This window comes from Zophobas morio, unplaced genomic scaffold (genome assembly GCF_036711695.1).
Source record: "Zophobas morio isolate AGI-343-1 ecotype UQ-CSIRO unplaced genomic scaffold, CSIRO_AGI_Zmor_V1 ptg000026l, whole genome shotgun sequence".
NCBI lineage: Eukaryota > Metazoa > Arthropoda > Insecta > Coleoptera > Tenebrionidae > Zophobas > Zophobas morio.
Window position 1 is genome coordinate 1,921,715 of NW_026972131.1, and position 234,530 is coordinate 2,156,244.

Here is a 234,530-nt window from a genome sequence, read left to right on the forward strand (position 1 = left end):
TTTTGAATTTTTGACTATTCGACTTTTGATTTTTCGAATTTTCGATGTTTAAAGTTTTCAATTTTCGAAATTTGGAATTGTCGATATTCTGAGTTTGAATTTTTGTCAATTTTCCCCTTTTTCGACTTTTCAATTTTTTGATATTAGACTTTTCGGTTATTCGACTTTTGATATTTCGTTTTACCTATAGTTAAAAAAAAAGAGTTTCGCCTCTGGTATGGTTAACATACTGAGTTACCGTGCTCTTTTGCCTTATTCTTAACCCTGCTCCGGAAGACGCCACGTACGAAAGTTTGCAAAACGTTTAACCCAAAAACTCAATTTACACGGTTCCAACCCGGAAAACGATCATGTATTGATTCCGACCGTGGAAGCCTCCGAAATTATTTACATATAAACTATTTACCTGAACCTATATTCAGTAAATTAAGTTGATAACATTGAATGTGAAAATGCTGTATGGTTCAATTTGGTGAGATATCACTTCTGACCAGGTTTATTTAGACGCCTGTTATGTAAAAATTAAAAAGAAAAACAGTGTTTATGCGGAGTATATTTTCCTAGGCTCCTAGGCAACATGTTTGCGGGATAACCTTGGCATTCAAGTTTGACACTGATTAAATAAACCGATGTTGCGTTTAATCACTGATTAAAGGTACGATTGTGTTAAATCAGTGTAAAACGTTTGCTATTGGTCAAAATTCATTTTGTTTGCCTCTGGATTGGTTGTATGCATTAATCAGTTTAATCGCCCTGACGATACAAAAACCCGTGCTTATTTTATATAACTTGAAATAATTCATAATGTTTGAAACTTTCTCTAGTCTGTCATGGTTGGATTGTGGTCATGAGCCAAGAGAGCGGAGCTTAACTGCAAAAATTCGTATTTTTCTACAAGAAATAAAAAACATGTTTTTGAGTATCGTGTTGTTCAAAGAATACTATGTATATTAAGAAAAAAACAAGTGATTGATCAGGGAACAGTTCATGGGTTGATAACATTTTTGATAATTACAATAATGTGCCAAAATACACAAAAAAATCACTCGAATTTTCCAATTTTCAAGTCTCAGAAAAATTCCGCTACGTCTGGCAATACTGGAAACAGTACTTGTTAAAAATGGAGCTCCTTTGTTATTGATATATCCTCAAACCCAAAAAGACCATGAAGTCCAAGCCATTTCTATCTGTTGACTCCCCAGTGTAAATTTTGGAAAATTGTTGGGTGTAAGATGTTTTTTCGGACTTTAAGGGAAAAATGGGAGAAAACTTGAATGCAGTTAACACGTTGTCAATTTCTTTTACATGTCAGAGGGTTAGAACGTAATAATATCTAAAAATGAAATTTTGTAATTTTTCTAGGTTATTAAATATATTCTATTCTATTCATTAACACTAATTTTTTCTAATAAAACGCACAAACTCGCTTAAGTTATGCCCCTTAATTTAATTTAATTTAATTTAATTAAACCTCGTCGCTGCCAACCGTATTGAACAAAAAACCCAAATAGGGCATATTTTATTTTACTTTTTACCGCAAACATGCAAACAAATTGTTGATATTTTTAAATTTGCAAAATATATCGAAAACGTAACCTAACTTATCACATGCCACCATTGACATAGCTGTCACAGAATTATATTGTTATTTTTACCTGATAGTTTCTACTTTACAACAGTTTATTTTTTATTACCATTTTCAAATACATATCGATATTTCAGTTTTCCTCTATTGTTAAATATTTTCTATATTTAAAGTTGATAGTTATTGCGATTTTTTTAATTTTCTAAGAGACACATCGAAATATTAGAGTGAGGACAAAAAACAGAGTAAGATATTGTGATAACCCAAACTTCCCGCCTTAAATTGACACTTGAAAAAAAGCTTGAAAGGCCCGCGAAAAATTCAAAAATTCAAAATTTGGCCTTGGCTGTGATCGTCTAACAAAAGGAACTTACGTTGTGTTTTTTTTTTAAGTGGCGGGAAGACGTTCTTGTAAGTCGAGAGCGCAAGAAATAATAGGCAAATTTTTTGGGAGGGGGCTAAAAATCGCACCCCTCTCTAGGAGGAAAAGGAAAATTACTGAGGTTAAAATTGTGAGATAGAGAAATATTGTATGAGGTGAAAAATCGCAAAGCTAGCAAAATTCACATTAGATTAATACTTGCCACACTTTTATCAACGATTCAAAGAAAGAGTTTACATTGTGTCAAATTATGTCATGATCCAAGTGATAGGTTTCTTAAAAACAGTTTACTTTGAGAGTTTATAATACCGTGAACTGGTTACCCCAACAAAACATAATAAATATACACAAAAATATCCAGGCATCGTTGCGAGGACATGCCTCGGTGGTGTAATGATGATAACGATGATAACTGCCAAAGGGAAGATATTATTTTAAACCTCCGCCAGTTCACAGTATAATGAACTTGTTTAACTGCCGTAAATGAACTATTAGCAATCTTGTGTGAAGAATTAAGAAGTGTTATAATGTAACACTTACGTATTAGCATCCAGAAACTTATTAGTAATTAAACAAACAAATATGTTATCCTGACTAAGTGAATTTCATGAAATCTTCTAACAAATGGTTTATTTAAATAATCCTGATTGTTAAATTGCGTTAGCACTAGTTGACGATTAAACTCCTAACCTGAACTGGGAATTTACAAACAATGAATCAAATTTACACGTGTTGGGGGAAAACTGTGACGTCATCGTTACGATTAATTTTCGTTAAACAAAGGCTTTCTCTCTTTTATTAACTGTCAAACCAACTAATTCAACCTAGCCACTTACAGCGTCTTTTCACCATGCATCCACTACGCCAAACAAAAAGTAATGAATCACGCTTTCATCATGTTCTCGCCATGCCGCTCTCTTGTCAAGACCAACTACCGCCCTCTAACTGAACATGCAGAACTACCAACTACCCCCAAGCGCTAACGTGCACATGATTGCCTATGTTGAACGATTTTTGATTGATTTTTTTTTCTCAAATTCAAATTATTCAAATGTGATTTCGCGCCGCTGTTAATTAATTTCAGCGCGAAAATTTGATTCAGATTCGGCCACCACAAGAGTGTTTATAAAAAAAATTGTATTACAATTTTCAAATACATATCAATATCAATATTTCAGTTTTTTCAAATCGAACATCCTCTATTTTATTACTGCATCTTACTTTATTTTTTGTTAAATATTTTTACTTTTTTAAGAAACACATCTAAATATTAGAATAATGAAAACAAAAAATAGAGGAAGATACACTAATTAATTCTGTTGTAAAAAAAAACCTAAAATACTATTCTGTTGTAAATTGTAAAGTTTTACAATTTTTCATAAACACTCTGCATATTAAAATTTGATTTAATTGATACCACAACAAATCGCGTGCCTTTATTTATCATTCAACAAAATATAACACAGATTTGGAAATTACCCTAGTGTGAATTCGGTGAACTCTTGCTTTGCTAAAAAATTTCAAGAAAATAGGAAACACGTGGCAACCTCGCATCGAAATAAAAAAAAACTGTGGTTGTAAAGCCTGATAATATATCAACCAAAATATGTAAAAATATACAGGGTGTTTCATTTGAACTAAGTTGTCTGTTATGCCCTAAAAACAGAACACACTATATAGTTAAAAACAATTTTAGTCCATAGTCCTCAAAATACCGTACAACTTTTGCATTTTCTTGACCTATCATGACCCCTAGAGGACGAAGAAATAGGTCTCCCGTTTCCGTCTGTCTGTCTGCCTGCCGTCCCGAATTTTATTAGACAGGTAATCTCCGAAAGTCTGGGCTAATTGTTGTCAAATTTTGTATTTATATTAGGTATTTCATGTAGATGGTAAAACGCTAACCAAAATTTGTCTAATCATTCCCACCGCTAATGTGATGACGTCACTTCAAAATTGTACATAGTAATTGGGTTTTAAATTGTATCAAATAACATAGTCTTACACATGTAGTTTATGACTCCGAATGGAGATTTTACCCGAAACGTCCAGATTTTTGGAAAAAAAAATCAAAATTAGGAAACAACATTTTGACATTTAATTTGGAATCTGCAAAACCGAATGCTTTGAAATCTTGCAGATGGTTTACAGTTACGATAAGCATGATAAGGTTTTATTCAAAATATATTTACTTGTCCCCTCCAAAAAATTGATGACGTCACCTTAAAAGTTTGCCGAATAAATCCTATCTAAAATGTATAAAATGTGATGAGACTATACTTGTGATTTATCATTACATTCATATTTTTGGATTTGCATATACAGGGTGACTCAAAAAATTTAATGAATGCGTGAATATATTTTATTGATTTAATCAACAACTACAAAACCAAGTGCTTTGAAATCTTGAAGATGTTTTAAATTTATCATAGGCTTGGTAAATTTTTGATCAAAATATATTTGGTCATCCCCCCCTAAAAAATTGATCACGCCACCCCAAAATTTTTCCGAAAAAATGCTATCTTAAATGTGCATTGTGCAAAGTAGGATGAGTCTATACTTGTAATTACAAGTATAGACTCATCACCTATCACTGCATAAATATTTTTTAGATTTGCTTAAACAGGTGACTCAAAAAAATTAATGAATCAGTCAATTTATTATTGATCAAATTAAGAACGAGCCACCCCATTTTCTGGAAAATGTGAGAATAATTATAACAATAAAATGATGATAACGTAAGAATTATACTAACATTCAGAATATTTTGTTCAGTGGAGGCTTATGAATAATTTTAGTCAACTGTTTTGGGGCGATAAACTCATTCAAATCAAACAAATGTCTACGTGACATTCTTCCGATGTAATGTATTCTCGTTCATAATGTGCTGTAAATACATTTTTTGCACTCATAACCTTTTTTACATTCAAATTCTAATTTATTATGCTCACAAGTGTCTGTGTGAAAACGAAAATTAAACATTTTTGTTGTTTAAATTTCCACCTGTCAGAATTCTGCCATCATTTATATGTCATCAGTTTAACGTCATTTGTTAGAAATATAAAGAATGCAAACACTTATAAAACTGTAATGCAAAACATTCCTAAATATTTCCCAATTTTTTTTGTAACATAGTATAGGTATACAGTCGTGGACAGAAAATCGTGCACTTCATTTTTCTGTATCTACCCTTGTCACTGTGTTAGTGTTGTGTTTTTACTTTTACTTAATGAAGCTACTGCCACCGTTTATGGAGACACATGTATATTTGTAAAAGCTCTGATGATGTTAAATTCGTTAACAAAACATGAGTTTTAGGTTTCGTGTTTTCTGACTGTTATACCGGATGATTTTTTAAATTTCTGATCTAGGCATCCAAAAATTTGTTGATAGACCCAATTCGGTCCAAAAGTAGGTCTTATCTTTCTTTTCGTTGTATTTTACAATACAAGCATCGTGTCCCGACAGAAACTGTGTGTTCTAAGATACTACCTACGTAATTCGATGACTTAATGGGCAGCAGAAATTTAAAAAAATCATACGGTATCATTGCTGTGCAATTTCATAACGAGCCACCTAATCTTTTTAAATAATCAAAAAAAGCATTAATTAAACAGCTGATAAAAATGGCTGGAGGTTTTTTTTTTTAATGTCGTTATGTGATAATTACCAAAAATGATATGCCGTTGTAAAATATAAAAACCCAGAAATACATTTTATTAACATTAAATATTGTACAAAGCAAACGAAATTGTAAATTTAACAGATGAATAGCTAATTACAAATAAATCCAGACTTGTAGTTTTATATAACTCCCTCAGGTACTGCACGTGACTGAACCGTATGTAAAAAGATTGTTTATCCAGTGCACATACAGAAAAAAGTTATAAAAAAACGTCAACCCAAGGAGTCAAATAAACGTTTTTGAAACTGTACGAGAATAACTACACTAAAACTGCTTAATTACAAACTGTACAAATTTATACAAAAATGTGTTTGTGTTCTAAACAATGCTATAAGTACTAACGTTTCTTCTAAATGAAAAATATTCATTTGTACGTTGTGTTAGTACATTAGCTATTTCATAGAATAAACTACATTTATAACTTTGCTTATTACGGTTATTTAACTTATAATAAATTCTTGTATGAAAACTTTAAGGCTAAGCAGAATTTACTATTTACAGACAGAACTCTCGACCGAACGTAATCTGGCACATACTCGTGTCCAAGAATATCACTTTCTAGTATCCACCTTGAAAATTGCCACGCATATTACCTCGCATTTTATGACCTCTGTTCGGTACGCCTCGACCGAAGCCTCGGCCTCTAAAATTATTAGCCCCTCTGAATCCGTAGGTCCCTCGTCCTCTTCCCCTTTGCATCCCCCGATTATTATAAACCGGCCCTCCTCGATTCCCCCTACGAAAACCCATATTCATGTTACAGTTTTGTTGCTTTGGTATCCAATTATTGGGCGGCGGTAGATTGGGGGGCGGAACGTTAGCAATATGAGGGGGTATACTGATTGTTGGAGGGGGTTGATCAAAACTGATCCTGTGATCAGGATCTTGCAAGCTTGCCGTAAATTCGTTAGAATTCAATTCATTATCAAGATCGTCAAGGAAAGTATTGGCGTCCACGTCATCTGGAAGATCTGGGAAAGGAGGAGGTGGCTTTAAAGATGAATTGTTCACTGCACTGCTATCACTATTTACAATAACTTTTAAATTTTCTCGGTGGTCTTGATGTTCTTCGTTCTCATCCTCGCTTAATTCCATATCGATACTTTCGATATTGTCCATTAATTTTCGCGGAGACGGTACTTTGTTTTTGGGAAATTGATTCGAAAGCACTAGGGGTTTCGGTGGTGGCGGCGGCGGAGGCGGCAATTTCAGTTGTTCAATGTTAAAAGGAGGCAACCGGTAATCTTGATCCGCATTTATGGCCGACATATCGTTTCGGTAATCCTAGTTGTATTAAAAAAAAATAACAATAATTAAACTGCGCCTTTTCAACTAAATTATACATACTTTATCCACGACAGACGTGTTCCAAATATCCGTCTGAACAGGGTTACTTGAATTCGTATCCGACGGCGAACCAGTCAAACTTATTAAATTGCGATGGTCTACATCTTTACCTCGACCCCTGATGTCTTCTTAAAAGTTAAAAAAAAGATCAATAAATATTTAAATTTATTACGGATATTATCAGACAACAGGGAAATCAGTTTTCTACCAACATAAATAAACTGCTTCAACTTTCCACGACATTCAACTGCTTTGTTTTGAATACGTAAAAGAATAAACCCTAGAATAGTCGATAATAACCATAAATACCTAATTCAGTTGACAGGGTGTGTAGAATTCTGTGATCGACGTCAGCTGCCCCACTCGTCACAATAGTATCATGATATTCAACTCCTTCAACATAACCTTCCTTTTCAAAAAGCGGCGGACTTTCAGGTGTGTCAGTATCAAGCTGAGATTGTGTCCAACTGGCATCTGGTTCCCATGTTTCCGGTTCTTGTTCAGGGTTGTACTCCTCGGCGTTGGGTGGATAAGAATTCGAGCCGTTTGAAGTGTTAAAAGATTCTGTTTGGTGGTCGAAACCTAAGATATTAAATATATTTGCTGTATTATTTATTGATCTTCAACTTTACTCACCATAATTGGCTTTGTCCGCTGAAGAATAGGCTTGGTAAGGATTTTCGTAATCCGATTTGGCACTAAATGGAGGCATTGGTGGCGGTAGCAAAGGTAGGTGGCCTCCTTCTTGATAGGGAAAACGAGCCGAATCTGAAGATGCCTCGATTGGTGGCGGTGGCGGTCGACCAATTGTTTGTAAAACATTTGATAGGTCGACGTTCAAGTTAAAGCTGCTGTTATTTACTTCTGACAAACTGGCATTTGCCCCTGTTGTCGGGACGTTTGTAAACAAAGCCGATGTGCTTAGTTCCTTAAACAAAAAAATTGATATAACGGTGAGCAGGTCAGAATTGAATTGTTTGAAGGAGCCTAGATTAATCTTTAAATTCTTCCACGAACCCCCTAATTGCAAAAAAAGATTCAAACCCATGAGCGCATGTTGCCGTTCCTCTAGAAACTCATTGCGCCACGAAGACTTGTATCTGGTGTTGGTAGTATAACGTTATTATACCTTGCAAATGTTTTTGCGAAAATTTGACCGTTTAGCGAAAAAATTGAAAGCGGATTCGTACACACAAGATTGGAGTATATTTTTGTATAACATTCAAATTATTTTAAAATAAAGTTCATTGCGATGACGTCATCAAATTGTTGGTGGGGATGATTAGCCAAATTTTGGTTAACATTTAACCAGCAGTTTCGGCGATTACGTGTCTAATAAAAATAGATACAGACGGGAGACCACTTTTTCGTACTGTAGGGGTCATGAAACGTCGAGAAAACATAAGTGTTATACTTCCTTAGCTTACGCTCGTCAAGTAAAAATTTCAAATTTTGGCTACAGGGAAATCACTTTAGAGTGTTTCATCCGAAAGATTTATGAATTTAATTAAAATCAAGAATACAAGGGCTTACTAATAGTTTCTTGAAATACATACTTTATCTAACCAAAGAATGTTGAACAACATGCAACTGTGTAAAAATTTCTCAAATAATAAGAAAACTGAAGATTCGTTACTTTTGAGCGTGAACTTTTGACGTCTCTAAATTTTTTTTAAACTGGGAAACCATTTGATTGGAGCGTAAAAATAACTATAATCATCTCAAGAACTCTCGAAAATACAGGTAACACGTGTGGATTTCTAGAAAAGGTCTAAAAAGGTTCTATCTACAAATTAGAAATACAAATTGATCTTTTTTAGTGTTTTCGACAAATACCATTAGTTTTGAATTTATTTCATAAGTAGTTTCCACACTGTATAGAAAATATTACTAACTGATACTTTTTATTTTTACAAAAACTCTAGTACCATATACATTTTTTGACAACAAATTTAATAGTCACTCATCTTTTTGCGCTCAATGTTATAAAAAAAATATATAAAATTAGTTTTAGTGAACGAAAATTCCATATTGGAAGATTTACAGAACCTAAACTGTATACAAAAAATATCAAATATCGAAGAGGAAAAAATTATTACCAATCGTTAAAAGTCATTTTCCAAAATCAGTCTTATTTTGCAGATTTTATATTTTGTATGTATGTTTCTAATAAGTTTTTACTTTACAAAATTTTGTGATGACGTCAAATATCATTTTTGCAAATCAATAAAATAATCTATTCATGCAAATTAAAAAAAAAAAAATGCAACGATAAATCACAAGTATAGAGTTATCATAATTTGCACAATTTATGTAGATAGTATTTATTCGGCAAAATTTTGACATGACATCATCAATTTTTCATGGGGATAAAGAGATGTGTTTTGATTAAAAATTTTCCATGCTTACAATCACTTCAAACCGTCTGCAAAATTTCAAGGCATTCGGTTCTGCAGTTCTTGATTTAATCAATAAAATAAATTGAGTTATATTTTTTGCATCACCCTGTATAATCAAATCGAAAAAATATGAATGCAAACTGATATTGAATGATACAAAAAGCAAAATAAGAATGAGAAACGATACTGCAAACAAAACTCAGGCGGCAGCTCTTTGTGTAGGTGGCTGCCTGGCTGCAAGTCATAAATTAGTGGAACGACCAGAAGTGGCCAATTTTGCATTTTGCACAATCTCGAGATCATACATATGTGTCAACAGACGGTTCAAAATCGTATTTTTGTAATAACCAAATTAAAAACAAATAAATTTTATTTTCCGTTACACTTTGGCCAGAAGGGGTCCCTTAACTTCAAGGGCCTGATAGTCAAGCATCACAAGCAAATCTAAAAAATTGATCGAAAGTTATTTCGACAGAACTTTCCTCGCGTCTGAAGTACAGTTCAACAATTCCTAGTTCTCCGAAAAATGATAAATTTTGATTCTGTGGAATTTTACTTTTTGGTGATAACCTGTACGGAGTATAAACAATATAGAAGGTACCAGTCACAGTGTAATAGAAAAAAAAGGTTTCACCTTCTTAAAAAAAGACAGTTGAGAGCCCCGAGAAGGTTTCACATTCTTAAAAAAAAAAAGATTTTTGGGGCCCCCGAAAAGGTTTCACATTTTTTAAAAAGACAGTTGGGACCCCCGCCCTCCAGAAGCTTTCAAATAAAAAAAGACATAAGCCCCCCCCGAGAAGCTTTTACATTTTTAAAAAAAGACATTTGGGATCCCCGAGAAGGTTTCACATTCTTAAAAAATACATTTGGGACCCCCGAAAAGGTTATACATTTTTAAAAAAGACAATTGGGACCCCCGAGAAGGTTTTACATTTTTAAAAAAGACAAGTGGAACCCCCGAGAAGGTTTGACATTTTTAAAAAAGACATTTGGGGCTCCCGAGAAGGTTTTATATTTTTAAAAGGCAGTTGGGACTCCCGAGGTTTCACATAAAAAAAAAACATTCGGGGCTCCCGAGAACGTTTTACATAAAAAAAGTTGGGACTGCTGAGAAGGTTTCACATTAAAAAAATATAGATTTGAGACCCCCGAGAAGCTTTCACATAAAAAAAAAATATATCTGGCGCCCCCGAGTAGGTTTTACAATTTTAAAAAACACAGTTCGGAACCCCGAGAAAGTTTTAATTTTTTAAAAAAGAATGTTGGGACCCAGGAGAAAGTTTCACATTCTTAAAAATATCCATTGGGGCCCGTGAGATTTTACATTTTGAAAAAAGTCAGTTGAGACTCCCGAGAAGGTTTCACATTGAAAAAAATACATTTGGGGCTCCCGAGAAGGTTTTACATTAAAAAAAAAGTTGGGGCTCACGAGAGGGTTTCACATTCTTAAAAAAAGACATTTGGGCCCCCGAGAAGGTTTCACATTAAAAAAAAATACATTTGGGACCCCCGAGAAGGTTTCACATTAAAAATAAAAGACATTTGGCGCTCCCGAGAAGGTTTTACATTTTTAAAAAGGCAGTTGGTATCCTCGAGAAGGTCTCACATTAAAAAAAATACATTTGGTACCCCCGAGAAGGTTTCACATAAAAAAAAATACATTTAGGACCCCCGACAAGGTTTCACATTCTTAAAAAATACATTTGGAGCTCCCCAAAAGGTTTTACATTTTTAAAAAGACAGTGGGGACTCCCAAGGTTTCACATTTAAGAAAATACATTTAGGGCTCCCGAGAAGGTTTTACACAAAAAAAGTTGGGACTGTCGAGAAGGTTTCACATTAAAAAAAAAATAGATTTGAGACCCCCGAATAGGTTTTACAATTTTAAAAAAGACATTGGCCGCCCCCGAGAAGGTTTTATTTTTTTAAAAAAGAATGTGGGACTCCGGAGAAAGTTTCACATTTTTAATAAAATCCATTGGGGCCTCTGAGATTTTACATTTTAAAAAGAGACAGTTGAGACTCCCGAGAAGGTTTCACATTGAAAAAAATACATTTGGAGCTCCCGAGGTTTTACATTAAAAAAAAAGTTGGGGCTCTGAGAAGGTTTCACATTCTTAAAAAAAGACATTTGGGCCCCCGAGAAGGTTTTACATTTTTAAAAAATACAAGTGGGACCTACGCGAAGGTTTCACATTAAAAAAAAAAAATACATTTGGGAGCCCCGAGAAGGTTTCACATCAAAAATAAAAGACATTTGGCGCTCCCGAGAAGGTTTTACATTTTTAAAAAGGCACTTGGTATCCTCGAGAAGGTATCACATTAAAAAAAAATACATTTGGGGCTCCCGAGAAGGTTTTACATAAAAGAAAGTTGGGAGCGTCGAGGTTTCACATTAAAAAAAAAAATAGATTTGAGACCCCCGAGAAGGTTTCACATAAAAAAAATATCTGGCGCCCCCGAGTAGGTTTTACAATTTTAAAAAAGACATTGGCCGCCCCCGAGAAGGTTTTATTTTTTTTAAAAAAGAATGTTGGGACCCCGGAGAAAGTTTCACATTCTTAAAAATATCCATTGGGGCCCCTGAAATTTTACATTTTAAAAAAAGACAGTTGAGAATCCCGAGAAGGTTTCACATTGAAAAAAATACATTTGAAGCTCCCGAGGTTTTACATTAAAAAAAAAGTTAGGGCTATGAGAAGGTTTCACATTCTTAAAAAAAGATTGGGCCCCCGAGAAGGTTTTACATTTTTAAAAAATACAAGTGGGACCTCCGAGAAGGTTTCACATTAAAAAAAATACATTTGGGAGCCCCGAGAAGGTTTCACATCAAAAATAAAAGACATTTGGCGCTCCCGAGAAGGTTTTACATTTTTAAAAAGGCACTTGGTATCCTCGAGAAGGTTTCACATTAAAAAAAAATACATTTGGGGCTCCCGAGAAGGTTTTACATAAAAAAAAGTTGGGACCGCCGAGGTTTCACATTAAAAAAAAAAAAATAGATTTGAGACTCCCGAGAAGGCTTCACATTCCTAAAAAATACATTTGGAGCTCACCAGAAGGTTTTACATTTTTAAAAAGACAGTGGGGACTCCCAAGGTTTCATATTTAAGACAATACATTTGGGGCTCCCGAGAAGGTTTTATATTAAAAAAAAGTTGGTACTCACGAGAAAGTTTCGCATTTAAAAAAAAATACATTTAGGACTCCCGAGAAGGTTTCACATTAAAACAAAGACATTTGGCGCCCCCGAGTAGGTTTTACATTTTTCAAATAGACAGTTGGGACTCCCAAGAAGGTTTCACATTGAAAAAATACATTTGGGGCTCCTGAGAAGGTCTTACATTTTTCAAATACAGTTGGGACTCCCAAGAAGGTTTCACATTGAAAAAAATACATTTGGGGCTCCCGAGTAGGTTTTACATTTTTCAAATAGACAGTTGGGACTCCCAATAAGGTTTCACATTGAAAAAAATACATTTGGGGCTCCTGAGAAGGTCTTACATTTTTCAAATAGACAGTTGGGACTCCCAAGAAGGTTTCACATTGAAAAAAATACATTTGGGGCTCCCGAGAAGGTTTTACATTATAAAAAAGTTGGGACTCCCGAGGTTTCACATTAAAAAAATACATTTGGAGCTCCCCAGAAGGTTTTACATTTTTAAAAAGACACTGGGGATTCCCAAGGTTTCACATTTAAGACAATACATTATGGCTCCCGAGAAGGTTTTACATTAAAAAAAAAGTTGGTACTCACGAGAAAGTTTCACATTTAAAAAAAAATACATTTAGGACCCCCGACAAGGTTTCACATTAAAAAAAAATACATTTGGGACCCCCGAGAAGGTTTCACATTAAAACAAAGACATTTGGCGCCCCCGAGTAGGTTTTACATTTTTCAAATACGACAGTTGGGACTCCCAAGAAGGTTTCACATTGAAAAAAATACATTTGGGGCTACCGAAAAGATTTTACATTAAAAAAAAAAAAGTTGGGACTCCCGAGGTTTCACATAAAAAAAATACATTTGGGACCCCCGACAAGGTTTCACATTCTTAAAAAATACATTTGGAGCTCCCCAGAAGGTTTTACATTTTTAAAAAGACAGTGGGGACTCCCAAGGTTTCATATACATTTACATAAAAATACATTTGGGGCTTCCGAGAAGGTTTTACATTAAAAAAAAAATTGGTACTCACGAGAAAGTTTCACATTAAAAAAAAAATATATATACATTTAGGACCCCCGACAAGGTTTCACATTAAAAAAAAATACATTTGGGACGCCCGAGAAGGTTTCACATTAAAACAAAGACATTTGGCGCCCCCGAGTAGGTTTTACATTTTTCAAATAGACAGTTGGGACTCCCAAGAAGGTTTCACATTGAAAAAAAATACATTTGGGGCTCCCGAGGTTTTACATTAAAAAAAAAAGTTGGGACTCCCGAGGATTCACATAAAAAAAAATACATTTGGGACCCCCGAGAAGGTTTCGCCTTCTTTAAAAACGGACAGTTGATACCCCCGAGAAGGTTTCACATTCTTAAAAAATACATTTGGGGCTCCCGAGAAGGTTTTACATTTTTAAAAAGACAGTTGGGACTCCCAAGAAGGTTTCACATTTAAAAAAATACATTTGGGGCTCCCGAGAAGGTTTTACATTAAAAAAAAAAGTTGTGACTCCCGAGAAGGTTTCACATTTAAAAAAATGCATTTGGGGCTCCCGAGGTTTCACATTAAAAAAAAGTTGGGACTTACGAGAAAGTTTCACATTAAAAAAAAATACATTTGGGACCTCCGAGAAGGTTTCACATTAAAACAAAGACATTTGGCGCCCCCCAGTAGGTTTTACATTTTTCAAAAAGACAGTTGGGACTCCCAAGAAAGTTTCACATTAAAAAAAATACATTTGGGACCTCCGTCAAGGTTTCACATAAAAAAATAATACATTTGGAACCCCCGAGAAGGTTTCACATTAAAAAAAAATATGTACAATTGGTACCCTCGAGAAAATTTCGCCTTCTTAAAAAACGAGCAGTTGGTACCTCCGGGAAGGTTTCACATTAAAAAAAAAATACATTTGGCGCCCCGAGAAGGTTTCACATAAAAAAAGACATTTGGCGCAGCCGAGTAGGTTTTAGATTTTTCAAAAAGACAGTTGGTACCTCTGCGAAGGTTACACATTAAGTGAAGGCATTTGGCGCCCCCGAGACGGTTTTACATTTTTAAAAAAGACAGTTGGGACCCCCGAGAAGGTTTTACATTCGTAAAAATGGGGGCGTATTCGTAGCTTTTCGAGAAAGTAGGGTAATTTCTACAATAAAATAGTATACTATAAATCAAGGGAAAGAAATGCTCGATTTCGCCAGAAGTGCAAATTTGACGCTAGAGGGCGAAGCCCGAGGCCGACAAAGCACTAAGGGCGTAATGCATTTCGTTTCCCTTGGTTTATATACTATTTTTTCCACGACCAAGAACCAAAACAATCGACTTTATTAAGCTAAAAATTGTACGGAATAGGAACTTAACATTCATAAATTTAAGGAGCTTTGAAAATTTTCAATGCATACCATGACAACAAAAATTTGTTTACTATCAAAAAAGTGATTGTCATGATTGTTTCACGAAATAGTTCAAGTTTCGGTTCAAGCAATCGCAAGATTTAAATTTACTTTTTTACTTCCCGAGCGTAAGCAAAGGAAGTATTGTAATCGAGTCCGTCGGCCGACTCTCTACTTTTACGTTTTCTCGATCTTTCATGACCCCTAGAAGACGAAGAAATAGGTCTCCCATTTCCGTCTGTCTGTCCGTCTGTCCGTCCGTCTGTCCGTTTGTTGTCCCGGATTTTTATTAGACAGATAATCTCCGAAAGTACTCGACCGATTGTTGTGAAATTTTGTACTTATATTAAGAATATCATGTAGATGGTAAAACGCTAACCAAAATTTGTCTAATCATCTCCACCACTAATGCGATGACGTCACTTCAAAATTGTACATAGTAAATGGGTTTTCAATTGTATAAAATAACATAGTCCTACACATGTAGTTTACAACTCTGAATCGACTTTTCACCCGAAACGTCCAGATTTTTGGAAAAAAAATCAAAATTATAAAACAACATTTTGAAATTTAATTTTTAATCTGCTAACCAGAATGCTTTGAAATGTTGCAGATGTTTTAAGGCTATAAAGAGCATCATAAATCTTTAGTCAAAAAATATTTGCTTATCCCCTCCAAAAACTTGATGACGTCAGCTCGAAAGTTTGTGGAATAAATCATATCTAAAATGTACAAAATATGATGAGTCTGTACTTGTGATCTATCACTCCATTCATATTTTTTGGATTTGCATATACAGGGTGACTCAAAAAAATTAATGAATGCGTAAATATATTTTATTGATTTAATCAGGAACTACAAAACCGAATGCTCTGAAATCTTGCAGATGTTTTAAGGTCATAAAGAGCATAATAAATGTTTAGTCAAAATATATTTGCTTATCCCCTCCAAAAACTTGATGACGTCAGCTCGAAAGTTTGCCGAATAAATCATATCTAAAATGTACAAAATATGATGAGCCTGTACTTGTCATTTATCACTCCATTCATATTTTTTGGATTTGCATATACAGAGTGACTCAAAAAAATTAATGAATGCGTAAATATATTTTATTGATTTAATCAGGAACTACAAAACGGAATGCTCTGACATCTTGCAGATGTTTTAAGGTTATAAAGAGCATAATAAATGTTTAGTCAAAATATATTTGCTTATCCCCTCCAAAAACTTGATGACGTCAGCTCGAAAGTTTGCCGAATAAATCCTATCCGAACTGTAAAAATATGATGAGTCTGTACTTGTAATTTATCACTCCATTCATATTTTTTGGATTTGCATATGCAGGGTGACTCAAAAAAATTAATGAAGGCGTGAATTTATTTTATCGATTTAATCAGGAATTACAAAACCGAATGCTTTGAAATCTTGGGAATATTTTAAAGTTATTATAAGCATGGTAAACTTTTGTTCAAAATGTATTTGTTCATCCCTCCTAAAAAAATTGATGACGTCACCCTTAAATTTTGCTGAATAAATCCTATCTAAAATGCAAAAAATATGATGAGTTTGTACTTGTGATTTATCATTCCATTCATATTTTTTAGATTTTCTTAAGAGGTGGTTCAAAAAATTTAATGAAGTCAATTTATTTTATTGATTAAATTAACGGCAACACTTATTATTAGTATTACACCCCAACCAACCCAATTTGGTAGACACAAAATTTGTTAAAGGAAAAACTCGGTTGAAACATAAGGGTAGCACGCTTATTTACATCGACTTTAACATTACAGACCTGCATTTGTTTTATGCGCTCACTTGGTTCCGCGAATGTGAAATAGACATGTTTATAACCAACCAATTGTGAATTTCACCGTCAAGAATTAAAATAAAACCCAATGTTTTATATAATAAGCGGAAGTCGAAGCAATAAAACCGATGGTCGTTTTCTTTACAGTTTCTCTGTTTGACTCTCACGTATGCTGTTACGCCTGTCATCTTAAATTAAGAATGTTTATACATACACGATTTTCAGTTGCCTCTGATACGTATACGTGAGTAAATTGTTTCGTTATTTTATTGATTATTACAAATCAATATTCAAAACGACCCAATTCATTTTCCCGAAAATTTGAGAATATAATAATTTTATTCTTAGTATTACACTACATCTATCCCAACTGATATACGTGTCCTTGCAAAAATGTTGATGACGTCATCGCAATTTTTTTTTAAATTCCCACTACAAAAATGTAATGAGAAAAAAAACACAATAGGCATGCAGTCGTCAAGTTTCCGACAGCGAGGGAAGTACTGTCTAAACTCTTTAGACCAATTTTTTTCTTAATATCATAGCGATCTTTTCACAAAAAGAAACTTAAAACATGGTTAAAATAGTACATTTTTTCAAGAAAGTATTGATTTTGCAATTATAGGGCGGAGCTTAATTGCAAAATCGATATTTTCTTATACAAATTTTCCATTTTAACCATGTTTTAAGTTTCATGTTGTGAAAAGAAGCCTACAGATCTTAAAACAAAAAGACATAATAAAACGCTTCAAAAGTGACGTTTCTGAAGAATTTTAACAGTTTTCTTGTATCTACGAACGCCAGAATGCATAAAATTGACCTAAACGTCTCCTTTTCCTATTCTAAGTCGATTCTGCATGCTTTAAGTGTGTTTGGTGGCTCAGAACCATCAAAAAACGTTGAAATATAGTTCAAATTCAATAAAAATCGACAAAAATACAGTTTCTAGCTAAAATTTGATGGTTTCGTTGCTCTTTCCGAGCCCGTAGGGTATCTGAGTGGCTTAAAAGTACAAGAAAACACTTCAAAAGTGACGTTTCTGAAGAATTTAAAAAAAATTGTTATGATGTAAAGATAAATAACACCCAGCAGTTTCGGAGATTACGCGTCTAAAAAAATGGATACATACAGACAGACAGACAGACAGAAACGGGAGACTACTTTTTTCGTAATCTAGGGGTCTTGAAACGTAGAGAAAATATAAAAGTGGCCATTCGTCCGATGGATTCGATTACTATACCTCCTTAGGTTACATTCGGGAAGTAAAAATATTACATTTATGGGATTTAGTCGGCAAAATTTTGAGGTGACGTCATCAACTTTTTAGGGGGGATGAGCAAATACATTTTGATCAAAAATTCAAATTCAAACATCTGCAAGATTTCAAAACATTCATAATCAGTGGGAAGCATTAAAATTATTCTTCACACACAACTGGAAGAACCAAAAGTGCCATTCTTCAAAAATGACTGCTCAAGTTTTGAAAGATCTATGTCTGAACCTGAGGGTTTCACAGGAGCCAATTTCCATGTTAATCTATCAAAATGTGTTCTTGTTGTTAAAATAATTCTTGTCTCAGAATATGCGAAGAATCTAGGCAGTTGTGTTATTCCGACAGATAAGATGGTGAAAATGATGACAAAAAATACATCAATGATTTATCTCGCTAAGAAAAAAAAATTCAAATATTTTCAGTTGTACATAAATTTGACAACTGAAAATTATACAAGACTTTCAGACTTTCCCTGACTTTTTCAGCTCACTGGGAACCCTGCCAGTACTTTTGGAGATTATCTGTCTAATAAAATCCGGGACGACAGACAGACGGACAGACAGAATGAAAAAGGCGGCAAACGCTGACTGTTGTGATAACATTGTGATAAATAGTTTTGTGGTAAAAAATTTTATGTATATGCATGCATAACCTCCAAGCTAAATAATAAACTCACCTCCACATTAAAATTAGAACCAATGAAACTAGTATATCCATTTGTGACAAAATTTCCAGCTTCGGTAGTTGGTGGAGGCACAGGATTGTAATAACCTGCCGTAAATGTTGTTCTTGGATTATAATCTACCAGTGTATCTGGAAATAATAACTTACCACTGAACACTGACACAAATTATTACTTACTTTTAGTTTTTATTTCATTATCATCAGGCAAATCAATATCACAATCTGGACTAGGTGAGGGGGCGTTTATATCAGGTGATGGAACTGGACTAGTTAACGTGGATTTGTGTTCTTCCAGTTTCCTCTGGAATGCTTTTACTTTGTTTCCAAATACTTTGTATGCCTATAAATACACAGTCAAATCCGGACTTAAAAACTTGTTTAAGTACTCACATTTGCAACAACTTTAACATCCTTTTTATCTTTATCTAGGTGATTGTTTGCTTGCTTCAGAACAGAAATATTTGTAATTCTACACTTGATCTCTGCCTTTAATGCATTTATATATCCCTCTAGGTGCTTTACATAAACCTCCAACTCCTTTTCTACATCATCTACATGGGCACGATCTGAAAATCATACAAATAACTACCATTGCACTCTTTCCTTAGAGTAACTTACCTTTTAGCGAAATACAAAGCGTTTCAGTCTCGAGTTGAATTTTTGGGTTGTGTTCTTTTAAAACCTTGAGCTTCAAGTCTGTTTCATTTTCGAGTTTCGAGCATTGTTTGATTTTATTAACTACATAATTTGCCTGAAATTGATCCATGTTAATGGCAAAAACAACTACAGATTTAAGTCAATCAACCTGAAATTCATGCGGTTCGTCATTTTTAGACGCTGTTGGGACCACACTGATTAAACCACACAAATCTGATATGAATTCTTCATTGTAGACACCTCTTTGTTGCCAGATATTAAAAATTCTAACAATTTTATGTTTCACCTTATCATCACTGAAGTAAATTCATGTTAGCATCACTCATACTACACTTATTTGTTACAATCTTACCGCACCAAAGTTGTGGCCTTTTGAAGGGCTGTGCCCCAGCTATCAACAAATTCATATTGCTTTCGTTTTGAATACTGTATAACATCATTTGCTAAATAAAATAAATTAAGTCTTTGTTCCACCTTCACTCGTTTTAACACATTCAACCACGAGTTAACAATTTTCTTATGATGCTGTCTGTTTTCCAAACACCATTTACAACAAGCGTTTATATTTTCTTGAGAATCTTTCAAAGCAGTCAATCTCTTTTCAAACTGGATCACATTAAACTCTTCAACTTCAGTACCCATACTTCCAGGCTGTGCTTACACAGACATTTGCCACTTTAATAAAATTAACTCCATTTGTGGCGTACCGATTTCTCGCAAAACTGCAAATTTAAACCATTATACAACTTCGCATTGCTTCTCTATATTTCTGTTTTCATCGGTAATTCTTGTTTGGTGTTACAAAAAGAGGTTAAGTTTATTGTGATGTCATTATTTTCGTGCCTTAGCTAAAAAGAACACTTCGCAGATCAATCAAACGTATATTTTTTTTTCTTTTTTAAATATCGTTTCATGTAATTTGCACACAACACCGATAATCAGCCATAACAAATGTACAACATCCATTAGCCTATTATGTACGACAAAACCAAAGAAACTCCGCCATAACCATTCGTTCAAAACAGTAAAATGTCAAATTGCTGTATTTGTGTATGTATTGGCTATTTCAAATCTATACGACGTGCTACCATCAGTTCTAAAAAAAAGCAAACCAAAATCATTAATCTAGGTTCTACATATTAGTTTGTGTTTCTAGGCTGGATTAAATGATGTAAACAGTAAATTGCATCCAAAAATGGACGGCGGCTTTGATTTTTTAGAACAGACGAAACTATAAAACTCTCAAATGTGCTTTTCGTATATGCAACCAACAATATCCTAGATGTGACGATACCAGATAAAATTTAAGTGGGATTTATATGGATTCATAAACTCCGTTGCCAAGTTGTCGTTGATGGTAACTTTGATAACCGACTTTTGCGGTATTTAAAAGGGCTGTAGAAGAAAAATGAAGGATTTAAGTTGATTACTGCAAAAATTTACCATTTTAGACATGTTTTCTCTGGGAAAAATTAAAAACATTCTTTTGAGTATCGTGTTGTTCAAAAAATGCTTTTATATATTAAGAAAAAATTAAAAGCCAAGATTAATCATCACAATTGCGACGGGGTGGGTGGGTGGGGTTTATATTTTGCCTTTTTTTTAACACTCATAGTATTCCTTGAACTACACGATACTCAAAAGCATGATTTTAATTTCTTGTAAAAAAATTAGGTATTTTTCAGTTAAGCTCCGCCCCCTTGTTTCACGGCAAAAAAAGATCATCACAATTAAAATAGGGCGGGTGGGCGGGCCTACCTTTTATCTTTTCGAAACATGAAACTTATTAAAACATGTTTAAAATGTAAATTTTATATAAGGAAATATCGATTTTGCAATAAGCCTCCGCCCTATAATTTTATTGCAAAATCCATATTTCCTTTCAAAAATGTACCATGTTGCTTGTTGTGAAAAGATGTCCATGTATATTAAGAAAAATAAAGCCCCACCCACCCGCCCTGTCTCAATTCTGATGATTTTTTTATTCGTCGTAAGCCGAGAGGCAGAGCTTAATTGTAAAATCCTTATTTTTTTGTACTTTCTTTGGAATTTCTAGATTCTGTATAATCTCTTGATCTTTGACATTTCTGGAATCTTTAGTGAGTCTGGAAACTTAAGAATAATTTTCAGAATCTTTCGAATTTTTAGGGCCTCTAGGATATTTAGATTCCCTAGAATCTTCAAAATCTCTACAATTGCTGGAACCACTAGAATCTATATAATTTGGATTTTTAGAGTGTCCACAATCTTTAGTATCTCCAGAATCTCCACAACCTCTAGAATTTCTAAAAACTCTAGAATCTATAGAATCCTTCGAATTTTTCGAACCTGTAGAATTTCTAGAATGGCTAGACTTTAAAACCTGTACAATTTTTGGAATTTCTAGATTCTGTATATATTTTTTAATTACTGAAATCTTTTGAATCTCTAGAATCACTAGAATCTTTTGAGAGTCTGAAAACTTTGGAAACTCTAAAATCTTCAAAATGTAAAGAATTTTTAGGGTCTCTAGGATACTTGGAATCTAAAACTTTTGAAATCTTTGGGATTTTTAGAATTTTTACAATTTTAAAAGAGTATAATTTTTTGTATTTCCAGAATTTCCAGAATCTCTAGAATGGCTGCATTCGCTAGGCTCTACATATTGTACAATTTCTAGAATTTCTAGATTCTGTACAATTTTTTGAATTTCTAGAATCTTTGGAATCTCTGGAAACCCTGAATCTGTAAATCCTATGGAATTTCTACTATCTCTATAATTTTTTTAATTTCTAGAATCTTTGGATTCTCAGGAAACTCCGAATCTGTAAGTCCTATGGAATTTCTAGTATCTTTAGAACGTCTGGAATCTTTGGAATCTCTAGAATCTTCAGAATTTAAGAATTTTTAGGGTCTCTAGGATACTTAGAATCTCTAGAACTTCTGGACTCTTTGGAATTTTTACAATTTTTAGAGTGTCCACAATCTTTGGTTTCTTCAGAATCTCCAAAACCTCTAGAATCTCTAAAAATCTGTAGAATTTCTAGAACGGCTAGACTCTAAAACTTGTACAATTTCTGGAATTTCTAGATTCTGTATAATTTTTTTAATTAGAAGAATCTTTGGAAGTCAAAAATAATGTTTATACTATATAAATATCTACCTCATCAGAGAATCTTTAGAGAGTCTGGAAAATTTGGAATCTCTAAAATAATAATATTAATAATAATACTAATAATAATAATAATAGCGTTTATTGGAAATTCTAAAATCTTCAGAATGTAACGAATTTTTAGGGTCTCTAGGATACTTAGAATCTAATACTTTTGAAATCTTTAGGATTTTTAAAATTTTTACAATTTTTAGTATTTCCAGAATTTCCAGAATCTCCAGAATGGCTGCAACCGCTAGGCTCTACATCTTGTACAATTTATAGAATTTCTAGATTCTGTATAATTTTTTGAATTTCTAGTATTTTTGGAATCTCTGGAAACCCTGAATCTGTAAATCCTATGGAATTTATAGTATATTTAGAACGTCTGGAATCTTTAGAATCTCTAAAATCTTCAGAATCTTTCGAATTTTTAGGGCTTCTAGGATATTTAGATTCCCTAGAATCTCCAAAATCTCTACAATTGCTGGAACCACTGGAATCTAAAACTTTTGGATCTTTGGAATTTTTACAATTTTTAGAATGTTCACAATCTTTGGTTTCTCCAGAATCTCCAGAACCTCTAGAATCTCTAAAAACTCTAGAATCTATTAGAATCCTTCGAATGTTTCGAACCTGTAGAATTTCAAAAAATCGATAGAATTTCTAGAATGGCTAGACTCTAAAACTTGTACAATTTCTGGAATTTATAGATTTTGTATAATTTTTTGAATTACTGGAATCTTTAACATCTTTAGAATCTCTGTATACCTAGATCCTATGGAATCTCTGGAATCTTCAGAGAGTCTGGAAACTTAAGAATAATTTTCAGAATCTTTCGAATTTTTAGGGCCTCTAGGATATTTAGATTCCCTAGAATCTTCAAAATCTCTAGAATTGCTGGAACCACTGGAGTCTAAAACTTTTAGACCTTTGGAATTTTTAGAATTTTTACAATTTTAGAGTGTCCACAATTTTTGGTTTCTCCAGAATGTCTAGAGTCTCTAAAAACTCTAGAATCTATAGAATACTTCGAATTTTTCGAACCTGTGGAATCTCTAAAAATCGGTAGAATTTCTAGAATGGCTAGACTCTAAAACTTGTACAATTTCTGGAATTTCTAGATTCTGTATAATTTTTTTAATTACTAGAATCTTTTGAATCCCTAGAATCTCTAGAATCTTTAAAGAGTTTGGAAACTTTGGAATCTCTAAAATCTTTAGAATGTAACTAATTTTTAGGGTCTCTAGGATTCTTAGGATCTAACTTTTGAAGTCTTTGTGATGTTTACAATTTTTAGAGTGTATACATTTTTTAGTATTTCCAGAATTTCCAGAATCACTAGAATGGCTGCAATCGCTAGGCTCTACATCTTGTACAATTTCTAGAATTTCTAGATTCTGTATAATTTTTTGAAATTCTAGATTCTTCGAAATCTCTGGAAACCCTGAATCTGTAAATCCCATGGAATTTCTAGTCTTTTAGAACGTCTGGAATCTTTAGAATCTCTAAAATCTTGAGAATCTAAAGCATTTCTAGGGTCTCTAGAATACTTAGAATCTTTGATATTTTTAGAATTTTAGAGTGTCTACAATTTTTAGTATTTTCAGAATTTCCAGAATCTCTAGAATGGCTGAAACTCGCTAGGCTCTACATCTTGTACAATTTCTAGAATTTCTAGATTCTCTCTAATTTTTTGAATTTCTAGAATCTTTGGAATCTCTGAAAACCCTGAATCTGTAAATCCTATGGAATTTCTAGTATCTTTAGAAAGTCTGGAATCTTTAGAATCTCTAAAATCTTCAGAATCTAAAGAATTTTTAGGGTCTCTAGGATGCTTAGAATTCCTAGAACGTTTGGAATCTTTGGAATTTTTAAAATTTTTACAATTTTTAGAGTGTCCACAATCGTTAGTATCTCTAGAATCTCCAGATTCTCGAGAATCTCTAAAAACTCTAAAATCTATATAATCTTTAGAATCTCTAGAATGGCTGGCATCGCTGGAATCTAAAACTTTTCGATCTTTGGAATTTTTAGAATTTTTAGAATATCCACAATTTTTGGTTTCTCCAGAATCTCCAGAACCTCCAAAATCTCTAAAAACTCTAGAATTTATAGAATGGCTAAACTCTACATCTTTTACAATTTCTAGAATTTCTAGATTCTGTATAATTTTTTGAATTTCTAAAATCTTTGGAATCTCTGGCAACACTGAATCTGTAAATCCTATGGAATTTCTATAGTATCTTTAGAACGTCTGGAATCTTTATAATCTCTAAAATCTTCAGAATCTAAAGAATTTTTAGGGTCTCTAGGTGTAATGAACTAGCTTAAAAAAGAGATAGAGAATGACAGTTGACAGAATATATAAGCTAGAAAAATGACCAAATAAGACATCACACTAGGATACTTAGAATCCCCAGAACATTTGGAATCTTTGGAATTTTTAAAATTTCATAATTTTTAGAGTGTCCACAATCTTTGGTACCTCCAGAATCTCCAGAACCTCTAGAATCTCTAAAAACTCTAGAATCTACAGAATCTTACGAATTTTTCGAACCTGTAGAATTTCTAGAATGGCTAGACTCTAAAACTATTTCTGGAATTTCTAGATTTTGCATAATTTTTTTAATTATTAGAATCTTTTGAATCTCTAGAATCTTTAGAGAGTCTGGAAACTTTGGAGTTTCTAAATCTTCAGAATGTAACAAATTTTCTGGGTTTCTAGGATACTTAGAATCTAAAACTTTTGAAATCTACTTAGAATTCCTAATTTTAGAGTGTCCACAATCTTTAGTATCTCCAGAATCTCCAGATCCTCGAGAATCTCTAAAAACTCTAAAATCTATATAATCTTTAGAATTTCTAGAATGGCTGGAATCTCTGGAATCTAAAACTTTTCGATCTTTGGAATTTTTAGAATTTTTAGAATATCCACAATCTTTGGTTTCTCCAGAATCTCCAGAACCTCCAGAATCTCTAAAAACTCTAGAATTTATAGAATCCCTAAAAATCTGTAGAATTTCTAAAATGGCTAGACTCTACATCTTTTACAATTTCTGTAATTTCTAGATTCTGCATATTTTTTTTAATTATTAGAATCTTTTGAATCTCTGGAATCTCTAGAATCTTTAGAGAGTCTGGAAACTTTGGAATCTCTAAAGTCTATAGAATGTAAGGAATTTTTAGGGTCTCTAGGATACTTAGAATCTAAAACTTTTGGAATCTTTGGCATTTTTAGAATTTTTACAATTTTTAGTATTTCCAAAATTTTTAGAATCTCTAGAATGGCTGCAATCGCTAGACTCTACATCTTGTACAATTCCTAGAATGTCTAGATTCTGTATAATTTTTTGAATTTCTACAATCTTTCGAATCTCTGGAAACCCTGAATCTGTAAATGCTATGGAGGAATTTCTAGTATCTTTGGCACGTTTGGAATCTTTAGAATCTCTAAAATCTTCAGGATCTAAACAATCCCTAGAACTTTTGGAATCTTTGGAGTCTTCAAAATTTTTACTATTTTTAGAGTGTCCACAATCTTTAGTATATCCAGAATCTCCAGAACCTCTAGAATCTTTAGAATCCTTCGAATTTTTCGAACCTGTAGAATTTTTAGAATGGTTAAACTCTAAAACTTGTACAATTTCTGGAATTTCTAGATTCTGTATAATTTGTTATTACTAGAATCTTTTGAATCTCTAGAATCTTTAGAGAGCCTGGAAAATTTGGAGTCTCTAAAATCTTCAGAATGTAACGAATTTTTAGGGTCTCTAGAATACTTAGAATCTAAAACTTTTGAAATCTTTGGGATTTTTAGAATTTTCACAATTTTTAGAGTGTCTACAATTTTTAGTATTTCCAGAATTTTCAGAATCTCTAGAATGGCTGCAATCGCTAGGCTCTACATCTTGTACAATTTCTAGAATTTCTAGATTCTGTATAATTTTTTGAATTTCTAGAATCTTTGGAATCTCTGAAAACCCTGCATCTGTAAATCCTATGGAATTTCTAGTATCTTTAGAACGTCTGGAATCTTTAGAATTTCTAAAATCTTCAGAATCTAAAGAAGGGTCTGTAGGATGCTTAGAATCCCTAGAAATTTTGGAATTTTTAAAATTTTTACAATTTTTAGAGTATCCACAATCTTTGGTATCTCCAGAATCTAGAATCTCTAAAAACTCTAAAATCTATATAATCTTTAGGATCTCTAGAATCGCTGGACTCTATTTCTACAATTTATTAATTTCATTTTTTCTTAATATACGTAGTATTCTTTGAATAACACGATACTCAAAAACATGTCTTTGATGGTAATTTCTTGTAGAGAAATGATACGGATTTTGCAGTACAATTCCGCTCCTTTGGCTCTCGACGATTAAAAAAAAATCATCACAATTGAGATAGGGTGGGTGGGCGGGGCTTATACTTTGCCTTTTTTCTTAATATACGTAGTCGCCTTTTCAGAACAAGCAACTTAAAACATATTCAAATGGTAAATTTTTGTAAACAAACGGATTTTCCAATTAAGCCCCGCCTCTTGATCTGACAGAAGAATATCTGGCCAAATATCGTGATTTAATAATTCTTAAGACATCGTTAGAAGCTCACATTTCACATTAGAGACAGATTTGTTCGAACTGGCAGTGTCAACAAAGGGAAGTCTCCTGGAAGACCTGCAGTATCTAAGGAAGTTGTTGATGATTTGAGACGATTTGAGCAGAATCCGCAAACATCTTTGACAAAATTTCCTCAGCAATTAGAAGTTGCTGTTGTTCATTTTTTAATAAGAAATGAAACATTTAGGCAAGTTATACAAATGCGTGTGGTCTTTGTCATGGGTCTTTAGTAAAGTTCAAATCTGAGAGGCGGCACTAAACTTGTCGGTGAATTAATTTAATTTTCCACCATAGACAAAGTAACAGACACTAACAGAGCGTGCTTTGTCTATGTTTTCCACCGTCTACCAACTACCGTGCATATACTCAAGTATTGTTAGTTGCATAGTTTATTTTAAAAAAGTAATTTTTTTGTCACTCAGATGCATTATTTGCAACCACTAAAACTTTAATAGCTTAATAAATTGACTAGAATTTAATTCCAAAGTACTTTAGATAGCCCTTTCGAAAACACGTGATTTTGACGCAGCAACATGGTTACCAACCTCATAGTTAAACAATCCACCACTTTCTAAATTTAGTGGGCATATATTAAAAATAAATAATAGTAAAATTGAACTTCACTGCCTCAATATAAATCGACAATTTATGGCTACTAGTGAAAGAAAAAGCTTTTGAAATCACAGCACGATATTGTATTTTAAGGTTTGTTTGATGAAATTTCCTGAAGCTCTAATACCTAAGCAAAGAAATTACAAACACTACGTAAGTATGCAAAAATATTTATTGAAATCAACTTGGAATGCTTCTCCTCTTTGTATAACAATATAATAAGGATACTGTAACTATTAGTTCTAAAAGTTAAGTATCACAGTTTTTGTCAACAGAGAAAATCGAATATATGAAAACGGTAAACACTAGAACTAAAACAAAACTCAACACGTAATGTGCAAACATTCTGTAATACCAAACTATATAAATCAAGAAAAAAAAAAAAGCAAAGCTACTTAATGAGAACAAGAATTAAGTGTCATGCATGGTATTCTCTACCATGAGTCTTCTATGTCAACAGGTGGCGCTCCAAAATCTTGACCACGGCCGAAATTATCCTAAAAGAAAATAACATTATTACAGTAAAAATAACACTGATTAAAACTTCAAGTACCCCTCTAATATCTCGTCCACCAAATTGATTAGCAGAACCCCCATGACTATAGCTTCCCAGCCACTCTGGAATTTCTTGACTGGCTTGAGAAAGAATCTTAGCTAGTGCAGGCGCTAGATTGCGATCGTGTTCATCGTCAAAGAAACTAGTAGCTCTACCGTAATTTCCTACGCGACCGGTTCTCCCAATTCTATGCACGTACTCGTCAATCGAATTTGGCAAGTCGTAGTTAATGACGTGTTGTACGTCCTTGATATCAAGTCCTCTAGCGGCGACTCCAGTGGCAACCAATACTTTTCTTCTACCGGTTTTGAAATCAAGCAGGGCTTGTTCTCTTTCACTTTGATACCTATCACCATGAATACTAGTAGACTGAATATTTTGCTCACTCAAAAAGGAAGCTAGAAAATCGGCATTTCGTTTTGTTTCAACGAATATCAAAGTTCGATCGTCTGGAGCCTGTTCCAGTATGCTTAGTAGTTTAGTTCTTTTCTCGTACTTGCCTATTTGAAAGAATTTTTGTTCGACGTCTGTTGATGCGCTTCCTACAATTCCCACAGCCAAAAAAATGTAGTTGTGTAAGAATTTTCCCGCCAACTCTTGGATTTCTTCGGGAAAAGTGGCTGAAAACATCAATGTTTTTCTTTCTCCCTGAAAAGACAAGATGAAAAATGTAGATAGATTTTTGGTAGTTACAAAATTTGGACCGCAGTTCGGACAGGCTATACAGTACCATTGTTTAAGTATATTATAGTTGGACAACCTAATACAAATTTTACTTCGCCTAAATAGTGAGCTTTAGGACAAGGAATCCAGGGGGTGTGGGACAAATTTTTCGTCAACGCGCATTTTCACTACAGTGAGCCAACGTATTACGTTTATTTTACTCTAAATCAGATGGCGCCATCAAACATTAGCAAAGGCAAACACCCTTCACTCTGCTCTTATACGAGGAATTATCCATAAATCCATAATTAACATTGTTCCGTAAACAGTAATGTGTATAAACATATATGTACAAAATATGAAAATATACTTGACATAAAAAATATGAAGCAACGCGTTGTAACGTGATAAGAAAGAATTGAATTTAAATGAATTTGACGCATATTTTTATTTGACTATATCTGAAGACTGACAGAAACTTACCAAGGGTTTTTAAACTGGTATAATTGTTTAGTTTTACAAGATTAAAGTAAAACAAGATTTTAAGTAAAATTTAGATTCGTGGTGTTACAAAAATATTAACACAAAATGAAAATATATGTTCAAAGTAAATAACAGAATGACACAAACGTTCGGCGTTAACATTACAAATAATTACAAGAGAGAAAAAAACGCATAAAGAACTTAAGAGGCATGTTTGTAATATCGAGTTGTTAAAGGCTGCTTTGAAGACTGTTTGTTTCTATGAAAAACAATTGCTGTTATCGGACATTTTGGTAGATTTTGTTCCAAAAATACGAGATAACTAATTGTTTCTTGAACTAGTTTCCGTAACTTCTAAAATTTAAAAAGGATACGCCGTTCTGCTGTAATAAAATCTAGAATAAGGTCAAAATCACACTAATATTACATCTGATTTTGTTAACCACATGAATATAATTTACATTAAAATAAGTTACAGACATTGTTTGAAATGTTTATTATAGTTCGAAAACAAGATAAAATAAATAAATAAATAAAATGTGCAGTGTATAAACTTCAGAATTTTAGTATAAAAATAATCATGTTTGAAGCTTTATTTTGTCTGTTCCATTTTATTGGGTGTATTGGGCCCCTCTCGGGATATAACACCGACATCAGTGCACCGACCCAACGTTCTTCAACCGATGGGATGATTTATTACTTCCGATTTTCGGCTAGATCTGCACAGTTAACTCTTTGCGCACTGCACACTGACAGAGTATTTTGTTCACGCGAGCATCAAAAACATTACGCCGAAAGCACTTCTTCAAGTGTTTTTTTTTTTAAGATGTCATATTTGTCAGCGTTTCCAAAATTTTCTTCTTTGCACAGGTCAACTAATTTTTCGTAAACCGCATTTTAAAATTTTTGTTATTGTATTTTTTACTTTTTAATTTTCTAAGGCATGAAAAAATCCCATATAGGTTTCTATGAATTTATTAACGAAATCATTTGTGTTAATTAACACCAATAGTGATTATGATAATTTTATAATTATCATTTTAATGAAATTGTGTTCTTCACTTCGCGAACGACAGCAAACAATTTAAAATTACCGCTAGTCAAGCACCTGAAAATCCATCTCTCCCAAATATGTCTTTCTTGGCACGATTTGTAATCCGAAGTCTCCCTCCACATGCAATTTTTCTTCGCCTGAGAACTTGTTTGATTTACAGACCAAAGCACACTCAGGCCAATATCAGCTTTAAGCGATTTATCTATAAACCGATATTCGTTAGAGTTGATCTGATACACATCTATTACGAAGAACTAACCCGTTTCGACCACTGGACTTTACAACGAATAAGTGAACAAAGTTCTTGAACATCTTAACGATTTAATACATAATGTTCCCGAATGATAAAATTTACATTGCAAATTGTATTATCAAATTACACCCTCCAAAATTTGTCACGAACAATGAAATGACGCAATCTCCAAATTTTACAATAGTAAAATTGTAGTTTCGCCCCGTTTACGGTTTATGCATCCGTGTCGAGTTTTCACCTTAGACGTCAAGATTTTTGGAAAAAAAAATCAACATTTTCCAATTTATAATGTTATGTATTTAAATTTTAAAAAGTAGAATAGTCCTGATCTTGTGATTTATACCTAAATACGCTATTGGGATTTTTCGGCTTGTCGATTTCTCGATTTTTCAACTTTAAATGTCTCAATTTTTCAATATTTCAATTTTGGGCTTTTCCGATTCCTTCATTCCTTAAATTTTCTATTTCTCGATTTTTTTATTTTTCGATTTCTCAATCTTACGATGTTTCAATGATACGATTTCTCAATTTTTGTCCTCTTCAATTTTACGGTTTTTAAATATTTCGATTTTTCAATTTTTCAAATTTTCAGTTTGCCGATTTCTAAAGTATTTTTTTTATTTGTCCATTTCTGGATTTCCTAAAGTTTCGATTTTTCACATCTTCAATTCCTCAATTTTTCGATTTTTTAAGATTACGATTTTTCAATTTTGCTTTTTTAGATTTTCGATTTCTCAATTTTCCAATTTTTTAATTTCTCAATTTTTTGAATATTTCTTTCAGTTATGAGATTTTTCAGTATTTCAATTTTTCGACTTTTCGATTTTTGAATTGATGGATTTTTTTTGATTTCTCGCTTTTATCCTTTTTGGATTTTCAATTTGGGACTGTTTAATGCTTCGATTTCTCAATTTTTAAACTTTCGATGTTTTAATATTTCATTTTTTAAAATTCTAGGTTTTTCGATATCTCGAGTTTTCAGTTCTTCTATATTTCAATTTTTCAATTTTTCGATTTTTTGAATTTTAATTTTTGATTTTCCAGTTTTTCGTTTTTAAAATTTTTCGATTATTCAATTTTTTAATTTCTCAATTTATCGAATTCAGATGTTTCGTTGTTTTGATTGTTCAATTTCTCAATTTTTCAATTTTTAACTTTCCTTTCCGGCTTCCGACTCCTCAATTTCTCGATCCTCCGATTTTTCGATTTCTCGAAGTCTCAGTTTTTGAATTTTTCGATGTTTCGATTTTTGGATTTCTCGGTTTTTCGATTTTTTTCTTTTGAGCTTTTCAATTTCTGGATTTTCCAATTTTTCAATGCTCCGATTTTTCAATTTTTCAAATTGAATTGGATCTCTCGATTCTTCAATTTTGCGATATTTTAATTATTCATTGTTTTAAATTTTAGTTTTTTCGATTTCTCGATTTTTTGACTTTTCAGTTCTTCAGTATTTAAATTTTTGAATTTTTCAAATTTTTGCGTTAAATTTTCAGTTTTCTGATTTCTCAATTAATCTACTTTTGATTTTCCCACTTCTCAAAGTTTCGATTTTTCAGTTCTGCAATTCTTCGATTTTTCGACTTCGCTTTATTGGTTTGTCGATTTCTCAAATTTTGGATATTTCTTTCAGTTTTGATAATTTTCAATACTTCGATTCTTTCATTTTTCGACTTCTAGATTTTTCTATTTTTTATTTTTGGATTTTCAGTTTTTTGTTTTTTATTTCAATTTCTCAATTTTTCAACTTTTTCATATTTTAATTTTTAAATTTCTAGATTTTTCAGTTTCTCGAGTTTCCAGTTCTATATTTTAATTTTTTAAATCTACGAATGTTTAAATTTTTTGAGATCTCAATTCATTGAGATTCGGATGTTTCCATGTTTTGATTATTCAATCTCTCGCTTTATCAATTTTTCCATATTTAAGTTTTCGATTTTTCGATTTTGGCCTACTTCGGTTTCTCAATTTTTTGATTTTTCGACTCCTCGATTTTTTTTGTCTTTTGATTTTTCGATTTCTCGATGTCTCACTTTTTGAATTTTACAATGTTTCGATTTTTGATTTATCCGAATTTTCAATTGTCCAATTTTTTAAATTCTCGACTTCTCGATTCGTTGATTTTTCAGTTTTTCGATTATTAAATTTTAGATTTTTTTTTTGATTTTTTGATGTTTGGATTTCTCCATTTTTCAGTTTTAAGATATTTTAACTTTTCAATGTTTTAAATTTTAGATTTTTCGATTTTTTAGTTTTTCAATATTTTTTTATTTTTCAAATTTTGACGTTTCTGAATTTTTAGTTTTCGGATTTCTCAATTAATCTATTTTTTTATATTCCCATTTCTCCACTTCCTAAAGTTTCGATTTTTCAGTTCTTCAGTTCTTCAATTTTTCGATTATTCAGGTTTTTGATTTTTCAATTTTTCGATTTTTTAAGTTTGCGATTTTTAGACTGCTTTTTTTTCTCAATTTTTTAATTTCCTAATTTTTTGACATTTCGTTTAATTTTGTGATTTTTCAGTTTTTCGATTTCCCAATTTTAACCTTTCAATTTTTGAAATTATTAATTTTTTTCGATTTTTTGAGTTTTCAGTTCTCTATATTTCAATTTTTCAATTTTCGGAATTTTTAAATTTTCGATTGTCCAATTTTTTTTTATTTTTCGATTTTCCAATTTTTCGATGTTTCGATTTTTGAATTAACCGATTGTTCAATTTCTCGATTTTTAAATTTTAGATTTTCCAATTTTAATTTTTTTGATTTTTTTATGTTTCGATTTCTCGATTTTACGATGTTTCAATGATACGATTTCTCAATTTTTGTCCTCTTCAATTTTACGATTTTTAAATATTTCGATTTTTCAATTTTTCAAATTTTCACGTTTCTAAATTTTCAGTTTGCCGATTTCTAAAGTTTTTTTTTTATTTGTCCATTTCTGGATTTCCTAAAGTTTCGATTTTTCACATCTTCAATTCCTCAATTTTTCGATTTTTTAAGATTACGATTTTTCAATTTTGCTTTTTTAGATTTTCGATTTCTCAATTTTCCAATTTTTTAATTTCTCAATTTTTTGAATATTTCTTTCAGTTATGAGATTTTTCAATATTTCAATTTTTCGAGATGGATTTTTTTTGATTTCTCGCTTTTATCCTTTTTGGATTTTCAATTTGGGACTGTTTAATGCTTCGATTTCTCAATTTTTAAACTTTTCGATGTTTTAATATTTCATTTTTTAAAATTCTAGGTTTTTCGATATCTCGAGTTTTCAGTTCTTCTATATTTCAATTTTTCGATTTTTTGAATTTTAATTTTTGATTTTCCAGTTTTTCTTTTTTAAAATTTTTCGATTATTCAATTTTTTAATTTCTCAATTTATCGAATTCAGATGTTTCGTTGTTTTGATTGTTCAATTTCTCAATTTTTCAATTTTTAACTTTCCTTTTCGGCTTCCGACTCCTCAATTTCTCGATCCTCCGATTTTTCGATTTCTCAAAGTCACAGTTTTTGAATTTTTCGATGTTTCGATTTTTGGATTTCTCGGTTTTTCGATTTTTTTCTTTTGAGCTTTTCAATTTCTGGATTTTCCAATTTTTCAATGCTCCGATTTTTCAATTTTTCAAATTGAATTGGATCTCTCGATTCTTCAATTTTGCGATATTTTAATAATTCATTGTTTTAAATTTTAGTTTTTTCGATTTCTCGATTTTTTGACTTTTCAGTTCTTCAGTATTTAAATTTTTGAATTCTTCAAATTTTTGCGTTAAATTTTCAGTTTTCTGATTTCTCAATTAATCTATTTTTGATTTTTCCACTTCTCAAAGTTTCGATTTTTCAGTTCTTCAATTCTTCGATTTTTCGACTTCGCTTTATTGGTTTGTCGATTTCTCAATTTTTGGATATTTCTTTCAGTTTTGATATTTTTCAATACTTCGATTCTTTCATTTTTCGACTTCTAGATTTTTCTATTTTTTATTTTTGGATTTTCAGTTTTTTGTTTTTTATTTCAATTTCTCAATTTTTCAACTTTTTCATATTTTAATTTTTAAATTTCTAGATTTTTCAGTTTCTCGAGTTTCCAATTCTATATTTTAATTTTTTAAATCTACGAATGTTTAAATTTTTTGAGATCTCAATTCATTGAGATTCGGATGTTTCCATGTTTTGATTATTCAATCTCTCGCTTTATCAATTTTTCCATATTTAAGTTTTCGATTTTTCGATTTTGGCCTACTTCGGTTTCTCAATTTTTTTGATTTTTCGACTCCTCGATTTTTTTTGTATTTTGATTTTTCGATTTCTCGATGTCTCACTTTTTGAATTTTACAATGTTTCGATTTTTCGATTTGTTGGTTTTTAGATTTTTTGCTTTTCGGTTTCTCGATTTTTCGATGTTTCGATTTTTGATTTATCCGAATTTTCAATTGTCCAATTTTTTAAATTCTCGACTTCTCGATTCGTTGATTTTTCAGTTTTTCGATTATTAAATTTTAGATTTTTTTATTTTTGATTTTTTGATGTTTGGATTTCTCCATTTTTGAGTTTTAGGATATTTTAACTTTTCAATGTTTTAAATTTTAGATTTTTCGATTTTTTAGTTTTTCAATATTTTTTTATTTTTCAAATTTTGACGTTTCTGAATTTTTAGTTTTCGGATTTCTCAATTAATCTATTTTTTTATATTCCCATTTCTCCACTTCCTAAAGTTTCGATTTTTCAGTTCTTCAGTTCTTCAATTTTTCGATTATTCAGGTTTTTGATTTTTCAATTTTTCGATTTTTTAAGTTTGCGATTTTTAGACTCTGCTTTTTTTTCTTAATTTTTTAATTTCCTAATTTTTTGACATTTCGTTTAATTTTGTGATTTTTCAGTTTTTCGATTTCTCAATTTTAACTTTTCAATTTTTGAAATTATTAATTTTTTTCGATTTTTTGAGTTTTCAGTTCTCTATATTTCAATTTTTCAATTTTCGGAATTTTTAAATTTTCGATTGTCCAATTTTTTTTATTTTTCGATTTTCCAATTTTTCGATGTTTCGATTTTTGAATTAACCGATTGTTCAATTTCTCGATTTTTAAATTTTAGATTTTCCAGTTTTTCTTTTTTAAAATTTTTCCATTATTCAATTTTTTAATTTCCCAATTTATCGAATTCAGATGTTTCGTTGTTTTGATTGCTCGATTTCTCAATTTTTCAATTTTTAACTTTCCTTTTCGGCTTCCGACTCCTCAATTTCTCGATCCTCCGATTTTTCGATTTCTCGAAGTCTCAGTTTTTGAATTTTTCGATGTTTCGATTTTTGGATTTCTCGGTTTTTCGATTTTTTCTTTTGAGCTTTTCAATTTCTGGATTTTCCAATTTTTCAATGCTCCGATTTTTCAATTTTTCAAATTGAATTGGATCTCTCGATTCTTCAATTTTGCGATATTTTAATTATTCATTGTTTTAAATTTTAGTTTTTTCGATTTCTCGATTTTTTGACTTTTCAGTTCTTCAGTATTTAAATTTTTGAATTTTTCAAATTTTTGCGTTAAATTTTCAGTTTTCTGATTTCTCAATTAATCTATTTTTGATTTTCCCACTTCTCAAAGTTTCGATTTTTCAGTTCTTCAATTCTTCGATTTTTCGACTTCGCTTTATTGGTTTGTCGATTTCTCAATTTTTGGAAATTTCTTTCAGTTTTGATATTTTTCAATGCTTCGATTCTTTCATTTTTCGACTTCTAGATTTTTCTATTTTTTATTTTTGGATTTTCAGTTTTTTGTTTTTTATTTCAATTTCTCAATTTTTCAACTTTTTCATATTTTAATTTTTAAATTTCTAGATTTTTCAGTTTCTCGAGTTTCCAGTTCTATATTTTAATTTTTTAATTCTACGAATGTTTAAATTTTGAGATCTCAATTCATTGATTTTTTGCTTTTCGGTTTCTCGATTTTTCGATGTTTCGATTTTTGATTTATCCGATTTTTCAATTGTCCAATTTTTTAAATTCTCCACTTCTCGATTCGTTGATTTTTCAGTTTTTCGATTATTAAATTTTAGATTTTTATTTTTATTTTTGATTTTTTGATGTTTGGATTTCTCCATTTTTCAGTTTTAGGATATTTTAACTTTTCAATGTTTTAAATTTTAGATTTTTCGATTTTTTAGTTTTTCAATATTTTTTTATTTTTCAAATTTTGACGTTTCTGAATTTTTAGTTTTCGGATTTCTCAATTAATCTATTTTTTTATATTCCCATTTCTCCACTTCCTAAAGTTTCGATTTTTCAGTTCTTCAGTTCTTCAATTTTTCGATTTTTTAAGTTTGCGATTTTTAGACTCTGCTTTTTTTTCTCAATTTTTTAATTTCCTAATTTTTTGACATTTCGTTTAATTTTGTGATTTTTCAGTTTTTCGATTTCTCAATTTTAACTTTTCAATTTTTGAAATTATTAATTTTTTGAGTTTTCAGTTCTCTATATTTTAATTTTTCAATTTTCGGAATTTTTAAATTTTCGATTGTCCAATTTTTTTTATTTTTCGATTTTCCAATTTTTCGATGTTTCGATTTTTGAATTAACCGATTGTTCAATTTCTCGATTTTTAAATTTTAGATTTTCCAATTTTTATTTTTTTGATTTTTTTATGTTTCGATTTCTCGATTTTACAATTTTCCCATATTTGAATTTTTCAGTGTTTTAAATTTTCGATTTCGAGGATTTACTGTGTTACAGTAGTCATTACTCATAAAGAACGATTATTGCTGTGCGTTAAAATGCCTACATACTGATAAGCACGTACATACAAGACACATTTAAGGCTGTTTTAGTATAATTTTTGCAATTTTAAATTTATTTCTTGATGTCTAAATCGTATATATTTAAATGGTGATGAATATTTTGTGATACAATCTTAGGATAAAATGCATTTTAGTTTCAAAAATAATATGTATTTAATGATTTGACTACTGTTAATAAAAAAAATACGTAAGAAGATGTTCATATTGAATTAATTTGGTGTTCATAGTTTGATGATAATCCATAGTTATTCTGGAGGCAAATTAGATGACTTGTTACTTATTAATTAAAGTAGTGGTCGTTTAATTTCGTATAACTTTAAAGTGGACGAAGGAACGCATATTTGTTAGCCATGCAGTTCATGGATAATAGGTATACCGCGATAATATTAAATTTTTGTTACCTTAACCTTGACACAGGTATGCACTACATATACATATATTACAGTAAAGTCTTCAACACGTACGTTTACTTATTTTGTGACTGCTCCCCGTACAACGTACTGATTAATACGTCCGTTTACTACCTTATCGACATCACGTGCTTACGGACTATTTTTACCCCCTTTCGTAAGGTACCGCCACTTCATAGTGAAGCGAGTGAGATGTAAAATATATATTCATTCTTTTCTACATGGGAAAGTGATTGTCCGTATAGGTTATCCAACTATAATATACTTAAACAATGACAGTACTTACGGTGGCCGGCATTGATTGATGGCTCAACATTTCTTCTACTTCTCCTAAGAAGCCCATGTCCAGCATGCGATCGGCCTCGTCTAAAACGAAGTATTTCAAAGATGAAAATGAGACACAACCGCGATTGACAAAATCTTTCAGTCTTCCTGGAGTGGCCACCAAGATGTGGCATCCACCCTACAAAAACCAAATATTAATAATTAATTAGTATGAATTTAAACTAGTGTAGAAAAAAATTACCAAAATTTTACCACGTTGATGGTTTGTCGAAGTTCCGCCATAAATAACTGCCACCTTAACGGTGGAATTGTACGCAAATTTTTGACCCTGTTCGGCAATTTGTATTGCTAGTTCTCTTGTTGGCGACATAATCACAACAATCGGATGCGCACTATTATTTTCTGTGTTTGGAGGATTCTTATTAGTTAACAGGTCATGTATAATAGGTAACATAAAAGCAGCAGTCTTGCCAGAGCCTGTCTGGGCACAACTCATTAAATCGCGGCCCTGAAGAACAACAGGTATCGAGTATTTTTGAATCGCAGTAGGTTTGGTATAACCAGATCGTTTAATATTGTCTAAAATGTGCGGTCTTAAGCCCGACATTTCAAACGATGTAATTGGGGTCGGCGGATCGTTCCCGGTAACCTAAAAAAAATAGAAATAAAGTAGGGTTCCAACACCACACGACGACTCAATACATTCACTTCGATTTCGTCCAGTTTCATAAAATTAACTCCAGTCGAAATACCACTAGTGAAGAGATCTTCCACGTTTTCAACCTCAGGCGGTACGTAGTACTCCCGCTTCCTCTCTGTTTCTTCGCCGCCTCCTTCGACTTTATTGTCGCCGAATTCGCCGTCGCGATCTCCTCTTCGACCACCGCGTCCGCCTCTACCGCCACCGCGACCGCCGCGGTGGCCGCCCTCGTCGTTTTCGAAATCGTCGCGGGAGCCGCCCCGACCTCCGCCTCGGCCGCCGCGGCCTCCTCGACCGCCGCGACCTCGGCCGCCGCCTCGGCCTCTGTTGGATTCGCCGTCGTTGTCTTGCCATGAGAAAGTACCAGAGGGTTCGCCCCATTCGTCGCCTCCGCCATCTTCGGTACAGCGACCATTTGATTTTGAAGCTAAAATTTATAATCAAGTTTCATTTAAGCATCATCAGTAAACAATTTCATGTGAGATTATTTTATGGTTATGACGACGTTATCAAATATAGTCGAACTTCTACTAAATCAAAAAAATTCGTTGCGATAGCTTGGGAGACAGCGGTTAGGTAGGAATTTTCGTGGAACGCCCGATATTAATCTAATCAAGCTCCTATAACCGTCTAATAAAAGGTCGTAAATAGTAACCAAGTTTTATTTCTTGTGGGAACTGCTAAGATCGTTCAGATGGTGGAATTGTATAGTTTCAGTTATTAACTTGTAATTTGTACAAAAAAACCCAAAAAAATATTCTTCACCTTTTGATGGGAGCATTTTTTTACAAATTGTTTAGTTTTTTTATTACAAAAAATTGATCGAAGGTTATGTCAACAGAACTTCCCTCGCGTCTGAAATGCAGCCGAATAAATCCCACTTTTTCGAAAAATTTTAATTTGTTTTTGCAATTATTGTTTTTTGATATCCTCTATAAACGGTCCCACAGCTTTTTTGACTTGAATTTTTCAGTTCTTCAATCTTTCAATCTTTTGTTTCATTTTTTCGATTTTAAATTTTTCGAGTTTTCACCTTTTGAATTTTTCAATTTTTAATTTTTCCATTTGCAATTTTTCGTTTCAGTTTTTTATTTTCTTTTTTTTTACAATTTTTCAATGTTCCGATTTTATAATTTTTTGTTTTTTCAACTTTTCGTTTCGTCAATTTTTCCGTTCGTAATTTTTCAATGTTTTGTTTTTCTTTTCTACAATTCTGCGATATCTCTTCGAGTTTCCATTTTTAACTTTTCCAGTTATCCGATTTTCCAACTTTCGAATGTTTCAACTTTTAGATTTTGCAGTTTTTCGAGTTGAAATGCGAATTTTACAACTAAGCTCCACCCTTCATCTCACGATGAATAAAAAATTAATGTTAAACTATCCTGTTGTTGAAAGAAAACTAAAAAAAACTAAAAATTCTTTAGATTCTGAAGATTTTAGAGATTCTAATGATTCCAGACGTTCCAAAGATACTAGAAATTCCACAGGATTTACAGATTCAGGGTTTCCAGAGATTCCAAGGATTCTAGAAATTCAAAAAATTATACAGAATCTAGAAATTCCAGAAATTGTATAAGATCTATATCTCTAGAATGCCTAGCGATTGAAGCCATTCTAGAGATCCTGGAAATTCTGGAAATACTGAAAGTTGTAGACACTCTAAAAATTGTAAAAATTCTAAAAATCCCAAACATTTCAAAAGTTTTAGATTCTAAGTGTCCTAGATACCCTAAAAATTCGTTACATTCTGAAGATTTTTGAGATTCTAGAGCTTCAAAAGATTCTTGTAATTAAAAAAATTATGCAGAAACTAGAAATCCAGTCTAGACATTCTAGAAATTCTACCGATTTTTAGAAATTCTACAGGTTTGAAGAATTCGAGGGATTCTAATAGATTCTAGAGTTTTTAGAGATTCTAGAGGTTCTGGACATTCTGGAGAAACCAAAGATTGTGGACACTCTAAAAATTGTAAAAATTCCAAAGATCCAAAAGTTTTAGATTCCAGTGGTTCCAGCAATTATAGAAACTTTGAAGATTTTAGGGAATCTAAATATCCTAGGGTGCCTAAAAATTCGAAAGATTCTGAAGATTTTAGAGATTCTAATTGCAGCCATTCTAGAGATTCTGGAAATTCTAAAATTTGTAGACATTCTAAATATTTAATAATTCTAAAAATCCTGATTTCAAAAGTTTTAGATTCTAAGTATCCTAGAGACCCCAAAAATTCGTTACATTCTGAAGATTTTAGAGATTTCAAAGTTTCCAGACTCTCTAAAGAGTTCTAGAGATTCTAAAGATTCAAAAGATTCTAGTAATTAAATAAATTATGCAGAATCTAGAAATTCGAGAAATTGTACAAGTTTTGGAGTCTAGCAATTCTAGAAATTTTACAGGTTCGAAAAATTCGAAGAACTCTATAGATTCTAGAGTTTTTAGAGATTCTAAAGGTTCAGGTGATACTAAAGAATCTTGATACTCTAAAAATTGTAAGGATTTTAAAAATTCCAAAGATTCCAAAAGTTCTAGGGAATCCAAGTATCCTAGAGACCCTAAAAATTCTTTAGATTGTTAAGATTTTAGAGATTCTAAAGATTTCAGACGTTCTAAAGATACTAGAAATTCCATAGGATTTACAGATTCGGGGTTTCCAGAGACTACAAAGATTCTAGAAATTCAAAAAATTATACAGAATCTAGAAATTCTAGAAATTGTACAAGATGTAGAGCCTAGCGATTGCAGTCATTCCAGGAATTCTGGAAATACTAAAAATTCTAGACACCCTAAGAATTATAAAAATTCTAAAAATCCCAAACATTTCAAAAGTTTTAGATTCCAAGGATCCTAGAGACCCTAAAAATTCGTTACATTCTGAAGATTTTAAAGGTTACAAAGTTTACAAACTCTCTAAAGATTCTAGAGATTCAAAAGATTCTAGTAATTAAAAAATTTATAAAGAATCAAGAAATTCCACAAATTGTACAAGTTTTAGAGTCTAGCCATTCTAGAAATTCTACAGGTTCGAAAAATTTGAAGGAGAGTTTTTAGAGATTCTAGAGGTTTTGGAGATTCTGGAGATATTTACTAAAGATTGTGGACACTCTAAAAATTGTAAAAATGTTAAAAATTCCAAAGATTCCAAAAGTTCTAGGGATTCTAAGTATCCTAGAGACCCTAAAAATTCTTTAGCTTTTGAAGAGCTTAGAGATTCTAAAGATTCCAGACGCTCTAAAGATATTAGAAACTCCATAGGATTTAGAGATTCAGGAATTTTCAAAGATTCTAAAGATTATAGACATTCAAAAAATTATACAGTATCTAGATATTCTAGAAATTGTACAAGATGTACAGCCTAGCGATTGGAGCCATTCTAGAGATTCTGCAAATTCTGGAAATACTAAAAATTGTAGACACTCTAAAAATTTTAAAAATCCCAAAGATTTCAAAAATTTTAGATTCCAAGTATCCTAGAGACCCTAAAAATTCGTTACATTCTTAAGATTTTAAAGATTCCAAACATTCCCGACTCTCTAAAGATTATAGAGATTCAAAAGATTCTAGTAATTAAAAAAATTATACAGAATCTAGAAATTCCAGAAATTGTACAAATTTTAGCGTCTAGCCATTCTAGAAATTCTACCGATTTTTAGAAATTCTACAGGTTCGAAGAATTCAAAGGATTCTAATAGATTCTAGAGTTTTTAGAGATTCTAGAGGTTCTGGACATTCTGGAGAAACCAAAGATTGTGGACACTAAAAATTGTAAAAATTCCAAAGATCCAAAAGTTTTAGATTCCAGCGATTCCAGCAATTATAGAGACTTTGAAGATTCTAGGGAATCTAAATATCCTAGAGGCCCTAAAAATTCGAAAGATTCTGAAGATTTTAGAGATCCTAATTGCAGCCATTCTAGAGATTCTGGAAATTCTGGAAATACTAAAATTTGTAGACATTCTAAAAATTGTAATCATTCTAAAAATCCCAGATTTCAAAAGTTTTAGATTTTAAGTATCCTAGAAACCCCAAAAATTCGTTACATTCTGAAGATTTTAGAGATTCCAAAGTTTCTAGACTCTCTAAAGAGTTCTAGAGATTCTAAAGCTTCAAAAGATTCTAGTAATTAAAAAAATTATGCAGAATCTAGAAATTCCAGAAATTGTACAAGTTTTAGAGTCTAGCCATTCTAGAAATTTTACAGGTTCGAAAAATTCGAAGAACTCTATAGATTCTAGAGTTTTTAGAGATTCTAAAGGTTCAGGTGATACTAAAGAATCTTGATACTCTAAAAATTGTAAGAATTTTAAAAATTCCAAAGATTCCAAAAGTTCTAGGGATTCCAAGTATCCTAGAGACCCTAAAAATTCTTTAGATTGTTAAGATTTTAGAGATTCTAAAGATTTCAGACGTTCTAAAGATACTAGAAATTCCATAGGATTTACAGATTCAGGGTTTTCAGAGACTACAAAGATTCTAGAAATTCAAAAAATTATACAGAATCTAGAAATTCTAGAAATTGTACAAGATGTAGAGCCTAGCGATTGCAGTCATTCCAGGAATTCTGGAAATACTAAAAATTCTAGACACCCTAAGAATTATAAAAATTCTAAAAATCCCAAACATTTCAAAAGTTTTAGATTCCAAGGATCCTAAAGACCCTAAAAATTCGTTACATTCTGAAGATTTTAGAGGTTACAAAGTTTACAAACTCTCTAAAGATTCTAGAGATTCAAAAGATTCTAGTAATTAAAAAATTTATAAAGAATCAAGAAATTCCACAAATTGTACAAGTTTTAGAGTCTAGCCATTCTAGAAATTCTACAGGTTCGAAAAATTTGAAGGAGAGTTTTTAGAGATTCTAGAGGTTTTGGAGATTCTGGAGATATTTACTAAAGATTGTGGACACTCTAAAAATTGTAAAAATGTTAAAAATTCCAAAGATTCCAAAAGTTCTAGGGATTCTAAGTATCCTAGAGACCCTAAAAATTCTTTAGCTTTTGAAGAGCTTAGAGATTCTAAAGATTCCAGACGCTCTAAAGATATTAGAAACTCCATAGGATTTAGAGATTCAGGAATTTTCAAAGATTCTAAAGATTATAGACATTCAAAAAATTATACAGTATCTAGATATTCTAGAAATTGTACAAGATGTACAGCCTAGCGATTGGAGCCATTCTAGAGATTCTGCAAATTCTGGAAATACTAAAAATTGTAGACACTCTAAAAATTTTAAAAATCCCAAAGATTTCAAAAATTTTAGATTCCAAGTATCCTAGAGACCCTAAAAATTCGTTACATTCTTAAGATTTTAAAGATTCCAAACATTCCCGACTCTCTAAAGATTATAGAGATTCAAAAGATTCTAGTAATTAAAAAAATTATACAGAATCTAGAAATTCCAGAAATTGTACAAATTTTAGAGTCTAGCCATTCTAGAAATTCTACCGATTTTTAGAAATTCTACAGGTTCGAAGAATTCAAAGGATTCTAATAGATTCTAGAGGTTCTGGACATTCTGGAGAAACCAAAGATTGTGGACACTAAAAATTGTAAAAATTCCAAAGATCCAAAAGTTTTAGATTCCAGCGATTCCAGCAATTATAGAGACTTTGAAGATTCTAGGGAATCTAAATATCCTAGAGGCCCTAAAAATTCGAAAGATTCTGAAGATTTTAGAGATCCTAATTGCAGCCATTCTAGAGATTCTTGAAATTCTGGAAATACTAAAATTTGTAGACATTCTAAAAATTGTAATAATTCTAAAAATCCCAGATTTCAAAAGTTTTAGATTTTAAGTATCCTAGAGACACCAAAAATTCGTTACATTCTGAAGATTTTAGAGATTCCAAAGTTTCCAGACTCTCTAAAGAGTTCTAGAGATTCTAAAGATTCAAAAGATTCTAGTAATTAAAAAAATTATGCAGAATCTAGAAATTCCACAAATTGTACAAGTTTTAGAGTCTAGCCACTCTAGAAATTTTACAGGTTCGAAAAATTCGAAGAACTCTATAGATTCTAGAGTTTTTAGAGATTCTAGAGGTTCAGGAGATACTAAAGATTGTTGATACTCTAAAAATTGTAAAAATTTTAAAAATTCCAAAGATTCCATAAGTTCTAGAAATTCCAAGTAGCCTAGAGACCCTAAAAATTCTTTAGATTGTGAAGATTTTAGAGATTCTAAAGATTTCAGACTCTCTAAAGATTCTAGAGATTCAAACGATTCCAGTAATTAAAAAAATTATGAAGAATCTAGAAATTCCAGAAATTGTACAAGTTTTAGAGTCTAGCCATTCTAGAAATTCTACAGGTTCGAAAAATTTTGAGGATTCTATAGATTCTAGAGTTTTTAGAGATTCTAGAGGTTCTGGAGATTCTGGAGATACTAAAGATTGTGGACACTCAAAAAATTGTAAAAATTCCAAAGATTCCAAAAGTTCTAGGGATTCTGAGTATCCTTGAGACCGTAAAAATTCTTTAGACTCTGAATATTTTAGACATTTTAAAGATTCCAGACGTTCTAAATATACCAGAAATTCCATAGGATTTACAGATTCTGGGTTTCCAGAGATTCCTAAGATTCTAGAAATTCAAAAAATTATACAGAATCTAGAAATTCTAGAAATTGTACAACATGTAGAGCCTAGCGATTGCAGTCATTCTAGAAATTCTGGAAATACTAAAAATTGTAGACACCCTAAGAATTATAAAAATTCTAAAAATCCCAAACATTTCAAAAGTTTTAGATTCCAAGTATCCTAGAGACCCTAAAAATTCGTTACATTCTGAAGATTTTAGAGGTTACAAAGTTTCAAAACTCTCTAAAGATTCTAGAGATTCAAAAGATTCTAGTAATTAAAAAATTTATAAAGAATCAAGAAATTCCAGAAATTGTTCAAGTTTTAGAGTCTAGCCATTCTAGAAATTCTACAGGTTCGAAAAATTTGAAGGATTCTATAGATGCTAGAGTTTTTAGAGATTCTAGAGTTTTTAGAGATTCTAGAGGTTCTGGACATTCTGGAGAAACCAAAGATTGTCGACAGTCTAAAAATTGTAAAAATTCCAAAGATCCAAAAGTTTTAGATTCCAGTGGTTCCAGCAAGTACAGAGACTTTGAAGATTCTAGGGAATCTAAATATCCTAGAGGCCCTAAAAATTCGAAAGATTCTGAAGATTTTAGAGATCCTAATTGCAGCCATTCTAGAGATTCTGGAAATTCTGGAAATACTAAAATTTGTAGACATTCTAAAATTGTAATAATTCTAAAAATCCCAGATTTCAAAAGTTTTAGATTTTAAGTATCCTAGAGACCCTAAAAATTCATTACATTCTGAAGATTTTAGAGATTCCAAAGTTTCCAGACTCTCTAAAGATTCTAGAGATTCAAGAGATTCAAACGATTCCAGTAATTAAAAAAATTATGCAGAATCTAGAAATTCCAGAAATTGTACAAGTTTTAGAGTCTAGCCATTCTAGAAATTCTACAGGTTCGAAAAATTTGGAGGATTCTATAGATTCTAGAGTTTTTAGAGATTCTAGAGGTTCTGGAGATTCTGGAGATACTAAAGATTGTGGATACTCTAAAAATTGTAAAAATTTTAAAAATTCCAAAGATTCCAAAAGTTCTAGGGATTCTGAGTATCCTTGAGACCGTAAAAATTCTTTAGATTCTGAATATTTTAGACATTTTAAAGATTCCAGACGTTCTAAATATACCAGAAATTCCATAGGATTTACAGATTCTGGGTTTCCAGAGATTCCTAAGATTCTAGAAATTCAAAAAATTATACAGAATCTAGAAATTCTAGAAATTGTACAACATGTAGAGCCTAGCGATTGCAGTCCTTCTAGATATTCTGGAAATACTAAAAATTGTAGACACTCTAAAAATTATAAAAATTATAAAAATTCTAAAAATCCCAAATATTTCAAAAATTTTAGATTCCAAGGATCCTAGAGACCCTAAAAATTCGTTACATTCTGAAGATTTTAGAGATTACAAAGTTTCCAAACACTCTAAAGATTCTCGAGATTCAAAAGATTCTAGTAATTAAAAAGTTTATAAAGAATCAAGAAATTCCAGAAATTGTGCAAGTTTTAGAGTCTAGCCATTCTAGAAATTCTACAGGTTCGAAAAATTTGAAGGATTCTATAGATGCTAGAGGTTCTGGAGATTCTGGAGAAACCAAAGATTGTGGACACTCTAAAAATTGTAAAAATTCCAAAGATCCAAAAGTTTTAGATTCCAGTGGTTCCAGCAATTATAGAGACTTTGAAGATCCTAGGGAATCTAAATATCCTAGAGGCCCTAAAAATTCGAAAGATTCTGAAGATTTTAGAGATTCTAATTGCAGCCATTCTAGAGATTCTGGAAATACTAAAAATTGTAATAATTCTAAGTATCCTAGAGACCCCAAAAATTCGTTACATTCTGAAGATTTTAGAGATTCCAAAGTTTCCAGACTCTACAGATTCTAAAGATTCAAAAGATTCTAGTAATTAAAAAAATTATGCAGAATCTAGAAATTCCAGAAATTGTACAAGTTTTAGAGTCTAGCCATTCTAGAAATTCTACAGGTTCGAAAAATTCGAAGGATTCTATAGATTCTAGAGTTTTTAGAGATTCTAGAAGTTCTGGAGATTCTGGAGATACTAAAAACTGTGGACACTCTAAAAATTGTAAAAATTTTAAAAATTCCAAAGATTCCAAAAGTTCTAGGGATTCTGAGTATCCTTGAGACCGTAAAAATTCTTTAGATTCTGAATATTTTAGACATTTTAAAGATTCCAGACGTTCTAAATATACCAGAAATTCCATAGGATTAACAGATTCTGGGTTTCCAGAGATTCCTAAGATTCTAGAAATTCAAAAAATTATACAGAATCTAGAAATTCTAGAAATTGTACAACATGTAGAGCCTAGCGATTGCAGTCATTCTAGAAATTCTGGAAATACTAAAAATTGTAGACACCCTAAGAATTATAAAAATTCTAAAAATCCCAAACATTTCAAAAGTTTTAGATTCCAAGTATCCTAGAGACCCTAAAAATTCGTTACATTCTGAAGATTTTAGAGGTTACAAAGTTTCAAAACTCTCTAAAGATTCTAGAGATTCAAAAGATTCTAGTAATTAAAAAATTTATAAAGAATCAAGAAATTCCAGAAATTGTTCAAGTTTTAGAGTCTAGCCATTCTAGAAATTCTACAGGTTCGAAAAATTTGAAGGATTCTATAGATGCTAGAGTTTTTAGAGATTCTAGAGGTTTTGGAGATTCTGGAGATATATATACTAAAGATTATGGACACTCTAAAAATTGTAAAAATGTTAAAAATTCCAAAGATTCCAAAAGTTCTAGGGGTTCTAAGTATCCTAGAGACCCTAAAAATTCTTTAGCTTTTGAAGAGTTTAGAAATTCTAAAGATTCCAGACGGTCTAAAGATATAAGAAATTCCATAGGATTCAGAGATTCAGGAATTTTCAAAGATTCTAAAGATTATAGAAATTAAAAAAATTATACAGTATCTAGATATTCTAGAAATTGTACAAGATGTAGAGCCTAGCGATTGCACCCATTCTAGAGATTCTGGAAATTTGTAAAAATTCTAAAAATCCCAAAGAGTTTTAGATTCTAAGTATCCTAGAAACCTTAAAAATTCATTACATTCTGAAGATTTTAGAGATTCAAAGAATCTTGTAATTAAAAAAATTATGCAGAATCTAGAAATTCCAGAAATTGTACAAGTTTTAGAGTCTAGCCATTCTAGAAATTCTACGGGTTCGAAAAATTCTTAGATTCTATAGATTCTAGAGTTTTTAGAGGTTCTGGAAATTCTGGAGATACTAAAGATTGTGGACACTCTAAAAATTGTAAAAATTTTAGAAATTCCAAAGATTCCAAAAGTTCTAGGGATTCTAAGTATCCTAGAGACCCTAAAAATTCTTTAGATTCTTAGGATTTTAGAGATTTTTTTAAAGATTCCAGACGTTCTAAAGATACTAGAAATTCCATAGGATTTACAGATTTATTAGGGTTTCCGGAGATTCTAACGATTCTAGAAATTCAAAAAATTATACAGAATCTAGAAATTCTACAAAACGTAGAGCCTAGCGATTGCAGCCATTCTAGAGATTCTGGAAAAAATAAAAATTGTAGACACTCTAACAATTTTAAAAATCCCAAAGATTTCAAAAATTTTAGATTCCAAGTATCCTAGAGACCCTAAAAATTCGTTACATTCTTAAGATTTTAGAGATTCCAAACGTTCCCGACTCTAAAGATTATAGAGATTCAAAAGATTCTAGTATGTAATTAAAAAAATTATACAGAATCTAGAAATTCCAGAAATTGTACAGGTTTTAGAGTCCAGCCATTCTAGAAATTCTACAAATTTTTATAGATTCTACAGGTTCGAAAAATTCGAAGGATTCTATAAAATCTAGACACTCTAGACGTTCTGGAGGAACCAAAAATTGTGAACACTCTAAAAACTGTAAAAATTCTAAAAATTCCAAAGATCCAAAAGTTTTAGATTCCAGTGGTTCCAGCAATTGTAGAGATTTTGGAGATTCTAGGGAATCTGAATATCCTAGAGGCCCTAAAAATTCGGAAGATTCTGAAAATTATTTTTAAGTTTCCAGACTCTCTAAAGATTCCAGAAATTCCATAGGATCTAGATATACAGAGATTCCAGAGATGTCAAAGATCCTAGTAATTCAAAAATTATACAGAATATAGAAATTCCAGAAAAAATACAAAAAAAAAATAAGGATTTTACAATTAAGCTCTGCCCTTCGGCTTACGACGAATAAAAAAAAATCATCAGAATTCAGATAGGGCGGGTGGGTGGAGCTTTATTTTTCTTTTCTCTTTTCAAAACAAGCAACAGTATTATACTCGAACCATGTTTTTAATTTCTCGTAGAGAAATAAGGATTTTGCAGTTAAGCGCCGCCTTTTTGACTCACGACGAATAAAGAAAAATCATCGCAACTGAGACAGGGCGGGTGGGCGGGCCTTATATTTTGTCCATTTTTTTCTTAATATACGAAGCCTTTTTCCCCCAACAAGAAACTGAAAACATGTTAACTAACTATCCTGTTGTTGAAAAAAAACTACAAAAATTTACCATTTTCAACATGTTTTAAGTCTCTTGTTGTGAAAAGAAGGCTACAGGTATGATAAAAAAAAGTCAATCAAATCTGTCAAATTAAACAAAACATAACGTTAATCAGGTGATTAAAATTACGGTACAAACGGTCGTTACAAATTGAATAACTAATAACTAATAAATCGAAAAAACGAAATCGGAAAATTCGGAAATCTAAAAATTGCAAAATTAAAACATTTGAAATTAAAAAATGAAAAATTTGGAGAATGAAATAAACGAACGAAAAATAGCAAAATCGGAAGGAACATTGAAAAAATAAAGGAAATGAAACAAAAAATTGTGAATAAAATCAAGAAAATTCAAATTAAAAAATCAGGAAAACGAAAAATTAAAAATTGAGAAACTGAAGACGCGAAAAATGAAAAATTGTAATATCGAAAAATTGCAAAATTTCAAAACGAAAATTCAAAAAACGATAAACTGTAAAATTTGCAAGCGTGAAATTGAAAAATTGATAAAATTAGGGTCGGTTCATAGAAAGCGAATTAAATATTGAATCCTCGATGAATTTAACATAGGGTTAAAATTTAGAATATGAGCCCGTGATTGGTTAAAACATGCACGTTGCAGAGCAACGGACCTCAAATAAAATTAATCGCGATTAACTTTTAATTCGTTTTCCATAAACCGGATCTTAACGTTGCAAAAACGAAAAATTATGAAACCGAAGCTCCGAAAAATGGAAAAATGAAAGAAAATGAAAAAACATCTCAAAAATTGGTTAAATATAAATCCAGATGTTTCGAAAAATTATAAGATTTGACTTTGCGAATTTTATTTTTTTATGATAACCCTTGTAAGTTAAAATCAAAATGTGTATGTAATGTTAAAGTAAATGGAAAGAAGCGTGTTGGGCGTTAAGTTCCAAATGAGGATTTATTCAGCAAAATTTTGATATGACGTCATCAATTTTTTGGGAGGGGTTAAACGAATAAATTTTGCTTAACGATTTAAATATTTACAAGATATCAGGGTAATCGGTTTTGCAGTTTCAAAGTTATATTGCAAAATATTCTTATTCAGTTTTGAATTTTTTCCAAAAGTTCTGTATGTGTAGGGTGAAAATTCGACACGGATTCACACACCACAAGTGCATGAGTATCTTATTTTATGAAATTAAAAAAAAAAAAAAACTATAAATTTTGGAGATGACGTCATCCCATTGGTCCCGGGGAAGGTTAGCCAAATTTTAGTTAGCATTTAACCATCTACATGATATTCCTAATATATGTATGGTGTATGGTGGTGCATTATGTTTTTGCAAAAATTTGGACGTTTAGGGAAAAACTGAAAGCGTATTCGTACACCACACTTGTAGGACCATATTGTTGTATAACAGTTATAAATCAAACATAGCATTCTTTGAAATGACGTCATCAATTTGTTGGTGGGGGTGATTAGCAAAATTTTGGTTGGCATTTAACCATCTACATAATATTTCTAATATACATACAAAATATAACAGTCGGTCTAGTAGTTTCGGAGATTACTTGTCTAATAAAAAAGGATACAGACACCAATGAAAGTGGCAATTCGGCCGATGGACTCGATTAGTATACTTTCTTAGCTTAAGCTCGGGAAGCAATAAACTTGGCAAAATCCTATAATTTTTAAAACGGAAACACAGAAGGTAAAAAAAATCTGGATTTATTTACCTTCGACCAATTATTATTTGATATCATAATTTTTCGCTTTTGCTTTTTCTTTGATTTTACAATTTTTTTTGAGTCAGTTTTTGATTTTTTATTTTTTTAATTATTCAATTTTTTCATTTTTCAGTGTTTCCGTTTCATAATTTTTCATTCTATCAACTTTAATTTTTTTTCAATTTTTCAATTTCTCGACTTCCAAATTTTCCAATTGTTCGTTTGTTCAATTTTTCAATTTCTCGACTTCCAAATTTTCCAATTGTTCGTTTGTTCAATTTTTCAAGTTCTTGATTTTTATTTTTCATTTTCACGTTTTTTTAGTTTTCATCCTCTCGATTTTATATCACAATTTTTCGTTTATTCAGTTTTTCATATTTTTAATCTTGGAAAATCGAAGTTTGAAGAACTGAAAATCTGAAAAATTTAAACTTCAAAACTCGAAAAATTACAAACCGAAAAATTGCAGATCGAAAAAATACACAAACTGAAGAATTTCACATTGAGAAAAGAAAAATTATACAATCATGACACTGAAATTCCGAAAATTTGAAAAAATTAAGAAAATAAAAAACCGAAACGAAAAATTGAAAACTCGGGGAATTTTAAATCGAAGAATTGCAAAATCTAAAAACTGATGATATAAGAAAAATGAAAAATTGAGAAAACAAAATATGTATTACAAATCGAAATATTGAAAAATCGAATAAATAAAGAAAATAAAAAACTAAAACGAAAAATTGCATAATTTAAAAATTGAAAAATTCAGAAGTTGGAAAACTGAAGAACTGAAAATTTTAAACTTGAAAACTCTTGTAAATTCAAAATCTAGAGAAACACAAAAAATTAAACTAAAACCGCAAAATCGAAATATGAAACTGGAAAACTCTAAAATTGAAAAAATGCAAAATCAAAAATCTAAGAGTTGAAAAATTAAAAATTGCAGATCGAAAAATTGAAAAATCCAAAAACTGAAAAAAGAAACAAAATCAGAACATTGAAGAACCGAAAAAATGAAAAAATAAAGAAAATCGAAACGAAAAATTACAAATCGAAACATGGAAACATTGAAAACTTAAAAATTAAAATTGAATACTCCAGAAACTCAATACGAAAAATTGCAAAATCTAAAAACTGAAAAATTCAAAAGTTGAAAAATTTAAACTTGAAAACTCGAAAAAAAATTGCAAATCGAAGAAATAATAAAAAAAAAGAAAAACTGGAAAATTGCAACCAAAAAATTGAATAAACTGAAAATTGAAAAACATGAAACTGTAAAAATCTAAAATTGAAAAAATTATGAATTTAAAAATCAAATGATTGAAAAATCCAAAAATTGCAGATCGAAAAATTGAAAAATCCAGACACTGAGAGAAAAATTATATAATCAGGACACTGAAAAACTGAACAATTGGAAAATTAACCGAAACGAAAAATTACAAATCGAAAACTTGAAAAATTGCAAACTGCAAACCGAAAAATTGAAAAATGAAAAATTCAAAAATCTAAGGGTTAAAAAATTGAAAAATGGCAGATCGAAATATTGAAAATTTCACATTGAAAAACACGTCGAGAAAATATGAAAGTGGCAATTTGGACGATGGACTCGATTACAATATTTCCTTAGCTTACGCTCGGTAAGTAAAAATGTACATTAGCGTTTCGTAACATCAAATTTGAAAACCAGGGTGAGGTCACTGCAATATTATTTTTTCTACCTAGGTCAGCCAGCTTGTCGAACACAAACACAGACGATCCACAGAAAGACAATTATTTGTCAAGCATAACGACTGTTTTCAGAATTCAATTATTGGTTCAGATAAATACTCGAAGACGAAAATATGACAAGAAATCAGTTTACTACAAAAATTTAATATTGTCTTTGTGTAATAGCCAGTTGACTGAGCACATTGCTTATCATCTTTGAATATAAATTCTGAAACGTAGTTTTCCTATTTATTTATTTATTTATTGTTTGTGTAATATACTGTTACGAAATAAACCCATACGCCGCCCCAGTACAACGCCTATGGGTTTTCTCGAGGGCTTTCTAGTATGTATCATCGGTGACGGCAGCCGGCTGGCGTTCGCCTGGAAGCAAAAGTCGCGATGGGTACTCCAGAAAAACCTCAATCACGACTCATTTAGAAAGGAACGTATGACCGTAAGAATTTAAATAGACGCCACTTACGAGAGCACTCGATCTAATATAATCCAAGAGTCGGTTACGAATTAAGTTGAGTTATCCACAGTCAGCAATTACATGAATTCAATCTACCTTGTTTAGGTAATAGGTGACAATTTTTTGGTGTCACCTTTCTGTACAAGTTAATACCAATAGTAATAGTACTGTGCTCAAATTTTCTGAAAAATGAATTGATCAATAAAATATACCATGCTTACGATAATCTTAAAACGTTTCCAAGATTTCTAAGCGTTCGGTTTTGCAGTTTCAAAGTCAAAACGCAAAATGTTAGACAATTTTGATTTAATTTTCAAAAAAAAAAAAAAAACTCAACATCGATTCATAAACCGTAAGTCCAGGAGTATGTTATTTTATAAAATGTAAATAACATTAACTACTCTAAATTTTGGAGATGACGTTATCCCATTGGTGGGGGGATAATCGGATAAATTTTGATTAACGTTTACCCATCTTCACGATAATCCTAACGTACATACAAAATTTGACAATCGTCCAGTACTTTCGGAAATTGTATGTCTAATTAAAATTGAAAGAGTTGACAGACAGACGGAAACGCGAGACCTAATTTTTGGTACTCGTGGGATGATGAAACGTCTAGAAAACATGAAAGTATCCTTTTATCGGATGGCCCCTATTACAATTCTTCCCTGGCTTACGCCCAAGAAGTAACAAAATTCGTCGAAAGTTATTTAGACAAAAAATGTAAATAAGAATGCTACGCATATGTTTCAAATGAGTTTTTCCTTTACAAAATTATGTAATGACAATCAACACAAGCAGTTCTAAAAAATATTAATCCAATGATAAATCGCAATATACATATTTTGCACATTCTCGATAGGATTTATTCGATACAATTTTGAGATGACGTTATCACTTTTTTGGAGGGGGATAAATTGGTACTCATTCGTTAATTTTTTTGAGTCACCCTGTATAAGCAATTCCAAAAATTATGAACGCTTTTTAGTTATTTCGATTTCTCAATCTTCAGTTTTTTGATATTTCGATTTTTCAATTTTCAATTTAACGGTTTTCTTTCAATTTTTCGCTTTCTCGTTTTTAGATCTACACATTTTATACCAATATACGAGCACTGGTTTATGGAGGACGCCGGGGCTCGAAAATTTTAGAATACAGTACCGTTGTGCCCGCCTATATTTACTTACCCACAATAATATTCAGAACGTTTTGCTGCAAATTTGTATAAGGAAATATCGATTTTGCAATCAAGCTCCGCCCTATAATTGCAGAATCTATATTTCCTTGTAAAAATGTACCTACCATAAGTTTCTTGTTGTGAAAAAATGGCTATGTACATTAAGAAAAAAGACAAAATATAAGCCCCGCCCACCCACCCTATCTGTATTCTGGTGATTTTTTTTATTCGTCGTAAGCCGAGGGGTGGAGTTTAATCCTAAAATCCCAAAATCTAAAAATGGAAAAGTCGAAAAATCGAGAAACCTAGGCATCGAAAAAATTGGAAAACTCAAATCTAAAAATCGAGAAGCCGAAAAATCTAAAAACCAAGACATCGAAAAATCTATTAATTGAAAAGTTGAAACATCGAAAAATCGAAACAAAAAGATTAAGAAGTCGAGAAATCGAAATAGCCCATACGAAAAACTGAACAATCGAAAATTCGAAACGTCGAAATCTCGATAAATCGGGAAATTGAAAAATCGAAAAATCAAAAATTTTAAAAATCGAATAATTGAAAAATCCAAAAATCTATAATTTAAAAAATCGAAAATTTGGAAAATCAGCAATTTAAAGATTCCCAAAATTGAAATGTTGAAAAATCGAGTTATCGAAAACTTTTTTAATATTGTGACTTAATTAATAATTTTAATCGCTTCCTCTGTTTTGAGGCGACAATTTGTTGCGTCCTTAATTGTCGCATTCTCTCGATGTATAAACATAAACAATTGAAGTTAAACATGTACTGGTAATATAGAGGCGAGGGAAAATGTGTCTAAATAACTTTAGACCAAATTTTTGCATTTAAAAGAGAAAGTCTTGCAGGCGCCTAGTGTTTTTTAATAATATAAAAAAATCTTCGGAGATTTGTGTTTTGTTTTTAAGATACTTTTCAAAAATCTTGAGGATCCGTGGAGTTCTTTATTTGGAAAAAAATTTACAGAATTTTAGGGGCTCGTAGGGTTTTTTTGTTTTTAAATATATGATGTTTTGTTTTTGAAGGAGAAATCAAAATAGTCCAAAACCGAAAAACTGAAAAATCAAGTATTTTAAAAATTTAAAAAATCCAAAATACACAAAAATTAAAATATCGAATAGATGAAAATGTTGAAAAACGTGAGATTGAAAAACTTGCAAAATTTTGAAAAATCGAGTAAGTAAAAAATCAAAAAACAGAAAGTTGAAAAATCCAAAAATTTAAATACATAAATTATCCCAAAACTGAAACGTCGAAAAATTGGAAAGATAGATAAGTCGAAAAATCGAAAAATTGAGATATCGAGAAATGGGAAAATTCAAAATTGAAAAATTTAAAATCGAAATATCGAAAAACTAAAAAAATAGGTCCAAAGAGTTTAGACAGTACTTCCCTCGCTGTCGGGAACGTGACGACTGCAAGCCCATTATGTCTTTTTTGTATTACATTTTTGTAATTCTTGATTTAATCAATAAAATTAATTGACTCAGTCACTAATTTTTTTCAGGCACCCTGTATAAGCAAATCTAAAAATATGAATGGAATAATAAATCACAACTATTGGCTCTTTATATTTTGCACATTTAAGATAGGACTTATTAAGCAAAATTTTGAGGTGACGTCATCAATTTTTTATGGGGGATGAGCAAAGACATTTTGACTATAAATTTATCATGCCTATGACAACTTTAAAACATCTCTAAGATTTCAAAACATTCGGTTTTGTAGTTCCTGATTAAATCAATAAAATAGATTCACGCATTCATTAATTTTTTTGAGTCACCCTGTATATGCAAAACCAAAAAATATGAATGGAATCATAAATCATAAGTACAGAGTCATCATATTTTGTACATTTTAGATAGGATTTATTAGGCAAACTGCTCTTTATAACCTTAAAACATCTGCAACATTTAAAAACATTCGGGTTAGCAGATTCAAAATTAAATTGCAAAATGATTGACATTTTGATTAGACAAATTTTGGTTAGCGGTTTACCATCTACATGATATTCCTAATACAAGTACAAAATTTTATTCTATTTTGTGAAGTTCAAAACTCTTTACACGTGACAAAATGTGTAGTGACTATAGCAAGGAGTTCACATGCTATGAAGATTCATTTACCGTCAAATGCAGTATTAGATTTAGGGAGTGCTTACGTGTTGGACAAAAATTTTTTCAAAAAGACTATTAACTTTTTGAAGAAGGCTTCGAGAATACTTGGTCCCTCAAAAATTAGGACGATTTAAGGGGAAATTAAAAGATTAGGACATAATTTGTACAATGCAAATATGACTTCAGCTGCAAGAAAATTTTTTAAGAGAACAGTAACATACGTAAAATTTACGGGACGTGTTACTGTCGGATTTTTTAAAAATAATTTTTTGAATTGAGTGCGCTAAAATTTAATTGTAAGCAGTTAATATAGTCACCAATTTCAATAGAAATAAAAAATATATTGCTTTAGCTTCAATAATTCATTTTGTGCTGTCGTAAAGAATATCGATCAATTTGAAACAATAAGTAAATTTAAAATCGACCATTATAGATTCGAAAAAGTTTCCGACAAATTACGCAAAGAAATCTTGTTTGCCTCAGGCGTCAGTTTCAGAACTTCTGCTTAGTTAATTTTACTTTAATAAAATATTCCTTACACCGTAAACAAAATCTTTGCTGCTTCTACAACATGGAGAAAAAAGATGATGGGGATTACCAGAAAGAAATTATTGTTAAAAACATTGGTTTGATTGTAATCTGAAGAACAAACTGATGACGTCCTCTCATTTTTTTAACGTCATTTAAATTTGATAAAATAACATTCTCTAAATGTTCGAAAAAAATCCAAATTGTAAGCTTTTGTACTAATATAATCGGCAAGAGAACCTTACCCTATAGCATGATGGATAGCGTCTACTACTTGTAACGTGAAGGTCGCAAAAATAGAAAAATCTAGAAATCGAAGTATTGAAAAATATCAAAACTAAAAGAAATATCCAAAAATTGAGAAATCGACAAACCAATAAAGCGAAGTCGAAAAATCGAAGAATTGAAGAACTGAAAAATCGAAACTTTGAGAAGTGGGAAAATCAAAAATAGATTAATTGAGAAATCAGAAAACTGAAAATTTAACGCAAAAATTTGAAAAATTCAAAAATTTAAATACTGAAGAACTGAAAAGTCAAAAAATCGAGAAATCGAAAAAACTAAAATTTAAAACAATGAATAATTAAAATATCGCAAAATTGAAGAATCGAGAGATCCAATTCAATTTGAAAAATTGAAAAATCGGAGCATTGAAAAATTGGAAAATCCAGAAATTGAAAAGCTCAAAAGAAAAAAATCGAAAAATCGAAACATCGGAAAATTCAAAAACTGAGACTTCGAGAAATCGAAAAATCGAAGGATCGAGAAATTGAGGAGTCGGAAGCCGAAAAGGAAAGTTAAAAATTGAAAAATTGAGAAATTGAACAATCAAAACAACGAAACATCTGAATTCGATAAATTGAGAAATTAAAAAATTGAATAATCGAAAAATTTTAAAAAAGAAAAACTGGAAAATCAAAAATTAAAATTCAAAAAATCGAAAAATTGAAATATAGAAGAACTGAAAACTCGAGATATCGAAAAACCTAGAATTTTAAAAAATGAAATATTAAAACATCGAAAAGTTTAAAAATTGAGAAATCGAAGGATTAAACAGTTCCAAATTGAAAATCCAAAAAGGATAAAAGCGAGAAATCAAAAAAAATCCATCAATTCAAAAATCGAAAAGTCGAAAAATTGAAATATTGAAAAATCTCATAACTGAAAGAAATATTCAAAAAATTGAGAAATTAAAAAATTTGAAAATTGAGAAATCGAAAATCTAAAAAAGCAAAATTGAAAAATCGTAATCTTAAAAAATCGAAAAATTGAGGAATTGAAGATGTGGAAAATCGAAACTTTAGTAAATCCAGAAATGGACAAATAAAAAAAATACTTTAGAAATCGGCAAACTGAAAATTTAGAAACGTGAAAATTTGAAAAATTGAAAAATCGAAATATTTAAAAACCGTAAAATTGAAGAGGACAAAAATTGAGAAATCGTATCATTGAAACATCGTAAGATTGAGAAATCGAAAAAGCCCAAAATTGAAATATTGACAAATTGAGACATTTAAAGTTGAAAAATCGAGAAATCGACAAGCCGAAAAATCCCAATAGCGTATTTAGGTATAAATCACAAGATCAGGACTATTCTACTTTTTAAAATTTAAATACATAACATTATAAATTGGAAAATGTTGATTTTTTTTTCCAAAAATCTTGACGTCTAAGGTAAAACTCGACACGGATGCATAAACCGTAAACGGGGCGAAACTACAATTTTACTATTGTAAAATTTGGAGATTGCGTCATTTCATTGTTCGTGACAAATTTTGGAGAGTGTAATTTGATAATACAATTTGCAATGTAAATTTTGTCATTCGGGAACATTATGTATTAAATCGTTAAGATGTTCAAGAACTTTGTTCACTTATTCGTTGTAAAGTCCAGTGGTCGAAACGGGTTAGTTCTTCGTAGTAGACGAACAGACAGACGGAAATGGGAGACCTATTTCTTCGTCTTCTAGGGGTTATGAAAGATCGAGAAAACGTAAAAGTAGAGAGTCGGCCAACGGACTCGATTACAATACTTCCTTTGCTTACGTCCGGAAGTAAAAATAATTCCGAAAAATCGAAAAATCTAAAAATGAGAAGGCAAAAAATCGAAAGACTGAGAAATCGATACAAGAAGTGAAAAATCTAAAATTTAAAAATTCGAAAAATTGAAAATTTACAAAATCGAGAAATCAAAACCAGCGAATTGAAAAATCAAAAAATTGAAAATCGCGAAATCGAAACATCAAAAGATCGAAAAGTCGAGAAGTCGAAAATCGAAAAATTGAGAAAAGAGTGGCTAAAAATCGAAAAATGGGAAAATTCAAAATAGAAAAATTTAAACTTAAAAAACCAATGAACCGCAAAAATGAAAAAACGAAACATCGAAAAACTGAAAAATTAATAATTCCGAAAAATTGGAAAACGGGACATTCTAAAAATGAAAAGGCAAAAAAATCGAAACAAAAAAGTGAAAAACCCAAAATTTAAAAATTCAAAAAAATACCGATGGTCGCCCCAAATTTTTTTTTTGTTTCGACTTCCACTTATTATATAAAACATTGGATTTTATTTTAATTTTCGATGGTGTAATTCACAATTGGTTGATTATAACTTGTCTACACCACATTCACGGAACCTAGTCAGCGCAACAAAACAAATGCACGTCTGTAACGTTAAAGTAAATGTAAATAAGCGTGCTACGCCTATGTTTCAAACGAGTTTTTACTTTACAAATTTTGTGTCTATCAAATTGGGTTAGTGCAATGTAATACTAGTAACAACAGTGCTATATCTCCAAATTTTCGGGAAAAGGGAGTGAACTATTTCCGATTTAATCAATAAAATAAATTGACTCATTCATTAATTTTTTTGAGAGATTAACAGGTAGCAATATAAACTCATACATAACGACAAACGAATATTTTGATGATAATAATTTACTATGATTACGATAATTTTAATTGCTCCCATTGTCTCTGGACTGTTTGTCTTATTATTTATGTTGATTTTTGATATTAACACTGATGACTTTACTGAAATTATTATGCCATTGGTAATTGCAACAACTATTTTGTGCTAAAATTGGAAATTCGGAAGTCGGCATTCGAGAAAAGACTGTCCCGTTCAACTGGTCGGACCCATAAATTATGTCTACTCTAAGGGCCTGGGATGGTTGTTTTATGATACCTAATAAGTCAGTGCTTAACATGAAGGGTAAGTTCTGGAAGGAACGCTTTGAAACGGACAAACTTTCATCCATATGGCAACCAGACTTGCTGGTAACCAGGTAGTGTGCCATTGTATTAAATAAGACATAAATAAAAAGGGCGGAAATGGAACAGGTCAAGTACACCAAATTGCAGAAAAACGTGACCAACAAAATAAGTCTTCCATTCCTAACTCATAAAATTATGAACTTGCAAAAACTTACTTTCATGCATTGTTAATTTGATTGGAAAGAGAGCCAATTGATAGAGGCGGCGGAAAACTACTGCCAATAATTTTGTTGTAGAATTGTATGAAATATAAAGATTTTCTGTTGTGCATAATTAAAAAAATATACATAAAAAATCTCATCTTTGGCAGGATATCTCAAGTTCATTACTGTTAGTAAAGGTGAAAAATGATACATTGATACTCCTAGTCCAGGAACTTGTGACAACCTGGCAGTCTTGAAAATTCTCTGTTAGGTATTAAAACGTTTTCTGGTGATGAGAAAATACATATACTCTAGAAATATTCTGATGTATATACAATCACATTATCTCACATGTTGTAGAGGTTATGTTAAGAACTGATGCATTCAAATCAGATTCAATTTTATTTTTTTAACAGTCAGATGTGAAGAATTGTATGTGATTGTATTGATTCCAAATTTGGAGAACATATTTCACACATACTTGCAGACCATGACATTTGGTTGGATGGATGAAAAATTATATCGAATGTTTTATAATTTCATAATTCTAAGATTATTACACTCACACGAAGGCATCACTTATGGAAATATAGAACGTTATTAAATTTGCCCTCATTCTTAATTCATATGTTTCAACAATTATAAACTTACCATTATCATTGTTATCACCCCATGAATCGCCCCCTCCAAACCTGTCACCTCGGTCGGCTGGCACAAAACCTCTCCCAGCCGAAAATTTGCAACCTCCTTCGGATATCACCCCGACTTTTGGCCCCTACAATTCACACAAAGAAAAATACGCTTAAATATTCCATCACATAATCTTACTGCAGTTGTAGTCGAATTGTTAGGTACATCCCAGTCGTCGTCGTCACACATTGGGAACTTCAAAGCCGAACTTGGACAACTACAACAGGAAACGAAACGTTAACTGCAATTCCTATATCTGATAATAAATTGCACATGCAGCAAAAAAAAACCGCCAAAACGGATACCCTTGCAAAGAACTTTTTAACATTTTTACGACAAAAGACAGCGTGATGTAAATAACGCAAAGATCGGTTGTTTAACTCACACAAAACTAATTTTTTCCCACGAATAACGATGTGAATGAAGTTTTAATTGTTAATTTTCTGAGTAAAAATTTAACCCAAGAAATCCACGAACGATCACACTTCACAATGGTTCAGAACGTGACCTTGAGGGAATTTGCCGGTGAAAAACGAAAAATTAAATCCCTAAGTTGGGGTCCCTAGACTGTGATAACATAAATTTAAATTCAACCGCATCGACACCCACTGGATGAAAACCGATAAGCAATGCATAATTTTTATTAAAATTATACCGATTTCTGAAGAGTTGATACATGAATCTTACACAATTTATCAGCAAATTTTTGTAATTCACCTATTCGTGTTAAAACTCAATTTTTAAATATAAAAATTTCGTAGTAGGCCGCCTTATTTCTTGAATTTTCAGTTTTAAAACTGCGTTTTTTAGTTTTTTATCTTGTCATATTTCAAAAAAGTTATATCTCCATGAGGTGATATGATAAATAGCAAAAAATGAAAATTTAAATATCTAAGGTAACAACCAGGAGTTTCTTGTTTTATAAAATAAAAAGATCATATTGTAAATTCTGGAGATGACGTCATCCCGTTAATAGTGGGGATGATTACCGAAATTTTGGTTAACGTTTTACCCTCTACAGGATGTTCCTAAAATACATATAAAATTTGAGAATAATCGGTCCGGTAGTTTTGGAGATTATCTATCTAATAAAAATCCGGACAAACAGCAAGCAGGCAGACAGACAAACGGAAACGGGGACCTATTTTTTTGTACTCTGGGGATTATGAAACATTGAAAAAACATGAAATTTGCAAGTCGAGTGAACCATTGCCGTTCTTGATTTAATCAATAAAATAAAATAAATTAATCTATTCATTCAAATCTAAAAAAATGGCTAAAGAGTTTAGACAGTACTTCCCTCGCTGTCGGAAACGTGACGACTGCAAGCCTATCATGTCTTTTTTGTATTACATTTTTGTAATTCTTGATTTAATCAATAAAATTAATTGACTCAGTCATTAATTTTTTTCAGACACACTGTATAAGCAAATCTAAAAAATATTAATGCAGTGATAAAACACAACTATAGACTCATCACTCTTTACACATTTAAGCATTTTTTCAGCAAAATTTTGCGGTGGCGTCATCAAATTTTTAGAGGGATAAGCAACTACATTTCAATCAAAATTTTACCATGCTTATGATAAATTTGAAACATCTCCAAGATTTCAAAGCATTCGGTTTTGTAGTTCCTGATTAAATCAATAAAATAAATTCACACTTTCATGAATTTTTTTGAGTCACCCTGTATATGCAAATCCAAAAAATATGAATGGAATGATAAATCACAACTACAGACTCATGATATTTTGCACTTTTAAGGTAGAATCTATTAAGCAAAATTTTGAGGTGACGTCATCAATTTTTTAGGGGGGGGGATTAGCAAATACATTTTGACTAAACATTTACCTTGCCTATGATAATTTTAAAACATGTCCAAGATTTCAAAGCATTCGATTAATTCCTGATTAAAGCAATAAAATAAATTCACACATTCATTAATTTTTTTGAGTCACCCTGTATATGCAAATCTAAAAATATGAATGAAATGATAAATCACAAGGAGTCATATTTTCAAATTACACTCTGAGTTGTAGTGGAAACTAATAGAATCTGAGATCCAAAAAAAAACAAATGAGTGGTTCGCCTTCAAAACAGAACACTCTGTATAGTTGAAAATAATTTTAGTACATGGTCCTCAAAGAATTCTTTTTTCTCTTTCTGATAATTATTGAGATACCTCTTCTCAAAATATAAATCAGTTCTCATTGTCCAGTACACAAAATAAGTCAGTGAAATGGTGAAAAGAAGTGGGCGGAGCTGACTTTCACTTTTTTCCACAGTCTTATAAGCAAGCAGTAGCCCCGCCCACCCACCGCCTCTTAATTCTAGTGACTAAGTACTCCTTTAATGTTGTTCCGTCTTATCTTAGCAAGTACTAGTCCCGCCCACCCGCCCTTTATTTTTTTAGAAGCTATGAGATTTGCTAAAATCAGTTTTATCATAGCACATGCTAGCCCCGCCCACCCTCCCTGTCTTTTTTTTAGAGGATATGTCTTGTGCCAAAATCAATCTTATCTTAGCAAGTTCTAGCCCCGCCTACTCGCGCTCTTCTCACTCTAACAACTAATTTTATTTCTATTCAGCATAAGATACATCTTTCAGTTAGATTGCATAAAACCAATCCCGGAAATGGAGGCCGGGTGGGTGGGCGGGGCTAATTACATTCTGAGTGGTAGCGGAAACTAAAGAATTTAAAATCCGGAAAAAAAATAATCATAGCTTTCTTTGTTATACCATTTGCTATAAGATTTATTTCTTATTTCAGAATGTATAAAAATATATTCTGTATATTTCATTTGAAAAAACTAAGTTGTGTGGTTCGTATTAAAAACAAAACACTCTGTATAGTTGAAAATAATTTTAGTATATGGTCCTCAAAGAATTACTGAGATACCTCGTACAAAAATAATTAAATTCTCATTTTACAATAGATAAAATAAGTCAGTGAAATGGAAAAAGGAAATGGGCGGAGCTAACTTTAGCTTTTTTCTACAGTGTCTTATAAATACGCAGTAGCCCCGCCCGCCCACCCCCTCTTAATTCTAGTGACTATTCTTTCACTGTTGTTCCGTCTTATCTTAGTAAGCGTCAGCCCCGCCCACCCAGCCTTTATTTTCTTAGGAACCATGTTATTTGCCAAAATCAGCTTTATCATAGCAAATGATAGCCCCGCCCACCCGCCCTCTGTTTTTTGAGGATATGTGATTTGCCAACATCAGTCTTATCTTAGCAAGTTCTAGCTCCGCCTACTTGCGCTCTTCTCATTCTAACAACAAATTTTATTTCTGGTCAGTATAAGATAGATCTTTCATTTACATTACATAAAAAACCAAATTATATTCTGAGTGGTAGTGGAAACTAATAGAATCTGATATCCGAAAAAAAACTGAGTTGTGTGGTTCGAGTTGATTTTCGTATATGGTCGTCAACGAGTTTTCTTTTTTTCTGATAAATAACTGAGATATATCATTATTTTAAAAATAAATTTCGTGGCCTGCTAGATGACTTTTTTTTGTTCATATGGTAGTTTTTAAAATTTCGATTTACTGACACAGTTCTTGCTGTCTATTTTGTGTGATTTAGTGCAAATTTCATTTTTAAATCTTGGCGGTGTAAACATTTAAACAAACTTGTTAAAAAAGTGCAAAAATTATTTTAGGAAAAATTATTTTGCAATTGATTTTTCGTTTTCGGACAAACTTTTTTGCTATTTTTTCATCCATTTTGAATTTGATGCTCAAAAATCTTTACTATGCGCAGTTTTATGTTTATTTTGAACTGGAAAGTTAAAATTTTTCGCAAAATTATTTATTTGAGTATCCATTTGTAAAGTATTTGTTTTTTTTTTGTTCAACGCATAAAAAAGGATGGTTTTATTACATACAGTGTGTCTCAATGCATCATTTAAAAGTATATAAAATTTGGATTCGGACGCCACAGCTATGGCGCTTCTGGAAAATTCCCGTATGTGTTTTGTTTTTGAAATAGTTTGAAAAAGAGTTACTAGGTAATAGATAAGATCTTATCCAGTAACTCTAGTTCGAAACAATCTTGCGGACCAGTTGTCTGGTTTTTGAAGTAGTTGGAAAGAATCTCAGGGACCCCTGGTGTTTTGTGTTTAAAGTGCTTTAAAAGAATCTGGAGGACCAATTGTATCTGGTTTTTGAAGTAGTTTGAAGGAATCTCGGGGACCCACTGTGTTTTGTTTTTGAAGTATCTAGTTTGAAAGAATTTCGCGGACCCGTTGTATCTGGTTTTTGAAGTATAGTTCGAAGGATTTTGGGGACATCTTTTGTTTTATTTTTGCAGTAATTTGAAAGAATCTCGGGGACCATTTGTATTTTGTTTTTGAAGTAGTTTCAAAAAATGTCGGGATCCCCTTGTGTCTGGTTTTTGAAGTAGTTTGAAAGAATCTCGGGGACCACTTGTATTTTGTTTCTGAAGTAGTTTGAAAAAATGTCGGGGTCCCTTTGTATCTGGTTTTTGAAGTAGGTTGAAAGAATCTCGGGGACTCTTTATGTCTGGTTTTTCAAGTAGTTTGAAAGAATCTCGGGGACCCTTTGTAGCTGGTTTTTGAAGTAGCTTTAAGGATCTCGGGGACACCGTTCAGGCTATAGTTTACAGCCATTTTCACATTTAAAAGGTGTTTTTTCTGAATTCTGAAAAAATCTTCTTTCATCACGAATCTGACAACGAACAAACACAATAAAAATAGGAGAATGAACGAAAAATGGAAAGAAGAAGGAACGAAATGTGTGAATGAACAAACAGAAAAAATGAAACTAAATCAAATTTGGCAAAAAAATTCGACTAACCTGGAGGATTTCTTCGTTGACGATGTTCTCCGTGTTGACCACCCCGTCCTCTAGATAGGATGTATACGGCAAAATTTTGGGGTGACGTCATCAATTTTTTAGGGGGGATGAGCAAATACATTTTGATTAAAAATTTACCATACTTATAATACATATAACTGTAAAACATCTCCAAGATTTCAAAGCATTCGGTTTTGCCGTTCCTGATTTAATCAATAAAATAAATTGACTCAGTTATTAATTTTTTTGAGCCACCGGTATAAACACATCTAAAAAATATGAATGCAATGTTAAATCACAAGTAAAAACTCATCATATTTTGCACATTTCGGGTAAACTTAGGAATTTAACTCGTTAAATCAGTTTTATCTCAACAAATACTAGGCCCGCCCACCCGCCTCTTATTTTCCCAGCGGATATGTCATTTGCTGAAATAAGTCTTATCTTACCAAGTACTAGCCCCCCGCACCCGCCCCCTGTTTTCTCAGACGATATGTCATTTGCCAAAAGAAGACTTATGATAGCAAGTACTAACCCCGCCCACCCGCCCTTTATTTTCTCAGAGGGTAGTACTTGCTAAGATAAGTCTTATTTTGGCAAATGACATATCCTCTAAGAAAATAGGGGCGGGTGGGTGGGGCTAGCACTTGCTCAGATAAGACTGATTTTGGCAGACGCCATGTCCTTTGAGAAAATAGAGGGTGGGTGGGCGGGGCTAGTACTTGCTATGATAAGACTGATTTTGGCAAAGGCCATACTCTCTGAGAAAATAGAGGGCGGGTGGGCGGGGCTACCACTTACTAAGAAAAGACTGATTTTGTCCGTATTAAAGTTGTAAAAACTTGTTAAATATAAAAGGTGTTAAATTGTATATTTCCATAGTAACGACTTAAGGGTGCCCAGTAGCAGACCGAAAAGTGAGCTAAATAGATTTTCATTTTACGGGCGTAATTTCAACTTTGAAAAAAAGATCGACATTTCAATTAATAGATTATGTCTAAATCTTTGGGGAAGACACAATATTTTTTAAAATAAGTGATTGTTTAGTGTTTAATTAATCAGTCATTCTTCGAAGAATTTTGCATTTTTAGACGAGGAGAGAGCATTTTTCGCTTCAACTTTTATATCAGTGCAAATACAACATTGAGCTCTATGGGGAAGAGCCGGTCATTTTTGTTTAAAATTTATATTCATCAAAATATTTGGTTTTTAAAAAAATACTGACTAATGAAAATAAAGTGAAACTAGGCAACCCTATTTACAAAGTTTTCCGTTTCAATAAATGGCTGAGTTTTACACAGCAGGGAGCCTTGCCGACCGACCCTTTCAGGTTATCAGTCCAGGTACTTTAGGCCATAAAACTCATAAATACTCTTAGCTGACCAACATTGTTGAAACTCTTTTACAAGTCGACTTCTTTCATTGCTGACATAATTTGATTTAAAAGTATGCAAATTTTTATAATTTTATACATTCTACTAAAATTTTTTTTTTGAAAAAATTATTCAAATATTTTTTATTAATCTGTCATTTTATATATTAATCAATACACAAAACTGACAAGATTTAGATTCTCATCACTTCACTAACCACTTATTTACTTGAACAATCATTTATTTAAATTTAATTTTTTGATACTCTTTTCCGCACCACCTATGAGGTAGAGTATTATAGGCATGTTTTTTACGTGGTATCTCCAGTAAACCTATTCCAATATTACTATTTATTCCTGTGTGTGTTTGTACTAGAAGGGCAAAAGATTTATATGAACTGCACATGACGGGATTGCAAATAAAAAAATTTAATTGTACAATTTTTTCTTTACAATTTGTCTAATGGGTTCACTTGTTTAATAACGAGAATCTACTCTCTCCGGAAGTAAGGCATATAAATAAAAATTTTTCTAGAGCTCTATCATATTATTTTCCCAAAATTTATCATCTCGTTGAATTAAGCATTATTTAAATTGGACATTTTATATATTTCTACGATAGCGTTTTTGTTTATTAAGCCGTCTGGCGATGCCGCTAAAAATGTACAAACCGCATTGTCTTATTGTGCAAAATGCTTCATTTTCTATACAAAGATTTTCGGAGAGTACATCATGCTGAACTAGATTTGCAGACATGTAAAATGTTTTTCACAGTACAGTAGGATTAGCCGTGTTACTTGTTCTCTCATTTTGCAAATTTTACCAAAATAACGTTCGGTTAGTCTAAAGGATTTTTCTGCGCACCATTCTGTATTATTGCGTTCGCCAATTGTGTTTTGTTCGATTAAAAAGACATCAACGTTTGAAAGTTTTTTGAGAAATACTTTTTACGCTGTGACATATCAGGTATTTCAACTGCTTCGTTATTAGCACTGGGCGGAAAAATATCTTACGGATGCAATTCCCCAGTTGAAGCAAGGTGTGTTTTACGGCGAGTAGCGGGGACGCTTTGATCTGGTCCACAAGGTCGTAGCCAGTGCGTCGCTTGGAGTGTTTACAGCTTGTTAAAAAACTACTTCTATATTACTATATTACTTCAAATAAAAATACTCGATGCCCTTTTTAATTTTTCAAACACATGACCACAGATTTGTGATCTTGAAATGTTATATTATGTTGATATAGTCCAAAAGAAAAATATATTTGTAATCAAACTATCGCCGCGACAGCACTGGATCGAGCGTATGAAACACAATTCCGCGCGTTGGTTATTAGATACATCGTCGCCCGAGAACTTATATGATCCACAGACCGGAGCGCGCTCAGGCCAATGTCGACTCTATAAGCCTCCAGAAATTCTGCGAGAAATAGTTATTATTTAGATGCTTTTGTTTACACACGTCTCACATGTTTCACTCGACTTTGACACTCAACTATTAACTAAGAATTAATACTTTCACTGCGTTTGATACTAACGTCCTAAATTAGCAATACTAGTGGAACAGTAATCATGCAATAGATTTTTTTGGGAAAGTACAGTTATTTTTATGTTTTAGCAACAATGTGTTCTATTTTCTATTAATTTTGACATATTTTTAGTCACTATTTTGGTAGTTATTTTTTACTTTTATTTTTAGCAATAATAAATAGTCCAAACATGAAAAAATCAAACAAAAAAAATTGAAAAAATCTAAAATTTAGAAATCGAGAAATTGAACAATCGTATAATTGAATAATCGAAACATCGAAAAACTGGAAAATCGAAAAATTAAAAAAAATGGAAAATCAGAAATTTAATGAATTCCGAAAATTGAAAAAGTGAAATATACATAGAAGAACTGAAAACTCGAGAAATCGAAAAATCTAGAATTTTAAAAATCGAAAAATTAAAATATCGAAAAGCTGAAAAATTGCGAAATCGTATCAGTGAAACATCGGACAATTGAGAAATCGAAAAATAAAAAAAATGGAGAAATCGAAAATTTGAAGAATGGAAAAATTGAAAATGTCAAAAATTAAAATACTGAAAAATTGAAACATCAAAAGTTGAAAAATTTAAAAACCGAAAAGCCGAAAAATCTCAATAATGTATTTATAAACCACAAGTTCAGGATTATGCTACTAAATTATTGATAACGTCATCTCAAAATTTTGTTGAATAAATTCTACTAAAAATGTGCAAAATATGATGAGTTTTTACTTGTAATTTATCATTGCATTCACATTTTTTTAGATTTGCTTATATAGCTAGGTGGCTCAAAAAAATTAATGAATGAGTCAATTTATTCTATTGATTAAATCAGTCTCGACTCACTCCATTTTCTCAGAAATTTTTGGAATAGTGTTATTTTTAATAAGTTTGCCTCAAGTTGTGTCATGGTAAATATTTGTATAATGGCAATTTTAAAACCTATAATTTCAGAAAAGCTGATTTTTATCAGTTGTACAGCTTACTCCTGAACACAGACTGGTCCTTTATTACTAGCTGTACTGATGTAGACATTGCGTGCTCCTTTTTTTACTCCAAATTAAACAACATATTTGAGTTGTCAGTTCCTAAAAGCAGACGATTCAAAAAACGTCAATACCCACCATGGTTTAATCGCCACATTATTCAAAAACTTAAGCTAAAATGGAAACTTTGGGCTATTCATAAACGTAGTAATGATGTTGAATCCTATAATAAATTCAAAAATTTAAGAGCTGAGATTAAAAATGAGATCAAACTGTCCCATATCGCATACATGCAAAACATCGAAAGCAATATTCCTTCTGATCCGAACCTTTTCTGGCAGTATATTAAGAGCTTTAAACAAGAAAATCTCATACCGAATTCGATGACGTACAACAATAAAATTATAAACGGTCCTATAAACATCGTTAATTCATTTGCTGACTTTTTTCAGCAATCTTTTATCCCATCTGATCCCTCTGTGCAATTTTCTCCTATCACTGTACCTCAGTTTTTAGAAAATTTTTCAGTGAAGAAGAGGTTCTCCACATTCTGCAAAAGATGAAAAACAAAATGACATCTGGGCCTGACGGCATCCCGTTTTTTCTATTAAAGGATTGTGCAAGCGTCCTCGCTTTTCCATTAATGATTATCTTTAATCTTTCGATTAGTTCTGGAATATATCCTACCCTTTGGAAAGAGTCATACGTTTTTCCTGTCTTCAAAAAAGGAAACATAAGCGAAATAGAAAATTATCGGCCCATAACGTTGCTGTGTAACTTTTCTAAAGCATTTGAAACATTATTACATAATGCTATTGTTCATCATATTGGAACATATATCACCCCATTACAGCATGGCTTCTTCAGAGGTAGATCTATTGAGACTAATCTTTGTTGTTTCACTCAATTTGTTGCAGAATCATTTGATACTGAAGCCCAGGTTGATTGTATTTATACCGATTTCTCAAAGGCATTTGACAGATTAGACCACTTTAAGCTACTAAATAAATTAAGCTCTTTCGGTATATCAAATGCATTTATCAAATTATTCAAATCCTATTTAATTGGTAGAACGCAAACTGTCACTCTTAGTGGTTTCCACTCGGATCAAATACATGTCACCTCGGGGGTTCCACAAGGGTCAATTCTTGGGCCTTTGTTTTTCATTATGTTCATTAATGATATAGTATCTAATCTGGATTCTCAATGTCTTTTATATGCTGATGACCTGAAAGTATTTAGAAAAATATCATCTTTTTCAGACCACCTTAAACTTCAATCTGATTTAAGAAAAATTGAAGTAATGTGCCTCCAAGAAGGGCTTCCTCTAAATATTTCGAAGTGTGGTGTAATGACGTTCTCATTGAAACATAATAATAGCATTTATATGTACCATGTAAGTGACTCGGCGCTTCAACGGTTTGTCACAATTAAAGATTTGGGAATCATTTTTGATACAAAGTTATCATTTTCAGAACATTATGATTCAATAGTAGCATCAGCGCTAAGAGCTTTAGGATTCATAATTCGAAGCAGCAAGCATTTTCAGAACAACAAGACTCTCCTCTGTTTATATTTTGCATTCGTGAGATCAAAATTAGAATACGGTTGCACTATTTGGTCTCCCGGTTATAATACGCACTGCCTCAAAATAGAGAATTTACAACGCAAATTTTTAAAATTTCTCCACTTTAGAGCATTCGGTTTTTATCCGGACAGAGGTTTTCCTCATGATACTCTGCTATCCATTTTCTCAGTTCAGAGGTTAAAAATGAGACGTGTTATTTTGTCTTTATGTTTTCTCTTTAAGCTTGTAAATGGTAAAATTGATTCAGACGTACTATTGGGAAAATTGTCTTTCTTGGTACCTAGACTTAATACCAGAAATCCAGAATGTTTTTACGTTGAATTTTCAAGAATAAACGTACATATGTTTTTACCTATTGTCACTATGTGTCGTAACTATAATTTATACAGAAATCATTTTGACCTATTCAACAGCAGTATCCGCCAAATTAAAAGTTTGCGTTTATAATTTTGAATTAATTTTCAATTTTCTCTCTTTTTTTTTTCTTAATTCTTTCCCATCCTTATAAATGGTTTATCTGTTAGGATGGCTAAATAATAATAATAATAATAATAATAATAATAATAATAATAATTTAGTCTAATCCACATTGATTTACGTGTCCTTGCAAAATGTTGATGATTTCATCACAAAATTGTGTAGTTAAATTGTACTAAAGTAAAAATTTAACTCGAAAATGCTGGATATGTTTCATTGTATTTTAGGTGCGAGGGAAGTTCTCTCGAAACAATTTTCCACCAATTTTTTTTTGCTGTTATATTTGAACATAAACAGTTTATTTTATATATTTTTAAAACATTATAAAAAAAATAAAAAGTAGTGTTAGACTGAACCTTGTGGGTTTCTCAATCTATTTTCCGCAGCATTTTAAACTTTCAACTCAATTTCTTTCAAAATACATACAAATGGATTTCGATGGTTATTTCCCTGTATCTTTCATTTGAAAATAAATAAGCTTATCTGGTGTTGTTTACCGATTTGCATTTTATGACGGACTTCCTACAGTGACCATAATCTCTCCTCTCTTGGGTCGCTACCTGCCGTGGATCGGTACTTTGGGTTGCACAGTTACAAAAAATAAATCTTCTCACTGAAACCGATTTTTCGGGCGACGACTGGGGACCCTTAAATTCCTAAGTCTGATTGGATATTTAATTTTTAACAACTCAGTCATTAATTTTTCTGAGACAGCCTGTATAAGTAACTTAAAAAATATTAATTATATGTACAGTAAAAATAAAACACAAGTGTAGACTCATCATACTTTGCACATTATTTTATGATAGGATATTCAACAATATTTTGAGGTGACGTCATTAATTTTTTTGGTGGATGAGTATACCTAATCTTCAACACCTATTAAATGGCTATTTCTCACTCGTGGAACGGTCCCCTTCGCCTTCGGCTCGAGAATGTTCCATAATATACATTTTTTGCTGTTGTAAATTCGATGGACTCGGTACGCCACTGGTTGATGTATTTCAAACACCACTGTGACATTAGTGTTGACAGCCAGGGACTACCGCTGCATTCGGCATATTTCCTTTAGTTAGGTGCTGTTTATGGTCTTTGGCCGGAGACGTCACTCATTTGATTAATTAATTAAAACAAAGAGTTAAACGTACACGTAGTAATTAATCGTGTGCTTTATTTTTATAAAATTCATGGTCAACTGTATAAACCTTTATAAACCTTATTGTACCAATGTATATATTAATATATGTATATAATATAAAGTTATAAAAATTTAAAAAAACTATCCATTTTATATCTGTTTCGCCACAAGATAAGATATAAAGATTGATTAGATTTCGTAGTACATAGTCTCATTATTGAACACACAGTAGTCATCAAAATGTTACAGAGCTTCAATCATAATTGCGATACCTTGACCACCTCCAATACATGCTGATCCAATCCCCAATTTTGCCTGTCTGCGTCTACAAAATTTTAAATTAGGCGCCGTTATATTTCAAAAAACTGAATAATACCTCAACTCATGAACCAAATGGGCTGTAATTCTCGAACCAGAAGCAGCCAATGGGTGCCCAATAGCGATCGCTCCACCATCAACATTTAGTTTGTTAAGGTCAAGTTTTAAATTCTTAGCACATGCCAGAGCTTGAGCACCAAATGCTTCATTGATCTGGATAAATCAAATAAAATAAAATACACATATTTGTGTAACTTAATCAACCTATACCTCAACTAAATCAATATCATCCAAGGATTTTCCAGTTGCTTTAAGAACATTCTGTATAGCCGGCACTGGTCCTATCCCCATAATGGTAGGATCAACACCAACTACAGAAAATGCGACAATTCTAGCCAGAGGTGTCAGATTATGTTTAGTGGCAGCTTCTTCACTAGCCACCACAATAGCGCCAGCACCGTCACATATCCCCTAAAACACGTCTTCATAAAACAAAGACAATACAAGAATTTAAAACATACAGAAGCCGAACCTGCAGTGACCAATCCATTTTCTTTAAACAACGTAGGAAGTTTTTTAAGGCCTTCTAGAGTGGTTTCAGGGCGCGGATGTTCATCTACATCAACAATTGCACTCCCTTTTTTAGCCTTGATGGTGACAGGCGCAATTTCTTCCTTAAAACGACCAGCGTCTTGCGCTGTTAAATAAAAAATATATTACACTGCAATTATAAAGCATGATCAACTTAGTACCAGCTTTCCAATTGTGTTGTGATTTCAAAGCAAATGCGTCGACTTCATCTCTGGTGATGTTGAACTGAGCCCCCAATTTTTCAGCTGTGAGGGCCATCGGCATTTTACAGTATGTATCAGTCAAACCAAGCCAAAGAGAATCTTCCAAGACGACGTTCTGACCGAGTGGAACCCCAAAACGAATATTTCTTGCGATATGTGGAGTTTGTGACATACTGTCTGCACCACCAGCCAACGAAATTTGACTAACTCCTGTTTGAATATCCTAGAAAAAGTATTACAATATTTTAAAATCAGAGTACTTAACACAATATTACCTGCACCGCGTTTACAATTGACTGAAATCCTGACCCACATAACCTGTTTACGAGGAAAGCTGGGCGATCTTGGGGAATGCCGCATCTTAAGGCTGAATGTCTGGGTATGAAGGCACCATCAGAAGACGATTGCTAAAACATCGTTTTATACCTTTTTTTTCCGGAACAAAATGGTCGTGAACTTACAGTAAGAACATTACCAACAATCACTGTATCGATTAACTCAGGTTTCACATTTGCTGCAGTTAAGGCTGCTTTTGCAGCAACTGTTTGTAATTCTGTAGCAGACGTTTTTGTAAATTTTCCTCCATATGTACCAAAAGGTGTGCGTTTTGCTCCAACAATAACGATACCTGCAATGAATTTGACAAGTTTTAAAATTCAACAAAGTAGGTTAATTAATAATTTGTTTAAAAATTGTTTTTACCTTTTACCACAGAAGTCATGATTATAATCGATTGTTTTGTTTTTTTTAATGCGGAAACTAACTACAAAGGTGTTTCAAATGGTTATAAATCTACCCGTTTCCGTACGTTCTCGGTTCCAAACAGGTTATAAGTTATACTTCAATAATTATCTCAAAGTTAACTGTATTATGGTATAAAGTACAAAGGTCTAAAAAGTTGAAAGTAATGATGCCATAACAAAAGATTATAAAGATAATAGACTATGTAACATAACGTTTAACATTGTAACATAATAAACAAAAATATAAAGTGATTAGGAAAATATTTCTCCTTTTTCATCACTGCATCAGAATAAATTACTATTAAACTGTTTTTTTTCTTATTATTACTTTTTTAACATGAATCTCCATTTATTGCAGTGTTTTATTTTTACAAAAAAATAAATAAATATTACACAATTTTAAATTAGCGCTTTGTGACGTAACAGTTACTAAACTTATTACTATTGGTTGTGGTGGAAGGGGACAGCGAGATTTACCAATAAAAATGAGTTAAAGGCACGCGCCAATTTTAAAACAATTAAACCGATGCATTAATTATTGTTCATTGATATATTCAAATCAGAAACAGCACATCCCACTTTCACAATGTGGGAAAACAGAATGGTAATTTTTTAATCATGTAATGTATTCTGTTTATAAACCCCAAAAAATTGATTACGTCGTCTCAAAATTTTGTCGAATAAATCCTTTCGAAAATGTGAAAAATATGATCAGATTATACTTTTTTAGATTTGCTTATACAGAGTGAGTCAAAAAAATTAATGAATCAGGCAATTTATTTATTTTTCTCTCTTGTCACATTATTATTTCTTTTCTGGTAATTGGTAGCTCTCCTAAGAAATTTCTGTTGAGAGAGTTGGTAGAAGTTGATTTGGTTGCTAAAGGGGTGAAAGGCGTCACTTTTGGTTGTTTGGTGTGAGCGAAATCACGTGGTGAATTAGCTGGGTTAAGTTTAGTTGGTTTAAATCGGACCTATTGCAATGCTACTGTTTTCCCCAACAAGCGTAGCTAATTCTTGCGGTTTTTCCAAGCGGAAAATGCGGATTTTGTTTTGTTGTGTGTAAATTCACAGTTCATGTTAGGATTTTAATCGTTAACTAGTTCCAACACATTTTAAGAGTTGTTTATCAAGTTTTAAATAAGGTTTCTGTATGGTTATACTTAAGGCTGTTTACCAGTGGAAATGAAGACAGTGCAGTTTTTACAACGCTACAACTTTTTTATTTTCATATTTAACAAAATTATAAAAACATCATTGTTATTTTGTGTTTTCCCTTAGGGCGGTACAGCAGCCTTTTTTCCTTAATTTTAATGATTTACCTAAAAAAATAGTAAAGTAAATTAACTAAAACTTTACGACCGTGTAGTATGTTAATGCAGTAACATTGTAATTAACATTCATTTTTTCTAAATGTTATAAAAACATCAGTGTTCCCATATGCCAGAATTCAATATTTTCCTCAGTTTTCAAGGTTTCTAGGTCTTCCACAATTTTGACATTTCTAGACATTTCCAGATTTTCTAAAATTAATAGACCTCAATAGAAATTTTTGGAATCTGTGGAATCTTTAGAATCTTTGAGATGTATAAAATAATAATTAGGGTGTTCAAGACCCCTAATACTTGTAAGATTTATAAAAATTGAAGGAAGCATTCTTCAGATTTTTTGGATTTTTGTTTGTTTAGAGTCTTTGGGAATCTTTAAAATTTTTGTCATGTTAAAAGTTCATGCGTTTTTTACAAATTACAGAATCTTTGAACCAAATAATTTTAAAGATCTTTTTAATGTTTGAGCCCTTGGAATATTTAGAATCTTTCAGGTTTTCAGAGTCCTTAGAGTTTTAACAATCTTTGGAAATTTGGATACTCTAGAATTACTGGAAATTTTATAAAGTTTATAATTTTCATAATTTCTAGGAACATTAATTAATACTTCCAAATCTTTGCAATTTTTAAGATATTTTTGGATGTTTTTTCTATTTAGAATCTAAAACTTTAGTTTATTTATTTAGCATCTTTGGTGTCTTTACAATTCGCAAATTCTAGTGTGTATGAAAACGCCAAGATTTTTAGAATGTGTCGAGTCTTTAGAAATTTTGAAAGGTTTGAAACCTTTTCAATATTTCAAACATTTGGAAAGTTTGGAATTTTTAGAATGTCTACAATCTTAAGATTTTGTAAACTTTTGAAATTTTGATATTTAATATTTTTTTATTTTCTTTTATTTTTTGGGAATCTTCGTAATTTGCAAAAAAATTTCAAAATTTCTAGAATGTTCAGATTTTCTAGATTAACTCAGATTTTAAGATTTTCCAAAGTACATAAAATGACGTGAATTTCCACATTTTCCAAAATTTCTAAAATGATCAGGCTCTAGTTATACCAGAATTTTGAAATTCAACTTTTTCCGATATTTTCAAGATTTCTAGGTCTACCATCCCACTCTTTCTAAATTTTTTAAGATTTTCTAAAATTTATAGATTTCAAGAGTCCAAATGTTTGGAATTTTTGGAATCTCTGGAACCTTTACCGTTCCCAAGATTTATAAGATAATTATAAAGGTGTTCAAGGCCTTCAGTGCTTTTAGGATTTATAAAAATTACAGAAAACATTTTTCCGATCTTTACGATTTTTAGGTCTTTCAGGTTTTTGTTTTTTAAAGTCATTGGAATTTTTAAAATCTTTGACATTTTAAGAGTTCACGCAATTTTTACAAGTTTTAGAATCTTTGGCTTTGGGAATTTGTCTAGAACCTTTAGAATCTTTCAAGTATTCGAAACAGAATTTTAGCTTTTGACCTCTTAGCGTCCTGAAACCTTCAATTCGTATTATACGTAGTCTTCTTTTCACGACAAGAAACTTAAAACATTTTACAATTACGCTCCGCCCCTCAACCTGACAAGGAATGAAAAATTCATCGCAATTGAGATCGGGGCAGTTATAGGTGACATTTAATCTTCGGCTTTCTTTTTTACTCAAAACATAGTTTCTTTAAAAAACACGATTACTTAAGAACATGTTTCACTTAGCAATTTTCTGTAGAAAATATGGATTTTGCAGTTAAGCTCCGCCTCCCGACTTACGACAAATAAAAAAAAATCATCACAATCGAGATAGGATGAGTGGGCGGGGCTTATATATATTTTGCTTCTCTTTTAACATACGTAGCCTTCTTTTCACAACAAGAAACTTATAACCTGTTCAAAATAGTACATTTTTCTGGGGAAATATGAATTTTGTAATTATTTACGCTTCACCCCTCGGTCTAAGAATGAATGAAAAATTCATCAAAATTGAGATCAAGCTGTTTTTAAATATAGTTTTTTTTTAATAACACGATAATTAAACATGTTTTTCGTTTCTTGTAAGAAAAAGAAGACTACGTATATTAAGAAAAAATGGACAAAATATAAGCCCTCCACCCACCCAATCTCAAATGTGATAATTTTTGTATTCATTGTGAGCCGGAGTGGCGGAGATTTGTGGCAAAATCCTCATTTCTCCACAAGAAATTACCATGTGAAATATGTTCTCAAAAGGGTAAAATTTTGTAGAAATATGTATTTTGCAAATAAGCTCCGCCCCCGATTGAGATAGGGTCGTGGGTGTGATTTATATTTTGCCCTTTTTTCTTAATGTACGTAGTCTTCTTTTCACAACAAGAAACTTAAAACATATTCAAAATGGTAATTTTCTATAGCGAAGTACGGATTTTGCAATTAGGCTCCGCCTCCCGGCTCACGATGAATAAGAAAAATCATCACAATTGAGATTGGGTGGGTGGGCGGGGCTAATATTTTGTACTTTTTAACATACATAGCTTTCTTTTCACAAGAAGAAACTTAAAACCTGTCCAAAATAGTAAATTTTTGTGGGGAAAACTGGATTTTATAATTACGCTGCACCCCTTGACTTAACAACCAATGAAAAATGCATCATAATTGAGATCGGGACCTTTTTTAATATAGTCTTCTTTGAACAACACGATAGTTAACCATGTTTCTTGTAAGGAAAAGAAAACTACCTAAGTATGTTGCGAAAAAATGGGACAAAATTTAAGCCCCACCCACCCGCCCTGTCTCAAACCTGATGGTTTTCTATATTCATGGTGAGCCGGAGTGGCGGAGTTTAGTTGCAAAATCATTTCTCTACAACAAATTACCATGTGAAGAATGTTTTTAAAAGGGTAAAATTTTGAAGAGAAATATGAATTTTGCAATTACAATGGGGCAACTATAGGGGTTTAATCTATGGTTTTCTTTTTTACTTAATAAATGTATGTAGTTTTCTGTGAGCAATAAGATTATTTAAAAACACGTTCCACATTGAGATTTTCCGTAGAAAAATATGGATTTTGCAATTAAGCTCCGCCTCCCGGCCCACGACGAATAAAAATGTCATCACAATTGGGATAGGGTGGGTGGGCGGGGCTTATATTTTGCTTCTTTTTTAACATACGTAGCCTTCTTTTCACAACAAGAAACTTAAAACATGTCGAATATAATACACAATAGTTAAACATCTTTTTCGTTTCTTGTAAGGAAAAGAAGACTACGTATATTAAAAAATGGACAAAATATACGCCCCTCCAACCCACCCTTTCGCAAACGTGATGATTTTTTTTATTCATAGTCTTTAAAACCTTTTTTGTTTTATTTACAACTTTGATACCATCAGGTTAAAACAGCATTATTATTTTTATCAAATTCAATGACAATTCAAAGCTAATTGTTTTAAGTAACCAATCACTTGGATCAAGGCATCATTTAACATAATGTAAATTCTTTGCTTGAATCGTTGATAAAGTGTGGCATAATTTAATATCAGGTAAATCCTTTGTTCTGGTAGCGCCCATTAAATTGTTTGATGTTCAATCTTAATCTTAGATAAGAATTCTTTGTTGTTTAAAATTTCGCGAGCGTGTATGGCGAATTTAAATGTTGTTCATTGCTCTTTTTGAAACTTTAACACTTGTTCAGTTATAGTTTAATATCACAGTTGTAGAAATTGAACATTTAAATGGAATTGAGGTAAATAACACGATAACACGTGGTGGAAGCGGAGTGCGCGGTTCCTTGTCGAGCTGCACAAAAGACGCAGATCTTGTAATAGCAGCCAGGAGAGCAGTCGGGATGACGGGACGCTCACGGTATGGCCCAATGAGTGTCTAGCTGATATTCTTAAAGAAGTTTTTAAGAAAATCAGTGCAATTGGTTTGAAGGTTCATTCTATAAGCTCAGAATGGGATCGGCGAATCAAGCTATGTGGAAAACCCTTGGAATAAAAGCTGAAAGAAAATGCGAAACAAAAAATTATGTCCTAAACCCAGTTAATGGCGAAAAAATTTACTTTTTAGCTGATGGGCCACATTTATTAAAAAACATAAAGCAATGTTTGGTACAGAACAAAATCATTCAATTACCAAATGATTTTGTTGAAAAATATAAACTAACTTCTGATTTGGTTGACGTGCAAGACATTAAAGATTTTTGTGAAGAAGAAGGCAAATTTGAGCTGCAATTTGTGTCTAAATTAAATGTGGATCTTTTACGATCTAACCATTTTAACAAAATGAAGGTGTCAAATTCTCTAAACGTTTTGAATCGAAATGTTAGTTGTGGGATAAAATTTGATGCGAAAGAGGAGAGAGAAGACAAATTCTCTCTCTTCTCTAACGACAGCTGTTTTTATTGATGTTGTACATAGGTGGTTTCAGTTGATTAGTTCTAGATCAACTACTTTGGCCTTGAGCAAGTTTAATGTGCTTGTCTATACCTAGTTCCTAGTTCAATTGTAGCCCCTATTTAAAATTTTCCTAGTAACGCCACTGACCTTTTGGCATTAGTTTTAGATCAAAAATTGCTGCCACTTGTCAGCTCTACTCTTATCATTATACTATTTAGGTACACTAGATAAGACCAATACCTTCTAAAAGATAATGTTAGCCCTCATTGTTTATCATTCACTGTGATTTTTTTAAAATTAAATTCAAACTTTTAGTACTTGGTTAATCGTCCAGATGGCCCTCGTAAACTTGTATTTTTACCGATAAAACAGTATTCTTAGTTATCATTGTCAGAATTCGATGAGTCCTTGAATTTCCTCAACCCCGAAGTGGATAGTTGATGAGAGTTGAATTTTGTTTTGTGGTTGCAAGAGCGGGTTGTGTTTTGGTTTTAAACAAGTTCCGGAAACTTGCTTTTCTGTTTCATAATGGTATGACCTTCCTATTAATCTTATACACCCATCACTCCATATTTTCTTACTTTAACTAAAAAATAGCGATTTTTGTTTACATTTTACTTTGTCGGTTTCGCATTGAGGTTATGTTTGTTTTTACTGCATTGTCATCTTTCAAAAATTTGTAATTTAAACGCATTTTAGGCTCGACGATATGACACAAGAACAACAATATTCTCACCTGAAGGTAAATATCAAAGTAATGAATAAAAACCGAATTATTGATTGTTACTTATAGGCCGACTCTACCAAGTGGAATATGCTATGGAAGCCATCAGCCATGCAGGTACTTGCTTGGGTATTTTAGCCAACGACGGCATTCTCCTAGCTGCCGAAAGACGTAATACCAATAAACTGTTGGATGAAGTGTTTACTTCTGAAAAGATCTATAAACTTAACGAGTAAAGTTAATCTGGTGAAGGTATTTAAATCACTACTGATTTATTTCTAGTGATATGGTATGTAGCGTGGCGGGAATAACTTCAGACGCAAATGTGTTAACCAATGAACTTCGTCTCATTGGACAAAGATACTTATTTCAATATGGGGAGTCCATCCCTTGTGAACAACTAGTGTCGTGGCTTTGTGACGTTAAACAAGCTTATACACAATATGGAGGTAAACGTCCATTCGGTGTGTCAATTTTGTACATGGGGTGGGATAAGCATTATGGATATCAGTTATACCAGTCAGATCCTAGTGGAAATTACAGTGGCTGGAAAGCTACTTGCATTGGAAACAACAGCGCGGTAAAAATCACTTGCTGAATGTAGTGAAGAACATTCATTAACTGTTTTTTTAGGCTGCCATATCCAGTTTAAAACAGGAATACAAAGAAGGTGAAATGACTTTGAATGAAGCAAAGAACTTAGCTATTAAAGTTCTAGTAAAAACATTAGATATGACAAAACTAACAGCAGAGAAAGGTAATTAGAATAATTGGGTTTTCAAACTATTAAAGTAATTGTTTTAGTTGAAATGGCTACCCTCAGTCGTATCGATAATAAAACTGTTATTCGTATTCTTACAAGTAAGGAAGTTGAGGCGCTAATTAATCAGTATGAAAAGAAAGAAACTGAAGCTGAAGCTTTGAAAAAAGAACAAAAAGGTGCATAGTATGTTGCAGTGTATTGAAATAAATAAATTTTTATTTGAGTTATTAAATTTCAACAAAGTCCATCAATTGTAAAAATCCATTTGTAGCATTGTGAATGTTGTGGCGGTATTAATCCAAAATGAGTTTTAATATACAACAAAAAAAATTGGTCTAAAGAGTTTAGACAGTACATACTTCCCTTGTTGTCAGGAACGCGTATAATATGTTGCCTATGCAAAGATTGGCGTGAACAGATAAAGTGAACACCTGTATAGTACTTGTAATAATAAATAGCCATAACACTTATCAACCTGTAGACGTGAGAGTAAAACAGAAACTAAACTAAAAGATGTTTTCTACGAATTGCAAAAACCGGATGACAATGCCGACGGTCCAGACTTTTTTTTGTTCTGACTTCTGTTTATTGAATAAAACACTACATTTTATTTAGTTTTTGGATGCTGTAATTCACATTTGGTTAATTATAACTTGTCTAGATCTAGGGGAGCATGAAATATCGAGGAATTTGAAAGTACCAAATAATCCAATGGACTCCATTACTGTACGTCCTTAGGTTATCCCCGATAAGAAAAACAACTTGTGTTTATGTTTATACATCAGAAGAATGTCACGTAGAAATTAGTTTGATTTGAATGAGTTCGTCCCCTCAAAACAGGGGATCAAAACAATTAACTATAGTAAGCTACAGGCGACAAAATGTTCTGAATATGATTATTATAACTCTTCAGGAATGAAGACGTTTGTATTTTCACATTTTTGGGGAAAATGGGGTGACTCGTTTTTAATTTAATCCATAAAAAATTGGTCTAAAGAGTTTAGACAGTACTTCCCTCGCTGTCGGAAACTTGACGACTGTATGCCTATTGTGTTTTTTTTTCTCATTACATTTTTGTAGTGGGAATTAAAAAAAAAAAATGTGATGATGTCATCAACATTTTTGCAAGGACACGTATATCAGTTGGGATAGATGTAGTGTAATACTAAGAATAAAATTATTGTATTCCCAAATTTTCGGGAAAATGAATTGGGTCGTTTTGAATATTGATTTTTATAATCAATAAAATAACGAAACAATTTACTCGCGTATACGGCAACTGAAAATCGTTTATGTATAAACATTCTTAATTTAAGATGACAGGCGTAACAGCATACGTGAGAGTCAAACAGAGAAACTGTAAACAAAACGACCATCGGTTTTATTGCTTCGACTTCCGCTTATTATATAAAACATTGGGTTTTATTTTAATTCTTGACTGTGAAATTCACAATTGGTTGATTATAAACATGTCTATTTCACATTCGCGGAACCAAGTGATCGCATAAAACAAATGCAGGTCTGTAATGTTAAAGTCGATGTAAATAAGCGATGCTACCCTTATGTTTCAACCGAGTTTTTCCTTTAACAAATTTTGTGTCTACCAAATTGGGTTGGTTGGGGTGTAATACTAATAATAAGTGTTGCCTTTAATTTAATCAATAAAATAAATTGACTTCATTAATTTTTTTGAACCACCTCTTAAGAAAATCTAAAAAATATGAATGGAATGATAAATCACAAGTACAAACTCATCATATTTTTTGCATTTTAGATAGGATTTATTCAGCAAAATTTAAGGGTGACGTCATCAATTTTTTTAGGAGGGATGAACAAATACATTTTGAACAAAAGTTTACCATGCTTATAATAACTTTAAAATATTCCCAAGATTTCAAAGCATTCGGTTTTGTAATTCCTGATTAAATCGATAAAATAAATTCACGCCTTCATTAATTTTTTTGAGTCACCCTGCATATGCAAATCCAAAAATATGAATGGAATGATAAATCACAAGTACAGACTCATCATATTTTGTACATTTTAGATACGATTTATTCGGCAAACTTTTGAGCTGACGTCATCAGTTTTTTGTAGAAGATAACCAAATATATTTTGACTAAAAATTTATTATGCTCTTTATAACCATAAAACATCTGCAAGATTTCAAAGCATTCTGTTTTGTAGTTCCTGATTAAATCAATAAAATTAATTTACGCATTCATTAATTTTTTTGAGTCACCCTGTATATGCAAATCGAAAAAATTTGAATGGAATGATAAATCACAAGAAGAGACTCACCCTATTTTGTACATTTTAGATAGGATTTATTCAGCAAAATTTTGTGGTGACGTCATAAATTTTTTAGGGGGGACGACCAAATACATTTTGATCAAAAATTTACCATGCTTATGATAATTTTAAAATATCTTCAAGATTTCGAAGCATTCGGTTTTGTAGTTCCTGAGTAAATCAGTAAAATAAATTTACGCTTTCATTTATTTTCTTGAATCACCCTGTATATGCAAATCCAAAAAATATGAATGGAGTGATAGATCACAAGTACAGACTGATCATATTTTGTACATTTTAGATATGATTTATGCGGCAAATTTTCGAGCTGACGTCATCAAGTTTTTGGAGGGGATAAGCAAATATATTTTGACTAAACATTTATTATGCTCTTTATAACCTTCAAACATCTGCAAGATGTCAGAGCATTCCGTTTTGTAGTTCCTGATTAAATCAATAAAATATATTTACGCATTCATTAATTTTTTTGAGTCACTCTGTATATGCAAATCCAAAAAATATGAATGGAGTGATAAATGACAAGTACAGGCTCATCATATTTTGTACATTTTAGATATGATTTATTCGGCAAACTTTCGAGCTGACGTCATCAAGTTTTTGGAGGGGATAAGCAAATATATTTTGACTAAACATTTATTATGCTCTTTATGACCTTAACACATCTGCAAGATTTCAGAGCATTCGGTTTTGTAGTTCCTGATTAAATCAATAAAATATATTTACGCATTCATTAATTTTTTTGAGTCACCCTGTATATGCAAATCCAAAAAATATGAATGGAGTGATAGATCACAAGTACAGACTCATCATATTTTGTACATTTTAGATATGATTTATTCCACAAACTTTTGAGCTGACGTCATCAAGTTTTTGGAGGGGGTAAGCAAATATTTTTTGACTAAAGATTTATGATGCTCTTTATAGCCTTAAAACATCTGCAACATTTCAAAGCATTCTGGTTAGCAGATTAAAAATTAAATTTCAAAATGTTGTTTTATAATTTTGATTTTTTTTCCAAAAATCTGGACGTTTCGGGTGAAAAGTCGATTCGGAGTTGTAAACTACATGTGTAGGACTATGTTATTTTATACAATTGAAAACCCATTTACTATGTACAATTTTGAAGTGACGTCATCGCATTAGTGGTGGGGATGATTAGACAAATTTTGGTTAGCGTTTTACCATCTACATGATATTCTTAATATAAGTACAAAATTTCACAACAATCGGTCGAGTACTTTCGGAGATTATCTGTCTAATAAAAATCCGGGGGCAGACGGACAGACGGACAGACGGACGGACGGACAGACGGACGGACGGACAGACGGACGGACGGACAGACGGACAGACAGACGGAAATGGGAGACCTATTTCTTCGTCTTCTAGGGGTCATGAAAGATCGAGAAAACGTAAAAGTAGAGAGTCGGCCGACGGACTCGATTACAATACTTCCTTTGCTTACGCTCGGGAAGTAAAAATATGATGAGTTTGTACTTGTGATTTATCATTCCATTCATATTTTTTAGATTTTCTTAAGAGGTGGTTCAAAAAAATTAATGAAGTCAATTTATTTTATTGATTAAATTAAAGGCAACACTCATTATTAGTATTACACCCCAACCAACCCAATTTGGTAGACACAAAATTTGTTAAAGGAAAAACTCGGTTGAAACATAAGGGTAGCACGCTTATTTACATCGACTTTAACATTACAGACGTGCATTTGTTTTATGCGTTCACTTGGTTCCGCGAATGTGAAATAGACATGTTTATAATCAACCAATTGTGAATTTCACCGTCAAGAATTAAAATAAAACCCAATGTTTTATATAATAAGCGGAAGTCGAAGCAATAAAACCGATGGTCGTTTTGTTTACAGTTTCTCTGTTTGACTCTCACGTATGCGGTTACGCTTGTCATCTTAAATTAAGAATGTTTATACATAAACGATTTTCAGTTGCCGTATACATGAGTAAATTGTTTCGTAATTTTCTTGATTATAAAAAATCAATATTCAAAACGACCCAATTCATTTTCCCGAAAATTTGGGAGTACAATAATTTTATTCTTAGTATTACACTACATCTATCCCAACTGATATACGTGTCCTTGCAAAAATGTTGATGACGTCATCGCAATTTTTTTTAAATTCCCACTACAAAAATGTAATGAGAAAAAAACACAATAGCCATGCAGTCGTCAAGTTTCCGACAGCGAGGGAAGTACTGTCTAAACTCTTTAGACCAATTTTTTTATTATTTTATTGTTAATTATTAATTAATTTATTAATATTTAAATTTAAAAAATATATAAATTACGAATATAGGAGTATTTGTTATAGATATATGAATTGCGATAATTTGAGTTCATGTTTATCACTGTTAGATAATAATCAGTTGCTGGAGTTCCCTCAAACATATAAGGCGTTTATGACTTCACACCAATTTAACTCCCATTATAATTCAATAGGCCGTCACAACCGGATGTCCTAAACCCGCTCACCGATACCTACCTGAAAAGACCTTTTCTGGTAAAAGCACAGGCCAGGACTGAGTTTTGCATTTTTATTTTTATTTTTACCGACAACTGCACCTTTCGATTTTTTTATTTTAAGTAAAAACAAAGTAACTTTGTGCTCAATCATTTTTTATTACAGCAAATTAGTTAGAATTTTGACATACACAACTATTTACTTATTAACTACTACTACTGCGTATTTATTGATCGAAATAGTCACTGTCATCATCACTCGACTCTTCTAAATTAACAATTAATGGTTTTATCAACCGTGCCCTGTACTGGTCTTTTTCTGAATTTATTCTTCAAGAAGGCACTGTGTTTTGTAGCTTCTGCTACAAACCGCATTTCTATTTACAAATATATGTTTTCGGATCATCGGCAAAATTTTTTGCTAGAATATTTCGAAAAGTATTTAAAAATAAATTGCTACAAAAATACTAATTAAATGGCCTATTATTATTAATTTTTATTTATTTGTCAGTATTTAGTGTAAGACAATAATTTTTAAAAATTTTATTTATCTACTTATTTATTTTTTATTAAAAAAATTAAGCTTGATAAACCTGTTTTTATAATTTGTAAATAAATTTAGTTGTGTTACACTTCTTTTCAATTTTTGGAGGATATGCAACTGCATATCTCTGCATATATTAATAAAGTTACAGCATATTTGCATAAATTTCATGCCTATTACATGATCATATTTCTCAAAATTTTGCTGCATACTTTTCGTTCTCTAGTCATGTATTATTTTTAATATAACAGCAATATGAATGTACCCTCTGGATTTGAAACAAAGGACGGTGACATCGTCAAAATTATTTCATTTATCAAAAAACTTAGTGGACCAGTTTTCTATGATTGCGATCGTACTTATTAAAGATTTTATGTTTTTTGCTTTCAGTATCTTAAAAATATTTTCAAATGTGCAGAATAACGATTAAATAATTAAGGTACGGAAGAAACGTTAATAACAAAATTACTCTTAGTCCGATCCTTCGCGGCTCGGCCGTCCCTGGCACGTGGCATGGTTTACATTTACTAAGCTTGATGAAGGGTCGGCTGTAAAGTACTTTAAACGTCAAAGCCATAAACGCCTTATAGGTTTGAGGAAACTATACTATGCAGCGAGCTCGTTCAATCACTATTAAAAATTTCCACTCTTCAATGTCCCCGAGAAACTAAGTTATTAACAAAGATTTTTTTTTCTTATTTGAAAAAAGTGAATTTCAGAAAGGTCTAACTATTAAAATTTGAACGTGCTCACTGCGCTCGCATCGGACATTTAGAGAATCTAAAACCTATAATTAAAATGCGAGCGCAGCCAGCTGGTTCAGGAACTATTTGAAAATTACTCATCAATGTCCAGGAGAAGCTAAATTACAAACAAAGAATTTCCCTTCTCCAAAAAAAGTTACTTTCAAATAGTTCTACAATTACGAAAGTCGTACTGAAGTTGATGGAACTATAGAAATTTGAATTTTGCTCACTGAGCTCGCATTTTAAAAATTTATTTTTAGGGCAATTTAATTTAGAAGAACAGACATTTGGAAAACCTAGAGCCGACAAGGTAGAATGCGAACGCAGCGAGCTTGTTCAGGAATTATTAAAAATTACTAGTACTTACTAAGAAAGACTGATTTTGGCAAATGAGATCCCTCTAACAAATTAGAGGTTGGGTGGGTGGGCGGGCCTAATACCTGCTAAGATAAGATTGATATTGGCAAATGATCTACTCTCTAGGAAAATGAAGGGCGAGTGGGCGGGGCTAGCAGTTGCTAAGATAAGACGGATTTTGGCAGATGACATACACCCTAAGAAAATAAAGGGTGGGTGGGCGGGGCTAGTACTTGAGATCCTCATAATAATTTAGGGTCTATAGAATAATTATAATAAAACAAACTATGTATAGCGGAATGGCGACGATTCATTATTTTAGAAAAGAATGAGAGCGCAGCGAGCACGTTTAAGTGTTATTAACTTATTAATTATCATTCTCCTGTTTGGTTTAAAATATTATCTCAACAAGTTCTCGTTTGGAATTCAGAATTTTCTGCAATCAAACCAGGAATTTTGATTCTTGTCCACTTTGTTCGATCTGAGTGTTTACGGATTATGGAAACCCACAATAAGAAGGTAGAGTTTTCAAATTTGAAAACTTTATTTTTCATTTGTAACATCTTCACATTTCTTGTGACGATATTTTATTTTCCAATCCACAGAATTTCAATCGATACAAAAAGTTATCATTTACTTCTGAAACAAATCTTGCATAATTTATACTACTTGTTTTTATTATCCTTTTTATATAACCTAAAAAATTAATTAAACAAAAACAACATTTTAAAAAAGCAAAAAATTAAGTAATTAAAATGGAAATAGAATATATTATTCACAATTTATACATAAATTCGGCATTTTTTCTTCCAGTCTCTCATTTTAGGGTGTGTTTTTACACGTCATTTTTGCTGTTAACTTGGTTCATTCAGTACATACTATATGCTGGTTTTGAGTTCTTTGAGGTAGAATTAAACTTTCATCATCAGTCAAAAATACAAAGTGGTGTCCTGAAGCACCAAGAAGAAAAAATTTGAAATTCATAGGAAACAAAATCTTAAAGACATTTAAAAGAACATTGCTTCAAGGTGACTAAAATTTAACATGATAATTTTTTGTGTAAAGAACTCAGCAAGTGGTAACTTTCGACTCAACTGGAGTATTTTTAAGCTCTATTATGAAAGATTGCTTTGGGGTACTTGTTAAGAGCAGCTTAAAAAAGCTGTTTTTTTTGCATTATCACTTCTCGTATAGGTAAAAACTAAACACTAAGTTTCGATTTGGTATTAATATTTTTAAGGTCCAGTCTACAAGGTTGTTTGGGGGTAGTTTTTGAGGGTTTCTTCAAATAGGCGGAAATTTTGTATCGATAATCCCCGTATTGAGAGACTAGCGAATATAAAATTTTGACTTGATTGGAGTAGTTTTAAGCCCCAGTCTGCAAGGTTGTGGGGGTGGGGGGGGGTTAGTTTTCAACGATTTCATGTCGAGTTTTGACTTGATTGCAGTATTTTTAACTCCCAGTCTGCATGATAAACTGTGGTCTGCAAATTAGACAGGCCCCTCATCATATTTTGCACATTTTCGGTAGAATTTATTCGCTAAAATGTTGAGATAACGTCATCAATTTTTTCGGGGAAATAAACAGCTTTATTTTGATTAACAATTTACCTAGCTCACAATGACTTTATTAAAATGTCTCCAAGGTTTCAAGGTATTCAGTTTTGCAATTCTTGATTTAATCAATAAAATGAATTGACTGTTAGTCATTAATTTTTTTCAGACACCCTGTAATATACTGTGCTTGTGATAACTGTCATCTTCAAGATTTCAAAGCATTCGGTTTTGTAGTTCCTGATTAAATCCATTAAATAAATTGACGCATTCATTAATTTTTTTTTAGTCATCCTGTATATGCAAATCCAAAAAATATTAATGGAATGATAAATCACAAGTACAGACTCATCATGTTTTGTACATTTTAGATAGGATTTATTCGGTAAACTTTTGAGCTGACGTCATCAATTTTTTGGAGGAAATAAGTAAATATAATTTTCAGATATACTGGTCGAAAACGTCAAAAATGCCAAAATCAGTCTTATCTCATCAAATACTAGCCCCGCCCACCCACCCTCTATTTTTTTGGAAGGAATGTCATTTGCCAACATTGGTCTTATCTTAGCAAGTATTAGCACCGCCCACCCACCCTCTTCTCATTCAAACTACTTATTTTGTTTCTGTTTAGTCTAAGATCATTCATTTCATTCAGTTCGCATAAAATCAATCACTGAAAAGGAGACAGGGAGGGTGGGCGGGGCTAATTGTGTTCTTCTTTCGAGTGGGAATGGAAACTAATAATGGAATAATGGAAAAAAAAAATTATAGAGAGGTATTTTGACGAAACTCTAAAAATTGCTGTATTTCAGTTAGTCATTTTAGATAAACGATAGAAATTTCCGAAGAAACAAAACCGGAAATGACTTCTGGATATCGAGATCTACAAGAAAATGTCTTCAACTAATTTTCGAACATATGTAGTTGAAAAATGGTCGAAAATGTCAAAATCTGTGTTATCCACTGCTGGCCCCGCCCACCCACCCTCTATTTTCTTAGAGAGTATGCCATTTGCCAAAATCAGTCTTATCTTAGCAAGTACTCGCCCCGTCCACTCCCCTTTTTCTCATTCTAATGACTAATTTTATTTTTGTTCAGGATAAGATCATCCATTCAGATCGGATAAAATGAATCACTGAAAAGGAGGCAGAGTGGATGGGTGGAGCTAATTATGTATTTCTGTTGAGTGGGAATGGAAACTAATTATAGAATCTAGGATGTGAAAAAGTAAAAAAAAGCGCTAAACGTATTTTTTTTGTTAAAATCAGTGTTATCTTAGAATTTTCGATTTTTCTTTTTTTTCGATTTTTCGTCTTAAATTTTTCAGTTTCTCGATTTTTGGCGTTATCTATTTTCGATTTTATAATTATCAAATATTTTCGTGTCCCCATTTTTTTCGACTTTCTGATATTTCGATTTTTGGATTTGTCGACTTTGATTTTTCGTTATTTCAGTTCTTCGACTTTTCGATTTTCTGGTTTTTTAAATTTTCAATTTCTCGATTTTTCGAAGTTCCATATTTGGATTTTTCCACCTTTCAATTTTTTGTGTTTTCGCTTTTTTGACTTTCAAGTATTTCAGTCTTACGTTTTTTCGACTTTTCGATTTCCCGATTTTTGATATTTTGACTTTACGATTTTTCGACTTCGATTTTTAAGAACTTTAACAACAAAACATTGAGTTTATTTTTGGAGAAAAACTTCAAAAATAATATTCCTGAGGAATCAACTCCAACAAAAAATTACTTGGCCCAAATTTACGATCATAAGTATTGTGTGTTTTTGCTATTTTATTTATTTAGTTATTTCACATTGTACTTTTGTAGGTGATTAATAGAGCTAGAACAGATATTGTGGTTCACGATATTTGGATAGCAGTAGATGAAACTACAAATTCTAATGGGCAATACGTTGCAAACATTGTAGTGGAAAAATTATCTGGAGAGGCACATGTAATTCTATTAATTATTAAAAAAAAATCTATTTTTTCGGACTTTGCTATGTGGTCTGATGTAAGCCAAATTTAAATCTGGTCTGTGACCTAATTTCTGAAATGATGTTAATTCAAATATAATATGCCCACCGAGAATCAAATACGAAAAACTAAAACTTAACAACTTAATTCATGTAATCAAACTGAAGATGTCAGTGGTTTAATTTCCAACGTAAAGAAAGTATTTGTTTGCTAGTACTTGCTAAGATAAAACTGATTTTAACAAAAAAAGTTACAGTTAGTGCTTTTTTAATTTTTTCAGATCCTAGATTCTATAATTAGTTTCCATTCTCACTTAACAAAAGAACATAATTAGTCCCGCCTACCCACCCTGTCTCCTTTTCAGTGATTGATTTTATCCAATCTGAATGAAATGAATTATTTTATACTGAACAGAAACAAAAGTAGTCGTTTTTTTTTTCTAGTACTTGCTAAGATAACACTGATTTTGGCAAATGACATATTCTCTAAGAAAATAGAGGGTGGGTGGGCGGGGCTAGTAGTTGATAACACAGATTTTGACATTTTGGACCATTTTTCAACCATATTCGAAAATTAGTTGAAGACATTTTCTTGTAGATTTCGATATCCAAAAGTTATTTTTGCCTTCGTTTCTTCGGAAATGTCTACGGTTTTTCTAAAATCGCTAATTGAAATACAGCAATTTTCAGTTTCGTCAAAATAGCTCTCTATAAAAATTGTGTAGATAAGAAAGGAAATTATTATTAATTTTTGTTTCGTTATTCCATTATTAGTTTCCACTTCTAATCGACAGAAGAACAAAATTAGCCCCGCCTACCCACCCTGTCTCCTTTTCAGTGATTGATTTGATCCGAACTGAATGAAATGAATGATCTTATATTGAACAGAAACAAAATTAGTAGTTAGAATGAGAAGACAAGATAAGACGGATTTTGGCAAATCATATACTTTCCAAGAAAATAAAGGGTGGGTGGGCGGGGCTAGTATTTGATGAGATAAGACGATTTTGGTATTTTTTACATTTTCGGCCATTTATATATTATATAATTTAATTTAACACAATTTTTGGTATAAATGCAGACGGACGTAACCATTCGCAAAGTTTGGCACAATCTGAAAAGTAGTATTTAAAGGGGAACGATAGACGAGAGAGAAGTTTGAATTGGGCGCCATTTGTTGCCTTAAACGCAACCAGCAATTCTTCTTTAAATCTACCTGACGCGCTGGGATAGACGACTACCGGACGTGGGTCATAAAAACATCCTAAACCGATAATGCAGAATAATGATAATTTATGACAGGCGGCCCACAACATACCTTCAGCACAGAATAATCATTTCTCGTATTCTTTTGACATATTAATTTTAATATTTGAGATAATTATTATATTATTCAAACACAATTTAGACACTGTAGAGCAAACAAGGCTTATCAAGCCCGTCTATTAGTTTCTTCGCCTAAATGTATTATTAATACCGTTTTCAAATTACACCAAAATTGAAAAATCGAAAACTTAATAATTGAAAAATTGAAACATTTTAAATGAAAAAAATCGGTAAACCGAAAAATTGAAAAATCTATAAATCGAGAAATTGAACAATCTAAAAATTAAACAATCTAAAAATCGAAACATCAAGGAAAACAAAAAATTAACGGAACATCTAGAACTTAAAAATTGAAAAATTAAAATACCTATCGAAAAATTGAAAAACCGAGAAATCGAAACATCAAAAAATGGAAAAATTGAAGAACCGAAACATTGCAAAATCTCAGAACTGAAATACTGAAAAACTGAAAAATGGAAGGAAAATTGAAAAATCGAAAAAGTGAAAAAATTCAAAACTGAAATCTTGAAAAACTGAAAAATGGAAAGAAAATTGAAGAATCGGAAAAGTGAAAAAATCCAAAACTGAAACATTGAAAAATCCAGAAATCGTAAAATTGAAAAATCACAATTGAAGAAAGAATTGAAAAATCAAGAAATAGAGAAATGGGAAAATCAAAAAATCAGTTAATCGAAAAATTGAAAAATCGAAAAATTTAGAAATGTCAAAAATTAAAAACTGAAAAATAAAAAAAAATTAAAATCGTAAAACTGAAATATCGTGAAGTTAATAAATTGAAAAACTGAAAATTTTTGAAAAAAAAAAAAATCGTATCAAAAACTAAAAATTAAAAAAATCGAGAAATTGAACAATCAAAAAATCAAAACATTGAAATTCCAGTCAGTTGATAAATAGGAAAATTTAAAAAACAAAAATTTTAAAAATCCAAGAATTGAACAACAAAAAAAATCTAAGCCTGAAAACTCAGAAAATTGAATGATCGAGAACAAAAAATCTAAAATTTAAAAATTCGACAAATTGAAAAATCATGGAACTGAAAAATCGAAAAGTCGAGATAGTGAGAAATCTAAAAGCCCAAAACTTTAAAAACTGAAAAATTAAAATATCGAAAAATTTAAAAACCGAGAAAACACAATATCAAAAATTTGAAAAATTGAAGAAACGAAATATTGCAAAATTCCAAAGCTGAAATATTGAAAAACCTAAAAATGGAAGGAAAATTAAAGAATCGAAACAGTGAAAAAATCCCAAACGGAAACATTGAAAAATTGAGAAATGGAAAAATGGGAAAATCAAAAAAATTAGTCTAAAGAGTTTAGACAGTACTTCCCTCGCTATCGGAAACGTGACGACTGCATGCCTATTATGTTTTTTTTTCACATTAGATTTCAAAGCATTCGGTTTTGTAGTTCCTGATTAAATCAATAAAATAAATTTGCGCATTCATTAAATTTTTTGAGTCAGCCTGTATATCCGAATCCAAAAAATATGAATGGAATGATAAATTACAAGAAGAGACTCATCATATTTTGTAAATTTTAAATAGGATTATACGGCAAACTTTTGAGTTGACGTCATCAATTTTTTGGAGGGGATAAGCAAATATATTTGGACTAAAAATGTATTATGCTCTTTATAATCTTAAAACATTTGCAAGATTTCAAAGCATTGGGTTCTGTAGTTCCTGATTAAATCAATAAAATAAATTTACGCATTCATTATTTTTGGGGTCATCCTGTATATGAAAATTCAAAAAACATGAATGGAATGATAAATCACAAGAAGAGACTCATCATATTTTATACAATTTAGATAGGATTTATTCAGCAAAATTTTGAGGTGACGTCATCAATTTTTTAGAGGGGATAAGTAAATATACTGTGATTAAAACGGTCCTGGTTTAATAACAAAAAAATATTGTTCGTCTATAAAACAAGCTCGTCTTAGACAAAGTATTCGTAAAAAAATATGTCGTAAAAAAATTTACGTATGCTGGTGCCGACTGCGATTATGGTTTAAATATTTTTTAGAAAATCCTGTCGTGGATGTAGAAACATTTGTGACAGCCAAAGAGGTTTTTTTGAGAAAATTATCTTTGAATTTAAACCAAATCGAAAAAGACACTAGGCAACAGGCACATTTGGGCAAAAGAAAGAGAAATTAGGGTTACGGCTTCAAATTTTGGACGTATTTACAAACTTAGACCCACTACAGCAATAGCTAAAACTGTGGAATCTCTGTTGTACAGTACATTTAGAGGTAACAGTTATACATACTATGGACAGCAAAGTGAGGAAAAAGCTGTCAAGTGTTTTTAAATAAATAAAAATATAAAAACTGAACGGCGTGGCTTGTTTATTTCAAAACAATTTCCTTACTTGGCTGCTAGTCAAGACAGGGTTCTAGAGGATAGGAGTGCATTAGTCGAAATTAAATGCCCTTCAAAATCGCAAGATTTTTCTCCCGAAGAAGCGGTTAGAAAAAAAATAATCAAATTTTGTACATTGACAGACAGAGAATTGAAACTAAAAAAAAATCATGACTACTTTCAAGTCCAGGGACAAATGTGTTACGGGTATTTCACAAGTTTATTTTGTTGTGCGGACACCCAAAGGAATAAATATAGAAAAAATTTATAAAGACGAAGAAAAATATGTAAAAACTTGGCAGAGTTTACTTTGGCGCATTATTGCCCGAAATAATTGATTCAAGAAGAAAGAGGAACCTGGCTTTGCGAGAGATTTTTTTAAAATAAATAAAATTTGTTTCTATTTTTTTATTTACTTTAATAATTTATTAGGAGTACATTTTTCATCACCAAGACTTGCATATTTTTATTATAAATATATTTTGAAAATGATCTCTCGGCAAATGAAAACATATACGAGCACTTTTTTCGAATAATTCGAAAAATTTTGTACTTATATTAAGAATATCATGTAGATGGTAAAACGCTAACCAAAATTTGTCTAATCATCCGCACCACTAATGCGATGACGTCACTTCAAGATTGTACATAGTAAATGGGTTTTCAATTGTATAAAATAACATAGTCCTACACATGTAGTTTACAACTCTGAATCGACTTTTCACCCGAAACGTCCAGATTTTTGGAAAAAAAAATCAAAATTATAAAACAACATTTTGAAATTTAATTTTTAATCTGCTAACCAGAATGCTTTGAAATGTTGCAGATGTTTTAAGGCTATAAAGAGCATCATAAATCTTTAGTCAAAAAATATTTGCTTATCCCCTCCAAAAACTTGATGACGTCAGCTCAAAAGTTTGTGGAATAAATCATATCTAAAATGTACAAAATATGATGAGCCTGTACTTGTGATCTATAATTCCACTCATATTTTTTGGATTTGCATATACAGGGTGACTCAAAAAAATTAATGAATGCGCAAATATATTTTATTGATTTAATCAGGAACTACAAAACCGAATGCTCTGAAATCTTGCAGATGTTTTAAGGTCATAAAGAGCATAATAAATGTTTAGTCAAAATATATTTGCTTATCCCCTCCAAAAACTTGATGACGTCAGCTCGAAAGTTTGCCGAATAAATCATATCTAAAATGTACAAAATATGATCAGTCTGTACTTGTGATCTATCACTCCATTCATATTTTTTGGATTTGCTTATACAGGGTGATTCAAGAAAATAAATGAAAGCGTAAATTTATTTTACTGATTTACTCAGGAACTACAAAACCGAATGCTTCGAAATCTTGAAGAATTTTAAAATTATCATAAGCATGGTAAATTTTTGATCAAAATGTATTTGGTCGTCCCCCCTAAAAAATTTATGACGTCACCACAAAATTTTGCTGAATAAATCCTATCTAAAATGTACAAAATATGGTGAGTCTCTTCTTGTGATTTATCATTCTATTCAAATTTTTTCGATTTGCATATACAGGGTGACTCAAAAAAATTAATGAATGCGTAAATTTATTTTATTGATTTAATCAGGAACTACAAAACCGAATGCTTTGAAATCTTGGGAATATTTTAAAGTTATTATAAGCATGGTAAACTTTTGTTCAAAATGTATTTGTTCATCCCTCCTAAAAAAATTGATGACGTCACCCTTAAATTTTGCTGAATAAATCCTATCTAAAATGCAAAAAATATGATGAGTTTGTACTTGTGATTTATCATTCCATTCATATTTTTTAGATTTTCTTAAGAGGTGGTTCAAAAAAATTAATGAAGTCAATTTATTTTATTGATTAAATTAAAGGCAACACTTATTATTAGTATTACACCTTAACAAACCCAATTTGGTAGACACAAAATTTGTTAAAGGAAAAACTCGGTTGAAACATAAGGGTAGCACGCTTATTTACATCGACTTTAACATTACAGACCTGCATTTGTTTTATGCGCTCACTTGATTCCGCGAATGTGAAATAGACATGTTTATAATCAACCAATTGTGAATTTCACCGTCAAGAATTAAAATAAAACCCAATGTTTTATATAATAAGCGGAAGTCGAAGCAATAAAACCGATGGTCGTTTTGTTTACAGTTTCTCTGTTTGACTCTCAGTATGCTGTTACGCTTGTCATCGTAAATTAAGAATGTTTATACATAAACGATGTTCAGTTGCCGTATACGTGAGTAAATCGTTTCGTTATTTTATTGATTATAAAAAATCAATATTCAAAACGACCCAATTCATTTTCCCGAAAATTTGAGAATATAATAATTTTATTCTTAGTATTACACTACATCTATCCCAACTGATATACGTGTCCTTGCAAAAATGTTGATGACGTCATCGCAATTTTTTTTTAAATTCCCACTACAAAAATGTAATGAGAAAAAAAAACACAATAGGCATGCTGTCGTCAAGTTTCCCACAGCGAGGGAAGTACTGTTTAAACTCTTTAGACCAATTTTTTATTATTATTATAAATATGTTTATTAGTTATATTAACTAAGAAAGCATAATATATATTAACAATAATATTACAATGAATTTTTAGTAATCATGTGTATTGAATTCAGGATCCTGAGTGGAGTAAAAATATTATAGTTCCCCAGTTTTAATTCGGTTTTATGATAGTACCTCATTGCGTAAAAGTTAATTTTCTTAACAATAGATTACTACGGCCGGTCCTGGCGGCTTGTTATAAAGCTGAGTTCCTTGCCATAAATTAGAAAAATCAGTCGAGATCTCTAACAATCAGCTTATGGTAAAGCAGGCGATAAGGGTTTTACCTGAAAATCGCTTCCGTAAATTTTAGTGGCGCTTCTATCGACAAAGTACTGAACTAACTGCTCAAATTCTGTCGAATTGATACCCATTTTTTTCAATAACTGTTAGTTTTGGTTAAAAACTCTGCTAACCAATAGATCATTAATTTTCCTCTGATATTCCTGTTAAAATTATTCGACGTATTTTGCATTAATTTGTGGTATATTTTGATTTTAATAAACACATTATTATTTAAACAAATTGTACCACTAACAAACATTTAATGATTCTGCGCCCTGTAAAAAGTGATGTTTTATCCATGTGCGAATTTTCAAGCGATTCTATGATGGTTATGACTCAAAAAACTTGAAAAGAAAACATAAAATGGTGCTTTTTTACGATATTTCTCAGCCATATTTTTTTAGTTGATTGAACTGGTCTCTGCGCCCTAGAATATGAAAAAAGCTGCAGTTTGATATAGACACATTTATATTAATATCATTTTTTCATACAAAAACCCAAAAAAATGTTATATAGTGAACCAAGAATTATAAGGTTATATGACCATCATAAAAGTAGTTGACCGCAAATAAATACCCCCTTTGTGTGGTTCGCACTAAGCTTACCGGTTGGCAATAAATCATCTTCTAAACATTTCTTGCTCATATTTAACAGGGCCGGCTTTCAAAGCGAGTGGTTATTTCGGAACCCTCAGCGGCTGCAGGTAGTAAAGAAATAGTGGAGTGGTGGATTTTCATATTTAGTGAAAGCCGTCCCTGAACGAAACCACAAGAGCCGGTCGAGCTGCAGTGGACACGTTATTTACGACCCTAAAACCTTTTCTATTGTAAACAACTTAACTTCGACACAATGGGATGATTTTATGATGGCCATATAACCTTACAGCTCTTGGTTCACTATACCTCGTCTAGCCAATCTCCTTAATTGCAAACATCCAATTTTGAATTTCCCGCCTCCAAATGACGGACTATAATAAGTGGTATATTGATTTTTACACAGATGTCAGTCGTGTCGCACTTCCGCGCAAAGGATTGTGGGAGTCCAACATCATTGCGGTGCCGTGTGATAGTTTCTGATCATATTCACTCCATTTAATCATCGGAAAACGTTTTTAAGAATGTCGTTCCTCTCAGCTCGTCTAGCTACTACGGTGGCAAGACGTCTGCCAAACAATGTTGCACAGGTAAAACATTTCATTAACTTCAAAAGTGAATTTTTACGTAACACGTCCATAGATTCGTCCCCCTATCATGCCGAAAAATAATATAAAATCCACCACTTTTGTCCATGTTGAAGTATTTTTACCCTATTATACAAATAATTATTATAACGATGCCAAACGATCTTTTAAACACATTTTTTCGCAATTTGAACCCATAGGCGTGTTATGTAATCACAGCAAGTAGGTCTTTTTATTCCAAAGTGACCAATTTTCATCGGAATATTACGTCTTTATGGTCTACAAAGAATACATTTTTTAATCTTAGGTTGCTGGAGTTGCCTTCCCCGCCACATCGGTAGCTGCCCGAAAACTTCACGTTACTGCAAACAATCGCGGTGCTGAAATTTCCTCCATTCTAGAGGAGCGCATCCTAGGAGCCGCCCCTAAAGCTGATCTTGATGAAACCGGCCGCGTACTCAGTATTGGTGATGGTATTGCTCGTGTTTACGGTCTCAAAAACATTCAAGCAGATGAGATGGTTGAATTCTCTTCTGGGCTTAAGGTTTGTGCTTTTGATCCATTTTATATTTAAAATGTCTATAAGACGCATTGTCTCACTTCAGGGTATGGCTTTGAACTTGGAACCCGACAACGTTGGTGTCGTAGTCTTTGGTAATGACAAGCTTATCAAGGAAGGAGACATTGTCAAACGTACAGGAGCCATTGTAGATGTCCCTGTAGGTGACGAAATTTTGGGACGTGTCGTAGATGCGTTAGGTATTTAAGATAACTTTATTTTAAATCCAGTTTGTTGATTTATTTTCTTGTAGGCAATGCCATTGATGGCAAAGGCCCCATCAACACCAAACAACGTTTCCGAGTGGGAATTAAGGCACCTGGTATCATCCCTCGTATTTCTGTGAGGGAACCTATGCAGACAGGCATCAAGGCCGTAGACTCTCTTGTACCCATTGGGCGTGGTCAGCGTGAATTGATCATTGGCGATCGTCAGACTGGGTTAGCATTGGTGTCTTAATATGATTTAATTGTATTAATTTGAAATAATAACAGCAAAACTGCACTTGCAATTGATACCATCATCAACCAGAAGCGATTTAACGACGCCGACGATGAGAAAAAGAAGCTGTATTGTATTTACGTCGCTATTGGCCAGAAGAGGTCAACTGTTGCCCAGATTTTGAAAAGATTAACTGACACTGGGGCTATTAATTATACCATCATTGTGTCCGCCACTGCTTCAGATGCTGCCCCATTACAGTATCTCGCTCCTTACTCTGGCTGTGCCATGGGTGAATACTTCAGAGATAATGGGAAACACGCTCTTATCATTTACGACGATTTGTCCAAACAGGCTGTTGCCTATCGTCAGGTAAATTCCGTTTCATTTTGGGAATTGTTAGTTTTTAATAAGTAAAATTTTGCTGTTGTCAGATGTCTCTGCTGCTGCGACGTCCCCCAGGTCGTGAAGCTTACCCAGGAGACGTCTTCTACTTGCACTCTCGTCTTCTCGAGCGTGCCGCCAAGATGTCAGATGCTCACGGAGGTGGATCTTTGACCGCCTTGCCTGTCATTGAGACGCAAGCTGGTGACGTATCCGCGTACATTCCTACCAACGTCATCTCCATTACTGACGGACAGATCTTCTTGGAGACTGAATTGTTCTACAAAGGTATTCGTCCCGCCATCAACGTCGGTCTGTCGGTATCCCGTGTAGGTTCAGCCGCCCAAACTAAAGCCATGAAACAAGTCGCCGGCTCCATGAAGTTGGAATTGGCCCAATACCGAGAAGTCGCAGCTTTTGCCCAGTTTGGTTCAGACTTGGACGCTGCCACTCAACAACTTTTGAATCGCGGTGTGCGATTGACTGAATTATTAAAACAAGGACAGTATGTACCAATGGCTATTGAAGAGCAAGTAGCTGTTATTTATTGTGGTGTAAGAGGACATCTTGATAAGTTGGATCCTTCAAAGATCACCGTGTTTGAAAAGGAATTCTCTCAACACGTTAAGTAAGTTTTTGGTTAAAGTTAACAAGAAAATAATAGTAATTGTGGGCTCTTTTTGCAGGACAAACCACCAAGCTGTTTTACAGAGTATCGCTAAGGAGGGTAAAATCACAGACGAAACAGATGCCCAGTTAAAGAAAATCGTAGCTGATTTTATTTCAACATTCTCTGGTTAAATTAATGTAAATTAAAATCATTTATTTTTAGTTGATCAAATTCATAAGTTCAGCTAAAAGTAAGATGGTTTGATTTAGAATAGGTTTCACAAGTTATTGTGGAAAACGTGTACAATAGAACATTTGAAATTTTTAAGATGTGAAACAGCATTTTGTTTTTGTTATCAGCCTCGTCACAATAAAATGTGTAATAATTTTAGTCGCGAGTTTTTATATTAAACCATTTATTGTTTTTATGTATATATTACTTACATTTTGAGCAAAGTACTGGCACTGGGTATTTGGACAACTCTCCAGCTTTATAAATAGAAAGTCCTATAATCGTGGTCAACACCATTAATCACTAAAGAGATATTAAATTTAAAAATGGTGAATTTTAACTGCGGGATTGGTAACGGTCAATGTTGCTAGACTGGGGAATTTTACCCCAAATTTGTTTTGGGGAAAATTTGGGGACTATAAAATTGTTTTGGATATATTTGTTGGAGACAAAAATTAAAAATTTAAATTAAATTGACACTTGAAAGTTTAAAAGGCCCGCGAAAAATTCAAAATTTGGCCTTGGTTGTGATCGCCTGACAAAATGGAACCCAACGTTGTGTTTTTGAAAAATGGCGGGATTCGTTCAGATGCAAATGGTGGACCCAAACTTGCCTAACTTTGAATGAAATCATATTAAACGTTGTGAATCAATGCAAATATTTGAATATCACAAATTTAATAAAAACAAAGAACACTGAATTAAAATAAATTGATGCAAATACACAAGTTATTACAGACGTGTGGTGGCAAATTTAAAATTATGGCAGTTAACAAGAGCACAATAAAAATAGCCATAGAGGCGTTCTAGCACAAGCGGAGTTTAGGGCTTCTGGTTGTGGCTGTTCTCCTATCCACGACGGTCTGCTGTACGAAAGTACGAGCAGACCCTTACGGTCGCAAATTCGCGGTTTGGACAGCGTCACGTCATCTCGACTAGCCCTGACTTCTATTTAAACCTGCGTCTTTTGTGCAGATGGCGCGATAAATCCCGCCAGCTCGACTAGGAAGCGCGCCCTCCGCTTCTGCCACGTTTTTGGGTGTTATTTAACCTCGATTCCATTTAAATGTTCAATTTCTATTACTCTGATATTAAACTACAACTGAACAAGTGGTAAAGTTTCAAAAAGAGCAATAAACAACATTTAAATTGGCCATACACTCTTGTGAAATTTGAAACAGTAAAGAATTCTTGTCTGAGATTAAGATTGGACAGCAGACAATTTTATGATAATAATAATAATAATAATAATAATAATACTTTATTTCCAACGGATTTACACCCAATAACAGGAAATTTATATATATTAAAATAACTGAAAAAAAAACCTATACGTGCGAATACAAAGAAAAATAACTTAAATATAATTCTTAGTCTATCAGCCGGTTTGAACTTAATTAATACTGTTGAAAAAAAGAAAAAGAAAAAAACAATAGATAAAATCAAATCAGATACTCCAGCACTCTAAGTTAACAACACAGCACAGAATCGACTGCAAAGTGTCAGAATTTATGTCACATAAATGGCAAATTCGATTAAACGTCCTACACATAATTGGAATTGGAGATTTAGCCATAACATTTGACTTTGGTGTACAGCAGTAGTATGTAAGAACATGGCACATATTTAATCTAGGTAAACAAAAAGTAATGTTGGCCAAAAGCCACGCACAGTCAACTTGATTATTTAAAAGTTTATACAAAAACTTGACTACTATAATGTTACGTCGTTTTGCTAATGATAAAAATTGAAATTTACTTAACAACAATTCATGATTACATTCCCTTTCTGGATATTGCCCGTCAGTCAAGAAGGACAAAAACTTAAGATAGGTTCTTTGTACGGATTCAAGTTGATGTATATATACCTTATAAATAGGATACCAAATTAAGACGCCATACTCTAACCTAGACCTAATTAGAGAAAAATATAATATGTGTTTAATGCAGTAACATTTTTAAAGTTTTTACAGTTCCGATAAATGAATCCGTACAGCTTAAACGATTTGGAAACAATTTCTTCTATATGAAAGTTAAATGTTAATTTGGAATCAAATAATATGCCCAAATCCTTAACTTTGCCAACTCGTTCCAGTATAGTACCATTTATAGAGTAGCTATGTATCAAAGGGGCAGATTTCCTGGTATAGGTAACTATATAACACTTTCGTTTATTAAATTTTAATCTATTGTTGTCACTCCATGTTGTAAGGGAATCTAAATCAAGCTGTAATTTGTTACAGTCCTCCTGACTATTAATCTGACAAAATATTTTTAAATCATCTGCGAATAAAAGCTTATTTGTTGTTATGACTTCCGTGATGTCGTTTATGAATAATAAAAATAGCAGTGGACCTAGGTTCGATCCCTGCGGAACACCCGATATGGCAATGTAATGACTGGAAAAAAAATTTTGATATTTAACACGTTGTTTTCGATTTCGCAAATATGATTGGAATAACAGAAGAAGATTGTTTGAAAAACCAAGAAGATCTAGCTTTTTAATCAGTAAGTGGTGGTCAATTTGGTCGAAAGCTTTATGAAAATCCATATAGATAACATCCAATTGACCATGGTTGTCAATAGCACAAGCTGCGACTTGACTGATACATGCCAAATTGGACACAGTGGACCTATGTTCAATAAAGCCATGTTGATGATCTGAAATTAGGTGTTTTATGCAAGGGTAAATACTTTTGTATAGGACTGTTTCGAATATTTTTGCAAAATTGCATATAAGGGAAATAGGACGATAGTTCTCTATTTCAGTAGGATCCCCTTTTTTTAGAACCGGGCAAACACAAGCCATTTTCCACATTTCTGGAAATGTAGAAGTTGTCAGAATCAAATTAAATAATTTAAACAAGGGTTTTACAAATACAATAGCACAGTCCTTAAGTAAAAAACTAGGAATACCGTCAGCTCCTTGCGTGAAGGAATTCTTACTTTGCTTTAACACCTTTAAGATTAGATCTTCTGATACATTAGTGATTGAAATCAAAGAATTATTTGAAAGAATACTATTCAAAGTGGAGTTATCATAAGCCGGGGTGGAAAAAACGTTCTCAAAATAACTCGCAAAAGCATTGACTATAGTTATTGGAGCAGTAAGTTCTTGGTCTTCGTAGTGCATTAAACTTGGAATACGTGTTACCCCTTTCTTCATGTGGACATATGACCAAAATTTTTTTGGATCTTTAGAAATGGAATACTCTATATCGGACATATACCTTTTGTAGGCTTCCGCAATTCGACTTTTACAACGTGAACGGCAATCTTTAAATAAATTATAATAATACGACGATATGAATTTTTTATACTTTTTGTGCAAAGCGAACTTCATACGAATACATTGAATAATTTCTTTATTATACCATGGAGGATAGTTGTAGTGGTAGATGATGGAAGCATTAATCAATAAAATATTTACGAACAAAAAACTAGCAAAGATTTATAAAAACAAAAAGATCTGATGTGAAGTAAAACTTGTACAGACAAAAAAAAATACGTGAGGTTAGAAACTGCACAGCATGAAAATTTACGTTTAATTTAAATTATACAGCAAAGAAAATTACTGACGCCAAAATTGCATGAGGTGAAAAATTGCAAAGCTCAAAAAATTATATGAGTTTAATATTTTATGTCCATTCGATCTATTGCTTAATTTTTAAAAGTGAAGTTATTTAGCTGCATTGTGGGCCATCGTTTTACATTTCCTCAAACATGCACAAAAACATAACAGACAATCTGGAGGTTCAAAATGTGGTCAAACAAATGCGTCGTTCCAAAAAAATATGCGTCAAAAATATGTCTCCCAGAAATGTGATCAATCCTTGGGCTACATACGTGCAAATAATGGTCTAAATCAAAGGAATAAAACGCACGTCCCACATGACCCACAATTTATTTGATGTTAAATTATACCACACTTTATCAATAATTCAAACAAAGAATTTACATTATGTTAAATTATGCCACACTTTATCAAGATGCGACGAAATTCTGGTGTGATGGACGGTGACGGTCCGGAATCTCGCCGATAACGTGTTATTTGATGTTAAATTATGCCACACTTTATCAACAATTCAAACAAAGAATTTACATTATGTTAAATTATGCCACACTTTATCAAGATGCGACGAAATTCTGGTGTGATGGACGGTGACGGTCCGGAATCTCGCCGATAACGTGTGGTGGCGGTGTACTTGGATGCCAAGCTTTGGGCCGACTGGTGTCGCTGATTTAAAACACGGTCGCTCAGGAGAGGGAACGCCAGGGTTGCTCTCAAGCCGGAGACACGGATCTCAGGTGGTGAGCACCCGCGAAAACACGAGAATAAAAATAAAACGGAACCCAAGACGGTACTTACGGTGGTTTCAGGACTTCTCCAAAAACTCAAACTGCGCCTTGGCCAACTTTTTCTTAAAAACGGCCACAACACTTCTACACCCTTCAAGGCTTCCGCCAAGAATCCTCTTCCGGCGCGGCGATCGCGGATTTACCCCCGGCTCTCGCGGTACGCGTCACGGTTTCCGGCCCGCGAAAATTCGCTTCGTTACAAACGGTTCAAATAAAGAATTTGTATTATGTTAAATGATGTCTTGAGCCAAGTGACTGATTACTTAAAATCATTAGCTTTGAGAGTTTATATCGTGAACTGTTCCCAACTTCTTCTAAACAAAACGCATGATAAAATAAATAAACAACACAAAATGGTTCCGGCGTAGTGAGAAAATATCTTGGTGATGCGATGATGATATGATGATAATAACGATGATAACTGCCTAAAGGGAAGAATTTCAAATCCAAAGAATGGGATAACGTTAGGTTAATTTTAACTGCCGTAAATGAACTATTAGCAATCTTGTGTGAGGAATTAAGAAGCGCTATTATGTAGTATCCAGAAACTTATTCATAATTCGGTAAACCAAGAAGGAGTCTTGACTAAGTGAATTTTATGAAACCTCCTAGCAAGTGCTTATTTAATCAAATTCCTGATTGTTAAATTGTGTTAGAACTAGTTAACGATTAAACTCCTAACATGAACTGTGAATTTACAAACAATAAAACAAATTTACACACGTGTTGGCAAGAATAATTTACGCGCGTTGGGCAGACTGTATCATCGTCGTCGTTGCGATTAATTGTCGAAAATTAAGGATTTCTCCCTTTTATTAACTACCAAACCAACTCAACTTAACCTAGTTAACGCACCGCGTCTTTTCACCATGCTTTCACTCACAAAACCAAAACAACAGTGAAGAATCACAACCCTCTAGCAACCCAGCACACCTAGCTACCAACCCCCTAACTAAAATTTCCTAGCAAAACTACGAACTACCAGAAAAAGAACTAAACGTGCACCAGGTTGCCTATGTTTAACGATGTTCTTGATTGTTTTCTTTTTCAAATTCAAATTTATTCAAATGCGATTTCGCGCTGCTGTTAATTTTTTTTCAGCTCAAAATTTTAATTTAAATTCGGTCATCACAACGTAAATATTATACTGATTAATGTCTCCATCATATAAATTGTCTGATGTTCAATCGTAATTTCAAATAAGAATTCTTTGTTGTTTAAAATTTCACGAGAGTGTATGGAGAATTTAAATGTTGTTTATTGCTCTTTTTGAAACTTTAACACTTGTTCAGTTGTAGTTTAATGTCAGAGTGACATAAATTGAACATTTAAATGGAACCGAGGTAAATAACACAAACACGTGGCATAAGCGGGGCGCGCGGTTCCTAGTCGAGCTGGCGGAATTTATCGCGCCATATGCCGAAAAGACGTAGATTTAGAATAGAAGTCAGGGGAGCGGTCGGAATGACATGACGTTGTCAGCTTATTTATAGTCGTGATTTCCAACCACGAGTTTGCGACCGTAACAGCCTGTTAGCGCTGCACGTTTCTTCGTCAGATAGTTGGTCGCAGCTTTTTTTTTTCTTTTTTTTTGCCATGAAAACTTTTTTTATTAATAAATCGAAGGTGGCTCGCCCTAAATTTTTCGCTATCATTTTATCGTCGTACGGCAGAGGACGATTTTTTATTAAATATTCAACTGAATTCATTATTTTTATTTAATATCAAATAATTTTACTCACCCAGAACTGCTGAAACAGGGTGCTTACTGCTTATTCTAAACATTATTTCGACTTGAAATAAATTTGGACTTGGTCGAAATGCAACAAATTGGGGTGATTGGTATTGAATTTATCTTGAACCACGATAATTACGTCATTACTCATTATATTTTGTAAAGTATATACTATAAATTATTATTATATTGTCTGATTGTGAATACATTTAAATTTAACTTTATTCACAAACGATCAGTAATGCGATTACATACTTCACTTCAATCTCAAGAGATGGAAATAACTGTCACTTTCCACCCAAAAGATGTACATTAGAGTTTTTAAAGTTTCATAATATCAAGTCAAATTAAAACTTATCAAGATTATTAAATAAGAGTAATTATTATTTAATTTTTTATTATCAGGTAGGTTTAATGTAATGTTAGTTGCATACTTCCAATACATTGAAGTGTTTTTTTTTCGGGTTGAAGATAGGGACTTTATGGTGTATGTTCAGAGTCGATTCAGAGTTAAAAAAAATGTGTCCGTATATCATTTATATACTTTAACTTTATAACTGTTCCCTGATGTGGCCACTCTTTGGTCAAAATTCCGCTACGTCTGGCAACATTGGTGTCTAGCTGTCAAAGTTCTAGTTGGTTCTAGTGACATTTTATTTTATTCAGTGACAGAACAGTCAATTTTGAATTTAGGTTATTTGTTGTCGGTTGTTTGAATAAGTGGGTCGGGTAAATTTGATGGTTTATGGTTTATTATTATCGATACGTTTATTCATGATGGTTTATCTGAATCCCCTTTTATTCAAGTAGCATAGAGGTGTTAGTAGAGCCATTTTTATAATAGGCAATTAATATTTACACACCGTTATAAAGATTGTTTTTCGATATGCCCTTGCAAACAGCGTATTATCCCGATTATTTCGCTGTTGATGACATTCTGGCGACTCAAGATCGAATTCCGTGTACATTTTTACAAGATGCAGTAAAATTAGGTGATTAACCCACCCATTTTACACTTCTCAATTTAACTTTAATGTGATTTTCAGGGAAATTAAACCCAGCTGAAGAACAAGCTGATTTGAAAGCTGGTACAAACATCGAGTTACCTCTGTGGCTAGTTGCTGACATTACAACAACCCGACAACCTGTAGTAGCTCCATCATTACCAAAAATGTACAAGGAAGGAAATCGCGAGATTTTAAAAGCTGACCCTTGTGCAGTAGATTTGCATAAATTAAGTACACATTTCTATGAACTGGGACTTTACGTCAAACAATTTGACCCAAGAGAAAGTGTTGCAGAAATATTGCTTCAAGTATTATGCACTAATAAAAATAATGTTGGTTGTATTATTATAGTTGTTGCAGACTTTTACTTTACGACTAAGGTTCGTTATGGACTTGTCAGACAATACTGTATCAAACCCTTCTGTGATGCAGAAGTTGGACAGATTAGAAAGGAGTGTCTTTAAAAGTGGCCACGACGCTAAAATGAAGTTAGTCTCATGGTTAAAAGTGTCTGAAATGCCCCTAGAGGCAGCGAGTATGGTTGTTAATCATAAAAAACGAAAAAGAGTAGATGATGATCTTTTCTAAATGTTAATATTGTTAAAAATTATGACGAAATAAATTTCTAAGTTTTTTATTGATACAAAGTAACAATATTGCCACCTCCAGCCTGTGTAATTTTATGAATAGAAATAACGTCAAGTTTGCATTGAAATGGCATCAATTTAGTGTGTTCTCAACTTGGTCATTGCAGGATTGAATTAGCCACACTTTAATATCAAAATTTGCCACAGACAATATTTTTAACAAATAAGCATAACAAAAAATATACAAACACCTATTACAAAATCTATGTATATAAAACAATGGGTCCTAACAGAAACGGTAACAAAAACAAATTTATACATGCCCACCATAATTGTAAAAAATACAGACTAAATAAAAAAACAAAATAGGTTCAATTACCCTTACAAACATCGAGTTCGTACTCGATGACAACCATATAACCAATAAAAAAAAAAAATTAAAAATATAATTAAATCTTCCATCTGATTAATTTAAATATTAAATCACCAGTGGAAGAATACCCTACAATATTACATCTTAATGGTTTACCATATTTGTATATTTTAAATAATACATAAGAAGCTGTCAGTAACTTATTAGCAACAGAATTCGTTTAAATCTTTGCTTTCAATTAAGGTTCATTACACACTTACTAAATTGTACTAAATCGTTACAGCAAAGACCGTTTTGTTGCTAATAAGACATCTGTACTTTATATAATGAAAATAAATCTATTACATTAAGATAAATATAATTTGTTCCTTAAAAATTGAGCAAATATGTCTTTGTTTTGAAATATCAGTATTTTCATTATGACTATGATTAATTGGCAAGTAATAAAAAATATGAAAAACCCATCACTTAGACGTGGTTTCTATAATTTACTTCACAGCCTCTTTATAAGCATTTCTTTAATCAGCTTTTAGGCACTATTTGTTGTTTTCAAAGCGTACAACTTATGGAAGACTATGCATCACACTTATTAGAAGCAACGGTGTGATGACTAATAAATATTTTCCAAGTTAAAATTACCCTGTAAATACTTTTCACACTTAAATATGAAAGTGTTTGTTAAAATGTGTGTTGCTCCACTTCTTGGATGGGTTCTTGTTTGAACGCCATGTACGAACTTTCTTCTATTGGGGTGATGTCTCTCATTATGAGGACGTTGGGTGTGTTCTGCGGACTCGCTATGTTTCCGTTTATGAGATGGTCCGTTGGGCTGCTACATTGCGTGGTTGTTGGTGAAGTGACAGGGCTGTCGGTGGAGTCGCTAGTGCTTTGATAACTGCTGACGTTGCTGTTGGCGGCTGCCATCATGGTGGGGTTTGTATCAATACTAGCACCTAAAACCGATTCTACATTTTACTTAGTTGAATTCAAAGTTTAAATGTTAATGAAACAGAAATAAATTTGAGTAAATTTAGTGTTAAATTAAGAGATATTTGGGTTTTAAATTTAGGAATCGTCAAAACAGGCAAGAATTGTCAAAATCTAATTGTCCCGAATTTACAATTTTAATTGTTTTCGATTTGCAATTTTGTGTTTTGGTTTTTATTTTCTTTATTTTTTTCAATTATTCGATTTTTCAGTGTCTCGATTTGTAATTTTTGGTTTTTTCAATTTTTCTTATTTTTTCCTATTTCTTTTGCAATTCCTCGATTAAAAATTGTCCCTCTTCAAATTTTCATTTCTTCAAATTTTCGATTTTTCAGTGTTCTGATTTAATAATTTTTTCAATGCGAGATTTTTCAGTTTTTTGATTTTTCAATGTATCGATCTGCAATTTTTCGAATTTTTAACTCTTGGATTATTGAATGATTAATTTTTTCACATTAAAATTTTTCCAGTTTCATGTTCTTCAATTTTTTGATTCTTTTATTTTTCACTTCGTCGAATTTTCGATTTGTAATTTTTTAATTTTCCAATTTTTCGTTATTTTTTCTATTTTTCAGTGTTTCATTGTCTAATTTTTCTTTTTTCAGTTTTTGGATTTTTCAATTTTTCGATGTGCAACTTTTCGATTTTTTCAATTTTAGATTTTTCCAGTGTCATGTTCTTTCAATGTTTCGATTTTTCACTTTTTGTTTTTTTAATTTTTCATTTTTCTTATTTCTTCAATTTTTAGGTTTTGCAATTTTTCGAGTTTTCAATTTTAAATTTTTCATGTTTTATTTTTCCAATGATTCCATTTTTCAATATTTCGATTTATAATTTTTTGTTAATTTTTCTTGTTTCTTCAATTTTTAGACGTTGCAATTCTTCGATTTAAAATTTTCCGAGTTTTCAATTTTTCAGTTTTTAAATGTCCTGATTCTATAATTTTTCTTTTTTCACTGTGAAAATTTTTGAATTTTTCATTTTTCAGTTTTAGATTTTTCCAGTTTTTTTTTTTGTTTCTTCAATTTTCGATTTGCAGTTTTTCGAGTTTTCAAGTTTAAATCTTTCAGTTTTTCAATTTTCCAACTTTTGACTTTTTCGTATTTAGTTTCCCAAGTTTTCAATTTTAATTTTTTCTTTACTTTTTCAATTATTCGATTTTTCAATGTTTCCACTTGTTAACTTTTTGAATTTTCAATTTTTCATTTTTCTTATTTCTTCAATTTTTAGATTTTGGAATTCTTCGATTTAAAATTTCTCGAGTTTTCATTTTTTAATTTTTCAATTTTTCGATTCTTTAATTTCTCTTTTCTTCAAATTTCCGATTTATAATTTTTCGTTTCTAATTTTTATTTTGCTTTATTTTTTCAATTTCTCGGTTCTTCAATGTTCTGATTTAATAATTTTTCTTTTTTAAATGTAAAATTTTTCAATTTTTCGATCTACAATTTTTGATTTTTCAACTCTCAGATTTTTGATTTTGTATTTTTTTAATTTTAGATTTTTCTAGTTTCATATTTTGGATTTTTCGCTTTGCAATTTTTTAGTTTTTATTTTTTTTTGAGTTTTCAAGTTTAAAATTTTCAGTTCTTCAATTTTCCAACTTCTGAATTTTTCAAATTTTAGATTATGTAATTTTTCGTTTTGATTTTTATTTTCTTTATTTATTCAATTATTCGATTTTTCAATTTTTCGATTCTCTAATTTTTCATTTCGTCAAATTTTTGATTTGTAATTTTTCGTTTCGGTTTTTTATTTTCTTAATTTTCCAATTTTTAATTTTTTGGATTTTTCAATTTTTCGATCTGCAATTTTTCAACCATTTGATTTTTGAATTTATCATTTTTTCAATTTTAGATTTTTCCAGATTTTCTTTTTTTTGTTTCGTCATATTTTCGATTTGCAATTTATCGAGTTTTAAAGTTTAAATCTTTCAGTTTTTCTATTTTCCAACTTTTGAATTTATCATTTTTTGAATTGTAGATTTTTCCAGTTTCATGTTTTTCCAATTTTCAGTTTCTTCAATTTTTCAGTTTGCAATTTTGGTTTTTTTGTTTCTTCATATTTTCGATTTGCGATTTTTCAATTTTTCGATCCTTTATTTTCTTTATTTTTCAAATTTTCGGTTCTTCAATGTTCTGATTTTACAATTTTTCGTTTTTCAATGCGAATTTTTTCGATTTTTCAATTTTTCCAGTTTCATATTCTTTCAATTTTCAGTTTGCAATTTTACAGTTTTTTTTTCTTTCTTTACATTTTAGATTTGCAATTTTTGGAGTTTTCAAGTTAAAAATTTTCAGTTTTTCAATTTTCCAACTTCTGAATTTTTCAATTTTTAGATTTTGCAAATTTTCGTATGAGTGTCTTAAGTTTTTAATTTTAATTTTTTCTTTAGTCTATCAATTATTCGATTTTTCAATGTTTTGATTTGCAACTTTTTGTTTTTTCAATTCTTCAGTTTTCTTATTTCTTCAATTTTTAGATTTTGCAATTCTTCGATTTCAAATTTCTCGAGTTTTCAATTTTTAATTTTTCAATTTTTCGATTCTTTATTTGCTTTATTTTTTCAATTTTTCGGTTCTTCAATGTTCTGATTTTATAATTTTTCTTTTTCAATGCGAAAATGTTCAGTTTTTGGATTTTTCGATTTTTTCACCATTTGATTTTTGAATTTATCACTTCTTCAATTTTATATTTTTCCAGTTCCATGTTTTTTAAATTTTCAGTTTCTTCAATTTTTCGGTTTGCAATTTCCCGGTTTTTTTTTTTTGTTTCTTTATATTTTCGATTTGCAATTTTTCGAGTTTTCAAGCTTAAAATTTTCAGTTCTTCAAATTTTCTAACTTTTGAATTTTTCAATTTTTAGATTATGTAATTTTTCGTTTTATTTTTTTTATTTTTTTATTTATTCAATTATTCGATTCTTTAATTTTTCATTTCGTCAAATTTCCGATTTTTAATTTTTCGTTTCGGTTTTTTAATTTCTTAATTTTCCAATTTTTCGGTATTTCAATGTCATGATTTTATAATTTTTCTTTTTTCAATGTGAAATTCTTGTTTTTGGATTTTTTCGATCTACAATTTTTCGATTTTTCAACCCTCAGACGTTTGAATTTTTCCTTTTTTCTAATTAAAATTTTTCTAGTTTCATGTTCTTTCAATTTTTTGTTTCTTCAATTTTTCGGTTTGTAATTAATCAGTTTTTAATTTTCTTTGTTTCTTCTCATTTTCGATTTGTAATTTTTCGAGTTTTGAAGTTCAAGTTTTTCAGATTTTCAATTTTTCAACTTACGAAATTTTTTTCAATTTTTATGTTTCCCGATTTTCAATTCCTCAATTTTCGATTTGCAATTTTCTGATTTTCCATTTTTTAGATTTTGCAATTCTTTGCTTTGCATTTTTTCCGATTTTTTAGTTTTTCGATTTGTAATTTTCCGATTTTTCTACTTTCCGATTTTTCAACTTTTCGAATCAAAAAAATTGAAAAATCGAAAAACCAAAAATGTAAAAACGAAAAAGTAATATAAAACGAAAACTTTTAAAGAACTAAAAATTGGAAGTCAAGAATTGGAAAAAATGAAGAAACAAAAAATTGAGGAACTTAAAGATCGAAAAAGTGCAAAATCAGAATCGAAAAATCAGAAACTTGGAAAATTCGGAGGTCGAGAATTTGAATAATTCAATAATAAAAAAAAAACAACAAAAAATAAAAAATTGTGACATTAGAAAATCGTAAAATCGAAGAAAAAGCAAAAACGAAAAATTATGTTTGGATTTTTTCGAGTTTTCAATTTAAATTTTTCATGTCTTCATTTTGCAATTTTTCGTTTTGTTTTTTGTTTTTCTTATTTCTTAAATTTTTAGACTTTGTAATTCTTCGATTTAAAATTCTCCGAGTTTTCAATTTTTCGCTGCTTTAATTTTTCATTTCGTCAAATCTTCAATTTGTAATTTTTCGTTTTGGTTAATTTTCCAAGTTTTCGTAATTTTTTCAATTTTTCAGTTTTTCAATGTCCTGATTCTATAATTTTTCTTTTTTCAATGTGAAAGTTTTCATTTTTTGGATTTTTCAACCATTTCATTTTTGAATTTATCATTTTTCAGTTTCAGATTTTTCCAGTTTCATGTTCCTTCAATTTTCAGTTTGCAATTTTCCAGTTTTTCTTTTTTGTTGTTTCTTCATATTTTCGAGTTTTCAAATTTAAATTTTTCAGTTTTTCAATTTTCCAACTTTTGAAATTTTTTTTTAGATTTTGCAATTTTTCATATTAAGTTTCCCAAGTTTTCAATTTTAATATTTCAAGTTTTTGATTTGCAATTTTTGTTTTTTTTTTATTTTTCAATAACTCGAATTTTCAATTTTTCATTTTTCTTATTTTTTCAATTTTCACATTTTGGAACTCTTCGATTCAAAATTTCTCGAATTTTCAATTTTTTCGGTTGGATTTTTTATTTTCTTTATTTTTTCAATTCTAGGTTTTTCCATGTTCTCATTTTATATGTATATTTTTTTAACGTGAACTTTTTCAGTTTTTGGATTTTTCAATCAGCAATTTTTGATTTTTCAACTATTAGATTTTTGATTTTGCATTTTTTCAATTTTAGATTTTTCCAGTTTCGATTTTTCGGTTTGCAATTTTTTAGTATAATTTTTTTTGTTTCTTCAAATTTACAATTTTTGCAGTTTTCAAGTTTAAATTTTTCAGTTTTTCAGTTTTCCAACTTCTGAATTTGTCAATTTTTAGATTATGTAATTTTTCGTTTTAGTTTTTTATTTTCTTTATATATTCAGTTATTCGAGTTTTGAACATTTTCATCTGTAATTTTTTGTTTTTTCAATTCCTCGATTTAAAATTTCCCGAGTTTTCTTTATTTTTTCAATTTTTCGGTATTTAAATGGCATGATTTTATAATTTTTTTTCTGTTTCGTCTGATTTTCTAATTGAAATTTTTCGGGTTTTGAAGTTTACATTTTTCAGATTTTCAATTTTCCAACTTACGAAAATTTTTATGTTTCTCGATTTTCAGTTCCTCAATCTTTGATTTGCAATTTTTTCCATTTTGTAATTCTTCGCTTATTCATTTTTTCCGATTTTCTAGTTTTTAGATTTTTCTAATTTTCGATTTTTCAACTTTTCGAATCAAAAAAATTGAAAAATCGAAAAATCAAAAATATAAAAACGAAAACTTACAAAGAACTAAAAATTGGAAGTCAAGAATTGAAAAAATTAAGAAACAAAAAATTGAAAAGTCGAAAGGTTAAAAATTTAGAAATTCAAAGATCGAAAAAGAGCAAAATAAAAAAAAAACAAACACCGTAAAATCAAAATACTGAAAATTAAAGAAATCAAAAAATCGGAAAACTGAGAAGTCCAAAAATTTTCGGAACTGAAAAATTTTAAAATAGGAAAATCGAGGAAATGAAAAATCAAAGATTAAAAATATGGAAAACTGAATAAACGAAAAATTGTGATATAAAATCGAGAAAATGAAAACTAAAAAACGTAAAAATGAAAAATAAAAATCAGAAACTTGAAAAATTGAGGAAACGAAAAACTGAAAAATCGAAAAATGAAAAATTGTAATCTCGAAAAATTGTAAATCGAAAAATTAAAAGAAACGAACATTTGGAAAATTCGGAAGTCGAGAATTTGAATGATTGAGTAATTAAAAAACAAATAAAAAAGCAAAAATTGTGATATTAGAAAATTGTAATATCGAAATTCATGTTCCTTCAATTTTCAGTTTGCAATTTTCCAGTTTTTTCTTTTTTGTTGTTTCTTCATATTTTCCAGTTGTCAAATTTAAATTTTTCAGTTTTTCAATTTTCCAACTTTTGAATTTTTTTTAGGTTTTGAAATTTTTCATATTGAGTTTCCCAAGTTTTCAATTTTAATATTTCAAATTTTCGATTTGCAATTTTTCGTTTTGGTTTTTTCTTTATTTTTCAATTACTCGATTTTTCAATTTTTCATTTTTCTTATTTTTTCAATTTTTAGATTTTGGAACTCTTCGATTCAAAATTTCTCGAGTTTTCAGTTTTTCGATTATTTAATTTCTCTTTTCTTCAAATTTCCGATTTGTAATTTTTCGTTTCGATTTTTTATTTTTTTTATTTTGTTCAATTTTTAGGTTCTTCCATGTTTTGATTTTATATATTTTTTTTAATGTGAAATTTTTCAGTTTTTGGATTTTTTTCAATTTTAGATTTTTCCAGTTTCGATTTTTTTGTTTCTTCGGATTTACAATTTTTCGAGTTTTCAAGTTTAAATTTTTCAGTTCTTCAGTTTTCCAACTTCTGAATTTTTCAAATTTTAGATCACGTAATTTTTCGTTTTAACTTTTTTTCCTTTATTTATTCAATTATTCGATTTTTCAATTTTTCATTTTTCTTATTTCATCAGTTTTTAGATTTTGCAATTCTTCGATTTAAAATTTCCCGATTTTTCAATTTTTCGTTGTGGTTTTTCATTTTCTTTATTTTTTCAATTTTTCGGTATTTCAATGTCATGATTTTATAATTTTTCTTTTCTCAATGTGAAATTCTTGAGTTTGTTTTCAGTTTTTTTCAATTTTAAATTTTTCTAGTTTCATGTTCTTTCAATTTTTCAGATTTTCAATTTTCCAACTTGTGAAATTTTTTTCAATTTTTATGTTTCTCGATTTTCAGTTCCTCAATCTTCGATTTTTAATTTTCCGATTGTTCTACTTTTCAATTTTTCAACTTTTCGAATTAAAAGACATCGAAAATTCAAAAATGTAAAAACGAAAACTTTTAAAGAACTAAAAATTGGAAGTCAAGAACTAAAAAAATGAAGAAACAAAAAATTGAAAAGTAAAAAGGTTACAAATTTTGAAACTTAAAGATCGAAAAAGTGCAAAATCAAAAAAAAAACAAAAATCGTAAAATCGAAGCACTGAAAATTAAGAAATTGAAAAATCGGTAAAGTCCAAAAATTTCGTAACGGAAAAATTTAAATATTAGAAAATCGAGAAAATGAAAAATCAATGATTTAAAATTTAAAAAACTGAATAAACGAAAAATTGTGATATAAAATCGAGAAAATGAAAACTAAAAAATCATGAAAATGAAAAATAAAAATCAAGAACTTGAAAAATTGAAAAATGAAAATTTCAAGTCGAAAAATTCAAGAAGCGTATAACTCGAAAATTTGGAAGTCGAGAAACTGAAAAATTGAAAAGAAATTAAAGTTGAAAGAATGAAAAATAATGAAACCGAAACACTGAAAAATGGAAAAATTAAATATTAAAAAAAATCACAAATCAAAAATTGTGATATCAAAAAATTCTAAAATCGAAGAAAAAGCAAAAACGAAAAATTATGATATCAAATAGTTGGTTGATGGTAAATAAATCCAGATTTTTAAAAAATTATAGGATTTGAATTGCCACTTTCACTGGTGTCTGTAAGGGTTCTCAAAAAAAAATAAATAAATAAAATAAAATTCGCATAATAAAATTTATAATTTTTCCAAAAAGCTGGATTTGTTTTATTGTATTTCAATCAATTAAACTGAAAATAAATATATATTTTTTGAGGAATGTTGTTGCTATTATACTTTGTCCAATGATCGATTAGACTATTTTGACCTTCAGGTGTCAACTAAAATGGTTAAATATTTTAATACAAAGCACATTACCGATCAAACTTTAAAACAAAGTCTTTCGTGCTAATAAAATTCAACTTTTAACATTGACACACGTCAAACTGAAGGTAATGACTAGTGATAATAGTTGAAAGTGACATTCACTTCCATCTCTTGGGTGGAAAGTGACAGATAAGTGGCATATGTCACTTTCCACCCTTTAATAGTAATATTAATTACTTAATAACTGAACTGCATCAACACGGTTATTATTACCTCCCAAGAGCATTTCCTGGAGCAAGCTATCAATATGGGCAACTCCAAACAATTTGGCGAATTGAATTTGTTCAATCATCTGCCATGTGATCGACTGGAGGGCCGGAAGCGTCAGCAGTAACTCCCCAAATCTACCTCTGCTATCATACTGCCTATCACTAATGTAATCTTCCAAATTGATTTGTATTTGGTAACGCAAAGCCTTAATGCGCGCTGGCTCACTCAATCCTTTAGCATCTGAAATTAAAACAAACGATAACATCAAAAACCATTGAATATAATTCCCTGACAGGTGATCAATATCAAGAAATAACGATAACCTTTTCATTAAATTTTCCGTTTTCTTGAGTTCAGTTATCTTTATTTGTTCAATTTATTTTTAAAATAATACTCGACAAACACTCGAGATTTAACTTCATTATCTGATTATGGTAGATACTTACTTGGATCAAAAAACACTATGGCCTTGAGGCAAGCGAATTCAGTGTCATCCACCTGAACTTCTGTCATGGGCTTTACCAGTTCGTCCATAATTCTGCTACCAACACGTGAGATGTCCAAATCTGGAGATACTCGCGAGTCTGTCAACATCACCACTGCATTGGACATTGTCCATTTAATTAAATGTGGCCTTCATGTTCGTACATTTATTTAAAACAGCTGTTTCAGAGTTAATACAAATCCTAAACATGCCACTCTAGTGGTAACTAAAGCGTCTTCGTAAGTCGCTAAGCATGCACTCGCTAAGTTTATTTGGCTTTATATAACTTTTACTAAGTTTATGCTAGGTGGATGTAACCATGCATGTTACACTACATAAACGGTTAGCTAATTCATTTCAAATTCACGTTATGGAATTTAGTTACCAAATAAATAACCCACAACATGCAAATGTCGATCTTACGGTGACAATGTTTAAATGTACGAACATGCTGAACCCCTCCTAGTATATATATTTTTTAAGATGAACGAAATCCCAATGATGATTAAACAACAATATAAACAGTCTAGTTACTTTTAGGGTTCAAATAGTATACAGAGCGTTAACGTGATAAAAACATAAGTTCTTGAAAGGTGTAATTTTATGTTTGTTCTTATTGTTAGGTACTTGTCGCTTATTGTGTAAGGTTTTCAAATTTTGGGTTATTGTTTCCTTGATAGCAGTTACTACAAGTTTTGTATCGAAGTATTTAAGTATTTTAATTAATGCAGACAATTCAAAATTGTGCAATCTATCGGTGCTCTTAATTTTTTACAATTCTATGTAAATGTTACAGTTGGTTATCGAAAGATGTCGCGTTCAATGCGCAGTCGCAATAAATTCAAACGTAAAATATTCTGATATAAAAGTTCTTTCGTATGGACTTCTACATAGCACTGAAAAGATAACGTTTACGTTTCTGGAATGAGCTACAATTAAGTTAAACATTTTAACATCCATTGATTCGCATGCAAGTCATTAAAAATTGATTTAGATTTGAAATTAAGCAAATGTTGCAGCCCCGTAGGTACGGGGGGGCAAGAGGGGGCTGAGCCCCCCCTAGCAGTTGTGGTTGCCCCCCCTGGAAGACTCATACATTATAAATTTCAAATTAGTAATAAAATTTCAATATAATGCCGATTGCCGAAGCATATTAACTGGCCCCACCCACCTTTATTTTCTTACATGGTATATTATTTGGCAGTATCACACTACCGTTGATCTGGACCGTATAAAAAAATGAACATGTCACATTTTATTCCATAGCCTACTATGTACTTGAGAAAAGTCAAAAATATTATATGGATTTTCTAAAAATTGAGCTTTTATTGAAATGGACAAAAAATCGACAAAAAATTCTGAGATGTAGATCTCGATGAGCTTAATCAAAAAACATTAGGTCTTGATGGTCCCAGACCAAGATTTTTCAAAAATTCGCTTCCAAAGTCGACATTTCAAACTTTCTCAAAAATTACATTTCTTTTGGCGGCTCTGGAAAAATTGTACGAATTTTCGAAAAAATAAAACCAAAAAAAAAACATTTGGAGATCGAAATCAATAAAAAGATCCCTTCTGCTAGTTTTCGAAAATGCGTGGGAAAAGTCAAATTTTTTTTATAGATTTTCAAAAATTGAGCTTTTGTTGAAATTGGCTGAAAATCTACAAAAAATTCTGAGATGTAGATCTCGACGAGTTTAGTCAAAAAACATAAGGTCTTGCTCCTATTCGGTTTCCAAGTCGACTTTTTAAAATTTCTCAAAAATTATACTCCTATTTCTTTTGACGATTCTAGAAAAATTTTACAAATTTTCGATCAAATAAAACCAAAAACAACATCTGAAGATTGAAATAAATAAAAGAATGACTTTTGGTAATTTTTGGAAATGCTTAAGAAAAGTCAAAATTTATTTACTTAGTTTTCAAAAATTGAGCTTTTGTTAGAGTTGACAAAAAATTCTGAAATATAGATCTCGATGAGCTTAATCGAAAAACATGTTCATGCTCCCGGAGCAAAATTTACGAAATATTGGGTTTCTACCTAAAATTTCTAAAAAATCTCAAAAGTGATGACTTAAAAAAAAGTTATTTCTTTATGCGATTGTGGAAAAATTCGACGAAATATCAAAAAAATAAAACCAAAAATAACATCTGTAGATCGAAATCAATAAAGAGATCCCTTTTGCTAATTTTAGAAGATGCTTGGGAAAAGTCAAAAAATGTATATGGATTTTCAAAAATTGAGCTTTTGTTGAAATTAACAAAAAATCAACAAAAAATTCCGAGATGTAGATCTCGATGAGCTTAATCCAAAAACATAAGGTCTTGATGGTCCCAGACCAAGATTTTCGAAAAATTCGGTTTCAAAGTCGACATTTCAAAATTTCTCAAAAATTACATTTCTTTTGGCGGCTCTGGAAAAAGTGTACAAATTTCGAGAAAATAAAACCAAAAACAACATCTGGAGATCGAAATCGATAAAGAGATCCCTTTTGCTAATTTTCGAAAACGGTTGGGAAAAGTCAAAAACATTTTATAGATTTTCAAAAATTTAGCTTTTGTTGAAGTTGACTAAAAATCCACAAAAAAATCTGAAATGTTGATCTCGACGAGCTCAATCAAAAAACACAAGGTCTAGATGGTCCCAGATCAAGATTTTCGAAACATTCGGTTTCAAAGTTCAAAAATTACATTTCGTTTGGCGATTGCTGAAAAATTTTACGACTTTTCAACCAAATAAAACCAAAAACAACATCTGGAGACCGAAATCAATAAAGGAATCCCTTTTGGTAATCTCGAACGTGCTTGAAAAAAAGTCAAAAATTTGATACAGGTTCTCAAAAATTGCCATATTTCTCCCGTCGATTCTGAAAAAATTGTAAGAATTTTCAAAAAAATTGAATCCAAAACGATTTTTGGAAATCGAGATGAACAGAGCAGTCTCTTTTGATAATTTTTGAAAATGCTTGGAAAAAGTCAAAAATTTTATATGGGTTTTCAAAAATCGAACTTTTGTAAAAGTTGACAAAAAATTCTGAAATACAGAGTTGGACGAGCTTAAAAAAACATGACAGGTTCATGGTTCCGGATCAAAATTTTCGAAATACTCGGTTTCGAGCTCGAATTTTCAAAATTTCTCAAAAATTACCATATTTCTTTTGGCGATTGTGGAAAAATTGTACGAATTTTCGAAGAAATAACCAAAAACAACATCTGGAGATCGAAATCAATAAAGGAATCCCGTTTGGTAATCTCGAACGTGCTTGAAAAAAAGTCAAAAATTTGATACAGGTTCTCAAAAATTGCCATATTTCTCCCGTCGATTCTGGAAAAAATGTAAGAATTTTCAAAAAAATTGAATCCAAAACGATTTTTGGAAATCGAGATGAACAAAGGAGTCTCTTTTGATAATTTTTGAAAATGCTTGGGAAAAATCAAAAATTTTATATGGGTTTTCAAAAATCGAACTTTCGTAAAAGTTGACAAAAAATTCTGAAATACAGATTTGGACGAGCTTAAAAAAACATGACAGGTTCATGGTTCCGGATCAAAATTTTCGAAATACTCGGTTTCGAGCTCGAATTTTCAAAATTTCTCAAAAATTACCATATTTCTTTTGGCGATTGTGGAAAAATTGTACGCATTTTCGAAAAAACAACCAAAAACAACATCTGGAGATCGAAATCAATAAAGGAATCCCGTTTGGTAATCTCGAACGTGCTTGAAAAAAAGTCAAAAATTTGACACAGGTTCTCAAAAATTGCCATATTTCTCCCGTCGATTCTGGAAAAATTGTAAGAATTTTCAAAAAAATTGAATCCAAAACGATTTCTGGAAATCGAGATGAACAAAGGAGTCTCTTTTGATAATTTTTGAAAATGCTTGGAAAAAGTCAAAAATTTTATATGGGTTTTCAAAAATCGAACTTTCGTAAAAGTTGACAAAAAATTCTGAAATACAGATTTGGACGAGCTTAAAAAAACATGACAGGTTCATGGTTCCGGATCAAAATTTTCGAAATACTCGGTTTCGAGCTGGAATTTTCAAAATTTCTCAAAAATTACCATATTTCTTTTGGCGATTGTGGAAAAATTGTACGAATTTTCGAAAAAATAACCAAAAACAACATCTGGAGATCGGAATCAATAAAGGAATCCCGTTTGGTAATCTCGAACGTGCTTGAAAAAAAGTCAAAAATTTGATACAGGTTCTCAAAAATTGCCATATTTCTCCCGTCGATTCTGGAAAAATTGTAAGAATTTTCAAAAAAATTGAATCCAAAACGATTTTTGGAAATCGAGATGAACAAAGGAATCTCTTTTGGTAATTTTCGAAAATGCTTGGGAAAAGCCAAAAATTTTATATGGGTTTTCAAAAATTGAACTTTCGTAAAAGTTGACAAAAAATTCTGAAATATAGATTTGGACGAGCTTAAAAAAACATGACAGGTTCATGGTTCCGGATCAAAATTTTCGAAATACTCGGTTTCGAGCTCGAATTTTCAAAATTTGTCAAAAATTACCATATTTCTTTTGGCGATTGTGGAAAAATTGTACGCATTTTCGAAAAAACAACCAAAAACAACATCTGGAGATCGAAATCAATAAAGGAATCCCGTTTGGTAATCTGGAACGTGCTTGAAAAAAAGTCAAAAATTTGACACAGGTTCTCAAAAATTGCCATATTTCTCCCGTCGATTCTGAAAAAATTGTAAGAATTTTCAAAAAAATTGAATCCAAAACGATTTCTGGAAATCGAGATGAACAAAGGAATCTCTTTTGGTAATTTTCGAAAATGCTTGGGAAAAGCCAAAAATTTTATATGGGTTTTCAAAAATCGAACTTTCGTAAAAGTTGACAAAAATTTCTGAAATATAGATTTCGACGAGCTTAAAAAAACATGACAGGTTCAAGGTTCCGGATCAAAATTTTCGAAATACTCGGTTTCGAGCTGGAATTTTCAAAATTTCTCAAAAATTACCATATTTCTTTTGGCGATTGTGGAAAAATTGTACGAATTTTCGAAAAAATAACCAAAAACAACATCTGGAGATCGACATCAATAAAGGAATCCCTTTTGGTAATCTCGAACGTGCTTGAAAAAAAGTCAAAAATTTGATACAGGTTCTCAAAAATTGCCATATTTCTCCCGTCGATTCTGGAAAAAATGTAAGAATTTTCAAAAAAATTGAATCCAAAACGATTTCTGGAAATCGAGATGAACAAAGGAATCTCTTTTGGTAATTTTCGAAAATGCTTGGGAAAAGTCAAAAATTTTATATGGGTTTCCAAAAATTGAGCTTTTGTTAAATTTGACAAAAAATTCTGAAATACACATCTCGACGAGTTTAAAAAAACATGACGAGTTCATGGTTCCGTACCAAAATTTTCGAAATATTTGGTTTCGAAGTCGGATTTTTAAAATATGTACTAAACATGCAAAAAAATAAACTCAAACAAATTGGATGTTACCTATATGGCCACTACACAAATTTTTGGATGCAGTACAGCTGTTTGTGAATCTACATTCTCTGTTTTAACCAGCATTTTAACCAAGTACCGTACTAATTTTTTGGACAGGTTTTTACGAAAATTTAGCGTAAAAAATCGACGTTTCCAATTATTTTAATGTTCTTTCAAATATAAAAACTCAGAAAAAATAAAGCAGTTATCTGAGTGTATTATTAAAATATAAATATTTACATGAAGCCCCCTCTGTCGACAAACTTGCCCCCCCCTGAATAAGTTTTCTAGCTACGGGGCTGAAATGTTGCAGTGTTAGTCAATGTGCACTTGACAATGTATCCATTAATAAATAGGAAGGACGTAGTTTTAGGTGACACTTTGTTTATTGTAATGATATGTTTTTTTGCAAATACTTAATTCTTTTACTGCAAGGTCACATCTGTCTTATATTGTTGAATGACACGTGCTAATGATACAATGTGACACAACATGCAAGATGAATATACAAAAGAAAGATGTTAAATAGGTTCCAACAACATTTAACTCACCTGGACTGTGTTTAGTTATAATGCAATTGTTTCCAAGAAGGAGAACGTCTTTTAGATGCATAGACCGTCGAGCAAGACCCAACAAAAGATGTTCGCCAGCATGGGCTCTTAGAAGTGCTACCTATAATTAGAATCATAACACAAATCGTTAATAAATTTAGTTTTAAATTCTATGTATATTTTATTAATCCTCAAAGCAAGTAATTGCGTCAGAACGAGCAATAAATATTATCTTAACTTATTGTGCGATTCGTGTATCAGTAAGTTAATAATATGATCATGTGTTTACTTTAGGGGGAAAGAAATCGATTATGATCGCGGATATGAAAGAAATTAAGCAAACCTGGTCGTCTAATTGAAGTTCTGTGAAGGCTGGAATGTACTTGGCCCATTCAACTAGAATTAAAAGTTGTTGTTTCATCGAATCACATACATCATTTATGCTTGCTAACTGTCTGTTAGACAAATCGTAATCGTTAACGGGAGCTGGCCCCATTTGCTGTAACAAATTCATTTGAACTTAGATTAAACGCAACTAGGGTGAGTAACTCACTTCTAGTGCTGCTCCGACTTGGCGTGATAACATTTCTGCATTTAACAAGGAACTGACTGAAAGACCGTTGTTTTGATTGCTTTCTTCATAACTCGGTCGTCTACAACTTATTCTATCTCTTTCGTTTTGTACAGCTGCAATTTTTTTTATTAGCGCGAAATCTTTACACCATTTTTACTAGTTACCTTCTTTTTTCATACCTGCTTTGAAACATTTTCGCAAACGACAATACCTGCACTGATTCCGCTTGTCTTTGTCCACTATACAATTTCTACTGAACCTGGAACCAATTAATAATAATAAAATTTGTCCACTTATCTTATGTTTCAAATTTTTTTTTTTTAATTATAGCGTGATTTACTTAAATTGTACTAGTAGTATGTACAATAGTTAATAATGTTATTTTTCCTTGTCTGACACACTTATTCGTGTATATATACATATGTGGAATCTACCACACCTTGAAAAGTAATTACATACCTAGCAACCTTAATATTTTTACATTAACAGCGTCATCTAGTGACATGCAAAAAGTCTATAGCTGGTTTTATTGGCTTTAAATATATAAATAATAAATAATTAAATAATTGGAGCTTGTTATTACTATAATTAGTAACGAGCAAAATCATCAGCATATAGGAGCACTGTGGTTAATTTACCTTACTTTCCCCTAGGTGTTTACTAGTGGAAATATACTTAAAACGCCAACAAGCAGTAGTTATTTTGGGAAACCCGCGTTTTTTTCATTTGTAAAATTTGAGCAGAAACTGTCTAAATTAGCATTATTCACCTGACCTTCCAATTATATTCTGGGTCTACCTTGAAACGTTGAATTTTAAAAAGAGAAAAACATTTACACAAGACAGGTTATTTTTAGGTGTCAAATATACATACATACTTCTGTTAGAAAATTAATGTTGGTAAAAACGTACAAACAAAGAAGTACATGTAATAAAAAAAGCCATTATTCATTCGATCATTAACGGCAACATCATCGTAAACACTTCTTATCAAATACATGAAATTATCATCATAATTATTATTACCGACGCAAGGTAACGTTGATCTATTACGCTATAATTATTTCCCAGCAAAAATTTGCCTAGTTACATTGACGCAAGGTCGCTAATAAAAACCCGTCAATTTTGCTTCGACATGATGACTTTTAGAAATATTATTACATAAAAGATTCACCGGTAATTGACGAATTTATTACCTGCACGTATATAAGTGATTTTTTCTAACAGATCTTCGAAAAAAGCCTTTGCAGCCGTCGCAAGACGCCGCTCCGTAGTGCTTTCCTGTCGCCCTATCACCGCAAATAGCGCAATGTTGGCTCATGGCAACGACTCCTGCAGATCCAGAATTATTCAATGTTGCTGATAGCGAGTTGTTATTGCTCGCTGCCATGGTCATTTCGGAATCTACTGAAACAAAATTAAGACATTTTTAGTTTTCGTTGACAACACAATCTACAATAATTAGCATAAAAAACGCATATGTATAATATAAGCAGATGAGTTAGCACTACCTACTGGTGTAAACCTTAAAAGGATACCAATGCAATTTCTTTGCAGAAATAAGCAGGTTATAACCGATTTCAAGTGTAGTTTTAAAAGTAATTATTATGTATTTACAAAATCATAAATATTTTTATTATTTTCAGATCTAAACTCAACTTTTATTAAAAACAATCACCTGTTCACCGAAACCCCCATATTTTAAATAGCTCTCATTATTTTAGTTCTCGACGTTTGAATCAGCAAGATTTACTGATAAAAAAATTGGTCTAAAGAGTTTAGACAGTACTTCCCTCGCTGTCGGAAACTTGACGACTGCATGCCTATTGTGTTTTTTCTCATTACATTTTTGTAGTGGGAATTTAAAAAAAAAATGCGATGACGTCATCAACATTTTTGCAAGGACACGTATATCAGTTTGGGATAGATGTAGTGTAATACTAAGAATAAAATTATTATATTCTCAAATTTTCAGGAAAATGAATTGGGTCGTTTTGAATATTGATTTGTAATAATCAATAAAATAACGAAACAATTTACTCACGTATACGTATCCCAGGCAGCTGAAAATCGTGTATGTATAAACATTCTTAATTTAAGATGACAGGCGTAACAGCATACTTGAGAGTCAAACAGAGAAACTGTAAACAAAACGACCATCGGTTTTATTGCTTCGACTTCCGCTTATTATATAAAACATTGGGTTTTATTTTAATTCTTGACGGTGAAATTCACAATTGGTTGATTATAAACATGTCTATTTCACATTCGCGGAACCAAGTGAACGCATAAAACAAATGCAGGTCTGTAATGTTAAAGTCGATGTAAATAAGCATGCTACCCTTATGTTTCAACCGAGTTTTTCCTTTAACAAATTTTTTGTCTACCAAATTGGGTTGGTTGGGGTGTAATACTAATAATAAGTGTTGCCTTTAATTTAATCAATAAAATAAATTGACTTCATTAATTTTTTTGAACCACCTCTTAAGAAAATCTAAAAAATATGAATGGAATGATAAATCACAAGTACAAACTCATCATATTTTTTGCATTTTAGATAGGATTTATTCAGCAAAATTTAAGGGTGACGTCATCAATTTTTTTAGGAGGGATGAACAAATACATTTTGAACAAAAGTTTACCATGCTTATAATAACTTTAGAATATTCCCAAGATTTCAAAGCATTCGGTTTTGTAATTCCTGATTAAATCGATAAAATAAATTCACGCCTTCATTAATTTTTTTGAGTCACCCTGCATATGCAAATCCAAAAATATGAATGGAATGATAAATCACAAGTACAGACTCATCATATTTTGTACATTTTAGATACGATTTATTCGGCAAACTTTTGAGCTGACGTCATCAGTTTTTTGTAGAAGATAACCAAATATATTTTGACTAAAAATTTATTATGCTCTTTATAACCTTAAAACATCTGCAAGATTTCAAAGCATTCGGTTTTGTAGTTCCTGATTAAATCAATAAAATATATTTACGCATTCATTAATTTTTTTGAGTCACCCTGTATATGCAAATCCAAAAAATATGAATGGAGTGATAGGTCACAAGTACAGACTCATCATATTTTGTACATTTTAGATATGATTTATTCCACAAACTTTTGAGCTGACGTCATCAAGTTTTTGGAGGGGATAAGCAAATATTTTTTGACTAAAGATTTATGATGCTCTTTATAGCCTTAAAACATCTGCAACATTTCAAAGCATTCTGGTTAGCAGATTAAAAATTAAATTTCAAAATGTTGTTTTATAATTTTGATTTTTTTTCCAAAAATCTGGACGTTTCGGGTGAAAAGTCGATTCAGAGTTGTAAACTACATGTGTAGGACTATGTTATTTTATACAATTGAAAACCCATTTACTATGTACAATTTTGAAGTGACGTCATCGCTTTAGTGGTGGGGATGATTCGACAAATTTTGGTTAGCGTTTTACCATCTACATGATATTCTTAATATAAGTACAAAATTTCACAACAATCGGTCAAGTACTTTCGGAGATTATCTGTCTAATAAAAATCCGGGACAACAGACGGACAGACGGACAGACGGACAGACGGACGGACAGACGGACAGACGGACGGACAGACGGACAGACGGACAGACAGACGGAAATGGGAGACCTATTTCTTCGTCTTCTACGGGTCATGAAAGATCGAGAAAACGTAAAAGTAGAGAGTCGGCCGACGGACTCGATTACAATACTTCCTTTGCTTACGCTCGGGAAGTAAAAATTAAATTTATAAAAGTATAAGCCCCGCCCACCCGCCCTATCTCCATTTTGATGATTTTTTTTATTCGTCGAGAGACAAAGGAGCGGAATTTAAATGCAAAATCCTTATTATTTCTCTACAAGAAATTACAATTCTTCGAGTATCATGTTACTCAAAGAATACTACTATGAAGAAAAAATGAAATTAATAAATTCTAGAAATTGCACAAGTTTTAGAGTCCAGCGATTTCAGCCATTCTAGAGATTCTAAAGTTTATATAGATTTTAGAGTTTTTAGAGATTCTCTAGGACCTGGAGACTCTGGAGATACTAAAGATTGTGGGCATTCCAAAGATTCCAAAAGTTCTAGGGATTCTAAGTATCCTAAAAACTCTAAAAATTTCTGAAGATACAAGAAATTCCATTGGATTTACAGATTCAGAGATATTACACAGATTCCAAAGATTCTAGAAATTCAAAAAATTATACAGAGTCTAGAAATTCTGGAAAAACTAAACATTGTAGACACTCTAAAAATGGTAAACATTCTAAAAATCCCAAAGATTTCAAAAGTTTTAGATTCTAAGTATCCTAGAGACCCTAAAAATTCGTTACACTCTGAAGATTTTAGAGATTCAAAAGATTCTAGTAATTAAAAAATTTATACAGAATCTAGAAATTCCAGAAATTGTACAAGTTTTGGAAACTAGCCATTCTAGAAATTTTACAGGTTCGAAAAATTCGAAGAATTCTATAGATTCTAGAGTTTTTAGAGATTCTAAGGTTCTAAAAATTCTTTAGATTCTGAAGCTTTTAGAAATTCTAAAGATTCCAGACGTTCTAAACATACTAGAAATTCCATAGGATTTACAGATTCAGGGTTTTCAAAGATTCTATAAATTCAAAAAATTATACAGAATCTAGAAATTCTAGAAATTGTACACAATGTAGAACCTAGCCATTGCAGCCATTCTAGAGATTCTGGGAATTCTGGAAATACAAAAAATTGTAGACACTCTAAAAATTGTAAAAATTCTAAAAATCCCAAAGATTTCGAAAGTTTTAGATTCTAAGTATCCTAGAGACCCTAAAAATTCGTTACATTCTGAAAATTTTTGATATTCCAAAGTTTCCAGACTCTCTAAAGATTCTAGAGATTCTAGAGATTCAAAAGATACTAGTAATTAAAAAAAATATGTAGAATCTAGAAATTCCAGAAATTGTACAAGTTTTACAGTCTAGCCATTCTAGAAATTTTACAGGTTCGAAAAATTCGAAGGATTCTATAGATTCTAGAGTTTTTAGAGATTCTGGAGATACCAAAGATTGTGGATACTCTAAAAATTGTAAAAATTTAAAAAATTCCAAAGATTCCAATAGTTCTAGGAATTCTAAGTATTTTAGAGACCCTAAAAATTCTTTAGATTCTGAAGATTTTAGAGATTCTAAAGATTCCAGACGTTCTAAAGATATTAGAAATTCCATAGGATTTACAGATTCAGGGTTTCCAGAGATTCCAAAAATTCTAGAAATTCAAAAAATTATACAGAATCTAGAAATTCTAGAAATTGTACAAGATGTAGAGCCTAGCGATTGCAGCCATCCTAGAGATTCTACAAATTCTGGAAATACTAAAATTTGTAGACACTCTAAAAATTGTCAAAATTCTAAAAATCCTTGAAGATTTCAAAAGTTTTAGATTCTAAGTATCCTAGAGACCCTAAAAATTCGTTACATTCTGAAGATTTTAGAGTTTCTAGAGATTCAAAAGATTCCAGTAAATAAAAAAATTATGCAAAATCTAGAAATTCCAGAAATTGTACAAGTTTTACAGTCTAGCCATTCTAGAAATTTTACAGGTTCGAAAAATTCGAAAGATTCTAGAGTTTTTAGAAATTCTCGAATATCTAGAGATTCTGGAGATACTAAAGATTGTGAACACTCTAAAAATTGTACAAAATTTTAAAAATTTCAAAGATTCCAAAAATTCTAGGAATTCTAAGTATGCTAGAAAGGATACTAGAAGTTCCAGAGGATTTACAGATTCAGGGTTTCCAGAGGTTCCAAAGATTCTAAAAATTAAAAAAAATATACAGAATCTAGAAATTCTAGAAATTGTACAATATGTAGAGACTCGCGATTACAGCTATTCTAGAGATTCTGGAAATTCTAGAAATACTAAAAATTGTAAAAATTCTAAAAATCCCAAAGATTTCAAAGGTTTTAGATTCCAAGTATCCTAGAGGCCATAAAAATTCGTTACATTGTGAAGATTTTAGAGATTCCAAAGTTTCCAGACTCTCTAAAGATTCTAGAGATTCAAAAGATTCTAGTAATTAAAAAAATTATGCAAATATAGAAAATTCCACAAATTGTACAAGTTTTAGAGTCTACCCATTCTAGAAATTCTACAGATTTTTAGAGATTCTACAGGTTCAAAAAATTCGAAGGATTCTATAGAATCTAGAGTTTTTAGAGACTCTAGAGGTTCTGGAGAAACCAAAGATTGTGGACATTCTAAAATTGTAAAAATTCTAAAAATTCCAAAGATATAAAAGTTTTAGACTACAGTGGTTTCAGCAGTTGTAGAGATTTTGAAGATTCTAGGGATTCTAAATATCCTAGAGGCTCTAAAAATTCCAAAGATTCTGAAAATTATTCTTAAGTTTCCAGACTCTCTAAAGATTCTCGAGATTCCATAGGATCTAGATATACAGAGATTCCAGAGATGTTAAAGATCCTAGTAAATTATACAGAATCTAGTACAAAAAAAAAAGGATTTTACAATTAAGCTCTACCCCTCGGCTTACGACCAATAAAAAAAAAATCATCAGAATTGAGATAGGGCGGGTGGGTGGGGCTTTATTTTTCTCAATATAAATAGACATCTTATATAAGCAACTTAGAACATGGTTAAAATGGAACATTTTTGAAAGGAAATATAGATTTTGCAATTATAGGGCGGAGCCTTATTGGAAAATCGATATTTCCTTATACAAAATTTACATTTTAAAAATGTTTTAAGTTTCATGTTGTGAAAAGAAGTCTACACATTTTAAAAGAAAAAGACAAAATGTAAGCCCGCCCACCCGCCCGATCTCAATTCTGATGAATTTTCTTATTCGCCGTGAACCAAGGGGGCGGAGCTTAACTGCAAAATACTTATTTCTTTACAGGAAATTAAAAACATGTTTTTGAATATCTTGGTATTCAAAGAACACTATGTCTATTAAGAAAAAAAGGCAAAACATAAAAACCGCCCTCCCACCCCTTCTCACTTGAGATGATCTTTTTTATTCTTAGAAACTTAGAACACATTTAAAATGGTAAATTTTTGTAACGAAATATGGATTTTGCAAATTACGCTCCGCCCCTAGTTGCGCCAACGAATGAAAACTTCATTACTATTTAGATCGGGGCAGGTACGGGTGGGGCTTAATCTTTGGCTTTAATTTTTTCTTAATATATGTACTGTACATAGTATTCTTCGAATAACACGATACTCAAAAACATGTCTTACATGGTAATTTCTTGTAGAGAAATAATAAGGATTTTGCAATTAAATTTCAGTCCTTTAGCTCTCGACGATCAGAAAAAAAATCATCGGAATTGCGATAGGGCGGGTGGGTGGGGCTTATAATATTTTCCCTTCTTTCTTAACTGACATAGTCGTCTTTTCAGACCAAGAAACTTAAAAATTCTTGTAGACAAATATGGATCTTGCTATTAAGCCCGGCCCCTTGATCTGACAACGAATACAAAGTTCATCACGATTGAGAATGAGACGGATAGGTGGGGCTTCTCTCTTGGATTTCATTTTCAATTAATACATTTAGTTGTCTTTGTATAACACGATTACTTAAGAACATATGGCAATTTTTCGAAGAAAAATAAGGATTTTATAATTAAGCTCTGCCCCTCGGCTTACGACGAATAAAAAAATCATCATAGCCACTTTTTCACAACGAGAAACTTACAACATGGTTAAAATGGTACGTTTTTGCAAGGAAATATGGATTTTACAATTGTAGAGCGGAGCCTTATATTTTCTTTTACAAAAATTCCATTTTAAACATCTTTTACGTTTCATGTTCTGAAAAAGTCTACACATATTAAAATAAAACGACAAAATGTAAGCCCGCCCACCCGCCCTATCTCAATTGTGATGATTTTTAACTGCAAAATACTTATTTCTTTACAAAAAATTAAAAACACGTTGTTGAGTATCATGTTGTTAAAAGAATGTGTATTAAGAAAAAAAAAAAGGCAAAATATAAACCCCACCCACCCACCCCATCTCACTTGTGATGTTTTTTTTATTCTTAGTAAAACACAATTAAAATGGTAAATTGTAAGGAAATATGGATTTTGCAATTAGGCTCCGCCCATAGATTTGCCAACGAATAAAAACTTCATTACTATTTAGATCAGGGCAAGTATGGGTGCTACTTTGGCTTTAATTTTTTCTTAATATACATAGTAATCTTTGAACAACACGATACACAAAAATGTTTTAATTTGTCATAGAGAAATAGGGATTTTGCAGTTAAGCTCCGCCCTCTTGGCTCACGACGAATAAAAAAATCATCACACTTGAGACAGGGTGGGTGGGTGGGGCTCCATTTTGCCTTTGTTTCTTAATATGTGTAGACTTATTTCGACAACAAAAAAATCAAAACATGTCTAAAATGGTAAATATATTAAGATTTATTATTATTCATTTTTATATTAGAATTCACTATTTATTTTAAAGTATATTAAATAATAGCATGTACAACAATGTGATTGTTGCGTAAATAATTGTCCAGCTATAATTATGAATAGTCGCCGCCAAGCTTAAAATAGCGACCCTCTTATTATCATTACCTCTGTGATAAGGTCGTAAAACATACACATCAATTTGAAACAGAAAAAGTTGCGCTTCAGGTATGATATTTAAATGCATAGTTATTTGCTGTTCGTTGAAAAAATTAATAACCTCTGCATAATGGAAAATTTTAGCATAAGTAAATATGACGTTAATAAAACCAGAATAGCAGTAAAAACGATTACCTATACTTACGTTGAATCGTGGTGACAATTAGTAGCCATACTCATTACCGAGTCTTACAGCGACTGGTAAATTAATTAAATTAATTCCTTCATTTCGTTATTATTATTTTTTAATTAGACATTATTTTAAATTTACCCTTTTGTGGTTAAAAAAATTACAAAAACGTTCGAAAACTTTTCCACAAGCTTTATTCGTTATTTCTGTTTATATAAATTATGTAGATTAAAAAGGTTTATTATAGGACGAAACAATTTCTTGATGGCTTTAATTTATTCTGAATTAGTCTAAATTACTGTGACTACGACTGGAGTGTCGTTATTGTTTATTATTTCTTGCTATAGATTTCACCTAGTGTAAGGTCTTACTAAATAAGTTTGTCAAATTTTTATTGGAAATGTTATTCGGAGGTAATAACTGCGGTTTAAAAATGTCAATTTGTTGTCAACGTTTGCCTTTTTAAAAAAATATTCGCACAATTTATTACCCAAAATCTAGTTATAACCAGCGCTCAACTGACGATTATGAACATAAATAGCTGTAATAGTTTAATAATTATTTACGCAGAAATATACAGAAAGAAGTTTGGTTAACAATGAGATATTGGGTTTCTTAAATAAGCATTTAAAAATACGTAAACATGATACCTCTGGATAATTACGGAGTTTACTATTATGACAACGTATGATCAACGTTATCCCTTACCCGTCTTTGTAAGCAAATACAATTTAAGCGAATAAATGGAAGTTAGTTTACAAGTTTAAACATGCTTTTTTTTAAGCAATCCTTAACTTGTACATGTTCTAAATACATGTAACGAATAAAAATATTGCACGCGTAACATTTCATATTCCGTGAAATTTATTACTGTAACTTTGTCTGTGATAAAGTGACTCATTTATTGATAACGCTGGTGTCAATTTGCAAGCGAAACTCTTTTATAAATTGAACTTTACCTACTACGAATCTAAGAATTTTTTTTTTAATAAAACATGGGTGGGAGATCAGCTATTCTCTACACGATTATTATTAAAACACTTGTAACTGTCGTGTCTCATCTCGATTATCTAAGATGAGAAATAGATGAACTTTGCTTAATAGATGATAAAGGAGTAGCGATAGGATGAACTTTACAGCGTAATAAGATTTACTACCTAATAAATTGATAAGTATGATATTTCGGTGACAATTTAAACTGATAAGATGGAGAAGATCCTAGTTTTACAGTTTCCAATATTCAAATGATCTTCACTGTTAAAGTTAATAATTATACGACATAGGAATGAATTGCTGAAGCAACAGTAACTCAAGGTTCACTCAAAAAGAAGATGAATTTAAGCAATTTCATTGTTTTTAATTAACGCTTTAGTATTATCAAAAACAACAAAACATCATGTCCTTTAAAACCGAGACAAAATAAGCGGTTCCATAACTGGAAGCAACAATTAAATTTTCGTTTCACCTTCCAGTCTAGTTATTTTCCAGCTTTAATGACATTTTTTATAATTTGTCACATATATAAATACGACTTGTATTGAACAATTAAACGCAATTTTCTTAACAGTTATAAGTAGTAAGGTAACTACTCAATCAACATCAGGGAAAAAGTATACATATGCCAGCATTAATGTGCTAATTAAAGTAACCTTCAAGGACAATTATTTTTAAATAATTACATAATTAAAAAAATTGCAACATCTATTAATCGTCTGACTTATTGAAACGATTAATTTCGAACGCGTTACTAGTTTTCAAAATAAAATCGCGTTCTAATTTACGATTATTTAAAACTGTGAATAATTAGGAAAAAACGAAAAGATGTCTCTGTCTTGTTGGAGATAACCACATTAAAGTTGAGTCATTATTATTGTTTTCTAAAATTAAAATGTTGAGATAAATCCCACACGAAATCACGTGAATAGCACTAACACTACCATCTCTAACAGTGAGTAGAAGTGACGCACGTACGATGTAGACATATGCATAGTGTTAACGTGGTGTTAACTAGTAATCAAGTAAAACGAATTTTATTAACGAAGATATGAAATGTTATTTAGTTTTTACGTTTTTAGACATCCAAGGCTATTGTTCCTAGACTGCGGGTGTATTTAAAAGCAGTTAAGTCAATTTACAACTCGAGTAGTCCAGAGTCTAAACTCAATTCGGAGTTTCCTTACGGTAGGTCTGGGATTGACTTTTGGACACTACAAAGGTTGTCGGCGATTTTGATCACACTCCGTATTCCCCAGTGAATTACTCACACTGCTGTTACCCGACAAAGTTGCATGTTATGTTATCAACCTATAGTTTGATTTCATTTAAATGTACTTAGTATCTCTAGTAAAACATGCTGTTGATAAAAAATCGACGAAACTCAAGTTATAGCGAATTCAAAAATTACGACACTAGTAGTTTTCCTTCGCGATTTTTTCGTTTCCTTGATTCTAGTATAGATAAGTTAAGCCATACTTTGAACTATAGACGTCATGACTTAATTCTACGAAAATTCCAGGAAGTGATACATTCGAAACGATGACACATAAATCATAATCAGAGTGTAACACTACATATTTGAATTTTTACTACTATAAAAATTGGAAGAACTGGTGTGCGAGAAATAACGCACTGGATTTAACGAGTGATGCGTAAATTTCCGCAACTTAAACTGCAAACAATGGTTTGATAAGAATAACTTGACACGACACACAATAATTTAATTGCTTACTTAGATATAAGTATATTTATATCCTATCCGTTTTAAAGTGCTCCACTGCCAAATCTCAAAAGTTTCAAACGACACTTTCGTCATCCTGTCGTGATTTAATATTTTTTATTTAAAATATTGCACGAGAAAAACGATCACACACTTTCAAAAACCGATGGCTGTCTCTGATCGTGTTTTTATTACTTTCTCGGTAGTTTTTCATTACATAATATATTTATTATAGAATAAGTAAAAATATCCCCGCTGTCTCAAAATAAAAGAGGTTTTGTTTACCATGTGTACGTCAAATGCAACATTTTAATGTAAAAAAAACTTTGAAGGTGTTTGTTTCGGTAACAATAATTCTTTATTTCTAAACGAATTTAAAGAGACTTCGTTAAAATACCGGTGTCGAAAAAATATGGCCTTGGAAATAAAACCAGTTGCTTCTATTCAAAGAAAAAAAACCTAATTTAACAAAAGAAGTTCGTCAGCGCATCTACCAGTTACTTCTTGAATTATGTCTAAAAGCAAAGATCAAGCGCGGCTATAAGATATTTGGTTTCAATGAAAACTATCGATTTTGACATGGATGATGATTCTAACGAGTCTCTTTTTCTACCGCGCACGTTTTTTGATTTTCTAATAGAGCCATTAAAGCACCCAAATGATCTGGTGCAACTTAGATCGGTAAGATTGGTAGCCATGACAAGAAATGTCAGGTGAATGTCGGTGACAATAATGTCAAATTAAAATTTCCCGTATTTCGGGAGGCGTAAGGACTTCACTAACTTCTTCACAAGACATTTAAACCAATTTTAACTCGAATTGATTCGAATTACAGTTGTTGTTGTGAAAATTCGAACTTCAACCGACAAAATTCCCCAGATTTAAAAAAAAGCAATTTTAAATTAAATTTTGCGAAAAAACTTGGATTCGTGCCTTAATATTTGCCTTATGGAACTCGTTCTTTAATATACTATTTTGTAAATGTTGCTTTTAATGATTCAGAACAACGGAATGTATTTTATTCACATGATAGATAAGGAGAACACATTGAAAACACAATCCAAAATTTATAAGATATTATATTAGTTGCAATGATAACAGTAATTTTTCTTTAAAAAGTAAATTTTTTCCTTTATTTAAACAAATATCGGATTTTTACTTCCCCAGCGACTGGATACCTTGAGGTTTTCTCGACGTTTCATGACCCCTAGTGTACGAAAACACAGATCTCTCGTTTTCGTATATCTGTCTGTCATCTGAGGTTTGTCGTCTATAGTTGTGATTTATTTTTAATATATAATTAATAGTTTTTAAATTTGCTTATACAGGATCTCTCAGAAAAATTAATGACTAATAAGTTGTTAAAAAATAAATAACCGATTATGGAATTTAACTCGTTACTAGGCAATTAAACACTTTTTAAATTTAACAAGTTTTTACAAGTTTAATAGGGGCAAAATCAGTCTTATCTTAGCAAGTCGTAGCCCCGCCCACCCGACCCCTATTTTTTCAGAGGGTATAGATTTTGCCAAAATCAGTCTTATCTTAGCAAGTACTATCCCCGCCCACCCGCCCTCTTTTTTCTCAGAGAGTATGGCGTCTGCCAAAATCAGTCTTATTTGAGCAAGTACTAGCCCCCCCCCACCCGCCCCTATTTTTTTCAGAGGATACGTCATTTGCCAAAATAACACTTATTTTAGCAAATACTAGCAAGTACTACCCTCTGAGAACAAAAGGCGGGTGGGCGAGGCTAGTATAGTTTAGAAAATATCGTTGTACCCTATAAAATTTTATTGACAATAAAATATGGCTCACACCAGTCCACTCGAATTTGTCGGACTTCCGCTGTGTTAGAAATTTAAGATCTGCGGATTATCACCACGCGTCAACTTTAAGTTGTAAATATCTCTTGCTATTGTACTAGTGTACGTCTCGTTATTGTCAATAAAATTTTATAGGGTACAACGATATTTCCTAGACTATACTTGCTAACATAAGTCTTATTTTGGCAGATGACATATCCTGTGAGCAAATAGGGGGCGGGTGGGCGGGGCTAGTACTTGCTAAGATAAGACTTATTTAGGCAGATGACATATCCTGGGAGAAAATAGGGGGCGGGTGGGCGTTCCTAGTAATTGTTAAGAGAAAACTAATTTTGCCTTATTAATCTTGCAAAAACCTACTTTAAATTTAACAAGTTTTTACAAGTTTAATAGGGACAAAATCAGTCTTATCTTAGCAAGTGGCAGCCCCGCCCACCCGCCTCCTATTTTTTCAGAATATATGGCATTTGCCAAAATCAGTCTTATTTTAGTAAGTATTAGCCCCGCCCACCCGCCCTCTATTTTCTCAGAGGGTATGGCGTTTGCCAAAATTACACTTATCTTAGCAAGTACTAGCAAGTACTACCTTCTGAGAAAAAAAAAAGAGCGGGTAAGCGGGGCTAGTACTTGCTAACGAAAGTCTTATTTTGGCAAATGATATATCCTGTGAGAAAACAGAGGGCGGGTGGGTGGGGCTAGTACTTGCTAAGATAAGACTTATTTCGGCAGATGACACGATGTGAGAAAATAGAGGAGGTGGGGGCCTAGTATTTGTAAAGATAAAACTAATTTTGTCCCTATTAATCTAGCAAAAACTTACTTTAAATTTAATAAGTTTTTACAAATTTAATAGGGGCAAAAATCAGTCTTATCTTAGCAAGTGGTAGCCCCGCCCACCCGCCCCCTATTTTTTCAAAGGGTATGGTATTTGCCAAAATCAGTTTTATCTAAGCAAGTGCTAGCCGCGCCTACCCGCCCCTAGTTTCTTAGAGGCTATGTCATTTGCCAAAATAAAACTTATCTTGGCAAGTACTAGCAAGTACTACCCTTTGAGAAGAAAAAAGGGCGGGTGGGCGGGGCTAGTACTTGCTAAGATAAGTCTTATTTTGGCAAATGACATATCCTGTGAGAAAACAAGGGGCGGGTGGGCGGGTTAAGTACTTAGACTGGTTTTGGCAAATGACATACACTCTAAGAAAAGAGAGGGTGGGTGGGCGGGGCTAGTACTTGCTAAGATAAGACTTATTTAGGCAGATGACATATCTTGTCAGAGAAAACTGATTTTGCCCCTAATAATCTTTTAAAAACTTGTGAAATTTATAAGTGTTAAATTGCAAATTTCCTTAATAACGAGTTAAATTCCTAAGTCTGCCCGAAATGTGCAAAATATGATGAGGTTTACTTGTGATTTACCATTGCATTAATATTTTTTAGATTTGCTTATACAGGTTGCTCAAAAAAATTAATGAATGCGTGAATTTGTTTTATTGATTTAATCAGGAACTGCAAAACCGAACCTTTTGAAATCTTGGAGATGTTTTAAAGTTATTAAAGTTATCAAAAACATCGTAAATTTTTGATCAAAATCTATTTGCTCATCGCCCCCTAAAAAATTGATGACGTTATCTCAAAATTTTGCATTTTTTTAAATGTGCAAAATATGATGAGTCTATACTTGTGATTTATTTTTAATATATAATTATTATTTTTTAAATTTGCTTATACAGGTGTCTCAGAAAAATTAATGACTGTGTTGTTAAAAAATAGATCTCCGATCAGAGTTAGGAATTTTACTCGTTACTATGCAATTTAACACCTTTTAAATTTAACAAGTTTTTACAAGTTTAATAGGGACCAAATCAGTCTTATCTTAGTAACGCCCACCCGCCCCCGATTTTTTCAGAATATATGACATTATTTGCCAAAATCAGTCTTATCTTAGCAAATACTAGCCCCGCCCACCCGCCCTCTATTTTCTCAGAGGGTATGGGGTTTGCCAAAATCAGTCTTATCGGAGCAAGTACTAGCCACTCCCACCCGCCCGTATTTTCTCAGAGGATATGTCATTTGTTAAAATAACACTTACCTTAGCAAATACTAGCAAGTAATACCCTCTGAGAACATAAAGGGCTGGTGGGCGGCACTAGTATTTGCTAACATAAGCCTTATTTTAGCAAATGACATATTCTGTGAGAAAATACGGGGCGGGTGGGCGGGGCTAGTATTTGTTAAGTAAGTTTTTACAAGTTTACTAGGAGCAAAATCAGTCTTATCTTAGCAACTGGTAGCCCTTCCCACTCGCCCCCTATTTTTTAGAAAGTATGGCATTTGCCAAAATAATTATCTTAACAAGCACTATCAAATACATACACCCTCTGAGAAAATAAAGGGTGGGTGGGCGGGGCTTGTACTTGCCAACATAAGTCTTATTTTGGCAAATGACATATCCTGTGAGAAAACGGGGGCGGGTGGGCGGGGTTAGTACTTAGTAAGATAAGACTGATTTTGGCAAATGATATACCCTCTAAGAAAAGAGAGGGTGGGTGGGTGGGTCTAGTATTTGCTAAGATAAAACTTATTTCGGAAAATGACGTATCCTCTGGGAAAATAGGGGGCGGGTGGGCGGGCCTAGTATTTGTTAAGATAAAACTGATTTTGCCCCTATTAATCTTGCAAAAACTTACTTTAAATTTAGCAAGTTTCTACAAGTTTAATAGAGGCAAAACCTTAGCAAGTGCTAGCCCCGCCCACCCGCCCCCTATTTTTTCAGAAGGTATGTCATTTGAAATAATAAGTTTTACTTGTGCAAGTACTAGCCCCGCCCACCCGCCCCTATTTTTCTCAGAGGATATGTCATCTGCCAAAATAACACTTATGTTAGCAAATACTAACAAGTACTAGCCTCTGAAAACATAAAGGGTGGGTGGGCGGGGCTAGTACTTGCTAAGATAACACTTATTTCGGCACATGACATATGCTGTGAGAAAACAGGGGGCGGGTGGGCGGGGTTAGTACTTGATAAGATATTACTGATTTTGGCAAATGACATACCCTCGAAGAAAAAAAAGGGTGGGTGGGTGGGACTAGTATTTGCTAAGAAAAGACTTATTTCGGCAGATGACCTATCCTGTGAGAAAATAGGGGGCGGGTGGGCGGGCCTAGTATTTGTTAAGATAAAACTAATATTGCCCCTATTAATCTTGTACAAACTTGTGAAATTTGAAGGTGTTACATTGCAAATTTCCACAGTAAAGAGTTAAATTTCTAAATCTACCCGAAATGTACAACATATGATGAGTTTTTACTTGCGATTTATCATTGCATTCATATTTTTTGGATTTGCTTATGCAGGTGGCTCAAAAAAATTAATGAATGTGTCAATTTATTTTATTGATTAAATCAGGAACATCTTACTCCATTCTCCCAGAAAATTTTCGGAATACAAGGAAACTGACTGACATTATGTTTATTCCATAATTATAATAATAACGCTTTCAGCAAAAAAAACAATAACGCAACATCTGTGAACGTCAACATAGCAACATTTGAATATCTTTCATTTTAGATGACCATATTATCATGTTAAGAAGCAGCATGAGATACTAAAGACATACTGACATTGAAAATACAGTATTTTGTGTGCAATATTGACTGAGAATTATATAATATATGCATTTACTTACAATTGGTTGTTCTTATAATTTATGAAAAATTCTACTGTAAGCACGTCTGAGTGAGTGCATGCATTTTTATGTTTAAAAAATATATTTGTACTTAGTGTCAATATTAATCCACATAAAAACAAGTAATATTCCTTATACATCTACAACTCAGTGAGAAACGTGCTTTGAAACGAGGATTAAACATATATTTGCACAGTTCACGTAATTTGGAAACAGCTATCTATATCTTGACTTAAGTCTTTAGCATCCTAATCGAGTGACTACAATATCAGTTCTTAAGTAAAATTAGTAATCATTGTAAGGTGTCTGTAAATGGGTATATGATACGACGTTCTATTAATTTTTGACAGACACACCGTTACTAGCATTTCTTGAAATTATTTTTTACCCAAATACTCAAAAATACTATTATGCTTGGTTCGTCCCCACAAAGAGAAATCTAAAACGAGTTTAGCACAGAATTGGTTAAGAAAGCAGCTAACCATAATATACATACATGAGCTCTTCATCATTTTAAGGGTGAGCTAAAGCATATTCCAGCCTAGGGAAATACATATAAACTTCTGTCCAAGTTTTTGCCAAAAGTATACGTCCGATTGCAATAAACTTCACACCGTTGAAATGAGCGTAAAAAACTCTACCCAGACTGATTGAAATATCTTAATAAATAATTGAGTTAACAGGGGCGGAATATTTAAAATTTGTGGTCAAACAAACTTTAGCCATTTTTTGGCCCACTCAAATCTATAACAGGTAACAGCTTCATTTTGGCGGCATTTTGCATTTGAGTGTAAGCAATGGGATGTAGTTTGAAATGGTCAATCGGCATGTAATTAAAAGACGCTTCAAAATGGATTCGATTTGTCATTCTCGATATGATTCACTAGTTTGCTGCATGGTAAAAATATCGTTATCACTCGTCATAGCGCTGGTGTGCGAATGTTCAACTCGTAGCTCGCTTGTATTGTCACCTTTTTTTTATTATTTACATAATGTAAACAAAAATTACAAATCAAGGGAAAAATATCGCTTGGCCAACATCTACCTTTTCAAACTTGTTTTCTTGGCAAATAAAAATGCTTGTCGCATGTGATTGGTTAAGTATCTGAAATAGAAATTTTGTTCCAGAAATACGTGTTGAACTTTGGTCAACCGTTGCATAATAAACCCAATCTGCGGAATCCCTCCGTGAGAATGGTCCTCCCAGAAGACGTGCACTTGAAACGCTCGATTAGTCTCAATCGCCTTTTACGAAGTTTAAAAAAAGACCGCGCTAAAATATTCATCGCTAATGAACGCTACATCTATGTTGTTTATTTCATTAAGCAAGGAGCTAAAATTTCTAATCAGCCTTGTCCTTGATAGTTGAACAATCATGTAGTTAAGTGCAATTAGTATATACGATTTTCTACTTACACAGCAACCAAAGTTTCACCAGGTAGGCCAAAACTCGAGCCGATCGACATATTTTTAGAAAATATAAAACAAATAAAGTCCGATACGGACTGACAAATAACAAGATAATGATGTAAAAATACCTTCATATAATCCCATATCAGCTAAGTTATTGTTCGATTTATTCTAGTTTAATAGTTTTTAACACTGCGCTGTCCACGTTGTAGCTCACTGAAAGTCCTGGTTGTTTCCAAAACAGTTCCGCCAAGTCTATATCGAGTAGGCACTGGTTTGAGAGCTGTCTTAGGTCACTAGATTACAGCGACACCATGATAAAAAACATTTTGAGAGGCGTGTGCTCCGCTTCGGATTTAAAAGTATTCTGCCAAGTCACCGCACCGCCGCCGCTCCACACACTCACCGTAAACTGCGTATAAACGTTAGCTTGTCGTTCGTATATTACGAAGTGTGTACGATGTGGGTTCGCATTATTTTATTAGGTATTGGGACGTTCGAATGGGACGAGACACCGGTTTTGTTCGCTTATCACTGAAATTATGACGTCGGTTCGAATCGACCAATGACAATTCGCTGTGTGAGTTGGAAAAATATTAAAAATAGGTTTGAGCGGGGGAGAGAGAGTACAACCTAGTCATTATGTAGATTCATTTAAATAATTGCAGGCGTTAAATACCACTGCCGTTGATTAACTTTTTCACTGTACGGCTTTATAACTTGATGTATTGTGCACAAATTTTTCTATACAAAAAAAAAAGGTAACTTTATAATAATTTCATAATATTTATTTTAAAACGCTCAGTATTGGTGTAAATGATGTTGCATGACGAATGTGAGTTATATTCTGGTTATAGTTTAATTAATTGACATTTCAAAGTGATAGCAGAGAACATGGAGAAGCGTCATAGTACTAGAAAAAATGTCATAATATTTTTAATGACGCGTTTTACTTTCGACAAATTGACACTAGATTTACCAGAATATTACAAGCTGCTTACTGTAATATAGATGTATCTTACATCAAACTGCAGCTTTTTTCATATTCTAGAGCGCAGAGACCAGTTCAATCAATTAAAAAAATATGGCTGAGAAATATCGTAAAAAAATTGGTCTAAAGAGTTTAGACAGTACTTCCCTCGCTGTCGGAAACTTGACGACTGCATGCCTATTGTGTTTTTTTTTCTCATTACATTTTTGTAGTGGGAATTTAAAAAAAAATTGCGATGACGTCATCAACATTTTTGCAAGGACACGTATATCAGTTGGGATAGATGTAGTGTAATACTAAGAATAAAATTATTACATTCTCAAATTTTCGGGAAAATGAATTGGGTCGTTTTGAATATTGATTTTTTATAATCAATAAAATAACGAAACAATTTACTCACGTATACGTATCAGAGGCAACTGAAAATCGTGTATGTATAAACATTCTTAATTTAAGATGACAGGCGTAACAGCATACGTGAGAGTCAAACAGAGAAACTGTAAACAAAACGACCATCGGTTTTATTGCTTCGACTTCCGCTTATTATATAAAACATTGGGTTTTATTTTAATTCTTGACGGTGAAATTCACAATTGGTTGATTATAAACATGTCTATTTCACATTCGCGGAACCAAGTGAGCGCATAAAACAAATGCAGGTCTGTAATGTTAAAGTCGATGTAAATAAGCGTGCTACCCTTATGTTTCAACCGAGTTTTTCCTTTAACAAATTTTGTGTCTACCAAATTGGGTTGGTTGGGGTGTAATACTAATAATAAGTGTTGCCTTTAATTTAATCAATAAAATAAATTGACTTCATTAATTTTTTTGAACCACCTCTTAAGAAAATCTAAAAAATATGAATGGAATGATAAATCACAAGTACAAACTCATCATATTTTTTGCATTTTAGATAGGATTTATTCAGCAAAATTTAAGGGTGACGTCATCAATTTTTTTAGGAGGGATGAACAAATACATTTTGAACAAAAGTTTACCATGCTTATAATAACTTTAAAATATTCCCAAGATTTCAAAGCATTCGGTTTTGTAATTCCTGATTAAATCGATAAAATAAATTCACGCCTTCATTAATTTTTTTGAGTCACCCTGCATATGCAAATCCAAAAATATGAATGGAATGATAAATCACAAGTACAGACTCATCATATTTTGTACATTTTAGATACGATTTATTCGGCAAACTTTTGAGCTGACGTCATCAGTTTTTTGTAGAAGATAACCAAATATATTTTGACTAAAAATTTATTATGCTCTTTATAACCTTAAAACATCTGCAAGATTTCAAAGCATTCGGTTTTGTAGTTCCTGATTAAATCAATAAAATAAATTTACGCATTCATTATTTTTTTTTGGGTCACCCTGTATATGCAAATCGAAAAAATTTGAATGGAATGATAAATCACAAGAAGAGACTCACCATATTTTGTACATTTTAGATAGGATTTTTTCAGCAAAATTTTGTGGTGACATCATAAATTTTTTAGGGGGGACGACCAAATACGTTTTGATCAAAAATTTACCATGCTTATGATAATTTTAAAATATCTTCAAGATTTCGAAGCATTCGGTTTTGTAGTTCCTGAGTAAATCAGTAAAATAAATTTACGCTTTCATTTATTTTCTTGAATCACCCTGTATATGCAAATCCAAAAAATATGAATGGAGTGATAGATCACAAGTACAGACTGATCATATTTTGTACATTTTAGATATGATTTATTCGGCAAATTTTCGAGCTGACGTCATCAAGTTTTTGGAGGGGATAAGCAAATATTTTTTGACTAAAGATTTATGATGCTCTTTATAGCCTTAAAACATCTGCAACATTTCAAAGCATTCTGGTTAGCAGATTAAAAATTAAATTTCAAAATGTTGTTTTATAATTTTGATTTTTTTTCCAAAAATCTGGACGTTTCGGGTGAAAAGTCGATTCAGAGTTGTAAACTACATGTGTAGGACTATGTTATTTTATACAATTGAAAACCCATTTACTATGTACAATTTTGAAGTGACGTCATCGCATTAGTGGTGGGGATGATTAGACAAATTTTGGTTAGCGTTTTACCATCTACATGATATTCTTAATATAAGTACAAAATTTCACAACAATCGGTCGAGTACTTTCGGAGATTATCTGTCTAATAAAAATCCGGGACGGCAGACGGACAGACGGACGGACAGACAGACGGACAGACGGACGGACAGACGGACAGACAGACGGAAATGGGAGACCTATTTCTTCGTCTTCTAGGGGTCATGAAAGATCGAGAAAACGTAAAAGTAGAGAGTCGGCCGACGGACTCGATTACAATACTTCCTTTGCTTACGCTCGGGAAGTAAAAAGCACCATTGTATGTTTTCTTTTCCAGTTTTTTGAGTCATAACCATCATAGAATCGCTTGAAAGTTCGCACATGGATAAAACATCACTTTTTACAGGGCGCAGAGTCATTAAATGTTTGTTAGTGGTACAATTTGTTTAAATAATAATGTGTTTATTAAAATCAAAATATACCACAAATTAATGCAAAATACGTCGAATAATTTTAACAGGAATATCAGAGGAAAATTAATGATCTATTGGTTAGCAGAGTTTTTAACAAAAACTAACAATTATTGAAAAAAATGGGTATCAATTCGACAAAATTTGAGCAGTTAGTTCAGTACTTTGCCGATAGGAGCGCCACTAAAATTTACGGAAGCGACTTTCCAGGGAAAACCCTTATCGCCTGCTCTACCATAAGCTGATTGTTAGAGTTCTTCTAGAGAGACTTTTACGCATAAAACCGAATTAAAACTGGGGAAGTATAATATTTTTATACTCCACTCAGGATCCTGAATTCAATACACATGATTACTAAAAATTCATTGTAATATTATTGTTAATATATATTTTGCTTTCTTAATTAATAAAACTAATAAACATATTTATAATAATAATAAAAAATATATAAAATACAGCTTTTGTTTAACACGTATAAGTAGCTAAGTGTATCTACTACTTATCCCAGAAACGAGGTGTTTTAAAAAAGCCCTACGCCCAGTAACTTCTCCCTTCATTGTTTACTCGAAAAAAGTGCTCGTATATGTTTTCATTTGCCGACAAATCATTTCCAAAATATATTTATAATAAAAATATGCAACTCTTGGTGATGAAAAATGTACTCCTAATAAATTATTAAAGTACATAAAAAAATAGAAACAAATTTTAGTTGTTTTAAAAAAATCTCTCGCAAAGGCAGGTTCTTCTTTTTTCTTGAATCAATTATTTCGGGCAATAATGCGCCAAAGTAAAATCTGCCAAGTTTATCTGCCATCTTTTTACATATTTCTTCGTCTTTATAATTTTTTTCTGTATTTAGTCCTTTGGGTGTCCATACAACAAAATAAACTTGTGAAATACCCGTAACAAGCATTTGTCTCTGGACTTGAAAGTAGTAATCATGATTTTTTTTTAGTTTCAATTCTCTGTATGTCAATGTACAAAATTTGATTATTTTTTTTCTAACCGCTTCTTCGGGAGACAAATCTTGCGATTTTGAAGGGCATTTAATTTCGACTAATGCACTCCTATCCTCTAGAACCCTGTCTGGACTAGCAGCCAAGTAAGGAAATTGTTTTGAAATAAAACAAGCCACACCGTTCAGTTTTTATATTTTTATTTATTTCAAAACACTTGGCAGCTTTTTCCTGACTTTGCTGTCCATAGTATGTATGACTATTACCTCTAAGTGTACTGTACAACAGAGACTCCGCAGTTTTAGCTATTGCTTTAGTCGGTCTAAGTTTGTAAATACGTCCAAAATTTGAAGCCGTAACCCTAATTTCTCTTTCTTTTGCCCAAATGTGCCTGTTGCCTAATGTCTATTTCAATTTGGTCTAAATTCAAAGATAATTTTCTCAAAAAAACCTCTTTGGCTGTCACAAATGTCTACATCCATGACAGGATTTTCTAAAAAATATTTAAACCATAATCGTAGTCGGGACCAGCATACGTAAATTTTTTTTTATTGATGACGTCAGCTCAAAAGTTTGCCGTATAATCCTAATTAAAATGTAATCTTCTTGTAATTTATCATTCCATTCATATTTTTTGGATTCGGATATACAGGGTGAAATCTACTGTGAAAAAAAACATAATAGGCATGCAGTCGTCACGTTTCCGGTAGCGAGGGAAGTACTGTCTAAACTCTTTAGACCAATTTTTTTTATTTTCCCATTTCTCCATTTCTCAATTTTTCAATGTTTCAGTTTGGGATTTTTTCACTGTTTCGATTCTTTAATTTTCCTTCCATTTTTAGGTTTTTCAATATTTCAGCTTTGGAATTTTGCAATATTTCGTTTCTTCAATTTTTCAAATTTTTGATATTGTTTTCTCGGTTTTTAGATTTTTCGATATTTTAATTTTTCAGTTTTTAAAGTTTTAGGTTTTTAGATTTCTCACTATCTCGACTTTTCGATTTTTCAGTTCCATGATTTTTGAATTTGTCGAATTTTTTAATTTTAGATTTTTTGTTTTCGATCATTCCATTTTCTGAGTTTTCAGGCTTAGATTTTTTTTGTTGTTCAATTCTTGGATTTTTAAAATTTTTGTTTTTTAAATTTTCCTATTTATCAACTTACTGGGATTTCAATGTTTTGATTTTTTGGTTGTTCAATTTCTCGATTTTTTGAATTTTTAGTTTTTGATACGATTTTTTTCAAAAATTTTCAGTTTTTCAATTTATTCACTTTACGATATTTCAGTTTTACGATTTTTAATTTTTTTTATTTTTCAGTTCTCAATTTTTCAAATAACTGATTTTTTGATTTTCCCATTTCTCTATTTCTTAATTTTTCAATTCTTTCTTCAATTGTGATTTTTCAATTTTTTGATTTCTGAATTTTTCAATGTTTCAGTTTTGGATTTTTTCACTTTTCCGATTTTTCAATTTTCTTTCCATTTTTCAGTTTTTCAAGATTTCAGAATTGAATTTTTTCACTTTTTCGATTTTTCAATTTTCCTTCCATTTTTCAGTTTTTCAGTATTTCAGATTTTACAATCTTTCGGTTCTTCAATTTTTCCATTTTTTGATGTTTCGATTTCTCGGTTTTTCAATTTTTCGATAGGTATTTTAATTTTTCAATCTTTAAGTTCTAGATTTTCCGTTAATTTTTTTGTTTTCCTTGATGTTTTGATTTCTCGGTTATTCAGGTCACCCGAATTACAGTTCGTCGTCTGAGAACTTGTTTGATCTACAGACCAGAGCGCACTCAGGCCAATGTCGACTCTAAGCGCTCGGAAAGGATTTGATTTATAAGCCATGATCTGTGATCTGATACACATCCTAACCGATTTCGACCATAATTTCTTGCCGTTTCAACTTTCGAATTCTCAGTTTTTCGAAATTTTAGTTTGGGGACTTTTCAGTTTACTTCTATTTAATATTAAATTTTTGGATTTTTGAATTTCCCAATTTTTCAAGTTCTCGGTTTTCAGTTTTTCTCTTCAATTTTACAATTGTTAAATATTTCGATTTTTCAGTTTTTGACTTTTATAAACTCTTTATTTGTCGATTTTTCAATTAATTGATTTTTCAGGTTTCGATTTTTTCAACTTCACTTTTTTGATTTTTCGATTTCTCAGTTTTTCAGTTTTTTATTTCTCAGTTTTTGAACATTTCAGTTTTGGGATTTTTCAGTTTACTTATTATTCAATTTTTCGATTTTTTTAAGGTTTCGATATTTCGACTTCACTTTTTGATTTTTCGATTCTTTAGATTCTCAGTTTTTGGATATTTCAGTTTTTCGATTCGTCAGTTTTTCTATAATTTTTCAGTTTTTCGATATTGGGATTTTTCAATATTTCTGTTCTTCGACTTTTCAATATTTAAAATTTTAGATTTTCCGATTTCTCGATTTTTCATTTCAATTCTTCGATATTTCAGTTTTTCAAGTTTTCGAATTTTTCAAATGTTTTGATTTCTTAATCTATCGATTTTTCGACTTCTCGGTTTTAGATTTTCTGTTTTTCAATTGTCGTTTTTTCAAATTTTCGATTTTCCAAATTTTCAAGTTTGACATTTATAAACTGTCAATTTTCGATTTTTCAATTAATTGATGTTTTGATTTTCCCATTTCTTGACTTTCGAGGGTTTCGATATTCCTGTTCTTCAATTCTTTAATTTTTTTAAGGTTTCACTTTTTGGATTTTTCGATTGCTCAATGTTTAGACTTCTTAGGTTTTCAGTTTTCGGATTTTTCAGGTTTTCCATTTTTCAGTTTTTCTTTCATTTTTCAGTTTTTCGATATTTGAGTGTTGGGATTTTTCAATATTTCGAGTCTTCGACTTTTCGATTTTCGGCTTCTGGATTTTTCGATGTGTCCACTTTTTTATTTTTTCGATTTCTCAATTTTTTGATTCTTTAGATTCTCAGTTTTTTGATATTTCAGTTTTGGGATTTTTCAATATTTCTGTTCTTCGACTTTTCCATTTTTGACATCTGGATTTTTCGATGTGTCGACTTTTTACTTTTTCGATTTTTGAATTTTAGATTTTTCAATTTTTTGGTATTTTAATTTTTGAATGTTTAAACTTTAAGATTTTTCGATTTCTCGATTTTTCATTTTAGCTCTTTTAGATTTCAATTTTTCAAATGTTTCGATTTTTTAATCGATTTTTCGACTACCCGGTTTTAAATTCTCTGTTTTTCAATTCTAGTTGTTTCAAATTTTCGATTTTTCAATTTTTCAAATTTGACATTTATAAACTGTCAATTTTTCGATTTCTCAATTAATCGATGTTTTTATTTTCCTATGTCTTGACTTTCCAGGGTTTCCATATTCCTGTTCTTCAATTCTTTAATTTCTCAATCTTTCAGGTTTTTGATTTCTCATTTTTTAGATTTTTTAAGGTTTCGATTTTTCGACTTCATTTTTTGGATATTTCAGTTTTCGGATTTTCCAGGTTTTCCATTTTTCAGTTTTTCTTTCATTTTTCAGTTTTTCGATATTTCAGTTTTGGGATTTTTCGATATTTCGATTTTTGGATTCTGGAGTTTTCGATGTGTCGATTTTTTAATTTTTCGATTGCTTAATCTTTCGATTTTTCGACTTCTCGGTTTTAGATTTTCTGTTTTCAATTGTCGTTCTAAATTTTTCGATTTTTCAATGTTTTGATTTCCCGATTTAGTTTCCAATTTTAGTTTTTCTTTCATTTTTCATTTTTACGATATTTTAGTTTTGGGATTTTTTAATATTTCGATTCTTCGACTTTTCGATTTTTGACTCCTGGATTTTTCAATGTGTCGATTTTTCATTTCAGTTCTTCGATATTTCAATTTTTTCGAAGTTTTCGAATTTTTCAAATGTTTGGATTTCTTAATCTTTTGATTTTTCGACTTTCCGACTTTGGATTAATGTTTTTCAGTTGTCATTTTGTCAAATTTTCGATTTTTTAATTTTTCAAATTTGACTTTTATAAACTCTCAATTTTTCGATTTTTCAATTAATCGATGTTTTGATTTTCCCATTTCTTGACCTTCGAGTGTATCGATTTTCCTGTTCTTCAATTCTTTAATTTTTGATTTTTCAGGTTTTTGATTTTTTAATTTTTCGATTTTTTAAGGTTTCTATTTTTCGAATTCACTTTTTTGATTTTTCATTTCTTAGTTTTTTTAAGGTTTCGATTTTTCGACTTCACTTTTTGGATTTTGCTCAATTTTCCAACTTTTTAGGCTCCCAGTTTTCGGATTTTTCAGGTTTTCTATTTTTCAGTTTTTCGATATTTCCGTTTTGGGATTTTTCAATATTTCGAGTCTTCGACTTTTCGATTTTCGGCTTCTGGATTTTTCGATGTGTCCATTTTGTTACTTTTTCGATTTCTCAATTTTTCGATTCTTTAGATTCTCAGTTTTTTGATATGTCAGTTTTGGGATTTTTCAGTTTTTCGATTCGTCGGTTTTTCTTTCATTTTTCAGTTTTGGGATTTTTCAATATTTCTGTTCTTCGACTTTTCCATTTTTGACTGCTGGATTTTTTGATGTGTCGACTTTCTACTTTTTCAATTTTCAAATGTTTCGATTTCTTAATCTTTCGATTTTTCGACTTCCCGGTTTTAGATTTTTTGTTTTTCAATTGTCGTTTTTTCAAATTTTTGATTTTTCAATTTTTCAAATTTGACATTTATAAACTGTCAATTTTTCGTTTTCTCAATTAATCGATGTTTTGATTTTCCCATTTCTTGACCTTCGAGTGTTTCGATTTTTCTGTTCTTCAATTCTTTAATTTTCTAATTTTTCGTTTTTTTAGGTTTCGATTTTTCGACTTCACTTTTTGGATTTTTTTTCGACTTTTTAGGTTTTCAGTTTTTGGATATTTAAGTTTTCGGATTTTTCAGTTTTCCATCTTTCAGTTTTTCAATATTTTGATTCTTCGACTTTTCGATTTTTGGCTTCTGGAATTTTCGATGTGTCGATTTTTTTACTTTTTCGATTTTTCAATTTTTCGATTTCTCGATTTTTCTTTTCAGTTCTTCGATATTTGAATTTTTCCAAGTTTTAGAATTTTTCACATGTTTCGATTTCTTAATCTTTTGATTTTTCGACTTCCCGGTTTTAGATTTTCTGTTTTTCAATTGTCGTTTTTTCAAATTTTCGATTTTTCAATTTTTCAAATTTGACTTTTATAAACTCTCAATTTTTCGATTTTTCAATTAGTGGATGTTTCGATTTTCCTGTTCTTCAATTCTTTAATTGTTTGATTTTTCAGGTTTTTGATTTTTCAATTTTTCGATTTTTTAAGGTTTCTATTTTTCGATTTCATTTTTTGATTTTTCGATTTTTCAGTTCTTAGATATTTCAGTTTTAGGATTTTTCAATATTTCAATTCTTCGGCTTTTCTATTTTTGACTTCTAGATTTTTCGATGTGTCTACCTTTTTACTTTTTCGATTTTTCAATTTTTGGATTTTTAAATTTTAGATTTTTCAATCTTTTGATATTTTAATTTTTCAATATTTCTTAATCTTTCGATTTTTCGATTTCCTGGTTTTAGATGTTCTGTTTTTAAATTTTCCGATTTGTTAATTTTTTATTCCCGATTTATCGAGATTTTATTGCTCGGGTTTTCGATTTATCAGTTTTTCAATTTTTTATTTTGGCCTATTTCGGTTTCTCAGTTTTTCCAGTTTTCCATTTTTGCGTTTTTTGATTTTTCCGCTTTTTCAATTTTTCAACTATTAACTTTTTGTTTGTCGATTTCTCTATTCTTCGATTTTTCGACTTCATCAATTTTCGATTTCTTGTTCTTTTGATCTTTCGATCTCTCAATTTTTCAATTTTTCGAATTTTTAAGTTTTTTGATTTCTCGATTTATCGAGATTTGGATCTTTCGATATTTTGTTTGTCAATTTCACAATTTATAAATTGTTCGATTTTTAACTTTTCGATTTTGGCCTATTTCTTGATCTTTTCGTTTTTCGATTTCTTGGTTTTTCCATTTTCCAGTTTTTCGATGTTTCGATTTTTCAGTTATCCGATTTTTTAAATTTGGGAGTTTCGATTTCTCGATTTTTCGTTATTCGGTTTTTAGATTTTAGTTTTTTGAATTTTACATTTTTTCGATTTTATTTCATTTTTGGATTTTCATTTTTTCGAAATTTCGATTTTACAATGTTTCAGTTTTACGATTTTTTAAGGTTTCAATTTTTGTATCGAAAACAACCACAAAAATTGTCACTATAAAAATTTAAAAATTCATACAAAATAGAACACAGTGTTTCCAAAACATTTTCCCGAAAAAAATCCATTGGATTATTACGATTTCAACAATATTCTTAGCTTAAGACGTTTTGCTAGTATAAAACACAAATAAAGAATTAATTCTTAGTTAAACAAAATATGTAAAATCATCTGAACATGTACCAAAAATATTCACTTAGTCGTTATAAAAACCTACCAAATAACTATTTCCCGCAGAAATTATAGTCCAAACCAACCAAATCGCTTCCGAACGCTTAGAGTCGACATTGGCCTGAGCGCGCTCTGGTCTGTAGATCAAACAAGTTCTCAGACGACAAGTTGTAGTAAAACAAGGCCAATTTCGTCAAAACGCCTTCTTTTTCCTTTTTATTTCTTTTCGTTTGAAAATTACTTTTTATTGCCTAATTAATCTCAATTTTATGGAATTATGTCGTCTGCCAAAAATTTTGAACACTTATAACTACACATATATATTTCCGGTTTAGCGCAGTGATACGCTGTTGTTACTGGGTATATTATCTTTATTATAGTTTTAAAATTCTTCACTTTTATTGAGACAATAATCCCTTTCGAAAATAGGTCGCCCGTTGCTGTCTGCCTGTAGTCTGTGGCGATTTTGTATTAGAAAGATAATTTTCGAAATTATTGGACTGATCGTTCTGAAATTTTGTGCATCATATAGACGATAAAACAATTGTACAACACCATTTTACACTTTAACTTTTTCAAAAGCTCTACTTTCCAAAGCTGCAAACTCACGAAAATTTGGACCTTATTTTATCACCTTCGAAAATTATCTTAAGAGATTTTTTAGTAGATTTCGACCTCCAGAAGTTATTTTCGACCTGACTTCTTCGAAAACTCGTAAAATTTTCCAAATTATTAACGATGAACAACTGCTTTTTCCAACTTGTACTGTCCACCTGACTTCTTTTTTCCAATGACGTATTCTAAAGTCTTATAAAAATTCCACATAATCAACTAACATGGTTGATTTTGATTTCTATTCGCTACAGCAATACATCAAAATCTTTAAACTGATCCATATTTAATTAATAATTATGAACCATGGACTGCGTAACAAAAAATTTGAAAATAAAATTATTGCTCGTTGTCGGTTTTAGTTAGAGTAAACCTCTAATGACTGTCTCATGTTAATTTTATATCGATTTTAGAAAAAAATACACACTAATCAGAATGGAATTGTTGTGTGCTTCGAAGTTTCGATTGTTACAATTTTATCTACAACTTTGGTCAATAATAATATGACTAACCACTTTGTTCTTGTTCACGTTAAAAACTTCGTATTGTTTATGCTTTTACAATTTTTTGCTTTACATTAAAATCAGTAATAATAACAGTAACAATCCCCATAAATATTTTATATACTCAAACTTCGATAACTCGATTTTTCATTTGTCATAAAAAACATAATACTAATACTTCGGAATAATTGAAAATGTAAAGATTTTTGTCAAAACTTTATCCAGAATTTTTACAAGTGATATAATAAATTAAGTAAAAATATGTATTTGTTCAAATAAAAACGTAAATCATAATAAAAATGAAACAAACATACTTCACACTACTTGGAAAGCATGAGTTACGCTGTATTTTCGTCAGCGATTAATAATTTTGTTATTGTTTCAAAATATATTTCACATAAATATTTTATGTCGTGATGTTTTTATTTTGCTTGAAACGTAACTGTAAACACTTTTCGCTTACTGAAAATATATACAGGGTGAATCTATCTCATTAATTACAGATAGAAAGTCAGTGACTGAAGCGGGTAATTTTCTTGATTTTTTTAGCAATGTAAAAATTGCAATACTTATCAACTTTAAATGTAGAAAATACTTAACAAAAAACTGGTTTAAATTTATTTAAACAGAACTTCCCTCGCCCTTGAAGTACAAGGAACAAATCAGATTATTCGAATAGGGCTATTTCGAAAAATTATAAAATTTAATTTTGCTAATTTTGTAAAATATACAGGTTTATTCAGCTAAGATGACTGACTTGAGTTTCTTAATGTTTGTTCTAATTTTACATTTATAAATGTCAATTTTAAAATTTAGAAATTATGTGATGTGTTTAATTATTAATAACATTGACGAAAAAATATAGTTTGAGATTAATTATTATTTGTTTTTAATCCTATCATAAACGACTTTTAAATCCTAGGATTAAAAGTGAATGTTGCCTCAGTAACGCCAGTTTTTTTCCTAATTACAGAAACGTCTACTTTTAATGTTGAAATTGTCATTAAAACTGTTATTTAAGACATATACGTTTTATATGTTTTAATTATTTTGAATACAAGTTTGCATTTAAACAAATTTCATAGATACGTATTTTTAATTGTCAAAAATGTCAGAGGTTATTAAATATGAAAGAAAATTGTAATGAAGTACTAATTTAACCAAGATTTCCAAAAACTCAAAACAAATGTTTAATGTGACCTTTCCGTTTCTTTTGCAAGTAAACCATACATGTACTTATTTAGTATAACATTAACACTGTTGACCATAGATATTTTTAAGAATTGTCCCTAGAAGAAGTCAATCCCCTTATAACATTGTTGTAAAATTTAATTCTTGAGGTTTTTTTTTAAACAAATGTGTTACATGCCCCTCTTACAACATTTTACGAGGGAGTATTAATAAATAGTCGACCTTGATGCTTTGGCATAAACAAAATCAAGAGTGGTCCCCTTGACAACTAGTATCTTACTTGAGAAATTTTGCAATTTTGGTGATAAAAAAATTAGATGATTCCATTCAGTTTTGATAAAATTGAGTAGGTATCGGTCGGTGATTAATGATTATGCTTAAGTATCGGTCGGTGATTATGCTTAAGTACCCGTTTTTGAAAAGGTTGCCGGGCAAGGATTTTTTTCCGGAAAACTTAGTGTTTTATAAGCGTCAATTTTGGATTTATAACGAGGGTATTTACTCCGGTAAAACAAGGAAAGGACACTATTTTATTTGAAAAAAAAAAAAAAATAGGTCGTGGCGCACAAAAGGTGGGATCTTGTCTTAAGAGCTTAATACCTACTGAAAATTTTACCAAAAAGGATATAACAGAACTGCCTCTGTGGTCTGACTCTTGTGGGCGTCAAAATAGTAATATAAAAACTGTATTCATGCTAAAATCAATTTTGTAGCAACATTCCACTTAACAAACGATTTATTTGAAATTTTTTGTTTCGGAACATAGTTTTTTACCAAATGACAAAGATTTTGGAGTCATTAAGTATATACGCCACAAGATTACACTAATATTATTTTAAAATGTAGAAAGAAAAATCCACTTATTGTTTAGTTTATGCAGAAAGAACATTTTTGTATTGAAGCCGATTTAGAGTCTAGTGTCACAAATAGAAGGCATACATGAACAAAAGATTAGATGCTTGAAAACAAGAGTGATTAAACTTACTAAAGTTAAACTGTTTTCTACTTTTATGAAAAGTAATCAGGAAAATGAGATCTACAATGAAGTTTTGATGCATAAAAGGAAAAGACTTCTAAAAATTTTGGAAAATTGTCTACATTATGGCCCAATGGAAAAGCAATATCACGTAAAAAGTTGGTAGATCTAAAAACATTATGTCTTTTTATTCTTTTACAGAAACTTACGGGGAATAAACTGTGAATTTTATGTGGAGGGTTTTTCAAATGATATTGATTTCGAATTAGGGGAAACAAATTTAACTTAATCATTTTTGTTTTTGTTTCATGGCATATATTCCTTTTTATAGCAGGTCGTTAAATTAATATAAATATATATAATATTTTTGAAAAAATTACTTAGTGCCTTTTTACGGAATAATAAATTTAATATCATGGTTTTCTCAAAAAAGAACCAAGCGCCAAAATGCTTCTTTAAAACTGTAAAAGACTGGGTATTTTTGATGCCATTAACAAAATAGACTACATTCATCAAGTCATGTATTCTTAAGGCAAAAATTTTATTCAGACATTAATACAAATTTTTAGTTTTTAATGAAAGTTTACTTTGCAATTTTGTCGCTTAGTACGTTTTTGGTTAACGTGGTCCAATTATAAGTCCAACAATTGACAAGAAAAGTTTTCGCATCTATTTTTTTATTATACAAAAACACTATGAAAAAACGTTGTTACATGTTATTTTCGATATTCGGCCACGAATTTAACAATGCCTCCTTTTATATTTTACGTTGTTTTCACATAGCTTATGTCAATCCCTTCTTGTGGTCGTGCTATTTGCACCAAGTAGTTTGAGTATTGTGTATAGTGTGTTGTCTATATGTGGAGTATTTGGCGTATCGATTCCACGATAACAATAATTGTTCTAAAAGATAAATGTATAAATTTTATATCTATATATTATTTGCCTTAACTTAACTTTACCTAAGTGGCATTATGCAGTGTGCAATTTTTTTATTAATACGTGGTTGTAGGCAAGTCATGGAAATACTTTTCTGACTAAAGATTTGCTAGTACATGACACTTTTGTCCAAAGAATCAGACTACTGGGCATACTCTAAAGTCTATATATACACGATATTTTAGTGTGTATTTTTCAATAAAAATTGATTTTTTAATTTTTAATAAGAAATTTTAATTTTAATGCATGTAAATTGTTTAAATATTATCCTACCGGTGTTCAGTTCAACAAATTCCAGAAAATTTAAAGGGATTATGTTTAAAATAAAAGTAGAATAGCCTGTTTCTAAGAAAAATAAAAAACATTTTAACGAGTTCGTACATTCATTATTTTTTAAACAACTCCAATTTCTTTCATAAATTATACAATTTATTAATTTATTTTTTTTTATGACAACCCCTCTACGTTAAAGTAAAAATATCAATTCACAGATAAAGGTGCATGTTTTGGTACGTGTATTACATTTCGAGCCATATTGTTCAATAAATATTTACTAAATCAGTTTTTGAAATGACATGATGTACTTTAGGAACACGATGAATAAATAAATTTTAACCGATGTTATATAATCATTAAGTCAATGTTAGCGTCTTGCTAAAATTTCAAACAAGATAAAAGGAAAAAGGGGCATCCCCCTTATAGAATTTAAACTTGCCAATATTGAACAATATTAAGAGTAGTCACTGGAACAAAGAAGGGGTGGGTGGGCGGGGCTACTGCTTGCTTATAAAGCTAGAAACTTTCATTTTATTAAAGAGAAATAAAGTACATATTCTTAACCAACAACGGATAATAGATACATTCGAAAAAATATATAACCATGCTGTATTTTTGGAATCAACACGTCGGGATCGATATCCCTGAATTTAATTGGAATTTTTAGATGACTTTTTCAAAAATGAAATTTCCCATTACGTAATCGTTTTACCTCCCTTATACAAATTTCGACCCATTCTCGACGATTTTCGGAATTTAACTAAATACTTACTTGTAGATTTTGGGCCGCTGCAATTTTTAAAAATTTCAAAAATTCGAATTTCACACCGAATTTTCCGAAAATATTGCTCCGTTATCATAAACATGCTTTATTTTTGGAATCAGTACGTCGGGATATATATATATACATCTTTGAATTTTTTCAGAATTTTTAGACAACTTTTTCAAAAAAGAAATTTTACATTATGGTAGTACTTGCCAAATAACCTACCCGCTAAGAAAATAAAAGGCGGGTAGGCCAGGCTAGTATTTGACAAAATAAGAGTCATTTTGACAAATGACCTACTTTTCTAAGAACAGGTACTAGCCCCGCCCACCCACCCTTTATTTTCTTAGAAGAGTAGGTCATCTGCCAAAATCAATCTTATCTTGGCAAGTATGAGACTGATTTTTGCAAATGACATATCCTCTAAGAAAACAAGGGTGGGTGGGCGGGGCTAGTACTTGTCAAGATAAGACTTATTTTGGCAGATGACTTATTCTTCTAAGAAAGTAAAGGCTGGGTGGGTGGGGTTAGTACTTGCTAAAAATAAAAAAAAATAAAAATCAAAAATGACAAATTGAAAATCGGATAAATGCGAAATCGGAAAATTGTACAACTGTTTAATCGGAAAATCGAAAATTGAGATATTGAAAAATTGAAAAAAAAAACAAATCTTATAAAATCGAATTCGAAACTCCAGTTTTCAAAGGTAAACATCTATTTTCTCGATATTTTTAAAAATCAAATAATTGAGAAATCGGAAAACTGCCAAAATTGTAAAATTAAAAAATCGAAAGTTTGTTTCAGTTGTCCAGAGAAATCAAAAATCGAAAGACAGATCAAAAAACTGAAAATTTAAAAAGCGAGAAATTGAAAAATTCGAAAGTTGAAAAACCGAAAAACTGAAAAATCTAATAGTACTCACTACGATAAGACTGATTTTGGCAAATGATCTACTCTCTAAGAAAATAAAGGGCGGGTGGGTGGGGCTAACACTTGGCCAATGACCTACTCTTCTAAGAAAATAAAAAATAGGTCATCTGCCAAAATCAGTCTTATCGTCGCAAGTATGAGACTGATTTTGGCAAATGACATATCCTCTTAGAAAACAAGGGTGGGTGGGCGGGGCTAGTGCTTGTCAAGATAAGACTGATTTTGGCAGATGACTTATTCCTCTAAGAAAATCCAAGCCAAAATCAGTCTCATCTTGACAAGTACTAGCCCCGCCCACCCACCTTTTATTTTCTTAGAAGAATGGGTCATCTGCCAAAGTCAGTCTTATCTTAACAAGTACTAGCCCCGCCCACCCACCCTTATTTTCTCAGCGGATATGTCATTTGCAAAAATCAGTCTCATACTTGCCAAGAAAAGATTGATTTTGTCAGATAACCTACTCTTCTAAGAAAATAAAGGGTGGGTGGGCGGTTCTAGTACATTTTCTTAGAAGAGTAGCAAATTTCGACCCATTTTCGACGATTTTCGAAATTTAACTAAATACTTTTTCTTGTAAATTTCAGGGCGCAGAAGTCACTTCCGGCCCCATTTCTTCGATAACTTCAACTTTTTTTTCCAGAATTAGATAATAATTAATTCAGTGTATTGAAATATCACATTTTTTAAAATTTCAAAAAATTTAATACAACACGTACAGGAAGAAAATCTTGCGTAATTTTTGCAAGTAGGTGCAAGTTTTCAAGTTCAATTCGGATTACAGAGTTTTTGTTCAGATTAAAGAGATATCGAGTTCAACTAGCCTCTGTTCGGATTACTGAATGTTCGGATAATCGTCGGTTCGGATTATGGAGGTTATACTGTAATTGAGATATTGATTTAAAAAACAAGGGAAAAATAGTAAAACAAATTCCTTCTCACATTTTGGTTGAGTTATAAAGATTTTAAAATTGATTCTTTTGCTACGATTAACAACTAAACAACACATTCATTATCACAATAACTAGTAATAAAACTTTTACTTAATATTTCTCTCGCCCATGACCATGATTAATTACTATTTCAGTTAGAATCTACAAATATATGGTTATGTATATTTTGGGACCCCATGGAGATTTTTTTGTAAATTATTTGAAACAATTTTGAAGGGCTTTGGTGTTCTATTTTATGAAAATTCTGACCTGACCAGTTTTTGAGTTAATTTTGAGACCCCGGTTTTTTTTTGAAAAATTTAAAACAATCTTGAGGTTCTAGGTATTCATGTTTGGAAACAATTTGAAAGTGCTTTGGAGTTTCTAGTGTCTTCTGTTATCATAATTTAATTAAATTTTTTAGAGGATACGTCATTTGCTAAAAACAGTCTTATCTTATCAGGTACTAGCCCCGCCCACCTACCCTCTTTTTTCTTGGAGGGTATGTCATTTGCCCAAAATTGGTTTTATTTTAGCAACTACTACTACTGTTATCCGTAGCTCCACTTGGTTGGATTTTCCAATTAGAGCACCTCATTTTCACCCCGTTTTTAATGATAATAGTACTACTAGTGGTAATAATAGTAGTAGTAGTTGTAAGTAAGTGCGAGTCAAGTATTAATATACTTGAGTAATTCCATTGGCTAATCTTTGATTGCTCGTATTTTGTATACAATATTATCTGCATACTACAATCTTACCGATGCAACATATATTATCTTATTTTTTTCAAATAATGGAGAAAATGATATAAAGAACTGATTATTATCTGTGAAGTGTTTGTTACTATAAATGTTTTACGCTATATCCACGTGTCGTTTTAAAGTAGTCATAATATTAGAGACAACGTGGCCTTTTAAGATATAAATTTACACAGTTTTCCAACAAAAATTTCCATTGGAAATACATATTTCTTGGAAAATTATAAAAAAGGATAAAAATGTTAACATTCGCGAGCATTTGGAATGCAGACCAGGAGGAAATATTTTATAAAAGAAAGCTATATTTTATAATGAGCTAATGGGACCAGTTAGAAACAAAAGGTGACGGCTTATAGCTTGTAACGTATGTAAAAGTAGGTCTCCCGTTTTCGACTATCTATTGTCTGTCAATCGTCTGTTCGCCATTTTATTAGATACGTAATCTCCGAACCTACTGGACAGATTAAATTAAATTTTAGATATATTTTAATAATATTGTATAATACATGAAAGATACTGGATTTGTTGAAGTGATCGTACTTCAGGGGTGAGTCAAGTTCTTTTCAAACAACTTCACACCAATTTTTCAGACGGTGTGAGAAGTATTGGTTTTAAAATTTTTGATTTTGAAAGAACGTTTTTGGTGTAGTAGCAATAACACTAATACGACCTGGTTTACAGAAGCTCATTAAAGTTAAAGTACCATGTGACGGACTCTACGCCAATCAGACGGTCCTAAAAACTCGTTAACTGAGTTATTAACTTAATCTTGGTTAACATATTGTCTAAAGTGGCCGTTAATGGTTTATCTTTCAGATAAGTTGTAAGCAAAACTTACCTTATCGTTAAGGTAGGTATTGTTATTTAACAAAAAATTATATTACTAAACAAAAATATGGAATAAAATATTTACTATTGCTATATTACAACGAACTAGTAATAATAATAATATTAATAATAAAAATCTTTCTTTTGTACCATCTACAATAACATGAAAGCCGATTATATAGAATATGGTTATAGACAATTTTTTTATGTTATCGCCAAACATTACTTTAGCCATAATATTTTATAAATTTAAATTTGTACGTCTAGGTTAATAACGACCAAATAAATTAGTTCAAAGGTTTAATAACTTACACTGACAACAAATCTGTCGAATTTATTGTGCATCTTATAAACCTACATATTGGGTTATCATGATGATGAAAACTTCTAAAAAGTCAAGACGAAATAACCTTCAACAATTATGTAATATATATGTTTAATTAGTGATTACCGTGTCTTATGCTTAATGCTTTACTTAAAAGCATAGATGGAACTGTTTAAAAATTATTTAAAGGGGCAGTGATGTATATGTTCTTTAATTCTAGAAAATTCTCCTTATCTTGAAAAATTGTTAAATTCAGCTGGAATTTGTCTGGTAACAGATTTTGTTATTTTCCTAGTGAGTTAACTGTTTTGGATGACTTTGTATTAAGAGTAATGGTGTAATGCAAAAAAAATCTCTGACTTAATATAATTATTAAGTAAACTGATAACAAATAATGAAAGAGTCATTGTGATAAATAAACCAAAATGTGTCAACAGCATCTATCAAACTAAAATCTTGTGGCTAAGTGTCCCAATTTTTGGAGTTATTCTGTTTACGTCTCAAGTCAAAAATTGTTTGATTGAAAATAGGTTATTACTGTTATTTAGACTTACCAAATATTTGGAACAAATTTTCGTCGAGCCTAATTGTACTACTTAGAAGGTAGTCTGTACCGTCAACTTCTCCATCTGAAATTGAGATTTCGCCTGGACTCGTGGAACAATACGAAGACGGCATATTGATTAAGATAAAAAATAACTACACTATTTTTAACAATTGTGATAATTATATATATTCAACAATAATTCTTAACTATTGTCGTTCATTTCTGTCAACGGCACTAAAATGACTAAGATTCATCAAGAATCACTTGGAAATATTTTTGGTGGGAGATTGTTTATGTAGGAGAATCCTTCTTATCGCTGAGATAATAATTTTAAAGAATTGTTGCGATAACTATTTTTGAAGTTATAATGGTTGAAAATAAATAGTCATGAATTTAACATATAACTAATTATCAACATGTTATTTTGGGATCAAACGGTACACACGTGTGCTTGTTTTGTAGACGCAACTCAGGTCATTTTTGAATTAAATTCTGGTAATGTAAATATCGACTATCAATGTGTTTTCAGGCACTTTATATACGATAGGCGATAAGAAAATGCGTTGTTAATTAGTAATCACCAAATACTAAATGGTGGCCCTTCGCTGAAACTATTGGAAATTACAAAATTTTATACTATTCTTTTATGAAAAGTGAAAAAAATGTTTCTCTTTTTCATCTATTTTCTAAATTAAAAAGACAACTTTAGAAATTGTGGCATTCTTGACTGAAGCATCCTGATGAAAAAGGTACGTAATTAGAAACTATACATTTTTTCTCGTATAATTATTTCTTTATTTTTGAAAGTAGTAGCAGTACTGGAATATCACCATTTTCCACGAAGCTTTACAATTGTTAACAATGAAAATGAAAATTTCAGTTGTGTAGATTTATTGAGGAAATACTGTTACGAAAGAAACCCATAGGCCGTCCCGGTACGACGCCTATGGGTCTTCTAATATGTATGTATAGAGTATATCGAAATTTTTAGAAATAAAAAAATTCCATTTAGTGACCTTGAACATGCTATATTTTTGGAATCAGCAGTCGAGATCTACGACCCGGAATTTTTTCAGAATTTTTAGCCTACTTTTTTAAAAGTGAAATTTTTCCAATGGTCCCCCCTTCTTCAAATTTTGGTAAATTTTTGACATTTTCGAAACTTAACTAAACACATTTTCTTGTGGATTTCGAGCTCTAGAACTCACTTTCGGCCTCGTTTCTTTGATAACTGCAACCGCTTTTCCGGAATCTACCGTTGAAATATCGAAATTTTTAGAAATTTTCAAAAATTCGCATTTCGTACCGATTCTTTGAAAATGTTGCTCCGTGACCATCAATATGCTATATTTTTGAAATCAGCATGTCGATATCCACGTCTCTGATTTTTTTCAGAATTTTTAGACAACTTTTTTAAAAGTGAAATTTTTCCTTTCTTTAAATTTTGGTAAATTTTTGACATTTTCGAAACTTAACTAAACACATTTTCTTGTGGATTTCGAGCTCTAGAACCCACTTCCGGCCTCGTTTCTTTGATAAATGCAACCGGTTTGTCGGAATCGACCGTTGAAATATCGAAATTTTTAGAAATTTTCAAAAATTCGCATTTCCTACCGATTCTTCCGAAAATGTTGCTCCGTGACCATCAACATGCTATATTTTTGGAATCAGCATGTCGAGAGCTACGACCCTGAATTTTTTCAAAATTTTTAGACAACTTTTTTAAAAGTGAAATTTTTCCAAATAAAGGGCGGGTGGGCGGGGCTACTGTTTGCTTCAAAGACTCTGTAGGACAAAGTTAAACTTAGCCCCACCCACCCACCCGTCCGTCCTCACATTATTTTGTTCTGAGATAAGAAATAAGTATGTGCAATTAGCGTAACAAAAAAAAATACGATTCGTGCTTTCTTCTATTAGTTATAATTCTGATTCTACAGAAGATCATATAATTAACCCCGCCCACCCACCCCAAGTCCAGTCCAGTGATTCATTTTATTTGCTCACAATGAAAGGCGGATCTTATAGGGAACAATCATAAAATCGTTAGAATGAGAACAGGGCGGGTGGGCGGTGCTAAGATCTGCTAATATAAAACTGATTTTGGTAAGTGAGATGTCCTCCAAGAATAGTAGAGGGCGGGTGGGCGGGGCTAGTTCTTGGTAAGATAAGAATCATTTTGGCAGATGGCATATCCCCTAAGAAAATAGAGGGCGGGTGGGCGGGGCTACTACTTGCTTCAAGGCTCTGCAGGACAAAGTTAAAGTTAGCCCCGCCCATTCATTAGTCCTCGCATTATTTTCTTCTGAAATAAGAAATAAATCTGTGCAATTAGCATAACAAAAAAATTACGATTCGTGCTTTTTTCTATTAGTTCCCATTCCTATTATACAGAAGATCATATAATTAACCCCGCCCACCCACCCCAAGTCCAGTTCAGTGATTCATTTTATCTGCTCACAATGAAAGACGGATCTTATCCTGAACAATAATAAAATTATTAGAATGAGCTAGCGCGGGTGGGCGGGGCTAGAATCTGCTAAGACAAAACTGAGTTTGGCAAGTGGGATGTCCTCCAAGAATAGTAGAGGGCGGGTGGGCGGGGCTAATTCTTGATAAGATAAGAATAATTTTGGCAGAAGACATATCCCCTAAGAAAAGAGAGGGCGGGTGGGCGGGGCTACTGCTTGCTTCAAGGCTCTGCAGGACAAAGTTAAACTTAGTCCCGCCCACCCGTCCGTCCTCACATTATTTTCTTCTGATATAAGAAATACATCTCTGGAATCAGTATAACAAAAAAATTACGATTCGTGCTTTTTTCTATCAGTTCCCATTGTCGTTCTACAGAAGATCATATAATTAACCCCGCCCACCCACCCCAAGTCCAGTCCAGTGATTCATTTTATCTGCTCACAATGAAAGACGGATCTTATACTGAACAATAATAAAATCGTTAGAATGAGAACAGGGCGGGTGGGCGGGGCTAGAATGTGCTAAGACAAAACTGATTTTGGCAAGTGGGATGTCCTCCAAGAATAGTAGAAGGCGGGTGGGCGGGGATAATTCTTGATAAGATAAGAATAATTTTGGCAGATGACTTATCCCCTCAGAAAAGAGAGGGCGGGTGGGCGGGGCTACTGCTTGCTTCAAGACTCTGTAGGACAAAGTTAAACTTAGCCCCACCCACCCACCCGGCCGTACTCACATTATTTTCTTCTGAAATAATAAATAAGTATGTGCAATTAGCGTAACAAAAAAATTACGATTCGTGCTTTCTTCTATTAGTTCCAATTCTCATTCTACAGAAGATCATATAATTAACCCCACCCACCCACCCAACTCCAGTCCAGTGATTCATTTTGTCTGTTCACAATGAAAGGCGGATCTTATCCTGAACAATAATAAAGTCATTAGAATGAGAACAGGGCAGGTGGGCGGGGCTAGAATGTGCTAAGACAAAACTGATTTTGGCAAGTGGGATGTCCTCCAAGAAAAGTAGAGGGCGGGTGGGCGGGGCTAATTCTTGATAAGATAAGAATAATTTTGGCAGATGACATATCCCCTAAGAAAAGAGAGGGCGGGTGGGCGGGGCTACTGCTTGCTTCAAGGCTCTGTAGGACAAAGTTAAACTTAGCCCCACCCACCCACCCGGCCGCACTCACATTATTTTCTTCTGAAATAATAAATAAGTCTGTACAATTCGTGTAACAAAAAAATTACGATTCGTGCTTTCTTCTATTAGTTATAATTCTGATTCTACAGAAGATTATATAATTAACCCCGCCCACCCACCCCAGTCCAATCTAGTGATTCATTTTATCTGCTCACAATGAAAGGCGGATCTTATACTGAACAATAATAAAATTATTAGAATGAGCTAGCGCGGGTGGGCGGGGCTAGAATCTGCTAAGACAAAACTGAGTTTGGTAGGTGGGATGTCCTAAAAGAATAGTAGAGGGCGGGTGGGCGGGGCTAGTTCTTGGTAAGATAAGAATCATTTTGGCAGATGACATATCCCCTAAGAAAAGAGAGGGCGGGTGGGCGGGGCTACTGCTTGCTTCAAGGCTCTGTAGGACAAAGTTAAACTTAGCCCCGCCCATTCATTAGTCCTCACATTATTTTCTTCTGAAATAAGAAATAAATCTGTGCAATTAGCATAACAAAAAAAATTACGATTCGTGCTTTTTTCTATCAGTTCCCATTGTAATTCTACAGAAGATCATATAATTAACCCCGCCCACCTACCCCAGGTCCAGTCCAGTGATTCATTTTATCTGCTCACAATGAAAGGCGGATCTTATCCTGAACAATAATAAAATCGTTAGAATGAGAACAGGGCAGGTGGGCGGGGCTAGAATGTGCTAAGACAAAACTGATTTTGGCAAGTGGGATGTCCTCCAAGAATAGTAGAGGGCGGGTGGGCGGGGCTAATTCTTGATAAGATAAGAATAATTTTGGCAGATGACATATCCCCTAAGAAAAGAGAGGGCGGGTGGGCGGGGCTACTGTTTGCTTCAAGGCTCTGCAGGACAAAGTTAAACTTAGTCCCGCCCACCCGTCCGCCCTCACATTATTTTCTTCTGAAATAAGAAATACATCTCTGCAATCAGCATAACAAAAAAATTACGATTCGTACTTTTTTCTATCAGTTCCCATTGTAATTCTACAGAAGATCATATAATTAACCCCGCCCACGCACCCCAAGTCCAGTCCAGTGATTCATTTTATCTGCTCACAATGAAAGGCGGATCTTATACTGAACAATAATAAAATCGTTAGAATGAGAACAGGGCAGGTGGGCGGGGCTAGAATATGCTAAGAAAAAATTGATTTTGGCAAGTGAAATTTTTCCAATGGTCCCCCCCGTCTTCAAATTTTGCTAAATTTTTGACATTTTCGAAACTTAACTGAACACATTTTCTTGTGGATTTCGAGCTCTAGAACTCACTTCCAGCCTCGTTTCTTTAATAACTGGAACCGTTTTTCCGGAATCGACCGTTGAAATAACGAAAATTTTTAGAAATTTTCAAAAATTCGCATTTCGTACCGATTCTTTCGAAAATGTTGCTTTGTGACCATCAACATGATATATTTTTGAAATCAGCAAGTCGATATCCACGTCCCTGAATTTTTTCACAATTTTTAGACAACTTTTTTAAAAGTGAAATTTTTTCAAATCTTAGTAAATTTTTGACATTTTCGAATCTTAACTAAACATATTTTCTTGCTGATTTCGAGCTTTTGAACTCACTTCCGGCCTCGTTTCTTTGATAACTGCAACCGTTTTTCCGGAATCGACCGTTGAAATATCGAAATTTTTAGAAATTTTCAAAAATTCGCATTTCGTACCGATTCTTCGAAAATGTTGCTCCGTGACCATCAACATGCTATATTTTTGGAATCAGTATGTCGATATCCACGTCCCTGAATTTTTCCAGAATTTTTAGACAACTTTTGTAAAAGTGAAATTTTTCCAATGATCCCCCCTTCTTCAAATTTCGGCCAAATTTTGACATTTTCGAAACTTAGCTAAACACATTTTCTTGTCAATTTCGAGCTCTAGAACTCACTTCCGGCCTCGTTTCTTTGATAACTGCAACCATTTTTCCGGAATCGACCGCTGAAATATCGAAATTTTTAGAAATTTTCAAAAGTTCGCATTTCATACCGATTCTTTCGAAAATGTTGCTCCGTGACCATCAACATGTTAAATTTTTGGTATCAGTATGTCGATATCCATGTCCCTGAATTTTTTCACAATTTTTAGACAACTTTTTTAAAAGTGAAATTTTTCCAATGGTCCCCCCTTCTTCAAATTTTGGTCAAATTTTGACATTTTCGAAACTTAACTAAACACATTTTCTTGTGGATTTCGAGCTCTAGAACTCACTTCCGGCCTCGTTTCTTTGATAACTGCAACCGTTTTTCCGGAATCGACCGTTGAAATATCGAAATTTTTAGAAATTTTGAAAAATTCGCATTTCGTACCGATTTTTTCGAAAATGTTGCTCCGTGACCATCAACATGCTAGATTTTTGGAATCAGCATGTCGATATTTACGTCTCTGAATTTTTTCACAATTTTTAGACCACTTTTTTAAAAGTGAAATTTTTCCAATGGTCCCCCCTTCTTCAAATTTTGGTAAATTTTGACATTTTCGAAACTTAACTAAACACATTTTCTTGTGGATTTCGAGCTCTAGAACTCACTTCTGGCCTCGTTTCTTTGATAACTGCAACCGTTTTTCCGGAATGGACCGTTGAAATATCGAAATTATTAGAAATTTTCAAAAATTCGCATTTCGTACCGATTCTTTCGAAAATGTTGTTCCGTGACCGTCAACATGTTATATTTTTGGAATCAGTATGTCGATATCCTTTTCACAATTTTTAGACAACTTTTTTAAAAGTGAAATTTTTCCAATGGTCCCCCCTTCTTCAAATTTTGGTCAAATTTTGACATTTTCGAAACTTAACTAAACACATTTTCTTGTAGATTTTGAGCTCTGGAACTCAATTCCGCCCTCGTTTTTTTGATACCTGCAACCGTTTTTCCGGAATCGACCGCTGAAATATCGAAATTTTTAGAAATTTTCAAAAATTCACATTTTGTACCGATTCTTTCGAAAATGTTGTTCCGTGACCGTCAACATGTTATATTTTTGGAAACAGTATGTCGATATCCACGTCCCTGAATTTTTTCACAATTTTTAGACAACTTTTTTAAAAGTGAAATTTTTCCAATGGTCCCCCACTTCTTCAAATTTTGGTCAAATTTTGACATTTTCGAAACTTAACTAAACACATTTTCTTGTAGATTTTGAGCTCTAGAACTCAATTCTGCCCTCGTTTCTTTGATGCCTGCATCCGTTTTTCCGGAATCGACCGCTGAAATATCGAAATTTTTAGAAATTTTCAAAAGTTCGCATTTCGTACCGATTCTTTCGAAAATGTTGCTCCGTGACCAACAACATGTTATATTTTTGGAATCAGTATGTCGATATCCACGTTCCTGAATTTTTTCACAATTTTTAGACAACTTTTTTAAAAGTGAAATTTTTCCAATGGTCCCCCCTTCTTCAAATTTTGGTCAAATTTTGATATTTTCGAAACTTAACTAAACACATTTTCTTGTGGATTTCGAGCTCTAGAACTCACTTCTGGCCTCGTTTCTTTGATAACTGCAACCGTTTTTCCGGAATCGACTATTCAAATATCGAAATTTTTAGAAATTTTCAAAAATTCGCATTTCGTACCGATTTTTTCGAAAATGTTGCTCCGTGACCATCAACATGCTATATTTTTGGAATCAGCATGTCTGTTCAGTTTACCTGAACAGGGGTTTGGGCGTAGCCAATTTGTCCACCCTACTCCCACCCGTTTTAGGGTAGTTTACCTAATTTTTATTATTTCACTCTCTCGGGGAGTCGTCGAGAAGTATCGAGAGGGTAAAGACGTGCCGACCCGAGAGACCGGCAATTTATAATTTTTGTGCGATTAAAGAAACCGTGTAACTAAAAGGTGATTTTTATTTCGCGCAAAAAATTTTGGTCCTTCGAAACGGATTTCTCGCGGAATTAGTGGTACTGTTCTCGCCTGTATCGTCGATAAAAGCTTCACGTCCAAGACAATCTTGAGCATCGTGACATTCGACGACGACAGCATCCCCAGAACTTCTGCAACAGCTTCACGTCCAAGGAAATCTTGAGCATCGTGACATCCAACGACGACATCCACAAATCGTACACGACTTCGGCAACAGCTTCACGTCCAAGGCAATCTTGAGCATCGTGACATCCGAAGACGACAACATCGCCAGACCGTAGACGACTTCTTCGGCAGCTTCACGTCCAGGGCAATCCTGAGCATCGTGACATCTGACGACAACCAGTTTAAATATTAAGCGGAGCGTAGACGACTTCTTCAGCAGCTTCACGTCCAAGGCAATCTTGAGCATCGTGACATCTGACGACGACACATCGCCAGACTGTAGAGGACTTCTTCAGCAGCTTCAAGTCCAAGACGACTTCGCCAGCAGCTTCACGTCCAAGGCAATCTTGAGCATCGTGACATCTGACGACAACAGCATCGCCAGACCGTAGACGACTTCTTCGGCAGCTTCACGTCCAGGGCAATCCTGAGCATCGTGACATCTGACGACAACCAGTAAGTGCAGTTCATTCCTTTTTTCATTAGTCCTGTATTTCGTATCAGTGTCAAGTAGATTATCGTTGGATCGTTAGTGAACAATGACTACTGAACAACTTTCTGGTTTAAATATTAAGCGGAAAGCGCTAAAACTCAAATTAACCATGGCTCAAAACTTTATAAACGATTTAAAGTCATCTAAAGAAAGTACAATCTATTTGTCAAAAATACAAGAATATTTGACTAGAACCAGGTCAATTTATGACGAATTTTTCGACATTCAAAGTCAAATTGAGGAACTGGAAATTATTTTAAAACAAACATCTACGGCAGATCAATGTAGCACTTTTGACAAGGAATTTTATAACGTTGTGTGCGAATTAAAGGCATTGGAAGCCAAATATTCAGCCAAATCTGAAAAAAAATATGATATTCCTATCGTTCAAAATAGCGCTGTTAATGTAAAACTGCCAGAATTAACATTTAGAGTAGCAGCAAAATCAACAAATAAAAACAAGAAAACAAATTTAAATACCAATTCAAACAGATCAGTAATGTGCCCATTTTGTTCTGATCCTCATAATTTATTTTGTTGCGCAAAATTCATTAACCTAACGGTAACAGATAGGTTAAGGATCGTGAGGTCCAAAAAACTATGTTCTAATTGTTTTCAGAACAGTCATAAAGTTGCGGAATGTAAATCATCGTATGTCTGTAAAATTTGTAAAGGACATCATAATACGTTGTTGCATGTAGACAATCCCGAGCCGAACGAAATACCAAGTACTAGTAGTGACAATAATCAAGTTGAATCAGATCAATCCATCGTTCTTAAGGCAAATTCTCAACAAGTTTATTTTAGTAAAGTACTTCCAACAGCCCAAGTACAAATTTATGGTAAATTTGGAAATAAACATCAAGTGCGGCCACTGTTAGATACCGGCTCCGAATTAAATTTTATTTCAGAGCGAAAATTATTAAATCTTAAATCACAACCGAACGTTTTGTCAATCGCTGGTGTCAACCGTTGTAATACTAGTGCCTCACAATTAGCAAGTATCAAAATTATTCCTAATTACCAACATTATCATTTAAACCTTTCATGTGTTATTTTACCACAAATCTCGGAATTTTTACCATCCACGTCATTTTCAATCGCTAATTTAGAATTTCCGCACCACAACAAATCAGCAGATCCCGCATTTCATGTCAAAGGGACGAGAGATTTATTGCTAGGTGCTCAAACCTTCTTCGAAATTTTACAGCCTAATCGGAGATGTTTGAATAAGGACTTTATTCTACAGGAAACTAAATTCGGTTGGGCAGTGGTTAATGCTCACGGAGATAATCCGGGGGTTGTAAAACAGGGTTCTTGTTATTATGTCCAACCCGTCCTAGAATAGATGGTTGGAAAGTTTTGGCAATTAGATGAATTTAAAACTTCCGCAAAACCTCAATCGGCCGACGAAATCCTATGCGAAAAGAAATTTATGAAGGGTCATAAACGCTTAGAAATGGGAAGGTATTCGGTACTACTTCCGTTCAAGGCGGAAAACCCAAACTTAGGTACATCTTAGGAAGGGGCCATAAAACTTTTTAAATCTTTAGAATGCAAATTCCGAAAGGACGAGAATTTTAAATTATCCTTTTCGGCAGTAATTACAAACTATTTACAACCAGGTCATGCGGAACAAGTTCCTGAAGACGAAATTGATAATCCGCGTAGTTATTATTTACCACACCACGGTGTTCTTAAAGAAAGTACCACGCCACAATTACGTATTGTGTTTGATGCATCATTTAGATCATATAATCAGAAAAGCCTAAATGACGAGTTATTAGTTGGTTCAAAAATCCATTCTTATTTATATCCAATTTTATTACGTGAAAATGTCACACATTCTAATGATCTTAAGGTACTAACTAATATTATTTTCGAAATTGAAGAACGACGTCAGGCCGTCTATTCAAATGCAGTAGTACACAATAAAGGTCAATCACCATCAGATTTATTATTAAGGTACTCATCATTTTCAAAATTAATTAACGTAGTAGCCTTTTGTTTACGATTTTACAACAGAGTCAGATATAGACAAAGTGTAAATGGCGTACTAACTGTAAAGAAAATTGATAACAGTCTTAACGTTATTATTAAAATAGTCCAACAGGAATCATTTCCTGAGGAATTCAAGTGTCTCATAAAAGGTAATGCCTTACCAAAATCTAGTCCTTTAATCAAATTAAATCCCTTTCTAGACGATAATTTATTAATACGAGTGGGTGGTAGACTCGTCAATGCAAATATTTTGTTTGATAAAAAATTTCCTTTGGTTATTCCAAAATTACACCATATTACAAAATTAATTGTACTACAGACACACTTGCGTCAGTTACATGCTGGACCGCAAGCGACTTTAGCAGTTATTAGACAAACACATTGGCATATCGGCGGATGTGAAATAATTATAAAAATTCTCCACGAATGTGTACTTTACAGACGTTCGAAACCGATTCCCTATGAAGAAATAATGGGAAATTTACCCGAAGGTAGAGTAAATCTAGTACGACCATTCCTTAATTGTGCGGTCGATTACGCCGGCCCAATTCTAATTCGAGAAGGGAGGGGTCGTGGAAAAAGGTCTATAAAGGCTTATATTTGTTTGTGTATTTGTTTTGCCACCAAGGCAATTCACCTAGAAATAGTCACCGACTGTACTTCGTCAGCCTTTATTGGAGCCTTCAAAAGATTTATGTCTCGAAGAGGGAAACCTTCAAATATTTACTCCGCTAACGCATCAAATTTTAAGGGAGTCACTCGCGAATTACGAGTCACACATTTGGGTGTTATTAAATCTGATGCATTTTATCCCACCTCGCTCACCACACGTTGGTGTAATTTGGGAAGCAGGTATTAAGACCATTAAATATCATGTAAAACGAGTTATAGGGCAGTCATTGTTCACATATGAGGGAATGTATACCTATTTGACATTGATCGAGGCGTGTCTTAACTCTCAACCTATAACTCCCATTATCCTCAAATCCCGACGATCTGTCCGTACTCACCCCTGGCCATTTTTTGATCGGTACTGCACTTACGTCACTTGCCGAACCTGATGTGGGCGACATCGTCATCGTGCACGAGGATAACGTGCCCCCGTTGTGTTGGTGTCTCGGTCGGGTTGAAATCGTACATCCAGGTCGCGATGGTGAAATAAGGACTGTGTCAGTGCGAACCAGAAACGGGATAGTGCAAAGATCAGTGCGGAAATTGAGCCCGTTACCAATTTAATGCGCAATTGGGCTATACATGTGTATATATATTTCATTTTATTATTGTACTCTTGTTAATTTCATTTTAATTCCTGTTGTATGATCTTAGTTGACATGTATTCATTTAATTAGGCATTTTTTGTTTCTTTATTATTATGTACTATTTATCACAATAAGTAGGTCATCCTTGAAGTTAGTACTTCAACGGGGGGACTATGTTCAGTTTACCTGAACAGGGGTTTGGGCGTAGCCAATTTGTCCACCCTACTCCCACCCGTTTTAGGGTAGTTTACCTAATTTTTATTATTTCATGCTCTCGGGGAGTCGTCGAGAAGTATCGAGAGGGTAAAGACGTGCCGACCCGAGAGACCGGCAATTTATAATTTTTGTGCGATTAAATAAACCGTGTAATTAAAAGGTGATTTTTATTTCGCGCAAAACAATGTCGATATCTACGTCTCTGAATTTTTTCACAATTTTTAGACAACTTTTTTAAAAGTGAAATTTTTCCAATGGTCCCCCCTTCTTCAAATTTTGGTAAATTTTTGACGTTTTCGAAACTCAACTAAACACATTTTCTTGTGGATTTCGAGCTCTAGAACTCACTTCTGGCCTCGTTTCTTTGATAACTGCAACCGTTTTTCCGGAATCGACTATTCGAATATCGAAATTTTTAGAAATTTTCAAAAATTCGCATTTCGTACCGATTTTTTCGAAAATGTTGCTCCGTGACCATCAACATGCTATATTTTTGGAATCAGCATGTCGATCTCCACGTCCTTGAATTTTTTCACAATTTTTAGACAACTTTTTTAAAAGTGAAATTTTTCCAATGTTCCCCCCTTCTTCAAATTTTGGGAAATTTTGACATTTTCGAAACTTAACTAAACACATCTTCTTGTGGATTTCGGTGTCTTGAACTCACTTCCGGCCTCGTTTCTTTGATAACTGCAACCGTTTTTCCGAAAGCGACCGTTGAAATCACGGAATTTTCAAAAATTCGCATTTCGTACCGATTCTTCAAAAATGCTGCTCTTTGACCATCAACATGCTACATTTTTGGAATCAGCATGTCGATATCCACGTCCCTGAATTTTTTCACAATTTTTAGACAACTTTTTTAAAAGTGAAATTTTTCCAATGGTCCCCCCTTCTTCAAATTTTGGTCAAATTTTGACATTTTCGAAACTTAACTAAACACATTTTCTTGTAGATTTTGAGCTCTAGAACTCAATTCTGCCCTCGTTTCTTTGATACCTGCATCCGTTTTTCCGGAATCGACCGTTGAAATATCGAAATTTTTATAAATTTTCAAAAATTCGCATTTCGTACCGATTTTTTCGAAAATGTTGCTCCGTGACCATCAACGTGCTATATTTTTGGAATCAGCATGTCGAGATCCACGTCCCTGAATTTTTTTAGAATTTTTAGACAACTTTTTTAAAAGTGAAATTCTTCAAATTTTGGTAAATTTTTGACATTTTCGAAACTTAACTAAACATATTTTCTTGTAAATTTTGAGCTCTAGAACTCAATTCCGGCCTCGTTTCTTTGATAAATGCAACCGTTTTTCCGGAATCGACCGTTGAAATATTGAAATTTTTAGAAATTTTCAAAAATTTGCATTTAGTAGTGCTAACACATCTAGAATACTAGCGTCTGCATCTATTTCAATAGTCGGTTTGATTCGATTCCTTTGATTTCAAATTAACTGTGGAAAGATTCACAGAACCGTGTATTTTACAGAAAACACTGAAAATTTTGATAAACTTATCGTGACCTTTTTATCACCAAATAAATAGTAACCTTTTAAGATAAATCCAATGCTATCATTAGACGCAGTGGATACGTATAAATTTATACAACATGAAATCTCCCAGAGTTAACATTATGAAATAAAACCGTTCACAAGTCTTTTGTTTATTGATTGATAAATCAATTTACCAGTGAACACGAAGGTATCGAATAAAAAAATATATACTTTTGCGTTAAAACTATTTCCTACCGTTGTTGGAAACCGTCGAGGTCGTACCGATGTTGCCATTGTGCACTATCACGGTATTGTCCAAGGTTAAGATCACCTGCGGTTTCTCCATTGACAATTTTTGAAAATGTCGAAGGTCATGAGGAATCCCCTGTCACCCACAACAATTGTTAAACACTCCAATCTAAACTGAACATACAGAATTGTCGATAATGTGGTTTTTGGTGATCAGAATATCCTTGTCAACATTGTAATGTAAATAATGTATGTTTAAAAGAAAGAGACAAACTAATATGTCTGTGATAGTGCCACTTAAGAAACATGCGCCATATATTTCGCCAGCTTATCGTTTATCATTTGCTTAGTTCCACAGTAAGAAAGAGTCAGAAAATAAATTTTAGTCTTAAGTACTACATATTTGCATTTTTATTTTTATGTGGTTTCACGTTTTTTGTAATGTTTTGCCTTATGAACACTGAATTTAAAAACGAAAATGTGCTGGAGTTGTGACAGAGGCATCTCTAGTAATAGGTGAACAATGAAACCACATATGAATGATAGTCCTACATCCTGAAGAAACGCAACGAACTAGAAAATAAGTGTTAATACTTTGAGTGGAACGTTATTGTTTTATATATTTACCAAATTATAGTCAGATATGTATATGGGTGTTCTAGTCGAGGCGGTTCTATAGAACACTATCCCAAAATGTACCACATACGTAGTATAGGTAAAATTTCCAAAAAACACAAACGGTTTCCATGAACATAACTTCTTTAACCATCCGCCGGTGTCTTTTAACATTCCGAAAATGCCTAACCCAATCCCGAAGGCGTACAACGGTTTTAAGATTCCCGCCAAAATTGTCGACGTAATTTTACCATATTCGAAGGCGGGAATCATAACTATTAATAAAGGTAATCCAGTGGCCAGAGTCCAACAAACTAGAACGTAAATCTGAAAACTATAACTGCACATTTTATATAATTTTTGCAAGATACTTACATTTTTTTTAAATACAACTTTATTTTCTACGCGAAAGTAAACATATCCAAAAATCAAACCTAGCGTATATGTAGCCATGTTTGAGTATGTTGAAGTATAGGTGGCACTAAATTCAAACGAAAGAAAACCGTTATTTTTCGCGTTTCTGAAAATATATAACCAAATAACTAATTACTGTACAAAAATTATACTCACTCTGGATTAATCCTGTATATTGTATCAAGATTATATAAATATGACACAACAGACGGAATAATAATACCCAGTAATAAACAAAGTATCATTAAAAAAATTTTTAGTTGCTTAAATTTCAACATAAGTGTTAAAAATAGTAGCGATAAGACATAAAGTTGGGTGTCTGCAGACAAATACCAGGCGGTAAAATAACACTGAAAGTTAGCTACATAAGAACAATGTTTCTTTAGTCAAATTTATTTACCATTTCGTGTTGTTGATAGTGGTTACTGAGAAATAAAAGAACAATCCACCAGTTTTTCTGACAACGCTGATATTCCTTATCAGAATAGACGTTCTTAACGGGTCCAGAAAACGTACCATAAATCCATACACTTCTCCCCAAACATACCATTAACAATACAGGTGGGATTATTCTGTAATTTTTATTCAATAATAATCAGTAATCAAAAATTCATTGTATCTTTACCTTAAATATCTGTTAACTATAGTCACGAAAGTATATTTAACAACATTTATATTTTTGGTGTTTTTGAAAATTGTGAATGTGTTATAGGACAAAAGCCACGCCGATATTAAAAAAAAGGTTTGTACCAAAAAGACAAATAAGATTCGTATACTATGTCTAATAACGTTTGAAGGTATCTAAAATTAAATTATAAAACATGATTTGTCAGAAATTTGTCATTAACTTACATCTTCCAAATATTTTGTGTTAGCAATGTAACCACCAGCAAAGCTGCAAAAAGTGTGGCAAAATATAACTAAAACCGTCGTGAAAAAACGTATCGATTGAATGCAGTGTAATTTTTGAAAATTGTCGTGCCGATACATTTTATAAAGTTTAGTCAGATTGTAATAAATCGAAAAAACTATAATGCATCTACTTATCTTCTGGACATCGTTTGTTTTAATGTGATAAGCAGTTGCAAGTATTATCAATATTAGATATATCACAATGAAACACCTGAAAAAACACTTATTACTTAAAACGTAACAAAATTGTTGTTTAGATTTACAATAGCGAGATATCAAATGTATTCGTACGATACACAAGATTTTCACATTCGATTGTTACGACTTCTGTGGTTAGTCCTCTATCCTCATATTTTTGAGCGTACATTTTTGTTACAGCTGTTTTCAAAGAACTTGTGCTATTTTTGTTAACCAGACTATCGTTAATACAAATTGCGTGGTACAATTCGTCATGATTGTAATAAGTTTTGAACCTTTTGGTTTCCTAAAATGTATAAATCATAAAAGACATCGTTCTAAAAATGTTAATAATTCGATATTGTTTTTCTTTTACCTGTATTAAATTCCAAACTTTTGTCGAATGGGTGGTTTTTGACGGATATAATTTTAACGAAGCTCTACAGAAGTGTTTGTTTTTTTGCAAGCAATCTTCATAAGAATCTATGTGAAAAATCGGAGGCATTAGTTTGTAGTCATCATCTACAACAAAATAGATTATTAAATAAATAAAGTAAGAAAAGGTGGCGTTTTTAATAATTTTTTTTTCAGCATCATTTTTTTCAAGAAAAATATTACCTGAAATCATAGCACTCACTAAATTTAAAAGAAAACTTAGCACGAGTGGCAAAGTGTGTGACACATTCATGTTTTTAACTGAACACACGCAAATGCAGAACGAATCCAATTTATGATTTATCAGCAGATTCAGTAAAACGTAAATTTTACCACGCTTGCAGAAATTGTTAGTGTCATTGATTGTTTATTAATTTTAAAGATCTAAAACTTTAAACAAAAAACGTTTCTGCGAAAATATGACTTATTGTTATCTTGCAGACTGGCACTTAAAAATGTTGGAACCGCATCCTAATTTGGTTGTCGTCTACTTCTCTTCAACAGAACTGCTGATACCAAATTTTCGGCTATTTGGACTAACGGTTAGAAACTACGCCCAAAACAGGCTTGCAGACTAGGAGTTAAAAATAATTTATAGTATATACTTTATCCCTACAAATTATCTTCAATAAGTCATAAGGTATTTCTCCTAAAGCCTGGAAAATTTTCGATGTATTACCGATTCACAAATGCGGAAGTAAAAGTCAAGTGAACAATTATAGGGGTATTAGTATATTGCCTACCTTATCTATATTACTTGATTCTATTGTTACTGATTGGTTATACTCTTGTTTTAAAGGAACAACATAGTTTCATGGCAGGAAAATCTACCATTACTAATCTCATAATCTTTAGGGATTACTTGTTCAAAAACGTTGCAAATGGTTACGTAGTTGACTGTATTTATACAGATATAAAAAATGTAATTATGTACCTACATGTTGTGTAATGGTGATTCCGTTAATAAAATACTATTATTATTATTATTATTATTAAAATGGAAAATTTTTATAAGGAAATATCGATTTTTCAATTATGCTCCGCCCCATAATTGCAAAACCCATATTTTCTTTCAAAAGTGTACCATTTTAACCATGTTCTAAACTATGTTTCTTGTTGTGAAAAGATGGCTATGTATATTAAAAAAAAAAACGGGAAATATAAGCCCCACCCACCCGCCCTATCTCAATTCTGATGATTTTTTTATTCGTCGTAAGCCGAGGGGCGGAGTTTAATTGGAGAATCGATATTTCCCTATACAAATTTACCATTTTAAACATGTTTTAGCTTTCTTGTTGTGAAAAGAAGATTATACATATAAAAAAAAGGGCAAAATATAAACGTCTAGAACTATCTTTAACGACACTTAAGTACCGACAGAAAGCTACAGTGTAGAAAATGATGGTAGTTATTTAAAATATAAGGGTTTCGGTGAACAGGTGATTAAATGGCTTAATATTAGTGGACCTCATTATCTCTATCAAAATTTGATTTTCGTGGAATTAGTGGTGTCGACCAGAAAAAAGTCCCCCTTACTTTAGGGGATTTTCCTTCAGGTTGGCGGCAGTACACACTAGCGCAGTTTGATTGGTTGAAAATCCAACGTCAACGGCACCGTAACCGAGAACAGCAACGGCAGCAACAAGTTTATAAATCGACCTTTATTCAAGAGAAATTTTTCGTCCAAAAAATTTAAAACGCAACCAATAATACAATGACAAAGCAGTCCTTCAAATTTACTGTCCATAATTTCTTGCTGTTTTAACTTTCGAATTCTCAGTTTTCAAAATTTTAGTTTGGGGACTTTTCAGTTTACTCCTATTATTCAATTTTTGGATTTTACAATTTCTCAATTTTTCAATTTCTCGGTTTTCAGGTATTCTCTTCAATTTTACGATTTTTAAATATTTCGATTTTTCAATTTTTGACTTTTATAAACTCTATATTTGTCGATTTTTCAATTAATTGATTTTTCAGGTTTTTGGGTTTTTCAATTCTTCTATTTTTTCAAGTTTCGATTTTTTAACTTCACTTTTTTGATTTTTCGATTTCTCAATTTTTCGATTTTTTAATTTCTCAGTTTTTGGGCATCTCAGTTTTGGGATTTTTCAGTTTACTTATTATTCAATTTTTCGTTCTTACGATTTTGCAGGTTTTTGATTTTTCAATTTTTCGATTTTTTTAAGGTTTCGATATTTCGCCTTCACTTTTTTGATTTTTCGATTTCTCAATTTTTCGATTTAGATTTTCAGTTTTTGGATTTTTCAGTTTTTTGATATTTCAGTTTTGGGATTTTTCAATATTTCTGTTCTTCGACTTTTCCATTTTTGACTTCTGGATTTTTCGATGTGTCGACTTTTTACTTTTTCGATTTTTAAATTTTAGATTCCTCAATTTTTTGGTATTTTAATTTTTCAATATTTAAAATTTTTGATTTTTTGTTTTTCAGTTGTCGATTTTTCAAATTTTCGATTTTTCAATTTCTCACATTTGACATTTATAAACTGTCAATTTTTCGATTTCTCAATTAATCGATGTTTTGATTTTCCCAGTTCTTGACTTTCGAGGGTTTCGATATTCCTGTCTTCAATTCTTTAATTTTTCGATTTTTCAGCTTTTTCGGTGTCTCAGTTTTTCCAGTTTTCCATTTTTTCGATTTTTGATTTTTCCGCTGTCCCAATTTTTCAACTTTTAACTTTTTGTTTGTCGATTTCTCTAATTTTCGATTTTTCGACTTCATTACTTTTCGATTTCTCGTTCTTTTGATCTTTTAAACTCTCAATTTTTCAATTTTTCGAATTGTTAAGTTTTGTGGTTTCTCGATTTATCGGGATTTGGAGTTTTCGATATTTTGATTGTCAATTTCTCAATTTATGAATTGTTCAATTTTTTACTTTTCGACTTTCGATTTTGGTTTATTTCGTTTCTCAATTGTTCGACTTTTCGACTCCATGATTTCTTGAATTTTTTAATTTTTCGATTTCTCGGTTTTTCGATTTTCCAGTTTTTCTTTGTTTCGATTTTTCAGTTATTCGGTTTTTAAATTTTTGAATTTTACATTTTTTCGATTTTCTGATGTTTCATTTTTCGATTTTCAGTTCTTCGATATTTCGATTTTTCAATGCTGGATTTTTCGATGTGTCGACTTTTTAATTTTTCGATTTTTAAATTTTAGATTTCTCTATTTTTTGGTATTATAATTTTTCAATATTTAAAATTTTAGATTTTCTGATTTTTCATTTCAGTTCTTCGATATTTCAGTTTTTCAAGTTTTCGAATTTTTCAAATATTTTGATTTCTTAATCTATCGATTTTTCGATTTCACGGTTTTAGATTTTCTGTTTTTCAATTGTCGTTTTTTCAAATTTTCGATTTTTCAATTTTTCGATTTTTCAATTAATCGATGTTTTGATTTTCCCATTTCTTGACTTTCGAGGGTTTCGATATTCCTGTTCTTCAATTCTTTAATTTTTCGATTTTTCAGGTTTTTGATTTTTGATTTTTTAGTTTTTTAAAGTTTCGATTTTTCGACTTCACTTTTTCGATTGCTCATTTTTACGACTTTTTAGGATCTCAGTTTTTGGATATTTCAGGTTTGGGATTTTTCAGGTTTTGCATTTTTCAGTTGTTCTTTCATTTTTCGGTTTTTCGATATTTCAGTTTTGGGATTTTTCAATATTTCTGTTCTTCGACTTTTCCATTTTTGACTTCTGGATTTTCGATATGGCGACTTTTTACTTTCTCGATTTTTAAATTTTAGATTTCTCAATTTTTCATTTCCGCTCTTCCATATTTCAATTTTTCAAATGTTTCGATTTCTTAATCTTTCGATTTTTCAATTTTTCAAATTTGACATCTATAAACTGTCAATTTTTCGATTTTTGATTTTCCTATTATTTGACTTTCGAGGGTTTCGATATTCCTGTTCTTTAATTCTCTAATTTTTCGATTTTTAATTTTTTAGTTTTTTTAAGGTTTCGATTTTTCGACTTCACTTTTTGGATTTTTCGATTGCTCAATTTTTCGACTTTTTAGATTCTCAGTTTTTGGATTTTTCAGGTTTTCCATTTTTCAATATTTCGATTCTTCGACTTTTCGATTTTTGGCTTCTGGAGTTTTCGATGTGTCGATTTTTTTACTTTTTCGATTGCTTAATCTTTCGATTTTTCGACTTCCTGGTTTTAGATTTTCTGTTTTCAATTGTCGTTTTAAATTTTTCGACTTTTCAATGTTTCGATTTCCCGATTTAGTTTCCCATTTTCAGTTTTTCTTAATCTTTTAATTTTTCGACTTCCCGGTTTTAGATTTTCTGTTTTGCGATTTTTATTTTGTCAAATTTTGGATTTTTTAATTTTTCAAATTTGACTTTTATAAACTCCCAATTTTTCGATTTTTCAATTAATCGATTATTTGATTTTCCCATTTCTTGACCTTCGAGTGTTTCGATTTTTCTGTTCTTCAATGGGATTTTCCAATATTTCGATTCTTCCACTTTTCGACTTTTGACTCCTGGATTTTTCGATGTGTCGATTTTTTTACTTTTTCGTTTTTTCAATTTTTCAATTAATCGATGTTTTGACTTTCCCATTTCTTGACTTTCGAGGGATTCGATATTCCTGTTCTTCAATTTTTTAATTTTTCGATTTTTCAGGTTTTTGATTTTTCATTTTTTAGTTTTTTAAGGTTTCGATTTTTCGACTTCACTTTTTCGATTTTTCGATTACTCATTTTTACGACTTTTAGGCTCTCAGTTTTTGGATATTTCAGGTTTTCCATTTTTCAGTTTTTCTTTCATTTTTCAGTTTTTCGATATTTCAGTTTTGGAATTTTTCAATATTTTTGTTCTTCGACTTTTCCATTTTTGACTTCTGGTTTTTTTGATGTGTCGACTTTTTACTTTTTCGATTTCTCAATTTTTCATTTCTGCTCTTCCATATTTCAATTTTTCAAATATTTCGATTTCTTAATCTTTCGATTTTTCAATTTTTCAAATTTGATATTTATAAACTGTCAATTTTTCGATTTTTCAATTAATCAATGTTTTGATTTCCCATTATTTGACTTTCGAGGGTTTCGATATTCCTGTTCTTTAATTCTTTAATTTTTTGATTTTTAATTTTTTAGTTTTTTTAAGGTTTCGATTTTTCGACTTCACTTTTTGGATTTTTCGATTGCTCAATTTTTCGACTTTTTAGATTCTCAGTTTTTGGATTTTTCAGGTTTTCCATTTTTCAACATTTCGATTCTTCGACTTTTCGCTTCTGGAGTTTTCGATGTGTCGATTTTTTTACTTTTTCGATTGCTTAATCTTTCGATTTTTCGACTTCCTGGTTTTAGATTTTCTGTTTTCAATTGTCGTTTTAAATTTTTCGACTTTTCAATGTTTTGATTTCACAATTTAGTTTCCCATTTTTTGTTTTTCTTTCATTTTTCAGTTTTTCTTAGTCTTTTCTTTCTTCGACTTCCCGGTTTTAGATTTTCTGTTTTGCGATTTTTATTTTGTCAAATTTTGGATTTTTTTATTATTCAAATTTGACTTTTATAAACTCTCAATTTTTCGATTTTTCAATTAATCGATTATTTGATTTTCGCATTTCTTGATCTTCGAGTGTTTCGATTTTCCTGTTCTTCAATTCTTTAATTTTTTGATTTTTCAATTTTTCAATTTTTCAGCTTTTACGATTTTTCAATATTTCAGTTCTTTGACTTTTCTATTTTTGACTTCTGGATTTTTCGATGTGTCTACCTTTTTACTTTTCCGATTTTTCAATTTTTGGATTTTTAAATTTTAGATTTTTCAATCTTTTGATATTTTAATTTTTCAATATTTCTTAATCTTTCGATTTTTCGACTTCCTGGTTTTAGATGTTCTGTTTTTCAATTTTTCGATTTGTTAAATTTTCATTCCCGATTTATCGAGATTTGATTGTTCAGGTTTTCGATTTATCACTTTTTCAATTTTTTATTTTGGCCTATTTCGGTTCTTCAGTTTTTCCAGTTTTCCATTTTTTCGTTTTTTGATTTTTTCGCTTTTCCAATTTTTCAACTTTTAACTTTTTGTTTGTCGATTTCTCGTTCTTTTGATCTTTTAAACTCTCAATTTTTCAATTTTTCGAATTTTTAAGTTTTGTGGTTTCTCGATTTATCGGGATTTGGATTTTTCGATATTTTGATTGTCAATTTTCTCAATTTATGAATTGTTCAATTTTTTACTTTTCGACTTTCGATTTTGGTTTATTTCGTTTCTCAATTGTTCGACTTTTCGACTCCATGATTTCTTGAATTTTTTAATTTTTCGATTTCTCGGTTTTTCGATTTTCCAGTTTTTCTTTGTTTCGATTTTTCAGTTATTCGGTTTTTAAATTTTTGAATTTTACATTTTTTCGATTTTCTTATGTTTCATTTTTCGATTTTCAGTTCTTCGATATTTCGATTTTTCAATGCTGGATTTTTCGATGTGTCGACTTTTTAATTTTTCGATTTTTAAATTTTAGATTTCTCTATTTTTTGGTATTATAATTTTTCAATACATATTTAAAATTTTAGATTTTTTGATTTTTCATTTCAGTTCTTCGATATTTCAGTTTTTCAAGTTTTCGAATTTTTCAAATGTTTTGATTTCTTAATCTATCGATTTTTCGATTTCACGGTTTTAGATTTTCTGTTTTTCAATTGTCGTTTTTTCAAATTTTCGATTTGTCAATTAATCGATGTGTTGATTTTCCCATTTCTTGACTTTCGAGGGTTTCGATATTCCTGTTCTTCAATTCTTTAATTTTTCGATTTTTCAGGTTTTTGATTTTTCATTTTTTAGTTTTTTAAAGTTTCGATTTTTCGACTTCACTTTTTCGATTTTTTGATTGCTAATTTTTACGACTTTTTAGGCTCTCAGTTTTTGGATATTTCAGGTTTGGGATTTTTCAGGTTTTCCATTTTTCAGTTTTTCGATATTTCAGTTTTGGGATTTTTCAATATTTTTCTTCGACTTTTCCATTTTTAACTTCTAGATTTTTCAATGTGTCGACTTTTTACTTTTTTCATTTTTAAATTTTATATGTCTCAATTTTTCATTTCCGCTCTTCCATATTTCAATTTTTCAAATGTTTCGATTTCTTAATCTTTCGATTTTTCAATTTTTCAAATTTGACATTTATAAACTGTTGTAGCGGAGCTTTCAAAGCGCTCCGCTAGTACCCTTTCGAGGGCGCTGTCCTCGGCAGCGCCGATATCAACCCCACCAAGCTCACCCCCACTGGAACGCACCCCACCTGAAGTTACTTCATTGTGCAGGTACTCCCACGCATCTCAACCCTGCCTATAAAAGGGCAACTCGGACGCTTTCCAGGCAGATGGAACTCCACCATCTCCACCTTAAGGGTTGCACTGTCTCGGTCCCCTTTTGGTGAGCACCGTACAGATGGAACGCCACCATCTCCACCTTAAGGGCTGCACTGTCTCGGTCCCCTTCTGGTGAGCACCGTACAGATGGAAGGCCACCATCTCCACCTTAAGGGCTGCACTGTCTCGGTCCCCTTCTGGTGAGCACCGTATAGATGGAACGCCACCATCTCCACCTTAAGGGCTGCACTGTCTCGGTCCCCTTCTGGTGAGCACCAGGGCTGCACTGTGTTACGGTCCCCTGCGCCGCTTCAAGATTATCACCAGGGCTGCACTGTTTACGGTCCCCTGCGCTGCTTCGAGATCATCACCAGGGCTGCACTGTTTTACGGTCCCCCTGCGCCGCTTCAACGACGTCATCTCCAGGGTCGCACTCTCTAGGTCCCCTGTGCCGTATCGCCGACGTCGTCATCTCCAGGGTCGCACTCTCTAGGTCCCCTGTGCCGTATCGCCGACGTCGTCATCTCCAGGGTCGCATTCTCTAGGTCTCCTGTGCCGCACCGCCGACGTCGTCATCTCCAGGGTCGCACTGTCCAGGTGCCCTGTGCTACATACATCGCCGCCGTCATCCCCTACGACGCTCTGAGTCCCAGGAGCCGCCACCATCCCCGACGAGAATTGCCACCACTTCGATAACCCATACCCATATTTTGCTTTGTATTGTTTGCTTATTATCAATAAACCGCTGAGCTACCACACTGTTAATTTTTCGATTTTTGATTTTCCCATTATTTGACTTTCGAGGGTTTCGATATTCCTGTTCTTTAATTCTTTAATTTTTCGATTTTTGATTTTTTAGTTTTTTTAAGGTTTCGATTTTTCGACTTCACTTTTTGGATTTTTCCATTGCTCAATTTTTCGACTTTTTAGATTCTCAGTTTTTGGATTTTTCAGGTTTTCCATTTTTCAATATTTCGATTCTTCGACTTTTCGATTTTTGGCTTCTGGAGTTTTCAATGTGTCGATTTTTTTACTTTTTCGATTGCTTAATCTTTCGATTTTTCGACTTCCTGGTTTTAGATTTTCCGTTTTCAATTGTCGTTTTAAATTTTTCGACTTTTCAATGTTTCGATTTCCCGATTTAGTTTCCCATTTTTAGTTTTTCTTTAATTTTTCAGTGTTTCTTAATCTTTTAATTTTTCGACTTCCCGGTTTTAGATTTTCTGTTTTGCGATTTTTATTTTGTCAAATTTTGGATTTTTTAATTTTTCAAATTTGATTTTTATAAATTCCCAATTTTTCGATTTTTCAATTAATCGATTATTTGATTTTCCCATTTCTTGACCTTCGAGTGTTTCGATTTTTCTGTTCTTCAATGAGATTTTCCAATATTTCGATTCTTCCACTTTTCGACTTTTGACTCCTGGATTTTTCGATGTGTCGATTTTTTTACTTTTTCGACTTTTCAATTTTTCGGTTTTCAAATTTTAGATTTTTTAACTTTTAAAATTTTAAATTTTTCGATTTCTCGATTTTTCATTTCAGTTCTTCGATATTTCAATTTTTCAAGTTTTCGAATTTTTCAGATGTTTCGATTTCTTAATCTATTGATTTTTCGACTTCCCGGTTTTAGATTTTCTGTTTTTCAATTGTCATTTTGTCAAATTTTCGGTTTTTTAATTTTTAAAATTTGACTTTTATAAACTTTCAATTTTTCGATTTTTCAATTAATCGATATTTTTATTTTCCCATTTCTTGACTTTCGAGTGTTTCGATTTTCCTGTTCTTCAATTCTTTAATTTTTTGATTTTTCAGGTTTTTGATTTTTCTATTTTTCGAATTCACTTTTTTGATTTTTCGATTTTTCAGCTTTTAGATATTTCAGTCTTAGGATTTTTCAATATTTCAATTCTTCGGCTTTTCTATTTTTGACTTCTGGATTTTTCGATGTGTCTACCTTTTTACTTTTTCGATTTTTCAATTTTTGGATTTTTACATTTTAGATTTTTCAATCTTTTGATATTTTAATTTTTCAACATTTCTTAATATTTCGATTTTTCGACTTCCTGGTTTTAGATGTTCTGTTTTTCAATTTTTCGATTTGTTAAATTTTCGTTCCCGATTTATCGAGATTTGATTGTTCAGGTTTTCGATTTATCAGTTTTTCAATTTTTTATTTTAGCCTATTTCGGTTTCTCAGTTTATCCAGTTTTCCATTTTTTCGTTTTTTGATTTTTTTGCTTTCCCAATTTTTCAACTTTTAACTTTTTGTTTGTCGATTTCTCTATTTTTCGATTTTTCGACTTCATCACTTTTCGATTTCTCGTTCTTTTGATCTTTCAAACTCTCAATTTTTCAAATTTTTAAGTTTTTTGATTTCTCGATTTATCGAGATTTGGATTTTTCGATATTTTGATTATCAATTTCTCAATTTATAAATTGTTCAATTTTTAACTTTCCGATTTTTCAATTTTGGCCTATTTCGGTTTCTCAATTGTTCGACTTTTCGACTCCACGATTTCTTGATCTTTCGATTTTTCGATTTCTCGATTTTTCAATTTTTCAATGTTTCGGTTTTACAATTTTTGTATCGAAAACAACCACAAAAATTGTCACTAAAAACATTTAAAAATTCATACAAAATAGAACAGTGTTTCCAAAACATTTTCCCGAAAAAAATCCATTGGGGCATTACGATTTCAACAATATTCTTAGTTTAAGACGTTTTGCTAGTATAAAACACAAATAAAGAATTAATTCTTAGCAAACAAAATATGTAAAATCATCTAAATATGTACCAAAAATATTCACTTAGTCGTTATAAAAACCGACCAAACAACTATTTCACGCAAAAATTATAGTCCAAACCAACCAAATCGCTTCTGAACGCTTAGAGTCGACATTGGCCTGAGCGCGCTCTGGTCTGTAGATCAAACAAGTTCTCAGGCGACGAGTTGTAGTGAAACAAGTTTTTTTATGGCATCGACTATTTAAATTTGGCGCTTGAGGATTCCAGTGTCAATAAGGGTGGTTTTGCAAAATTAGCCTGTATGTCGCATATATATATATATATTAATCTATGATGTGATGCTGCTGTATTGATGACCACACTCAACACTCCCATCATCTCTGTCTGTAGCAAATCCAACTTGATTGTTCTCGTTCTAACACTTTCCTTTATACTGTCAGGAAGAAGATGGACCGGACGATATGTACCTATATATTTTGACATAAAACTGATAATAATTATGCAAGCATAATTTATGCACTTCCATTTCGATGTGGTGATATTACGTAATGCGTTTCCCCTAATCAGAGCAATTGTGTTCTAAAAGTACTAACTATCCCAGAAAACCCATTGCAAAAATTTGACAATGATTCCTACCTGTATTATAAATGACTCTGCGTTGTCTATTAGTGTAAGGCAGAGGTAATAAGAAAATAACAGTTCTGTATACATGACAAACAGTGTCTTTACTTACATAATGATGTAATGGTTTCTTAAAAGTTATGACTAAATGAAGCTAACATTCAACAAATATATTTTAACATCTAAGTACATCATTGGAGTAACAACGTAGTGGTCGATCGATAAAAAATAAAACTAGATCAAACCCGACGCTAAAGAAAATTAGCATGCCATCATCTCTACACACAGAATAATATATCAAGTGCAACATTTTTTACAAGTGCATAATCAGAATACGTCTACAATATGATAGAATGCTGAAAGTAATAACACTGTACAAAGTGAAACATTCCAATATCTTTAGTGAAAAATCACAAACAATTGCTCATATTTGACCTAAACAACACAAAGCACTAGTCTTTGCACTTCGCTTGTAACTAAACGGTATCCTTAGTTTAATTTCTAATGGTATGTAGTCATTAGCAACCATTTTTCCCTACAATCTATATAGGTATCAGGGCAATGCAGAATTGCCGGTCGTGGGCTAACCACTTAACCCACAGGCACCTTTTAGTAAACCCCGTCTAATAATACGTAATTTTCGAATCCAGTCTTCGTAATTAAACAACATAAAAATTCTAGTAATTAGGTAACTACCGAAAACGGTCAACCACGACTGTCATTATTGTTATCGTACTTTTTATTTAATATTAATTCGTCATAATATGCACACTTAAAATTACTACAGTGAAGACTATTGTCAAGTTTACACCAGAGAAGCCAATGAAGGAATAACATGTTCAGAGTATCAACACTTTAGTACACTAATTACAATGTCAGTAACAAGTATGTACATTAAAAGTGGAAGATATTATGTCGAGTGTATTTAAGCGCAACAACGTTTTAAAAAAAAGAACGAACGAACGAACGAACGAAAAATTAACACCGACTTTTCGTCGCGTTTAGTAAAAATAGGGGAAATGAAATCATAAATAAATAAAATGTTAACAATTATATTGTACTTTAAATAATAACATAAGTATTTACATGACTAAATTCATAATAAACGGCAATAACTGAAAAAAAAAAAAATGATATGATCTCCAAAATTATAAATAAAAACAAAATTATTCTTTAGTCGTAGTCTTGATAAATACTGAACGGACGCTTCAATAGTATTTTCAGGATAAACGTTATCAGTGTTATATTTAACTAAGTATTGCCACTTTTAATTCTTGAAAGTATGAAAAATTACCACAAAGAGTATGTAAAGAGGCACAGGCATAATGAGTGTTTAATTATAACGTTGAAAATTCGTACGTTACACAAAAATTTAACATAAACATAAATGATATGTCCATTTACATTTGGTAAGCGAAATAGAAAAAGCTCTTAAACAATGCATACCAACTGCAAGCTCAATAGTTATTGACATGAGCTAAGACTTCTTACACTCAGCTTTACTTAAACTGATAGCTAATTCTAAATCCGCCTGTTCTTGCAACTGTCTTTTTTTCCTATCTTCTTCAAGTTTGAGGCTTTCACGAGCAGCCCACTCAAGTTGAAAATCTTCACTAGTCATTCCCGAACTCCTGATGGGAGCAGACGCTCTGCCACTAATGTTTGTGAACGGATCAGTTCCTAATTTGGATTCTTTACTACTACTACTACCAAACGGATCACTGCTTGGCAAAGGAACCGACTGTCTACCGTCCAATCCGAATGGATCGAATTTGTCGCTGGTTAAATCGTCGAAGCTTTTCATTTTTGTGCAACCGAATACATCGACGTCGCTGGTCAAAGTATCGACGGTCTGCACATCAGGTGGCTCCTCGTCGAATTTTATGTTGAAGGGGTCTTCGTAACGATAATCTCTGAATGGGTCGTCCGTGAAATCCAAACCTTTAGGCTGTGCGGTTACCTTGTCGCTCGGCTTATTGGAAAACTGAAGAGGAGATGTGAAGATTATTAAGGCTGCAAACGCAGTGTTAAAGTGTTAGTAAGAAAACCCTGGTCTGCTTCTGCAAATACAAGTTAGAAATATACTTGCTCCAACATGCATAAACGGGCGGATGGTAAGCCGGCAAATAACTAAATCAAATTAAAGCATTAATAATCATAAAGTAACAAGGAATCAGTGATGTAGGAATGTAGATGCCAATACAAAAAAAAAAAAAAAATCATAACAATCATGTTAACATTTGCTTCTATTTTTTTAATGCGTTATTTTTATCGCTGCCTTCATTTCTTTTTTATTTCTGTTGTCTGTACTTTTTGTGTTGTAAGTTTTTGTTTAAAAGATGTCAATTTTAGCTGTTTTAACTTTATTAAATTAAAAAACTATTGGACCTAAAAAAAGTCGAACGCCAAAGTTGTATCATCTTTCAGTAGCATACAATGACATTATTTTCAACCATACTTCTTATGTGTAGTCCTCTTTTCACAATAAGAAAAATAAAACATGCTTAAAATAGTAAATTTTTGTTGGAAATTATCGATTTTGCAATTAAATTCCGCTCCTTTGGCTCTCGACGATTAAAAAAAAATCATCACAATTGAGATAGGGTGGGTGGGTGGGGCTTATATTTTGCCTTCTTTTTCTCAATATATATAGCCATTTTTGAATTTTTCGACTGCTCAACATTTCGATTTTTCAGCCAACAATTTTTTCTTTTTCTAATTTTTCACTTTTTCAATGTTTGATTTTTCCATTTCTCTATTTTCCAATTTTTCGATTTTTCTATATTTCAGTTTTTCGATCTTAGAATTATTCGACTTCTATTTTTCCTTTAGTCGATTTTTGGATTCTTCGATTTTTGAAACTTTCAGTTTGTTAATTTTTCAATACTTCAATTTTTCGATTGCAATGTTTAGATTTCCATTCCGAATTTCCTATTTTTGGATTTTTCAATGTTACATTTTCCATTTTAAACAAGTTTTAAGTTTCATGTTGCAAAAGGTAAGCCCGCCCACCCGCCCTACCTCAATTGTGATGATTTTTTTTATTTGCCGTTCAGTAAGAGGGCAGAGCTTAACTGCAAAATAGTTTTCTTTACAAGAAATTAAAAACAGGTTTTTCAGTATCGGGTTGTTCAAAGAATACAATGTATACTAAGAAAAAAGAAAAAATATAAATCCCGCCCACCCACCCTGTCTCAATTGTGATGATTTTTTTTATTCGCCGTGAACCAAGAGGGTGGAGCTTAACTGCAAAATAATTATTTCTTTACAAGAAATTAAAAACATGTTTTTGAGTATCGTGTTGTTCAAAAAATACTATGTATATTAAGAAAAAAAAAGGCAAAATATAGACCCCGCCCACCCACCCCATCTCAATTGTGATGGGTTTTTTATTCTTAGAAACTTAAAACACATTTAAAATGGTAAATTTTGGTAAAGAAATCTGGATTTTGCAATTAGGCTCCGCCCCTAGGTCTGCCAACGAATGAAACTTCATTACTGTTTATTAGATCAGGACACCTATGGGTGGAGCTTAATCTTGAACAATACGATACTCAAAAACATGTTTTTAATTTCTCGCAGAGAAAAGGATTTTGCAGTTAACCTCCGCCTTCTTGGCTCATGACGAATAAAAAAAAAATCATCATTTTTAAAATTTCAATTTCCGTTTTTTGATTTTTTACAATTATCCGAGTTTTCAATTTTTCGATTCCGCATTTCTTAATTTTTCGATATTAGAATTATTCAATTTTTCAGTCTGGATTTTTCAATTTTATTATTCTGTGAATTTTGAGCATCTCATTGCCAATTTTTTTTATTTTTCAGTTTCTCTATTTTTCCCGATTTTTGAATTTTTCGAGTGCTCAACATTTCGATTTTTTAGCTAACAATTTTTTCTTTTTATAATTTTTTGCTTTCTCAATGTTTGATTTTTCCATTTCTCTATTTTCAAATTTTTCGATTTTTCTATATTTCAGTTTTTCGATTTTAGAATTATTCGACTTCTAATTTTTCCTTTAGTCGATTTTTGGATTCTTCGATTGCAATGTTACATTTTCCAGTTTTTCCCTCGACGAATAAAAAAAATCACCAGAATTGAGATAGGGCGGGTGGGCGGGGCTTATATATTGCCTCCTTTTTATTAATATACATAGCCATCTTTTCACAACAAGGAACTTAGAACATTGTTAAAGTGGTACATTTTGGAAGGAAATATGGATCTGGGGGGGGGGGAGCCTAAATGCAAAATCGATATTTCCTTCAAATTTTTCATTTTAAACATGTTTTAAGTTTCTTGTTGTGAAAGTAAGTCTACACATATTAAAATAAAAAAGCAAAATGTAAGCCCGCCCACCCGCCCTATCTCAATTGTGATGATTTTTTTTATTCGCCGTTCAGCAAGGGGGCGGAGCTTAACTGCAAAACACTTATTTCTTTACAAGAAATTAAAAACATGTTTTTGAGTATCGGGTTGTTCAAAGAATACTATGTACACTAAGAAAAAAGCCCAAATATAAACCCCGCCCACCCACCCTATCTCAATTTTGATGATTTTTTTTATTTGCCGTGAACCAAGAGGGTGGAGCTTAACTGCAAAATAATTATTACTTTACAAGAAATTAAAAACATGTTTTTGAGTATTGTGGTGTTCAAAGAATACAATCCGATGAAATTCTCACTCACACCCTGTATTTTTATTAATGTATCTTACTCTGTTTTTGTTCGTGTTCTTCTAATGTGTATTTTAAAAAAGTTACTTATAATTAACTTTAAATTTCAAAAATTGAAAAATTCAAATATAGAACTGAAAACTCGAGAAATCTAAAAGCCAAAAAATTGCAAACCCAAAGAATCGAAAAATTGAAAAATCTGGAGCCTGAAAAATCGAAAAATTGAGGAACTGAAAAACTGAAAAATCGAAACCTTGGCAAGTCGAAAATGGGAAAAATCAAAAAATAGATTAATTTAGAAATCGGAAAACTGAAAATTCAGAAACATCAAAACTTGACAATTTAAAAAATTGGAAAATTGAAAAATCGGTACATTCAAAATTCGAAAAGCCGAAAAGTGAAAAAATGAAAAAGCGATAAATCGAAAAATCGGACATCGAAAAATTCAAAAACTGAGACAATCAAAACATCGAAACATCCGAATCTCGATAAATCGAGTTCTCAAAAAACTGAAAAATCGTAAAAATAAAAAATTCGGAAAAAAGAAATATATATGTACAAGAACTGAAAATTCGAAAAATTCAGAAATCGAAATATATATAAAAGAGTCGAAAACTGAAAAAAGTTTAAAAAACGAAAAACTGAAAATCCAAAAAAATTAAAAATCGAAAAATAGAAATATTGAAAAATCCCAAAACTGAAATAAACACCCAAAATTGAGAAATTAAAAAATTAGCCAACCGAAAAATCCAAAAATCGAAGAATTGAAGAACTGAAAAATCGAAACAGCGAATTCGAGAAACGGGGGGAAAAAATATTAATTGAAAAATCGGAAAACTGAAAATTTAGCAACGTCAAAATTTGAAAAATTGGAAAATAGAAATACTGAAGAACTGGAAAATCAAAAAATCCAGAAATCGAAAAAACTAAAATTTAAAACACTGAACAGTTGAAATATCGCAAAATTCAAAAATGGAGAAATCCAAACATCAAAAAAGAAAAATTCGAAAACCTAAAACTTAAAAATCGAAAAACTGAAAACTTGACAAATAGAAACTCCAGAATTAAAAAAAATTGAAAAATTGGATAACTGAAAAATCGAAATATCGAAAAATTGGAAAATCGAAAAACCGAGAAATCCAAAAATCGAAACATCCAGAAATAGAAAAAAATTGAGAAATGAACAATCAAAACATCCAAACATCTGAATTCGATAAATCCAGAAATAAAAAAAATTGAAACATCGAAAAGTTGAAAAAAAAATTGAGAAATCGAAGTATAAAACTGTCGAAAATTTGCAAAATCTAAAGTTTAACGCAAAATTGAAAATCCAAAAAGTAAAAACGAGGTGGAAATCCAAAAACTGCAAAGTGAAAAATTTAAAAATTGAAAAATGGACGAATTGAAAATTCAAAGCCTGAAAATTTGAAAAATTGTAAAATCGAAAAAAAAAACACAGAAAATAAAGGAAATGAAAAACCAAACAATTGTGATACAAATCGAGAAAATAAAAATTAAAAATTCGCCAAATAGAAAAATAAAAATCGGGAACATGAAAAATTGTGGAAACGAAAAATTGAGAAATTGAAAGTTCGAAAAATTAAAGAAACTAAAAATTGAAAAATCGAAAGAAACAACAAGAAATAAAGGAATTGAAAAAATGAAAATTTGTGACATAAAATCGAGAGAATGAAAATTTAAAATAATCGGGAAAATGGAAAATAAAAATCGAGAACTTGAAAAATTGAGGAAACGAAAAATTGAAAATGACAAAAATTAAAAACTGAGAATAGGTGAAAAATCGAAAAATGAGAAACTGTAATATCGAAAAATTGCAATTGGAAAAATTGAAAAATTTAGAAGTCAAGAAACTGTAAAATTGAAAAATCAAAAGTAAAAAAAAACGAAAAAGTATACATATGATGAAAACTTGAAAAATGTCAAAAATGAAAAAAAAAAGAAATATGTATTGTAAAATCAAAATATTGCAAATTAAAGAAATCGAAAAATTGGAAGACTGGAAATCCAAAAACTGCAAATTGAAAAATTTTAAACGTGGAAAATCATACAATTGAAAAATCAAAGCCTGAAAATTTGAAAAATTAAATCAATAAAAAATTGTAAATCGAAAGAAACAACAAAAAAACCAAAGAAAATAAAGAAACCAAAAATTGTGATATAAAATCGACAAACGTCGAGAAAACATAAAATTTGTCATTCGCCAGATGGATCTCTTTACTGCGTTATCAGCAAAATTATCTGACAAAACTGAGTATGTTATACCGGACTTCAAGAGCGAGGAAAGCACCTGTCTAAATAACTTTAGACCAATTTTTATAATTCAACAATTTATATAGAGTATCAAAAATAAAGCACCGATAGCTTTCGAATAATTTTGAATGTGTTGTGCATTTTTTTTTTTAATTACACCAATATTTTCTATTTTGATAAAATGACGAAAGAATCGAAACTTGGAGAGCTATACAAAACGAGTAAAATTTGAAGCCTCTTTTGTCAGGGTAAATATTTTACCCTGCGTAATCTCCGCCTTCCCAATTTCACGGTCAACTTCGACTTTATTTTATTTTTTTATTTTTTTTTTATTTTATTTTCTTTGTATGATACGATTACTAAAAAACATATTTCACATGGTAATTTGTAGTAGAAAAATAAGAATTTTACAATTAAATTCCGCTCCTTTGGCTCTCGGCGATTAAAAAAAATCATCACAATTGAGGTAGGGTGGGTGGGCGGGGTTTTATATTTGGACTTTTTTCTTAGTATACATAGTATTCTTTGAACAACCCGGTATTCAAAAACATGTTTTTAATTTCTCGTAGAGAAATAAGGATTTTGCAGTTAAGCTCCGCCTTCTTGGCTCACGACGAAAAAAAAAAATCATCACAAATAAGTTAGGGTGGGTGGGCGGGGCTACATTTTGCCTTGTTTTCTTAACACGTGTAGACTTATTTCGACAACAAGGACATAATTTTCAAGTGAACTTGAGCAGATTTTTTTATAGGCTTACAAAGAAACAACATTATAAATTTCGTTAAAAGTTCTCTTATGGGTTCATACAAGAAGTAGTTTTGAATTTTTGTGATCATTGGTTATAAATTTGACTGTCTTTGAAATGTGTACAGAACTACGAAATCTGTTACATACTGGCATCTGCACCCACTACATCTACGCAAAAATAACAAAACAAGAAAGTAAAAGAACCATACCAAGTGTTTCAAGGAATAATTTGGATCTTGTGTAGATGGATTTTGAGGAAAAGGGATAAAACAGTTCTTCGCGCAACTATAGTGCAAACACTTAAAAATTTCATCATTTAGAAAAAAACCAGCCTAAATCATAATTACCTTAGAGTCGAAATCTGAAAAATCAGCAAAACCACCACCGCTCGATGAAAATGAGTCATTCCCTGAACTGAATAGGTCCGTTTGTGATGGTCTCTTGACAGCTGGAGGTTGCGCTGGTCGAGGTGGAGCTGGCCTCGGTGGAGGCTGTTTACTTTTTTTAGGAGGCAAAGCTGGACTAGGACTTGTGGGTCGAGGAGGAGCGGGAGCTCCGTCTCGTGTAGGCGCATGTAAAACCGCGAAGGGATCACATCCAAAGGCATCCTTGTCCTCCTGCGAATCCAAAATCGTAAAAAACGTCTTAAAATGCATGCAAAAATAATCTGGTTACCTCGACTGCAGAATCAACACTTTTACGAGAATCGCCGAAAGCGTCAAACGGATCTGATTTTGGTGTCGTACTTGCAGTAAACGCGTTTCCTCCAAAAGGGTCGGATAAAAAACCATCATCCTAAAATATATGAATCCATGTTTTAAATTAACACGCAATTTAGTATTTCATAAAAAACTTACGGTAGATTTTGAAAAGGCAGAATTAAACGGATCACTAGGTTCAAAGGCATTGGAATTCTTGAAAGTATCTATAAAATATTTAGAGTAAGTATAGATAGTATAGGTGCATGAGTAAGAAACAAACCGTTATTAAAAAGATCGTCCCCAAAACCGGAGGAATCCAAAGGACCATTTGGTTTACTGCTGAATGGATCATGTTTTGAGTCTCCAAAACTATTCTAAAAAGGAAAATACGATTAAATTGTATATAAATGTATTGTGTTATTTGTGCAGTTTTTTGCATTTAACAACACTTAACAAATATTTAGCAATAATAATTTATTTTTATTATTTTGGAATATTATGACACCCAGGGTTGGACTATCATTATTAAAAGTATTGTCGGCTCAGCAGCGAGGGATATTAAGTTCCTCCGCCTCCTTTCTGCGGGTTGCCATAATTCCCTAAACACTAGGGAATAAAATGGACAAGGACTAAAGTTACCTTGCATGTTTACAGAAATTGATTACACAGTACCTCATATTTTTCGATTTTCCAGTTTTTTTTTTTGATTTGTTGATGTTTTGATTGCTCGATTTTTGAAATTTTCAAATTTTCGATTTTTCACTTTTTTGTTTTTTCAATTTAACGGTTTATCGGTTTTTTTAGGTAAACATTTTTCAATTGTGAATGTTTCCATTTTTCGATTTTTAGTCACTTCCATTCCTTCTCAACTTTTCAATCTTTTGATGTTTCGATTTTGTAATTTTTTAATTTTTCGATTTCGATTTCTCGATTTCCTAGTTTTTCGATAATTCATCTTTTCGATTTTCCGATTTTCCAATTTTTCAGTTTTGAGATTTATGTATTTTAACTTCTCGATGTTTCAATTTCTGGATTAATGGATTTTTAAATTTTTAAATTTTTCGTCTTTCCAAATGCTCGATTTCTCAAATTTCCAATGTTTAAGTTTTGGAATTTTTCAATATGTATTTATTTGGATTTTTAATTTTTTTGATTTTTGGACTTTCTGCTGTTTTTTTGATTTTTTACTTATTCGATTTTTCAATTTTACGGCATTTTAAACCTTACATTTTTCGATTTTTCAATCTTTTGTTTTTCAATTCGTTGATGTTTTGATTTCTCGATTTAGTAAATTTTCAATTTTTCGAATTTTTAGATTCTTCACCTTTTTATTATTTCGATTTCTCAGTCTTTCGTAATTAATTTTTCCGTTTTTCGATGTTTCGATTCTTCACTGTTTCGGTTTATCTTATAACTTCCTTTTCTCAATTTTTCGACTTCTCGATCTTTTGATGTTTCGATTTCGTGATATTTTAATTTTTAGATTTCGATTTCTCGATTTCTCAGTTTTTCAATAATTCGTCTTTTCGATTTTCAAATTTGGGATTTATGTATTTAAATCTTTCGATTTCTCAATTTCTGGATTAATGGATTTTTAAAATTTTTGACATTTCGATTTTTCGTCTTTCAGAATTCTCGATTTCTCAAATTTTCAATATTCAAGTTTTGGGATTTTCAATATGTATTTCGATTTTAAAATTTTTAGATTTTTAGACTTTTTAAATATTACATTTTTTGTTTTTTCGATTCGTTGATGTTTTAATTTCTCGATTTAGGAAATGTTTAATTTATTGAATTTTTAAATTTTAGATTTTTCACTTTTTTGTTGTTTCGATTTCTCAGTCTTTCGACTTTTTGCCTTCTCATTTTTAGATTTTTCAATTTTTCGGAATTAATTTTTCAGTTTTTCGATATTTCGATTTTTCAATTTAACGGTTTTCTTTCGATTTTTGGCCTTCTTGTCTGGCTTTTCAATTTTTCGGAATTAATTTTTCAGTTTATCGGTTTTTTAAAGTTAATATTTTTCAATTTTGAATTTTCTCATTTTTCGATTTCTCAGTTTTGGGATTTATTTATTTAAATTTTCCAATTTTTGGCATTTCTAAAAGTTTGGATTTTTCGATTTCTCAATTTCTCGATTAACGATTGTTTAATTTTTTGACTTTCCGATTTTTCGTCTTTCCGATTTCTCAATTTTTCGATTTTCCAAATTTCAGTGTTAAAGTTTTGGAATTTTTCAATATGTATTTCGACTTTTAAATTTTTAGATTTTTCGACTTTTTAAATCTTACATTTTTTGATTTTTAAATTTTTTGATTTTTCGATTCGTTGATGTTTTGATTTTTCGAGTTTGCAAATTTTTAATTTTTCCAATTTTTAAATTTTAGATTTTTCACTTTTTTGTTGCGTCAATTTTCTGTCTTTCGATTTTTTGCCTTCTCATTTTTAGATTTTTCGATTTTTCAATGTTTCGGAATTCATTTTTCAGTTTTTGGATACTTCGATCTTTCAAATTTTCGATTTATCGAGTTTTTTAAGTTACAATTTTTCTATTGTGAACTTTCCCATCTTTCGATCTTTAGAATTTTTGGACTTCCCTCAATTTTTAGATGAATGAATTTTTTAATTTTCCGATTTCTCTGTTTAAGTTTTGGGTTTTTTCAATTTTAGGATTTTTCAAGATTTCGATTTTTAAATTTCTGGATTTTTCGACTTTGTTTTTTTTGATTTTTTACTTACTCGATTTTTCAAAATTTTGCGATTCTTTAAATTTTATATTTTTCGATTTATCAGTTTTTTGATTATTTCTCGATTTTTTGTAAATTTTCAAATTTTCGAATTTTTAAATTTTAGATTTTTCACTTTTTTGTTGTTTCCATTTTTCAATTTTTGGCATTTCTAAATTTTTTGATTTCTCAATTTTTCGATTTCTCGATTTCTCACATTTTCAATGTTTAAGTTTTGAGATTTTTCAATATGTCGGTTTTAGACTTTTAAATTTGTCGATTTTTCGAGTTTTCACGGGTTTGATTTTTTACTTATTAGATTTTTTAAAATATCGCGACTGTTTAAATCTTATATTTTTCGATTTCCTGATGTTTTGATTGCTCGATTTCAATTTTTCGGAATTAATTTTTGAGTTTTTCGATATTTCGATTTTTCAATTTAACGATTTTCCTTCGATTTTTCGCCTTCTCGTTTTTAGACTTTCCGGTTTTTCATTTTTTCGGAATTAATTTTTCAGTTTTTCGATGTTTCGATTCGTCACTTTTTCGGTTTATCGGTTTTTTTAGGTTAAAATTTTTCAATTTTGAATTTTCCCATTTTTCCACTTTTAGCCACTTCCATTTCTCAATTTTTAGATTGTTCGACTTCTCCATCTTTTGATGTTTCGATTTCGCGATTTTTCAAATTTTCGAATTCTCAGTTTTTCGATAATTCATCTTTTGGATTTTCCAATTTTTCAACGTTTTAGTTTTGGGATTTATGCAATTCAATTTTCCAATTTTTGGCGTTTCTAAATTTTTGGATCTTTTGATTTCTCAATTTCTCGATTAACGGATTTTTTAATTTTTTCACTTTTCGATTGTTCGTCTTTCCGATTTCTCAATTTTTCGATTTCTCAAATTTTCAATGTTGAAGTTTTGGAATTTCTCAATGTTTTTCGACTTTTACATTTTTAGATTTTTCGACTTTTACTGATTCCATTTTTCAAATTTTTTTAAATGTTTAGATTTTCGACTGTTTTTTTGATTTATTACTTACTCGATTTTTGAAAATTTTGCGACTCTTTAAATCTTATATTTTTCGATTTTTCAGTTTTTTGATTTTTCGATTTGTTGATGTTTTGAGTGCTCGATTTTTTAATTTTCAAAGTTTCGAATTTTTAAATTCTAGATTTTTCACTTTTTTGTTGTTTCCATTTCTCAATTTTTAGTTTTTCGACTTCTCGATCTTTTGATGTATCGATTTCTGTTTTTCAATAATTCATCTTTTCGATTTTTCGATTTTCCAATTTTTTAACGTTTCAGTTTTGGGATTTATTTAAATTTTTGGATTTTTCAATTTCTCAATTTCTTGATTAATGTATTTTTATATTTGTTTGACTTTTCGATTTTTCCTCTTTCTCGATTTCTCAATATTTCGATTTTTATATTTTTATAGATTTCGTTTTCCTATTTTTTTTTGATTTTTTAGTTCTTCGATTTTTCGAAATTTAGCGATTTTTTAAATCTTACATTTTTCGGTTTTTCAATTTTTTGATTTCTCGATTTTGTAAATTTTCAATTTTTCGAATTTTTAAATTTTAGATTTTTCACTTTTTTGTAGTTTCGATTTTTTGCCTTGCTCATTTTTCGATTTTTCGATTTTCCAATTTTTCGGAATTAATTTTTCAGTTTTTCCATGTTTCGATTTTTCAATTCTTCGACGTCTCTTCTTTGATTTCTCGATTTCTCAGTTTTTCGATTATTCGTTTTTTAGATTATTTCAGTTTCCACTTTTTCGACGTTTCAGTTTTAGGATTTATGTATTTAAACTTTTGGATTTTTCAATTTTTGGCGTTTCTAAATTTTTTATTTTCTCTCAATTTCTCGATTAATCGATATTTTAATTTACCGATTTTTCGATTTCTCTATTTAAGTTTTGAGATTTTTCAAGTTTGGGGTTTTTCAAAATTTCGATTTTTAAAATTTTAGATTTTCTGTTTTTTTGATTTTTTACTTATTCGATTTTTCGAAATTTTGCGATTTTTTACATTTTTCAATTTTTCAATTTTTTGATTTTTCGATTCGTTGATGTTTTGATTTCTCGATTTTGTAAATTTTCAATTTTTCGAATTGTTAAATTTTAGATTTTTCATTTTTTGTTGTTTCGATTTTTCAGTCTATCGATGTTTTGCCTTCTCATTTTTAAATTTTTAAATTTTTCGGAATTAATTTTTCAGTTTTTCGATGTTTCGACTTCTCGTTTCTTTCAATTTTTCGATTTCTTTTTCGATTATTCGAGTTACAATGTTTCGACGTTTCAATTTGGGATTTATGTACTTAAATTTTTGGATTTTTCATTTTTTCAATTTTTGGCGTTTCTGAAATTTTGGATTTTCCTAATTTTTTTTATTAATTAATTAATTTTTTAATTTTCCGATTTTTTGATTTCTCTGTTTAAATTTTGGGATTTTTCAAGATTTCGATTTTTAAATTTTTAGATTTTTCGACTTTATTTTTTTTTACACGATTTTTCAAAATTTTGCGACTCTAAATCTTATATTTTTCGATTTTTCAGTTTTTTAATTTTTCGATTTCTTGATGTTTTGATGCTCGATTTTTGAAATTTAAAAATTTTCAATTTTTTTTTGTTTCCATTTCTCAATTTTTTGATTTTTTGTCTTCTCCTTTTTAGATTTTCGGATTTTTCAATTTTTCGAAATTTATTTTTCAGTTTTTCGATATTTCAATTTGGCCATTTTCGATTTTTAGCCACTACCATTTCTCAATTTTTCGACTTCTCGATCTTTTGATGTTTCGATTTCGCGATTTTTCTATTTTCCGATTTAGATTTCTCAGTTTTTCCATAATTCATCTTTTCGATTTTTCGCTTTTCCAATTTTCAACGTTTCAGTTTTGGGATGTTTGTGTTTCAATTTTTCAATTTTTGGCGTTTTTAAATTTTTGGATTTTTCGACTTCCCAATTTCTTGATTAATGGATTTTTATTTTTTTGACTTTTTGATTTTTCGAAATTTTGCGATTTTTTAAATCTTACATTTTTTGAATTAGCAAAATTTCAATTTTTAGAATTTTTAAATTTTAGATTTTTCACTTTTTGTTGTGTCGAATTTTGCTTGCGATTTTTTGCCTTCTCATTTTTAGATTTTTCAATTTTCCGGAATTAATTTTTCAGCTTTTCGATGTTTCGATTTCGCGTTTTTTCAATTTTTCAATTTCAATTTCTCGTTTTCTCAGCTTTTCGATTATTAGAGTTTCCAATTTTTCTACATTTCAGTTTTGGGATTTATATATTTAAATTTTTGGATATCTCTCAATTCCTCGATTAATCGATTTTTTAATTTTCCCATTTTTCGGTTGAAGTTTTGGGTTTTTTCAATTTTGGGATTTTGCAAGATTTCGATTTTTAAATTTTTACATTTTTCGACTTTGTTTTTTTTCATTTTTTTTTACACGATTTTTCAAAATTTTGCGACTTTTTAAATCTTATATTTTTCGATTTTTCAGTATTTTGATGTTTCATTTCTTGATGTTTTGATGCTCGATTTTTGAAATTTTCAAATTTTCGATTTTTTTTTGTTGTTTCCATTTCTCAATTTTTTGATTTTTTGTCTTCTCCTTTTTAGATTTTCGGATTTTTCAATTTTTCGAAATTTATTTTTCAGTTTTTTTGCCATTTTCGATTTTTAGCTACTACCATTTCTCAATTTTTTCGACTTCTCGATCTTTTGATGTTTCGATTTCGCGATTTTTCTATTTTCCGATTTAGATTTCTCAGTTTTTCCATAATTCATCTTTTCGATTTTTCGCTTTTCCAATTTTCAACGTTTCAGTTTTGGGATGTTTGTGTTTCAATTTTTCAATTTTTGGCGTTTTTAAATTTTTGGATTTTTCGACTTCCCAATTTCTTGATTAATGGATTTTTATTTTTTTGACTTTTTGATTTTTCGAAATTTTGCGATTTTTTAAATCTTACATTTTTTGAATTAGCAAAATTTGAATTTTTAGAATTTTTAAATTTTAGATTTTTCACTTTTTGTTGTGTCGAATTTTGCTTGCGATTTTTTGCCTTCTCATTTTTAGATTTTTCAATTTTCCGGAATTAATTTTTCAGCTTTTCGATGTTTCGATTTCGCGTTTTTTCAATTTTTCAATTTCGATTTCTCGATTTCTCAGTTTTTCGATTATGCGTCTTTTCGATTATTAGAGTTTCCAATTTTTCTACATTTCAGTTTTGGGATTTATATATTTAAATTTTTGGATATCTCTCAATTCCTCGATTAATCGATTTTTTAATTTTCCGATTTTTCGGTTGAAGTTTTGGGTTTGTTCAATTTTGGGATTTTGCAAGATTTCGATTTTTAAATTTTTAGATTTTTCGACTTTGTTTTTTTGATTTTTTTTTTACACGATTTTTCAAAATTTTGCGACTTTTTAAATCTTATATTTTTCGATTTTTCAGTTTTTTGATGTTTCATTTCTTGATGTTTTGATGCTCGATTTTTGAAATTTTCAAATTTTCGATTTTTTTTTGTTGTTTCCATTTCTCAATTTTTTGATTTTTTGTCTTCTCCTTTTTAGATTTTCGGATTTTTCAATTTTTCAAAATAAGTTTTTCGATATTTCAATTTTGCCATTTTCGATTTTTAGCCACTACCATTTCACAATTTTTCGACTTCTTGATCTTTTGATGTTTCGATTTCGCGATTTTTCAATTTTCCGATTTCGATTTCTCAGTTTTTCCATAATTCATCTTTTCGATTTTTCGCTTTTCCAATTTTCAACGTTTCAGTTTTGGGTTTGGGATGTATGTGTTTCAATTTTTCGATTTTTCAATTTTTGGCGTTTTTAAAGTTTTGGATTTTTCGACTTCCCAATTTCTCGATTAATGGATTTTTAATTTTTTTACTTATTCTATTTTTCGTAATTTTGTGACTTTTTAAATCTTACATTTTTTGATTTTGGAAATTTTCAATTTTTCGAATTTTTAAACTTTAGATTTTTCACTTTTTGTTGTTTCGAATTTTGTCTTTCGATTTTTTGCCTTCTCATTTTTAGATTTTTCAATTTTTCATTTTCGATTTCTCGATTTCTCAGTTTTTCGATTATGCGTCTTTTCGATTATTAAAGTTTCCAATTTTTGGCGTTTTTAAATTTTTGGATATATCTCAATTTCTCGATTTTTTAATTTTCCGATTTTTCGATTTCTCTGTTGAAGTTTTGAGTTTTTTCAATTTTGGGATTTTGTAAGATTTCGATTTTTAAATTTTCAACTTCCTGTTTTTATATCTTACATTTTCAACATTTTCATCCATTCAATACTTTAATTTTTGGATTTTTTAGACGTAAAAATTTTTGATGTTTCAATTTTTCGGTTTTGACAAGATTTTGATTTCTCCTTCAAAAACGAAACATCACAAATTAAAAAAAAAAAAAAACACTAGGAGCCCCTAAAATTCTTTCCAAATAAAGAACTCCACGCATCCTCAAAATTTTTTAAAAGTATTTTAAAATACGGAACACGAGGTAAAATTGGTCCAAAGTTCTTTAGACAGATCTTTCTCGCCTCTAAAGTAAAGATGTGTATTATCAGTACATGTTTAACTTCAATTGTTTATGCTTACACATCGAAAGAATGCGACAATTAAGCACGCAGCAAATTACATTACGGTATTCTAAAATTTTCGAGCCCCGGCGTCCTCCACAAACCAGTGCTCGAAATAAAAAAGTGAAAAATCGAATAATTTAGAAGTCAAAGTTTTTTCTTCATTCCAACATCAAATATATACTCACGTTAATTACCTCTTTGTTCGCATTGCCATTTTCCAATCCAATTTTCGAATATTCCGGATCACGAAAATCGGGCTGAATCCTCAAGGCCGTATCAACCACCGAATTAGCATCTCCAGACTGAATAGCAGTATCACATGCTTCAATTGCATCGTTCATCTGTCGGGTTTGTTCTTGCAATTGAGTGATTAAAGCTTTCGTCTAAACAACAATTAAAAAAAAAAAAATTAATCAATCAATGCATCCACATTTCGACATCCAATACCTGACTTATGCTAAGTTGAGTATCCTGTAAATTTGTTGTAAGACTTTCTAACTTCACATCGCTCTCTCTCTTCTGCTGTTCCAACCGTTGTTCCTCTTTCCGCAGACCCTCCAACTGTTCCTTCTTAGAATTCAACTCAGACTCTTGTGCTGCGACGGCCTCCGCTTGTTCAGCTGCTTGAGCTCGCAACTTATCTACCTACAACACGACGTTTTTTAAGTGTTAACATAATAAAAATGTTACACAAAACATCAAATCAACCATCACCGGCGCATAGCTCAGCACACTCAGTAATTTAGTAACAACACTTACCTTTAGCATATCTTCCTCTATTTCCCTTACGATAATTTCCATCTCCCTGTCTATTTCAGATTTCTAGTAAATAAAAAAGTCAACATGCCAAAACTAATCTATGTAAAAATGCCTACAACTTAGGAATTAAAAGTAGCAACGGATTTTTTGCTGAAGAATTTACAAAAAACATTCGTAACGAAAAATCAAAAATGATAAGTGGATGCAAGCGTTAATCGTAGCAACAAACAAAACAAAAGCTTTGCGAAGCAAAACATGTTTTTGTAAATCGTGAAATACGTCCGACAATTACCTGAGATCTGAGATCGTTTAAGCGTTTTTGGGCTTCACCTTTTTGGTTCTCCAACTGCTTAAGGGTCGCCGCCAGGGTATCAAGTTCGCTCTAGAACAGAAAATTAAACATGAAAAAGAATCTTTAATCTTTAATCTTTATTGATCATTCTACAGGTAAAAACCCAGTTACAGAGATCAAAGTGTACAATATAAAATACAATACATGACACAATAAAATGACAGGGTATACATAATAGAGACAATAGAACGTTTCACGATTCCACAACACTTAAAGCGGCACGAGCATGATTTAAAATCGAATTTATTGAGTCATGGTGTAAATCACAATCTTGACAAAGAACGTTGTATGTGGACATCAATAGTGCTACTGGAGCTTTGACTGCTACATTGGTACGGCTGTAAGAGAGCTTGAACAACGCAGTCCAGGACGAGGAACATTAAACCGAAGGGAACCCAAGATAAAGGGGCAATCAATTTTACCATGAGCTAACTTATATAGGAAACGCAGACTGTTAACATTCTTCGAGTTTCTAGAGAAGAAAATTGAAATCTATTCAAGAGAATCTTGTAATCGATGCCACGTACAGGATAAGCACCGTCCATTCTGAAGGCGAGAAATTTTAAAAAACGTCGTTGCACTTTTTCAATGGACATATTATATGTTCTATAGATGGGGTACCAGATCAACGCACCATATTCAAGGTGAGGTCGCACCAATGAGCAAAACAGGGTATTCAAAATGGTCAAATTGGTAAAATTTCGACAGTTTCGATATATAAAACCGTAGATTTTGAATGCCTTATTGATAGCATTAAATATATGCTCTTTAAACATAAGTTGAGCATCAAACAGGATACCTAGATCTTTAAAATTGAAATTGCGGTGTAATACTGTTCCTTCAATTGAATATGGGTATATATTGTAATTGAGTTTTTTTGTAAAGGATACAATACTGCATTTAGATAAATTTAGGCGAAGACGATTAGAACTACACCACTTGGATAGAACATTGAGACAATTTTGTAATGTGACACAGTCAGCAATTGACACGATTTCCATGAAGATCTTTAAATCGTCAGCGAAGAGCAATTTATTACAGGGTTCCAGCGCGTCAGTAATATCATTGATGTACATTAGAAATAAAAGGGATCCAAGGTTGGATCCTTGGGGGACACCTGATGTTGAGACAAAAACTATAGATTTAAATTTACGATGTACAACTTGTTGACGCCTATTGAGAAGATAAGATTTCAGAAGAGCAAGAAGAGTGTTAGAGAAAGCAAAGGTTTCAAGTTTCTTAAGCAGGACGTAGTGATCAATTTGATCGAAGGCCTTCTGAAAATCCGTATATATAACATCAACTTGACTATTTCTATCTAGCGCATTAGAAGCGAACTGAGAGAAACATGCTAGATTAGTAATGGTGGATTTTCCTTGCATAAACCCATGCTGATATTCAGAAATATAATTTTTAACAGAAGCATAAATACGAGCATACAAGATGCTCTCAAATACTTTGGAAAAATTGCATAAGATGGATATGGGCCTATAGTTTGTGACTTGGGAGGGATCCCCTTTCTTTAGTACCGGACAGATTTGTGCCAATTTCCAGATATTAGGAAATGTAGATGACTTCAACATAATATTAAAGATATGTGAAAGCGGTTTAGAGAGAACATGGGCACAATCTTTTAATAAAAAACTTGGGATGCTGTCAGGTCCAGAAGTCACAGAGTTCTTCATACGCTTCAATTCTCCAATAATTTCATCTTCAGATATATATGTAACCGATACTGTGTTGTTAACTTTCGTGAAAATAACATCGTCTGTGAGAGGTGAAGAGTCAATCAAAACACTTTTGAAGTAATCAGCAAAGGAGTTAACAATAATATTAGGATCAGTGTTGCATTCATCGTTGTAAAACATTGTACCGGGAATACGCGTAACACCTCTCTTTGAGCGGACAAAGGACCAAAATTTTTTTGGATCCAGGGTAATGTTCTTTTCCATCTGCAATAGGTATTCGGTATATGCGTTAGTGATGAGTTTCTTAGCATCAGATCTAAGTTTGCGAAACTGGTCATGAAAGTACAGTTTATGAGTCTTCACATATTTACTACGCATGACCGATTTGAGTCGAAGACATTTTATAATTTCTTTGTGGAACCAAGGAGGGTATATGCGTCGTGTTTTCTTGGAAGAGCCAACTTTGGGCACGCACAAATCAAATAGAGAATATAAGACAGTGTACATGTGTTCACAGGCGTCATCGACATTGCTAAAATTGTATATATTGGACCAGTCATAATTTAATAATAAGTCATAAAGGCAAGGAAAATCAGCTTTTCTAAAATTAAAACCAGCGTCATCAGAGTTAAAACAGAAATTGCTACTTTTCTTGCAAGGCACCAAATCAATATGGAATAATAATGTAGGATGAAGTGGATCTTCTGGTACCAGGAAAAAATCAGATCTCAAAACGGTGCAGGGAAACATAGAAAATATAAGGTCAAGCAAATTGTCGTAGTTATTCAGAATATGATTATATTGGCAGAAGCCGCAAAATGATACAAAGTTATTAAGGCAGTGACTGAAGTTATTGTTTAATTCGGATCCAAACTTAGGAGTATTAAAATCACCTACGAAGAGAACAAGATTGTTATGGATTTGATCAAGACTGCTAACGAGATCAAAGAAATCCACATAATCAGTAATAGATACAGATGGAGGGATATAAACAGTAAAGATAAAAAGATGCAAGTAATTGGAGAGAAAGATTTCAATTCCCACAAAGTCGATGGATGGAATAGCGTTGGTAATATTGGAAACGTCAACTGTACAACACGAAAACTTGTTATTGATGGCAATCAAAACTCCACCACCTCTGACAGCACCCAGATATTTATACTTTCGATCACAGCGAAAGATGCAATAGTTGTCAGGAAATAGTTCTGAATTTGCAACGTCCTCATGCAACCATGTTTCAGTAAGAATTAAAACGTCGACCTCGTCAACACAAGATAATAAGTTGTTAGAAAATGAGTCAAATTTGGAGTTTAAGCCTCTGACATTCTGATATAAAAAGCTCAGAGTCGTAGTGGTGAAAGTACGATTAAGTGAAGTGTTTTGAATTAGAGAATTGGATGCCGTTAGACGTGAAACTAAGTTATTTTTATTTAAAATTTGGGAACGCAGACGAACCGACTCGAAAAAACTGAGGTTTACCGTGCATAGAAGTTGACTTATTGATTGGAGTGGTAAATATTTCATTTCTAGGAGCTAAAGTATAATGTTGGCATTTTATCGGAGAAATAGGTGCAGTGTTTAGGGCATCAACATTGCTTCGAGACAAGTAATTAACAAGAGAAAATATTATAGTTCTCTTAGTAGCGTCATTGATGGAAATATGAGATTGAAACTGTCTAAATATAAATTTATTTGCATCAAGGAAAAATATATTATTATGCGTATTGGATGTTGCAATTTTATGTAATTGACAATTAATCTCATATGCAAATTTGTTTAAGACGGGACGATCTGGCGAAAATGGATAACCAATAAGAATAATCTTAGTATTTTTAAATTTGTCAGAAGCTAAGTCGTTGAAAATATCATGATTCAGTATTTTGCCACTCGATACTTCTACATCTCCGCCAAATATCATAACGAAATCTTGACAGTGAACCGTCGAAATATTATCGGCAATTATCTTTTCAAAAGATGCATTGGGCTTGATTATGGAAGAAACGTCGTATTCATTGTGTGATAGATATTCGTTAAGTAATTTGACACAATTACGTCCCTTACCATCAGCCAGTAAAATAATTTTACGTCGATTAAATAGTTGGGTCTTGGGCAGATACGGTTTATCAGTTTCAGAGGGTGTACAAGCAGGTGTTTGGTTAGTAGAAATTGACCCTAAGTTGGTTTTAAAAATAGTATCTACCACAGGCTTAAAACCATCAAATTCTTGTCTAACAGACGCCGTAATAGATGATTTTAGATCATCACGTAAATTCTCAAATAACATGGATACGCGTTCCTCAACTTCATCTAAAATATGTTTAACAGAATCCTTGAAGGACTTCTTCAATTCATCAAGTTCCGCTCTAAGAAACTCGTTCTGTTCACGCAGGAGTGTGATCGTCGTATTTTCAAGGTCAATTTTACTGGATTTATCACATCGAGGACAGGAGTTAATTGAATTTACATCATCAGCAATTAACGAATAATTTTTGAAGGAACGCAAACAGCTCAAATGAAATACATTCTTACATTTAGTACAAGTTGTAGAATTAACCACCAAACTCTTACATTTACAACAAACAGAATTCATTATGTATACAAAAAGAATAATTTTTGAAAATTAAATTTTGGATTAAAAGATTAAAAGACGGGGACACACACTTCACCCCTACGGTGCTTTTCGTGGGGACTTATTAAAGAAACAGACAAGAAAGCAACGGAGAGGTTATGATGTGTAAGATCAAAACAGAGGTTAAGAGGTTAAAAAAGGACCGACATTTAGCAAGCAAATAAAAACTTACAATGAAAAACCAGTTTTTTACACAAGAAAAGAAAACTCAAGTTTCACTAACATTACTTTAAATATTAACAAATAAACAGTAATAATTACGACAACAGTAATAAGTTCACTTGTATCACACACCACGGTTCGTTAAGAAAATTATAGTTGGTTGTTTGACTTACCTGCAGACTTTTAATTTCGCCGCTCTTTATTTTAATGTCCGCTTCTTTTTGTGCAATGTCCGTTTCTAAAGCTAACTTTTCCCTAACCAATTCTTCAATGTCCTTACTGATCATATCCAGTTCGGGATTCGAGTATCGTGTGTTGTTGTTTTCCTAACAAAAAATAAAAACAATCAAATATGCATAAAAAAATGAAAATGACAGCATTGTCATAAATGAAGGTAAAATGTTTAGTAAAGATTTTGATTTTTACGCTGCTTGTTTCTCCTGCGAGCACAATTTTCAGTAATGCTCTGAAAAAATTAAAACAAAAATCCAAAGAAGCGTATAAAAAAAAGTTCGGAAAAGATAAAACGTGGCACTTTTTAGGACATGATTTAACCGAATTCCCTGGAACAAACGAAAATTATAGACAAATAAACAAAGAAAAATGGGATGAATATTACGCCTGTCTTATGGCGCAGAATACAAATCTGGGACGAACTATGTCCATCACTCCTGAATCTCTCCAAATATTTGAATCTACGTCAGTTAGGTAACCACTAAGTAATTGTAAGATTATAAAATAAGTAGCATTAATATAGACTCGATTGTAAATTATGTCTAAGTCCTGAAGAAAGCACAAGGATTGATTTAGTGAAATGGTACTGGGCTAGTCTGGGAGACAAAAAACTTCGACCAGTCGACTATACAGAAACAGTTTTGTTATCACAGTCGAGCGGCTCTCTTCAACTGTACAATCTTCAAAAGCAACAAAGCGGACAATACGTTTGCCGCATAGCAAAAGTCGCAGCTCCACCCTATTTTTTAACAGTAGTTGAAAGTTCGGACGAAGACTTGGAAGAAGTAAATACAAAAAAACATAGTTTTAATGTAATAAATTGTTTGAAGGTGCATGCACTTGAAGCCCCTTCTGGTCCTTATCCTCGAAAACCCTACGTAATCCCTGGTTTTAATTTAATCGTCGACACAGAATGGACTCCTTGGACTTCATGCACCAAGTGCAACCAAATCGGTCGAAGATACCGCATCGGTTATTGTGTCGTTAAATACCAAGAAAATACAACTACGATTAACACCGACAACGCTACAAACACAACAGAAACTATTAATATTCCGGAAAAAGATTACGAATTACTACAAATATTTAAATTTGGTGTTTCTTGTCAATCTCATTTACTCCCACAATCTGTAAAACAGATAAATGCTGTGGCGACCAGTAAAAATCAAGTTATGGCAGGATATTGTAAGGTACATTTTTATACAGTTTCCAATTCAATTTAATTTAATTGATACAATACACTATCAGACTTCATGTCCAGAAAATAAGGTGTTTGAGGTGCGCGACAAAAATGGGAATGTCATTGAACGCGCTAACAATTCTGCTGGAATTTACTCAGTTCTACAAGGAATACCGTCGATACAGCCTTCAGTTACACGGTTTCTGCAATATGAGGAAAAAGGCAAACATGTTGTGTTATCTTGTCCGGGGTATTAATGCATAAAAATGAGTATTTTTATTATATTTTGTCGTAATTTTTAGAAACCTGAATTCGGATGTTCCGGTCGAATGGCAAATCGGTTCCAGGAAGCTTATTCCTGAGCTTTTAGTAAGTGAATCGCAGGGAAGAATGTACATAAGCATCACCGATAAAATTCACATTAAGGATGCCAAAATTTCGGATACCAATATTTACAGGTAAGATAAATAATAGAAAATTGGTCTAAAGTTTCTGGACGGAATTTTCATGACAAATTCTGAATGCATTTTACAGCATAATTTTCAATAAAAATTTATTCGTTGATTGTTCGTATGGATAAACATTTTAGTTTAATTTCATTAAGAATTTGAAAAAACGAGAACTTATTAATCGAGAATTCGAAAAATGCAGTCAGAAATTTCAGAAATTCGGAAATTGAAACATGTACAATCCGAAAAATAGAACAATAAAAAAAACGAAACATCGAAAGAAATATCGAACTATCGAGAATCGAAACTCGACAAATCCAAAAGTTAAAATGATAATTGGAAAAATCGGAGAACCAAAAAAATGAATAATCGACAAAACGAAAAAAAAAAAAACAAAAAATTTGAAAAATCTAAAAATTGAGAAATCGGGATATTTAGAAATCAAAAAATTGAGGAATCGAAAAAGCAAAAAAACGAAAGTTGAGAACTCAAGAAATCGAAGTATCGGAAATCCAAAAATCATACAATACAAAAACGAAAAATTAAGAATTCGAAAAATCAAGATGAATTCAAATTCCGAAAATTCGAACAATCAAAAAAATGAAAAATTGGGAATTCTCAAAATCAAAATTTGCAAAATTGAGAAATTGAGAATTGAGAAATCGAAAACTAAGCAATCGTACAATCGAAAAAAAAGCAAAAATCTGAAAAATCTAAAAACTGAAAGTTGGGAACAAAAAATCGAAGTATCGAAAATCGACAATTAAATACAACAAACACCCCAAAAATTAAGAATTCGAAAAATCAAGATGGAAATTTGAAAAATCGATAAACCCAAAAATCCAAATTCCGAAAATTCGAACAATCTAAAAAATGAAAAATTGGGAATTCTAAAAATCAAAATAAAAACCTGAAAAATCGAGAAATTGAGAAATCGAAAATTGAGCAAATGGTACAATCGAAAAAAATCAAAAATCTGAAAAATCTAAAAATTGAGAAATCAAGAAATTGAGGAATCGAACAATTTAAAATTGAAAAATTGAAAATTGGGAACTCAAAAAATCGATGAATCGAAAATCGACTATTAAATACATAAAACAAAAACGAAAAAATGAAAAATTGGGAATTCGAAAAATCAAGATGAAAATTGGAAAAATCGAAAAACCCACAAATCCAAATTCCGAAAATTCGAACAATCGAAAAAATGAAAAATTGGGAATTCGAAAAATCAAAACGAAAATTAGAAAAATCGACAATTCGAAAAATAAAAAAAATAGAGAATTCGAAAAATCGAGAAATTGAGAAATCGAGGACCAGAAAAATTGAAGCATCGAAGAATCGAACAATCGAAAAAACCAAAAATCGATAGTTGGGAACTCAAGAAATCGAAAAATCATACAATACACGAAAAATCATACAATACAAAAACGAAAAATTAAGAATTCCAAAAATCAAGATGAATCCAAATTCCGAAAATTCGAACAATCTAAAAAATGAAAAATTGAGAATTCTAAAAATCACAATAAAAATTTGAAAAATCAAGAAATTGAGGAATCGAACAATTGAAAAGCGAAAAATTGAAAATTGGGGACTCAAAAAATCGAAGTATCGAAAATCGACAATTAAATACAATAAAAAAAAACGAAAAATTAAGAATTCGAAAAAACAAGATGAAAATTTGAAAAAATCGAAGAAGCCCAAACATTCAAATTCCGAAAATTCGAACAATCGAAAAAATGAAAAATTGAGAATTCGTAAAATCAAAACGAAAATTAGAAAAATCGACAATTCGAAAAATAAAAAAATTGAGTTTTCGAAAAATCGAGAAACTGAGAAATCGAGAACCAGAATTCGAGGACCAGAAAAAGTGAAGCGTCGGAAAATCGAACAATCGAAAAAACGAAAAATCGAAAGAAATAACGAACTATGGAGAATCGAAACTCGAAAAATCCAAAAATCAAAATGATAAAACTAGAAAAATAGGAAAACCAAAAAAAAATGAAAAGGCGAAAAAACTAAAAAAAAAAAACAAAAAGCAAAAATCTGAAAAATCTAAAAATTGAAAAATCAAAAAATTGAGGCATCGATCAATCGAAAAAGCAAAAAATCGAAAGTTGCGAACTCAAGAAACCGAAGTATCGGAAATCGAAAAATCATACAATACAAAAACGAAAAATTAAGAATTCGATAAATCACGATGAATCCAAATTCTGAAAATTCGAACAATCTAAAAAATGAAAAATTGGGAATTCTAATAATTAAAATAAAAATTTGAAAAATCGAGAAATTGAAAATTGTGAAATTGAAAACTGAGCAATCGTACAATCGAAAAAAAAAGCAAAAATCTGAAAAATCTAAAAATTGAGAAATCAAGATATTGAGAAATCAAGAAATTGGGGAATCGAACATTTGAATAGCGAAAAATTGAAAATTGGGAACTTAAAAATCGAAGTATCGAAAATCGACTATTAAATACAATTAAAAAAAAAACGAAAAATTAAGAATTCGAAAAAAACGAGATGAAAATTTGAAAAATCGAAGAACCCAAACAAGCAAATTCCGACAATTCGAACATTCGAAAAAATGAAAAATTGGGAATTCTAAAAATCAAAATAAAAATTTGAAAAATGGAGAATTGAGAAATCGAAAACTCAGCAATCGTAAAATCGAAAAAAAAGCAAAAATCTGAAAAATCTAAAAATTAAGAAATCAAAATATTGAGAAATCAAGAAATTGAGGAATTCACCAATTGAAAAACGAAAAATTGAAAACTGGGAACTCAAAAATTGAAGTATCGAAAATCGACAATTAACTACAATAAAAAAACGAAAAATTTAAGAATTCGGAAAATCAAGATGAAAATTTGAAAAATCGATAAACTCAAATTCCGAAAATTCGAACAATCTAAAAAATGAAAAATTGGGAATTCTAATAAAAATCAAAATGAAAATTTGAAAAATCGAGAAATTGAAAATTGAGAAATCAAGATGTTGCGAAATCGAGAAATTGAGGAATCGAACAATTGAAAAGCGAAAAATTGAAAACTCAAAAAATCGAAGTATCGAAAATCGACAATACAATAAAAAAAAACGAAAAATTAAGAATTCGAAAAAACAAGACGAAAATTTGAAAAATTGATAAACCCAAATTCAGAAAATTCGAACAATCTAAAACATGAAAAATTGGGAATTCTAAAAATCACAATAAACATTTGGAAAATCGAGGAATTGAGAATTGAGAAATCGAAAACTGAGCAATCGTACAATCGAAAAAAAGCAAAAATCTGAAAAATCTAAAAATTGAGAAATTAAGAGATAGAGGATCAAACAACTGAAAAGCGAAAAATTGAAAATTGGGAACTCAAAAAATCGAAGTATCGAAAATCGATTAAAATTAAATACAATAAAAAAAACGAAAAATTACGAATTAGAAAAAACAAGATGAAAATTTGAAAAATCGAAGAACCCAAACATCCAAATTCCGAAAATTCGAACAATCGAAAAAATAAAAAATAGGGAATATCGAAAAACCCACAAATCCAAATTCCGAACATTCGAACAATCGAAAAATGAAAAATTGAGAATTCTCGAAAAATTAAAAAAAGAGAATTCGAAAAATCGAGAAATTGAGAAATCGAGAACCAGAATTCGAGGATCCGAAAAATTGAAACATCGAACAATCGAAAAATCGAAAGAAATATCGAACGATCGAGAATCGAAACTCGAAAAATCCAAAAACTAAAAAAAAAGGCAAAAATCTGAAAAATCTAAAAATTTAGAAATCAAAAACTTGAGGCAGAGAACAATCGAAAAAGCAAAACATCCAAAGTTGGTAACTCAAGAAATCCAAGTATCGGAAATCGGAAAATCATACAATATAAAAACGAAAAATTGGCAATTCTAAAAATCAAGATGAATCCAAATTCCGAAAATTTGAACAATCGAAACAATGAAAAATTGGCAATTCTAAAAATCAAAATAAAATTTTGAAAAATCGGAAACTTGAGAATTGAGAAATCGAAAACTGATCGATCGTACAATCGAAAAAAAAATCTGAAAAATCTATAAATTGAGAAATCAAGATATTGAGGAATCAAACAATTGAAAAGCGAAAAATTGAAAATTGGGAACTCAAAAATCGAAGTATCGAAAATCAACTATTAAGTACAATAAAAAAAAAACGAAAAATCAAGAATTCGAAAAAACAAGATGAAAATTTGAAAAATCGAAGAACCCAAAAATCGAAATTCCGAAAATCCGAACAATCGAAAAAATGAAAAATTGGAAAAATCGAAAAACCCAGATCCAAATACTGAAAATTCGAACAATCGAAAAAATGAAAAATTGGGAAATCGAGGATCACAATTCGAGGACCCGAAACATCGAAGAATCGAACAAGCGAAAAAACGAAAAATCGAAAGAAATAACGAACTATCGAGAATCGAAACTAGAAAAATCCAAAAATCAAAATGATAATTGGAAAAATCGGAAAACCAAAAAAATGATCAATCGAACAATCGAAAAAGATAAATCCAAATTCCGAAAATTTGAACAATCGATAAAATGAAAAATTGGGAATTCTAAAAATCAAAATAAAAATTTGAAAAATCGAAAAATTGAGAATTGAAAAATCGAAAAATTGAGAATTGAAAAATCGAAAACTGAGCGATCGTACACTCGAAAAAAAAAACAAAAATCTGAAAAATCTATAAATTGAGAAATCAAGATATTGAGGAATCGAACAATTGAAAAGCGAAAAATTGAAAATTGGGAACTCAAAAAACTGAAGTATCGAAAATCGACTATTAAATAAAATAAAAAAAAAAAAAAAAAACGAAAAATAAAAAAAATTGAGAATTCAAAAAATCCAGAAATTGAGAAATCGAGAACCCGGAATTCGAGGATCCGAAAAATTGAAACATCGAAGAATCGAATAATAGAAAAATTAAAAATTGAAAATTTATGAAATTCCAATATCAACAGTTGGTAAATCGGAAAACTGCCAAATTTAAAAATGAAAATTCGAAGAAAACGTGTCATAAAATTGTGGAGACAAAAGAAAAATGAAAAATTGCAAATGAAAAAATTGAGAAATCGGAAAGCCTAGAATTCGAGAATTTGAAAAATTGAAACATCTAAAAACCGTAAAATCAAAAAATCAAATTTTTGTATAATCTAAAAATCGATAATCGAGAAACTGAGTTTCGAGAAATTGAGAATTGAAAAATCCAGGAATTAAACAATCGAAAAGACGAAAATTCGAAAGTTGATAACTCGAAATATCGAACTATCGACAATCGAAACTCGAACAATCCAAAAACAAAAAATCGAATAAACGAAAAAGCAAAAATCTGAAAAATCTAAAAATTGAGAAATCTAGATATCGAACACTCGAAAAATGGAGAAATTGAAAATTCGTAAAATAAAAAAAATCGAAGGATCGAACAATAGAAAAATTGAAAACTGATGAAATTGCAGATCTAAAAATTGCAAAATTTAAAAAAAAAAACTGCGAAGTTTAAAAATGAAAACTCGAAAAGTCGTACAGTTTCCTAAAAAGACAAAAGAAAAATGAAAAATTGAAAATCAAAAATTATAAAACCGGAAAATTGTAAAATAAAAAAAATAATAATAAAGAGAAACGTGAAATTGCAAATCGAAAATTTGAATAAATAAAAAATTAAAAAATCGAAAAACTGAAAAATTAAAATTTGAAAATCGAGAAATTTTAAATCGAAAATTGCAAAATCTAAAAATTGGAAAAATGAAAACTCGAACGAAATACCGGGAAAATTAAAGAACTGAAAAATTCTTCTATAGATACGGGTTTTAAGAAAACAAAAATCGCAAAATTTGTTTATAATTTTTCAAAGAAACGGGATTCTCTAGAGTTATAATTTGTCCTTTTTGAATTTTGATATCCCCATTTGGAAAAAGTGATTAACTGTTAAATGCATACGGTCTGTATAAAATTCGGCAAATACATTTCGGTAATTATTTTCATTTAAGGGTTCTATTTTCACACAAAATATTAAACTTCAGATATCGAAAAGTCGATAAATTTTAAAAATAGAAAAGCTAACATGGCAAAATTAAAAATTGAAACATTCAAAATATCGAAAAATTAAAACCGAGAAATTGAACAATCGGATAATTGAAAAATAGAAACATCGAAAAATTTAAAAAAATGGAAAATCGAAAATTTAAAAAATTGAAAAAACTAAAGTTTAAAAAACTAAAAATTGAAAATCCAAACAGTAAAAAGTGAAGAAATCGAAATATCCAGAATTACAAAAATTGAAGAACTGAAAGATCGAAACTTTGGGAAGTCGAGAAATGGGAAAATAAAAAATAGATTAATTGAGAAATCGGAAATCTGAAATTCTGAAACGTCAAAATTTGAAAAATTAAAAAATATTGGAAGAACTGAAAAATCGAAAAACCTAAAATTTAAAACATTAAAAAATTAAAATATCGTAAAATTGAAAAATTGAGAAAAGTAAACATCAAAAAATCAAAAAAATAAAAATTGGAAAATCTAAAATTTAAAAATCGAAAACCTGAAAAATCAACAAATCGAGAAATCGAAACTTGAAAATAAAAAAATTGGGAAATTGAAATATAGAAAAATCGAAAAGCTGAAAAGTAAAAAAACCGACAAATCGATCGAGAAATTGAGGGGTCGAAAGGTCGAGAAGTGGAAAAATAAAAAAATTGAGAAACCGAAATAGGCCAAAAACGAAAAATCGAAAACTCAAAAATTGAAAAATTGGTAAATCAAGCGATTGAACTATCAAAACATCGGAACATCCGCATCTCGATAAACCGAGATCTGAAAAAATTGAAAAATTAAAAAATTAAAATATCGAAAAGTTGAAAAATTGAGAAATCGAAATGTAAAACAGTCGAAAAATTGAGAAATCTAAAGTTTAAAAAACGAAAAAATAAAAAATCGAAAAATTCAGAAATCGAAAAATCGAAAATTCTACGAGACGAAATATTGAAAAATCCCAAAACTGAAAGTAATATCAAAAATTGAGACATTAAAAACTTGGAAAATTGAGAAAAACCAAAAAAGCAAAGTCGAAAATTTGAAGAACCAAAGAACTGAAAAATCCAAACTTGGAGAAATCGAGAAAAATCAAAAATAGATTAGTTGAGAAATCGGAAAACTGAAAATTTAGCAACGTCAAAATTTTAAAAATTGAAAAATAGAAATATGTACTGAAGTTCAGTCCTATCTTGGCAAGTTTTAGCCCCGCCCACCCACCCTTTTTTTTTTCTTAGAGGATGTCATTGCCAAAATCAATCTCATCGCCCACACACGCTGTTCTCATTCTAATGATTTCGAATTCGGCGGGTGGGCGGGGTGAATTACATATACATATACAAAGTGAGAATTGGAACTAATAGAACGTATGCTGTTAAAAAAAAGCGTTAATCGTAATTTTTTTATTGTACTACTTATTTGCTATAACATTTATTTCTTATTTCTGAAGAAAAAAATGAGAGAACGGGTGGGTGGGCGGGGCTAAGTTTAACTTTTTCCTACAGAATATTTTTTAAGAAAGCGATAGCCCCGCCCACCCACCCCCTCTTCATTCCAGTGAATACTCTCAATATTGTTCAGTAATTCAAGCATTTTTATCTTAGCAAGTACTATACGATTTATATTATTTTTAATTTTTTACAACTGTTTATACAGGATGCTGAAGATAAGCAAAATAATAATTATTCTGCGAAATTTTGTGTAAGTAAATTTATGCAAATTATTAAACTAAACTTACAAGAGCATGTCACAATATAAATTTCAAAGAAGATTTACTTCGCAAAATTTTTAGATGACTTGATCAAAACTTGGTGGGGTTAAAACAATTTTTTTTCGCTAAAATTTTACAAGCAGCACCAGCTTCAAATGTATCAAGTGACTTGTTTTCATTATGCTTTGTACAATAAATTTGTTGCACTTAAAAATTGTATTGAAAATATTTGTCAACAATTTTCAACTGTTAATATATGTTGATTTTAATTTCAGTTGTTGGCAGCGTCACGACTTAGCCGGAACCGTAAGACTAATAGTGGAAAAACGACTTTCTTTGAACTTTAATCATCACCTCATGCTATTTGGTGCAGTTTTAGTATTTTCAGTGATACTGTATGTCTTCATAAAAGCTTGTTTTCGACAAAAGACTATAAAGAAACTAAAATAACGAAAAAAGAGCCATCACTTACTACAATTCCATCTGGTTTAACAGACCGAAAACTAGGAGGAACCATATCAGAGGTCAACACTGCTGGCGGTTCTATTCCTTTTAGGCACCTTGCAACAAACCACATGGCTAACGCAAATTGTTCATTATTTAGTTTCCCACTTTGTTTAATATCACATAACGCCCTAAAAATCACCGTTAAAACGTCACAATAAAAATATTTCTTACTTACCAAATGTGAGCCAAAACATGTTGTGGTACCCCTGATTGAAGAAACACGTTTTTAATTTCTTGTCCTGACACAAATCCATCTTTATCAATATCACTTTTTATGAACAGAGCGTCAGATTTGGCCTTCTCGTCTGGTGTTACAACCCACGGAATTGTCGGTTGGACAGTCTGAACGGGTTTTAATGGTGGAATAACAGAAGTTGCAGTCGGTGGTGGAGGAATATCAGGTTTAACCCCGTCTAAACTTCTGTTCAGTAAAGTGGTTGCAACGTGATGACTATTTTTCGTTTTTGCAGGGGGCATAAGTTCGACAGGAAGAGTATTTGGTATTGCATACTTATCAAGTGCTTTATAAACTAAATGCATAGCCTAAAACTTGTAACATTAAAAAAAATAAAAAATAGCGGTCTATACATACCGCGATAAATTCATGCCTATCCAACATTCCGTCTTTATCTTGATCTGCCAAGTCCCAAATTTTACCTAACGTTTCAAATGGTAGTTTAGATTCCATTAAAACGTTTTTCACCTTGAACAAAACTAATTAACAGGCAGTAAAAATTTTAAACGATTTTTTTACTTTATTGCCTGGTATTAGTCCATTCATGGGTTGCAATGACTCAAATAATTTATCGTATTTTTCTCGCTCTGAAGGTTTTACTGTCCAATCTACTGCTGTTGGAGGCAAGGAGGTAATTAAAGGAGTATTACTAGGTGGTGGAGGCTTCACAGGTTTTGGTAGAGGGATGTCTCCCATTTTTGGTGGGGGTACATCCATATTAACATTGGAGATATTTAAGTCTTTACCATTTTGTACAAGTGCGACTAATTTTAAAGCTACAAACATGCCGGACTTATCAAGACAACCACGTCCACCTGGATCTGAAAGATCCCATATTTTTGACAGAATAACATCACTCAGCCCAGATCGTTTAAGGAAGCGCGCAGCTTCCATTCCACCCACTGTTCCGAAACCATTCGGGTCCACCTAAAATAATGCAACTTTATACAACACCATAGTGTAAAACTTTTATGGTTATTACGTCTGTTTATTCATGCTATCTACATGTAATTAAATGAATGAGTGAACAAAGTTTTAAAACGATCATTCATCTATAGAAAAGTTATTCAGAGGTTTTAACTGGAATTATTGATTTGTCCTTGCTTGTTAGTAAAATGTGTTATTCTGACACTTTTTCTATGTACTACAGCTTAGCCAATACTTACCACATTATAATAGGTCTCATATATGGCACAGTGGTTTCCAGCCACCTAAAATAACACACATGTAAACCATCACAAAACAAATGGAATGATCTTATGACGTGGTAGTCCGTGGGGTGGTTATTTAAAATAACATTAGCGAGTCTAAATTTTTAATTGATCATTTAGGATTTTTTGATGCACTGACATTTGACAATTACATTGTATTTGGTCCTGGCAGGGTGTGCCAAAACCAAAGCACCAGTTGAATTTACCCCGAAATTATTTTTTTTAAAGCAGCAGCACGAACTGCTTGAAGATAATTAATCGTTTCAACGAGAAATATTCATAACTGATAATATTATTGCATTTTAACACCGCCCACTGTCACAATCAAGACGTGATAAGAAAACATGGTTAAGCTGACCACCCATACAAAAGCAAAAAATACACCACACAGTCCACCACAAGAATCCAACCACTGTTGTAATTTACGATTAATTACACAACGACATTTAATAAATTAACAAGACTTTTAGTAAAATTTGTCGTCAGTACCTGTGTCGGTGACGGCAGCGTAGCCATCTTTTCGAATGCCCGAACTGGTCCCTTATTGGTTTAATAAGTTTTTATTCAACCAATCACAACTACAATCAATAACGAGATGAAAAATGTTGCCAACATTCGTAAAATTACTACGGAATACAAAATTTTAAAAATTATTGATCTGCCAACAATGTGTCTATAGTTTTCTCAGTTTGTTCGGATAAAATGAAAGGGTCTGTTTTTAATTTACACAGCAGATGATTTTCTTGCAAAAACACGTTGCTGTTCTTGTATTCCTCTGTAAATAACTCTGTCGAAATATTCTCTGACTCTATTTCTCGCAACCACTTAGTTTTTCTGTTTAAATCTTTTACAACGTCGTAGCATTGGCTAAGTTTGCTCCCGCAAAAAACATTGCTGTTTATCAAACGCCAAGCCGAAACTTGTTTTTTCTTGTACATTTCTTTCAAGGCGCTTTCATTTGCGACGACGAAAACGGCACAAATGTCTATTAAACACTTCGGCGAACCTGTTATTTTAGAAACGTGTCTTCGACACGTCCTTTTCCCTATTTTAGCAGGTTTTAGAAAGCAAAGCGCGTCTTTTTTCTCTTCGATGTTGGTATTTTTCGATTCTGGGACGGAAAATTCGGGAATTTTACTTTTTTCTGGAACTTCTACCCCGTTGTTGCGATTTTTTGTATTATAGTGGGGTGGCTTCATGTTGTTCAAGTATTCCAATAAATGGGGTCTAACGCTACAAAAAACTAAAATATAGTCTTTTATCAAGCATTTAACAGAGTGGTGTACTTGATTTCCGGGAGAAAATCATGCGTTTTCTTCATTTTTTCTATAATAGGGGAAGTTGAGTCAAAATCTTGGGGCATGTCAACTAAAGTTAATATATAAACTAATATGGGTGATGGCAATTCATCGTTCATCAGATCGCAGATTGTTTTCAGTGTCTGTAAACAATATTTAAGTTGGTACGAGAATGAATGCGTATTTTACCTTTTCGTAATGTTTTTTCTCGATTTTTCCGTTGTTGAAGTTGTGTATTAATTGAAACATATTCTCAATTGTTTTTGGTTGATTCTGGAAAATCTTGTGCAACACCATCATTAATAACGACTTCGTATCTTCCATTTTTTACACAAATAAAATGACAAAGTTTTTGCAAGTTTGAAGCTGTCTTCAATGTTTCATTTTATATTGTTGAAACAAACGAAAACCACATCTCAAGCACACTCTTTTTTTTATAATTAAAATTAATGCTCCCTCTATCCCAAATTAAGTGAAAAAATCGGTTTGTTTTTTTTTAATAAAAGAAAAATGTATTTTTCTCAATCTTCAAAGGTTTTTTTTTTAAATTAAAATGTTGCATTTGACATACACCGAATACAGGGCAAACAAAACCTCTTCATCTTTAAATATAAAGGTAATATTTTATACTTATTTTGGGACAGAGAAATTAAAGGTCGATTTATAAACTTGTCGCTGACGTTGCTGTTTGCCGTTGACGTTGCCGTTGAAAGTTGGCACGTCGTTCGAGATAAGTTTCGCCGTTACGTTGCCGTTGACGTTGGGTTTTCAACCAATCAAAAATTGCGGCTGTGCGCAGTGTTGCCAACTTGAGGGAAAATCTCCTACAGTAGGAGGGACATTTTTGTGGTTGACCTGTTCACCGAAACCCCAATATTTTAAACAGCTGTAAAACATGTTTAAAGTGGTAAATTTTCAGACAACGAATGAAAAATTCGTCATAATTATGCTTGGGATGGACATGGGTGGGGTTTAATTTTTGGCTTGTTTTTTTCTGAATATACATACATCGTATTCTTTGAACAACACGATACTCAAAAACGTGTTTTCTATTTCTTGTAGAAAAATAAGGATTTTGCAGTTAAACTCCGCCCCCTTGGCTCACGACGAATAAAAAAAATCATCACAATTGAGATAGGGCGGGTGGGCGGGCTTACATTTTGCCTTTTTGTTTTAATATGTGTCTGTAATCTGAAAGCTTTGAAACATTTGGAATCTTTAGAATTTCTATTTTCTTGTGCAAACTTTGATATTTTGAGATTTTATAACTTTCGATTTTTTTTAATTTTTCTGAATTTGCAGTTTTCAAAATGTCTAGAATTTTCAACTTTTCCAGATTAACCCGACTTTTCAGATTTTAAATACAGATTTTCCAAAATTTCTAAAATTATCAGGCTCCGGTAATGTCAGAATTTTGAAATTCAAACTTTGCCCAAATTTTAAACATTTCTAGAATTATATTTTCCAATTTTTTTAATTTTTCCAGATTTGCCAAAATTTATAGACCTCAAGACTCAATCTTTGGAATTTTTGGAAATTCTGGAGTCTTTACAATCTCCAAGAATTGTAAGATAATTTAATTAGGGTGTTGAAGACCTGTAGAGTTTTAAATTTACAAAAATTAAAGAAAGCATTCCTTTATGATTTTTACATTTTTAAGACTTTAGTTTTCTTTAGTCTTTGGAATCTTTAAAATGTTTGGCATTTTAAGAGTTCAGGCAATTTTTACAAGTTCTTTGAAATATATGGAGCAGAATTTTAAATATCTTTTTAACGTTTGAGTTTTTAGACTCTCTAGAATCCTTAGAGTTCTCAGAGTCCTTAGAGTCTTTCCAATCTTTAGAAACTTTGGACACTTTTGAATTACTAGAAATTTTACAAAGTTTGAAATTTTTTGAAGTACCTCTAAGATCTTTATGATTTTTTAGATTTCTTCTATCTAGAATCTTCAGTGTATTTACAATTTACAATTTTTGGTGTTTGTAATCTTTGGAACTTTGAAACCTTTTAAATCTTTCAAATTCTTTCATTAGTGTTTTAATTTTTCGATTTTACAATTTTTCATCTTTCGATTTTTCAGTTTCTCGTTCTTGATTTTTGTTTTTCTTATTCTCGATTTCATATCACAATTTTTCCGTTTTACAATATTTCTCTCGATTTTATAATTTTAAAATTGAAAAATCGAAAAATTGAAGAATTAAAAATTGAAAACTGGCAAAATGTAAGCCCGCCCATCCGCCCTGTCTCAGTTGTGACGATTTTTTTTATTCGCCGTGAACCAAGGGGGTGGAGTTTAACTGCAAAATACTTATTTCTTTACAAGAAATTAAAAATATGATTTTGAGTATTGTATTGTTCAAAGAATACTATGTATAATGAGAAAAAAAGGCAAAATGTAAACCCCGCCCACCCACCCTATCTCAATAGTGGTGAATTTTTTTATTTTTAGAAACATAAAACACGTTTAACATGGTAAATTTTTGTAAGAAAATATGGATTTTGCAATTAAATTTTCTCCTTTGACTCTCGACAATTAAAAAAAAATCGTCACAATTGAGATAGGGCGGGTGGGCGGGGCTTATATTTTACCTTTTTTCTTAATACGTATACGTAGTCATCTTTGCAAAACAAGAAACTTAATAACACATGCGTATCTTGCAATCTAATCTTTGGCTTTATTTTTTTCTTAATATACATAGTATTCTTTGAATAACACGATACTCAAACTCATGTCTTACATGGTAATTTCTTGTAGATAAATAATAATGATTTTACAATTAAATTCCGCTCCTTTGGCTCTCGACGATTTAAAAAAATCTTCAGCATTGAGAGAGGGTGGGTGGGCGGGGTTTATATTTTGCTTTTTTCTTAATATACACAGTCGTCTTTTCAGAACAAGAAACTTGAAACATGTTTAAAAAATTTGTACAGGGAAATGTCGATTTTGCAATTACACTCCGCCCCTTAGTCTGACAACCAATGAAAAATTCATCACGATTGAGATCGGGACGGATGGGTGGGGTTTCTCTTTAGGTTTACTTTTTTAATTAATACATCTAGTTTTCTTTGTATAACACGATTACACATGGTAATTTCTCGTAGAAAAATAAGGATTTTACAATTAAACTCCGACCTTTGGCTTACGAAGAATAAAAAAAATCATCAGAATTGAAATTGGGCGGGTGGGCGGGGCTTATATTTTGCTTTTTCTACTTAATATACATACCCATCTTTTCACAATAAGAAACTTAGAACATGGTTAAAATAGTACATTTTTGCAAGGAAATATTGATGTTGCAATTATGGATCGGAGCGTTATTTACTTAGCTAGTAGCTGCTAAGATAAAAATGATTTTGCCAATGATATATCCTCTAAGAAAAAGAGAGGGTGGGTGGGCGGGGCTAGTATCTGCTAGGATAAGACTAATTTTGGTAAATAAGGGCAGGTGGACTGGATTAGTACTTGCTAAAATAAGATCGATTTTGACAAATAACATACGCTATAAGAAAAGAGAGTGTGGGTGGGCGGTCTAGTAGCTGCTGTAGTTAATTCTAAGTCCCCTAGTGATTTATTTTCGGATAAATTTAAAGGAATCTGATGTTTTGTTGCTAGATGAACTACTTGAAAAAATCTTTTGAGCTTGAAAACCTGGTTTACAGAAAGTGAATTAAAGTTAATTCGCGATTAATTTTTAATTGAGGTCCGCTGCAAGCCAACATTCATGTTTTAGCCAATCACGGGCTCATTTTAATCCTCTGTTAAATTAATCGAGGATTAAATATATTTATTAATTCTCTTTCTATCTATAAACCGCCCCTTATAGTGTTTTATTTTATACGAATTGGAAAAAATCTTTGATTGCTGCAGTGATTTTTTTTTTTAATTCGGGAGACTCTTGGGCATCCATGGCGTATTATTTTGGCAGCCTATGGATATTTTTTTTGTAAATTATTTAAAGCAATTTTGGGGGACTTTGGTGTTGTATTTTTGGAAAATTCTGGGCCGAACTGTTTTTGAGTCAATTTTGGGACCCCGGTTTTTTTTTTTTTTGAAAAATTGAAAACGATCTTGAGGTTCCGGGTATTCCTGTTTGGAAAGAATTTATTTAAAAGTGCTTTGGAGCCTCTAGAATCTCTAAAAATCTGTAGAATGGCTAGACTCTACAACTTGTACAATTTCTGGAATTTCTAGATTCGGTATAATTTTTTTAATTACTAGAATCATTTGAATCACTAGAATCTTTAGAGTCTGGAAACTTTGGAATCTCTAAAATCTTCAGAATGTAACGAATTTTTAGGGTCTCTAGGATACTTTAAATCCTTTTGAAATTTTTGGGATTTTTAGAATTTTTACAATGTTTAGTACTTATTTCCAGAATTTCCAGAATCTCTAGAATGGCTGCAAACGCTAGGCTCTACATCTTGTACAATTTCTAGAATTTCTAGATGCTAGATAATTTTTTGAATTTCTAGAATCTTTGGAATCTTCGGAAACCTTGAATCTGTAAATCTTATGGAATTTCTAGTATTTTTAAAACGTCTGGAATCTTTAGAATCTAAAGAATTTTTAGGGTCTCTAGGATACTTAGAATCCCCAGAACTTTTGGAATCTTTGAAATTTTTAAAATTTTTACAATTTTTAGAGTGTCCACAATCTTTAGTACCTCCAGAATCTTTAGAACCTCTAGAATCTCTAAAAACTCTAGAATCTATAGAATCCTTCGAATTTTTCGAACCTGTATAATTTCTAGAATGGCTAGACTCTAAAACTTGTACAATTTCTAGAATTTCTAGATTTTGCATCATATTTTTAATTACTAGAATCTTTAGAGAGACTGGAAACTTTGGAAGCTTTAAAATCTTCAGAATGTAACGAATTTTTAGGGTCTCTAGGATACTTGGAATCTAAAACTTTTGAAATCTGTGGGATTTTTAGAATTTTTACAATTTTTAGTATTTCCAGAATTTCCAGAATACTAGAATGGCTGCAATCGCTAGGCTCTACATCTTGTACATTTTCTAGAATTTCTAGATTCTGTGTAATTGTTTGAAATTCTAGATTCTTTGGAATCTGCGGAAACCCTGAATCTGTAAATCATATGGAATTTCTAGTATCTTTACAACGTCTGGAATCTTTAGAATCTCTAAAATCTTCAGAATCTAGAGAATTTTTAGGGTCTCTAGGATACTTAGAATCCCCAGAACTTTTAGAATCTTTGAAATTTTTAAAATTTTTACAATTTTTAGAGTATCAACAATCTTTAGTTTCTCCTGAACCTCTAGAATCTCTAAAAACTCTAGAATCTATAGAGTTCTTCGAATTTTTCGAACCTGTATAATTTCTAGAATGGCTAGACTCTAAAATTTGTACAATTTCTAGAATTTCTAGCTTCTGTATATTTTTTTTAATTTCTAGAATCTTTGGAATCTCTAGAAACACTGAATCTGTAAAACCTATGGAATTTCTAGTATCTTTAGAACATCTGGAATCTTTAGAATCTCTAAAATCTTCAGAATCTAAAGAATTTTTAGGGTCTGTAGAATACTCAGAATACCTAGAACATTTGGAATTTTTAAATTTTTTACAATTTTTAGAGTGACAACAATCTTTAGTATCTCCAGAATCTTCAGATCCTCGAGAATCTCTAAAAACTCTAGAATCTATAGAATCCTTCGAATTTTTCAAACCTGTAGAATTTCTAGAATGGCTAGACTCTAAAACTTGTACGATTTCTGGATTTCTAGATTCTGCATAATTTTTTTATTTACTAGAATCTTTTGAATTTCTAGAATCTTTAGAGACTGGAAACTTTGGAATCTAAATCTTCAGAATGTAACGAATTTTTAGGGTTTCTAGGATACTTAGAATCTAAAACTTTTGAAATCTTTGGAATTTTTAGAATTTTTACTATTTTTAAAGTGTCTACAATTTTTAGTATTTCCAGAATCTCTAGAATGGCTGCAATCGTTAGGCTCTACATTTTGTACAATTTCTAGAATTTCTAAATTCTGTATAATTTTTTGAATTTCTAGAATATTTGGAATCTCCTGAAACCTTGAATCTGTAAATCCTATGGAATTTCTAGTATCTTTAAAACGTCTGGAATCTTTAGAATCTCTAAAATCTTCAGAATCTAAAGAATTTTTAGGGTCTCTAGGATACTTAGAATCCCCAGAACTTTTGGAATCTTTGAAATTTTTAAAATTTTTACGATTTTTAGAGTGTCCACAATCTTTAGTACCTCCAGAATCTCCAGAACCTCTAAAAACTCTAGAATCTATAGAATCCTTTGAATGTTTCGAACCTGTAGAATTTCTAGAATGGCTAGACTCTAAAACTTGTACAATTTCTGGAATTTCTAGATTTTGCATAATTTTTTTAATTACTAGAATCTTTTGAATCTCTAGAATCTTTAGAGAGTCTGGAAACTTTGGAATCTCTAAAATCTTCAGAATGTAACGAATTTTTAGGATCTCTAGGATACTTAGAATCTAAAACTTTTGAAATCTTTGGGATTTTTAATTTTTTCTACAATTTTTAGAGTGCCTACAATTTTTAGTATTTCTAGAATTTCCAGAATCTTTAGAATGGCTGCAATCTTGTACAATTTCTAGATTCTATATAATTTTTTGAATTTCTAGTCTTTGGAATGTCTGGAAACCCTCTGAATCTGTAAATTCTATGGAATTTCTAGTATCTTTAGAACATCTGGAATCTTTAGAATCTCTAAAATCTTCAGAATCTAAAGAATTTTAGGATCTCTAGGATACTCAGAATCCCCAGAACTTTTGGAAACTTTGAAATTTTTAAAATGCCCATAATCTTTAGCATTTCCAGAATCTCCAGAACCTCTAGAATCTCTAATAACTCAACAATTTATAGAGTCCTTCGAATTTTTCGAACCTGTAGAATTTCTAGAATGGCTAGACTCTAAAACTTGTACAATTTCTGGAATTTCTAGATTCTGTATAATTTTTTTGATGACTAGAACCTTTCGAATCTCTAGAATCTTTA

General features: G+C 31.5%; 10 protein-coding genes and 1 long non-coding RNA gene across 24 annotated transcripts; 4 read left to right on the forward strand and 7 right to left on the reverse strand.

The window, feature by feature from the left end:
• Positions 1 to 5,653: 5,653 nt before the first annotated feature.
• On the reverse strand, positions 5,654 to 20,502 carry LOC135136352 (uncharacterized). The gene is made up of 10 exons (XM_064065590.1): positions 19,735 to 20,502; positions 19,531 to 19,678; positions 19,344 to 19,476; positions 19,116 to 19,291; positions 18,903 to 19,065; positions 18,718 to 18,854; positions 7,636 to 7,927; positions 7,309 to 7,581; positions 7,000 to 7,127; positions 5,654 to 6,936 (listed from the first exon to the last, which is right to left on the reverse strand). The coding sequence occupies exons 1-10, from the start codon at positions 20,022 to 20,024 to the stop codon at positions 6,211 to 6,213; spliced, it is 2,466 nt and encodes an 821-aa protein (XP_063921660.1). The 5' UTR covers positions 20,025 to 20,502; the 3' UTR covers positions 5,654 to 6,210.
• A 7,395-nt stretch (positions 20,503 to 27,897) lies between these two features.
• On the reverse strand, positions 27,898 to 62,375 carry LOC135136655 (ATP-dependent RNA helicase vasa-like). The gene is made up of 8 exons (XM_064066038.1): positions 62,248 to 62,375; positions 62,001 to 62,079; positions 61,824 to 61,947; positions 38,926 to 39,350; positions 38,465 to 38,872; positions 38,225 to 38,401; positions 28,297 to 28,947; positions 27,898 to 28,240 (listed from the first exon to the last, which is right to left on the reverse strand). The coding sequence occupies exons 2-8, from the start codon at positions 62,049 to 62,051 to the stop codon at positions 28,178 to 28,180; spliced, it is 1,899 nt and encodes a 632-aa protein (XP_063922108.1). The 5' UTR covers positions 62,052 to 62,079; positions 62,248 to 62,375; the 3' UTR covers positions 27,898 to 28,177.
• An 11,415-nt stretch (positions 62,376 to 73,790) lies between these two features.
• Positions 73,791 to 75,757, reverse strand: LOC135136377 (3-ketoacyl-CoA thiolase, mitochondrial-like). The gene is made up of 8 exons (XM_064065612.1): positions 75,586 to 75,757; positions 75,345 to 75,511; positions 75,159 to 75,290; positions 74,842 to 75,106; positions 74,611 to 74,786; positions 74,360 to 74,560; positions 74,148 to 74,302; positions 73,791 to 74,096 (listed from the first exon to the last, which is right to left on the reverse strand). Exons 1-8 carry the CDS (start codon positions 75,602 to 75,604, stop codon positions 74,015 to 74,017), a joined length of 1,197 nt encoding a protein of 398 aa, XP_063921682.1. The 5' UTR covers positions 75,605 to 75,757; the 3' UTR covers positions 73,791 to 74,014.
• A 5,967-nt stretch (positions 75,758 to 81,724) lies between these two features.
• Prosalpha3 (Proteasome alpha3 subunit) lies at positions 81,725 to 83,031 on the forward strand. Its single transcript, XM_064065365.1, has 6 exons — positions 81,725 to 81,843; positions 82,012 to 82,054; positions 82,106 to 82,268; positions 82,319 to 82,616; positions 82,670 to 82,793; positions 82,841 to 83,031. Exons 1-6 carry the CDS (start codon positions 81,841 to 81,843, stop codon positions 82,981 to 82,983), a joined length of 774 nt encoding a protein of 257 aa, XP_063921435.1. The 5' UTR covers positions 81,725 to 81,840; the 3' UTR covers positions 82,984 to 83,031.
• A 17,338-nt stretch (positions 83,032 to 100,369) lies between these two features.
• Positions 100,370 to 102,910, forward strand: LOC135136259 (ATP synthase subunit alpha, mitochondrial). The gene is made up of 7 exons (XM_064065461.1): positions 100,370 to 100,537; positions 100,842 to 101,078; positions 101,140 to 101,293; positions 101,347 to 101,533; positions 101,588 to 101,906; positions 101,969 to 102,546; positions 102,605 to 102,910. The coding sequence occupies exons 1-7, from the start codon at positions 100,472 to 100,474 to the stop codon at positions 102,717 to 102,719; spliced, it is 1,656 nt and encodes a 551-aa protein (XP_063921531.1). The 5' UTR covers positions 100,370 to 100,471; the 3' UTR covers positions 102,720 to 102,910.
• Positions 102,911 to 109,549: 6,639 nt separating this feature from the next.
• LOC135136659 (DNA replication complex GINS protein PSF3-like) lies at positions 109,550 to 110,494 on the forward strand. The gene is made up of 3 exons (XM_064066052.1): positions 109,550 to 109,844; positions 109,899 to 110,167; positions 110,220 to 110,494. The coding sequence occupies exons 1-3, from the start codon at positions 109,739 to 109,741 to the stop codon at positions 110,445 to 110,447; spliced, it is 603 nt and encodes a 200-aa protein (XP_063922122.1). The 5' UTR covers positions 109,550 to 109,738; the 3' UTR covers positions 110,448 to 110,494.
• LOC135136657 (hepatocyte nuclear factor 4-gamma) lies at positions 110,478 to 179,295 on the reverse strand. 11 transcript variants are annotated; one of them, XM_064066045.1, is made up of 9 exons: positions 179,076 to 179,295; positions 127,950 to 128,157; positions 126,919 to 127,013; positions 126,734 to 126,867; positions 126,524 to 126,679; positions 126,181 to 126,301; positions 120,133 to 120,285; positions 119,690 to 119,926; positions 110,478 to 111,784 (listed from the first exon to the last, which is right to left on the reverse strand). In XM_064066045.1, the coding sequence occupies exons 1-9, from the start codon at positions 179,164 to 179,166 to the stop codon at positions 111,498 to 111,500; spliced, it is 1,482 nt and encodes a 493-aa protein (XP_063922115.1). In that variant the 5' UTR covers positions 179,167 to 179,295; the 3' UTR covers positions 110,478 to 111,497. The 11 variants fall into 11 exon arrangements, with proteins under 11 accessions (XP_063922115.1, XP_063922114.1, XP_063922111.1 ...); XM_064066044.1 differs by having other exon boundaries at positions 127,950 to 128,160; XM_064066041.1 differs by lacking the exon at positions 179,076 to 179,295 and adding an exon at positions 165,661 to 165,887.
• A 167-nt stretch (positions 179,296 to 179,462) lies between these two features.
• Positions 179,463 to 182,727, reverse strand: LOC135136656 (O-acyltransferase like protein-like). Its single transcript, XM_064066039.1, has 10 exons — positions 182,366 to 182,727; positions 181,564 to 181,709; positions 181,274 to 181,494; positions 180,951 to 181,221; positions 180,724 to 180,899; positions 180,499 to 180,670; positions 180,255 to 180,448; positions 180,060 to 180,204; positions 179,697 to 180,011; positions 179,463 to 179,642 (listed from the first exon to the last, which is right to left on the reverse strand). The coding sequence occupies exons 2-10, from the start codon at positions 181,690 to 181,692 to the stop codon at positions 179,487 to 179,489; spliced, it is 1,779 nt and encodes a 592-aa protein (XP_063922109.1). The 5' UTR covers positions 181,693 to 181,709; positions 182,366 to 182,727; the 3' UTR covers positions 179,463 to 179,486.
• A 10,639-nt stretch (positions 182,728 to 193,366) lies between these two features.
• Positions 193,367 to 226,769, reverse strand: LOC135136154 (epidermal growth factor receptor substrate 15-like 1). 4 transcript variants are annotated; one of them, XM_064065296.1, is made up of 16 exons: positions 226,707 to 226,768; positions 226,173 to 226,217; positions 225,526 to 225,933; positions 225,364 to 225,474; positions 224,947 to 225,314; positions 224,737 to 224,899; positions 214,816 to 214,968; positions 210,104 to 210,193; positions 209,812 to 209,874; positions 209,500 to 209,697; positions 209,247 to 209,435; positions 201,000 to 201,093; positions 200,876 to 200,943; positions 200,694 to 200,813; positions 200,366 to 200,635; positions 193,367 to 194,314 (listed from the first exon to the last, which is right to left on the reverse strand). In XM_064065296.1, the coding sequence occupies exons 1-16, from the start codon at positions 226,731 to 226,733 to the stop codon at positions 193,808 to 193,810; spliced, it is 2,874 nt and encodes a 957-aa protein (XP_063921366.1). In that variant the 5' UTR covers positions 226,734 to 226,768; the 3' UTR covers positions 193,367 to 193,807. The 4 variants fall into 4 exon arrangements, with proteins under 4 accessions (XP_063921366.1, XP_063921365.1, XP_063921367.1 ...); XM_064065295.1 differs by having other exon boundaries at positions 209,238 to 209,435; XM_064065298.1 differs by having other exon boundaries at positions 194,253 to 194,343; positions 209,238 to 209,435; positions 226,707 to 226,769.
• Positions 215,016 to 224,739, forward strand: LOC135136155 (Ig-like V-type domain-containing protein FAM187A). Its single transcript, XM_064065299.1, has 6 exons — positions 215,016 to 215,350; positions 215,400 to 215,661; positions 215,707 to 216,066; positions 216,125 to 216,306; positions 216,359 to 216,514; positions 224,540 to 224,739. Exons 1-6 carry the CDS (start codon positions 215,031 to 215,033, stop codon positions 224,712 to 224,714), a joined length of 1,455 nt encoding a protein of 484 aa, XP_063921369.1. The 5' UTR covers positions 215,016 to 215,030; the 3' UTR covers positions 224,715 to 224,739.
• Positions 226,770 to 226,881: 112 nt separating the features above from the next.
• LOC135136688 (uncharacterized) lies at positions 226,882 to 227,875 on the reverse strand. The gene is made up of 3 exons (XR_010281742.1): positions 227,705 to 227,875; positions 227,504 to 227,658; positions 226,882 to 227,450 (listed from the first exon to the last, which is right to left on the reverse strand). It is a non-coding gene; the product is annotated as an uncharacterized LOC135136688 (long non-coding RNA).
• Positions 227,876 to 234,530: the final 6,655 nt, after the last annotated feature.

Coding starts and splice junctions, on each gene's coding strand:
- LOC135136352 (XM_064065590.1), bottom strand. CDS start 20,024: ATGGGTACTGAAGTTGAAGAGTTTAATGTGATCCAGTTTGAAAAGAGA. Junction 19,679..19,734: donor AAGGCCACAACTTTGGTGCG/GTAAGATTGTAA, acceptor AATTTACTTCAG/TGATGATAAGGTGAAACATA. Junction 19,477..19,530: donor ACGAACCGCATGAATTTCAG/GTTGATTGACTT, acceptor GATCAATTTCAG/GCAAATTATGTAGTTAATAA.
- LOC135136655 (XM_064066038.1), bottom strand. CDS start 62,051: ATGTGTGACGACGACGACTGGGATGTACCTAACAATTCGACTACAACT. Junction 38,873..38,925: donor TGGACGAAATCGAAGTGAAT/GTATTGAGTCGT, acceptor TATTTTTTTTAG/GTTACCGGGAACGATCCGCC. Junction 38,402..38,464: donor ATCAACGTGGTAAAATTTTG/GTAATTTTTTTC, acceptor TGGTTTTTGTAG/GGTGGATGCCACATCTTGGT.
- LOC135136377 (XM_064065612.1), bottom strand. Junction 74,303..74,359: donor ATGATATTGATTTAGTTGAG/GTATAGGTTGAT, acceptor TGATTTATCCAG/ATCAATGAAGCATTTGGTGC. Junction 74,097..74,147: donor CATTTGGTTCATGAGTTGAG/GTATTATTCAGT, acceptor AAAATTTTGTAG/ACGCAGACAGGCAAAATTGG.
- Prosalpha3 (XM_064065365.1), top strand. Junction 82,269..82,318: donor AAGATCTATAAACTTAACGA/GTAAAGTTAATC, acceptor ATTTATTTCTAG/TGATATGGTATGTAGCGTGG. Junction 82,617..82,669: donor GCATTGGAAACAACAGCGCG/GTAAAAATCACT, acceptor CTGTTTTTTTAG/GCTGCCATATCCAGTTTAAA.
- LOC135136259 (XM_064065461.1), top strand. CDS start 100,472: ATGTCGTTCCTCTCAGCTCGTCTAGCTACTACGGTGGCAAGACGTCTG. Junction 101,079..101,139: donor AATTCTCTTCTGGGCTTAAG/GTTTGTGCTTTT, acceptor GTCTCACTTCAG/GGTATGGCTTTGAACTTGGA. Junction 101,907..101,968: donor AGGCTGTTGCCTATCGTCAG/GTAAATTCCGTT, acceptor TGCTGTTGTCAG/ATGTCTCTGCTGCTGCGACG.
- LOC135136659 (XM_064066052.1), top strand. CDS start 109,739: ATGCCCTTGCAAACAGCGTATTATCCCGATTATTTCGCTGTTGATGAC. Junction 109,845..109,898: donor ACAAGATGCAGTAAAATTAG/GTGATTAACCCA, acceptor TGTGATTTTCAG/GGAAATTAAACCCAGCTGAA. Junction 110,168..110,219: donor TTGCAGAAATATTGCTTCAA/GTATTATGCACT, acceptor TAGTTGTTGCAG/ACTTTTACTTTACGACTAAG.
- LOC135136657 (XM_064066040.1), bottom strand. CDS start 165,784: ATGCCGTCTTCGTATTGTTCCACGAGTCCAGGCGAAATCTCAATTTCA. Junction 126,868..126,918: donor AGCAGGTATGAAAAAAGAAG/GTAACTAGTAAA, acceptor AAAAAATTGCAG/CTGTACAAAACGAAAGAGAT. Junction 120,286..126,180: donor TATAACTAAACACAGTCCAG/GTGAGTTAAATG, acceptor TGTCCAATGCAG/TGGTGATGTTGACAGACTCG.
- LOC135136656 (XM_064066039.1), bottom strand. CDS start 181,692: ATGCCTCCGATTTTTCACATAGATTCTTATGAAGATTGCTTGCAAAAA. Junction 180,671..180,723: donor ATAGTTAACAGATATTTAAG/GTAAAGATACAA, acceptor TAAAAATTACAG/AATAATCCCACCTGTATTGT. Junction 180,205..180,254: donor ATATACAGGATTAATCCAGA/GTGAGTATAATT, acceptor ATATATTTTCAG/AAACGCGAAAAATAACGGTT.
- LOC135136155 (XM_064065299.1), top strand. CDS start 215,031: ATGAAGGTAAAATGTTTAGTAAAGATTTTGATTTTTACGCTGCTTGTT. Junction 216,067..216,124: donor TTATGGCAGGATATTGTAAG/GTACATTTTTAT, acceptor ATACACTATCAG/ACTTCATGTCCAGAAAATAA. Junction 216,307..216,358: donor GTTGTGTTATCTTGTCCGGG/GTATTAATGCAT, acceptor CGTAATTTTTAG/AAACCTGAATTCGGATGTTC.
- LOC135136154 (XM_064065295.1), bottom strand. CDS start 226,733: ATGGCTACGCTGCCGTCACCGACACAG. Junction 209,875..210,103: donor TAAACGATCTCAGATCTCAG/GTAATTGTCGGA, acceptor TTTATTTACTAG/AAATCTGAAATAGACAGGGA. Junction 200,814..200,875: donor CTGCCTTTTCAAAATCTACC/GTAAGTTTTTTA, acceptor CATATATTTTAG/GATGATGGTTTTTTATCCGA.